This window comes from Scardinius erythrophthalmus, assembly GCF_964197995.2.
Source record: "Scardinius erythrophthalmus genome assembly, chromosome: 5".
NCBI lineage: Eukaryota > Metazoa > Chordata > Actinopteri > Cypriniformes > Leuciscidae > Scardinius > Scardinius erythrophthalmus.
The window spans coordinates 19,787,748-20,055,904 of NC_138225.1; the positions used below are offsets into that span (position 1 = coordinate 19,787,748).

The window sequence follows — 268,157 nt, forward strand, 5'->3', positions numbered from 1 at the left end:
TAAAAACATCCATTATAGTTTAAATGAACACTATTTACATTCTAATGTAACTTAGTGTGTGTAACAGGTGCGTCTTTAACGTCCTTTTTCCACTTCAGCATCAGCATTTCCATAACTGCCATTGAGAAAAACGCAAGTTAAATTCTGCGATCGAGCAAAACTCAAACCCTATCTAGCGGGAGAAAGAAAGTTTCATTCATTGTTTGCCGTATTTTGATCATTCAGTTTCAACTTCAGAAGGACCGGCGGCACATTATGCTGAGCTTCATTCAAGTCATACGCGGCCACAGTGAGACGAGACAAATTACCCTCAAACTTAATTCCCGTTAATAACGGGTTTTCATAGAATCAAGCTTTGTTTTCCCCCCTCAGCAAATCCTAAAGCTGATTGAAGGAGCTATGTCTTCCTGTTGCTATAGTAATAGCGAACACTGCCCCCTATTTTAGACATGTTTTCTGGTTGCTGTTGCCATGGGATTTGCAACGAGCGCGCTCTCGCTCCCCCTTTCGGCCTGTGTTTTTCAGTTTTGTCTCTGTTGAGAAAAAACGACATTCCCTGCAAAGTAACTTCAGTCTTTAACAAACACAACTGCAACAAGTGTCTATGCCTAGCCCTTTTCATTGAAATTACTTTTCCGTCATAATTAATACGCGCCCTTCACAGTCCATAGTCGCCACAAATGACACAAGTTGAGTCGTCAGAAATATTATGAAAGTTAGCTTTGTGGATTATGATGATAGGATATGTAATATAACTGAAACGCGCTAATCATCTTGCCAAAACATGGGGAACCTGAACAGACAGAGAGAGGGAAGTGTAAAACTGTCAGAAGGAATATGCCGTAGCTTTAGCAAAAGGTTACGTCTTCCTCGACTGAGGAGAAATTGATTTTATTTACACCTAATAGCCCTGCATGAACCGAGATGACACCTGCTTTATCGAGGAGCAGTCAGAGAGTGACGGGATCAAAGAGGGGCTTCTGAAGGTACTGTGATACTGTAATTCCTCTTGTGAGTCGGCTCAGCCTCGCAGTTGTAGAAGTGAGGCCTGATGCAATCTTCGTGACCGCAGTCGTAACGTTGAAGAGACTGAGATAATAATGGTTGTTGAAGTGTGGGATCTCTCCTAGGAAAGCGCTGACTCTCCCAACTCGCCGTGTCTTAATTGGTCCGTGGGGGCACCCTGTTTGCGCAAAGCGTGAGAGAAAGTCAGCAGTACACACACACACACACACTCACACACACACACACGCGGGAAACTCAGCCACAGACAGCCCCAGTGCTGTTGGGCCATCATACTTTGAGTTTTTGTTTGTATTGAGATTTTTCCCCCCATCTTAAATAGCTGATGTTGCAAATAGAGATGTAGGTCCAGGCCTTGGCGTTAATTAATCACAGCTTTTTTGAGGATTAAGAACCCTGGTTGGAGTGAATCTGTTCCCCTCCATAAATCCAACTGTCCATATGTGAAACAATTAGCTCATTCAAACGTGAGATGCAGTTTTAGGGTGCTGTCTAAATCGATAAACACTATTAAAAGCTAATCTTTGATTTTATGTTTGTTTATTTCTTTCATTCACTTCCACCCCCCCCCCCCCATGTTTGTCAGAGAATAAGGAGTGGGTGAGAGAGCAAACGCATCATGCCAAGTTCATGTATAGCACACATTAGTAACAGTTACATCACAATTTCATCACCATCTCCTTCTGTATTCATTGTTGTCTCTTTTCTTCATTCCCCTGCACAAGCGATCAAATCGTTTCAAGTTTCGATTAGCTGTAACTTTAAAATAAATAAATAAAAAATTATTAGACCCAATAGGAGTCATGTAATCTCAGCAAAATTGCTATTGTTTCATTTCCCACTACAGCACCGTATCGTGGGAATCGGTATATCCTTTCAACAGGTTTCAAGAGGTTTGACGACCCCCTCCCCCACACATAACCTATTTAGAATAGCTTGCCTAACAAACGTGCAAGATAAAGATGTGTCTAATAACCCATGTTGCGTGGCATGAACTAACCGCAGTCATTTCACTGACTGTTCCTTCGGGAGCGCGAGGCAGCGTTAAAGTTGTTTGATTTTGAGAAAGTGCATTTGTCGCGCGCCTCCCTCCCGCGGGACGCCGCTGTGTTCGGGGTGCGTCTCGAATCTCAAACTAAACACGAGCCACTCAAGGACAAACTCAAGGAGTTATTTTGTTGGAATTTCCCCCGCCCTTGTGTATTATTACATTTTTGAATGGTTATTATTTACGTTTAGGCTATGTGAGTTTACATGTGTAAACATTGAAAGCTCTAGTGTGTCTGAATGAGTGCGCGCGAGCGCAGCTCCTGTGTGAAGATGCTCGCTAGTTCTCATGGTTGGATTAGGTCGGTTGATCACGGCTTCAAAGTGGAGGGCTCTAGATTCCCAAGTGGCTCCTCTCAAATGTCTCCGAGTTGATCTTCTGCACCGGCTCAACAGTTGATCATGTCAGCTCAGTCCCTAGTGATTTTAAGGCACAAACCTTCCCCTCTTGCTTTGATGGGAGACGACTTCTGCTGCTCTTTGAACTCAAAAGAGCGTATAGGCTAGGTTTAATTAGTCTTTGTCGGTTGTTTACACGTTACATTTTTGAACCAAAAGCGACGTCCTTATTTAAATTTGTTGTCTCCCGTTCTTTGCGTTTTTTTATGTTCGTTGAGTTCGTTCCTTTTGCTTTTATGTTGCTTAATTTTAAAGTGAGATGAATTAGCATCAAGTGATAAATTAATTGGTGAGCCTCTGCTGGTGTAGACAGATGGCATCATTATAACACTGATGACATTTGTAGTTGCATTTAACTGTTATGGTAATGAATGGGTGCGAGGCAGAGAGCAAAACAAGCTCAGGGCCCCGGGGCCTCAGCAGAACACAGAGGGGAACGCAGATCCAGCCCTTGCATCTGGAACATGAAAACGAGTTGACGAGACATGACGAGTTGCGCCCTCTACCGAGCACATTGGGAAAAACAACAGCCCGCTTCGCCAGCGCTCTACTTTTTATTCTCCTCGGACATTTTCCCTGAGAAATGCAATGGGAAGTGTTTTGAGAAAAAAAAAAAAAAAAATCAAAGTAAACACCAATACACACACGTTTGTTTTTCATTTATAAACTTTATTGTTTATACTGTGTGTCTGAGGGACTGTCTTGGGAATTTCCCTGTCCATTAACGTATATGACTGATGTCGGCTTAAGAAGTGTGTTCTGCGGTTACAGCGAATAGTCTGTTTTACTGAAACCTCACTTTATTTGCAGTACATGACCCCCTGATGCTTACATTTGTTTTGCCAGTTATGTTTTTTTTTCTTCTTTTAGGCAAATATAGCACTGGTTATAGCATAATGGTTTGTGTCATGTGAATGATATAAACACATTTAATAGAAAATATTTTGATAAGATATTTTTCTCGTTTAGTTATAAATGCATGGATCAAGTCGATTATACCAGTATGATTATAGTGTTATTTTTTTTATCAGTGAACCTTATATACATAATTTCTCAGGGGAGATTGGGGCTAGTTATCACACAGGGAAGTTGTCACAATGGTTAAACTCAATAACTATAACGTTTTGAGTTAAAAGTCCACTTACAAAATGTTGAAGAGTTTTCTCTTCAAAACTTTTTTTTTTTTTTTTTTACAGCTGTTTTGTTAACAAGTGAAAAAAAAAACACACACACACAATGGGATACATTCAGGTAAACGTCTGTACATAGCAAAGCACAATTTTATATTTTTTACAATATAGGCTATATTTGTTGTTCAAAACAGTGTTTTTTCTTTATTTTTTTGTATGCTACCGTTTGCTTTTTCATGTTCATGTTTTCATTAATTGTTTTGGGTTACACTTTATTTTACAGTGTCATTGTTGCATATGTTACATGCAGTTAATATAGTAATAACTATAAATTATGCATTATTACTTGCAACTAAACCAAACCAAACCCTAATCCTATAGTAAGTACATGTAGTTACTTAATATTACTCAGTACTTAAATGTATAATTACAGTGTAACAATGACACCTTAAAATAAAGTTTAACCTTGTAATGTAACAATTGTTTTGGTGTTTAAATTTCATCCCACTACTCATCCTTAATGAACTGCACTTTTTTTTGTGTGTGGGAATGGCCAAACATTTTGCAATCAAAACTTTAAGGTACGTGTTTATACAAAATAAATTTTTTCAAAATGAACCAACCCTGAGAAATATTCACTGGAGTAAAAGGTGTGACAACTAGCCCTGCTCTATGTGACAACAAGAAAACATAGTTTGTTAGACTTTTATTTGCCTTAGAGTATATAATACTTGTTTATGTCAAAAAAAATGTTTTTTAATTTTTAGAAATACATTGTTAGTGCTATAACACTGAATTATCAAAAGTTCACACTGTTTTTCCTCATTGACTTAGAAGACGTCCAAGAGGATATCAATAATCTGAATAGCACAATACACAATATATCTGATTATAAATCATAGTGGCACATCCATACATTTTTAAAACCCTGAAATAAAAGATGTGCAAATCAGAGTACACATATCAACACGGGTGAAGCTTTGGCAAGACAAAACCTGCTGGTACAAACGTACCAAGACCTTCAAAACAAAAGTGTTTACTGCAATGGTCCCCCACCAAATAATCTCGTATAATAAAGTTACAAATCAGGCAGCAGGCATATAGTTTTTAGTTACATGTCTGAGCACCTGAGCCATTTGTTTAAGAATCTTTGCAGCAAAAAAGTTATATAATTATATATTATACAGATAAAGACAACATATGAAATATCTTTTAAAGCAATTAAAAAGATGAATTCTGCCTCCCCACCTAAAAAGATATTATGAAAGCAATCAAATGCTATTAATTTTAATCTCACTGTAGTCATGTAACTGCGCCTAAATAACTAAAAGTAAAGATAAGTGTTGGTAATACACCGACGTATATACATCTGAAGACTTGGCACCATAAAACTATAGAGATATTAAATAAAAGTACTGAGCATATGATTGATTTGAAATGCCATAAAATACTGTAAGCTCTGTAACTGTCTCTGCATTACAATAATACAGAGATAAACTCTCTCTCTCTCTCTCTATCATATATATATATATATATATATATATATATATATAAGCTTCTCTTTTTAGTGACATACATTTTGAGCATTAGTTGCACAATAATATGTCGTCGTCATCAGGCCAGCCTGAATTCAGTTCTTCCCTAGTCATGATGACAAAGAAGTCAGTCAGTGCTGGCTGAAGTTTTCGACACAATTCTGCATATGTTACACGTCCTGGTAAATCTCACATCACTGCAGGCAGAATTGCATCCACTCTCCCTCAGGTCATAAACTGCGTGTAGCCCTCGGCACCCGTTACTATGACGTCCATCCAAATTCGCATGGCCTCTGGGGACGGTGCCACCATGAAATAAAGTCGATCGTGAGTCTTCACGCAGAAGGTTAGCGAAGGATTTGGACTCTGTAAGGACAGAAAAAAGACACAGTATGCATTAAAGTGTGAGAAGATGGAGAACAGCAGGGCAGGGAAAAAAGGCATGTCGCTGAAGTGAAAAAAAGAAAGCATGACGAAATGTACATGAACATGAAACCGCCTTTGATCTCTTTGCCTTCTGCTGTAAGAAATTCTCTTTATGAAAAGACGCCTGTCTGTTTAAACTTTCACTGTGTGCTCAAAGTTGGTGCTGTAGTGCGAGCAGTATGGAGCTTGATTTGTTGATGGTAAACAGGAGGCGTTGAAAAAGCACGGCATCAGTTCGCTCATTACCTTGGTTGCGCTGCGCAGGTGATCGTAATACACCTCCTCTATGGCTTGGAAGTAGATGACACCCTTCAGTTTGGTCTCGTGTTTATCTGAGTACAAACCAAAAGGGAAAAAATGAAGGAAAGTCATTTTTTTGAATGAAATTATGCTACAGATCAGGTTTATTATTTATTAAGAAGAGACTGCATTTTGATTATGCAAAGTGTCTGTTGTGATTTGTTTTAAATGTCAGAAATAACTTAGATATTGGAATAAAAAAGTGCTTTTCCACAGGGATTAAACAAGCACATAAAGTAGAAATGAATTGTAGCGCACAGAGCGATTCACCTAAAAGCATTGTCTGTCTCAATTTAACACAGTCTGCCACCCACTGCAAACAGCTCCTCTGACAGACTTTCCTTTTCGCTACTTAGCGCAAATTAACATCTCTCTTCGGATCGATTCTAATCTCGTAGATGGTTTGAAACCACTGTTTTAAGCTTGTCAGCCTCCAGTGAGCCCCCTCGCATCATTGTTGACGGTTAAGATCGACTACTTTCCCTTTTGAACGGTTTCATTTGATTTATTTATGTTTTTATTTTTTGGCTCGTCTCTGTTCCTTACACAAATCTGCTTAGTAATGGGATAAATTGTTTTTGTGTTTCATGTTTTTGAAGAGTTAAGTGCAGTATTGTTACTCAGAACTGAGCCAGGGGTAAATCTACACCCCCGTCCCTCACAAACGCTGGGCTAGAGAAAGTATTGCAGTTTATTTCATCATCATCATCATCATCACCACCATCATCATCATCACTACTAACATGGGGAGCGAGGGGGTGAAAAGGCTACATACGAGCAAAGCGTATGTGTGCGAGAGAGAGAGAGAACATCTAAAAGAAAGACAAGATGATCGGAAATTGAGCGAACAGAGATAAAACGTTTCACCAGAACTTTCCACTTTGTAAGTGCCGTCAAATTTTTTCTTCTTCATATTTCTTCTTTTTCCACCTTATATATTTTGAGACCAGAAAAAGTATGTGCTCTCTTTTACACTTAAATCCATTTCTATATTAATTTGTCAAGAAATAAATTGAGATTTATAAATCTATACAGTATGCTTTTTGAAAAATGTCTCAAAATTCTATAAACTGTATTGTGATCATAAAAACTGGAAAACAAAAAAACAAACACAAAACAAATTTGCTGACCATTTAATCAGGCGTAAATACAACAATTATCTTACCTACGTAATAAGAGAAGGTCCTTTTAAGCCGATCAAAGACAAACCAGCGTTTTTTCCAGGATTTGATCTTGCCGCCCATCTTCACAAGATGACCCTTGCACATTTTCTCTGTAACAATGACAAACGCACATGTGTCCACGCAGTGGCCTGATGACTCCACATGAGAACGCAGGTCAAACTCCTCTTTTCGGATAGGTAGGTAGCGCGTCATTGGCCGAGCCTGAGGAGGGCAGAGCTCAGATTAGCTGCTGTCTCAAATATTTCCATAAAAATGTACTTGTTCAGGTACACATAACAACAATACATTTCATGGAAATACAGCATTAAAATTTGATATTGTGATCACGGTATTTAAGCAGGGAAAATGTATCAGAATAACGCACACAGTGGTGAAGATCACGGGTTGAATCCATTGTTTTGGTGGTGTCACTTATCTGTGTTTAAAACATCGCTGTCCTACTGCCCTGCCCTTCCTTGCCTCTGCCTTACACCCCCTCCTCTTGCTCCCATCTTATCTTTTTTCTGCTGTCTCCCTCTCACCATCTGTCTGCGTGTCTCCTCTCATCCACCTGCTGTGCGGAGCTGCTCTCTGTGCATTCATGCCTCCCGTCTGGCCCAGTCAAGCTGAGCAAGTGACCTCATAAAGACTTTTAAAGAGCAAATCCAAACATTCACTGACCTCAGAGCGGCACCGGTGAAGCGCACTGCTGTGTTCAGAGTTGTACACAGACATTGAAACTGTCTGTAAAAGTGAGAGCAGGCGCTACTCCACTGTGTATACATCCGTGTGTTTCAAACTCGGATTTATAGCTCACCTGATGTTACATATTTATGTATACACATTATATTATGCCAAACATGATTAGTTAAAGGGTTAGTTCACCCAAAAATTCTGTCATTAATTACTCACCCTCATGCCGTAAGACCTTCGTTCATCTTCAGAACACAAATTACAGAGAAAAAAAAATACAAGCAAGCCAAGATTTCTTTTAAGAAGACTTTTAATGATCTTTTTTTACAATTGCTGGACAGTTACCCCTAGACTCATTTTAAAAAATGTATTGAATAATAATATAAATTAAATAATAAAGCATTGAATTAAATAATATTTAAAAAAAAATCACAATGGCTTTTTACACTCTTTATGTAAGAGGTGTATTCAAGAAATTTCTTAGTTTTAATTATATTTATGAATAACTTAAATGTGCCACATCACTGACCTATATTTACATTCACATATACACACACACACACATATATATATATATATATATATATATATATATGAATGTGCATGGTCTCTTGATCTATAAATCATTATGATTATTATTATTAATTCTTATTCATGACTTATTAATGAAAGCTTTATTATTTAGTATTGTCCCTTTTATCTCACTGGGAAACGTGATGATTTTATGTCCGCCTAATAAAAGAGTGGGAGACTCTATAAATCTATTGCTGATCTGAGACCAATTCATTTAGGTATTCTCCAGATGCACTGACCTGAGAACACTGTTTCTCTCTCATCTTGACCTCTTCCTCCACAAGTCTCTGCCTGTGCGCGGTCTCATCCATCAGCCTCTTCTCTACCTCCTCTCGCCTCCTTCTCTCGGCCTCCAGAAGCTGCTTTCGTGCCTGGACTTCTCTCTCCTGACGAAAACAAGACAGACAGAAAGATTAAGACACAGAGGGGCTTCGAATCCACTGCGAGAAGATTTAATAGGCAATAGGGAAAAATACATACAAATACATAAAATACACGGTGCGGAGTGACTGGGGATGCATGAAAAAATAATTCAGCAAGAGATTGTTTGAGTGAGTATTACTGTCTGAGAGCTTGTTAAGATCCAGCCTTTCATGTCTATCCCTCTTTCTAGGTAAGAAACAATCTTTAATGCAGTAATGCCAAAGGGACCAGGGGCTTCCTTTTTAAATTCATGAAAAAGATCTCTTTTATATGAGAGACAGGCTGAGGGATGGATTATATTTCACAGACAATTAAAGTTTAATGGTACTCACTCGACTCTCCACCAGTCTGGCTTTCTCCTGCTGGGCCTCCTTCAACATCTTCTCCATCTCCTCCAGCCTCAGTCCTGCCAGCCCATTGCTGCTAAGAGAGAAACACACAGTTACTGTTTATGTGGTGTTTCCAGTGGCAGAAGACGACATTGGGCCCAAATGCTCACTCTAGACAGATCATAGTTGCTTTAAATGAAACTATACTGATTTCTAAATAAATATCAAATACTTTAATAACAACAACAATAAAAATAGATTAAAATATATTATAATAAAATGATCGAATACGTCTACTGACAAACTATTATTATTAAATTATTCTTAAAATAATATTTAAAACATTTTACTAATAATTTTACGCCATTATATACAAGTAAAAATGTTTTGTTTTTTTAAGTATTTTAAGCTCACAATGCTTGCATTTATTTGATTAAAAATACAGTAAAAACAGTAATTTTGTGAAATATGGTTATACCTTAAAATAGCTGTTTTCTATTTAAATATTCTCAACTCTGGCCCTCAAGGTCCACTTTCCTGCAGAGTTTAGCTAAAGTTTAATTTATTCCTGTGATGGCAAATTATTATAATCAATGTTGAAAACAGCTGTGCTGCTTAATATTTTTGTGGCATTACAGAATTAATTTGAAATAAAATAAAAATTCTAAGAAATTAAGAGTATTTACTCTCAGTTTTGGTCAATTTAATGCATCCTTCCTGAATAAAAGTTTTAGTTAAAAAACCTCAAACCCTGACCAAAAACTTTTGAATGGTAATGAATATTTTAAAAAGTTGTATAGTTATTGTGAGTAATATGAATTTTTTTATGACTTTTTATTTTCTAAACCTTCATAATGATGTTTTTTTAAACTCTTGTTCATGTCTTATCTTGCCTAGGTCCTAGACAACCAAGTTTTCGACACTGGTTAATAAAAGTACATTATTTTTGCTTGGGTAAAGAGGATGTGATTTTTTTTTTTCTATTTCACTTTTAAATGAGGACCTACATGCATTTTTGGTGGGCCATTTCAAAGGAAGAGGTTGATCGAGGGTGAGGTTGGCTGTAGGAGTTTAAATTAAAACTGCTGAAACATCTAACCGAAATGTAAGAATGCAAGGTCAAAGATTCTTGTCCAGACTATCGATGCTGAAAAGTAGGGCAACATCAAGAGAACGTCTATTCATGACTTCAACATCTGACTAAACACCTGAAGCTTCCCTGGCTCCAAGGAGCACATACTTTAAAATGACATTCTGTGCTTGTTCTGCCTCGGGACAAGACCAAACTTTGAAGATGAGAAGAATAGCATGTCTCTTTGTATGGACGTATGTGTTGTCATGGAAACAACCCAGGAACTATTCTGGGAGGAGGATGAAAAAACATTTATGGGGAAATTGGACAGCGTGACCCGTTGTCAGGGGAATGGAGGCAGAACGAAGGGTTCCCTTGACAACTGCATCTCACCTTTCAGGTGAACAGGCGGAGTTGTTGCCGGTAGATACGCTGGTCTCCACGCTGTCGGAGCTCTCCAAACTCAGAGTGTCATACGTTGACTCTCCTGCTGGGGGTGCTTGGTGGTGCAGAATGGAGTGGTGTACCATGGGGGGTCCTGAAGGTGGTGCCCCCCAGTGGCTAAGCTTAGGATCCGTAGGCCTGATTCTGGAATCATCACATGTATAGAGCCCTGGAGAAACACACCCAGAGCAGATCAATAAAAACACTGGACTATACAGTATGTCTACAACCATCTTTAGGTACATGTAGCTGTGTTAGCAAAACAACATTAAATTATTCAACGCATGCTGTTTACAGTCTGATAACAGTGAGTGATGGACTACCTCTGCCCTGTAGGTCTAACTGTCTCCTGGAGTCTAAGTCCAAATAAGCAGGAGATAGGTCTGGGAGACTCTGAAGATAAAACAGAAAAGATAAATAGAAAGTGACACGTTTGAAAACAATACATGTGCAGTTATAATGGAGCTACAACAGGTTTTCAGTTGAGCCAGTCTTCATCCACGCCACATTGCACATTCTAATATTTTAAGGATTAAATACGCATCATACGCCACCCTTGTCTTTGAAGTAAGTGCACAACACCAAGGTTAATGTAGTCCAAATAATGTGTTAACACGCTGAATGAAGCTAAAGCCTGGCCCACACTAAAAGATTCTTATCAGATTTTCAAAATGTGACAGACCACAAACATGATGATAAAAAAAAACAAAAAAAAAACAGTTTTGTTCCAATAGTGTGTGGATAGCACACCACACACGAACAGATTCAAACAACCAGATTCCCGGCTGTGAACACGGGAAATATCGCAAAATTATTAGCAATGTTTTATGGGATTGTTGCTCTTTCCTTCTTTAAAGCTAATAATTACACTTATAATAATAATAATAATAATAATGCATTTTATTTAAGGCACCTTTCAAACCACTCAAGGTCACCATACAATATTAAAACAGAAAATAACAGTAAATAACAATGGCAATAACAAATAGCAATAAAAAAGTACTAGATTTGAGTGCACAAAGTAATCATGGAAGATAAGCAATTCTGAATAGATGAGTTTAAGTTTGACTTTAAATTGACCTAACGAGTCTGAATTACGGATGTTGACTGGGAGAGAATTCCAAAAACGAGGAGAAGCATGGCTAAAGGCCCTATGGCCTCTGGTGGTTAGGCGAGCAGAAGGTGTATGGAGGAGACACAATGAAGAGGAACGGAGAGATCGAGAAGGGGTGTAGGGCTGTAAGAGATCTGAAAGGTAAGGTGGAGCCTTATGAAGAGATTTGTAAGTGAGGAGGAGAATTTTAAATTCAATCCGGAATTTGATAGAAAGCCAATGTAGCTGTTAGAGTGATGGGGTAATATGTTGAATAGGTGGAGTCCGGGTTATGATATGAGCTGCAGAATTCTGAATCAGCTGGAGTTCATGAAGAGATTTGTGTGGTAAACCAGATAAAAGAGAATTACAGTAATCAATGCGGGAGGTGACAAGCGAATGAACAAGTATAGCCAAACTACGCGGAGTGAGGAATTGACGGAGGTGAGCAATATTGCGGAGATGAAAATAACAAGACCTGGTTATGTAATTAATGTGAGCTTCAAATGAAAGGGTGCTGTCGAAGATGACCCTCAAGTTCCTAACCTGGCGGGAAGGAGAAACGGAAGAACCGTCAATGGATAAAGAAAAACTGCAGGACCTAGAGGGAGTAGAATTAGTGCCAATAAGGAGTACTTCAGTCTTACTGCCATTAAGTTTGAGGAAGTTGGCAGAAAACCAGACATTTATTTCATGAAGGCAGTTGGTAAGAAAGGCAGGGGGGAGAACGGAATCAGGGTTTGTAGATATATAAAGCTGTGTATCATCAGCGTAACAGTGGAATTTAATACCGAATTTGGAAAAGATATTACGAAGTGGGAGAAGGTAGATAAGGAACAATAGGGGACCTAGGACAGAACCTTGGGGGACACCACAGCTAACAGAAGAAGGTTGGGAATTTATTTATTTTTTGGTTTGAAAAGGTATGAAGTGAACCAGGCATAAGGACTACCAGTGATACCAATATCGGATAAACGGTTCAAGAGAATATTGTGTGAAATTGTGTCAAAAGCTGCACTCAAGTCAAGTAAAACAAGAATAGATAAGAACCCGCCATCAGCAGCCATCACTAGGGCAGTTTCCATGCTATGCTTAGAACAAAACCCTGACTGAAAACACTCATAGTTCTCAAAGTTATTATTACTAAGGTGAGCATGAACCTGTGCTGCCACTGCTTTTTCAAGAATGTTTTAAATAAATGGAAGATTTGAGATGGGACGGAAATGATCTAGATTGTTAGGGTCTGCACCAAGTTTCTGAAGAACTGGGGTTATGGCAGCTATTTTAATAGATGATGTAACAATGCCAGAGCTAAGATAAGTGTGAATAATACAAGTTATAAGAGAAGAAAGAGAAGGAAAACAGGCCTTTACCAAATGAGTTGATATAGGAACATGTGGAAGAATTAGACTTGTAAATTAACTGAGTAATTTCTTTTTCTTAGTATTTGAAAGAAAAAAGGAGAGGAGAGGGGAAAATGAATTGAGACACTGTGTGGCGAACTACAGTAAGGGGTAGCCAAGGAGGCCAATTGTTGGTGGATGGTAGTTATTTTGTCATTGAAAAAAGACAATTTATCACATTGAGCAGTGCAGTACAGGTGTGCAGGAAGTGTGTCAGGAGGTTTCAGAATACGATTTACAGTTGAGAACAGTGCTTTAGTATTACCATCTCCAGACTCAATTAAATTACTTGTTTTTTGTCCAATTATCAAATACTTCTTTGCTTCAAATTAAGGTTTGTAATGTGAATCACCTCGTAGCAGGTTGGTCTGGTTCATGGCTAATAACTCTTTTTTAATTTGTTTTCTTTTTTTTATCCTTATGGTAAAAATACTTCCACGGTATATATTTAAGCACTGCAAAAGTTGTCTAAAACAATTGTAGACTACATATTGTGGCCTCTTATGTTATAAGCCATCTTACTTTGGTGGGTGTGTTTCTGCCTGATGTAGTCATGGAAGGCAAGGGTGTAAAGGTGCCATTGGTCTGTCCCAGCTCTCCATCCTGCTTACAGATCTGACGACAAAACATCTTAGTGTTATTTATCCCTTCATCATTCATATCCTCCATCCATAATGACAACTATGGCAGCTTGCCCCCATAGCGAGGAAAAATACAACACCAAAGCAACCAGGCACCCGGCAATGTAGACGCTTTACATAAAAGTACTGCTTTTCATGTTATTTTATTAAACAAAATTATTTGGTTATTTCTGGATAGATTCAAACAAAAGGACAGACAAAGGATGCAAGCAGAATAGAAGATGAATGAAGACAAATGAAGAGAGTTTACCTGCATAGGTTTACGTGAGGAGAGACACTTAGCAGGCAGAGGGGGAGGACAGGTATGACTGGACTCCCCAGCTGCCATGATTTCCTGGTACCAGCGCTCTGAATCTAGCCTGGGGATTGAAGGCCTACTCCATGCAGGCTGGGTCTGAAGTGCAGTCCAGGTAAAGGGAGGATAGGTGGGAAAAAGAGGAAAAATTGATACAGGAAGAAAGGAAAGAAGAGACATGCATTGAAAGTATGAAGTGGTATTTAGATTAGAAAATGTAAAAAAAAATGTCTCAAAACCAAAAGCTCGAAATCCCACTTTATTCAACTCAGATTTCACATGGACAAGCCAGAGCTATGGTAAATACAATCATGAACACATCGACACCAGGAAATAACACACACCTCAACAGGAAGTGACTGGGAGGAGCCACACTGGGATGTGTGGCTGGAGTGGACAGGATCAGCGGCAATAGCTTGGAATGATTGGACGGAAGATGTGGGGGAGGGGTCAACTTTAGGCATCCCGAACAGCTGGTTTAACTGACTGACTGTCACATACTCCTTTATACAATCAGCCCATCACACACAAACACAAACATAAAATGTAACGTGGGCATTTTAGGTGTAGAAAAGCATAAAGCTAGCATAGCAGAGGCAGAGGCAGAGGATACAACAGCAACTAAGACACTAAGACAACTGGGAAGAAATGAAAAATAAAAGTTTTAAGAGAAGACAGCCAGTGCGTTATTCTGACAGCATCATAAAAGAAAAGCCACAAACTAGAAATGAATGGCACTGAAAAAGGGAAACAGGAGGTGGAAAGGCAAGGAAAAGATTCTGTCATGGATGAAAGAGTGAGTGGAGGAGTCATACCTCACGAGGTGTGTCTGATGTTACAGCCAGCGGTAGACAGAGAGCGTTAGGGAAAGCAGTCTGGGCGGGGATACATCCGTTCCCATACATCTTATATACATCAGAGAGTTTGAGGTACTCCTAAGCGCGCACACACACCCATTCATCCGTACACACATCCACATCAGATATCAGTTCCTATTTCAAACAACTCATGAAGAACTGCACCATAAATCTTCATGCACCCACTGGAAAAAGCACGCTTATGCCCAACACATCACAAACATGCCAAGCAACATCTCCAATATACACACATGCAGAATGTGCGGTACAGAATGTCAATGTCCGCCATCCCAGTACTACGATATGTAACCACAGCAATCCTCAATGGTCTGAAAACCATTCATGCTGGATTGAGGCAGACAACACCCACAATGTGCACAGTGAATTCTCACACAAAATGCTAATGATTTGCATTACAGCAACTATAGCTGTTGCCAGTACAATTAATGAATGCTCAACAAACGAACATCACATACCCAACAACTCAAATAAAATCCTGCAAATATTCAAGGTATGAAGATATTGTCTACTGGTCAAAGGTTTGGGGTCAGTGCGATTTTTTTAAAGAAATTATTTAGTAAATTGATTTAGCAAGGACACATTCAGGTTCCAAAGTAACAGTAAATACTCTTACACATTGTAACAAAAGATTTATATTTCAAATAAATGATGTTCTTTTGAACATTCTATTTATCAAAGAATCCTGAAAAAAATTATCACAGTTTCCAAATATTATGCAGCACAGACGTTTTCATAGATAATAATAGGAAATGTTTCTTGAGCACCAAATCAACATTATCATTAGAATTATTTCTGCAGTAATTTCTGCTGAAAGTTTAGCATTACCATCACACAAATACATTTTAAAACATATTAAAAAAGAAAAGAGTTATTTTTAATTTGTAATAATATTTCACAATATTACTGTTATTTTTAATATTTACACCTGCACCTTGGTGAGAATAAGAGACTTTTTTCAAAAATATTTTAAAAATCTTGCCATCCTCAAACTTTTGACCGGTACTGTAGGTTATGTTCATACACGTCAGTAGGGTTGGGAACTGAGAACCGATTCCACTAACGGTTCTCACTCATGCATTCTAACAGAATCATTAGTGGAACTGTTAAGAAACTGAAATCATGAAATTCTATACAATTTCAATCCCTTCTCATCAGCCACACTGTAGTAACATGTTCATTATGAACGGTGAATTGACTGAGCAAGTGCCAATGACAATGTTTTTGTTAGTTTGTAAATCCCCCACAGCTGTCCTGGGGTAATGCTTTTACCTCCTGTTGCCTGTTAGAATATATCTGAGTGGTGGATCTTTGACAACAAGAAGAAGGGAGCAGAGAATTCTGGGAAGGGAGCTCATCAAAAAAGTCAGGTTCATTGATGTAAAGCACTTCCTGTTTTGAATATGAACACCGAAGTCAGAAAACACCACAAAGACAGTTTGTGCACAATGTTGTGCAAACCATGCCAAAGAACATTTTTATGACATTATTTGTCTTATATCAAACTTCTTCAGATTGCCTCTACATATTTTATGGCTGATCAAAGAGGCATCGATATAAAGCGTATTGCTGATGGCGATAACCCAGAAAAAAACAAAACATGCTCATTACTGCTAAGCAGGAGTGGAGTGGATCCCTACAGACACCACCACCATCAGAATGTACACAACGATTCGGTTATTTCAAACCAATGCACTAAATACTGAGATACAGCACAGATTTATTATTATACTTATTCTTTTAGATATAATTATTCTTTAGATCTGGAGGCCTCTGTGTACAGTCTGTTTACTAGACTAGACAGAGATAAAAAAGAGTTTATTTGGCAAGCAAAAACAGGTCAGTTGGCCATTGATTAGTACAGTCATGGCTGGTGTTACCTCCTTTGTGCTGCTAGGCTTGGAGAAAGTCTTTCCACCAGTCAGGCTCTGGTATCTCTTCTCCAGGGCAGACAGTCTCTCCTTTTCCTTAAAGAAAAATATATCAAGGGTCAGATTTACCATTAGGGAATAATCTGGGTTCAATATAATCATTTTTTTTTGTCATTTTGAGGTTTTAGAGATTATGGCGTTATATTGTCATGTTGATGAAGCTGTAAAATTGGATACCACAAACTAAATTGAGTTGAATAATGACACTAAGTAATTTCATCATTGATACATTTTGCAACATTAACACTGTGTTTTCCTGTTTATAACTTTGAAGCTGCTAATTAAATAAATGTGACAAAAAAAGTTAGTAACCCATTTTTTTATTAAAGTTAATTAAAGTTGCTATGAAATGGAAATAGCAACAGATATTTTATTCCGTATTGTGATGTAACGGATTATCGGCAAAGAAAAAACATATGGCGGGGACTTGGTTGTATCACTTGTTGCCACACAATCGATTGTGGAGGGGTAGGTATAAGCAAACTAAATGATTGGAAGTCTGCCATTTTCATTGGAAGATCCAATTATGACATTTTGATCAAACATTACGAGTTCAAAAACATAAATGAATTAAATGAAATTAATGAAAAAAATAGAATTTTTTTTAAAAAAAATTTAAATATACATGGATGAATTGTTCACAATAAGATCAATAACATATATTTACATAATTAAAACAAATGTTTAATTTCATACCAACTTAAATGTCCCATTTACTTCCATTGTAAGTGTCTCACTGTAACCAAGATTTTGGCTTACATTATGCCACAAATGTCGTTGACTGTGCTTGACTTGTATTGTATTTAATCTGGAATATTTCTTTAAGTATCAAGCTGTATTTCTGTGGTGATGAAGACGCTTTGCATGAAGTGTAAATAGAGATTAAGCTTTGTTCTCAACCTTGTGGAGCATCTGCAGGCCCAGTGTTCTATCTTTGGCCATCCTTTCACAATCCTGAGCTGCCTGAAGTCCAAGTTGGTTAGCATGGATCTCCAGAGCTGCCATTTTCTCCTACACAACCAAGAGAAATGTTTCAACGGAAGCCGTGCTCATTTGTCATTCCAGTCTGATACAGGACTCGCCACTCAATACTGACTTTATGAGTCCTTTAATAGAACTGACCTGAGATCAGTGTCATTTACCTTCCTTTTGGCCACACTCCGGTGATACTCTGCCTTCTCTTGCAACAGCTGCCTGCTGACTGTCTCCTTCTCCTCCTCTATGCCACTCTCTCGCTCCAACTGGCGGAACTCCAAATCCTCAAAGCGCTTAGTGGCCGACTCCAGAGCCTCCACCTTCTACACACACACATATGCACAGATGGACAGAGAGACGAACAGGGAGAGGGAAAGACAGAGGCAGACGAACAGATGGGTGAAACAAACAAGCAGACAGACAAATGTTCCTCAATGACATGCCGAAGAAGATCACTCTGTCTGCCAAACAATGTTTGCTGTATGGAACATGTTTTTTTTTTCTCAATGCATCTCCTGAAAAAAACAATTTATACACATCCTCTGCTTGGTGATTATTGGTACAAAGATAAAGAAGAGTGAGGTGATTCGCTCAGTTCATCACCATATCAGTGAATTAGTGAGGAGATTTAGTAAAATAAGCACTAAAGCAAGAGTGAAAAGCAAAAGAAAGACATACAAATAAATGAATTTCATGCATTTTTATTGCCTAAAAGAGCAGAGGTGCATCATAACGATCATGGTTGTTCAGTCAGTGTGTAAACCCTTTATTGCCATGAGCATAATGCGGCTCGAGAGGGAGCGCAGACACACAGCCAACACACACAGCCATAGGATATTTGTGCAGTTTGTACAGATCCAGATTCTAACAAGCTGTCCAGTTAAGGCTGTTGTATCATATCATGTGATTTGCCCATTAATTGCTGGTGATACTGGAGGGTGATACATTCCAATAGTTATTTTCATAGAGTGTCTTGTGTACAAATGGCATTATATAGGAGTAAATCTACATCAATATATGTTGCTGTTCTCTGATCATTTTATTTGTTGCTATTTTATTTTATTTTTTAATCAAAGAGGCAGGCTGATATTGGGTATTCAACTGTGCATGTTAATTTCCCTTTTTGATATTTAGATTTCCATTGCTTTATTTTTCATACTATGCATTATGATGGGGAAATACTGTTTTACTCTTTTATTTTTCATTTATTTTTTAATTTATTTAATGTTGTATTACATTTTATATATTTATGTATTGGTCTATTTATTAAAGCTGTCATGGTTAATGTGTTAAATAATAATTTCATTAATTAAATGTTTATCAGTTACATTTATAAGTTACAAATTAAATTATCTAAATATAAATATACATAATTTGACAGTACAACTGCTTCATGGTGTTTTGTCTTATTTAAGACTGGCAGGGAAAAGAGAACCACCAAAAGAATCTGTGTTCTTATTGCAGGGCTTTCCTTTATGCTCCTGTAAACGACAGAGAAAGGATTTCTTAATAGCCAATGAATTTAAAATTTGATCCACATGGGACAATTAACAACATTAAAGTAATTTTATTTAATTTCATTTAACTACTATCAAAGCTATTATTAAATATGGTGAGCGAAAAACACCAAGGTCACTGGACGGATGGCAAAACAAGATTGGTTATATTTGGTTATAGAAAAAATACTTCCTAATTAGAGGGGAAACTGAGAACTCGCAACTAACTGTGCTAACTAATTTTTAAAAAAAATCATGAGACCAATCGCTATTCATTTTATATTTTAATGTCCTGACAATCTAGCTATACTTCCTTTCATTGCTCCTGCTCCTCTTTAAAGTGAAGCGGATGTATATGTTCGATAATCGCTGTGACTCTCACGGCAGTATCAAATCGCACACTGACCCTGGTCAGTTGTTCCTGTAAGTGCTCCCTCAGTGATTCTGGGCATTTATGAAGCTGGCCCTTCAGCTCACTGTACGAATCCCTCAGTCTGGCCAGGACATCCCGCTCAGCTGAGACTTTTGCTCTCTCCTAAAAAAACATTACACACACGTAACATACACACAAGTAAAATACACACGCAGCAAGCCAGTGATGCCGAAGAGAGGTGAAAACAAAGAGGAAACTGCTTAGATAAAGACACCATGCTGTGTTAAAACAGAGGTTTAGATATGGGGTTGCCATGGCAATCAGAGCCCATATTGCAGCAGACTATCTGAGCAGAATAAATATTCATACAGCAGTCAGTTGTAGAACATATAGTATTTACAGGTAATATTGCATATTGTATCTCTGTTTGACTGCCTTAATGGTATTTTCACCGACACCGATTTTAACATTTATTGATGTGTAAATTTACTTTCAATACATTTTTTATTATACCTACAGAAAACTGACTCTTCTTTATGTTGTGGTCTGGAACAAAGCGGCTTTAATGTTTCATTGCAGATTTCATTACAAATTAATAGATTTTTATCAAAAGACTGATATGAAAGTGCCCATTGAAACATGCAATAAAGTCAGTGTCATTTGAATTAATAAAAAGTTAGATGTCAGACTGTTAGAAACTAGCATGGTAGTAAAGATGCATCCACAAAGTATTTCAGGAGAAACCAACAGGAAACAGGGAAGCATGCTTTATAGCGCGCGTTTGTTGTCGGTACCTTCTCTTTCTCCTTCTGAGTTGCATTTTCCACTTCATTCAGCTTCAGCTGAAGTTGATTGATGATCCCCAACTCTGTCTCCACTTGATCAAGCTCCGCCCTCCGCTCTCCCTGCAGTAATGCCCTCTCCATCTCTGCCTGCAAATAAAACGACACATTCAACAGTCTGTTCACTTCCATATGTTTCTGTTAACATGAAGAGCGCAGCTCTGCTGATCAGGCAAAATCCTGCTTTCACATCGATTTTAATATGCAACACCAAAGATTTTTTTTATGCATGACAGATGGTGATGCACTGATGTAGATGGAAGACGACTAGTGATTGAGCAGGCTTTACAAGTTTTGATGTGAATATCTACATCTCTCGCTCTCATTCATGTGGTTATGATGGAAGTGAAGGAAGGTACATGTACTTTGTAGACACATCACACAGGCAACGGTCTGTAGGTTTAGGACTCAGTCTAACCTCCTGTCTGGACTCCTGTATCTGTTGTTCAAGGTCAGTGACACGAGTCTTCAGCTCGTCCACCCGAGCCAGAACCCTGAGCCGCTCTTCCTCCAAATACGCTCTCTCCTGCTGCCCCAGCACTGAGGAATCTTCATGCTGAAAAAGCATTTGTCAATTACAACAAATTCTGTTTGTGTATGTGTGTGTGTTGGTGAAGCCACTCAGACAATGTTTGCAACAAATAAACTCTACATGGCCCTCTAACAGTGACCTAAATGAATGAAAACCATTAGTATCTAAAGAAAGGGAGAGAAAAAGGCAGAGAGAGACACGTGTTTACAGAAAGAACAGAAGAAATATTCAAATCTAGGCGAATTCAAAAGGCACCAGCAGACCACAAGAGGTAAACATTTACTTATTCTTCCACATGAAGTGCATGGAACTTCCACAACTACAAAATTGGATGTTTAAACAAAATCTCACATAAAACTTCAAATTATAGGCATATGCATAATAAAGTGTGTGCACAAATATGTCCACATACTCATTCAAGCAGGTTTTGTTTTGTATATAATGAGATCCAAAAATGCAAATCTATTTTGCATTTTTCTAATTTCATTCAATGAACACAAATTTCTTAGTATTTATTAAATATTATATATTTTTAACATGTTATATATTTTTAGCATATATTTTGCTTTAATGACAGCTGCACGTGAACTCCACAAGTTCATGTCAAACCTGATGATCATGTTCTCCAGCACGATTTGAGGTCATCCAAAGAGCATCTTGTGCTTTAGTTGATGCAAGAACATCTGACCATCTTTACAAAAATCACATGATCAAATGTCACAAATGTACTTGTTTGACTAGTGACCAGGAAATAGCGCAGAATCTTTCATTTTTTCTTATTAATTACGTCACAATGTTTTAAAATGTTCAAAACCCAAAAATGTCCTGTTTATTTAAATTCAGTTCAGGTATCAGTGTGTTAGTCTAATAGTGGGAGTATCACTCATAGTGTGTGTGTGTGTGTGTTGTACCTCCTGGTGCTGGCTCTCAGTGCTGCTACACTCCTCTTTCAGGTTCTCCTCCTCACTCTCTCTATGTCTCTGAGAGCTCTGGGCCGGCACACTCGCTGGGACAGGGCCGGGTCGTCGAACAGAGACCTCCTCCATACCCGGGAACTGACACGCCCTCCCTGCGTCCAAGCCAACCGGAGGATCACTCTTATTATACTCGGCACACAAATTCAGGATGGTCTCAAGCCTCTGCCTCTCCTAAAAACGCAAAGAAGGTTTTAGCTGTGCATACAGCTTTAAATGGCACAAAAACTCACACACAGGTCTAAAATGGTGTAAACACATGTAGTTAACAACACTCTTCTAAGAGCTTCAAGTCTGTATGTTCTAAACTAACCGCAACCTGACACCAACAATTCAAAGACCACTTACGACACTGTGTGACTCCCATAACATCCTACAGCATCGCTAGCACATCAAACAAATCAGTATAAATGTAAAAATCCTGAACATCCGCAACAGTGCTTGAGGTCTAATAAAAATACTCTTTGTGAAAGTTTCCCTTCAACCCAGTTACTGACCCCCAAACCTCTGAGCACACTCAAGCGACCTCTCACCTGCCTGTGATAGTCAGCTGCTGCCATCACTCTACATACACAGTGTGTGTGTGTGTGTGTGTGTGTGAGTGTGTGCGTGCGTGGTGGATGTGTGTACACCATCTACATACAGGCTGCCAGAGTCCCGGTCTTCTCTCGCAGCTCTAGCTTGGACTAACTAGCGCTCTAGGCATTGGGGCTCATTATATTTTACATAGACAATACCCAGCTCAGCTTGGCTAGATGACACCAGTGACATTACTAAAATAGCATGGCAGAGAGCACAAGTAATCTACAGCCATCCATTTCAGCTACTAAAATTTTATTTTGATGAACTAAGGAATTATTTACACCAATAAAAGTCAAGACAGGCCTGAGACTCTGACCTCTGAAAATGCACACAGTACAAGATGAATACAGCATGTGTTTTATTTGTAACAGATTGAATTTCATGCTCTAGGTGTTCACTGTTCAGTGCTGTAAAAGTCTTTATCACTGAGCCATTATCTCACAAGACCAGCCAATAGAACGTCTCGAAACATATGCTCTTCCCTTTTAACGAGGTCTCCCCTGTCAGGAGAGTGCAGACAGAGTGCTGGAACAAGTAAACGCTAACTGATGGGTAACGTAGCAACAGCATTCTTCTCCAACAAAAGGGTGTCAGCACAGCTGGTCTGAATGCTGAAGATGCCACGACACAGACCAACACAAAGCACAAAGCACTAAACCTTTGTGTGTAAAAGCCACTTTAAGACACGACTGTCCTCTATTTGGGCACAACAGCCAAGATGGTAAATTCAATTCATTATTAGGGGTTTAAACAAGGTAGTTAAGTGTAAATTGTATTCTACAGAATTTGCTCTGGGAAAATTGTGTGTAAATGTCTGAAAACCAAAATGGAGATTTTAAAAAAATACTTTCTTTATTACTCTCTCTCTCTCTCTCTCCACACGCAAAATTTTCCAAGCATCGATATAAAATGTAAGAGGTGGTTTAAAGGAAGAAAAGGTTTACTTAAACGTTCTTAGACACATCTATGAAAAAATAAGTGTAATTAAAAACTGTTCATCTATATTTAGGGTATAAATCTATTAATTGCAGTGGAAAACAGTGTGTTTAATATTTAAACAGATTTTTAAGATGTTTTTAATCTGGTAAACAAAGAAAAAAAGTTCTTTCTTTAAAAAATTGGTGCCATATCGCCCTCATGTGGTTCAGAGTATGAAATGCTTCAGTTCTCTGTAGCTTCCACAGACACAGAAATGAACAAAAGGCAAATGACCTTTACAACTTCAGTGAGCCAGCAGAGACACACATCTTTATGGATTTTGAAGACAGAGTGCATGTGTTTGTGTGTGGTGTAAAACAAGTTATCTTCTGGTGCATTGTGACCAAAAAATAATAAATGCAACAAGTCATATAATTTTGCAGTTATTATAGTAAAATAAAACAGATTTTTAAAAGGGAGGTGACAATACTTCCTAACGCTTACATCAAAGCCTATGAAATAGTAATAAATTATTTGGCCAAATATTTGTTCCATGTATTATGCTGGTAGCCCACAGTTTCTGCTATTGTCCATGCATTTACACTTGTAGTTGTTCCTATTCAGCCTGATGTCATCTTTAAAAGTTTGTGACAAAATGAACAGAAAAATAAATAATAATAATTTTTTTTTTTATTATACTTTTATCCTGACAAATATGTATAACCATTTCCACAAAAATATTAAGCAGCACAATTGTTTTCACATTTGATAATAACAAGAAATCAGCATATTAGTATGATTTCTGAAAGATCATGTGACACTGAAGACTGGAGTAATGGCATTATGGTTGCTGAAAATCTAGCTTTGCTACCACAGGAATTAATTACATTACAAAACATTAAAATAGAAAACTGTTATTTTAAATTTTTACTGCATTGTTGATCAAGTAAATGCAGCCCTGGTGAGCATAAGAGACTTCCTTCAAACCCAGAACTTTTTAGCCTTTTGCTCAAACAATTTTTTTACAGAGTTGGGTCAACAACTGATGTCAAATGTAAAATCTGGTCCCTAAAGATCCACTGTTGTTGGGAATACGGCTGTCTAGAGAATGTGTGTGTGAGATAAAAGGTGGGCGGAGCACAGCAATACTATCATTGAACAGAGAAGAAACACGTTTTCAAGCCAACTGGGCCATGACCTAGAACGGAGTAAACATAGACACGTGAAGGGATTTGAGAGTAAATATGACATTACCCCACGAGCCATTATCTCTTGTCAGGATTAGAAGAAAAGATCAGATTCCAAATGCTTTTTCTAGATCTCTTCCCTCTCGTTTGTAATACACTTGCTTGCTTTTGTCTTTTTATCTTATCTCCCAAATGCTTTTCCGGTCAAGCACCAGATGAAATGTTCCCCCGTTCTCAGTGTAGATCACTCTTGCCCATAAGCCCAGAATGTGTGGTCACATGCGGCTTACAATAGCATGCTGCGAGGTCACACCTCTGAAATGCCATTTTTGAAGCTAGAAATCAATGTCTGTGTATTTGATGATATTAGGAAGGAGATTAACGCTAAATACAGCTCAGCTGTGCTTTAATGTGGCACAAGTCCTTTCAAAGGTGATACTAACCTGAGAGCAGCATTAAAAAGGGCATTGAGCTAATTTTAGACAAAAACTAGCACTACCTTTCTAGTTCCATGACAACAGTGCCAGACAGACCAGAGACCATAGGACAAAGTTTAACCCAAACAGAGTGAAACGTGTTCATAATAAACCTAATGTTCCTGCCATTGTCTCGAAACGCTGACAAGAGACTGATATTATGGAAAATGACTTACTATCCTGTATTAATTTAGTTCTGTCTCATAGTAAATGGCCTAAAATAGTTTTTCTCAAGGGAATAACAAGAATGTGTGGCAGCCGCATATAATTAGGTTTGTGTGTGCAATGTGGATTGTATTTTTAAGAGAGGTTACAGAACTTCATCAAAAAAATGCCGGTTAGAGGCACAGAAGATGTATATAAATTCAGCGATAGATGGCGATTAAGAAAGAAGATGAATGGCAATTCCATATGGGAATTTGAGATGCACCCAAGCAATGTCTGGGGTTTTTAACAGGTTTAAATGAGAGAGATGATGTCTGTTTGTGGTTAATTTAGGGAGTAGAGAGACTAATGTTTAGACTGCTAAAGGAGGACAGTGTGTGTGTGTGTGTGTGTGTGTGTGTGTGTGTGTGTGTGTGTGTGTGTGTGTGTGTGTGTGTGTGTGTGTGTGTGTGTGCGTGTGTGTGCGTGTGTGTGTGTGTGTGTGTGTGTGTGTATGCATATGAAGAAGAGGGCAGCTCAAAGCACTGAGATTGTGTTGTGTAAATATAGTCTTCAGGAAGCCACACGTTCTGCACAAGCTTTTAAAAGGCCTCAGGAATTTACATCTGTGTGTTATTCCTGACTGTTCTATGTCTTGACCAGAAAACTCTCTCCATATAAACTCCACCCGCTCAACCTCCAGTGCTGAGTCCACTCCAAAAGCCAATGACACAATGACAAAAGCCTCATCACACAAATACACTCATCAGTGCTCTACAGCAATCTATAGCTTCTCTATTTCATTTTACTTCCCAAAGACAAAAAACATCACTTTAATAGTTCCAGAACTTATACTTAGATTGGATTTGAATTGAAAGTGAAGAAACACAACAACATTGAGGCAACTGAAACAAATTTTCCCATTGAAAACACCACATCTGTGTACACACATATGGAACCTGTTAAAAGTTTTTATACTATTTACTCAATTTCAATTTCTCTCATTTGTCTCATGATCTTAAATACCATTTGATCTAAATCATGTTTTAAAGATGTATATAAAAAAGCCAAAATATAAAGTGCCTGTTTTCACCTGGTCATTTCATGCTGCATTTTATTTGTCATCAGCTAAATTCAAGATCAAAGACCGCAATAGGAGAAAGAGTAGTGATCAGCACTGGTAAGATGTAAGCACTGGTAACGTGTTATATAGCCTATAACATGCTCTCACACGTAAATTGTTTTTACCATTTTGGGAGGAGTAAAATTTACACATGTGGTTTCAACAACCAGATGCATTTACATTTGTCCAGTTTCATCTGGAATGCGTCTCAGACCACCCCCTGAAGAGGTTTGAGTGATCGGATTTAAATCTGTCTCGAAAGCGTTTAGGAGAGAATTGACATAGCTATCCGATCAGAGAAAACGCATGAAGTGACCTGGTGTAAAAAGGCCCTGATAGGTTTGACTTAACCCATTATTGGGCACTATATGATTTCCATACACTTCTGTTTAAAAGTTTTACACTTCTGTTTAAATGGTTTCAAAGTCTCTTAAGCTCACCAAGCCTGCATTTATTTGTTTCACATCTGTTTATTTATTTATTATAAAATTTTATAATTTTAAACATGTAATTGTAATGTAAATGTAAAAAACGTGTCACTTGATCCTTTAGAAATCATTCTAATATTATGATTTGGTGCTCACAAAAATGATCAATGTTAAAAACAGTTGTGCTGTTTAAAGGGTTTGTTCACCCAAAAATGAAAATTCTGTCAGTAATTACTCACCCTCATGTTGTTCCAACCGCGTAAGACCTTCGTTCATCTTCGGAACACAAATTAAGATATTTTTGATAAAATCTGAGCCATGTCTCACTCCTCCATAGGCTGCTATGTGACCGAAACTTGCTGGCCCAGAAAAGTTATTAAAGAGATCGTTTATATAGTCCAAGTGACTCCAGTGGCTCAATCTTAAGTATATCAAGCGACGAGAATACTTTTTGTGCGCAAAAACAAACAAAAATAACGACTTTATTCCACTATTCATTTCCTTCTCTCTGGACCTCTAGTTGGTTCGCGTAGTGTTTTTGCGCAGCGCGTCTGTGTTACACGTCACCACGTAGGCTCACTATTGGCCGACGCCGGTCATGTGTGTGATGCGTGATGACGTGCAACACAGACGCGCAGCGCAAAAACACTACGAGGCCCAGAGAGAAGGAAATGAAAAGTGGAATAAAGTCATTATTTTTGTTTGTTTTTGCGCACAAAAAGTATTCTCGTCGCTTGATATACTTAAGATTGAGCTACTGGAGTTACTTGGACTATATTAACGATCTCTTTAATAACTTTTCTGGGCCAGCAAGTTTCGGTCACATAGCAGCCTACGGAGGAGTGAGACATGGCTCAGATTTCATCAAAAATATCTTAATTTGTGTTCCGAAGATGGACGAACGTCTTACGGGGTTGGAACAACATGAGGGTGAGTAACTACTGACAGAATTTTCATTTTTGGGTGAACTAACCCTTTAATATTTTTGTGGAAACCATGATACATTTTGTTGAATTATTTGATGAAAAGAAAGTTTTAATTTGCATTATATGAAATAGAAATCTTAAGTGACATTATAAGCGTCTTTGCGGTCACTTTACTGTCATTTTTGATCAATTTAATCCTTCCTGAATAAAAGTATTCATTTTTTTTTTTTAAACAACTAACTGATGCCAATCTTTAAACAGTAGTGTATCTCCATTTTTGTTATTTCATAGTTTGATGATAAAACTAGTACATAATAATAAACGAGTAGGTGCTGTAAACACACATGCTCAGACATACCAGCCTCTCCATTTCCTGCTCGCGCATCCTTTCCTCTCTCTGCCAGCGATGGTACTCCATTAGGTCTTCCTCTTTGTCGCTGACCTCTGAAATGCTGTTCTTGCGTTCCCGTGTGCGCGTCTGGACCTGCCGAGGCTCCCTTGAGTTCTTTCTTTGGTTGCGGGGACTAGTGAGAGGAGACGCCCCTGTCTGAGAGCCAAAAGCTGGGTTGAGACCACCGTTCTGCTTTCCGCCAGGCTGGTCCTTCAAAAGAGCTGATACAGGAGATGGACTTCTGGCGTGCAATCTCATATTTCCTGCTTCTTCCTCTGCTGTGGTTCGTCGTTGGAGACGAGGACTCTCTGGTACAGTCCGGCCACGAGAGGTCAAAGGAGCACCGGGTAGAGCTCCAGGGAGAACAGGCACCCCGAGGACACCTTTGCGTGATGCAGAGGGACTGAGAGGAGGAAGTTGACGCATACTAGACAATTCTACACCACGGCGGGACGACTGGGGACTGTCTGGAGGAAGGAGTGCGTGAGAATGGGACTGAAGACTAGAAGAATTTTCTTGGACCGATGAGCCAACACTGGATCGAGGGCTAGAAGATGCCGGTGAGGATGAGGAGGTGAGTCTGGCATTGACCTGTCTGCTTAAATCTCCAGATGCAAATGATAGTATCGAAGAGGAGGAACCATGGGCCAGGTGTGGATTCTCACCTCTACGGTTTGTAGCAGGGCTTGAGGGGGTTTCAGTCAAGGCCTTTTGAAGCCTGGGACTTTCTTGATCCTTTAGTCCCCCATTGGAACTGCTGGCCTTGGATGCAAAAGTGCGTGGTTGTGGCACCGGGGGCTGGACAGTGTGGGTGTAGCTGCTGGAACGGGTATTAGAGGAGTCCAAACAAGCCCCTGGACGGCTAACCACAGAGGAGGTGGAGATGGGGGAGAAAGGAAGACTGGTATTTTCATAGCTGGAGCTTACTGACAAAGCACCAGGACTGGTTGGAGGGGAGACAAGATTGTGGCCACCCCCGTTGAGCATGGCAGACTGCGAAATGGGGTGGCAGGCTTTTTTACAGTGCTCAGATGAGGAAATCTGGCCTTCATCCATAGACAGAGAATTCATAATGTCTTGAAGGTCCTTTTCAATAGAGCGCACAAGAGTGCCATGTCCAGGACGAGATCGTTCGTTCACAGGAAGGTGGTTTCCATTGAGTTGCCCATGGGTTTCTGTGGAGAATAAAAAACATCAATTGATTATCTTAAAGGTATAGCGGAGGATTTTCTTTTTCCGGGTGGGTAGTGTAAACTATTGGTCCACCTAAGTGTCAATCATTCTGGTGATATGTAACGTAAGGCCGTCGTACGTGCTCGTCCCTTAGTTTTCGCTTTCTGCGCTTGCGCACTTTCAGGTGTTTATGTGTGGTGGTGAGCTAGAGTTACGGTTTAAGCCATTCATTGAAGCTCGCCGTTTCACCGGGTCCTTTGAAAATGTCTGAGGGTCGCAAGAGAAAAAGTTTGTACGAACTGTATGAGAAGAAGAGAAAGGCCTCAGAAGAGAGAAACAAGATCAGAGTGTTTTTGGGAGATTGTTTCACACGATGGCGTGCGCTGAAAACACAGGTTGGGCTTCCCACTGATGCCTCAGTCGCGAAGTTTCTACTTGACAGGTAAAGTTTGGCATGCTATTTGGTGAAAAAGTGCAAATCTTCTTTTGGAAAGTAATCTTGTATGAGTGATGCCGACAGCAACTTGTAAACAGAGCGTGCACGAGGAGAACCTCGCACACGTTTAATAGGCGTTCCCTCTCGGGAGCAGGTAGTGTGTTGCGCATGTGCATTTTTTCAAAAAGTGGAGAGGGCGGTTCTTATCTAAAATTCGGAAAGATCCTCCGCTATACCTTTAAGTATTAATATATAATTAATATTTATCAAATGTAGAAGACTCATACAAGATATAGACCAGGTTAACAAAATGTAGGATATTTAAAATATATACACACTACAGTTCAAAAGTTTGGGTCAGGAATGTTTTATTAATATCTATCTATCTATCTATCTATCTATCTATCTATCTATCTATCTATCTATCTATCTATCTATCTATCTATCTATCTATCTATCTATCTATCTATCTATCTATCTATCTATCTATCTATCTATCTATCTATCTATCTATCTATCTATCTGTCTGTCTATCTATCTATCTATCTATATAAATAAAACACTGAATACTGAAGTAATGGCTGCAGAAAATTCAGATTTGCCATTACAGGAAAAAAATTACATTGAAAAAAACTATAAACTGTAATAATATTTCTCAATATAAGTGTATACTGTATTTTTTATTAAATAAATGCAGCCTTGGTTAGCATAAGACTTCCACAAACATTTAAATATTACAGACCCCCAAATGGTTATATATAAAACCAAAAAAGATTTAAACGCATTTAATTATTTATTTTCTATGAAGGTTAAAACTTACTTTGAAACTTTTTATCCTGCTTTTAATTTTAATTTTCTTTTAAATTAATTTTGTAAAAAAGAATTTACCCTTCTCCCAGATCCATACTTTCAATTTTAAACTATAAAAATCTGGTTGTGAATTACTGCATTTTTAAAGCTATTATGATCTAAACAAACAAAAAAAAATTAAGTCAGGCATCTATCTCTCACAGCAATCTTGCAATCACGTGAGGATTTGAAATGTCTATATTTAAAAAGTCAGAACCAGGGGCGCAGGATCCTGTTTTTACAGGATTGTAAATGTTTGTTCATTTACATTTATTCATTTTTAACCTTTAGTAATTTATTTGTAATAAACACTTTAAGGGGGCTATTTTTTATTTATGTTAATATGGGGGCTAAGTGTTATTTATGTTAAATAGTTGCATAGTGTGACGTCATATTGTGACCGTTGCAGTGTGTAGAAAGAATTTGTACTCTCCACTCCTGATGTTGTGTAAGGCAGGTTTTTTGTGTCAATTTTTATTTCCTGTCACTGTGCAGGCTCTTTCATTGCATATAACAGTGTAAACAGCTGAATAACCCTTTTATTTAAAGGCTTAATTTATGTCCCGGTCCATTGCATTAAGATAGCAGGCAGTATCAATAATGTTGAAAATGTGATGTGTAGTTAAATGTCCTGGTGTGTATTCTGTTTAAACGAGTGTTCTCACCAACACACTTGTTGTGCTTAGTGGAGTTTTGACGTGTTTTATAGACATCTTCCTGCGCCCCTGGTCAGAACTATATTTCACTCATACCATTTGTCCTCTACACCTATGCAGTACATGGCTGGGCATAATGCATACAAACACACACCTCCCCCTCTCTTACACATATGCTCAACTGGGTGTGTCTCTCAGCCTACAGACTGCGGATGGCATGAATCCCACCCTCGGCCCAAAGGTCACAGCAGACAGAGGAGAATAGAGCCTGAATTACAACATGACTCATTCTGTGCACTCAAGACCAGCTGAACGCACTCAATTCTGTTCACTCTTTGCAGCCAGGGCCACCGGTGCACTAACCACACAATAAACACGTTATTTTAGAGCCGTGGCACAGTGGGTAGAGCATGTGCTCACATCACATAAGGCAAGTGACCCTTTTAAGGACATGTCATTTTTTTTTAAATATACAAGAAGAAATGTTTGTTACTGTAATTTTACCAATCAAACATGTAGTTATTTAGATATTTAGGGTAATACACTTCTACTGTCCAGCAGTCAGAGCAGAAGTTGCACTGCAAGTTTGCTTTTTTGAGAGGCCATCCAATGATGCTTTTTTTTTAATCCAGTGATGAAAGTGGCTAAGAATTGATAAGAAATTAAATATTTTAAAATCAATGTGAAACCTGAAAATAAGATGAATTTCATGAGAATATCAAACTCTGGAATACTGCCTGAATGATGGTTACAAAGATAGATGTGGCAGAAAATCAAAATAATACAAACTGTAAATAAACAATCAATCAACCACTAATTGCCATCGTGTTATAATGAATTTTAATTATTATCAAAATGTACAGTAAATTATTGCCAATTTCCAAAGTATAGATCAGTATCCTTACATCAGACCAAACAACAAATAATTTCAATGTTTGTTTGTTTTTTATAGTACTGAATGAAAGAGCTTTGGGGTCACTGAGATAAACAATGATGCACCAGGTCGTTACCCCAACACTACTAGCCTCACAACAATGTGATATTCATCACTGTCACGTTCCTTTAAATGTCCAATTTGGTGTTCAAGGGTTTTAAACTAACAGGGTCAAAGCCAAGGTCTCTCAACAGGGGCTTTCCAGCAGTTGACAGAGCGCCTGTGGCAATTTAAATTCCCATTCTTTTCAAAGAAGTTGTTTCTCCTCCAAGGATCTCACTTCCTGGTTTCTAGACTATTTGAAATGAGTCATTGCTGAATGAGTGAGAGCAGGGTTTAAAATGGGCAAAGATACAGCTGGAGTTTTCTCCAATAACATGGATATTAAAATAGGCAGGATTAGGCCGAGTTATTTTAGGCAGATTTGTGTCACCTGAGCAGTGTCTGGAACTTGTTATAATTATCTAGGGTACAATGCCTCTCTGTGCCCCTTTTGCTATAACGTTTAGTAATTAAATCAACGGAACGCACACCATTATTTGCAAATGTAGCTCTTTCTTTCTTTTTCTGAGTGCCTTCAGCAACTTTAACTCCCCACAGCACAGTATCCAGAGCAGTTCTTATACTACCAGATTTTAGGTCAGTGTAATTTTGCTCCTGCATATATACCTGAGTGGTTCTTGTAGGTACTGGTAAATCCAGGGCTTCCACCTGGCATCAAGCTCTTCATCCTGAGGGCCTCCTCTGGGTGGTTAAAGCGGAAAAAGGCTGACTGACCAAAACACAGCATACACCCTGAGAAAAAGAATCATGTGTGGTAGATAATCAAAAAAGTGCTTTATGATGAAACTTCTAAATGAATTGGTTTTATTCAAGTTGACAATGATACTTTAAAAACTACTGGTGATATAGATCAGTCTTTAATTCTGTATTTTTTTTTTAAGGAATAAAAGCCCAAAAATGGAAACTGTTGTAATATTTGTGAAATTTTCTGTGACCTTTTTCACCAACCCTGAATGGAGCAGGGGCATCTTAAATGCTTCCAAACTGATACAATTGTAATAATATCTTCATTGATATGACTTCATTCTTTCAAGGTAATCTAGTGCATCTGAATGAAACAAAACAAGGGTGTGGATGGAACAGTAAAGCCAAACAAGAAGCAATCAGTACAAGTCACACACACAGTGTTTGACTGGCCAGAATCATGTCCTTCTTTACATGCTTTATTTAAACTCATATCACGGCTTATCTTGCCATATCACAGTTTGTCTATTCGTAGCAAACACACATATACCTCCTATACATTCATATTACCTTGTCCTCTGCCCTTATGAAATTGCTGTGATTAATGGGACAGAGGGATCAATGCAGACTCAGAGTCATCTGTCAAAATGCCAATGAATTATGACTTCCATTTCATTATGAACATTGGCACAGAAAGCACAGAGCGAATATAAGATCAGTATGACTCATTGCTGACTTACAGTAGAGTGGATGACAGGATATGACATGCAACACTGCGTGCTCCATTTAATGCCATGCCGTTATTCAAAGGAAAACGCAGAGCCTTTTTTTAACACTGGCTCACCTCTGTACCTATATCACTATCTTTGTTTCTGAATTGTCAGCCTTTTCTAAATGAAATAGTTTTCCCTATTATGATGTCAAAGCTGAACCTACAGTGCACATGTAATTTTTTCCACATGGGCACATACACGAAAACAAGATGTAGCCACATATTTATGAAAGAACAGACTGTAATATTTTAGGAATCAAACTAACTTTCTAACAATTCAGCACTAACCTGTGGGTTAATACAGTGGGTTAATACTGGGGGCCAATAATATTTGTGTACAGTTTAGCCTAATCTTTATAAAAAATGTCGTACACAGACACCTTAAATTAGGTCAAAGCACTGACGACAGACTATAACTTCTATTTACACAACTAAAAGACTAAACAATCACACAGACATAATGGCACAAGGGGGCATCAGAGCGGTCATGGTGGGCATAATGAGATCAGAAAAGGGTTTTGTATTAATCAAGGAGATAGGACAAGATAGGACAGAAGTCACTTAAAAAGGCTGACATAGTTTTAATGCGTTTGAGAGCGTTCTCATAAAGTTTACGAAAGCATTATTAATAGTCTGTTTTTAAGCAGTGTGTGGAGAACATTAAATAATATTTCAGTTATCTCTAATAACATTAACTCTCTATTTACATTATTGACTGAAAAATGCAAGTTATACGTCACGATACCAAGCTATTGTAAAGTTTGACTGTTATATTTAACACAGTCAAATAGTTTAGATGTTTGATAAATAAAATCACTTATAGTTCCTATGCCTGTCTTTGACACATTAACGAACACAGCGGGAACAGTAAACGGTGTTCGCTGGTTTATCAGACTATACGGTGTCTTTGGAATAGGCTACTAAACAGCAACTCTATAACAAGCAAATCATTTGTAAAATATTGAAGATAAAGCTATTTCACCTACCAGGTTTGGGACACAAACTCAAACTGATATCCAATCGATTGGAAAACGCTGAGAAACGTTGGACAGTATGTTCGCGTGGAGCTCTCGCACGTCGCGCGGAGTAAAGAGCGATGAGCGCGTGGGTCTGTCCGCAGCTTTTGTGATGTAAATGTCAAGCGCTACGACAGCGCGTCCACTCACTGACTTCTATTACAACACAAAACAGCACAGCTGTCACCTGCCCGACTGTCTTCCCCAGTCCAAAGAAAACGGACAAGCAGTTAATACAACAAAGTGTCCGACATCCGGGGAATTTAATACTTTCCTCCTGTGGCGAAAATCTGGACTTTGTTCAAACTCTAAGTTACTTTGAATGCAACTCGAAATTTTAGCTAATATGAGAAGAAAAAATGACAGACATTAAGTCTATTCAGGACTATAGACCCCTCATTAAGACAAATTTATTGGAAGTCGCACGGGTGGCACGTTGGACAGCTGTCCTCGCGCCGGCTGTCTCAAGTTATTGTCATGCACACACAGATCGCGATCAGGGGGGGCGGACTGCAAATGAGCTTATCTGGATGACTATCCCTTGATTACTAACGGTCGAACTGGTGATAAATAAATTGCAAACGTCAAAAAGAAAAGCTTAGTTTTCCCATTAAGGCTTGAAATAAGCTTACTTAATAGGCTACATTTGTTTAATAGCTATTGTTAACAAGATGAAACATATTTGGAGAGAATTTTGAGAATCAACAAAATATCACATTTCTCTGTTAGAATCACTCTTCCCAAATGTATAGAATTAATACAGAGCAGTGTGATTCAAGAGTGCCTGAAATAGCCCAACATAGTAGGGCAAGGTCAAGTTCTTCAAATGGAAGTTCAAGCAAGCCCTCATCATTATCATCGTGCAATTTCCTGGCCCGTGTATAACACAAATACACACTGATGTGATTCCAAAGTGGACAGCCTGAAATAGCTCCAAAGAGTAGCATAAGGTCAAGTTTTTTAAAGGGATATTCAAACAGACCCTTTATCATTACTAACACAAAGTGGTTACACAATTATATTTGTCTTGAAAATGCAATCTTATCCGTGCTAGAAATGGTAAATATCTGATGCAGTCAGCTATTGCTTTATATAGAAGGTTCACTGAATTAAAGCAAAATCCTCTGTTATTGATGTGCAGGCTGAATCTACTGAATAACCGTCAAAAGAGTTCAAGGCAACCAGATGAAAATTAAAGTGAAAATCCCCAGAAAATTCTTACATAGTGAACCATCAGCTGGACACACTGTTCTTTCTTTCTTTCCCATTTTGTAACTATTCAACATATTGAACTAATGCTGGAGTAATGAGTTTGATAGCAACTTTAAAAGCCCATTGCTTACCTTGTGTGAGTCTGACAGGTTTGGTAACTGCTAAGCCATCCAATGAGCACTGATTTCCACAGGGGTACAGGGTAATGGCTCCCCCCACATTTTCAATGTAGCAATGCTGAGCAGTGACACCGGGACCCTGAATATTAATGTCTGTGTTCCCATGGCCGAGTGTAGTCTTCCCTGCAACATGTGATGGAGATTTGTTAATACTGATTATTGCTACATTATATACCTACTTTAAATAGTTTCAAGAATTAGAAAAACATATTTTTTTTCATGCATATGAAATGCTTGCAACAAAAGGACACAGGATTGTGTTCCCTTCTTTAAAGACAGGACAGCCCCCCCACTCCGAGTTATTTCATTCGCAGTGTCTATGAAGCAGATGTGAGTAAAAAGCCATCACCCAAGCCTATTGTGAGAAGACATGGTAAGAAAAGAGTGACAATAGTGGGTGGATGCTGCACTTTTAAATTGAAGATGAACATCATGATTCATTCTTTAAAAAAAAAGGCTTTTTAAGGCAGTCATACAAATTCCCTTAGACAAATGAGCATGCTCTCACTCAAGCAAGCTCAGTCACACAGTGTGAAGCAACAGGGGGTCAGGTCATATAGCCCCATAATTCTGTCTCTTGCTCTAAAGCCACTGCCATCGTGAATGCAATTTACAAGAAACAGCTGAAACCTCAATACTCCTCAAAAAAACAAAACACCTCAATCAATACTGAATAGATCCATCATATATGTGTGTATGTAAGTTTGTATGTATGTTTGTAGAATAATTTAATTAATTATATAGGCTAGAATAATTAAATCCATCCATCCATCTATATGAGCACAGGAAATTGTGTATTCAATCCCTTTTAAAATGATTCGCTGATGAATACTGCACTACATTGACTTCCTCTGGGATTTATACTTGAATGCTTGCTCTCATTCTTCCTCAATGTCAGGGGATGAGAAGTCCTCTATTTGTCATTCTTCATGAGATGAAGCATAGCCAAGCTTTGAGGTCAGTGTAGTGAGATTTGTCCTCTCTCATGAACTTCCCACCCATCACCACACAAAAACACAAATACTGATCTTAATTTGGAGTCCCCAGTTTTCAGTGTGCATCCCCCCTCTGTCTGTGTGATCATATAATTAGGTCTCAGAATTTGAAAGAAGCATTGCCTCTTCATAAACACAAATTCCACAGCTAACCACATCCTTAGTCAAACGACCATGTTTGCATCTAATTTAGCAGATAGAATCTGCTGGGGGATTCTTCATGAGGGTGTGTATTGTATTCAGTTACTTTTTAAGGTGACTGAACTTACCCTCTGGCAGGGGCAGCAGAGTTATAGCCGTACTCAGACGGCCACTTCCCAAGCTGACAAGATGGGGCCGTTCTGCCTGGACTTTGAGAGTCTTGCCTGTTTCAATCAGGTCCAGCGACGTGCTCTGTGAATATATGAGGACAATACAACAGTAAACTTTTTAATAATGGATCATTTTTTACAGCCTTTGATCACCATTAAAGTGACCTGTACTTTTTGGACGACTGATCAGGGTTCCCCAAACAGGATTAGAGTAATTCACTTAGGACCATTGAGTATTGCAGCGACAGGGTAAGAGGCTAACTGGCTAAATGGGTTTAGCTCCATCAGGTACCACTATGCAGGCTAAGAGGCTAACAGGATTTAGCTGTTAGATGAAAGACAAGGGACCAGACCGATAAAAGGAGGAACATATTTGGCCTCAGCATGTCACAGATGGAGGTTCTCAAGGGCAGCACAGGGATTATTTGCTTGGTAAATCACACTTTGATATTTGAGAGAGTGATGAGGCACTGCACTACATCAAAACAAATGGTAGTTAATTGTTTTTCAAATAGGGAAATAGCATATTTCATTTATTTGGTGTCTTTAGATGATGTCAGAAATCATTCAGGGCAGGCTATGATGCACTAGAAATGATTTTAGAAAGGAACTGAAGAGCAACCAGTGGCTGATAGTTGGAAATGTCACATTCATCTCTTTTCCACATCTGGGATGTAAAACACTAAGGGCCAATAGCACTGAAAATGCATAGAGAGTTATTTTTGTGGCTGACTTTATTGCATATGCATTTGTTAGAGTTTCCCTTTTCCTACCAAAATTAATGGGAGGAGAGTATTTAAATAAATCATGCAACGTGATTTACTAAGGTTTGTGCTAGTCAATTTACTGGTATTAACGCCATTATTTACTGGCCAAAATAAGCATGTCTTAAACCATGCTAATTTGCGCTGCTCTTGGTAGATTGCGTTGGTCTTTAAGGAAATGATCCGGCTGCGTCTGTGTTCTTCAGTTTTGCTCATCGTCAGTAGATCACGTCAGCAGAACTCTCCACTCCCATCGGCGCTTTTTTGGAATTGCGCTCTCACGCTAATTTGCCCTGTTTAGTAAATCTGGCCCTAAATGAACTAGAAATGGACTGGCCATATATGAGTATGCAGTGGGCTTTTCTTAAACATAATTCTATACAAAATGAACATACAGATTTTGAAAAAGTTAGAAGTTTATTTTCTTTTTGAAAAAAGGGAAAATGTTCTGACCTCATCAGGCCTACCTAATTTAAATTACAATGTAAAAACTGATATTTTTAGAAATCAAAATGAGTCAAATCCAATTTCATTCAATGCATATGTATGTAATATATATAGTGGGGAATTATGGATTAAACGGATTGTGATTGTGATACAGGTTGTTGGTTGTTTTTCTTTCCCAACCTAGCCCTGGTATGAATGGACTTCACCCCTCTTTTGAACTATCACGCCATTCAAATACAGCTTTTACACGTATTTAAAGTGTCTTCAGATGTCATCTTTTTAGGGTCTAGCGCTAGAGTCCATAGAAATAACCTTTAAAACTGAACATGAAGTTTTCAATAGCAATGTATGATTAAATGTCAGTGTAGTTTGTTTTAGCTTTCATATCTTATCCTGTCATCTCCTGATAATAGAGCTCCACATAAAGCTGCCACACAGTTTCCATTGTCCTCTGACATTTTTTTTCTACACACAGCTCAATTGTTTGTGTTTCTCTCTCTCTCTCTCTCTCTGTGTGTGTGTAATCAACTTTACTAGTGAAGTTTTAACAGGTGCATTGAACTAACTTAGAAACCTGATGTTTTGAGACCCTGTAATGTATGGAACACAGTGCAGTGTTTGAGCAAGATTAAATGCAGACAGAAAGGCTGGACTCAGCCTCTCGGATCAACAGTGATGAAGATTAACCCTATAATTAGGGAACATTTCACCTCTTAATTTCCAAGTTCTGCAGACTCCACTTTTAAGTGACAAAACCTACTTTTGCAGAATTTGTCTATTGCAACAGATGTACTCATACACACCTATAAAAGGACGAAATCACAGAAGAAACTATATTCTGCTTTTAAAAGATTTTAATGACAATTATGCAGAAAATCAAAATGAAACCAAAGTAAAATGAAAGTAAATGCATTTTACACACTCCTGTTCAAAAGTCTGGGGTTTGTAAGATTTGTTTTAAATGAAATTAATAATTTTATTCAAGGATGAATTAAACTGACCGAAAGTTACAGTGTAATGTTTATAATGTAACAAAAGATTTTTATTTAAAATAAATTCTGTTCTTTTTCTATTTGTTAAAAGAATTCAGTGAAAATATTATGCAACAAAACCTTTTTCTGAACAATTATAGACTCTTGTTCACATCAGATTTTAATTTCTTATTGATTTAAGCAAATTGTATGTGTTTTGGCACATGTGTGCAAAAGAGCAAGTACAATGGTCTACAGTTTGCACAATAACTAAACACATGGCTTGTTGATCAAAACTGATTAGTTGATTCATAGTGCAACTGTCAAACACTGCGTAACTTCTAAACATTCTTTCATTGTGTGAGCCATTAAATTCAAAATGATCCATTCATTTATCAAAATCTGTCAGACATGCATGTTTATTCCACAAATATCTGATATGGAATATTTGTACTGTCTGCTAAATTGGCAAATGGCCTTCAATTGCAATGAAATTGGAATCACATACTTACCAATCAACCAATAAAGTTCAGGAGCATAATATGGATTTGCTCACAGCAAAATCACTAACATTTATGAACATGGAGGAAGGTCACAACCATAAACAGCAGCTATAGCAGTACTTTAAAAAAAAACAAAAATTGTAGTAATGGGGTACAAGTAAACTGAAAATTCTCAGTTGCTTGCCATTAAAGAGCAAAATAGGAAGATATAACAATGTGTGGTGGTGGTAGACATAATAGAGTGTGTAAAAACTGTGAATTTTCAGTTTACATGTAACAAATGTACTGTATAAATAAAAAATGCACTACAGTATTGACTTTTCCAAGTACATTTTTTACCTGTTGAAATGTGTATCTAGAAAGCTCAGTGTGATATACAAGTGCATTCAGCTATAGACAAAACTGACATTCTTGTAAAGAAAGAAAAAACATGAAATTTGTATATAACAAATATTTGCAGCAAACATATTGCATTTACAGTTTAGAGAATATTAAGACTCTTTCGAAAAAATGTGCCAAAGCGATTTAAAAAAACCTGCAAAATATACTAACATTTTTAAATTGCAATAATATTTCACAATATTACAGTTTTTACAGTATTTTTGATAAAATACAGCCTTTGTGAGAATAAGAGACTTCTTTCAAAAACCTCAAATAAAATCTTACAGACCCTAACACTTTTGAACAGTATTGTGAATGTATGTATATACACAGCTCACACACTCACCTGTAAGACCCGATGAGTCAGATGATCTGGAACGTTCTGATTCAGCCTGTCCATGTCTATGGAGTTATCAATCACTTCATGACATTTGTCAAGATCCTGCAGGGAATACAGACATAAATAGCAAGGAATTATTCTTATTTTTTATTTTTTTTCTAAATCAGCAAGTCCAAAAATTCTTTGTTGAATGGCTGAAATTCAGTCTAATAAAACGTGAGTGAACTGAGTCAATATCACATTTGTTGTATTTATAAACTACTATGTAGATCTGGCAAGGTTGCAACACTTAAAGCTTGTGTCTTTGATCTTAACAGTGATTTATCAAACACATCATGCGTTTCCTTATTGTAGACAAAATACAGTGATGCAATGATACCAAATGCATACTGTGATTAACCAACTGTCGTGAACAGACTGAAGTCCTCATCTTAGTTGAAATACACAGCATGAGTCAGTGTGACTCATCTTACACACAAACACACACACCCAGACTCAGAGTGAACAGATGCAGCCAATTATCTGGTTCAGACACAGGCACATTAGCGTGAACAAACTAGAGTAGACCTCAGGTCAGCACACTTCACAGCAGATCAGTCATTTAGGAACATCCCTAACCTGAAATCCCCCTCTCCCTCCTTCCCTCACCTCTTTTACGTCCCTGACTCATGCCACTGTCTCTCAGACAAAACACACTGAGAATCACAGAGAAACAGAGCAACAAGACAAACTGAACATCAGGTTCTGTGTGTGTGCGTATCAGTGTAATTATGGCCAGTGAGAATCATTTTCAGCTATATGTTCTCTGAACTTAGGTTCTCTCAAACATCAAGGTTCTCTCAAAGTTATGAACAAACGTTCTTCTAGTAACGTTCATTCAAAGTGATCTTTTCTTAAATAACATTATCAAAGAAAAATGATAAAATAGAGAAAAAATTCCCTTAATGTTTTCTCTAATGTTCACATAATCATGAAAACAAAAAATCAGATATTTTTAATGTTCTGAGAACATGCAGAAATGACGTTTTCAGTCATAAATTAATGGGAACATTAAACGTTCTTTGGAACATATTTTGTTAGGTGACCACTAAAAGTAGAGAAGTGTCACTTAAAATCATGTCACTTTGCGACACTATTTTATTGATTAAGTATTGGTCTGGCTGTTTACAATCAGAACAAGTGACTCAGATTCAAAAGAGTCATTTATTCAAAATCAGAATAAGCTTGTTCTGATTCTAAACATCCAACAGAAAATTCTGTAAAAACTTTAAGCGATTCGGAATGACTCTTTTGAATGGGTTTCTTTTCAACCATCTGAGTCATCGAAATCACAAGTTATCAGATTTACCTATAAGAAGAAGCTTTTAGCTTAGTTTTCATCTTAGCTGAGCTATAGAGTAGTTTGTAGCTTAGCTAACTACATTCAACATTTACAGTCTGGCACACCAAAACATCAAAAACAGAATTTTCCGTACGTGTTTGTATCTTTGTACATAATGGTCATTGAGGATCAGTGAAGCACAATAACGTCAGTAAAAGTAGCAAAGCAAAATTTCGAAGTAGCGATGTGGTAGCAACATTATTCTTAAAATCATGTAACTTTGCGACACAATTTTATTGATTAATAATTTGATTTGGCTGTTTATAATCAGAACAAGTGCAAAATTGCTTGTTCTGATACTAAACAGCCAACAGAAAAAACTGTGTTGTAGCATTTCACCACACTACATTTTTCTTGACAATATTAAACAATAAAGACAGTATTCCTCTGTCAGTGCTTCTGATTTACAACAAATGAATCTTTTGGATCGTAATCACACGTTCTGATGATTGTAATACGAAAACTAATATTAATATATTCGTTTGTTTCTCCTCAGTTACATTTTTTCTTAACATCAATGTAAAAAAACAACCGTTTCCATGAGTCATCGTGAGAGGTTATCCTAGATGGGTTTGAAAGCCAAAACTGTGTGAGTTTGAGGAAAGGAAAACTCTTTCCTCTGCTGGCATGTCCAGTCAGGGAAACGACTGGAATGAGACGCTTCGCTTCTCCAAACAAGCGAAGACAGGTTAGGTATAGTGCATGCATATAGATTAGGATGATGATGGACATTTACAGTCTTTAACTCAACAGCTGCAACCAAACTTCCTCTTTTCCTCCTTCCCCTAGCTAACCTCTCTCTCCCTTTCATTCCTGATGTCATGTTTGCAAGTGCAGCTGGCAAGTGCTGCAGGCCTGCCGCCTCTCACAACCACGTCCAGTGTGTGACAGAGGGAAAAGAGAACAGAAAGCCTCTGTCACTATACTGAATGTGGTCACTGCTCTCACCATCACACACACACACAACTGGACAATACAGACACACTGACATTAATGCATACACACATATACTGATTCCTTGATTCAAATATACTTGCACACAAATAAACATAACTCATACACACAAATATACACTTGATATCAGTTCAACTGGAGCTTTTCATACCGGTAAGTGGCATGCCTCTGAAACGTGTCATTAAGTCTGCAGTTATGCCACTGTGTCCTGCCCTCTGCAGCAGAAAATAGACTCAACCACATAGCACAAACCACAAAGCTCCTCTTACAGGGGTTATAATCATACAGGCTACACACACACACACACACACACACACACACACACACACACACACACACACACGTGTAGCAGTATGTTAGAGTTGCGGGAGAAGTAAGGAAACCACAGCAGGAACAGTACAGCTAAATGTAGCATGAGCAGTGGGTGAATCTGGGAAACAGAAATCAAAGACTCTAAACTTGAAGGCCTAGCGACTTGTCAATCCTAAAAAGTTAAATCACACTGAGATTTAAAATATCTTTTATAAGAAAGTCACAACCAAGAAAAATAAAAATAAAAACAGTTAACTATCCCACATTAAATAAATAAAAAATATATATTCTATTATTAAAATATAGAATTTTAATTTAAACTGTTTTTATTCAAATATATACTAATAAATTACATTAAAGCGGCATAAAGCTGATAAATACTATAAGCAATTGATATAGTGAAACATTTACTCTACATTTCTTGAGTCATAGCTGCCAAAAACCAATGCAGTAGTAAAATCAACCCATAAGCAACATCGAGCCCACTCACCATATTTTTTAGCCCAAGAAAGACCCGCTCTGTTGCTGCATGGCCTTGTTTACTGACAGTCTCTGTGCTATGTCCTGTTTTTACGCCTTTGAGCCTTTGGTTGACCGTCTACAGTCCAGCTCTTGCTGTTTGTTTGTCTCTGCTGCTCACTCATGTCTCTTACTGAATGTTCTGTGGTTTCTGAGGACAGAATTACATAGTACCGCCACAGCTGGGACACAGAGAGACAGAGAGAGAGAGAGAGAGAGAGAGAGAGAGAGAGAGAGAGAGAGAGAGAGAGAGACGGCTAGAGATAGAAAGCACAGGAAGAGGAATCCACATAAAAAAAGTCTCTGTCAGAATCCAGGTGTGCGGTCCGTCTTTCTAAACACCCATGAATAATCGTCAAGTTTATGTCTAAATTTAGAAAGCTAAATCGCGAGTGACTTTACAACGTCTATCTACAACGATTTATCTACAACGTCATGCAAAGGTCATCTTCTGTGAACTTATCTCACCTGTTTACAACTCGTATGCACAGCTTACTGCTCAAAAACATGCTAAACATACTTTTATACTATTATTGGATAGTTTTCTCACCCTCATGTTATGAGTTGCTTTCTTCTGAGGAACAGTAAAGAGGATATTTTAAGAAATCATTGTTTGTTTTGTCCAAAACTGTTTGGTTACCACCATTCTTCAAAATATCTTCTTTTGTGTTTGCATCTAATTTGCGGGTAAACTATCCCTCCCTATATATTTGGATGTTAATGCCATTGTCAGATCATCATCATCGCAGCAGATGGACTCATTTCGGACAGATTTTCAGATTTTTACATGCACTTGTGGAGGATGGAAAAGTCCTTGATATTCCAGGTGGAGTCCCCCTACTCACTTCCTGTTATTCCCTCCTCCACAGAGGCAAAACAAAAAATGGTGTTTTCCATTTGATGTTTAACAGCTGCAAAACTGCTGATGTGAGTCACTTTAAGAGTATTTGTTACATTATTAGAATCATTTATGGAAAGTCTTTTTTTTTTAGTCAACAAAGTTGTCATGGAACTCCTAAGCAAACATTTAAGCTTTGCCTCTTAGTCAACATACAACTAAGCAATCCATCATCACACAGTGAGCCAGACTGATTGGTAACAATCCGAAACATGGGAAAGCCATGAATCAGAACGCTAGAGAGGAAAACTTCAGTCTGTTGGAGGATGAGAAAGAAAGACTTTTTTTTTCCATGGCCATTGCCAGTAAGTAAGACATATGTCAAAAGAGTCCAAACACATAAAAAAAAAAAATGAACACAAACAAATCTGAGCAGCAACTAGGCAACCACAGCTGGAAGAGGAGCAGACTCTTCCGGTGTGGGCTCCTAAGCGGGGACTCTTCCTGTCGGTTGACCCTATGATCAAGCAACTCTCTGGGAATAAACAGTCTCCAGCTGCCCCCTTCTCACCCACAACTGAGTAAAAATGTCAATATGTCTGATAATTTAAAGCAGTCCTCTGTTTTGAGCCACCAGTGCCTTACTGTTGAGCCAATTTAAGTTATTTATTTGTTTGTTGTCCTCTGGGAGTTAACACTCCAATGACTTTATGTGAGAAAATGGTTATTCCACCAAGTAACTTCTAACATTTACGTGTAACGCATTAAGCTCAGAAGTCTAGAGTGACTTGCATGTGAGGCTGCTATGGTCAACACATGGCAAGCACACAAGTTGGAAAGTTAGCTGCTAGATAACTTTCCATATTTCCATGCTGGACTGCAGTCTCGGAATGACACATGTGATATCAAAGCTAAGCATTTTGGTCTTGCTCATAAATTCTTTGACGGCAGGAACATGCTGCTTTAATCTCTTGCAGCATTTTGCAACAGTCTAGTCACTTATTATAGTATCAGAATAAAGCAACAAGGCGTCAGAAAGATTGACCACAGATCTCACCCCAGAAACAGTCACAGTGCTTGCGTGGCAGAAATGCCTGAGATCAGAACACTGTTTATATCAGTGTGTTTGTGAGAGAGTGAGAAGAAAGACTGGGTTTGTTTCACTGGCACAGTCGTATGAGAAAATGTCTATGTTTTTCAATGCTATCCAAGAGGGAACATTCTTGCATATGGTGCTTTTTTTCCTGTTCTTTTTTAATTAGCAACCATTTAGACTTAAAATATCCACATTCAAGCAAGCATTTCCAGTCGCGGCCTGATTTCCCTATTTCAGACAAATATTTCACTTTTTCACAAGCACACGTTAGAACTGAGTGTGACGTCCACATCCTCCATTACACCTGCACTCATACCACTTATTAAAGTCACCATGAAATGAAATTTCATGAAAATACATGTAATAGATCTTATTGTGAATGTTTGTGAATGATAAGGTTCAGTTTTTATGTCATTTTAATTTAAAACCTTTATATAACATACCTCGATCTTCTAGTGAAAACATCAGACTTCTTTTTGCAATGACATTGATAAGACTGAACTAAATTTCAGGTTCAATCCCATCTAAGGGGGAGAAAATCGGAGATCTACTCAGTTTGCATCCCTATATTATCATTCCATTATGTAGTGTTTGTAATTCCTCAAAGGAAGGGAAATGTGAACTAAAGTATGATCGAATAGACAAATTCATGGGTCACTGCAGGTAAAAGAGACTGGATTTATGGTTAAAACAGATCCCTGTATCCTGTACCCCAAATCCCTGGAACTTTAGCAGTAGCTCACATTTGTGGGTTGTCTATAATGGAAGTGCATTTCCATATAACACTATGGAGAAGGTAAGCAACACCTCAAACAAAACCTGGCTAAGACTTGCCGAGCCAGACTTTTGTTTATTGGCATAAATCGGTCAGTGAAGTGACTGTGGGCGTGCTGTCTAGAGGTGTGAGCTAGAGGTGTGGACACTAGGAGAAAAGCTTGAGGAATCGTGCCATGGTCATTGAATCCTCTTTGGCTCTTTTTCACCAAGTCAGTGCTGGTGTTCAATTCCCCTTTTTTGTTCCTCCTTTATGTTCTTTTCATCCACTCCCTCTTTCCTTTTCTCCTTCCAACATGCTAGATTTTCAAGTGAACTTTTATAAAGCAAACGTTTTTTGTATGTTTGTTTGTTTTACACAATTGTAGGCTACACTTCCAGCAATCGTGCATACATCAAACTCTCAAAACGCAGTGCTCAAGTTAAAAGAAGTTCAACCTTAAAAAAAAAGGGCTCTAGACCTTTCTGGGTTTTTTTTTTTTCATTCCACTGCCTGGCGTCTCATGTTATTAAATGCGAAAATGCATTCAGTGTGAATCATCCCTAAGAAAAGAGAAACTTACTGCTCCAAACGAAGTCACTTTGTTTGTGTTTGGTTCCTGAATGAGTCAGTGTTTTGAATGAATTGGTAGAATGTTTGATTCAAGGACTCCCTCAAAGGCTGTGTCCCAATTCAAAGGCTGCATCCTTCAAAGGACTTCCCGTAGCCATGTAGTAGGTCATCCGGATACTTTTTGCGTACTTTTTAATACAGAATACAGACATACTCTTCTCACATAGCCCACTGTTTTTCACCTACTATATAGTAGGGAAGTATCCAGGTTCATTCACTCCATGTCATAATTACCATAATGACTTGAAAAAAGTCGGTAAAAAGTGTCAAAAAATCCCAACTTGTAAAAAGTAAAGAAAACGTCATTACAACTTGTAAACTGAATATTCTGAGAACTCCGACTTGTACCATGTGAACGCTGTACCACCTGACCGCAGCAGATTCTTTTTGGTGTTGATAGTGTTGCCATAAAAAAGGCATTATTCCGGGTCCGAGAACAGTTCCTATAGCTGAGAGTAGAACTTCATGTGTTGTGATCTCTTAATTACAGTAATTATGCTGCAATCACGTGCTATCAGAAATTTCGAGCTCGTTGCTTTCAAGTGCTTTGTTGTCAGAAAGAATAGAAATCATGGAGGACACCATGTTTATTCTAGCCTATTTCTTAGGGAAATCTTACTAGAAGCCAAAATGTATTGATATTTAATGTAAGATATTTAATTTTGTATAAAATGTAACATCCCATTTGTTGATGACCATTCACTGCGCCATCTAGGTAGTCAGCTTGCTGACGATTCTGAAATGTTGGTGAAATACGTGCTATTTTCGCTGTGTGAAAACTTGTTATTCATGTATGCACAATTGTACAACAATTTTATTATATGCACAATTTTAACAACAAGACGAGGTGAGCTGTTGTCAAAAAACTAATTAAGAATACCAGTCACAGGAGCAATTGTTCTCCCCTCTGCCATCTTTAAAGTTTACGGCTCGTAGGAAATTTCCAATAGCATGTGAAGGCAGTATTCTGAAGGCAGAGTTTCCCAGTAAATCTGACTTAAGAGGGTGTTCATGTCCAATTTCCTAGGAAACTTGTATTTATGATCATTCCGATACCACGTGTGAAGGCAGCATAGTCGCCACCTACTGACATAATGAACGTCCTTGAATGATCCTTGCAATTCAGACAGACTGTCTGGAAAGTGCAAAGTTGCAAACACAAACAAGCAGTTGCTAGAAGGTTGCACAGCCTGTCAAATTCATGGACTGGAACTAAATGTTGTTGCCTATAATTTATGTCACATGTGTAATACCTATAGCTGTGTCAAAAATGTTTAATCTATAACTGTTGGGGTCATGCAGCACACAGGTGGCATACAGAAGAGGTCTTGAATGTGTTTCCACATCTCTGCACCGATTAATTAGACAGTTAAGTCATTTGACTGACAGGCAAGGAATTTTTCAAACCACCTGTTAGTCAGCCTCTTTTAGTGAAAGCAGCATTGATGGAGAAAAAAAAAAAAAATGTGTCAGCAGACCCAGCACAACCTTCCTGCACACTTCTCATACACTGGTGTGCAGTGCTGTCCCCACTGGGACAATAGTCTCATTGTCCATTCTTTAGGTCAGAGCCATTATTCCCATCCTTGTCCAGTGCGGCCCATTTTCATTCTCTCTCATATTCAACACAGTAAGACTAGAGTTCTCCATTACTCACACACACACCTTACCTAAAATGAAGAAATGCATTCATGAGGTAATTCATAACTCATGCTATAACATCAGGGTGCAAAGACTGTTACACTGTTGTTACTTTTTAAAGACAGCTTCTTCATGATGTGTTGCATTTCTGTTATAAACTGAAGTCATTTTTTTTCTTCAGAAATCTGAAAGTCCCATTCAGTTCCTCTTTCAATGATTCATATACTACTTATAATAAAGACTGCAAAACTTTTACAAAGTTTTGAATGGGTTACCATAGAGACAAACAGACATGTGGTACTATTTATAGTTATGTTTTTTATTTTTATAAAATTTATATAATTTTACAAATTAATAATGATTTAAATAAAAAAATAAAAAATTGGGGGGTGCATAGTAGCTTAAAGGTATATTATTATCCACACTATACATTAGCACCAACCTCTTTCTTTGTTTTTACCAGTATACAATGATTACTCTAAATGCATTCAGAAAACTTCATCACAAAAAACCCAGCTGTCAGTCAAAGCCTTACCTTTTAGATCCTAAGCTCTGTCAGTCCCACATGTAATCCTTAGAGCTGGAAACTCGTGCTCACTTTAAGACATCTTAAACTCTGTGGAGAACCAGAGCAGGATGAACAAATCATTGAGAGAGAATGAGAAATATCATCCCTCACTCTTTCTGTCCTGTTCCCCCACCTACGTGCTCTCTCTCTCTCTCTCTTTCTCTCTCCACCCCTATTCCTCTCCTTCTCTTTCCCAACCCTCATAGTCTCTCACACACTCCTTCCCTCCCTTCTTTTTTTCATTCTGCTACCACAAGGCAGTCTTTTATTCTCGCAGCTGAAGAGCTCCTCACTTGTTCAGCCTCTGGAACGAGAAACCCACACTGATCCCAGATCAGGAGACAGGCCGAGAGAGAGAGAGAGAGAGAGAGAGAGAGAGAGAGAGAGAGAGACAGAGAGAGAGAGACAGAAAGAGAGAGAGAGAGAGAGAGAGAGAGAGAGAGAGAGAGAGAGAGAGAGAGAGAGAGAGAGAGAGAGAGAGATAGAGAGACAGAGAGAGACAGAGAGAGAGAGAGAGAGAGAGAGAGAGAGAGAGAGAGAGAGACAGAGAGAGAGAGACAAACAGACAGGCTGGAATACAATAGGGGTGATTTATCACCACATACTGATGTAGAGATTTCAGAAATGGTGTCTCGTAAGATTTGATTTTTTGATTTGTTATATCAGCATATTGTGGAAGCAAGTCAGGTGGCACTTTTTTTGGTCCTCACTCTCCCTGATTCTCCCTCGTCCATTCGATTCTCATAAAGAAATCTAATTCCCACAACATAGTTGAACTCTGGCCAAGTCAGATAAGCAAAATGTGAAATTAAATTCAATTACAATAAGCCAATAAAGCTGCCCTCTAAATACATTAAAATGCCCTCTGTAAAATTTCTTAGGACAACAAACGGAAGAGAAAACTAAAATTCAGATAATTAAAGGCGAGACTGGGGGAGTTTGTGGAGATGACGTTTTTGAAACAGAGAAATGGCTGTTCTGTTACTCAGAATAATGTCTTATTTTAGTGTCCAAATGTTAAACACCCAAAATACACACACATACGCAATAGTGGCTCCCCGTAAACCCAACCCATCTCAACTCATGAGACATTCCACCAACGCATGTCTGGAGAGGACGTTGTGTGGGTTGGAAGAGGGCTTGAAACTTTGGGGAAGCTAAGAAGAATGTGAAGTTGCAAAGAATGCCAACTTAAAAATCTGTTTAGAAATATTCAGCGGGATGGGATATTATCAGATAAGTAATAAAAGTGTAAATAAAAGGTGAATATCGTCTCCAGGTTAACTTGAAAATACCAGGCAAAAGTGTATGAGGGCAGGGTAGGGGGGTTCTTAAATATTTGCCCAATGCCCATTAAAACCTAAATATTTATTTTCTATTAGTTACAAGCCATACTGTCTGAGGTATCATTGTTTGCCTAGAACAGCTATGCGATGGAAGGCCTATGTACTTTTGTGCTTAAACACCCTTTTACCTCGTTTCTCTTCATCTTCCTTCAATCTCCCTCTGATTGATCTAAAATCCACACACCAAATTAAACACTAAAACCTTAGCTACAGTAAATAGGATAGAAATATAATCGCTGCAAAAACATGTTGTGTTTCACATGGGATTTTTTACCTTTTTAAGGATGCACAGCGTCTGAATGGCCGTTTTCATTCATAAGATTGACATCATTACGCAGAGAATAGAAGATGAAGAGGAGGAAATGATGACCTCTGGTGGTTGCGCATGTTTCATTTTCATCTACATATAAATCTACTCAACTCAGCAAGCTCTGATAATAGACAGCAGGGCTTGTTTTGCTCTCAGAAAACATAATTTAGAACGCATTTGGGCTTTTCAGCGAAGTTCAAATAGATTTGCCTTAAAATATATATTTAAAAATGTAGCTACTATTTGTAAAGAACTTTCCTCATATCAAAAGCAACAAAAGGAAACTTACTTGAAAGCGAACCCTATTAAGGGCCACTGTGGTTCTTGGTTTGTAAATAACATGACAACTCTTGGAAATGGTCTTAAAGGAGAACTCCGGTCAATTTTAACATTGAGCTCATTTTTTGTACATTTGGAGTGCTGTCAATACAGAGAACAACGACAAAAATTGGTGTTGCCTACACCGAGTTATTCTATTTTTAAAATTTGCACCCTGTTGACTTCAATAGGGCAAGTAGTAAGCCTGCTTTTTAGCCTCTTAACATCCTTTAAGTGTCATTACAAGTGCACAGAAAATGTGAGTGATTCCTTCCGAGTGAACACGGGTGGATCTGACTGCAGTAGATGTTAGAGATATTAATAAAAACGAAGTTAATTCAGCCAGCGCTCATACCTTTGTTTACATCCTGTTTTCGGTGGAACGCCATAGTAATCGATTGTCGAGTTCACGCGCGTGATCATTGGTAACTAAACCCAGAGCCATAGAGAGAAAGAGTTGCGACACTCTTTGATGTCGCCGCTATGGCTGTCACGTGGTTCATGTAAGCCCCAATAGTTCTAAAACATACGCTGGCTGTCATGTTCTTCTATGGGACAGACAGCAGCGATTGCATTATTGAACGGTAAATATAAAATAAAACACACCTCAAGTACTTTTTCAGCTGTTATTGCATTTTGTTAATGTCAGTTTTGCATTTGGAGACAAGTTTTAGGCTATATTTTTGGAGGGAAAAGCTCAGTGTTCATGTTCGCATGGGTAGTAGCACTGGCTTTAGCGGCTCTAACTTAACTTTTCCATATCATTCATCTGATGATGGACGTCTCATGATATTTATTTTAGCACAACTGGGCTGTATTAGGCTATTGATTCCCGTGATTTTGCTTATAAATTTTGATTCAGCCATTAGCCTACCTTCGTGATCACGCAAAGAGGTCTGCCGTGGCGGTCCGTTCAGAGTTCGCTTAAGCTAGCTCACTTCTTCTGATGAAAGTGGCCACCCCAGGACCACAACGTGAAACATTATCATGTTAAGACTAAGAATATTATTTTAATATTAAGCCATACACATTATCAAAACTATAACAGATTAAAAACGAATTTAAGCATTGCTAATACAAATGAAGGTTTTCAAATAAACAATTTTTATTAAACAATGACAGACAACAAAAATGTGTGCTTGTGTGAACAAGAAAAGCAAAAATCAGGGGCAGGTGATCCATGAAACAGACAGGACTGATGATGGCCATAACAATCCTAGAGGTCCAGCATTGTTCTCACAAGCCGCTTCACTCAAGACAATAAAACATAATGAAAAGTTAGTATATCCCAAAAAATTAAATAAAATAAAAGTTGCTATAAAGGTCGCAGCGATTCATTACCGAACTCTTAACTGACGAAGTCGCGCTAGCTAACTAGCTAAGTTAGCAGGCAGTGCTTGAAAATTGGTTGAAACAACTAACATAAAATATAAATAATTACGCTGTGCATGTACAAATGAAGACCAGTATAAGCATCGCAAAGGGCCTCTGATACAAAATAGACAGTTGACAATTCAAAAGAGGTCGATATTTCAACAACTTAACTCTGGAACAACTCGACGCGCAGCAATGTAAGTGAATGGGGTCCAACGCCAAAATGACAGTGTTTAGAACTATCCCGCTCTTCAAATCCCGGAAGTGGGCGGTTAAAAGCGCCGCCATTATTTACAACGGAGGTCTATGGGAGTGTCGCAACTCTTTCTCTTTATGGCTCTGACTAAACCTATGCGCGTGAACTCGACAATCGATTACTATGGCCTTCCACCGAAAACAGGATGTAAACAAAGGTATGAGCGCTGGCTGAATTAACTTCGTTTTTATTAATATCTCTAACATCTACTGCAGTCAGATCCACCCGTGTTCACTCGGAAGGAATCACTCACATTTTCTGTGCACTTGTAATGACACTTAAAGGATGTTAAGAGGCTAAAAAGCAGGCTTACTACTTGCCCTATTGAAGTCCACAGGGTGCAAATTTTAAAAATAGAATAACTCGGTGTAGGCAACACCGTTTTTTGTCGTTGTTCTCTGTATTGACAGCACTCCAAATGTACAAAAAAATGAGCTCAATGTTAAAATTGACCGGAGTTCTCCTTTAAGGAGTGGGATACAGACTGATCGTGATGAATAGCTCCCTCTGTAGCTCCTTCAGAAATTCAGCTGGAACCACTGTAGGAGATTGAAAGAGAATCCATCAGAACAGCGTCTGTGCGTAAAACAATTTCACTTGCCGTGGCTGCACTTTCCAGCTAACCAGAGGTGGACAAAGTACACAACTTCCTTAAAGTACAGATACTTAATACACTCTGATACAAAGTATCCAGACATAATAATACTCAAGTAAAGTACAGATACTCAAAAAGTGTACTTTGTTACTGTCCACCTCTGCAGCTGACACTTTAAAAATAAAAGATCCACAACTGTACAGTATTTCTTCCAAAACATGAGGGATGGAAAAATAACTCATGTTCATGTTTTCCCAAATTTAGATGGACATACAGACAATAATTTCTCAATCACACACAGGCCTCAATCTACTTTCAGTGCGTCAACAAACACGTATGAAAAAATCCCAGCCTGTAAAAACGTACCTCAACTCTCCATGCTAGTTTTAAGGTGGAAAAAAAAGAACAAACAGAACAACATGAATCATTCAGTGTGGCCAATCAAAAAACTGATTGGTTCATGTGACTGGGTGACAAAAATACTGCTGCTTCATGCAAATACTGGTGGACTGATATGGCTTTGTAATCGTTTTATTATAAAATCAGATGCACTTCAATATATTTCAGCATTCAAGACCATAAATGATTTTATAACATAACGTTGTTTACATTGTGATAAGCATTCAAATAGGACACATTAACTGCAGAAAAAAGGACAGTTCACAAAAGATCCTTTTTAGACTCTTTATTGATTTTTTTTTTAAGTTTACACTGGAATGTTCTTTAACATGAATCCCTAATTCGTTATTTTACAAGATTACAAAAAAAAAAAAAAAATCTCTGAAGTCTTTATACCATTCCCCAAATAAACATTATGATTCCATGAAAACCAAAACAAAACATTTAATACGCCCTTCCAATCATCAAAATATGCGGAGACATTCAAGGCATTATTTGGAACCAAGACAGCAAGGGAGGCCTCTTTTCTTCAGTGGGGGCCATGTTGGGTTGAGACTGAAGTTTGGGATGATGACTTGGCAGGCTGGGAACCACTCTTAATGCTGATTTGAGACCAGAGGTCCCTCCCTGAAAACCCATTCACAATCACTGACAATCAAGAGACACACATGATCCCGATCCTCCACTGAGCGGCTCTATCTACATACAACACATTTCAGATAAGAATGAGCAGGTTGCCTTTTAGCAGTATAAAAGTCCAACCCTGCAGTTCCTGCTTTCAATAGAAAACATGATATAAACCAGACAAACTGAGCTCTAATTTTTGAAGCACCGCAATGCTTTCAGCTTAAATTAAACAACTCACTGTACTATACTGTATGTTGTTAATGGCTTTAAATGTTTTTCCATTTTAATTGTTTGTCAAATTGTCCTCAGATGTCCATGATACTGGAAACAAAGTTTTGAAAATTAACTACTACATGTTCCATTTCCTTACAGGTTGGCATTACTACACTAAAGCAACGCAAAGCAAGAAAACAGCGAGTTACACAAAGATCCAAGCACAGATATAGTTCTTAAACATGAAAGATGTCTAAGGAGATGAAATATATTTTAGACAAAACAAGGAGTATGAATGACATAAAGAAAGACAAAACAATGACTCCAGACATTTCAGGATATGGACAAAAGGCTATTGCAAGCAAGGTACAACAATCTTCTAGTGTTTCAAAAAAGTTAGTTCACAGCACAATGAAAATGAAACTTTAGAAAACCACAAACTGAAAGAAATGACATGAGCAACTTGACCCTTACAGTGAAGGTATATGAACCATCAATTCAAATATATACTGCCATGATGGCATCAAATAAATAAAGCTCCACCAGCCCACCTCCCTTCTGAAAAAGTCTCCATTTTAGCCCCGACCCTTGCTGATACTCACTGGCCTTTATGAAGAAGGTTACTTCGTGAAACAAATTTGGTACAGCCAATATTGCCAGCAAAGTCTAAAATGACTTCATTTTCTTTTTAGGGGATAAAAAAGCAAGCAGAATCCCATTAAAGTACTGCTGAAGATGATAAAGATTGCATTGTCCCTCCATCTGTATGTCTCTCTCTTCTTTTATTTATATGAATGTTTTCAGTCCATTTATCTGCTCTTCTGTCAAGTTGGGTGGAATTTTGTTAGTGATGTTTCCTTTTATAGTATTTCATACTTGTCGACCACAAATGATGTTTCTGTGGAGAACCGAACCGGGCTGTCCCCATCCACTTGAGACACCTTAGTGACCTGACAGGAGAGAACATGAACAAAGAGAAAAGAGGGAAAGATGAGTTTAATTTTTATGCATTTAAAGGGGCCATAAACTGCATTTTTTAATAGCTTTATTTTTCCTGAGGTGCACTTAGTTCTAATGTTAGTATGATTTATACATAATTTTTTTTTTTTGTCAATTTAGAAATAAAAGGCCATTTTCTACCCTAATTTTAGCCCTCTGATTTGAATGCGCTGTTTTAAGGGGCGTGTCTGCTGTGAGACTTCAGTGTAAACGCCCACTGCTTTGATTGGCTAACATCTTTGCATATGAACTAAGCATTACATGTGGAATTCTCTCAAACTTTTACTATGTTTTTACTATTACAGCTGTTGAGATTAACTAATTGTGAAAAGTGTTAATTACAACATTATATTTAGATCTACTCCAGTGACATGAAAGTTTGCAGCGATGAGCATTGTAGCCGATGACAGACATGTCTGTTGAGCGCATGAATGCAGTGATCTCGTCATTGCAACTCGATTTCTGCACTCTCACAAATGCTTTCGTCATAACTAAATGCAAACACGATGTAAATAAGAGATTCGTTGTGCAGTGTAGACAGCGTCATAGATTATAACGGGAGTTTTGGCCAGTCACTGATAAACTCACAGTGATTTTGATTCACAGCTCCAACAATTATAAAGGGAGTGTTCTTTGATCGCTTTCTGTATATAATTTGATCACAATTTAAATAACAATTGAATGCTACTACGAGAAACAATGTGAAGTTTACCATTTAGTCACTGGCTTGATTTAGTGACGCATAAACGGCAATAAACGATTTTGAGACAAAGAACGTCTGACTGTACATGAATCATTACATATCAAAAATCACTGATCACAGATTAGGCATTAGAATGAACATGGTTTCTTGCATGTTGTGGCATTACTGTCGGGTCCATATCTTACAGTCTGTTTGCAAAGCCTGCACCAAAATGTGACTGATTTACCAAAGAATCCACAGTGAAATGTACCAAACAAACAAATATTGCTCCACTGAGACATTCACATAGATTCACATAAATAACCACTTTCCTAGTATTAGGATCCTTTGGAAGATAATGTTATTTTTAGTCCAGTGATCATACAGCTCTCTTCTCTCCTTCTTATCTCACTAATGTGCCTGTGGGTGTTTTGTCACACTACTACATTATAATGAGACAAAATCCGATATTTAGTAATATTTGGAGCTTGGTTTCAATAAAAGCTGTTTTTGGACTAACAAGGAAGTTTTGTTCTGAAGTTCTGAAACTTCCAGGATGTTTTTATAGTACAATGACCTCTAACATGTCAAAAGATCATTTGAAGAAAATTTGAATCCCTAACCCAGGGTTTAACAAACTTTTTTGATAGCTCCCACAGGGCTCAACAATAAAGACTGTCACTGTCCTGATCGGGCCAGTGCTGCATCGTCACGAAAGTTTATCATTAGCATGTGCTTTTAAGTCTTCCAAAATTAAACATTTAATTGCAAGTAGCAGCAAAAGAACTCCGTTTGGTATTGCATACTGTGTGAGAAGTCAACCTTATTTATCACAATACAAGGTTGCATGGGTCAAAAACAATGAAAACAACAAATATTTGACTTAATTTTTTCTTTATTCATTACTTTTTTGTGGTGTGGGACAAATAAAAATTTGATCCACTGGCCCAACTGGACCAGTAGAAAAAAATCCCTAGTGTTGAGCTCTGCCCCCTATGATTTAAAGGTAACATTTCAATATTTTAACAGCACATTCTCAGTTCTCTGATTTCAGTTAATGGTCATGCATGCAGGTAAACAAAAACAAAGTGTTTTAACTTTTTTAGCGAGTGTTTTTGAAAAATATTTTTTGAAAATAATTTATTTTACATTTAAATTGTTATGATTGTATTGATTATTAACTTTTAATTAGTTCATGAACCCCCTGAAGCTCCGTAACAAACCCCGTTTTGGGAAACCATGACCTCTCGTCTTACCTGAATGTCACAGTAGCTTCCCTTGGAGACAAAGGAGACACTGACTGGGAAAAAGTCATTGGGCTGGCCATTTATGCTGAACTCCATGCTTCCGGTCTTATTCTTTACATCGATCACGGGCAGAGACCACTCCAGGACATTTCGTCTGCTGTCATGGCGATATTCTCCATCTAGATCACCAATCACAGGAGCTCCTACTCCAGACCTGTGATGAAATAGTTTCAATAGAAAAATGTAAATAAACCAAATGACCCCAAGATGCTTCATTACACATGGGGAAAGGCAGAAGGTACTTTAATATGGTGTATAATGTGAGTGAATTAGGGTCCTGAACTAAATTCAGTGAACTTCTACTCACGGTACAGGAATAGAGATGACTACATCATTGAGTTCCAGAGTTTCATCCTGTAGCTCATACTCGATGTTTACATCACAGCCGGTACCACTCTCAGAGGGCCAGCAGTTTACTGCAGAGATGAAACAGACAGGAATTGGATGAGCATAGGTCATGTGACACTATGGGTAAGACATAAGCTGTTCGTTTTATTGGTATCACTGAAACCAGATGTTTAAGACTGACTTGTTAGTGGAATGAGAGATTCCTCTGTTGTCTGTAGTCTCCACTTCAGCACACCCACGTCAGTTTTCAGGGGGAAAGATTTGTCAGGGTTTTTCAGACCAATCACGGACTCCGCTGTGAAAAGTTTTTTGTCCACATTGGGATGGGTCTACAAGAGAAGAAAAAAAAGGTTGGAAGAACTGTAACTTATACAGTTTTTTCCATTTTCTTTTCTTAGTAGTTTAAGAATACATAGAAACATTTAATAGTTTTCAGTTTTGGTCATTTTTTATTAGATTTAATAGGCCCTACTCATTTTTTTGCACTACAAACCAATGCCTATACCAATACATTTGATTTTATTACAAGAAGCATCATTCATAATTATTATGATGTGCCAATGCTGCTACATGTAGAAAACGTCACCTGCAACTGGACGCCTCTCTTGTCATTATTGATGATATTTAGCCTAATTCGCCCATTCTTCTCATCAGACACTCTGAGGGTAATCATGCCAATCACTTCCATGTTCTGGAGGCCACCGTCACGACCACACGTCAGGGTGATCTTTTCCTCCACCCGCATATGCACACTGAAAATTAGACAGAAATTGTAAATTGCAAATCGATCCTATCTTAAGCCAAATCTTAGTACTGTTTCACACATCATGTGTTTGCAGCATATTGGTGCATAAGAATTATGTGGCTTAGTACAGAAAATAAAGTGATTTCTGGGTTATGGCACATCCTATTTCCTCTGAGAAAAGCAAAAAAGCAAAAAAATAAAAAATAAAAAATAAAGACAAGGAGTTGGTCACTGAGAATTATTTGATTGTCAAACTCAAAATCTACCTTACATGAATCCAAATTCAGTTAGCCTTAGAAAGTGGTGCTTATGTGCCTTAAATTTTGATGAACAGATGCATTTTCACCATATGTTCAGTTTGCAACACACAGCAAAAATAGGCTCAGTGCTGAAACTCTACTTGACATGCTGCTCAAACGTACAGTGTGAATACTGCAACCATTAAAGGCTTTGTCTTAAAGGCCGCTGAGATGTCGTTTTTATGAACGAAAACTGCGCTTTGAAAACGCTCTCCAAAATGGATAATTTTGAAAATGCCAATTTTGCATCGTAGTGTGGACTGTCAGGGTTTTGAAAACAATGCCGCACATTTAGTCATGTGACACATATTATAACAATAGATATTCGTGTTTATATAGGTATTGTGCCTGTTATGTGCTATTCACTTTCACGCAGTAGCTAAAATATCTTAGTTTGCACACTCTTCATTTCACAGTCCGGCAAAGATGAGAGAAAATTCACTTGCATTTGCTGTCCTGCAGCAAAACATGAGAGCAGTTGCATTTTAATGGTGAGTGAGTGAGTGTGACCTGGATGCATCAGTGAATGGAGAAATATTTTGCTAAATAAAATGGTCCTGCCAGAAGAATTGCGTGATAACTTTATCATGTCTTGTTCCGTCATTGTATCATCAGCTTTTAAGAGGGTTTACGCATGCGCAGTTAGGTGAATTTAGAGTTTTCTGACGTTTCAGTGAGGATGAGAATCTTTTGGAAAACGCTTGAAAACGCTACAGTGGATGGAGAGCATTTTAAAACAAAGACGGTGTTTTCAAATGTATCCGGATTAATGTAGACGAAGCCATAGGCACTGAAAAGAATATGCATTTGAACACACCGAGAGAACTACAGCCAACTGTCAACTAGCAGGCGCGTTCTGCACCTGCGTGTAAATGAGACAACTGTCTGTTTCTGCAGTTATATTTGTCATTCAAAAAGGAAAACCAACGCTACAGGCTGCAGATACACAAACAGTAAACAAAGCAGCGCATGCTTACCGTTTTGAATATCAATCCTGCTGATCACTTTCTTTACTCCACTGCGCTCATGTTACCGGTAATTTAAAACTTTTCACCAAGGAACACTTGTCCTGCAGCCTTCTATCTGTACCGTTCTGGCTTTTTTGCTCACTGTTTTGCTATTATTCTCAGCACTGACTCATTCACTAAGCTGAACAACCAATCAGAGTTCTCTCTCTCACTGACACAACGAAAAAACTATGTTGGCCGACGCTGAAAAACGTCCCGACGTTGCCCGACGGCCGATCGTCGGCTTGGTGTGTCCCAGGCTTTACAAACTGCTGATCTAAGATGTGCTACTAAAGGAAGTAGTACATAAAAAAATAAAATAAAATAAAAATCTATTTCCTTGTTTAACTTGCATTTGTAAAGCCTCACAAAAAAGACATTAAATTTACAAACCCACAAATGGACCTTTAATGCATTGATGAACAGTAGTGCTAAATAAACAGTGATTATTTTAATCGAATAAGAATATACACTCCACTAATGTTCTATTGATTATCCTCAATCTGATTCTAGCATTAAAAACACAGACATATCATTACCTCTCTGTGTGGGTTGGAGGAGGCAGAGATTTGGACGCATCTGAGGGTCTTTTGCCTGTGCCAGGCAAGATGATGTTTTCTCCCTCTGACTTGAGTTTGTCCACAAAGTCATCCACCTCCTTCCCCTTGCCAACCAGTTTAAGTGCTTTACTTGGACCACTGGACCTAAAGCAAAAGTGCATTAAAATTGCAGCCTGCTGGTTTTTTATACAGGTTAAGGATCGCTGTACTCTATAAAGATTATAGCTGTACCTGACGGGTGCAGGGGTGGGTTTGGGTTTCTCAAGCTCGATCAGCGTGTCTGTGATGATGGATGTGTTGCTGCTGCTCATGCCCGAGCTGCCAAAACCACCAAAGCCCGGACCCTTCTTTCCACGCTCTGCATCACGCCGTACCTGCTGAAGTTCTTTAGCCTTCCGTCTCATCTCTGCCTTAGCCTCGCGCTCCTGAGTCTGGTGAACAATTGAGTGGTTTAGAGTAAAGAAAAGATAATCGACAGTAAAGTGCATCATAATTACTAAGAGCCCTTGCCAGTAGGTTTATAAACAGCAAACATATAGCTGGGATTAGGGATGTTAAATTATGAACTCCACACAGCACCTTGTTTCATGCATTAGGAACATATTGATCCTCCTCCTTTGCATCAGTGCTTGTACCTAAGCTATGCAAATCTAGCAGATGGGAGAATTTTCTAGAATGTCATTAAATGCAGTAGACTTTTGTGGAATTGCCAAATTCATTAATTGGAAGAGGATTTGAGAATACTTTAAGAGACGGATGGCAAAAAAGTTTGCTTTGCTATTTCTCAAGATATGTCTTTCCTACCTCTCTGACGGCACGGAAAACCTTTTCCTCATGAGAGTCCATTTCTGTGAACGTCCGGATCTGGGCCAAGTTGACATTTTCTCTATAACCGAGTGCAACAATCTCATCGAATGCAAAGATGAGGTCAAAGCAGTGCTCCGAAATCTCACTTTCCTCCAGGACACGACAATATTCAGGAATCTACCAAAATAAAAGTAAAATGAACAAATCAAGTCAGTTTCATTTGAAAATTCTGATAGTAACAAAACTTGTATTGTGAAAAAGTTGAAAAACGTGAATTTTATTTAATTGAACAACCTAAGATGAACATGTCTAAGTTTCTATTTTACAAATTAATTAAAAAAAGGTAAGATCTACGGAAAAATACTTTACTAATTTCTTCCATTACTAAAACAGATTTTTTTGTTTATTTTACAGAAATTTTTTTTGCTACTTTGTTAAATTTGCTTAAATTTGTTAATTGTAACTAAGTTACCTTACTATATCCAGTGAAAAACTGTAAATGTTTTTTTACACTATCATGCCAAATTTATTTTTTTTTCTAAGTAAAAACTATGGACTGCCATATAATTTAGGGTGATATTGCCTGATTTTGGCGTTATAAAAAATGGTTATATGTTTTTTATAGTGAATTTCAGGTAATGAAAAGTGATGTGCATCAAGATGTAATAAACAATTTTTTTGCCCATAAAAAGTATTTTTTTCCACTGTGTATGCGGGTTCTTTCGTACCACACGTGAGAAGAGACGCAGTGTCTCCAGGTCCTCCAGTATATTACTGTTTTTGGTGGTGACCAGCACCATGTAGAGCTTTTCCAGAGGCTGGTAGACGTAGCGCACACTCTCCGTCTCCACAAATGTGTGCTGTTTGCCGGTGTTCATCAGCTTGGGAAAAGCGGCCAGCAGACCCTCCACTCGCGTCCGTGTCATCTCCACAAACTGCCGCGACACCAGGGCCTTACCTGCCTTGGTGCAGATTGCTGCTGCCAACAGCACCTGGAGAAGAGTTATTGAACAAGAAATTTAGGGAGCCATTTATAAAACAAAAAAACAAAAAAAAGAACAAAACAAAAAAAAAAAACGTCTGCCGGAAGCTAGTTATTTTAGTCGATAAAGTTTTAAATATGGATATTTTTCTTACACGAACGCATCGCTTCACTTCAGAAAGCCTTTATTAACCCCTGGAGACACGTGGAGCACTTTAATCATGAATGCATTCGCTTTGATGGACTTTCGAAAGACATACAGCCATTCACTCCCATTATCAAGCTTGGAAGAGCCAGGACATTTTTTAATATAACTCCGATTGTATTCGTCTGAAAGAAGAATGTCATACACCTAGGGTGGCTTCAGGGTGAGTAAATCAATGGCTGCTAATTTTCATTTTTGGGTGAACTACCCCTTTAAGAGTGAAATTAACACGTTTTCCAGTACTTCAAAGCTCTAAATAAATCCAATTTTAATTTTAATTTTAATGTGAGGAAAGATGTAGGATGTCTTTGTGGCAAACAAACACTTTGATTAAAAAAAGACATGAAATTACAACTATAACCAGTATTTAGCTGCAGAAGAGCACTTACTGACTTATTAGCCATTTCCACTCCCTAATATATGGAAAAAAGTAGGAAGTCCCAAAGTCTCATGAACAACAAAAACTAGGTTTTTGAACATTACTGTTGTTAATAAAAGTTAATTTTATCTGCATCTCAAATCAAGCTCAGTGCTTTACTGTCAAATATCCAATTAACAAACGTAATATTGTCAGTAACTGCCCCTATTAATGCAAAACAATAGTAATTTTATAATTAAACTAACATTATGATCAAAAATCCCCCCAGCGCTACTAAATCAGTAGAACTTAGTGGCACCAGTGCTACTGCTCTCAAATGTTAGTCTTGAGCTCTGAAAGAGCACAGTAAGATTCTTTATTTACATTCCTTCCAAGAGCAAAACAGACACAACTTTATTTGGCGTTAATGTTTGCATACTTAATTTATAAATTGTTTAACTTAGGATAAATAATTCTTCATAGCAGCAAAGATAGAGCCCATCTTTCAACATTCACATGATCAGCTGTCAGAACACAATGACTACTGTAACGAAGGCTGTCTGAAGCAAATCAGAGAAACGCCTAATAAAACCAACAATGTGATTAACGTTACCACACATTCTGACCAGTGAATTTCCATGATTTTTCCAGTCAAGTGTGATGACTAGACATGGATTAGATAAAGTTAAAGAGCTTACACAAACAAGTCAAGTTAAGTCACCATTATTTGTATAGTGCTTTTTACAATACAGAATGTTTCAAAGCAGCTTTACAGTGGTAGCAGGAAATAGTGCAACAAATTATTTAATTAATTAATTAATATTTTGGCTGTACAGCAGCTCTAGAAGAAAATAGAAAATGTTGCTGTTGATTATTGCTGCTGAGGAGCAAGTACAGAAACTTGCTACTGTCAATCATAGACACGGCTGAAAGCATGTAAGACATGCTGCTGCTGCACAAAACCACTACAGCAAACACTGACCAACTGTGTGAGCAACAAGTCCATTAGCTACAGATGCAATAGAAACCAATCACCTTGTGCCATGTAGTTAAACCCATTAGTCTGTGCCATCTAGAGTTTTATGACAGAACTTGGTATTTAGTTCCATGACATTTCCAGGTCTGGAAATAACACTTTTGAAATTCAGTAATATTTCAAGGTTTTTCAAGCCAATGGAAACCCTTATCACGAGACAGCAAAACCAGCCAGAGTAACAGAGTATGAATGGGTTTCTTTTATTATCATCAAGGAATCAAAGGGGTGAAGAGTCGTGTGGTCTGTTTTGAGATAAATTACACAAACTTCCCACTGCATTCATTGAGAACATTTCTGACTAGATAGCTGCACACCTCAAAAGACAACAGTGCAATCCTCTATGACCTAAGCTAGTCCACATTACAGAAGACAGACCCAATGATTTAGTATGGGATTAAGATATCAGCCATTTCCATAAAACAACTTTACAAAACTATCAGGCAATAGGCTAAATGACAGTATGACTATCCATCTACCCTTAATTTCTGCATGTTCCCAAACCCCTGAGTGGTTTCTTTTTCTTTCTGATGCTCTTGATTCTTGGGAAAATAAAATATTCCAATTCAGCTAAATTTTACAGAAAAGCCTTGAAACAATACATCCTGTTACAATTGATCTACAGACAGGTCAACATGATCTACAAATTTACCAACTTAAAGTCAAAAACAGTCCGAATTGTTCTCAGTGGTAATGCCAGCACTGAATTCAACACAATCTGACCACGTCAACAGATGCTTCAAATGGGCTAGTTATTTTACACACAAAAAGTCATGTAGAATTAGCCCACATCGGCCTACTGTTACCAATCACAACTTACACAGCTTATTTGTTATCACAGACAAGAAATGATAAGCTGATAGGGAAAGTTACAGGCCTACAGTACAGCGAGTATTTGTGATGTTGCTGATGTAAGTTAGCTCATTTATCTTATATTGACAACACACCTTACTAGCGAGTTTAACAGCTCAAGAAGTGACATTATATGCAGACATTATCACTGAACTGATTTACAATTTCGCTATACGTCAATTTCAAAGTCTCTCTTGAATAAATACGCATTTCGAGCAATAAATCAGCCTGCGGTTCATTTCGTTAGCTAGCAGTAACCTCTCATGTAAAAACCGGAACCCGTCGTCAAAATCAGCCGTTTGTCCATAAACGAATAAAGATGAACTCACCATTTTCACGGTCTGATATGTTTTCTGCGTTTAATCTTCTGAACGCCGTTTGTGTGGTTGTATAAATGCTATGTGGAGATAAATAAAACTGATTGTGTGCAAGGCGGCTCAATATGGCAGAAGTGTAAGCCACGTCTCCAACCGGAAGTAGCTCGTCGTCAGGGGTAAAAGGGCAGCACGGCATATGTGGAGGATCCAACATCAGCAGCACTGCCCAACCCTCACATGACACTGTCAAAGAGGTTCCTTTTAAATATATCCGTTTATTTAATGACTTATATATATTATACACACACACACACACACACACAAACATTTCATTCTTATGGAAAGAATTATGGAAAGTAAACGGGTTTTCTAATTTCCAAAGATTCCAAAGACATAACAAAAGTTTAACTTTTTTACATTAACATAAAGTTGTAATGAAAAGAAGAATGCACACTCAGATTGTGTTTTTATATGAGTTTTGGTGCCCTGTGTATCATTAAGTTGAATCCTCATAAATATATTGCATTTTATTTTGTGTGCTTGATGTGGTTTCTTTTTCTTTATTTCTGCAAAGTTTTTTTTTTTTTTTCAGTCGTTAAATCCTTTTCATCCCTTCTTTATCTGGTATGTCATTTTGCTACTCTCTTATGAATTGTCCTATTTTGCCATGACTTGTTCCTTGATGATGTTTAATGACGTTACACTACATCGTGATTTTCAAATGAGGAATACAGCAAGCGATTCATTTTAAAGAGGCAACAACACAAGAGCTAGCAATACAAAGTTTCAAACATCATCTAGAATGAGTGTTGGGGGCTTTCGAAACAGCTGCTTATATGAAGCTTCGAAACCCTTAGGAATCTGTGGTTCGGAGCGTGTATCAAACTGACAAACTCACGTACGTAATTTCAGTAAACGAGGCTTCGTTATGTCATAAATATTTCGAAATGGTCCATCGCTGGGGGGCGATGATCTTTGTGAACCATAGACTGTAAGAATCACGCGCCCCCAGCGGTGAACCATTGAACAAGTGTCTATGGTTTTTACAGTTTTACCTGATCTCGGATCAATTTTATATACATTACAACATTATTATAATTAATTCGTATAATTAAAAGGAATAATAGTAGGTAATAGTCTCTTATTGGCATGTTTAGCTGAGCCGTCCATGGCCCAAACAAAACACGCCCTGAAAAGTGATAATAGAACACAATATGACAATTGACACTTGATATTTAATGTTATTAGATGATTCACATTGTTATCACCAGCGTGTGGGCGTTTCGAACGCTTCGAAACAGTGATTCACAAGGCTCATTTCTCAGTCAAAACTTTATTTTATTACAAATGTAATTTATCAGTCGACTCTTATATTAAACTTGTTTATAAATATGATTTTCAAAAAAAATATAGATGTATTCTTTTATTTTTTTTATTACACAGCATTTTGAGACATCATTTTCGTTGGGTTGAATGAAGTATGCGCTGTGTGGCGCAGGGTGGCGAGCATGAATACATCTACAGCCCAATGTGTTCTTGCAGACGGAAGTATCGTTGGGTCCCGTGTAGGTCACACACACAGAGTTTGCTGTAGCAGTTGAGCACTTTAGAAGTCAGTCAATCAACCAAAACAGTTGTGCAAATGAGTAAAAAATCTTGACGATACAGTTCGGGGAACAGATCGCTGATGTCTGGAAACGTTAGTATATCTCAAGTAAGTGTAAAAACGACATGGTTTAACGCGCAGTGGCAAATGGTGATGTTTTGTTGGCTCGGTGAGCTGCCATTTTAACCGTTCTGTCTTTCTATTGGTGGAAGGGAAGAGTTCGGAAGAAGTAGGCGGGGTCTAGTAACATGTGGACCCAAGAAGTAAGGATAAATGAGATTTTGAAATATATATATATTGTAGCGCACAGACTCTTGATATTGTGGTGAAATTGCTGTATTAGTTTTGCACCGGCAGTTATAAGGTTAACGTGGGGGAGTTCCCAGGCGGGAAGAAAAAGGATACTTGTCAATGTGAGCACGAGCAGGCTGGTGCGGTTGTGTTATAGATGTTCTGCGTTCTTCTGAGTAAAAAGTTCAGAAACAAAGCCTTTCTTGTCTGTCATTCTTCAGACATTACAATATATACATACATACATATACTGGTGAATGTATTTTATGTTGATTAAAAAATCTACATTTTTTACATTAAATTATCTACGTTTTTGAGAGTCATTCTTCAAACTCTGATGACAAGTGTAACGTTACCGTGATGTAACGATCTCTTACTTTCTACAGTTTAATTACATGTGTGAGTCTCAATAAGCATACAAGTATCTTAGTGTACATCGAATGACCAAAATTCCTCGTGATTTGACAATGTAACATAAAAATGACACGGTTTTATTAGATGCCTGACTTCCTCTCTACAGCTTGCCTCTTCTACCGTATTCTGTAGTGTTTTCTGAACGTGAACGTACGAATTAGAAATAATTTAAAAAAGGACAAACTGGGTTGAACGGCCAACATTTATCTGACTCGCAACTGTGAGCACTGCATCGAGCCTTTGGTTTATCAGCACTGCCCAGAAACACAGGGTGTGGGGAATGCAAGGACACTGTAAAGGATAAAAAACCCTCTCCAGCAGTTGTTGATTCATTCAGTCATTCATGAGGCCTTGGATCCAGCACATCATCTTCTGCAGCCTGTAGTTCTGAACTGTAAAACTGTCCGCAAATAACATGGAAGGGCCATTCAAGTATATTAGAGTGAGAGTTTGATGAAACACATTTAGCTATTTACAGGAGTTGAGGTGAGCATTAGTATGACATTTTGTGATATTCTTGTTCTTGCAGGAAGGAAATGGCAAAGTCAGTCGGGTTATTCGCATGGGAACAAGGAAGAGCCAGGTAATGTAATGTTCAGAGTCATTCAGCTATGCTGTGTAATAATTTATTCATTCATTATTTCATCTTCCTAAGTATTTTCTGCACTTAGTTATACAAGATATAAAATGTATAGAATTGTAGTAGTACATTAAAATCAATGTTTTTAATGACACATATTATAATTTGTTCCTTGAGAAAATGTAGCTTTTTTCCCCACTGTGGTTTGGCTGAGGGTCCCTGGGTCTGTACAGGTTGACAACTCTTGACATGGAGAATTTCATTGGGGTTTTTATCATTGTGCGCTCAAATTAAATGATCAGTGGAGTCAGTTAAGTCAAAAGTAGAGAAAACATGCAGTATAAATTGAATGCAAAGTATATAGATTTAGATTTTCTAGTCTGGAACCGTTAAAAAGTGAGAGTAGATAACACAATGGACATGGGTGTTAACTAGCGTGCTTTAATCAGATAAAAACTAGCCCTCAGTGTCACCAGAGTGATTGCTGGGAGTGACTGTTAGCATTTAATCATAAAAATTGGTACATTTGTTTCTTAGCATCAGCATACTGTGGTTAGTTAAAGTCTTCATAATCTTTAAATAATGACTTTGACTTTAAATGTTTAGGGAGCTGCTCTCAGAGAAAATGTATTGCACTGAGGCTCTATGACATTGATGAAATTTCATTTTTGCATTTTTGTATTGTGTCTGTGTTTCTCAGCTGGCTCGCATTCAGACAGACAGTGTGGCCAGCAGACTGAAAGAGCTTTATCCAGATGTTCATCTAGAGATAGGTAAGAGAGGAAATTCACAGCATAATTTGAATGAATTCCATCAACTTTACTTGTATTGCTGCATTTGTCTTGTGTCTGTCAATTGAATGCATTTTCTTCTGGACATGTTGCCTACACACACACACACACACACACACACACACAACTTTTCATTTTCTTGTCCCCATGCACTCACTGCTTGTCTAAGGACAGAGAGGGATTGTGTTCTGCTGAGAATGTGTAATCTATACCACCGCTCCACTGCTGAATCCTACTGTCTGTGTCAAAAGACATGAATGATGATGTCAGAATTGGAGCCAGTGTGCACAACTCACTTCATCTCTTAACCTTTTTGTGTGCATGCATTTTAGTTGCCATGTCGACAATTGGGGACAAAATCCTGGACACTGCATTATCAAAGGTAGAAATCCATCTGCAATTGTCCATGTCATTATTACAGTATGTTAGGTTTTGTGGTGTCTGTAAAAAGAAATGCCTTTGAACGTTTGTGTGCTGCCCAACTTGTACAAATCCATTATAACCTATTAAATGTGTTTTCTTAGATTGGCGAAAAGAGCCTTTTCACCAAAGAGCTGGAAAATGCCCTTGAGAGAAATGAGTAAGTTCAATCAAAAACTTAGGACTGTGTTAGGATGCTGATGCTAAGTGTGTTCTCATCTCAGCTTTTATGAAGGTTTCCTCTTTCTAAACGCTCATTCGAAAACATAATAGACTGGTGTTCAGTTGAGTATGCTGTAAAATGCTTTAGATTGACTTAACCTGTAATTATTATGCTTTCAGTATTATTGATATGACATTTCAAATACCTCAGTCTCAGTTCTTTTGGACATTTTGCTTCAGCAGAACTGTTTTGCTCATATTTACTGTATTCAGCTGCTTCACCCTCTGTTCTGCTGGTTACCAACACTCTACATCAGAGGATGCGAAAGCAGTTCTTTTAGACTTGTTGATGTGTTTTGTGTAATAAACCTTAATTAAGCATGTGATAAATAACTTTTTTTATGGTGACATAGCACAATGCAATAGAAGTTAGAAAAACATTTTTCCTGTAATGTGTGAGTTTGTGATTTAAAAAAATATATATTTCAATGTATGTGTTTTGTTCACCACTAGAGTGGATATTGTGGTGCACTCTCTTAAGGATTTACCTACTTCATTGCCCTCTGGATTCACTATTGGAGCCATTCTTCAGTAAGTACCACACACTTGACATCTGACAAATATTGTAATGACCAAGGGCACTGTTGTAGAAAACTTGTTCGAGCTGTGTGTGTGATATGTTGCTCATTGTTTTGTGAAGGCGGGAAAATCCCCATGATGCAGTGGTGCTTCATCCAAAGAATGCTGGACTTACTCTGGACAGCTTGCCAGAGAAGAGGTGATGCCAAATAAAAGTGTAGACACCCATCCTAGAGAATTTGATTGATGACCCAAATAATGAAGGAAGATCAGCAGTATTCATAGCGATGGCATTTGATTTTCAAAATCTGCATTCTGTCATAGATGTCATGTTATGACAGCTATATGCACTTATGTAACCAAAGCTGTCAGAAACATTTTGAATACTCTTTTTTTTTCCCCCCCAGTGTTATTGGCACAAGTTCACTTCGCAGAGCAGCTCAGCTGAAGAAACGATTCCCTCAACTGGAGTTTGAAAATATTGTATCCTGCACTTTCTTTTTCTTCTCTATCTCTGGATGTTTATATATTATTAATGGGAACAGCTTTATCATTGATTTTGTTGGACTGCCAAAGCAAGCACATATTTCCTGGGTATTTGTTATACCGGCAAGTTTCTATATACTGTATATAGCATTTTAACGGTACTAGAGTCTGTCTCCTTGACTTTACTGCTATAGAGAGGGAACCTAAACACCCGCCTAAAGAAGCTGGATGAAAAGGACGACTATGCTGCCATCATTCTGGCCGCGGCAGGCCTCAAACGGATGGGCTGGGAAAACCGAATCAGTCAAGTATGTTAGTCACGACATACATCCAAATTGAAATGAATTAACGAAAAAGAACAAATTGTAGAGCAGGGACTTCAATCCATCAGTTGTTGATAGGATGGAGGCAGATATGAATGCGAGCTTGCAGTAAATTGTAAGAAAGGCACGTAATGATTCTCTTCAGCAGAGAGTCTGTCGTTTCACTGGAAGATCGAGTTGTGACATTTTAATAAAAAATAGTCAAAAAATAAAAAAGGGAACATATGCCTGAATAGTTCTCAATAAGATCAAAAACATGCTTTTAGAAAAGAGAAATACATTTTCATTTCATGCTGACTTAAATGTTAAAAGTATTTGCAAAGTTGATATGAATCAGATTGGCTTCAGAGTATTACCTCACATTCAATGCTAACAAAAATAAGTAATTTCATATGAGACGTGATATGGGTTTATAACAAGAGTGTAATATATTACTGGGGAAAACCCATATCTACCAACCACTATTCTGAATATTGAAGGTCTCTGATGACCACAGCAGTGTTTATAGTTTTATTTAAAATGCATTCACTGGAGTTGTTCTATAAATTGCAGATTCTCAGCCCTGAAGATTGCATGTATGCAGTTGGCCAGGTAAGGGTGCAAGCGTTTGTGAACTATGAAACCGCATTAGGTATTCATGCACTAGATTTAAAGCACTAGTAGCATATTTTTCCAGTGTTTATACCCATCATGCTTCGCACTTATTATTGTGTTGTTCATGCGAGAAAAGAAGCAGGTGCAAGCTCAACTGTTATTGCACTTTATACGCATTAAAGGAAACACCTGTGTAACAATTTGTCAACGGTTGCAGCCAAAAACATAATGCTTCATTTGTGATCAGCCATTGTGTACATTCTGTAACTCTTAACCTGCTGAACTGTTTTATATATATGAAATGTCAGTCAGTAAATAACATAAAATGTGACTTATGATCAGGGAGCCCTGGCAGTGGAAGTCAGAGCACAAGATAGAGACATTCTGGAAATGGTGTCTATCCTTCACCATCCAGACACAGTGCTGCGGTGTATCTCAGAGAGAGCTTTCCTCAAGCAGCTGGTGGGTTCCCTTACATACACACATGAACTAAACTGTCATTGGATGTGGTTCATATCTAATTGACCATATCCCTGGGCATACAGCTGTGGGGTTTTAATACTGTTCTTTCCTTTGTCCTGCTTTCAGGAAGGAGGCTGCAGTGTGCCTGTCGCTGTTCATACAGAAGTGAAAGGGTCCATGGTAAAGAGCATGTTTTTACGCTACTTCACTCAATGTAAATGGATGGCAATACAAATCTGAATGAGTGTTGTTGATGTTTGTATAAATCAGCTCTTTTCTTGTTGCAGTTGTATTTGACTGGAGCAGTTTATAGTTTGGATGGAGCTGATTGCTTGAAGGACACTATGCAGACGTGTGTGGAAATAGACAACGAAGTAAGGGTCAAATATACTTATATATACATTACCATTCAAATGTTTGTGGTCAGTAAAACATTTTTTTTTTCAGACTTTTTTTCTATTCATCAAAGAATTCTGGGAATAAAATGTATCAGTTTCCACAAATATATTAAGCAGCACAATTGTTTTCAACACTGATAATAAGAAATGTTTCTTGAGAGCAGATCATCATATTAGAATGATTTCTGAAGGATCATCTGCTGAAAATTCAGCTATGCCATCACAGGAATGAATGAAAAGAATTCTAATCTTTAACGGTTATTTTAAATTGTAGTCAGTTTTTTAATGATATTACTGTTTTTACTGTGTTTTGGACCAAATAAATGTAGCCTTGGTGAGCATGAAACTTTTTTTTTTTTCATAAACATGTACCCCAAACCTTTGATTGATAGTGTTTACATATAATGCTACATGATTATCATTTTACAGCATTTTAACCTTTATTCCAACTGGTTTTCCACCAGGTGAGTGAGAGTGCACAGGAGTGTGTACATGTTGCTGTCACTGCCAACAATATATCATCATCAGCCCTCGATGCTGCTGAGAAACTGGGGATGGATCTGGCAAATGTTCTCCTTAATAAGGGGGCCAAAGACATTCTCACAACTGCCAGGAAACTTAATGATGCTCGATAATATATTTATATATATTTTTTACATTTTGTGCACTGGAGTCATTTGGGACCTAGTTTATGAATATTTGGCATGCTGTTAACTTGCTAAACGGTACATTCAACCGTATGATCTATAGCTGAATCTCCAGTTTAAATACACCCAGGATTGGGTGAATATATTAAGTCTCTTCAGCTACTATTACCTCAGTTTAACAATGTGACGGCACCAATTTTTCTGTCAGCTGCTAGTTCACACACAAGACACTGAAATTTCTAATGTTTTGACTGCCATCCTCTCAGGCACAGAATTCTGGAAGAAAATTCACATTGAGTCTTCCACTGATCAGGCTGTCTTTATCAATGAGCCACATAAACATTAGGTGCTTAAAATGGCTACCTTTTACATCTGGCCATAGTTTTTAATCTAGAACGTAGTATCTAACAATTTTATAAAACTGTATGTCTACCCTCAATCTTCAAATTACATGCATTTTATTACTGTGGAATTCTATCAAATTAGGCAATCACAGTAAGCATTGAGATGGTAAGACATGTTACTTCATAAGACTGGGCTCCATGTAAGATTTCTGTTAGCAAAATGTTTAAAGTTTGCGCAAGTTATTAGATTTTTCATTAGAACATTTATGCAATGTGTTTTAATCATCAAGACGCCATAATGTGCCTTTTAAACATGTAATGGAGTTAACCATAGCAAATCATTTCACCAGCAATGTTAAATGTTTTCTGTATCAACATGAGAACACATTCTGTGAATAAAGATGATCATTAATACCATTGTTGTTCACTTTCCCGTTGATCTCAAGCGTTATCCTGTATTCTTGTACAAAACACAACACAAATAACTTATATAAAAGACAATTTAATACGTAAAAAGGCATCTCAATAATACAGGTCACATCACATTCAGACACATGGAATTGGCTCTTTTCGGACGAGTGGGGTGGCCCTTAAAAGGGCCTTTGGGTGAGTTAGCTCAGGACAGCGTGGCTTTAATACTCCTGTGACTGGGAAGATCCCTTCTTTCCAGATTTGCCAGAGCTGGCAACAGCCTGGCCAGTTTTCTTGGGTAGAAGGACGGCCTGGATGTTGGGGAGAACACCACCCTGGGCGATGGTCACTCCTCCGAGCAGTTTGTTCAGTTCCTCATCGTTACGGACGGCCAGCTGAAGATGGCGAGGGATGATACGAGTTTTCTTGTTGTCTCTTGCAGCGTTTCCCGCCAACTCGAGAATCTCAGCGGTGAGGTACTCGAGGACGGCAGCCAGGTACACGGGAGCACCAGCACCTACTCTCTCAGCATAGTTGCCTTTACGGAGAAGACGATGCACACGGCCGACGGGGAACTGAAGACCAGCACGGGAGCTGCGCGTCTTAGCCTTAGCGCGGGCTTTTCCACCGGTTTTGCCTCTTCCAGACATGTTGATAAAGATACTTCTTTTCTCCGCTTCTAGAAGAAATCAGTGAGACGTTCCGAACAGTTGCTGCAGTATTTAAGGACTGACTGAACTAGGGTCGTATGGTCCCGCCCACCATTGTGATTGGTTACGGGCAGTAAAGGACATACCTGATTGGTGGTTAGAAGCAACCCTAGAGCGGATGTGATTTCCTATTGGCTTGAACTTGCTGTGCATAAACAGCGCAAACTAACGAACCAATCCGAGTCCATCTAAAGGTGCGCGAGCTGATTGATTCCTCTCATTGGTTCGTACGGCTCCGCTCTGCGCCACGGCTGGTCTTTTTTTTTGTCAATCAAATTTGGGCGGTAAATTCAAACCAATAAAACATATTCCCTCTGAATTTTTACAGTTTGGCGCAAAATCATACGGAAATGATTGATTATCGTTTAACCCCCCTCACCCACAACTCTCATGTTATGTGTGTGTGTATATATATATTTTTTTTTTTTTTCAAGTCATTGTAAGAATATTTTTGGGGAAAAAAAAGAAGATGAAAGAATGGATTTTCAAAAATAATTTATTCAGAATAAATTAAACATCAAATTAACCACAATAATATAAAGCTCTGAATACCTCAAATGGCCCACTGCCTTCATTTTAGATTGTTCGGAGATATCATAAAATTCTGGTCATATAACATTTCTCAGGCTTTATGCTCCAGGAATTACACCGCAAACACGCGCTCCGTCACTGATTCATGAGCTGTGAGTTGTTGACATGTTTTTCTGTAGTTATTAGTTTTGGTCTTTACAGAGCTTTGATTATTTCAAATAAATCTGATGATAGAACCAAATGCTGAAAATATGCCACCGGTGGGTACAGGGATGGGGGAGGGATACGGCAAGAGAGCTATTCCTTAAAGGGATAGTTCACCCAAAACAAGATTTGTGTTCATTTACTCACTCTCATTTCAAACCTCAAACATTACTTACTTTCGTGCAGATAAACTAACAGCATCGGTCATCCATACAGTGAAAGTGAACGGTAACCGAGGTTAATGATGATACAATTTTGAGTGTGAAGTGAACCATAGGTGTGGACTATTCCTCTACTACGAATTACTAGGTTACATTACTAGAAAAGAATAATGATGTTCTGTTCAATATTATCATAAAAGCTATATATTGTATTACGACGAATAAGACGTGCGAAGGTTCCTCTGGATACGTTTATTGCAACTAACAATTAAATTATTTCAGAAGAGGAAAGGGGGTTGTAACTTTATGTTAGTGGGGCAGCGTCTGTTTTGTTCAAGAAGCCATCTCTGAAAATAATAATAATAATAATAAAAAAAATAGATAGACTAAGCATATTTTTACCTTTTTATAGTAAGTTATCCCCTGAGGTTTGTTTTCACGTGGACCCTGAAAAAGCACTTCTTCCACTGCAGATTCAGCCTGGTGTAGCTCAAGAGGTTGTAGATTTTCAATAATATGTGGAATAATTTATAAATACACACAAATGCAATTTTGTTCCTGTAGTGTATCCCTTTTGACATATGAAGGGCTCATACTTTACAACCAAAACACACAAATGTAATTTAGTGAGATATGCCTACAGTAACTTGTGAACGTTTCCGTTTTCTAAAACAAATAAAAAAAACATCATTATAAAAGATTATTAAGCCACAATAAAAGTCAAACGTACCACTATTTGAAAACAGGGCATAACGTTACTATCCCTTGATCTAAATGCTATATCAACAGCAAAACGAGAACAAAGCTCACAGCATGTCTTAGCATATAACTCTCTAATGGGCTCAGGAGAAATAAACCAGCGCCGATAACAGTAAACGATACACAAACATGATTTAAAAAACGACAGAAAAAGAGCTCCCCAGCATTGTAAACAATCAGATTAAGATTCAAAGTGCAACTGATGAAATAAAATAAATAAGAAAAACAACACATAGCGACAGTGTTGGAGGCATCAATAGTCATTGATCTATGTCGCCCCCTTGTGCTCAATAACCGCATAACACTCCCGTCCATTTTGAGTTTCTCGAGTTTGTTCGCCCACAATCATCCACAAAGCAGCTTTCCCCCCATTTTACTAAATTAATTAGATCAACAATGCATCCATAAATGGTCAAATCCTTTTATTTTCCACATTTAATGGCGTTTTCCATCCTGAACGCTGTAATCATAGGTGAAGGATGACATTCCAGGCAGGAGAACACCAAAGCAAGGCTAGCTTCCTGGGTACAGTATGGTCTGAAGTATGACGTTACCCCATAAAGGTTGTGGAAAATCAGTATATAACATAAATAACTTTTCACATTTGTTTGACTGGTGCCAGCACCGTCTCTCTCTCTCTCTCTCACGCTTCCTCTCCATTTATCCTTCAGTTATCTGTAGTGCTGGACCCTCCATTGGCTGTGCTCGATTTGCCCTTAGTCTTGGACGAGCGGAACGAGAAGCGTTTGATGAGACGGCGGGAGAAGCTTCCAGACTTCTTGCGGCTGCTGGAGGAGCAGGAGGCTGTGGAGGAGTCATTGCCCAGGTTGGAGACATCCTCGTGGGATTGACTGAAACTGGGGTCTTTTTCTCTGTTTTTCCTTCGGAATAGTAGCTTGGTACCACTGCGGAGGAATCCCACTGAAACAGAGCATGCATGGACATAAATAAAAAGAAAGAAGAAACATATTATCCTTATATTGTGATCATTATTGAGTGGTGCAGGGATGACGTCAAAACTAAGACTAATTTGCCACTGGTTCCCTTGAGAATTTCATATGGCTTTTTTTTTTATAATAGGGCTTTTCAATTTATGAGTGAAATAAGGTCTGTGACAAAAATAAAACTTGATGATACTTGAACGTTTCGCTCTACAACAGATTACACACACCCATATTGAAAACGAGGATTTTGAAGCTGTTCTAACTAGATGTTTCTAAAGATTTCTAGAAGTAACTAGATAAGAATGTTTGGAGTGTGAGTGTATGTAATTTATGTTGTAGAGCAAAACGTTCATAAAAATCTTCAAGTTATGTTCACCACCTTATTTCACTCATAAATTGAAAAATCCCATTATAAAAAGCCATAAGAAAATCTCGAGGGAACAGGTGGCGAATTAGTCTTCTGGGTTTTGACATCATATCTGCACCACTCTAAGAGCACAAGTTGTAATTGCTTCCTAATATGTTTGTGTCTGCTTAAAGGGATAGTTCACCTAAAAATGAAGAATATGTCATCAGTTACTCACCCTCATGTCGTTTCAAACCCATAAGCCTTTCGCCCATCTTTCAAAACAATTTTAATTTAAATTAAAATGATTTCCATCTGTCCATTGCAAGTCTCTCCCCTCAAAACTCTGACACTTCAACATGTTCATAAAGAGATCGTAAAATAAATCTATTTAAATCAAGCGGTTCAATCCAAGTTTTCTGATGGGACACAATCTGGGTTGTTTTTTGTCCGTTTGCTCTCTGTATGTTCACTGATCAATGTTTATATGTGAATAAAAGCCTAAATTAAATCTGAACATCATATAAAGCGACCATGTCTCTTCAGAAGGCTTGGATTAAACCGCTCGATTCATCTTTGTGAATGTTTTGAGCGTCAGTTTTGGGAGAAAATGCTTTCAATAGACGGACAAAAATCTCTCAACTTTAATTAAAAATATCCTCATTCGTGTCGAGGATGAATGAGATGGGTTTGGAATGACATGAGAGGAATTGATGAAGGAATGTTCATTTTGGCGGGAACCTTCCAACATTAACTAACCACACAACGTATTATATTATAGCTGTATATTACTGCCATATTGGCATTACTTTGACATACACATCTCTGGCTGATAACAAAATAGTTTCTAAATTGTAACATTTAAAACAAGCATTTTCTGGACAGCTGCTTTGAAACAATATGTATTGTGAAAAGTGCAACGCATATAAACTCGAAATGAATTTTCATAAAAGAAAAATGTACACCTTTGTGGTCTTTGAGGCTACGAGTCTCCAGCGCTCCGGTCGATCCCGTCTCTGACTCCGCGTCATCCACGGACGGTCGCTCTGACGCGTCAGACGGTGTGGTCTCGCCTCCTTCCTGATGCGCGGATGCTCCGTGGTGGTTCGGGGGTCCGCTGGGAGAATGCGCCCCCTGTAGGGCTGCGTCCATGGCTGCAGCGTAGCCCACTGATAAGGCTGAGTCATCCTCAGTAATGGGGACCTGTGGGAAGGACAGAAAATTAGTTTTAACATAGTGTTTCTCATGTACATGTCCTGCAGGCACAGCTGAGGAAAACAACATCTCAGCAGTGTGTTTGCAAAAGCGGCTCCGCTGTCAGCCTTTCTGTGAACCCTGTTTGTTCAGACAGTGAATTTGAAACTTTAAACTTTTCGACAGCCAGGCGAGGGCCAGTGTGTTCTATGAGTGATATGTGATATGAGACGACTGAGCTTGCGATGACATTTAGATTCACGAATTTATAGATGTTTAATGTGACGTTTCAGTGCTTCAGAATAGACTTAATTAAATCCTAGCCAAAAGGTGTCCTGATGAGTGTTACATCAACATTATGTGAAAGAAAGAGATGACAAACAAGCATTACTCTGGGGGAAGAGACTGTTCTCGTGATTGTTTCCCTAGACACTTGTCTCATTGTTACGAATATGTTTATATGATGAGATTTATTAGAAATGTCTCTTTACACAATGTTCAGACTGACCTTTGACACCCCAGATATGATGAGAGTGCTGCGTTTAGTAGGCGTCTTCTTGGGTACCTTACTGGCCGACTCGGTCAGCTGCCGAATGGCCGTTTCTGCTACGGGATCCAGCCCATTAGGGAGGGTGCCTTCTGCTAGGGAATAGCACACAGACACAAACACAACAGGATCACAAACTTACACCAAATGTTGTTCAAAAGGCACTGCAAAAAGAAGAATAAAACGATTTATGGACAAAATAAAATGATTATTAATCATTTAATGTATAACAAATTCATAATTTTAACAAAAACATATGTAAAAAACATACCAATATATAAATGTTTCTTTATTTTGTGAATCCTAACTTTTAATTTAATACAAAATGAATGAAATACTTGATTATAAAGATGTACGTAAATCTATACATTTTAATAAATGTTTTTGAAAGACGCTGATTATTCTCACCAAGGCTGGATTTATTTGATAAAAAAATACAGTAACAATAATAATATTGTGAAATATTATTCCAATTTAAAATAACTTTTCTATGATTGTAATATATTTTAAAATGTCATTTATTCCTGTGTTGACAAAGCTGAATTTTCAGCATCATTACTCCAGTCTTCAGTGTCACATGATCATTCAGAAAACATTATAATATACTGATTTGCTGCTCAAGAAAAATGTATTATGATTATCAATGTTGAAAACAGTTGTGCTGCTTAATATTTTTATGAAAACCTTTTTTTTCAAAAGTTCAAAGAACAGCAATAATTTAAAATAGAAATTATAACATTATAAATGTTTTTACTGTCACTTTTCATCTATTTAATGTGTCCTTGATGAATAAAAGTACTAATTTCTTTCAAATAAATACATACATAAATAAAATCTTTCTAACCCCAAACTTCTGAATGGTAGTTTGAATGATTCAATTCACAGTTATTTGTATTGCGCTTTTCACAACACATATCATTTCAAAGCAGCTTTACAGAAAATGCATGAGTCCACATTACAATTTAGAGTGATCTGTTATAAGAGGTAACTGTCTAAGTTATGCATTTCAGAAATGTACATATACAAATCACACAGTTAACTAAAAATATATTAGTTTACAATGTAATTGATTTGTAAATGAATCATCTTAAAATGCTAATCTTAATGTGGAGCTCACTGCTGGGGGTTGGACTGGCACTGGTGCTGCTCTGCAAGCTGTTTGTGAGCACACTGGGAGTCTTTTCAGTCACCTCCACCTTTGAGGGAGACCTAGACGGAGAGTCTCCTCCTGCAGTTACAGAGGAAGAAACAGGATAGGGTGAAACTGCCAAGTCACTTCTGTGGTACTGGATGATGCAGACAGAACGGCATATGTGTTCTCGGTATTCCAGCGTAAGCTGGCCTTTACCTAGTTTGTGGTCCAGTTTAAGTCGTGACTGGATGGTGGTCACTGTGGTGACAATGGTGCCATCAGGCATGATGGTGCGGTCCACGTCCACCTTCTTCGAAGGAGTGACCGAGGACCGCAGAGGAGCCGCGTTCTGACATGCACGCAAATCACCGGACTCCAAATACAATAGCTATGGATGCAGAAACATAAGATTATTAGCTTAAACAATAAACATAATTAATACTTTCATTATAAAAAAAAAAAGATATCTGTGACAACTACTATAGTGTTAGGGTTAGTACAGCCACAAATGTCTTCAAACAATGACAAACAATCCCCATTCATTTATTTCTGTGCTTACTTTGCCTATATGTTCACAAACAAACACAATGATTATACAGAGCGTTTAAATATCGTTCATGTGTACCTGCAAGATAATGTGTGTAACAAGTACAGTGTGGACTAAAGTACTAGGTTAAATAAAGAAATGATTCAGTTATCGAGTTAATCAGAGACACAGTGATCGTTCAGCTCACAAGGCAGACCACTGTAATAAGATATGTTTTCTATTAAATAATTCACATTGACATTTAGAACAGGGACTTATCAGTGTGTTCAGAAAAGTGAACACAAGGCTGATGGAAGCCTTAATCAGTAACACTGACACTCAACACTGTATTATCATGCTATCCGTATGTATGGGAATTATGTAGTGACAAATAAATAAATCCATCCATCCATCATGATTGGGGTAAATAGGGTTAATTATATTATTTCAAAATAAATAACTTTTATTCAGCAAGGGCACATTAAATTGATCAAAAGTAACAGTAAAGTCATTTATAATTTTAGAAAAGATTGCTGTTCTTTTGAACTTTATATTCATCAATGAATCCTAAAAACTGCATCATGGTTTCCACAAAAATATTAAACTCTTTTCAACATTAATAAAAATAAGAAATGTTTTAAAGTGAGTTCTGAAGGATCATGTGACACTTAAGACAGGAGTAATGACTGCTGATTTTTTTTTTACTTTTTAAAATCTTAAAATAGAAAAGTTTTTTTTTATTTGTAAAAATATTTCACAATACAACTCTTTTTACTGTATTTTTGATTAAATGTATGCAGTGTTGGTGAGCATTAGCTACTTCCTTCAAAAACATTATAAAATCTTACAGACCCCAAACTTTTTAAATACAAAATCAATTGGAATTCCACTTTATGCTGCCCTCACCTCTAAAGTCACAATAGCAGTTGGAGCCAGACCATGACCTGGAGCGATGGACAGTTTGTGTTGTCCATTAGGAATTCTTTTAGAGAGATCCAGTGGTAAGGAAGCACGACCAGGCAGAAACTCTGTCAACCAGAAAACAACAACTCTCAGAGAGGTATTTCATGCAATGAAAACAAAAACAGTCAGAATGGAGAATATCAGTCTTAAATCATTCACCAGATCATCTGATATGTTGAAGATTTGCTCCTATAATCTTGGATAAACTATTGAATGAAAAGTGACTCACGTTCTCCTTTGCTGTTTTTCTCCACAAGTCTTACTTTGAGTTCTTTGGTTTCTGGTCCTACATCCCTAATAGATAACAACATGCTTAGATTTCTCACAAGTAAATAAAGATGCACACACACACACAAAAGCTTCCATTTTTGTAATACTGAATATTGGCACTGAAGTGACATTTTTCTATCATTAAAATAATGAATTGTCTTTGTAACTGGATTTTATGTTATGAAAAGGCTATATACTATCAGTATTGTGGTAGACTAAATATCCCTTTTGGCCCCACAGCAGTAATCTGTACGCTGGCTTTGAGTATTAAATCGGCCATTCTGGTAATTGGTATCATAGGAAATAGTGATGTGTTGAAAATGGCTGTAATTAAATGTGCTAAATAGCTCTTTGTTTCTTTGGGAGTTGGCTGCATAAATTCACAGAGCAATTGGAGGAGCTGCTCACGGCTTTACACCTTCATTCATGACAGAAGGGCTGCCATTATAAAACAGACTTTGATGAAAACACTCCATTGTGTAAAACAGAAGTGGTGAAGTTGACCTTTAAATGTAAGGTGTTAGAAAATCCCATTGGATTATCAGTCTAGTTCGGCAGCACAGAGTTAAAACAAAAAAACAAAAACTACAACTTTTTAGAACAAAAATAACCTTGTGTAAAAGAACATGGCATTATACGAAACATTTCCTTGTAATCTTTCCTAAGTGTCAAACATGTCAACACCTCACTCAGAAGTTGTCATTCCACTCCATCCGTTTAGTTTCAGTCTTTATGTTGATCTATATCTGCCTTTACAATAACATAAGCGTGCTTACAGTGTAAAGTCGTCAGTCCAGTGCAGGGCTGCTCCAGGACTGGGGGAAGGAGTAAGGAACCCGGTTCTGCATTCAATGGAAGGAGTGTCCAGACTCAGCACACAACAAAGCTCTCCTACATGACTCTGACATCCTGGTAAAGAAATCACACATGAAAAAATATCATACACCATAAACTGCTCAAATCTAGAGTTCAGTTAATCTCCATATATATATATATATATATATATATATATATATATATATATATATATATATATATATATATATATATTTAAATATTTAAATATATTAAATTGATTTCTATACACACATATATACACAAACCACAACATATACTGTATAAACAATACCAAAAGTTTGTGGTCAGAAAGGAAATGTACTTTAATTATGCATATAATTGATCAAAATTGACAGAAAATACATTTAAAGTGTAACAAAATATTTCCATTTTAAATAAAAAAAATGCTGTTCTTTTGAATTTTCTATTCATCAAAGAATCCTGAAAAAAGTATCAGTAAAATGTCTCCTGTTGTGGTCCGGGAAAAATGGTAGATGCAGACTTAATGTTCATTTTAGGGTGAACTAACCCTTTAAAATAGAAAACAGTGATTTTAAATTGTAATAATATTTCACAATACAGAAACTTAAAATCTTGCCAGCCCTAAACTTTAATATCTCTTGTTATGTAAAGAAAAGACCCCTAAGAAACACATCCGATTGGTGTTAAAGGAGAACTCCGGTCAATTTTAACATTGAGCTCATTTTATTGTACATTTGGAGTGCTGTCAATACAGAGAACAACTACAAAAATCGATGTTGCCTACACCGAGTTATTCTATTTTTAAAATTTGCACCCTGTTGACTTCAATGGGGCAAGTACTAAACCTGCTTTTAGGCTCTTAACATCCTTGATGTGTCATTACAAGTGCACAGAAAATGTGAGTGATTCCTTCTGAGTGAGTGGATCTGACTGGAGTAGATGTGAAAGATATGTATAAAAATGATGTTATTTAAGTCAGCGCAAATACCTCTGTTAACATCCTGCTTTCGGGTGAAGTCCAAAGTAGTCGATTGCCGAGTTCACGCGCATAGGTTTAGTATATATGATTACGCGCGTGAACTCGGCAATCGACTACTTTGGACTTCAACCGAAAAACAGGATGTAAACAGGTATTTGCGCTGGCTTAAATAACATCATTTTTATACATATCTTTCACATCTACTGCAGTCAGATCCACTCGTGTTCACTCAGAAGGAATCACTCACATTTTCTGTGCACTTGTAATGACACATCAAGGATGTTAAGAGGCTAAAAGCAGGTTTAGTACTTGCCCCATTGAAGTCAACAGGGTGCAAATTTTAAAAATAGAATAACTCGGTGTAGGCAACACCGATTTTTGTCGTTGTTCTCTGTATTTACAGCACTCTTAATGTACAAAAAAATGAGCTCAATGTTAAAATTGACCGGAGTTCTCCTTTAAGTGAACAGAAAACCAGCCTAATTCAACAAGGCATCCTTAAAGTGATAGTTTACCCAAAAATAAAAACATTTGTCATCATTTACTCACCCTCATGTTGTTCCAAACCTGTATGATTTTCTTTCCTCTGCTGAACACAAAAGAAGATATTTTAAAGAATGTTGGTAACCAGATAGTTCACGGCACAATGGAAGTCAATGGGTGCCGTCAACTGTCAGGTTAGCGACATTATTCAAAAATCTTATTTTGTGTTCAACAGAAGGAAGAAACTCATACAGGTTTGGAACAACTTGAGGGTTAGTTGTTAGAGTTAGTGATGACAAAATTTTTGGGTGAACTGTCCCTTTAAGACCAATTAGTCAACTAGTCATTCAGGCAAGTAGTTGATTTTGAAAATAGCATGGCAAAGCCATAGTTCTAACAAAAAGTAAAAATTTATTTAAGAATTTTCATTTTTTTTTTTTTTTTTTTTTTAATAATGATCTTTGTGCCATTTAGTCAATCTGACAATCACATTTTGATACCTTTTTTGACATCAGTTGCTCTGAGTTGGTGCACCAAAATCCTCTTGACAGGCGTGCTCTGAGACGGAGAGTTCAGACCACCAATCTGCTTCTCCCTGGGAAACTATAACAATAGGGAATGGGAATGTTTTATAACATGAAAGTCACGTTTTATTGAGTTTTCCTTCCTCATTGTTGTTGACCTTAATTGCATGTCTTGTATGTTTTGAACTGATAAGGATGCCATGCATCCCTACATGTAATACATCAAACACACCCAACCAAAACATACAAAATCCACATGGATCTGTCACAGTGTTCAGAGCAGTTCCAAATTCTCACACACACCCTACTGTATAATATTGCAATCAATACTGGTATTTTTACCGCAGGGCTTGATACACAGGCCCTCAGGTTGAGGATCATGGCAGGGTGTGTTGTGTATAGTGTGTCCTCCACCAGTGCAGCAATCATATCACTGTCCACCTCCTCATCAGAGCCCTAAAGACAAGAACAAAGATTTCAGTTTATTTGCATAGTTGTAAAAGTAGTTTCTTTTTGTACCATTTACAAATTGTAATACATCAAAAGCTGAAAGGAACATGACCTATGTGACCAAAATGACTCCTTTACCTCTTTCTGGACTCTTTGGCGTGATTTTACAGTTAAAGAGAGATGAGGTTGCTTGGAAAAAGTCCAGGACACAAGGAGACCCTCTTCCTCCACTTCCTCAAGACAGACCTGTAACTACAGAAGCCCATACAGAACATTTTAACTCCTATTTCACACTCAATTTGCAAAAGTAATATATTCATCGATAGCTGCTCAAATTTGAACCACCCAGAGATGAAACATTAAACTGTGGCACTGCGCATCAAGTGGCGTCATTTGTTTGAGATGAGTATCGCATGCAATATTCATAGCCACCAAACCTCACAATCTACATTAAGCTATTGAGATGGGAAAAAACCTGGCAAACTGAGAAGCTCATTCATGAGAGCAGTGGCAGGAGACGTCAGACTAATGAAAGTTGAGTGTGCAGCAATGCAGACTGATGCAAACTCACAGATGCAAATCCATTTCATTTGTATTTTACCTGGGCTTGCATGGGCTGCATCGTGATCTGGTAGGTATCCATGGAAACAGCAGCAGGTGACTGCTGAGTGACAGTCACGGGGAACGTTATGGTGTCGACCGAACAATTGCACTGCAGGACCTGGAAGAGGTTGAGGCAGAGATGGACAAATAATGACTGAGGGGGACAAAACATGGCATCTTAAAAAATAAAAAATAAAAATAAAATTCATAACACCAACTCAAAAGCTTTGACAGACAAAATATATATTGAATACAACTTGATAGGGTGGACACATATGCCCTGATTTAAGAGTTTGAGAGTTTAAAAACATATTGATAAAAAAAATTATAGCATGCACACAATGAGCTGATCTACTAACATACACAACTGAGGATTGCGTCTGTCAAATGTCAGTATTTCTCTTAATTATATGTAATTTGTCTCCATACACATGCAATATAAAGGGTGTTTTAATGCAAATACATTAAATATGTCTGAGGGTCATTTTGGATACGACAACTGTGCACATGCAGTAATGTGATATAAAAATTGTTATTACTGCAATTATTTGAAATATATATATATATATATATATATATATATATATATGAAGAACACAAATAATAACTGAACTTAATAAATACAATTTAGTTCTAAATTCACACCATAGATTCACAATTCATATTACATTCAAATTCATATTATTATAGACAAATCATATAATGAATACATTCAAATTAATTGTTAAATAAAATTGTTAAAATGTTTAGGGTCGGTGAGATTTTTTTCTCTTGTGCTCAGCGTGGCTACATGTATTTGATCAAAAATACAGTAAAAACTGAAATATTGTGAAAAATTATTCAAATTTAAAATAACTTTTTTCTAATTTATTATATTTTAAAATATAATTTATCCCTGAGATGGCAAAGCTGAAATTTCAGCAGCCATTACTCCAGTCTTCAGTGTCACATGATCCTTCAGAAATCAGTCTAATATGCTGATTTGTTGCTCAAGAAACATTTCTTATTATTATCATTGTTGAAAACAGTAGTGCTGCTTAATCTTTTACCCAACAGTACACCCATTTCAATACATTCCAATACATCCATTATTGCGGTTACGCTCACGTGACACGACATATTTAAGCATTACGGTTTAAAAACAAGTGATTTTAAACCATTGAAGCGCAACAAGCAGATAAAAAGAACTAATTTTGCTATATGCGTGCCCTGTCTGAGAGATGGTTTCTGAGTGCTGTCTGAGAAGTGTGCAGTGCACATGAAGCCGTGCGTGAGTGCTGAACTGAGATCGTTTTGCCGCTTCATTGGGCTTGAACGGTTAAATACACATGCTTACGTATAAAAATGCCCATCTTTGCGAGTATCCTTGTAAAACTCAGTCATTTATGTCTTAAGTGAACATAAAAGACTTAAGAGTCTCATCCGAAGGACACCCGTCCTTCAGATGAGACGTTAAACCGAGGTCCTGACTCTCTGTGGTCATTAAAAATCCCAGGATGTCTTTCGAAAGAGTAGGGGTGTAACCCCGGCATCCTGGCCAAATTTGCCCAGTGGCCTCTGTCCATCATGGCCTCCTAATCCTCCCCATATACTGATTGGCTTCATCACTGTCTCCTCTCCACCAGTAAGCTGGTGTGTGGTGGGCGTTCTGGCGCAATATGGCTGCCGTCGCATCATCCAGGTGGATGCTGCACATTGGTGGTGGTTGAGGAGATTCCCCCCTTCTATGTAAAGCACTTTGAGTGTCGAGAAAAGCGCTATATAAATGTAATGAATTATTATTATTATTATTATTAAACACTTGAGAAAGAAAACACAAGTGAATCAGTATACTGGATCTGTGAATTTGGTCTTAAAGTTACAGCGGCCTAATATTCCTGCTGCTGTCTGTGTTATTAATGTTAATCAAACAACAAAAGAGAGAAAATCTCTTCTGCTCTTCTTGACTGAATCACTTATGTATCTTTAATGAGAATAAATTTATATTTAATTTATATAGTTAAGACTATGTAGTGTATCTTGGGCTTGACGTTTTTCAGGTAGGTCTATTTCATCTGTATCTTTGTTCTATTGTAGTTTTTTTTTTTTGTCCTATTGCTTGTAATCGGTTTATTTATTCTTATTTTATTACTGACTGTTTACTTGTCTGCAGTAAGCTGTTTTTTTTTACTTAGGTTAGTATTACTTTTTTGTGATATTGAAATTGGTGACAAGAATTATGAAGTTTCAATGGTATAAAAAATTGTGATCATAAAACCTTATTTAAAGCAAATATAATGATATTGTGATATATATTGTTTTTGTGAGATAAAATGACTCATATCATAAAATAAGATTCACCCCTATACCCATTGTTTTGTTAGATTGCACAAGCATATTAATAACCTTTGTTTGGTGTTTTAGTAACTAAGGGCTTACCATGCTGCGAACTGATTGTTCGGTGCAAGTCACACAGTCAATGGACGCAGAAGTTGGGAGCTGAAGACTGTCATCAAAGGTGATTTGAATGGAGCTCTGAATAGAAATGGAGATTGTCAGTTAGTTCATCTGCACATAAATCAGTGAAGAAAAGGAGTTTCTGGGTGCAATCACTCTTCAGATATATCTCCCAGGCTAAATGTCTGTTTGCATGTTTATATTAAGCAGCTAGATGATAGTGCACCATAAATCTTCACAGCTGCAAAACAGAAATCCCAGTCATTTAGGGATAAAGTAGCATGATAAACAGGCAAAGGAAGCACTGCAATAGCATCTGCTTTACTTTCCCTGCAATGCATCTTTTGCAATTACATAAAGTGCAACTGAAGTGAAAAGACACAACAATTTTAATTAAAAGCTGCATAAATCAACGAGCAGTAAAAGTGGGTGGAAATTAAAACAATTTTAATTCCAGCTGAGCTGAGGTTATTCTATCATTTAACAAAGAGTGTGCTCATGTTTGGGACATTATGTACTTAGTTACAGAGATTAATACAGACAACATAGAGTCCACTCTGTCTCTTTAAAAACATTGGTCAGCGAATAGCATACTCAGGATATGACATCATTCGGTCCAGGCGAACGTGGCAGACTGCCATGACGACAAGCTGCCAATGTACCTATTTGAGCCAGACTTCCACAGTTTGCAAATGGAGATCATGCAACAAACATCGCATGCCAGGACTCCAGGTAGAAACATACTAATCTAATATATAACCCAAATTTAAAGATCATGATGAGAGTAGTGACCTTTCATCACACTAAAAGGAAACCTCTGTCAATGACAGGATATTTCAGCAAGGCAGAAACATTGGCCAAGCAGGACTGGCAAGAGAGGAGTGTGGTAATGGAAATGACTGAGCATAACCACAACACTGTGTGGAGAACACTGACTTCTGCTGTGGCTATTGCTGTCACTGATTGACATAACATGAAAAACTGGACCAGAAAAGCTGTAGCCTTCTGCTTATATGATTTCATGTGTTGTAAGACAAGATGAGGGGTGTGTAAATAATTATGTTTTTCATCATCACAATTGACATGACTGATCCTCAGAATAGAAGACGCCATAGTGATTCTGACGAGCCTAATGCAGGAGAGAAACGTCATCCAGAAGCTGAAGTTAACAGATACTAGGCTCACGTTATCATAAAAGTAGTGCCATTTAATATCATAATCCCCCTTATGATACCATGACTTGACCACAGTATTGCCATGGTACTTTTTTATAAGGGATAGTCAATATATCTTTATTTAATTGGGAGAATTAACGATAGGAAAATAATTATATCATTTTGTGGTAGAAATTAAGGTGATGGACATTTTTTGGAAGGCTTATTATTACTAGTGCGGTCAAATGAAAAAGAATCCAAAAAGAAATAATCACACATTTATCTGTAATTAATCATGATTATTCACCTAATAATGTAATATTTTAATATTGTAATAATTTCTCTTTGAATCTACAAATAACAACATAAAGACAGTATTTTAAATATGCGGTTAATGGCATCTTTTTACTCTAAGTACTGTAAATAAAAGCTAGTATTACTGATAATGCTGCTACTGATGTCTAAATTAAATGGATATTTTACCCTCAGTTTTAGCCATTAATTATAGCCATTCAACATTACAGGATAATTGAAAGCCATAATCTTTAACATTTGATAGGATTTAAAAATATATAACAACTCTTTATTTGAGTGAACTTAAAACGTTTACATATCAATTATAAACTATAAATCACAAATAATTGCAAAATTAAGGCATTAAATTTGACAGCCCTACCCATTACACAAAGAATATTTACAATATTATTTGTAAAAATACACAAATAATATTTACTTTTTGCATAATTTGACAATTTTACTGTTAGATTAAAAAAAAAGTAATATTTACCTTGATTTTTCCATACGTCTCGTATTTCAGTAACCAAATGTGATGATGTATCCTGTAAGATGGCATCGTCCCTTGACAAAAAGCCAATTGAATTTTTTCACTGGCCTTTGAATTATTGCAGAAAATAAGTTCTGCAACCAACACACGTTTTGTTCATCATAATCTTCACAAATGAACACAACTTTAATGAATAATGAAGCCTAAATAATTGCCAGAAGTAAAAAAGCTAAAGCTAGGCTATAACTTTAATGAACTACATCACAGTTGCATGACTTCAACTGCAACACCACCACCACCAAGCTTCTGACAACTCCATCAAGCTGTATTTAAAATCTACAAGTTGGAAAGTTTGAGTTCGTTTGCAAGGGCATGAGTGTAACAATGAGGCTATAAAAGCGGACTAGTGAGTAGATGAGTTTTCGAGAGGATGTCTGTAGTTCAATTTAGCCACTTAGCAACCACTACCTTTTTCAAGACACATAAAAGGTAAAAAAAAAAAGTATACATTACAGATATATATCATAGAACGAAAACGTGAAAATATCTTGAGCTTGTGTTAGATCACACATTTCAGGAATTTAACCAAAAACCCATTCAAGAAACCAATTGACTATAGGATTATTCAAAAATGTCCTTTTCCAGGTTTTAGTACTTTTCCTGATTCCTGATACCTGATACTTTTCCTAATGCCGGACATAGTAAGTTGTGTTATAATAAAGAATGAAATGCTTTGTGATTAGGTTGCAATTTTTTTTTAATGAACTGATATTTATATGATGATTTCCATAATTTAAAAACAACTGTATGTTTATGGAATTTCAAATGTCCCTCTTTTTTATTTCAAAAGAATAAAGAATGAAGGCATGGTTAAACATTAATGTGCCCTTCATTTATCAAAAAGAGAAAAAAAGTGAAATATGCTAGTTTGAATGAAAATCAACCCAAATTGAAAGTAGTTTCAGAAACGGGCATAAAAAGTGTAAAAAAAAAAATAATAATAATTTTTTTGGACGTTCATGAATGAAGGAGAGATGGAATTTGACCAACAACATACCAAACAGGTTTGTAACAGTTGTGGAACTACTGCTAATAGTCCTTAGACTATTAAACTGAAAGTATATATGCTCACAGGAACAAATCCCTTGTGTTAAAGTGAACAGTTCCTTTCAGTGCAAAATGAACAAGCTGTAAATACTCGCAGAGAGTAAAGACAATGCAAATCTTTTGAGAGTAAGAGTTTAAGTGCCTCTCAGTTTTTAAATTAGAGAAGCTCAGCAAAACTGACTTAGGTTTCATTTTCTCTCTCTTTCTCTCTCTCTGTACCTCAGCCAATGGGACAAGTGGACATGCTTTACTGGGTAGCATTTACTGGCTCAGCCTCTGAGCTCTTGGAGAAGAGGACGAAAAGACACAAATCCCCTACTGCACTGGCATATGTTCTTTATTTCACGCCCCTCTTTCCATCCAACAAAGATGATACACAGACATGAAAATGTGTGCATGTTAGCGTGTTCATACAAGCAGCACTGGGTCAGTGTGCAAGATTCACAGAAAGGTTTAACTATTGCTACCAACTGCAAAATCTAAATAAGTTCATTGCCAAAGCTAATTGCCACCACTTTGATTCTTTTTTCTGTTCTAGAGACACTGGACCACTTCATTTGCATTATGTTGGTTGACATAATTAGATGCTTTGTATCTCTCCAGTACAACACATAGATAAAAAAAAATGGCTAAACTGTTCAAAACAAAAATGTTTTTATATATTTTTTATAACATTTTGATTCTAATTTTGAATCATTCTTGATGTTGGTGTGACATTCAAAATAATGATTACATTAACTTGATTGAACGGATGAATAATACCTAATCATACTTGATTAGAATGATTGGAAATGGATATGTGATATGCTTTTCTTTAGAATTTTCTTTATATGATAGTAGAAGAAGAAAGTAAGTAAAAAAAAAAAAAAAAAAAAAAAAAAGTTAAAATACAAAAAAATCATTTTGTAATCCATTATACTTTTTGGTCAAGTCAAGTGTATGTGCAATATAACTTATCTATAACAAAAAAAATTGAGTTCAATTTTGTGTCATTTACAATGATTTTACCTAATATTGAATGCTTAAATGCCGTTTAAGAAAATAAGATTAACCTAGATAAATATGTAAGTATTGTTAGACGCATATGCATATGCAAGTGTTTGTGCAGAGTGTGGAAGCTAAAGTATAGCACTTATTGCATGACATGGAGGCTCCGCCCTGATCACTTGCTTTTTTTCCTGATAACAGCTGAAACAACTTAAAATACTCCATTTCGGTCATACAGATAGCGTCAACTTCATCTTTGCAATCTTCTTCATCTCATTAAAATGCCTCCTTGCTAATTTTTTTCCAAAACATTCATAGCAAATGGTACAGACGTGTCATTGAGATGTAAATGACTCGGTCTCTCCCGACAGAACCATCCTGTGCCTGGAGTGTCCCAACAGTCCTCAATCAGCATAGTGATGAAATCCCTTGCACTAGATAGGCATTAGCATACTGTGACGAGAAAGGCCATTGTGCCACGTTTAATTCACATGCATACCTTTAAAAGGATTTTTGAAGTACTAGGGCAGTAAAGAGTTCCATATTTGCTCAGCCCTACAGCACCATTGACTTTAGACCAGGTTTTTGTTGGTCAATGGCGCAAGTCTATTTCAGCTGCCTCAAGATAGCAACGCGCCATCAATGCGCCTGAAGAACAGACCTGGTTTTCAGACCAGCACGCCCATGAACGCACAAATGGATGCAAATGCATTTGCTATTTAAACAACGTGGCGCAGTATGTGAAAATGATAACTGCGTCGGGCTGAAACTAGCAAAAAACACTCACGTCGCGCCTGGCTCTGCATTGCGCCAGAAGTATGATAGGACCCTAGGTCTATGACTGGATTTTAGGTATTTTACTGGATTGATATAGGACATTTTTTTTGTCTAATTGGTTGATTAATGATTTTCCTTGTTTGTGGAATCCTCTGCTGTCTTCATGAATTTTGTGTCTTATGCTGCATGTAAATCGTTAATGGATGCATTCACCAAGATCATTTTGTATGAGGATAATTGCTGTTTAACAGAATCAAGTGAGTGATTTTTAATACAGTTCAATTTTGATGAGGTTGATAATTTATTAATTCGTTTAAAAAGTGGGAGGAGGGATTGGAGCATTCAACACACTGAGGAAGGCCTGTGAGCCGAAACATCTGTGTATTATTCCCCTGTGAATAATTTGAAATAACAGGAAATAAAGTGACTAAAAGGATTTTGAGAGCGGATCACAGCTATATTCTTGAAGTTATTAAATAGATTTACGCACCAAAACAGGATACAAGGTATGAGACGAGAGAGAGCGCGGTGTAAACGACTCTGTGGTCCTAGTTGACTCGAAAAATCTTTATTCGTGGCAGCCCTAGTTAGTACCACAAAAGCAATCTGATTTAAATGTGTGCTGATGTAAAAGCTGATGGTTTTACACCACAACACGTCACTGTACTTCTCTTCTCAGCAACAAATCACCACAATACGTGTAATTTGCATACAGAGACAAATCCTTGTCATTTACATCACACATTTGCATGATCATCATCTGTGCTCTTCCACAACATCATGCTGTGATCCACATGTGTGACACTGGCTATTACCCACTTCAAACAGACACATGCACGGAGACCAGCCAGGGCTAGAAGAAAAACATTAGCATTAAGCTGGACACCTTTCTTTTGCACATCAAGTCTCCAAAACAGCTGCATGACCACTGAAAATGAGTTTCTAGGGAAAGACTGCACATCCAACTATAGCACAAATGAAAAAGCTGTGCATCAGCAGATTGTTCAGGTTCCATCAGTGAAATCAGCATACGTAATGAAAAAAAATACAGGACCTGTCCACCCCCACAGGGCACAGTTAAGCATTTGAACAAAATCACCACACGTTCCACTTTAGCCACACCAGCTTGCATTTTCAACACAAGCCAAAGTTATAAAGATCATGCAGAATGCATGTTTGAGATAACTGACATAAGACAAAGTAGGAAATGGTATGCATGCAATAACTCTGGTCTGACAGGTCGGACTCAACACTGAGTGTTGGGCAATGTTTGATTGTGTCCAGAAAATTATAAAAAGATGCACGTTTTTTAGTCTTGCCATGCCCATGATATCATAATTTTCATATCATATACAATTTTCTGTTGTATAAAGCACTACATAAATAAAGGTGACTTGACTTGGCATTGGTACGGAATCCGTGATTATAGCTAATTATATGGGGTATGAAGGTTGCTTGGACTCTAGAGGCCCTATTTTAACGATCCAAGCACATGGTCTAAAGCGCACGGATCAAGAGCACTTACAGCGTGTCCGAATCCCCTTTTGCTAGTTTAACGACGGGAAAATATGGTCGGCACGCCCGACGCATGGTCAAAAAAGGGTTGTCCCTATTCTCTTAATGAGTAATGGGTGTGTTTTGGGCATAACGTCAGAGTCTCATCTCCCATTCCCTTTAAAAGCCCATTGTGCTCGCGCCATGGTGGATTCGCTATTTACATGGCGGAATTTGCAAGCGGAAAAAGGAAAACGCTTTTCCAGAGAGGAAACGGATCTGCTCGTTTGTGTGGTTAAAGTGCACAAGCAGACCATCTACGGGACAAGCCGGATTCCACCATATCTTTATGTACACAATAATAATCTTTTACATTGTAATCCTTTTATTTTTAATATTTGGCTAGTTTGTGTGATGCTGCGCGTCCCTGTGTGTGTGTAATAAGCAGTGTACGTGCGTTGTGGACCCACCTATAGGCGCACATTACTAACACGTAGGCCTGTCGCGATAGTCGATAATTCAATTAATCGCACGATAAAAAAAATGAGCACGATAATTTTTCCGGCCGCGATAATTCCATTTGCATGCTTGTTTGTTTTCCTCGTCTCTCTCTCTCTCTCTCTCTACCAAAGAGACTGGATGACCACTCTCGCTCGGTTCTTTAGCGTATAGGAGGAATGAACCCTCTTTTTTGTCAGTTGCATGGTCTTTGTGTGGGGAGGCGGCAGCGCGGCGCTTGTCAGTCACATGGTCTTTGTATGGGAAAGCGCCGGCGGGACTGTTTGCGGCTACTGCCGGGAGAGAGAGAAGACGCTAGTTGTGAGTTGCGACAGCGAGCCCGATCACATGAAAATGCGTATCTATACCACGAATGTTATTTCTCGTGCCATTTACGCCAAAAATAGTTTTTGCATGCATATGATACGCTCTTTATGGCGTGTAATACGCACGCACTCCTCACCCCTAATCCTAACCAAGTATTTTCAGTGCGTAGCATACACGCAATAAAGTGCGTCTCCGTCTTCCCGACAGTACACAATCACTTGACAAAGTAACAGGAGGACAAAGTAACAGGAGTAACAGTGCAAAATTGTGTGATATGGCTTGTTGAGGCTTTTTTTTATTTGTTTACAAAGGTCCTAACTGTCAGTTTTGCCTGTTATGGAATGTATCACTATTTAAGCCTAATGTCTAAAGCCTAATGTTTAATATTTTTTGAAGTGCAATTTTGTTTACATCCATTTTATTTATTAACAGACATTTATTTTGTTAACAGACACTAAAGCGGGTCGCACACCGGACGCGCAGCGCCACGTCTTTTAAATTCGAACACATTATTCTCTATGAGAGTACACACACCGGCGGCGCCTTTCGGCGTCTGTCCGTGGCGCCCAACAACGGCTCAGGACCGTGTTCAAAATCCTGCCGCGCCACAGAGCGCCATTTACATAGTTTTATATAAAATTTACATTTATGTGTCTCAAATCGTAGTTAATGTATATATGGACTTAATCCTGTGCTGCAATATACATTTAGTTTTATATTTATTTACAGAAATCAGAAAATTGGTGATGTTATCGGATTTTCAGGTGACAGTTGTCCTAGACGTGGCGCTGAGCTGCGCGTCCGGTGTGCGACCCGCTTAAGAGTCCATTGCTTTCATTGTTTTTGGTTGTTTTGTTAATTTTTTTGGATATTTAAAATGTTTTCCGTTTTCAATGTTTAATATTCTTTAGAAATAAAAGTTTATAGATCGTTGAAAAGGTGTACCTGCATTATTATACCATTACAATTATATTAAATGAAAATGGTCTCAGAACGACAATATTATCGTTTATCGCGATAATTTCTTGGACAATTTATCGTCCAGCAAAATTTGTTATCGTGACAGGCCTACTAACACGCTCTTTAAATAACAATTTTTTTTTTGGCGCAGTCTATTTCTGTTGCCTCAAAATAGCAATGCGCCAACAATGCGCCTGAACACACCTCTTTTTTAGAATAGCATGCCCATGGGCGAACAAATGGACGCAAATGCATTTGCCATTTAAACAACGTGGCGCAGGACTAATAACTGCGTTGGGCTGAAACTAAGGGCCGTTGCATAGTCAACGCATCGGTACGCAGACGCGTCCGCAAGGCTACGCATCGCTACGCTTCTGCCGTCATTATGCATCGATGCGTAGCCAAATGTGTCGTCCTAGTTTTTGATACGCGACGTGCCGATGCACGCAATACTATGCGTCGTCGGTGGGGGCGACATTGCAAGTATTGTACATTAACTCAAGAGTATTATGTTTACAGAAGAAGGTTTGAATACAATGGCGGGCGAAGAGGAAAAATTATGCGAGCTTATACGTATACATCCGCATTTATAAGACAGTTCATCGCAATTACACTCCTAAAATAGTGTTGGAAAATGCCTGGAGAGAGGTTGCAACCGCGATGGGAAAGACCGTAGATAAGGTGAAAACGGACTGGAAAAGTGCCCGTAACAAATTTACTAGGGCGCACAAAAAGTGGAAGGTGGCGTGCAGAAGTAGTGCAGGGCAGCTAAGTTTCGGTTACCCAAAAGTATAGACTCAACTTAGCTGGTTGAGTGAATTCATAAAGCATAGGACTTCAGAGTCAAATTTTTAGGTATGTAAACAACGTTGTGTGTGTAGCCTATCTAGAAGTCAATGCTGTGTGCCCTTCTCGAGAGGCTGAAATAGCTTACGGCAGGAGAGAGAGAGAGAGATATGAGTGTGTGTGTGTGTGTGTGTGTGTGTGTGTGTGTGTGTACATTCAAATCCATTCAATTTGTACATTTAAATTTAAGTTATGTTTATGTTATAATATTTTATTATTTTTGATGTCTTTATAACTGTCATTACTGTTGTCATTTTGATCTGAATATCACGTGACCCGACTCATATCATATCATATCATATCATATCATATCATATCATATCATATCATATCATATCATATCATATCATATCATATCATATCATATCATATCATGCGACTCTACTACCCCCTGTTGCTTGAGCAGTGTATTGCATTTCACGCATCGCTTGCGTCCACTTTAGACTATGAAAGGGAGCGCGTCGCTCACGTTGCTCGCGTTGACTATGCAACGGCCCTAACACAAAACACTTGCGTCGCGTCTGGCGCCTCATTGCGTCGGGTTAATGATAGGGCCCATGGTGTTGCTTGCTATGGGACAATGGGCTTCAGTTCAGATAAATAAATTTTCACTTAAACTTGGAAGCAGGTCTCATTGTTAGGTATTCATTTTTGTTGACCGTGCACACGCAACATCCTATACAGGAAACAGAAACGATTATTTCATCTCCTGAGTCTTCTGGTCAGAGTCTTTCATTCATCCCGTGATAGCCCCATTGGCTAAGACTATGCAGTCTGTACCGGAAACCGAAAAGATTAGTTCCTCTTGAGTCTTCATTCTTTTGTCACGTGACGTGACAGCAGTATTGGATACAGAAATTAGTTAATAATTCCAAACCTTCCTTAAAAACAAGTGCATAATTAATTATTTTTTACAGTTACGTTATGTGTTTCTGGTTTCAAATGTCTTAAATTATAAATTTGTTAATTTCTGTCATGATGGTTCTGTTTCATAACTCCTGACAAATGAACGACTCAGACTCGAAGACTTGAGAGGTGAACTAATCATTTCTGTTTCCGGTACAGACTGCATATCTTCCGAAATGAAATTATTATAAAAACCATTTGTTTATTTTGTTTAACGAGACTCAAAGATCCGAGTCAGTAAAATGATCCGAACTTCCCATCACTACTAAATATTTCTGTAACAATATATTGGATCCGTGCATAAACTCTTAAAGTTACGGCAGCCTAATATACCTGCTGCTGTCTGTCATGTTAATCAGAGAACAAAATACAAAGAGAAAATCACATTTTACATTTGATCACTTTGTTTCATTTCTGTAGTATTTCTTATTCAAATAATGTTAGAACCAACAGAAAAACTTAATGATGTGTTTATTTCATTTGTTTCTTTATTCTATTGTTTTTTTTTGTGCTATCTTTTACAATTTGTTTATTTGTTCTGATTTTATTGCTGACTGTTTACTTTTTTGTAAAATCTGTTTTTTTTTTTTTTTTTGTTTTTTAAATAAAGTCTCAGTCTGCAGTGTGTAAGCTTTGCAACAAAATTAACAAAATTGTTTGTGACCCTGGATCAAAGTATCACAAGTAGCACGGGTATATTTGTGGCAATAGCCAAAAATACGTCGTATGGGTCAAAATTATCGATTTTTCTTTTATGCCAAAAATCATTAGGATATCAAGTAAAGATCATGTTCCATGAAGATATTTTGTACATTTCCTACCGTAAAGATATAAAACATTTATTTTTGTGAGTGAATGCAGCACAATCGTGAACATAAATGGACAACTTTAAAGGTGATTTTCTCAATGTTTCGATTTTTTTGCACCCTCAGATTCCAGATTTTTAAATAGTTGTATCTCGGCCAAATATTGTCCTATCCTAACAAACCACACATCAATGGAAAGAGTATTTATTCTGCTTCCATATGATGTATAAATCTCAATTGCAGAAAATTGACCCATGTGACTGGTTTTGTGGTCCAGGGTCACATATATGGTTTTCCCTGTGGTATCGAAAATGGTATAATGTTGATATTTTTCAAGGTATCGTATCGAAGTTAGAAATTAAAGCCAATAAAGCCAAAACTAGCCAATGAGCCCCAGATAATTTGATCATGAGATCCCTGCTATGGAGGACATGGTTTTGTGTATGTTATCCTCCTACTCTCTCATTCTACTTGTAAATTAAGATGTTCTTTAAACATAGTGTGTTAATCTCAGACGGGGTTTTGATAGTCCGTTGGTGTGTTTGTCTCATACAAAGAAGGCAAGTGTAAGACAGAGTGTGTTCCAAGACACATTGGTATAATGTCACTTTGGGTTTGAGCCACCCTGCCTTGAATCCCCCTCTGGCCTCTTCAAACACACCACAACAACCATTTGAACCAACCAAAAATATCCTTCTTCAGGCACCGTGACAGAACATGATGACAAAACTAGGGATCCAAAGATTCCTTGGGGCAAATATAAATCACTAGGTGCCAACAACTGAAGGCAGTGCAATGCCATCTCTAAATAAAGGACAATAGAGTGACATTGTCTTTGCTGTGAGCCTTGTAATAGTTCAGTGTTGATCTGTAGCATGTTATTGATATATGTATGGTCTGCTGCTTTGCAGGCTATTCATAAGCTAATGTAAAGCAAAGTAAAGGCGAATTCACACTGCAACAACAGAGGCCGACCCACACGGACAATCACCACCAAATTACACTACGTCTCTTCACAGGTATTCCACGACCTCACAAACACAGATTAAACATGTTCAATCACTGAAAACAAGTGCTGCAAATATTAATCATATCCAGAGCTTACTTTCAAGCATATCTACCAAGAAAGAAAAAGAAAAGGGAAGGAGAAAGGGCAATAGCGAGACAGAAATAGTAAATACAAACTAGTTTGACCTTGAACTGTGTGTTTGTGTGCAGTCAGTGTCCTATTCTGTGCACTGCAGGCATGATAATGTGCCATCATACTATTCCATCATATGCACAGATGCCACATACAAACACACACACACTCTTCAACACAGACAGTCATAACACTGACACACATGCCTGGAGGACTGAGCAATTTCAGCAGCAGCCAAACTCTCAGAACACTGATGGTACCAAACGGGCCAGCTGGGAGAGCAAGAGACCACATGATTAATCAGACGCTTTTTCAGAATTTAAATTACATTTTAAAAATAGTTGCTCTTAAAGACAATGAGCCAGATGATCTGAACTGTTATTTGCTGCAGCTCAAATGTGCTTCTTTAGTGGCCATGTAATGACCATTTGAAGACTGTGTCAGTTGTGCTGTTTTTGTTGAAACGTTACTGTCACTTTTAATACATTTACTGTCTCCTTGCTGAATAAAAGAATCAATTTCTTTTGAAAGCAAAATCTTACTGACCCCAAAATGCTGTCTGGAAGTGTATGGATTGGATTGGTGCACAGTTGTAAATAAAGATACATTCAACTTTGACCTCTGGCCTTTAGGAAGATGCTCTGGATGTGTTCTATATTATATTGAGACAATATTTTCTTAAACAATTTTTAATTTATTACATTCTCAGTGTCTAATCATGCAACAATTTTGTTCACTTTTTCCCCCAAACAAATGACCCTGAAATTCAAAATTAGTGTTCATTTCTTTTTAATGAAATGTTTTATTTTAGAACATATACTTGAATAGAACAAAAATCCAATCAATCAATCAAATTAGAATTGTAAATGTTTAATTTAAAACAACCAGAGAGAACAACATTTAAAAGTAATATTAAATTCAATAAGATAAGCATGTACATTCACACATGACTGGAGAAATTAGAGCAAAGGGTCAGTTGACTTTCCCCAGGCAAGATTTTCGGTAAATCCTGTCAGTAACAAATTAAATGGATAACTTATCCAAATCAGTTTACATCAAAAATAGCTGTGTGGCTTTTTTTAAAAACTTTATTGGCAAGTTTATTATTTATTATTTGTTTATTAGCAAGTAGTACATAAGTGTGTGTGTGTGAAGTATGTGTGAACAATCTCAGAGGACGTCCTTCTATTGTTATTGCCACATATAACCAGCTGTGCAGATCCCCCCCCACCCCCAGCCAAATCCCTGGATTACTAGAGGGAGTTTGTGTTAGTGTGTGTGTGTGTGTGTGTGTGTGTGTGTGTGTGTGTGTGTGTGTGTGTGTGTGTGTGTGTGTGCGTGCGTGCGTGCGTGCGTGCGTGTGCGTGTGCGTGTGTATGTGTGTGTCTGAGCATGTTGAGTAGGAAAGAAAGAGGAAAGAACAAGCATAGGATAAAGCCTCACACATCACAGAAATGTAGCCCAAAGCTGACCAATATGACCATAACTGTAGCACACAGACCATAGAGCAACACTTCATCCCCACTGCAGCGTAGTCAGCTAAATTTAAGGTTGACATCAAGGTTTCTCTTGGGTGCTAGTAAAGTAATATCTATCCATATATATATATTTTTAGGCCTCTGCCATGAGTGCCATCTAATTTGATTTATTTAAAAACATATATGCCTAAAGCAATTTCAACCTGGATTTACACATTGTGGAGTGTCAAAACTGATATATATATATATATATATATATATATATATATATATATATATATATATATATATATATATATATCAGTTATATACTATATTTATATATACAATATAAATCACATCCTTTATTGAACATCTTCCCCATAATCCTTCCCTTATAGACAGTCCAACAGCAATCCCACTCTCTCTGTAACAGTAAGCATACCAGTAATCAGATTAAAATCCCACCGCATGTGAAATTATGCAGAGGAGATTAACCAGTGGTCAATGGCTGGATTATCCTCCTAGTGAGAAGTGATCTGGAGACCTTCGTAATTAACGATTATAATTAAAGTTGCAAAGTTTCATCTGAATGAATTAAACAAACTCTTTCTCGTTGGTGCAGTGGCCTCTGTGCATTTCCCTCTCAATGCCTCAGGCAACCGCACACACATACACAGAGCCCTGAATCTGTCTTTTCTCCTTCTTTAAATGAGTGCTCATATGCTGTTATAAAGATCTTAATGATTTGCATTACAAGCTATCAGAATTTCATCATACTTTTTGGCCGTATAAATATCTGCAACAGCAGCAATGCAGTCTTCTCAGTTTAGGCCTCTGAATAAAATTGAGGTGTTTTTTCTACTCAAGTATAAGCTCTATTCTTCAATATAATACTATATGAGCCATAAAAGACTGATGTATCAAATATGATAATCAACAAAAAACACAAATTAAAACTAGATTTTTAAAAATATTTTGTCTAACGATTCAATAAACTGTTCTGTTAAAAAATCTGATCCTTTTCTTTTCCTTATAATTTTCTTAGCTTTAAATGATATAAGGAAAAGAAAAGGATCGTTGTTCACTAAAAGCCTGACATGAATATATATATTCATGTCACGCTTTACAAGGTTACAGATACACATTCACTGCACAGTTTTGTTATTGTAGCCTAAATAATTAATAATTACAAAATTATTAGATAAAAAAGCACAAATGTTCAACAGATAGTATGCGAATTGGGACACAGCAAGTGTCTCCAATTCCATATTTTTATGATTCATCCTAAATTAGTGTGTTCCAAATTATAGTATGTTGAAATGAGTATTTCAAAGATACCCGGATGCTCTTAGCCTGGGTTTGCCCATACTGCCTTGCGCAAAGCGCGATTTTATTCACACTGCTAGGCAGCCTAGACACCATGGACCAGATTTTCCCCTCAAAAAGGGAACCAATCACAGAACGGGAAGGGAGCAGCAAGACGATGACGACGTCTATGCGACACACCGAAGCAGTTTGTTTATATCTATGGATCCAACATGGCATCAGACGCGAAGTTACCTTTCGATGCAGCCTTAGATAGTGTTCTAAGTAGTTTAGAACGCAAGTTTATTTCGTCTTCTTCCTCATCGAATTTCTGTCGCTCTACATACGTCATCTGGTATAATTGAAACAATTGGCTATGAGCTACGTACAGGCGCATTTGATAGACATTCGTAGCGTCCAATACGGCTCTGGGCATTCGTAAACCACGCCTCAAATACGAGAAAATGAACATGTGGTTCCCAGGCCACATCTCAATGAGAAGAGGTCTGACGTTAGCCAGGCTAGGATGCTCTAGTAGTTCTTGTTAGAATTCAAAGTGCAGATCCATGCATCTCTTACGGGTAATACTGCCTACAACCCATTGCGTGTTGGATGGGGATTCGATCAGAATAAAAAATAAATAAATAAAAATTTAAAAATAAAGTTTTATAAAAAATACAAACATGGTGGATGTGCGAGACTGATGGGGAAGGGGATTGAAAGATTAATAATCAGTATCTAACCTTAAGAAAAAATATTCAATGTTATCCACATTCTGCAACAACATTGTTAACTTTTATAAAAGATACGTTTGGACTTTTTTAACTTTAATGCATTATTATTAGGGCTGTCAAAGTGAACGTGTTAATGCATGCGATTAACTCAAAATCCTTAACGTGTTAAAATAATTTAACGCATATAAATTAATGAAGCACGCAAAATTTAGTCATTAAAAGTAATTTAAGTCACGCAGTTAGATGATCTCATGGGAGTCGGGAGTTTATCACACTGTATCTACAATGGCGCAAACACCTGTAACTGGTAGGTGGAAATTTCTATTCTAACCCCTTAACGCAATTTTGCTTCTCTGTTTGTGATCAGATCATTTTAAGCTGCTAAACTCTGGAAAAGTTTTCAGTCCAATTATCAAGTAAGCGAATGCATTCAAACAGTCAGTTCAAAACAGTGCTAATGTAAAGAAAGCCAAGCTTATTACATCAGAGATAGCAGAGAGACACTCACAGCCAGTTTTCAGTGAATTATTCATTCCAGTGTCTGTTTAGCTTTAAAACACGAGCTCTGAATATTCTGTCATTGATTCTGAAGAGCGTGAACCCTCACGCTATTCAAAACATCATTCAATGTAAATTTTAATAATTGTAATTAATAAATCGCAATAACAATTTCAAGGGAATAATCAACAATTATGATTTTTGTCATAATCGTGCAGCTCTAATGTGCGCTCTCGACGCACTGATCGCACATTGTATTTATGCACTGACACATTTCAGTACATTCATGTAGTTTCCACACAATCAGGATAATGTTTTTATCTGGCATGTGTATGTTGCTGTGTTTAGTAATTCTGAATGGATCCGTGAAGGCTGCTGAAGGCATATGCAGTCAGGTCTAAGCATCTCCATCGTAACTTGACATGTCTAAAACTTAAACAAGCTCTAAACAAACTCTTTGCTGTTGCACTGTACACATACCGTACACTGAATTCTGAAAAGTTTTGTTCTGAAATGTTATTCTTTCCGTGTGTGCTTTGTGCATACATTTATGAATTATATAATTTGGTTATTAGGAGTGCTTTTGGAGTCTCCAAGTGTCCTTTTTTGGAAAATTTTAAATGAAAAAAACCTTTCAGAAAAACAGAATTATTCATCAATCTGATGGTTCACTTTGCTGGATATAGCAAAGGATGACAAAATAAACACGTTAAGCAAGATAAATGAGCCTATGCTTCATTTCAAGATAAGTATGTGATTAATCAAGATTATTCGAGATTTAAAAAAATGTAATCCACTGACAGCTCTAATAATACCATTCTCTCCGATATTGCAGGACTTTAAATTAAATTGAATGTGAAGAATTTGAACTGTGACTAGATGATTGACAGGATGCACATAACTAAGCAACAGAGCGGTTCATTAAAGAAGTAGTAGCCTATGTCCCAAAGCTTGCCTACTATTCTGATACACACTCTAAAGTATGTATTTCTCTTTACAAAAACAGTACATTCTTTTAGGGCATAGTATAAGTAGGTGAATTGGGATGCAGCTGACTCTCTCTTCTCTTTCGCTGTCTAACCTAGAGGTGGTCGCCATGGCTAGGGCTGGAACCATGGTGTTTGTTTTCATGTTGCCGTGTCAACAGATGTCTTCAGCGTTTCAGAGGGGCCAGGCAAAAGTTGCTTGATCACTTTTGCGCTCGATCTGATCTCACACATACACAAAAAAACCTCACAAGAACTGGAACAACCTCTCTGGCAGGTTTTTAAAGTCAAAAGAACTTGATACGAGTGGTTTGAGGTGTCAAAGATTCGGTATGCTGAAAGAGCAAATATCTGGTCTGCTTGGAGACAAGATTCTAGATCAAAGCTTCCAAAATGGGAACTTCTCCCCAAAGCCCAATCTAACACAGGGATATTTAACTAGCACATGGAGGTCACCTCTAAGGGAGAGTCACGTGACTAACATTTAATGGTACTATAAATTCCCACAGAAGATCCGGTTATTACACATGAAATTGACAGGCCTAGTAGATCACTGACACCTACATTCCTTTTTTTTTGAAAAGAAGGTCCAATCATCCACAAGGTCTTTAAATTCTCCCTGACTACTTTTCATTCGAGCCAGTTAATTGTCTTTCCTCTGTTAGCAAATTTTCTCTCCTCCTACATTATCATCATAGATGGTAAAACTATCAGAAGAACAGAGAAACATAAATTGGTTTCCTTTCCTTTAAAAGGTAAAAATCATTAAAATGGAAAAGAACAAACAAAGCATGACTGTCTTTTCGTTACAGCTCAGATTTGAAACTCTTTATGCTCCATTGCTTTGTATAATTGAGACCAAAATCATAGGAGTTGAACTGAACTCAACAGTGTGCTACTGTGTGAGAGGTTTTGGCAGATGAACAGATCTTGAAAACAGATGCAACAGAGAGTTTGGAAAGATGGCTGGAAAATATTCTGTAGTAAAAGGCACAAGGCTAAAGGCTTATTTTCAGAAACATTTTGCTAGCAAAAGCCCCCTTGTCCACTGTCTCTGGTATAGTGATGCATGAAGCAGCGTTTACTAGAGTATGTGAGCGGAGTGGAGCGGCATCAATTTCCCCTCCGCGCTCCAAGCATTCAATGATCACCTCGCTCCAGCTCCGCTCCGGGTTCACCATTTACCGCTATCCCCGCTCCCCGCTCCACTCCTCGCTCACTGATATCAAAAACACCGCTCCGTCTTCGCTCCCTGAGGAAATTGCGGCAAAATTATTTACAAGTAGGCTTTGAAATCTCGCAAAAGTTCTGTTCATAGGCTAATATATAGGCCTATTAAATGAAGAAATAAATAAACAATACTATATAATACTGTGAGCAAACTTTTCTTACGACATTCTAAGCTTATTACATGGTTATTATCAGCATTAAAGTTTAAATATTGTTGCTTTTTGCAGTGCAAATTTTGTTTGGAAAAACAAAAATAACTACATTTTCATCAGTTATTTTATCTACGGGTCGCTACATTTCTTACAGATTTCTGCCCAATCGAAATCAAATACAGACAGCACTATAAGATTACATTAGTTTGAATGCATTAGTGAGAGAGCGAATGTGTGTGTGAATAAGTGCTACCTGTTTAAAATGTGCGTTCATCCGATCATATTCAGTAGCCTATCTAGAAGGTAAACAAATTCCTTGAGAACTATAACCTCCCGCTCATGTCCATTGCCGTCATCATAACCACATTTTTTTCTGATTTGACTGATCCATTTGTATCATTTCAGTGATAAATGTGTTTAACGTGTGAATTCTTGCTAAAAATAATGGGCCGTTGGCATGAATTGTACTCGTGATGGAGTGGTAGTGGAGCACTCTCAGAGCTAGTTAGTTTTAAAAAATCTGGTCTTAAAAAAATGGTACATGTGACCGCACCATTAGTATCAAGACTCTAGTTTGACGAACTTTGGGAAGAGCTGGATGACAAAAGCATTACACTCCTAGTTTTAATTAGCTCGAATCACACAATAACACATATTGTACCAATATAACCTGTATGTTTAAATGCTGTCCTGAAACTATCATTCCACCAATATAACCTGTATGTTTACGAGCAGTCATGAAACTATCATCCCATGAATGTTTATAATGGAAGCCGCACCTTCCATAACATCATCACAAAACCTTAAATAAAGGGATTTCACATGCACATACTCCAAAATCAAGAACAGAATGCTATTTATAACCTGTGCCAAACAAACAAGGCCACGTCAACATGACACAGACCCCATGGCCAGCTTCGGCTCCATATAGGCGTGATGAATCCATCTTCAAGCAAAATGAACTGGATGAATATTTGAATGCTACTGATCCCAATCTGAATCTGAATTCTGACTTCTGATGCAGCCTGAATCACATTCATTCATTGGCCAGATGAGAACTGCCCCCCCCAATACCCCGCATACAGAGTCTGCAGAATTGTTGCACTTCGCAGCACTAAGTTACTTTAAGGATCAGCTGACCACATTACAATCAGAGATGCGGCTATGGCACACGGCCAAAATGGGCACTTACATTAAACAGCGAACCAATAAATGGTTATTTATTAGCCTCGGTCTCCTCTTCTTTTCCAGCGCAACCCACTGACTGTGAAGAAATTTAAGATAAAGGACAGCAATTGCATAACTGCGTTCTGTAGCCTTCCCTTCCCCCACTTTGACAACCTGAGAAAATAACTAGGTTGCTGAACTGGCACAACTATCGGCTGGAGACCTCAGTAAGGAAATGAGATGGAAGGATTTTCTCTCTTTTTTTCCCACTTTCTATATAGCTCAGGTGCTGGAGCAAAGTTCACTGTATTGAAGTTTAAATCCCTTGAAGGATTTGCTGTAAAAAGCAACCGGATGTGACTGACGGGTGAAAATGCCATTTCTACATTCTTTTGATATCTCATCAGACTAAATGCAGATACCTATCGCTTAAAATGATGGTAAGACTTCTGATGAACTGATCTTCAAAGACTTCATCTAGTAAAAGCATTTTTTTCAAAATTCAGCCTGACCTCACTGAGGAAAGTGTCTAGAGAGGGAACGAATGGACGTCGGCTGTTTCACCTACTGGGCAGACTGAGCTTTGATATAGACACAGATCAAATACAGTTAAATATAGGAGTGGAGACCTTTACACAACTCACCAGCCCTCAAACGCACCCGTAACCAGACAAGGAGCTACAGAGGAAACCAGTTGTCAAAGAGAACTTTTGGATTGTGGAACTGCGGAGTACCTGATTGGCCAAGAGATACTGAGTCGTTCATCATAAATAACAGTAACTGCTGTAGTGAATAACTTAAGTAATGTGACAATCAAGTGTCTGTCAGCAATTTCACACAGCTTTTTGAATAAAGTTAAAAGACATTTTTCTGTTTTCTGGTCAGGAGTCAGGACTATCCGAGTGGATGACTAATATTTCATCCACTCGGATAGAGAGAAGCTCTTTGATTTTTGTGTTTCACAAAAGTGTAAATGGTAGCAATATGGATAAAACATACAGCCAATGCATGTGAGATGTGGTACATTTGCTTGAAAAAGTAATTTGTCAATTTAATGGGTTTCATGTGTGAAAGTGGCTTGACTATAAAACTACATCTCATGCACATAGGCAACAAGAGTATCACATGTTCTGCTAAATCTCTGCGTTTAGGATAGCCATTAGATATACTCTCATTTACACTGATTAACTGAAAAAAAAAAAAGCGCAAATTTGGTTCCATGAGATAAAGCCCCAGAGGAGATGGTAGACTGAGGCCTGTCATGTGTAATACTCACTGCAGAGCAGATTTCTGGGAGGAGAGCGAGTGTGTGGTTGTTGCACAAGAACCTGCATCCCCTGACACTCTAACACCCACACATTCACTAACAAGTAGTCAGGCCATGATATTATGCCCACACACAATCGCACAGCCTAAAAATACTCTTACACATGTATAAAAATGCATGGAGCAATGAAAACACATACGTATATATACAAAATCTCCTACATATGTTGTTACACCGTTTTGTCTCAAGATAAAAGATTACTCACCCCTTGCCTGCAGGCCTGTTCGTTGAGTGCCCGCACCCAGGCTCTCTGCCAGTGCTCCCTGAACGACTTGAACACAAAGAGCGAAGACAAAAGCCCCTTGACACCTGCCTCCGTGTCAGTCCCTGCCCCATCTCGCCCCAGCCTCAGCCTCAAGAGGGAACCCCACACACCGCCTGTCAGTGTCTGGTGGGTGAGGCTCAAGGGCAACCGCCACGGGGTCTCCCTCTTGCCCTGGACCCTGGACCACCTAGGGCGAAGCAACCCCAGTGAGAACTGAACTAGCCAGGCTAGTACAACCAGCAGTGAGGCGCAGAAGAGCGCCACCTGAACCAGCCAGCTCACGTCCTGGAAAGTCATCATCTCCCTAATCACTGATCACTTCAGTCTCATTTTTAAGAAGGGTTGAAAATCTTGACTCACGAAGGTTGGAAATCTGGGGAAAGGGTAGAGAGAGACAGAGAGTAAGTAGACTGGAAAAAGACCAGATGCAGGGATATACAGCCATGCAGCAACGACAAGACATGTTACCAACATCACATAGGAAACACTGACATCTTAAAGCGACAGTTCACTCAAAAATGAAAACTCTGTCATTTACTCACTGTCACGTTCTTCTAAGCACGTAAGGGGCCATTCACACAGAATGTGTTTTTGCGTTTAAAAACACAAGAAGCATGGTAGTGGACTGAAAAAAACGCAAGGTCTATAGAAGTTTTTTTTTAAAAATTCACTTTGTTTTACTTGAGTGCTGTGTTTTTAGAACTGTGTAGACGCACATGACCAAAGATGCACGTCTAGTGCACGTTCCATTGAAAAACAATGGAAAAACAATGCAAAATCCAAAAACGTGTTCTATGTGAAAGACTCCAGTGACCATTCACTTTCATTGCATCTTTCTTTTATAGCAAAAAAGTGCCTGAGACAGTCATTCTCCTTTTGTGTTCCACATAAAAAAAGAAAAAAAGTCATAATTATGTGTTTGGAACACCATGATGGTGATTAACTGATAAACTATTTTATGGGTGAACTGTGCCTTTAACAAAAGGTAAAATTCATTCTTATTCACGGATTTTTTTTTTTTTACATGTATATCATATTCTTGGCCAATGTTTTCCTACCAAACTATATATATGTAGCAGTGATGCTGCTTATACCTGTTTTACCTGTTTTATTGCCAAACAAGTTACTATCACAATTTGTGTTCTACCAAACGGTTGCCAAGGGTTACAAGTCATGCTCTTATCAGAGATTTACAAGTGCATGTCTCCTTATCACCACCTGTGCTTAAAAGTTTAAACAATTAAGCAAACTGACTAAGCATTTCGGTGAAAGTGTGACATCCAATGCCTGTCCTGAAACCGGAGAAGTGCCTAACTTCTTCCAGAAAACTAGCTCAGATCGGTTGCACAGTCTAGTCTTGTGTGAAGCCTGTCTCATACAAACTAGCTCCGATTCTGTCACATTACTGGCAGTCCAGCAGCGATGATAGCAGCTGTGTTCTGGGTCAGTGCTGCATTGCAACGTCGAGTTTAGCTCATCATGACCCAATCCAGAGATTCATTTACATTCCCTTCTTCTTGACAGCTTCTAAGATTGCACTTATACAGCGTATAATGGTGTTCATATCAAATGTTGTATGTTTACGTCCCCTCACTGGTCACCATTTGAATAGCTGTTTCAAACCCTACCTAGACAGCATTTTTGTGCATCTGATTCAGTTCAGTCAGTTCAGCTGACTCTAAACGCGCCTACGATTAACAAAAATGCTGCACGCGCATTCGACGCCGAATGTTCCCATTATTTGGAAGAAAAATCAATAGAAAGGAATGATTACCGAACAGATGAGAAACGCCGTCTTTGGACGCTGACCAGCTACAGAACACCAGCTCAATGGCTACATCATTTCTTCGTAATTCCAGCGCCAGTCTTCAGGTCCGAGCATCTTCCACAAACCTGTGTTGATTGGCACATTGATCGTTACGTGAATCTTTAGCATGCTACATACAACCGCACATTTATTATATCCAGTGCTGTCAGCGCAAGAGAAATGTGTCCCCCTCCCACCGTCGGTGTCGGACGGTCTGTAATGGTAATGCGCAAGAACAGAACAGTCGAGCTGTCAAATAGTGTAGCAGCACAAACGTATTTAAAGAGACACGCACACTTTTAGGGCTGTCGAAACTGCGCACGCGCCACACATTCCCTGCCTGTGCTCCTGAAATGCATGACGTCCAGCTCTACCTCTCTGGACGACGTAATTAGCTGTAATTAGCTTAACCTTATAGACCTATTTGACAAAAAATGTATTACGTGTAGGGATATGGTAAGGTTAGGGTTAGTGTGGCTGAACTCCACCAATTACGCACAGAGAGGGGAGCTGGAAGTTTATGAGGATAATTATGTCATAAAGATAGCGTTATGTTCCTTTTGTCATCACTTTGAAGAAACAGTTATCCACTTATTTTCTTAGACTAATTGTGTTTATTGCGTAGAGTTTAAAGACTGCGTAGTGTTTTAGACAGATTGTTTTAATTTTGTCAAACTACATGTATCCCCAAACCTCTGTAGAACCCAAAAAAAAAAAAAATTTTGGTGACTCTTTTCATTTTACTTTTATAATTATTTTATTACTATTCCTTGCAAAAAATTACATTCATAAATTATTTGTATTTTTTTTTCAATAAAGATGTTATTTATTTGAATTCTTTGATATTTATTTGAAATATTCAATTGATTATTTTATGATATAATACTGTCTGCTATAATAAAAATAATATAGCCTAATACACTCTAGTTAATTTCAGAATTTCATAGACATGGTTGTTATATTGCTATTATAATAGAGTGAGCATAACCTGCGATATCCAATTCTTTGTTTTAAAGAAACTGTCAAAACATACAATGAGTATTTTATCAAATTATAGAATTAACTTACAGCATTCCATTTTAGCAAATAATAAAATGAATAGATATAATAGTGTAAATATATGTTTTAGAAAGACCAAATAATAAAAATACGGCTTATTATTATTATTAGTAGTAGTAACTGTTAGTAGTAGTAGTAGTAGCAGCAGCAGCAGCATCAGCAGTAGTAACGTTAGTAGTATTTAGTATTTATGTACATTATTAGTAATATGTTCCTAAACGAAAAATGGGACCTTTACTGTCTTTCTCTTTATGTTTCCGGTTGTGTTACAACTGCAAAGGTCCGACTGAAACCAAGATGATACAAATATATATTTATATATTTCTCTGATAAACCATCTACCTGGTCACTAACGTGTATTTAGCAGCCTTGCGCTTTAAAGCTTTTGCTGTCGCACCAACAACTTATAAGTGTATAATAAGCGAGTTGTATTATTATAACCAATCGGCGGACGGATTATGTTGACGGAAGTAGACGTGGAGTTTGTGTTGAGATCAGAGCTAAACATACACTGTAAACTGACATATATATCAGATTTTGATGTAAAAGCTGTTTACATTATTCCGACGAGTAACTAGTAACTCTTAACCTGAACCGGTAGTTATTTGGGCAGGGTTCTTATTCTAGATTGCCTGTAATTTACCTTATGGAAATCCAGCTGTCAACGTCAAGTCAATGAAGTGCTTTTGTATAAAAAACAGTTCGGTCGTTTCGAAAAGAAACCAATGTCATTTATGCGCGCGCTTTCATGCAGTGGTGTCTGCAGCAATGTGGTCTATAGTTGTATTTGAAATGTAGTTAAATTATTTGTCAACCTCGAAACATGCTCAATTAATGACAGCTTCACTGTGAATATGTATATTGTATTGTATACAACATAAATGTATTGATAGTTGCTGACAGGAAGCGAACTCTGTTTTCAAAGAGATTTGTCGACATATAACTGCTTGTATAATACAGTAAATACAGTGCATTGCAATTTTATAGAGTGTTAGTCAATGGAGAAGATGTCTCCAATTCCTGTTCTTCCTCTTATCATCAACTCTTGTATGTCTGCACTGGGGTGCATTGCAACAATCAAGCTTATTCCTGCTTTTAAGGATCATTTCATATCTGCGAGACTCTATGGCATGGACCTGAATAAAACCATAAAGAAAGAGGTGTAAGTGATTGATTTTCTTTACAGACATTATTGTGCAGCAAACGTATGCGTTGCAATTTGATGTCTGAAACCTGAATTGAATTTTCTCTCCTCATTAACCAGACCCGAATCACAAGGTGTAATCAGTGGCACAGTCTTCCTCATCATTCTCTTCCTCTTCATCCCTGTCCCCTTCCTCCAGTGCTTTATGGGAGAGAAGTGTCAACGCTTCCCTCACAACGAGGTGAGCTAATGATTCCCTAATCATAAATAATAAACATTTCATGTTTATTATTATACATGTCAGTAAAAAAAAAAAATATATATATATGTTGAAAGAAGTGTTTCTTTCTTAGAAAAGATTTCTATTTAAAATGAATGCTGTTCTTTTAAACTTTCTATTCACAAAGAATCCTGAAAGATTGTACCATGTATTCCACAAAAAACAAGCAACACAACTGTGTTAACATCTATAATAATAATGAGAAGAAATGATTCTTGAGCAGCGAATCAGCATATTAGAATGATTTCTAAAGGAGTAATGATGCTGAAAATTCAGCTTTGCCATCACAGGAATAAATTAAAATTAAAAAACAGTAAAAAAAAAAAAAAAACAGTTGTAAATTTGAATAAATTTTCCACTATATAACTGTTTTTACTGTATTTTTCAAAAAAATGCAGCCTAGGTGAACATAACAAACTTCTTTCAAAAAAACATTTTAAAAAGTCTTAATGACCCAAAACTTTTTTTTACCAGTAGTGTGTTTTTTGACAAAAATGATACGGCAAACTAATTTGCACCTTAGCCTCAAATGACCTTGATCCAAGAGAAACTTCACAGTCATACAGTGGGAAAATCATGCATTTGTGGACATGTACAACCTAGCTAAATAATGTAGCCAAATATAAAGTAATAAATTGGCATTCATTCTGTTGCAAGGTATCTATTGAAGTACTATGGTGTTACTATGTGATACCATCACTGTGATATTTGTGCACTACAGTATTCCAGCATTTCCTGTACTGACATGTTTTTACATGTTTTTTTTTTTTTGTCTCCTCTTGATCAATGATATGTCCATGTTAGTTTGTGCAACTGATTGGTGCGTTATTAGCCATCTGCTGCATGATATTTCTGGGTTTTGCTGATGATGTTCTGAACCTACGATGGAGACACAAGCTACTGCTGCCCACTATGGCCTCCCTGCCTCTACTCATGGTCTACTTTACTAACTTTGGCAACACTGTCATCGTCGTGCCCAAACCTTTCCGTGTCCTGCTGGGGATGCATCTGGACTTGGGTGAGTTTGACTGTCAGATAAGTATGCTTAAATGTCTGGTGCTCTATCTGTCTTGACACAGAGAGGTTGATTTTATTGCCCTTTTGTTTGATATGTTGTTGCTATTCTAAGTAGCTTTTTATATGTGTTTCAGGCATTCTGTATTATGTGTATATGGGAATGTTGGCTGTGTTCTGCACAAATGCCATCAACATCTTGGCCGGTATCAATGGCATTGAGTCTGGACAAGCTCTCTTCATATCTGGCTCCATCATTCTCTTTAATTTACTGGAGCTCAATGGTGAGAGGAGGGCCTATTTTCAACATATTTGATCAGTTTTTCCACATAGATTCAAAACCATTTGTAACAGAGTTCAAGATGTAGGGAAGGAAGAGGACAGGGTCGGCTTACGGAGTCAGTGGGTGTTTTATTGAAACTCAAAGAAAAACAAACAAACAATCGCGCCCAAGGCATAAAACTCAGTCCAGTACAATCAGTGCTGCTCCAATTCGTTCTGGCACCCTCTCTGAGCTTTCTCCTTGGCACAGTCTCTTTGTACACACTCTCTTGGTGTTTCTTTGGACCCAGAAGTACAACCACACAGTCTCCGCGTCTCTCTTCTTTTATGGCAAGCCGTTTTAACTTTTATTCATTTCCAGGATATCAATTGTTGATATCAAGAATTACATTTTTGATATCAACAATTTACTTCCTTGATATCAACAATTGAATTCTTGATATCAACAATTTAATTGTTGATATCTGTAATTATATTTTCAGTAGTGAAATGTCACCATAGACTGCCATTCAAAATCAATTGTTGATATCAAGAATTGATTTCTTACTAGTAGAAATATAATTTTTGATATCAATAATTACATTGTTTCTAGTAAAAATGCAAATTACTGATATCAAGAATTCAATTGTCACTAGTTGAAATGTCTATTCTTGATAAACAATTGAATTGCTACTAGTAAAAATTTTAATTTTTGATATCTGAAAATGTATTTATGATATCAATATAATTTCAGATATCTAAAATGGCTTTCTAACTAGTAACAATCACATTCATGATATCAGAAATTAACAGTGAAAATGGAATTATTGATATCAAAAATGAAGATTGTTAATAGTAGCAATTCAATTGTTGATATCAAGAATAGACATTTCAACTAGTGACAATTGAATTCTTGATATCAAAAATAAATGTTTTTACTAGTAAGAATTGTATTTCTGATATGTGAAACTGGAAACTGGAATGATATCAACAATTGAGTTTGAATGGCAGCCAATGGTGAAATTTCACTAGTGAAAATACAATTACAGATATCAAGAATGATAGTTTTTACTAGTTGAAATTCAATTGTAGATATCAAGAATTATCACTTTTAACTAGTGAAAATTTAATTGTGGATATCAAGAATAGACATTGTTACTAGTAGAAATCTAATTCCTGATATCAATAACTATCATTTTAACTAGTGAAAATTGAATTGTTGATATCAAGGATTCATATCCTGGAAATGAATAAAAGTTAAAACGGCTTGCCATATTCTTTTGGTCTCGTTTCCCAGTGGCTTTTATCCGGTATCTCCACGCCAATTACTGAAACAAGACACAGATGTTTGTCATTCACACTTAACCCACTTACGCCGCACCTGTCTCCCGATCCTCTCTGCTGTCACAGATTTCGCTAAACCACGCCCCCCTTGCCACACCATTTTTTTTGCCATTTTAAAATATGCATAATGTGTATATATATATATATATATATACACACACACACCACTGGTCAAATTTTTTTTATGTTCCCCCAGCCTGCATTTCTATGATCAAAAACTGTAATATTGTAAAATATTATTACAATTTAAAATAACTGTTGTTATATGAATATATTTTCAAATGTTATTTATTCCTGTGGTGCACCAACTCAGAATATTAGAATGATTTCTGATGGATCATGTGACACTGAGGACTGGAATAATGATGCTGAAAATTCTGCATTGCCATCACAGAGATAAATTTCATTTTACAGTTATTATAAATTGTAATAATATAAAAGTTTTTTAAAAAGATTAAACATTTTGAACTATTCCAAACTTTTGACTATTATATGGAGAACTTATTTAAGTTATTGTTCAAACTCATTGCTTGAGTTTGTTTAAATAAGTCTGCACTGCAGCTACAGTATATTCTCTCTCTCTTTGAATTATTAAATTGATCTTTGATTAACGTTTCTCTTTCAGGAGACTACAGGGAAGACCATGTTTTCTCTTTGTATTTCATGATTCCCTTTTTCTTCACCACATTAGCCCTCTTCTACCACAACTGGTTGGTAAAAACTATTGCTTTTTGATTATCTTTACCTGTGAAATGTGCTTTAGTTTAAGACAGGCCTTTAAAATACTGAAAATACTGTACTCTATAAGTTATTTAGTTTGACTATCAACACTGATAATAATCTTAACCTCAACCACTTTTGTTTTTGAACAAATAATAAACCTCTACTTTGAATACCTCTCAGGTACCCTTCCTCTGTGTTTGTGGGAGACACTTTCTGTTACTTTGCTGGAATGACGTTTGCAGTGGTCGGGATACTCGGACACTTTAGTAAGACCATGCTGCTTTTCTTCATCCCCCAAGTCATCAACTTCATTTACTCCCTGCCTCAGCTGTTTCACATTATTCCCTGCCCCAGACATCGCCTTCCTAGGTGGGTTTTTACACTAACATTTTAAAATCATACTATAGCGAATATTCTTTTTTTATCCGCAGTGGAATTTAATTTGTGGAATTTAAGTTCTTTGTAATCACAGTCTTCATGCATTACAGTTATAATATATATATATATATACAGGCATTATTTACACAAAGCATTTACACCATAGATAAAGCAACAGGAAATGGTTTTGAGAGCTTGACCTCTAAAATTGATTAATACAGGTTACAGCCTGACACAGGAAAACTTGGCATGAGCTATTCCAAGTTCAAACAGAAGGACCTAGGCAAATTAGGACAACTTATTCTGAAGGTAAAAACACACATGCCACTATCAGTATGTATCATTATAAATGGGTTTATGACTGTTTGTTTGAAAGAAATGTTGTTGCTGGCCAACAAAAGATCTAGGAGCACAACCTATTTGGTATTCCCTGTTTAAAATGATCTTTGAATGTGATTTCCTCTTTTATCCTGCAGGTGGCAGAAATGTTATGGCTTCTAGATGTGCGTAGAGGGCTGGAAGGAGATGATGAGTTTATTGAGTGTAACAACATGACCCTTATCAACCTGGTTCTAAAAGTACTGGGACCTACCCATGAGAGAAACCTTACTGCAATCATGCTGTTAATACAGGTGAATCCCTAGTTCAGATGAAATGTGCAATACTATGGTCATTTCAATTCAAAGTGGGTTGAAACAGTAAACAAGGTTGTGATATATTACAACCTCACTAAAATATGAGAAAGCATCATCAGTGGTTCAATGTTATTCAGTTATTCAAAGGCCCCCTAGCCATAAAGGCATAAAATGCAGTTCAAAGTGCTTTACATAAAAATGATATAGTCAAATATCAACAGCAACATCACATCCAATAAAAACTAGCATCAAACATAAGGGATAAAAGAAATTAAATGCAACACATACAGTATAAAATGTTTTAGTATTTTATACTGTATGTGTTGTATTTCATTTATTTTATCCCTTATGTTTGATGCTAGTTTTTATTTCATTTTCATTTATATGTAGGACAAACATAAAAGTAATCACCTACAACACAAAATACAATATATTAAAAGCATAATTCAATGTAACTAATTAAATTCCAAAGTAAAAAGATACGTTTTTGACTTTCTTTTTAAAATACTGAGTGTACTAGCTTCCCTAATATCTGATGGTAGTGTATTCCACAGTTTTTGGTGCATAATTCGCAATGGCCGCATCACCGATTTTCTTTCATCTGTAGCTAGGAAGCTCCAATAAACCTGCATTAGATGTTCTTAATGTTCTTCAAAGGCTGTTTTGGTAATTTAAATAATATTATAGTTCTTACTATATTTCTTTCTTAGGTCTTGGGGAGTGCTGTAGCGTTTGGAATCCGGTATCACCTTGTGCGTCTGTTCTACGACGTCTAGAAAACTTGCGATCCTGAGAGACTTTACTACCTGCTGCTTTTATTTGGAGAACAAACTGTATCAACAGATCTTTTTTTTTTTTTATTGTTAATATACTGCCTGTCACCTATAAATGATGGAATCTAATTACAATACAGTGTATTTCAGCACTTCTGTCTATATATCTGCATGTGAAGGGACAGTCTACATATATGCCCTTAATTTTCATTGGGACAGGAAGGCTCATGCGTAAGGATTTACAATAAATTGGGGGGTGACTTGAAAAGCAGAGGATTCTATTTTGAAAGATTATGTGAAACACTTACATTCAGGAATATTTTAGGCAGTTGGTGAAATATTTGAGAGCATTTCTGAAAGATTACTTGATAAATGTACTTCTATTTTTCTGTATCAGATCTAATATTATGCCTTTGACTCATTTGAATAAACCAATGTGACAATGGACCACACTAGCTTCTGGGAAGAAAAATATTATTTTTGTGTACTGTTTTTGTACAGTATTCAGACATATCCAAACACAGTATCAAACATAACCCAAACATTAACCCTAATCCATATTTGTAGTCATTTAACATGGGTTTTGTCTGTTTTCTAAATGTTAAGGGCTTCCAAATTTGATGATCCCTTCCTAAAATACAAAGGTAGCTTTTTATTTCCATGTATAAAAGCCTTTTTATACTGTGCAAGTATAGTAAGTGTGGTATTGTAATGACATCTTATTGTTTCCAAAATTAAATAATTGCTTTTTATTTGTCATTGAATTAAAATGGTAGCAAATTGTTCAAATAGTATTTGGAAAAAAATATTAACTATTATTATTATGTATTAAAATATAAGAAAACGATTTTTCAGTTCCATACAGATTTATTTGTATAGAACAATGATATCGTTGAAATTCCATTGCAGGTTCATTGAAAATAGCAAAATATAGCAAGTAAAACTCCTTTTTAGGGTTGTTAGACAGGCATTGCTACCACTGAATACAAAGTGCGATGCGGAACACTTGAAAGGGTTTAGATGTCGGAGGGAATGATCATTGTGATGTACTGTTAAGCTGCAATTTGATTGGCTGCGATTTGAACGCTACGCCGCAAAGTTGAAATCTGATTGGTTCGGTTATTTCGTGGGAAACATATAGAGGAAATGTTTGAAGTATTTGCTAAAGGTGAGTTATTTCTCTATCCATTTAACAACTCCCGATGCACTCCCTCACAAAATTTCCTTGGATGAAAACACATTTAATTATTCTCAACCCAAGCTAATGAAAAGCTAACTTACTAGTCAACAAAATGGAGGCAGAATGTTAACTTCCCTTTTGTTTTGCTAACCAGCTATGTTTCATGCTAGGTTAACAACTTTGTCCATGGTTTTATAAAACTACTAGCAGTGCTTTTGGCAGTTTAGAAATTTAATTTGTGGCGCAGGTCAAGTATGGCAAAACGCTTCTTTTTTTTCTTTTTTTTTTTATTCAAACTGACAGCTATGCACAGATAGCTCGAGCAGAACTAACTTAAAAATATCGATCTCACATGTGACTTTACTGTGTGTTTCAGAGGACTGGAGGACCACACATTGTGCTTTACATTCAGTGCTTCATGATGCACCCGTCGGGTAAACGAGCCCCGCGCAGAGAGGAGCTGCAGCTGGAGTTGGCTTGTGAGTGGGGCTCATGTCAGGAGACGTTTGACAGGATGCAGGACTTCTGCCAGCACGTGGAGAAACATTATAAAGCTACCGTGGACAGTGAGACAGACTTACCAGGTGCGTCCAACACCTGTGGCCAGTTGCATAAACACTATGTTAAGTTTATGCTTCTATAAGACCGTCTGACCAACTTGTAGTTAATCAAGAGGTATTCAGTATTAGGCTATTTTTTGAATCCAAATTATATGTAACTGACATAAAAAAACAGTTCTGATCAGTCTTAAAGAAAAACAAATTAGATGACTGACTTTTAATACTAGTCTAAGTCGTTTATGTAACTGGTCACTGGAAGTGTCAGCATTGATCTGTAATTATTTTTTTGTTCTTTTTGAGCCTTGACATCATCCGTCACCGTTCATTGTCATTATATGGGGAAAAAAAACTAAACCAGACATTCTTCAATATATCTTTTGTGTTTCACAGAATAAAGAGTCATACAGGTTTCAACTTCAGAGTTTTTATCGTTAACTAAAACTGTTTAAAACTTTTTTTGTTGTTGTTGATTTTAAAATAAAGCTAAAATAAAATGTCAATGTTAAATGGATTTTTTTTTATGTTGGCAACTAACTGAAATGTGTAAGATTGAAAGTGCAAAAAATATTAAAGTAAAAACTAAAACTGAAAATACTATTTAGAAATATTTAAAAGAAATATTAAAAATATAACAAAACCGACTTAAAATCTAACTTAAAGGAACACTCCACCCTTTTTTAAATAGGGCTTATTCACCTTCTTTCCTACATTTAGATAGGTGGGCAAATGCATGATTTGGTGATTTCCTAGGCAGATATTGACTTGGGACTATATTGGGGGAAGCACAGGCGAAGCACTGCTACTTGGGCGCAGATATATCTCGCCCAAGTAGCAGTGCTTCGCCTGTACTTCCCCCTAATATAGTCCTTAATATATAAGTTAATATCGGCCTAGGAAATTGCCTAGTGTTAATCTGCATCGCTATTTGTACTCGTTGTGAATACGCTGGCCACAAGAAGTAATTAGGTTTTTTTTTTTGTTTTTTTTATATCACTTTACTCAGGACATGCTAGCTGGCAACAAAGGATTCCATTCATTATGCTAAGCTAAGCGAGCGCCGACCCTGTCAAGCTAAAACAATGCATGCACTGAGACAAAAATGCATTTGCCCACCTATCTAAATGTAGGAAAGAAGGTGAATAAGCCCTATTTCAAAAAACGGTGGAGTGTTCCTTTAAAATAAATAAATTAAAATAATTAATTAAAAGGAAAACTGAAAATATAAAAATAAAAGCTCATTCAAAATATTAATATAAACTACAATATAAAGAACAGCTCTTGTTGCAATTGTGAGATATAACACAATTAATGAGACATTTTTGTGTAAAAATGAGGAGTAAGGTTTCAGTACACCATATATATATATATATATATATATATATATATATATATATATATATATATATATATATATATATACCAGGACTAGTGTACAAAATCAAATCTGGTTTAAGGTGTTCAAAGGAGACTATTTAGTGCTGAGAGAGGCCCAGGAATAGATGACATTTCTTATATCTTCATCCATTTCACCAACAGTCACTGACACACACTTATGCAATGTTCATCTATCTGTATCAATGTTACATGATCAGCAGGTGATTGAGTATTAAGCTATAACAAGCATGTCAGTTTTCCTCAGGTTTCTGGCAGTCAGAGGCCCTGTGGCTTCTGGCTTCATTGTCCTGGTCCACAATTAGACCTTAGCTTGCCTGCATGCTTTACAGATGAGGAGCATAACTGTCTATGGCGAGACTGTGGTTTCTGCTCAGTGGAAGGAGATGCAGAGCTTCTCAGACACGTGTTTTTCCATTGCTACCACACCAAGTTGAAGCAGTGGGGACTTGCTATACTCAATAGCCACAGTGATATGGGTGCCTGCTCGGTCGGCCTGCACAACCGCAACATTGTGCCTGAGGTCCAAGAGAACTTCCTCTGTCTTTGGGAGCATTGTGAGGTACGAAGGCAATCCAACATATTCTTTTTCATGTTCATGTGGCTAGTCAAATCAGGTCAAGTACTCAGCTGATAAGTATGTTTGTATTCAGATGTCTATGGATAATCCAGAATGGTTCTACAGACATGTGGAGATGCATGCACACTGTCTCGAGGCTAATGAAGAGAATGTTTTGTTCTGTGGCTGGAAAGGTAAGAAATGATTGTATTCTTTTTAATATTATGCATTAAAAGCCAGGATAGTTCACCCAAAAATGAAAAATTCAGTCATCATTTACTTACCCTGAATTTATTATTTTGTTGTAAATAAAGATATTTTGAAGAATGTCTGTAACCAAACAGTTGATGCACCCCTTTGAATTGCATAGTATTTTTCCCATGCTATAATGGGAAGACTAATTAAAAAGTAAGTAAACAACTCAGCCATTTAGATATTACTGCTGTGTCACGACAATATATATAAAATAAATTGAGAACTTTACCACCTCATTTTAAAACACCACTGCAAACCACTGATGCTCATGTATTATAATATGACTTTTCCAGGTATAAATATTACACTTTCAAAATTAGGCTATTTGATCAAAATAACTTCTTTCTGTTTCACTCGGAAGATATTTACATCTTTCATATTTCTACTATCTATGAGAGTGAACCCCATGGCAGAAAAACATCTTAGTTGAATGTTACTGAGTGTAGAAATGTTCCTGAGCGGTTTCCCTTCTCACAACGACTTTCACAGTTCAGCGCAGACATTAACTTTTCCTTTTGCCTTCTAGATTGTGAGGCCTCTTTCAAGGGCAGGTTTAAGTTGCGAGAGCACATGCGTAGTCACACACAGGAAAAGCTGGTGGCATGTCCGACCTGTGGAGGAATGTTCGCCAACAACACAAAGTTCTTCGACCACATTCGACGACAGACCTCCATAGAAGGTGAGCGGGATTGTATTTCAGGTGGTACACATGTAGCAGCAGCAATAACAGGGAATCTTTAATCCTTGATCAATTTGGACTCATTTCAATAGAAAAAATTATTGCAAAAAACAATGCACCCAGTTGTTTATGTGTGCATTTGTTTGTAGGTCAGAGATTTCAATGTTCCCACTGCTCTAAACGTTTCGCCACTGAGCGGCTGCTGAGAGACCACATGAGGAACCATGGTATGGGTCTTTTTGTGTGTTATCTTTCTTAAAGGTTGTGCTTTGTTCTGCTGTATCGGACCTTACAGGCCTTTATTGCCTAGAATGGTGTGACCTGGTTGTTCTAATGATATTCCAACCTGTTCTCTGTTCAAAGTCAACCATTATAAATGCCCACTATGTGATATGACCTGTCCATCACCATCCTCGCTGAGAAACCACATCAAGTTTCGTCATTCCAATGAGAAGCCTTACAGCTGTGATTACTGCGAGTACAGGTGAGGTTGCTTCATCACCAATGACGGTGACTCCTCCTAATCTTTTAACCTGCAATGTAAGACATGACCTGTCAGTTTGTTTGTGTTCATGTGGTTTTCAGCTGTAAAAACCTAATAGACTTGCGGAAGCATTTAGACACGCACAGCAGTGAGCCAGCGTATCGATGTGACTTCACTGACTGCGATTACTCCACCCGCTCCCTTTACTCAATCAAGAACCACTACAAGCGCATTCATGAGGTGAGCCATTTGGAAAGTAACAGCAACATTCGCCAATAAGAAAAAGACAACAATATAAAACAACAACAAAATCTTCTTTTGTGTTCCACAGTAAGTGTCATACAGGTTCTGAACAACATGTGACAATAGAGCAAATGTTAAGCCTTTGCTAATTTTCAGTTAAAATAAATAAGGCTAGGCAATAGGTAACTGAAATACATAAGATTAGTATATTGTTATATGTAATGCTGTAAATGTTGTTTTACCATGAGATTTAGTTTTTTCAAATGTAAACGGGAAAATGTCATTTGTTTTATAGCTGGTAATTGAAGTAAGAATTGTTGTAACACTTCAGTTGTACAGTAACTGATATTCAGCTCATAGCTCCAGATTAGCTAAAATTGTTAATGTGCTGTTTTGCATTTAGGGAGATTACACTCCTCGCTATAAGTGTCACGTGTGTGAGCAGTGCTTCACCCGGGGGAACAACCTCACTGCCCACTTACGCAAGAAACATCAGTTCAAATGGCCTTCAGGGCACCCGAGATTCAGGTTTGAAGACTTCCTTCTTCCTTGTGGCCCATTTCACCCATTAAGAAGTTTTCATTACTTATTTCCTCAACAACCTTAGTATGAATTTGTGTAGTATGAATGTAATCCAGACGTACTACATTTGCCATGTTGTCACTGTCGTGTGTCAGTTTTGTCACTTCATTGGCATTCAAAAAACCTCTCCTGTGCACACTTTAGAATCATCAGGTCATCTGGTTTCTTTTTGCCTACCGGTACATTCTTATGAATACTATGAATTCAGACATACTGCTCTTGTCACTGTTTTGTTTTTCACATCAGGGATGGATGTGATTTCGGATGCAGCCCATGATAATTTTTTTTTTTTTTTTAGTTCATTTATTTGTAATCTTTTGTAACAATATAAAAGCTTTTGCTGTCACTTTTGATCAATTAAATGCATCCATGCTGAATAAGTTGAATAAAAATTTATTTAAAAAACAACATAGCGATCCAAAAATTTGAAGTAGTGTAACTAACAGTAGATCCCATGGGTGCTATTTAATTAATATTAATTTCATGTTCATTTTATTTTGGGTTTCCTGTGGACAAATAAACCTTACCCGTCGAACCTGACTACGATCTTTTGCACTTTGCCAATCCCTCGTTTCAGGTATAAAGAGCACGAAGATGGATTCATGCGTCTACAGCTGATCCGCTATGAGAGCGTGGAGTTAACAGAACAGCTGATGCGGGAGCGGCAGGGCGAGGGGGACAGCAGTGAGTCCAGCCAGCAGAACGTCCAGTCCGGAGAAGAACTGGAGGAGACCTTGGGGGGAAATACAGAGGCGGGAATAAGAAAGGAGGGAGCAGAGGTCTGTAGGACTCAGGAAAATGCAGAAAGTGTGTTCTTGGTGTTGATGGCCGGCACCTCCTCAGAAACAGACTCTACGAGGGAGGGGTCAGTGATGTGTCAGTTACAGGACACTGCCCAACAGCTGGGCATGGAGGTGGTTTAACAGCACTTTGGATTACTGGAGCTCCCTAAGACTGCTGTGTCAGGCAATAAAAAGGGACATTACGACATTCCTTTTGACTCTGTGACAATACTCACTTGTACTATGAGACTAACAGGGGACCAAAGCTGGATAAGAGTGTTTTACCTTGAACACTGCACTGAACAGCTAAATCACAAGTTAGCTCTGGGGATTGCTTAAAGAGATGATTCACAGGGTCATTTATTGACCCTCATGTCATTCTGACACTATATTATTTTGTCTGGCATGAAACAAAATAAGATGTTGTTAAGTAGAGTGTTTGAACTACCTTTTTCCATTCTATGAATATTAATAGTAATTTATACTGCCAAGCTCCAAAAAGGGCAAAAAAGCATCATGAAATTATATTATATTACTTGTTTGTTATATTAAAAGTATTTATAAGTGCTGTTTTCCCTTTTTGGATTTTGGAAGCATAAGTTACCTTCCTTGTAAGTAATAGGAAAACACAGGCACACAAACACACCTCTTATTGTGTTTCACAGAAGAAGGAAAATACAGGGTTGGAGCAACATTTGGGGGATTAAATGACACATTTTTTGGCTGAACTATCCCTTTACATTTGACTGTTTGGGTGTGTGAGGGAGTGAGAGAAGAGGGTAAAGGGGAATGGAAATGTTTAATCCTACTGAACAATTTAATCAGCTTTCTTTGACTCTTCAGGTTCAGTGTTAATGTGAAAGGAGAAGGACTGATCACCTTGGAGAAATCTTTACAGTGTGTAGTTTTAACTAATAGTTGAATTGGAAGTGCTTCTGAACTTCAAACTGACCAATACCCGTTTAATTTATTTTTTAACTTTATATGGAGATCAGAAAATCTGCAGAAAGACCCATTCTGATGGAAGCTACCTATTCCTGACACTTTTCTATCAAAGTAAAAAGTAGTTTTAAAATAAATTAAAAATAGTTTTGACCTTTCATTAAGAGGCACCTTTTCCATTGGACTTTTATTTGCCGTTGAGTCCTCCTAATAATCTAATTGAGAAGGAAAACTATACTAAATGACTTAATTTTATTTGAAATAAACAATGGCTGTTATTTCAGTAAATTTTTGTCCTATTTGTTTTGTTTTTCTCCAATTTAAACATTTACATTTGCTTACAAGCAGAAATTATTTCTTGCTCTTCAAAGGTTTCAGATCATGTTCTTTTTTAAAGAAATGAATACTTTAGACAATGTTACAAAAGATTTCTATAGCAAATAAATGCTGTTACATTGAGTTTTCTTCCATCAACAAATTCAGAAAAAAAAAATGTATCAAGCTTTCCAAAAATATATTAAGCAGCACAACTATTTTCAACATTGATAATAATAGGAAATGTTTCTTGAGCACTAAATCATAAAATTATTTCTGAAGGATCATGTGACACCGAAGACTGAAGTAATGATGCTAAAAATTCAGCTTTTCCATCACAGAAATAAATTACATTTTAAAATATATGTATAGAAAACCGTTGTTTTAAATTGTAATACAATATCTGTTTTTACTGTTTTTTTGATCAAGCAAATGCGGCATTGCATAAGATACTTGTAAGAAAAATCTTACAAACCCCAAAATGTCATTTGTAGTGTGTATATTGTGTACTCGGGTATGTTCAGTTCATATTCAGGTAGGTAAAGTGTTTTCTGGGGATAATCCACTTTGTTCTTAGTTGATCCTGTGTGTGACTAAGAACGATACTTGTAAGTCCTGTTTGTTTGAATCTCTCAGGACAAGAGTCAGCAGGATGGTTGTGCTCGGTTAGGCAGAAGTTTATGCATTACTGCAGCAGTCAGAGGTCAGTGTTTGAGCGCTTTTCACAGATCTATGTCGTTACAGTAATTACACGCACTGCAGATCTCAAGGACATTGGACAAGATTAATCTCTAACATTATTAAATGTGAAAAACACGAAATTTACAATCAGCACAACTGAAAGTTAAGCTAAACTGCAAATCAGCCAAGCCATGGCTCTCTCCCGTTCTCTATAATCTCTTTCTCTCTGCTCTGGTGATAATCGCTGGTGTGTTAGCAGAGTTTAAAAGATTAGTTTGCGTTAGGGGCTTAGTGTGAGCTAAGATGCAACACTTCCCCTTTCTTTCCATCTGTCTTGTACAGAGTCTCTGTAGGAAAATAGGTTCTTGGAGACAGCCTGTAAAAAATACATTTCATGTAAATGGTTTTTCTGTGTTCAAATAATTAGAACTTCCATATTGAGACAACAGAATTGCTGAGTAGAGTATGAGTGGATGACATTCATATGAGGACAACTGAACAGATATAGACTTTTCTGCATTAGAGAAGTATTACCACCAACGAAACGCCATGAAACTAGGAGCTCTTCTGCTGCTGCTTCTGGCGTCTGTGCATGGGGTGTTCACGCAAGTGCCTATAACTGCATTTACTGAACGAACAGCTGTGGAGGAAGATCTAGGAAGTGGTAAGAGGAGCATTTGATTTATTCATATCTAAACTTAAAGCTTACAAATTAGACAATGTCATAAATATTTGAGCGCCATGTCCCTCAGGTCTGTTAGAGGTGGAACAGGAGGATGAACTGGGAGACACTTACTGGTCCGGGACAGCCCCGCTTTGTTTTGGAGGATGTAAGGGCAGACACAGGGAGCTAAAGAGAGACAGCTGTGGAGATTCAGACTGCTGCTGGGTGGGATACAAATCCCTCTGTAGAGGTACAACAGATCATCATTTTAATGAAATGCACTGCTTTTTTTTTTTTTGGCATTTCCATAAACACAGAATAATTTGCGATTATTCTGTTGATTTATTCTGTGTACACTGGAACTTTTCATGTGCTTCATGAGTTTTGTCCAATAAACTTTTGCCCTAGTGAATTGTGGAAAACCTGATGTGGACTTTAACGGGATGGTGTATGGGAGTGATTGGTGGGTGGGTTCTGTGGTGCGGTACGACTGCAGGCCAGGGTTCGTGTTGGTTGGAGATCCTGCTCGAGCCTGCCAGTCCAATGGGAAATGGACTCCCAAACCGTCCTGCCTCAGTAAGTCCTTGTCAGGCTGAACATTGCAAACAAATTACGGATTTGCCTGGTAAATCCTCAGATTATGAATACAAGACCTATTCTGTTTTAAGTCTCATATATTTACAGTATATGAGAGATTGAACTCTAACTAAGTTGTTATATTATTGTGCTGTTATTATGAGAGGTGTTGATAAAAAAAAAATCTGAATGACCACACATACAGTAAGAAAAATAATCTGTAGAAAAACTGAACATTTCTGCTAGGACATTTACTGGATCACAAAACCAGTCACATGTCGAACGGGTATATTTGTGGCAATAGCCACCGATACACTGTATGGGTCAAAATTATCGATTTTTCTGTTATGCCAAAAATCATTAGGATATTAACTAAAGATCATGTTCCATGAAGATATTTGGTACATTTCCTTCCATAAATATATAAAACATTTATTTTTGTAAGTGAATGCAGCACAATCGTGAACATAAATTGACAACTTTAAAGGCGATTTTCTCAATGTTTCGATTTTTTTGCACCCTCAGATTCCAGATTTTCAAATAGTTGTATCTCAGCCAAATATTGTCCTATCCTACAAACCATACACCAATGGAAAGCAATTTTAAAAAAATTACCCATGTGACTGGATTTGTGGTCCACTGTCTCATTTATTATCTGTTAACTTTACAGATATTTCCTTTAACTTAACACAACACAATGCAATGCGTAATTCAAAATGCAGGTAAAAACAATAGGAAAATTCTTTCATATTAACACAGTATTGGGCCATATTTTTATGAACTTTTCTTAGACTGCATAGTCATCATCTATAACATGAAATATCTCCTGATGCGTAAAATTTTACGTATACACTATACATGTATTAAGTTTATTCATGTTGTGCTATTTTTTTAAATAATTAAAACATTGTCAAAGTCTGGGTTGTGGAGAAAAAAACAATGGTTCTGGTCAGTTACATTTTACATTAAAATGAATTTCATTGGCTGTGAGTTTCAATTCTCTGTCTCCTCTGGATGTGACATTAGGAGTGTGTCATCGTGGCCGGGTTGAGATCAACGAGAAGGACATTGACGGGACGTGTTCGTCCACCTGTCCTGATGCCAAGAGCTATGCGGTTCCTCTGAACCACGAATGCAGTCGCATTGAGAACTGCAGGACTAAAGAATCAGGCTGGAAGCGCTGGTTTACACGCTGCAACTTCTGCGACTGTGACTGCTTCACTCCCTGTGGTAAGTTTCAGAGAGTCATTTAAACTTCTGCTAGTTAAAACAGTGGCAAATACAGCACACGAATATCAATGTTTGTGTTTGTTCTTTCAGCTTCTACAGGATAGAAGACTGAATCTGTTTATCCTTTTCTATTCAAGACATTATGTTCATATTTGTTCTGGAAACAACAGAATGAATCTTTATTTGAATGTAAAAAGACAAGCTTGACATTCATAAAAACCCCTGAATATAAGAATATATACTCATCTGATTATCTATGAAATTGGAGACTGGTAATGTATACTATTTGATTGTACCTTAATTAGTCACAATTGTTGAAAGATCAGAGAAACAGTTCCAGCAATGCTCAGTGATTTTATTAGACTATTATACAGTAGATGCAATCAAATTATTAGATTATTCATTCACTTTATGATTGATACAAGATGTGGGATTGATATAGTACTGACATATAGAATCAGAGGGGTCTCATTTGAAACCACATAATACAACTGATCTACTTTTAGTCCCAGCGGGTGAAATTCATAATGAAAATCTCATTGCTCTTGGGTTGGTAGCAGCCAATTCCTGCAAAAGATTGGGAAAAAAATAATAATGTTTTATTTATTTTGTGTTGTAAAAATAAAGTCAAAGTACTCAATTGATTAAAAAAGTTTTTTTTTTCTTTCTCCATTATATTTGCACTCATCCTCAGACTGTGACATAAGTGCGTGCTTTATAATTAAACTCATACACTTACCCACGTCCAGCCTGTGTACAGATTTTCCTTTCTTGGACAGAAGCTCCCAGTACGTGTGGTTTGTAATAGACCCAGCCAGTCCGTTCACACTTTCCAAATATATGCCATAGCTTTTGCTTATGCTGTATGTGAAACTAATAGAAATAAAGGTAGCAGAGTTAACTCAAAAAATAAAATTTGCACTAAGAAGTTCCTAATTGTTTTAAGCCTTGTACAATAAACTTAGAAGACAAGCCTTGAGTCAGGTATACAATTAAATCATCTCAGTCATATAAAGTTGTATATTTTAGTGTTTCATGGATTCTTTGTTTTTGTCTTTCACAGTGGTAAAATATACACTATTTCATTATAACCTCATTCAGTCATGATTTTACTATACTATACTGTAAAGTGAATTAAACCACAATAATTTGATAAACGTTTGGGCCATACTTAAGGCTTTGGGAGTCCTGTAGTTTATTCAAGACCCCAAACATCGGCATTCCCTTTGGCACAGTGGTGGAGTAGGAGGAGATCGTGTTGGTGAATTTATTAGTGACATCCACCTTAACTAACACCGGGCCCTGTTCTCCTGTTTAGAAGAGAGCAACAAACAGAGAAAGGGTGCTATTTAGAAAACTGCAAGTGTTATTTAAATAACTGCATTTAAGTGACCAAAGCAAGACATGTTCTGAGAATACCGGCACAAACTGTGGCTTTAATAACAAATGCTTTGGTAATTTGTAATGAATCATGGATTTACATATTTTATTAATGTTATTTGATTTGAATTCAATAATACGTATCCTTGTTTTAAGCAGAATTCATGGCTTTATATAAGAAAACTCACCTGAGTGGTCATGCTCTCCCAGGCCTGGGAAAGGCAGCAAAGCTGCAAAGCACAGAAGACTAATCGCTGTCAGAGCCATTCTACCAGTCTGCTCAGTGTGTCTGAATGTCTCTCTCAACCGTGCAACCTATTTATGCATTTTTGTATGCTAATTTTACAAATTGTTTTGGTGGTTTTAGTGGTTTGGTGGGAAATGCATACCTTAACAAGAACTGGTTAATCAAGAAACACAAGGAAACATGACAAACAAATCTTGACTGTCCCTGAGCCTTGTGCAATACACTGACAAGTGTTGAGTCAGGTCTGACTGTAAAAGCATCTGGAATAATTATAGTTAAATTGATTCTGTTCGTAAGCTTATTCAGTCATCACATAAAATGAAATTTGAAGTACATACTATTCTATCATTCACTCTATAAAGTAATTCAGGGGTCCTGTTATCACAAATTAAATAAATGGATGGTTACATGTAAAAAAAAAAAAGAAAAAAAATTATTAAACCTTTTAAGTTGCAAACATTATTTTGTTGAGTTCTGTTTCAAACTTATTATTGAGACAAACTTAATATTGTGTGTAATTTAAACTCAAATTTCTGCATTAATTATTATTATATATTTCTTTTAAATTGTAGTAACTTAATGACATTTTCTTGATAACTTTGGAAATTGGGCAGTGGATTTCTAGTTCCCAGCATGGTTTGCATAGGACTGGAAAAGGAGAATACATTTTGAAATTAAGTGGATTTTTTTTTTTGTGTGTGAAAAACAGACCTGTTAGTGTTAAGTGTAACCCCCCCTTTTCAGCATAGACATGAAAATGCACTATGCAAACTTAAATGATTGTAATTAATGAATGCTTTGGAACACATACCTAAGGTTGATCTGTTTTTGAAGACACTCAACAGATAATTGAATGAGAAAAAATTAGAGTAAAAATAGTTATTATATATATATATACTGTATATTCTACTGACTAAGTAACTTTGCAAGTACATGTCAACTTATTCTAACCCTACTACAAATAGACTATAACGAGAGTGAGTTGTCATGTGCAACACTACATATAGTCAACAGAATGTGTTAAAGGGACCATCAAAATAAAGTGAAACCCACAGTTTTAATATTCCCTGAAATCTCCAGGGTTTCCATGGTCTACCCTGAGTCAGTGAACTAATAAACATATATAACAATAACATTTACACTCAACTACAACTACACTCAGATTCATCAAAGTCTCATATGCAAATAAAAAGGCAAAGCCCAGTTTTTAGAAAATCTGCAAAGCACAAAGGTATAATTGTTGTCAAATCTACCAGTCTGACTAGTGTGTCTGGTATCATACCTTAGAAAAGGGAATGTTCTGTAAAGACTACCGCCATGGATTCATTTATATTCCTGAGATGTTTCACTGATCGTCTCACTGTTTAATGCAAAAACTGTTTAATCTGTCTGTCAGTCTGTCTGTCCATCTGTCAGTCAACATTCAATCTTAACAGAACTTCTCAAACTGAATATAAAGGCATTTTGTGCATCTCTGGAATAGTGAGACCTACATGTAAATCACTGACTGTTTTTCCCTGATCTGTGTTTAGTCCAGAGATGAACCTTTAATATGTTTGCCCTCTGAGCTTAAGCAAGGTGAAGAGGTAGTGTTGAATTCTGTACTGGTAATGTACACTATTTATTTGAATCAAATTAGTTAGGAATGTTTGTTAAAAGATCAGGGAGGCTTTTCAGTTCTGTCTGCTCTATATGTTTATTAGAATGTTATACTGTATGCAATGAAATTATGAGATTATCCACTCACTCAAACTTTTATGACATGTTTGAATCATTATGTGGTATTAATTCAGCAGTCACTTATAGTTCATAAACAAATCAATATTCTGGCCAATTGGTGAACCTCAGGATCAAATTCTCATCTTCCTGGGGTTGGTAGCAGCCAATTCCTGCAAAAAATGTAGGCATTCCGGAGTATAAATAATAATCTATATTTAAAAATGAATTATTGTGTTGTAGTTAAATGAAACTTTCCTGCTCAGTAAAGTAATACTACAGTATATAATTATCTTTTCCCTTACCCACTTCTAGTCGGGTGGTAACTCCTGCTTTCTCAGACAGAAGCTCCCAGTATGTCTGGTCCTCATCAGATCCAGCCAATCCGTTCACACTCTCCAGATATATGCCAAAGGTTTTGTGAATAGTGTATGAGAATCTATTGTTAAAACAGAAATAAAGGTAGCAGAATTAGCACAAAAATGCAATTTCTAAAAATTTTGTTAGTCCTGGGCCTTGTTCAATTGACTGACAAGACAAGCGTTGATTCAGCATCTGCAGGCTTATCGGAAATGGATAGAAAATTTAAAAAAATATGTTTTCCTTAGTGGTCACAGTGGTAAAATATGCCCCATTTTCCTAACCTTGATTTTGATTAAGTATGTGGGTCATCACAACCAATAGTAAAGTTAATTAGGTATGATATTACATTACTGCATGTGAAGTACACTAAACCTCAAATACATTCAGTAACATTTTTAGGAATACTTGAAGCCGGTGTTGCTGTCCTGCAGGTGATTTAAGGCCCCAAACATCAGCCCTTCCTCTATCACACTGGCGGCGTAGGAAACATTCTCATTAGCGAAAACATTCTGGACAGTCACCTTAACGGGGATCTGTTTCAGCTTGCCTGTTTGGGAGAGAGAAAGAAAGAGCATTATACTTGAATATATCAAATACATGCAGTGGTAATTTAGAGTTATTATAGTGTAGGTTTAATAATGGGTGCAATGCATTAATAATTACTGTCATTTAATTAGGCTACATTTACACTTACTTTTTTCTGTAATTTAAATATTGTACAACAATTCTATGTAAAACAATAGTGGAGTTAACATCCGAATTTAATGTCTAATGTTAAAATGTATGTTTTTAATGTAACATTTATAGAAGATGCCTCACCTGAGTCTGCAGGCAGTCCCAGCCCTGGGAAAGGCAGCAAAGCTGCAAAGCACAGAAGAGTAATCGCTGTCAGAGCCATTCTACCAGTCTGCTCAGTGTGTCTGAATGTCTCTCTCAACCGCATGACCTATTTATATTCTGCGTTTTCTTTGCATGCCAATTTCTGGATAATAAATGATCGGGTTTATGGGAAAGTCTTATCTCTTACCTTAGAAAGGAGTGGTCTGCAAATGTTTTTGATATGGATTAATTGCTATTTCTGTTCTTTGATGCTTGGTTCTGAGAACTGTTGAGTAACAATGATAACATTGAAAGTATAAAAGTAATTATTTGGCATGGACCTGTCACCATATTCTTTCTTGTATATTGTGAAACACGACATGTCAAATATACTGTAGAGAGTGAGGATTATGTGGTTACATTATCATTTACCATTGACCTCTCCTACCTCTTAAATATTTGTTTACATTTCATTCATGAACAATGAACGTTAATTATTAACCACAACACAAATAACCCTACCATTGTTGCTTTATCACCATGTGCAGGTGTCATCTAGTACCTTGTGAAGTGGAAGCTCTCTTTATCTAATTATTTTATTTAATAATTTCTTTACCTTTACCAAACTCCTTCCAGTGTACATCTCCTCTCTACATATTATGCAAAGGCTGGTTGTGATAGAGGAGAGCACAAATGTTGAGACCCTATCTATCTATCTATCTATCTATCTATCTATCTATCTATCTATCTATCTATCTATCTATCTATCTATCTATCTATCTATCTATCTATCTATCTATCTATCTATCTATCTATCTATCTATCTATCTATCTGTCTGTCTGTCTGTCTGTCTGTCTGTCTGTCTGTCTGTCTGTCTGTCTGTCTGTCTGTCTGTCTGTCTGTCTGTCTGTCTGTCTGTCTGTCTGTCTGTCTGTCTGTCTGTCTGTCTGTCTGTCTGTCTGTCTGTCTGTCTGTCTGTCTGTCTGTCTGTCTGTCTGTCTGTCTGTCTGTCTGTCTGTCTGTCTGTCTGTCTGTCTGTCTGTCTGTCTGTCTGTCTGTCTGTCTGTCTGTCTGTCTGTCTGTCTGTCTACACACACACTCAAAATAAATTAACCTTTTTTTCAAGATTTACACATTTCAATTAATAGTAAAATTCCATTAAATTCAATTGAATAATCCTTACATATTATTCATATTGTGATTTAATAATTTTAAATGAGTAAAAAAAAAATGCATTATTATTATTTTTTTATGAATACGAGTCACAAACTAAATGGTCTATTCCCTTGTTCCATTAAGAATTATACTGACTAAATTATAAATGATTTATTACAGATTTTTATTTTTAATTCACTTTGTTACTATTTTCACAAGTAAGGTGTACATTCGCAAAACTCTTACTAATATCACAACAGATCATCAAAAGTGTATTTTTTTAAACTGTTGAGTAACTATGATAACATTGAAAGTAAACAGAAGTAATTATTTGGCATGGACCTGTGCTGTGACCTCTTGTATTGTGAAATATGACTTGTCAAATTTACTGTAGAGAGTGAGGATTACGTGGTTACATTATCATTTACCACTGACCTCTCTTACCTCTTAAATATTTGTTTACATATCATTAATGAACAATGAACATTAATTATTAACCACAGCAAAATAAACCGACCATTGTTGCTTTATCACCAGTGATGTGCAGGTGTTATCTACCTTGTGAGATGTAATCTAATTTTGAAAAAAGGCTTAAAAATTGTACTGAGTGTATCTATAATTTACCATATACAGTGAGAAGTATATTAGATTTAAACAGGACAATAAACTCTAAAATACTGTTCATTTATATTGTTTATTGTTGTTTACTGTAAAATATTGTAAGAAATGTTTTAGAAGAAAAAACAGTCCCCATTTATATTAAGTGGCGTTAAGTACTATGTACTTACATAAAAAAAAATAAGTACAATGTGCTTATTGTGTTCATGTTGTATTGTAAAACCCTTTTGCTGCTATTGAGGTGTGATACGGGTAAGGTGAGCTGGATTGGGTAGGTTTAAGGTGTAAGGGAAGGGTCAACTGTGTAATTACAAATGTAATTACATAAATTAATTACAGCTGTAATTACATGCAGGATTTTTTTTAATGTAAGTACAATGTAAAAACATGTAGTTACACAATAAGTACATTGTATCAAATTATTAATTTCAATGTAAGTACATGTAGTACTTAAAGCCACTTAATATAAAGTGGGACCGTAAAAACTATGAATCATGCTATAATGTGTGTGCTATCCGTCTGTCTCTTAATTACATGAGCATAATGTTCCTTTTCAGCAAAAGCAAAATTGAAAAGATTCTTCAAAGCAACCGGTAAGCATTAGGCTATATGTCCCTTTCCATCCCCAATAGCCTGACGTAGAGAAACAGTGAATATGATATTGAGCGTATCAAAACAGCAACAGCTATGTGTACTTCTTGCCATGGATGATGTAGGGCGTCGTTTGAACGCGAGTTACCCCGACGGTTTCACCGAGAATAACCCGAGCACTGCAGCATCAGCACCAGTAGCAGCCGATGCGCAGGTGCCGCCTTTAAAGAGACCGCGCGCTCGATTCTCCCGTCCTGCTGGACAGGCAGTAATTTCCCTTTGTTTAAGTTTTTCGTCTACATCATCTCCAACCCCACCCGTTCCTTTGCCTCCCCCCACCCAAAGCAATCTCATAAGCAAGTGGTTCTAAAAATAGGTTTGACATACGTTTTCCTCCTGCCCCACTATAAAAGAAAACAGCCCTGTTGCTGGTGATCAGGAAAAGCGAACAGTCTAATGTTGGCTATTTGATTTGCACGCGAAAAATCGTATGATGTATAGCCTATATTTCTATATGGACATATGGAGATGCAGTTGCACCTGCTTGAATCTTCTCTTGGATCATGGGAAAACCAGGGCAGCCCTGCCCTCACTTTCCCGCAGAGAGGGTTTGTAATGTAAACTACCACACAACAGCCCAATAAGCATGAGCGTCTGCCACCATGTTGTATTGAGAACAATTGTGCTCAAAATAAAAGTATTTATAAAAGTATTTATATTTTAAATATTTTATATTTTATCCAATTATTTCCACTTTGCAAAATATCATAAATTTAACCAATGTAAGACTTAATTATAAAATTGATTTTTAAAAATGGGTAAAAGTTACATTACTACATACGGTATATAAGTTCATTGCATTGTAACATAAAAAATAGTAAAAGTAAGAGTAAAAAAAAAAAAAAAAAAAACTGTGTAAGGCGTATTAGCTATAGGCCTAGTCTAAAATATAGTTAGGCTATATCAGTAACAATATGAATCTTTTTGTTCATGGGCATTCCCAAAATTCCCTGCGCGAACCACTACACCTAAGTTTTATTTTTGAAATAGGCTAGGCTATGCTTTCTATTCTTATTTTTGTTGTCAGTCATGTAGGCTAGGCTACTGGAAGCGTTTTTTTTTTATTAGGCCGATATTAGTTACATATTTTAATATTGTTCTAATATTATATCCTCATACAGGTAAAAAAATGGGCTAATGTCACCAAAATGCACGTAACATTGTATTTTTATGGCAAAGTGCAACCACAGAGCTGCCAGATTTTTACCATAAATTTCCCACAACAATTTAAAATGCGGGATTTTTTCGAAATACCTGCAAACACAAGCAAAGCATCATAATGCAAGTAACCAAATATAGCCCATCACTGCTACTTTAATCGTCCTCCAGCGTGTAGGCTAACACAGGTTTATTTCGGATGAGAGCAGTTCCGCCCATGCCACAGACCGCCGGGCGTGCCAGGGCTCCTCTGTCCACTGCGCGCTATATCATACTGCGGTGCAGCATCCGGAGGACCGGGTAGAACGAGCACTACTTCTCTCTGCACAGCTCCATACGCATTCTGGATGACTGTTATGCGCAGTGATCGAGTCATGTTTGCCCTTCCGTCAGCTGTCCGAAATGAAACTCCTGGTTTAACAAGGATGCTGCATATATTTAATTATTCATAACTGTTATGTTTATTTTGGATGGAAATTGTCTCGGTATATTTTCAAGGAACGACATGAATGTGACGTAAAGCGGCTTTCTGAAGGAGAAGAGCATCCTCGCCGTCACCGGTGAGCGGGATCGGGCGTGTAACGGAGCATCTTTTCTCTCAGCTGGACTAGTGCGGGGCCGCTCCTGTTGCTGAAGCCTGTGTGTACTATTCTCTTGAGCTAAGAGGAATGCATTGGACATTTTTATAAGGAAACACACTGCCGGAGAGACGTTTGATTCACTCAACGCGTCAAAAAAGTAGGTATCATGTCATTTTGAGTCTGTGAACACTTGGAGAGGATCTCTTAGCCTGTGTTTTGCATGCGTGTGATGTCATTGACAGGGTATGCGATGCATGTTATTCTAAACACTGACTCTATCCACCAGATGCATGTGCAATTAATGTGATTGGCATTTCTTTATTAATGAATATTGTTCCCTCATAATTGCTTATTGAGTGTTCTGTCTTATATCTGTGTTGGGAAGTGGAGCATCAGTGAGTGAAGGGAGACAGTGACCTATCTCTGACAGACTGGGTTTTCACTACTGGTTCTCAATCAAGTCCTGTTTTCCTTATTTAATACAACTCATTGATATCATCAGCTCATTAGTAAAAGCCCCAAGACCTAAATTCGGTTTGTCAGATAAGAGAGATGTACAAAATTCTAATCCATTCTGAGGTGCTCAAAAACATGGCCTCCTGACCAGAAAAAGAGAGTCAAGTTGTGGCCAATAGAGTCCTATAAGTGACATAATCATTAGGCCTATGCCTTACTATACCACTTGGTCAGCCGGGTCTGTTGTCTGGTTTTGAATTCATTTGTTAATGCTTAACACCAGTTTGGCCAGGCTGTGGGACCATCTTGAACCAGTAAAGACCAGAATTCCAAATTAGGCTGCAAATATTATATTGGAAATATTTTAAATAAAGTGTTCAGGACCACTCTTTTGAAGATGAATCACTTCGATATGAAGAGGATCAAGTGCAGGTCTGTCTGTGAGGAAGATGGATTTGGTGAATTTACAGATTTTGAATCCCTCTGAGGTTTTTCGTTCGCCTGTTGGTGCATGTATTTCATCCAGCCTCAGCAGTGATGGAATGATTTTATTTAATGAAAACCTGTGTCAAGTGGCAAGAGGGTCCAATACATGTAAAGCTCCAGAACAGTCTCGGATCAGTATTGAAATGTAGTTTTATTCGATTCTCCAGCCTCTTGTCTTGTGCCTTTAGACATAATGGAAAATAAACTGGGCGCTTTTTAATGGAAGATACCATATTGACAAGCACTTTAACAGTATAATTTGCTAGATGGCAACATTGAAAACATTGGTTCTTCAGAGAGGCAGGGTTTTATCAAGCGCAGCACCCGGAACTGGTTTAGATGCTTCTGCAGCCTAAGTGCTTTCTATATTGACGTGAAATACAATAACTCATTGGATTCCACATTCTCATTGCTGTCAGTACTGTTTGTACCTCAGTAGCTCAGTTTTACAATGTCAGTGTCATTGAATCTGGTGGTGATTTTTAATTGAATGCTGCTATATTCAAAAGTCTGATATTCTTGCAGAAAGACACTTGTTTACTGCATTCTGAGTAATGCAATTCTTGTATGCTGTGGACTAATACATTGTTGGGACCAATTGTCCCAGTCCCTACGAGGGAAATAAACATACTAAATTATTCTTATTTGAAAAAGTAGAGATAGAATATCGGTTTCTACAGTATAAGAATCATTGTCAATGGAGAGACGAACGAAGATAGCAAATCCTAACATGTGTGTGTGTAGAATTTTCATGTTCTATGTCATTCAGAAAGTTCATATGAATCAGCACTATACTGTTGTCAGGCTGTAATCAGATCCTTACTCATCATAACAGTTCTTTCTGGAATTACAACCTCAGCCTTCCACATCCAGCAGGAAAACGTGAGAATCCTACTAAATCTGTAAGAGCTTTCATTTTTATAGAGGATAATTCTTTAAACGTTCTGTTAGTTTATCTAAATATTCATAAAAATAGAACGGATTATGCTCAGGAAAGTTCTTCATTACTATTGAAAGGTACAGAAATACTAATTTGAAATAGAGAGAGATGCTCGACCCAGTGGTCAGTTGTAATTCTTGTCAGCTTGTTCGTTGAGAGCTGCCCACGCAAAACTGAAAAAAAAAAGGTTTCCATCAAAGCTTCAGATGCTGGCATCAAATTCCACAGGCTTCAAGGGTGATTACTCTGCTAACCGAAACTGTCTCCAAGTGCATAACCCTCGTGTCTGAGCAGATGCTTCCTCTGTCACAGATTTATGCTCAAAATATCTTTCTAGATGGCCTCAGGATAATATAGTTAGCACCCAAATGCCATTCAGCTGGCCTAACCGAAAACACTTCATTAAAGCATAATGTTGGAATGAGTGAATGTTTATTCAGAATGATGACCACCATGATAGTTCATGTTTCTTTTTAAAAGTCAGAATGATTTTGTTACCTTTCTGTTCCTCTTTCTTTCTCTTCAGCCCAACCTCACATACAGTAGTATCAATAGACTCAAATAGGAGTGTGAATGTACACACAACTCATCAAAGACATTTTCTCTTCTGCATAAGTGTGTGTATGTGTGAGGTGATTGCATTGAGGTAGATTTGATTGCAGAATCAGTGGTATGATTTTATGATTCTGTGTCAGTACAAATGTTCCATATTTCTGCATTATAAAAATGTTTTCATCATTGCATTCTCCCACATTTCCCAGGCTCTTGGTATGGCTGCGAAGTCCTCAGAGCCAGGGTCAGTTTCCATTCCCATGGAGGAGACTAAGCGTGCGGGAGGAGCCCCTCAAGATGCTGCCATGCTGACCCACCTGAAGAAGGTGGAGAACCACATCACTGAGGCACAGAGGTTTTCTCATCTGCCTCGGCGTTCAGCAGTGGACTTGGAGTTTACAGAGCTTTCCTACACCATCCGTGAGGGCCCCTGTTGGAGGAGGCGAGGTATTGCATGAATCTTCAAGATGAAGCTTATGTGGTGGGGATTACTGTAAGATGAAGCTTAAACTTGGATGAAAATAACTCAAAATGAGTGATTATAGTTTGTTTTTCTGGTAGTATTAGTGGGTTATACATTTTACCTTTTGAGATTTTTTTTATTGTGTCCGAAATCAAGACGCTGACAGTTATTTTCCTTTTATTGCCCATGAGTACAAAAGTGGTCATGTGATTTACTGCGTTAATCTCTCCCAACCAATGACAACCTTTCCAGATATGATAAGCTACACACATATATAATAATATATTAGCCAAGAAACAGGAACTGTAATTATGCAACAAACCAATCATAAAACTGTGCTGACGTGAACAACTTATTTGTCTGGTTTTCTTGTGCTAAACATTTATTGTGTCTGAACTCAAGATACTGCCAATAAATTACATTTATTACATGGTTTCTGGAATACTCAAATCTGATTGGTCGATCGCTGTTGTCAGATCTCCGTCATCCATGCCAACATCATCTCATCCTAGTACTGAAACCTACTTTCACACCGCAGATTCAAACTCTTTCGAACTTGTGCCATCTTGTGTCTCAGTAATCAACTGTAGTAAACATGAAAAGGATTTTACTGTAAAATTGTTGCACTGTTTTTTTTTTTTTAAGTGGAAACTTTTATTTAATGTACGGGCAAGATCATACAATTATTTAAACTCAAATAAATTTTTCATGTCGTCTTATTTAGCTTACTTGTTGAGTTGGTGCATTGGTGTCATGATGACGCAGTTGGGGTTTGTTTTGTGATATGGACAGAATAGCTTTACATAATCCCTTATCACTCCAAACTCACGACACACAAACACACATATACATGGACGTAATACTATTAGCCCCTCACACACACTCCACCCTGTGTCCTGGGCTGTGGAGTGCTGTTCTCAGCAGACTTTAGATATAGTAAATAATTCACTTCCCTAGACGGCACACTGCTCAGCTGTCTGCTGCCTAGCCTAGCTAAACCTGCCTGGGATGAGCTCAGCCCACACGTGAACGCTCACACACACTTTATTGATAAGGACAATCTTCTTCTACACCGCCCTTTTTTTTTTTTAATCTGGTTGCAATGATTGATTGTACTTGGTGTTTTTTTTTTTTTTTGCTCTGCAGCATAGGCTGGTTTTTGATGGACATATCAGACTGGATAGGTTTATCTGACATTCTGTGTAGCTTGTGAGATAAGATAAGAGATGGCAGTCTTAAGAAGGTATATGGAGAGCTTAGATAAAAGGAGAAATGTTTTGTGCTTTTAAATGCTCTTAAACAAATAAAAATTGTTAGTTTGAGCTTTGGGTGTATGTTATTCACTGGGCTGGAAAAGGGTTCATGGAATTATGATCTTTATATCATGGTATATTCTCACTGTACTATCTCTCATTTCATCTTTATGAAACTTCCTCGAAACATGTTGAGTACATTAAGTAGTATATAAAAAGTAGATTCTGTTTAATATATGTAGACCATTTTTTGTATAAACATTTAATGAAAATACGTACATTTTATGTATTTTTATTATACAATACTTAAAAAAAAAAAAATATATATATATATATATATATATATATATATATAAAATTTTATGATTTCAATATTATTCATGCTTTACAAAAAAAAAAAAAATGACATCATTGCAAAATTACACAAAAGGAATAAGTAAATTTAATTAAATAGCTCATTAAATGTATATAATTTATGTGTGCACTAACTCCACCCACCATTGTCTGATTGAGCCAGACAAAATGACAAATGATATCACACTGATGACAGAATGAGCAGCATGGAGTGTGAGGCGGGTTGCATAAGCTGTGGCTGAACTCATTCTTCTCCCTTTTCCCATCGCATATCAGCTCGTAGAGGCCTTTATTTTAAATAAAATTTAAGACAATATTCGAAAAGTAGTAATAAAGTGCCAAACAGGTATTTAATAGTGGGAATATAGTGTTTAAGGGGCAGGATTTGGAATAGGTGTAGGGGAGGTAATGTCAAGTGTAAGTAATGTCCCAAAAAAGCAGCACCCATTTATTGATTTATAATAAATATAGTCATATACATTAAATATGTTGTTATTACATACTGTTTTATAATATACTACATTGCACTGAGGTGCAAATAGTATCTGCCAGTAATAGCTTGTGCAAAGAAAATACTTTTTCACTTAGTGTAAATAGCATCTATCGCTATTTGAACTTATTGCAAAGAAAATTCTTTTTGTTGCTATTTACACTCTGTGTACACTTGCTCTGTGTACCTGCTTTTGGAGCTTCACTACAAATCTCATAACTCTCATTGCCTTCTGTCTTTCTCCCTCTTTCTATGCTCGATGTATTTTAGCTAGTAATCCTCATGGAGTGGTTGCAGTGCTGCGTTAATGCTGGTGAATGATGGCTTTTGCACACACAGCAGCTCCTATAGCTTCATGTCCTCCAGACCAGCATGCTGAGCTCCACCCACACATACCCGACACAAACCAAGCACATGTACACGACAGATGTATCATAAGGTCTCCTGCACACATGTGCCCTTACTAAATGGAAGATGGTGAATCATAGAGTGGTGATCTCCATAACATTGATAGCCGGTCACTCCTGAGACTCTATTTTTCTTGTATGTTTGAAGGATGTGCCACATTATGTTTTTTCTGAATTAGTATACATTATGCTATTCTTTCATTATTACCTCATACCTCATTATACAATCCCTCTGTTGTTCCATCTGTTGAGAAACAAGCTCTTTCATGTGCAATTTCTGTATCAGCAGTTTTAGATGTATCATTTCATGCTGAAAAATATGTAGGTCTTAGCAAATTTGATAACCTTGAGATATAATTGTTCAACTTCAACAACTGTATTTACAGTCTATATGGCTTTATAAAACAAATCTGTTTTTGTGAAATATTATTACAATTTAAAATAACTTTTCTATTTTAATATATTTTAAAATTATGGAGCATGTTGATGAAAAAAATATAAGATGGGAGGAAAAATTAAATGTTTTCTCCCATTCAATATTTTTTCCACCACCATGCTACATATAAAATATAATTTTATTCTTGTTATGGCAAAGAAAAAAAGTTTAGTTCAGTCTTTAGTGTCACATCATCCTTCAGAAATCATAATAATATGCTTATTTGCTACTTAAGAAATATTTATTATTGTTATCAGTGTTGAAAACAGTTGTGTAGCTTAATCATTTCAAGGAAACTGTGATAATTTTTTATTCAGGATTCTTTGATGAATAGAAAGATCAAAACAGCATTTATTTAAAAATAGATTTTTTTTATAACATTGTAAAAGTCCTTACTGTCACCTTTGAGCAAATTAATCCAAACAGGACAGTATAAAACAGCAACAGCCGGCATGGACATATATACGCATTAAAACTCAGAAATGTTTATGCATTATGCATTTTCAAACTGGTAAATTTAAAAAATACTGCAAAGGCAAATGTATTTGCTTGTTCATCCAGGTTTACCTTGTTGTTTTTCTCACCTTTTCATTGCTGTGCAGTCCATGTGGAATTTTGTGAAGGTCATACAGAATTGTTCCTCTATAAGTACTGCCCTGAGCCTTGAATGATAATGTATGTGAGTAAAGGCAGAGCGAATAGATTAATAGTGATGTGCAGGCTGATGGTTTTATTTCTGATTGATGAATAGAAGCTATGTGGCTTTCCTGCCATTTAACCCTCCTCCTAGATGTCATGCTGCCTCTTCCCTCTCCTAGCCTCTCATCTTTATTGATCGGTCTCTGTTGTTTTTGCTTTTCTGTATTACCTCTGGCCCCTCTCTCTCCACTTTGTCTTTTCCTCTGGACTCCTGATCACCTGTCATGTTTTATCTTCTCTTATCTTCCTGCAATTTCTTATCCCTTGCTCTGTTCCTCCTCTCTCGCTGCTTTTAGAACATGTCGAGTCATAAACATTCTGAATTTTGGATGGCTGCTTTGATCTGAACCTGTGGGAACTAGCATGGCTGCCATATATGTTATACAATACCAGTGCAAATTAGTTAGTTATGAGTAATGCAGAATAGTCACAAATCTGCTCTGTGAATATACTACATCTCCAGCACTGTAAAAAACACATGTGAAATCTACAGTAATTTACAGTGTTTGTGCACAGGAAATTACTGTATACAAGTTCACAGTAGAATACTGTGTATTCACTCAAAAATTGCAGTAATGAAGGGAGTACTGTAATCAAACAGTGGATGGTAGCCATTGACTTCCATAGTATTTTTTTCCCATTCTATGGAAGTCAATGGCTACCGTCAACTTTTTGATTATCAACATCCTTTAGAATATATATTACTGATTGTATAATCAATTACATAATTGATTCTTGTGTGTTTTAGAGTACATTTGAAGCTCTATAAAATATGAGTGTGTGTAGTATGAATGTAATCCAGAAATACTACATTCGCCATGTTGCCCTTATCACGTGACCTACCAGCGTCAGTTATGTCGCTTCACTGCTATTCACAAATCCTCTTCAGAATCTCGCCGGAAGAAGTAGGTCATCCGGGTGCTTTTTGCCTACTCTTTTATGAGTACTGTGAATTCGGACATACTTCTTTTGTCACTGTTTTTCGCCTATAGGGAAGTATGCGATTTCAGCTGCAGCCAAAATCAACAAATAATGACAGGGCAAATGAACCAAACCAAAACAGAATACATTTTCCTGTCATTTGATCAATTCAGTTTTTTAACAATTCCGTGTTATTTAACCGTGTTATTTAACAGTTTTTTGTTAAATCTGTTGTAGAACATGGACAGTACAAGTCAAAAGTTTGAACCAACCCTCACATTCACTTGAATGAGATAGTGTGTTCAACTTTTGACTGATACATTATATCTTGGGAACATAGTGGTGTTTATGTTTATGATTATTTATGTTTATGAATTACTGTCTAATGATCATAACACCATGATTTAAAGTGTTAAGGAAAGACTTAACATCTCCAGTGACTAGCTTCAGTATTGCTGTAAAGCTTCAATACTGCATTGCATGAGGCAAATTGATGAATACTTGTGCAAATTGTTGATCAAAATTAATACTGGCCAAGAAAACTGATTCATCAATCAGTATTTATGCCCTCCTGCCCACTCAAACCAACTCAAGTCTGTACATAGCTTGCCCTGCTGTTTATCAGTCATGCTAATGCTACCAGCAGCTCTGGCGAGTGAAACAAGCTGAGGCTACAGTTAGCCGATATTTATACTTGGCCTGTTAGCTTATATGAAATATACCTCTGAGTCTTGAATGAATAAATGAACGAATGAGGCATTTATATAGCGCTTTCATATGTGCTACTTGTACACCCAAAGTGCTTTACAATCATATCAAGCATCCAAGATGATCCAAGATGATCTTGCCTATAACGTCACAAATAGAGAGGGGCAGAGAATTTGGCTGAACTGAATTTTCAAATTCATCTGAGAGATTACACTTTGGATTATGGTACTATGATGTTAGACAGTTATTAGTTTGAATAAACATAAGTAGTCACAAATGTAACCACTAGTATGTGCCCATTACATATGTTTAACTATGTCCTACAGCAGCAAAATGAGAAACAGTAATGGTTCTTCCATGCTTAAACACTATTACCGTTAAAAAGCAGTACTTGCAAATTAGTGTGTTTTACTTTACAGTAACACGGTTGCTACTGTAAATGAAAACAGTAAAAATACGGTTATTTCTTCTACAGTAAGTTACTTGACAATTGTTGCCAATTAATTACTGTGAAGATTTTACAGTAAGTTACTTGTCAATAGCTGCCAGTTAATAACTGCTTTTATTTTACAGTAAGTTACTTGTCACTTGCTGCCAGTTAATTACTATGAATTTCACAGTCATATTTCTTACAGTGAGGGGTCTGTCTCTGTGCTTAAATAGCAGCTAATTAACCCAAATACATTCTTGTAATGCACCAGATATTTCATTCAATTTGAAATATCCTTTTTCCACCTTCAAACTGTTTGCTAGCTTGTTCTAATGCAGAATATTAGATTCTGTGCTCTTGCTTGAGGGTGTTAATCTTAAAAGGCACCTGTTATGCTTTTTAAAAACATTTTTTTTTTTTTTTTACCTTTCCTTCAGTGTGTGATATAGCTGTTTGTGCATGCAAACGATCTGCAAAGGTACAAAGCACAAAGTCCACAGTAAAGGGAGTTAATTTCTCCAACAGAAAATACTTGTCTAAAAATGCCTCGTTTGTAGTCCTGCCATTATTTCTGTGAATACACATTCTGTGACTACTGATTTGCATAATGGCTGCTTTGGTCCGCCCTCAAAGAACAGTTGGGTGAGTGAATTTGCTATGTCGAGGAAATACTGTTTTTTTCATTGGAGAGCTGGAATGGACTTTACTGACACCATTATAGCTATAATACAGTTTTTAGCTGCTCACAAAGCCTCCGGAGCTGAAATTTGATTATGTTAAAGGGTGTTACATTTCTGACACACGCTATAAGCATTTGACCAACAGTCTGGTCCAGATGACCTATTAGAGCACAGACTGGACTTTTTGAAAAAGTCGGGCTTTAAAAAGACAGGAACTAAAACAGAGCGCTTCAGGCAGAAGGTGAAAAAAGGGTGCTGCAGCAATGTAAGAGAAACATTAAAAAGTTGTTTTTGAATTTGAAATCATGTAAATGTATTCTAGCAGACCTCAATCATATTAGAGAACTGTAAGTATTCGGTCATTGCATAGTTCATTCAGTATTTCAATTTTTAGCTCTCATAGCCCTTCCACAAAATTGTGTTTGCCTAATATGAGCAAATTATTCATAATCATATTATAATTTGTTTCCTCATTTTAGGTAAATCATGGCCATGTTGTACTAATTCGTTCCATTATTTTCATTAAATTGATTTAACTACTATTTAACTTCTAAAACAAGTGAACGAAATAGAACAACATAGCAAAGATGTTGAAACATGGCCACGATATAATTTTTTTCCTGTATGTCATGTGTGGGGCTCCAAAGCAACCTGCTCCATGTAAATATAATATAAAACTTTTTAAGGCAAAAAGATATAGATTGTGAATATAGTTACTGACTTTCAGGAACCCTCCTAACACTCTGTAGGTCTGTACGTTTCTAACACAAGACCATATCGCTAGCAGATTGATGGATGCTTTCTTCCTTATCGGCACACAACCGCAAACTGCATCTATTGATTAAATGTGTTTAAACTTTCCAAGAGCGGTCTCAGGCTGATCCCTGTTCAGCCCATTCTATAGCACAGACCCATGTAAGTGATCTCACAGACACAGTGCTGTTTGTTTTTAACTCGTGCTGGAGATGGAGAAAAATGCATGAGCAGATTAATGCTCAGGTTACACATCGTCAGCATGTTGCAAAATCTAAAGATAAATTATTAGTTACAACAGGATGCAGGGCATATCATTTGTTAGCATTTAATACTCATGCGCGCCACAGATCATTAGTATGCAGAGAAGCATACCGGAAATTATAGGTCGATGTAAGGGTGTTGCCCATGTCGCTCTCTTTTTCTTTCTCTTTCTCCTTTCTGTCACTTATCATACATCAATTTTTCCATGATGCATAAGCGGAGAAGGAGAGAGACATGCAGGGAATGAAAGAGAGCAATCAGAGCACTTCACTAATGACTCAAGGATCTGACTGAAATATAGAGAGACACACAGATAAAGGGGGAAGACAAAACGTATAACATAAAACCAGGGATATTCAGTGAGGCGTCTGTGGTCCTGAGGGGGTCTAGATATACTGTAACGGTTTCATTTCAAACTCTTTCTTTTGCATTAAAGGGGTCATGACATGGATTTTTATTTTAATTTTAATGTTTCTCGAGGTTCACTTATAATGTAATAAAGTTTTTTGCACACACAAAAAATGACATATATATATATATTTGTAATATTTTAAACAAAAAAATTTGCAAAGCGGAATTTTCATTACATTACATTTATTATTATCAGTGTTTGAAACAGTTGTGCTATTTTTGTAGATTTCTGATATATTTTGTCGAAACAGTGATACAATTTTTTTCAGGATTCTTTGATGAATAGATAGTTCAAAATATTTTTTTTTGTAGCAACGAAAAGTCTTTACTGTTGATCAATGTAATGCATCCTTGGTGAATAAATTTCTTTCTTTCTTTCTTTCTCTCCTTTTTTTATCTTCCTGACCCTAAACCTTTAAATGTAAAATGCATGTTTCTTAAAGTTGCTAGGCTTACAAGTCAACACTTGCATGCTATGTCATTTTTGCTATTTCAAAAAGATTTAAGACCACTGACATAAACAAGAAGCTAACAATGAGTGGCAGTAGCAACACAAGTTTCTGTCTCCCTCTTGAGGCAGAGATAAGAGCTACTGGTATGACTTCATTGCTTTTTCAGCACAATTGGATGATGGTTCAAATCTTGACTGTTATTCTGTCATTTGTAGTTGAAATCATTTTTTTTGGACATTACTTGAGGGTAAATTTTTTTCTAGACTGCACAAAGTACTTTGAGTACATGATTTGATTTTGATTTTGGTTATGATTTTGTATACAGTATATTAATTGAATTCAATGTTTAATCAAGCCTATTTTTGTTTGATGCCAGCTAACTCTTTCATGCATTTAATTTGGCAAACTGTAACATAAAGCAGAATAAACACAATGTACCCAAAATGCTGTGTGCAGGATTTAAGGCCCTTCTGAAGTGTCTGTCCGGAAAGTTCTGCAGTCGGGAGCTTATCGGAATCATGGGACCCTCCGGGGCCGGCAAGTCTACTCTCATGAACATTCTTGCCGGCTACAGGTGGGCATGCATTTATGTACACAGAAGTACCTGTTTATCACTTCCCAGCCTTTCTTTTTCTAGTCTCATTAAGATTTCTGTCCCATATCTTCCTGCAGAGAGACCGGCATGAAAGGTCAAATCCTGGTAAACGGGCGACCCCGTGACCTCCGCACCTTTCGAAAAATGTCATGTTACATCATGCAAGAAGACATGCTACTGCCAAACCTAACAACACGAGAGGCAATGATGGTGAGATCCTTTGTGTGTGTCTGCGTCTGTGAGCATGAGAAGCGCTCTAGAATACTTCATTCTGATTGGTCAATCACTGCATTCTGTGGGCAAATATATGCATTATTTTCATGAAGCTGTATATATAACAATTGTCCCTGGCAACCAATCTCTTTTCCTCAAATAATAAAATTATTTCAACTCAAATCATTATTTTATGCACAATTATTTGTACATAAACACCTTCAATTATATACTTATAGTTTTTTATATAATTGATTATAGATTAGACTTGTTTTAATGTAATCTTTCTTTGTTTTGTTTAGGTTTCTGCTAACCTTAAACTTAATGAAAATATGGACGTGAAAAAAGAACTGGTAAGCTTTTGCAGCACCACTATAGATAGTACGGTATGTTAGAAAAATGATCAAAACTTTGAAGCTGAATGGTGACATTGTGTTTATGTGTTTTTGTTAGCTAAATAATGATATAATGTGTGACAGGTGAATGAGATCCTCACAGCATTAGGACTGCAGGAGTGTGCCCAAACTCGCACCATCTCCCTGTCGGGTGGCCAGTGTAAGCGATTGGCTATTGCTCTGGAGCTGGTCAACAACCCTCCTGTCATGTTTTTTGATGAACCCACCAGGTACCCAGAGCTGTAGTATTACACACAGCCTTATTCTTAACCATAATCCTTTTAAAATACAATGTATGCATTAATATTGCTCCTTTACGAAACCCTTCTGTTTAATATTTCCAAACTTACATGTGTTTGTCTCTGTATGTTAGTGGTCTAGACAGCGCGTCCTGTTTCCAGGTGGTGTCCTTGATGAAATCTCTAGCTTTGGGAGGAAGAACCATTATCTGTACGATCCACCAGCCCAGTGCAAAACTGTTTGAAATGTTTGACAAGGTCATTGCTGTATTCTAAAATTATATCGTATTGTGAAAAATGTGTTTCTGGGTTGAATGACTGGAAGTGTGTGAGGATGTTAATGTGTTCATGTTCTTCTTTAATACTCTGTCTGTTCTTCTGTGTAGCTTTATATCCTGAGTCAAGGTCAGTGTATATATAAGGGGACGGTACCGTACCTTATCCCCTACCTGAAAAACCTTGGACTCCACTGCCCCACGTACCACAATCCTGCAGACTTTAGTAGGTGTACTGTGTGTGTGTGTGTGTGTGTGTGTGTGTGTGTGTGTGTGTGTGTGTGAGTGTGTGAGAGAGTGTGAGAGAGTGAGAGAGAGTTTTTCTTAAGGGGATAGTTTTCACCCAAAAATGAAAATGTTGTCATCACTTACTCAACCTCAAGATGTTCCAAACCTGTATGAGTTTCTTTCTTCTGTTGAACTCAAAAGAAGATATTTTAAAGGATGTTGGTAATCAAACAGCTGACGGTAGCCATTGACTTCCATAGTATGAAAAAATACAAAAATAATAATAATACTATGGAAGTCAATGGCTACCATCAGCTGTTTGATTATCAACATCCTTTAAAAGATCTTCTTTTGAGTTCAAAAGAAGAAAGAAACTCATACAGATTTGGAACAGCATTGATGACAACATTTTCACCCATTTTGGGTGAACTATCCCTTTAAAAATGTCACACCTAAAAGAAATAAGAATAATATTTAAGCCAATATCAATAGGTCAGGGAATCCTGTTTTTTTTTATTTATTTTTTTATCAATTGAACATTAATAATAAGAAATGTTTCTTGTGCAGCAAATCATCATATTAGAATGATTTCTGAATGATCACGTGACACTGAAGACTGGAGTAATGGCTGTTGAAAACAGCTTTGTCATATAGGAATAAATTACATTTTAAAATAGAAAACAGTTCTTTCAAATTTAAATAATATTTTACAATACTACTGTTTTTACTGTAAATTTGATCAAATAAATGCAGCAATGGTGAGCATAAGAGCTTTTGAGTGTATCTCCTAATTTACTTTTATTTGTTATTGATAGTTTTATTTATTTATTTTTTGTAATATTAGTTATATATTATATCCAGTGTGATTGAGTTGCTGAAGGCATCATGCCAGTGTATTCAAAGAGTTGATATTTGTTTTCGGCTCCTCTTGTCTGTCCTGTCAGTCAATCACTCAGCATGTGTATGAATTCTGCTGTCTTTCTGCTGGCAGTAATCGAGGTCGCCTCAGGAGAGTACGGTGATCTGAACCCTGTGCTCTTCGAGGCTGTTCAGGGAGGCCTGTGTTCAGATGAGAGCAAGAAGAACTCCATTGACAAGAATGACCCCACCACATCCTGCCCCTCCCAGTGTTATAATGTGAGCGATGAACACACACTCTCACACACAAAATCTGTCAGTCTCTTTATCAGACTCTGACCCGCTCACCTCGTGTGTTATTGTGTAATCGACCAGGATTCAGGCTACATTGAGAAACACACTTTTGCCACCAGTACCTTCACACAGTTCTGCATCCTCTTCAAGAGAACCTTCATCACAATATGCAGGGACACGGTAAGAAGAATTATCCTCTCTTGTTATTGTCTGTGCCTAATATATCAAATGTTAAAGAAATCCAACAACAAAAGCAACGTCTGTGTGTGTGTGTTCAGGTATTAACCCACCTGAGGGTGATGTCACACCTGTGTATCGGCGTGCTGATTGGTCTGCTGTACCTGAACATTGGGAATGATGCCAGCAAAGTGTTCAACAACACTGGCTTCTTGTTCTTCTCCATGCTGTTTCTCATGTTTGCTGCACTCATGCCCACCGTCCTTACATGTAAGGCAATCTGTGTGTTTGGTTGTGTGTGCATAATTCTTTATGAGCATGGAAAACAGATTTGATCTGTCTGATTACTAAATCCTTTTTGGTTTGTAATGAATTAGAAGCGTTCTTCTTGGCTTGATTGAGAGTTATGGTTCTTACAGAATAAGTGGATCGAATTAGACGCTGATGCAATGATGTGTTTTCCTTGCAGTTCCAATGGAGATGTCAGTGTTCATGAGGGAGCATCTTAATTACTGGTACAGTCTAAAGGCCTATTACCTGGCTAAGACCATGGCTGACATTCCATTCCAGGTACGTCTGTTTCTACATCTTTCTCATGTGATAATGTTAAATCAAAGCATGTAGCCACTATTATAACTAATTGGAAGGGCTTGAGAAGTTGGCATGTGAGGGGACAGACATTTTTAAATGTTGGGGGGATGTCAATCAATGCCCTACTGGGTCTGTCACACTTTTCAAATCGTTCATATGTCTCAGCCAGGTAAAATGTATGAGTGCTTCTTCTCACTCTTCCAGGTCATTTGTCCGATAATGTACTGCAGTATAGTGTACTGGATGACAAAGCAGCCTCCAGAGGCAGCAAGGTATCTGCTCTTTATGGCACTGTCCACCTCCACTGCCTTAGTGGCTCAGTCTCTGGGGCTTCTCATTGGAGCGGCATCCACCTCACTACAGGTATGAGGACTTCAAACTAGTGGTGGTAACATGCATATATTCTGTAAGGATGCATTAAACTCACTAGAAGTGACAGTGAAGACTTTAAAATTGTGTAAGAAAAAATTATGTCGATTTTGAAGAAGTTTATTTCAGCGTAGCAGTGACAAGTATATAAAGCACCTTGGGTTCGTCTGAGTCACAATGAATGTTAATAAATTTACCACCTTGAATGTTAAATGAAGTTACTATTGTTGTAAGAGCTGTGGTCTGTATGTTAATGAATTTGAGACACCCCGCTGTCTAAGACAAATATGTCACGGTTTCCACAAAAATATTTGTCATCACAACTGTTTTCAAATTTGATAATAATAAGAAATGTTTATTGAGCATCCATTCAGCATATTAGACAGATTTCTGAAGGATCATGTGACAATGAAGACCGGAGTAATGGCTGCTGGAAATTCAGCTTTGACATCAGGAAATAGAAGACAGTTATTTTAAATTGTAATAATATTTCACAACATCTCCGTTTTTCTTTTTTTTTATTTCAATCAAATGAATGCAGCCTTTGTGAGAATAAGGCTTTTTTTTTCAAAAACATTAAAAGATGTATTAACACCAGACTTTTGAACTGTAGTGTACGTCAGTGTTTCTAAAATGTAATGCATATATTTTTGCTATGATAATTTTAATACATTTAATACATGAATACATTTACATTTGACGTCAGAGTCATTGCCTGGCAGTTATGATATCATGCAGATATCATGCACAGATCAACAAAAATATGTGTAGTTTCTTCTGTGGTATCCTATGTCATTTTTACAAAATATACAACATGTACTTTAACAGAGGAGTTTTCAAACATAAATTAAGTAATTTGTCTGATTAAAGATTATTCTCATAATTCCAAACAGTCTTTAGGACCACTCAATAATCTAATAATTCAGTAAATCTGTTAAACAATATTGCTGGCACGCTATGGCTGAGCGTGGTGTACGCAGGACTCGAAGACGAAGATTAAAATGAAAAAATTAAAACTTTATTAGCAGAAGAGTACTATACCAAAATTAACGTAAACATTAACGAGGACTGACCAGGGAGCAGACCAAGTAACATTTTATTAATATTTTAACTTGACTAGTTAACTTTGACAGCCCTAAAAATGCATTCAGTGAAATTCCCTTAAAATCCTCTTTCGCATCTTCAGGTTGCCACATTTGTAGGTCCAGTCTCTGCCATCCCAGTTCTTCTGTTCTCGGGCTTCTTTGTCAACTTTGACACCATCCCCAAATACCTTCAATGGAGCTCCTATGTGTCGTACGTCAGGTCAGTCAAGAACCATAACAATAACAATCATAAACAGACATTCATCCCCTAATCACAAAAATATCACACCCACACACTGATCTCTTCCTCTGCAGGTATGGTTTTGAGGGTGTGATCCTCTCCATCTATGGCATGAACCGCTCAGAGCTGGAGTGTCCCGGCGTGGTGTGTAAGTTCCAGAAACCAGAAGAGGTGCTGCAGCTGCTGGATGTGGAGGATGCTAAGCTCTACGTGGACTTCATTGTGCTGGGGCTCTTTTTCTTAATTCTGAGACTTGCCACGTACCTTGTTCTGCGGTATAAAGTCAAGTCAGAGCGTTAGGGCCGGAGCTCTTCTTCAGACTTACATTTTATTTAACATACACATAAACTTATAAATGCACATAAAAATCTTTTTGCAATGGACGCAGAAACCAATGCGCATCGATTCCGGGGCCATTTTTTGGCAGTGCAACATTTATCCTCAGTTTTTGTTACTTGAAAAATAATTTGAATTCTCTACATATAGAATAGTAAATTCATATGGAGTTTTTTTACTTTAATTTTATTTTTTTGAATGTATTCCATGTAGTCTAACTGTGTAAATTTACCTGTTACTGAACATTGAAGCATGAGTCTGTTGACAGGATTGGATGTATTTACATTGACAATCTCATGACAGCTCCCAATAGCATGTGGATTGGCCAACAGCCAACATGTGAATAAGTCTCTTTATACCAGATTGAAGGATCATCATATTATCTCACTGTTAATGCATTTAAATTCAGACCAAGCTGAAGATCATCATCAATATGTGTTTCGGAAGAGAGTGCGTTGCATGCTTCGGGCACTTTAGGACATGCAGGCAGCAGAACCAAGAACTCTGAGTGAGGTGTACGGGATATCCTAGACTATAAGGATCGTCCAACCAGCGTATCTTCAGTTCCGTTTTTGTCTTCCCACGATACACTGAGATTGAAGAGATAATATCTTCTGCAGCCTGCTGAACATAAAGACTTTCATGATCTCCCAAGGCAATTACGGGCAAAGCCACGCCAACCTAAATCCAACCTTCTGAGGAATGTTGAAGCAAGTGCCCTTGATGTGAACTGCCAATCATTTTTTTCTGAAGGGGATCTGAAATCTTGTTTGAGAAACATTTCGGCATTTTGTCAGCATCCATCTGTCTCGTTACCTTGAATTCTCTGACAACTGCCTCTTTGGTATCCTGAGAGAGAAACGAACTATAGTTTGTGGGCTTTTGCTCTCTCGTTTTCATCAGGAGGGATCAAATCTTGAACTTGTACAATAAAAAACTCCCTACAGTGACCAAAAAGATTGAAAAAAAGCTCCGCTCCGCTGAATTGACTGCGTTCAGCCAGGAACGACACATATCAAATGTCAGAAAAAACATTTGCAATCCTAATGTCTGATATTGAACATCTTATATGAACATCCATTACTGTTTAAATCTGGCCTGTTTCTTTATGCTTCTTTTGCTTAATCTGCACTGCTGAGGATATCAGGACATTTGCAGATAGTTGCAAGTGACACGATCATATTAGATGCTGGATGAACACTTTATGCCATCTTCAGTGTGCTCTTCTGGATGGATTAATCTATGATTCTTTTTTGCACTTGTATGTACACTTCCTCTTCCCTGCTTCTCCCCCCTAACAGCCAGGCTAATCAATACCGCAATGCAAACATCTCCACAACTGACTCGATGGAATATTTTTGAGTCCTGCTATGTGTTATGTCTCCTTATATAATGAAGACTACTAATAATCTGAGTATATACACAAAGAAAAGTATATGTGTTATGCTTTAAGCAAGACTGTAAATACATGTATGCACTTTTTTGATGTTGTTTTATTGGAACTTTTTTGGACGTTCGTTAATTTTATTTTTATATCCTTAAATATGACATGCAATTCTGGAAAAGGGAGTGTTGTGACTGGAAACTGCATGATGAATTTGAAATCAAAACACAAGGTGCTGTGACTGAGGAATTTATGTTGCACATGTGTTGTAATACAGAAAATACTCCCAAAATAATTGAATAATCTGCTGCGGGTTAATTTTAGGACCTCTTGTTTTTGTTTTGGAATGTTGCCATTGGCAAGTTGACTCTACTTGAGCCATGCGAGTTGTAAAAATGTTATATACAGGTTTTGAGACAGGAAGGTGGCCCTCAGAATAGTCAGTAGCATTTAGCTCTAACACATAGTACTGTAGGGTACGATTGCTCTTTTTCTAGAACAATCTGTCCGCCGTAACATTGCACACAGCTTTAAAGATGATCTTTTGGTCATTCTGTGAAGAATTGCTGCTCCAAAATCAGTTTTGCTTCTTTGCCATATGGTATACCCAGGGAAAACTAGGTCAGCACTTGGTCGTGGATGCTTTCGGAGCAAGGGATCAATGAAACTATTAGCTGCTCGACAGTCAACAATCCAGTATTCAATATTGCTTGACTCCAACCAATCAGCAGTCGCTTAGACAAAGTGTTATCTGTTCTATTTCCTTTAGAGTCATTGGAGAGGTTTAGAACAAGGAAATGTTCACCATCAAGAATCTTTCTTCTAATGGTACACAGACATAGAGTAGAGAGTTGGATAATACCTGTTTCTAATAGCAATAGTATTGTTCTGTGCCTAGTGAGTAATATTTCCTAATCCTTGAATATTCAATTTTCAGTGCTCGTCTGTCAACCCTCTATTGTGTACAAATCATCATTTTGCGTGTCTGTGTCATTAGAATGTGTCAATATGTTTTTCTGTATTTGGATGTTGAGAGACACCCGGATGAGATCATTTCACAAATTTCATATTTTATATGATTAGTAAAAATCACATTCTTTGTTATGCAGCATGCATGCCTTCACAATTAAAAAGCCTTTTACAGTTCCCTCTCAGATTAGAAAAAAAAAAAGATAAGCAGGTAAAGTGCAAATTGATTTTCGAAATATTGAAAAGGACTTCTGTTGATTCAGTTTTATGTATGAAACATTCTGCAAAGTTTTGGCTTGCACAGCATATGTGCAGAGAAGAAGGGTTACTAGCTTCCCTGCTACATAATTATGTTTGCCTCATCAGAAATGCAAGTTATGTGTGCTAAACCATGTTCAAATGATTATAATAAATGCATTTATATATTACCTACACTTAATGATTTCTGTCTTTATATTTCAAATTGTCGAAAGGGGTTGGATTCTTGAATATCCATTGCTGCTTCAATGTATATCTAATGAGTGATTATAATCAAGGTATTAATCAATATTTTTGACTTATGAGATTTTACTTTGTTATAGAAGTTACCAGTGTGATTTCTGAAATGTTCTTTTCATGTATTCTCTAATGTCTATATTTGATATCTGAATGCAGTAACAGTGCTCGCTCATTTAGCCCGACTTCAATGAAATATGGACTCGTTTTGTGCTTGAGAAAGGTCTTCAACATGTGTTAAAACATACAGGGGTCATTGAAGTCTATAGTTTAAGGGACCATTTCTCAGTTAAAGAAATACTTTCCATTTAGAGTAAAGTGTCCTCTCTTTATTGAGAGAAAGAACGTATTATCTTGATGTTTTGAGAGGACTCCCCAGAGCCTGGCCAAATAGCCATGAAGAAGCTGTTTGTCGGTGTGTGTGTTAGTCTTCTTGGCTACAGGTTAAGGAACCACTGGCATTATTGGAGATTGACTGAGTTCTTGTTCTGGACATGCTGGCGACCAGCATCCCAAATCTGCGAACTGGAAGGTCACAACGTGCCTAACTTCAGGGTCCGAGTGTCAGCCGCATAATAGAGATATGCTTCGGTCTATCTGTATATGTGTGGAAAATTACTATGTTTAGTTTATCTATTTCTTAGCCAATGGCAATCATTCAACCTGAAGCAAGGATGTAGCTTAGACCTTGGTGAAGGTATAATTGCTGTGATCTTTGTAACTGTAAGCGGGGAGGGACTACGAAGTCCTGTGTGAGTCTTGAAGCTGACTTCTGCTGATGAAACTAATAACTATCTTCAGTAAAACTTTTCTTCAATTTATTATAATTCTGACACCGGTTCTTCATTCATCATATCTGGTTCTGGGTCTTTGACTGTAAATCCCCTTACAGTATATCATTTTTTTAATAAAATTTTTCTTAAATTTAATTTTCTAATCCTGAATTTTGTCTTTTAAATAGGATGACTTGCTTAAAGTCACCATGAAATCAAAATGGATTATTCTTATTTTTTTTAATGGAATATTGCAGTATTTATTATAAATGATTTATCCATGCACATCTTTTTTTTATTATTCATGTGCTCTCCTAATCTTGATTAAAACTTCCCCTCCCTCTTGCAGTGACTCTTCTCTTTTCTGATGATGTGTTTACTGCTGTGAGGATGGGACAACCTGTCAATCGCTTGAGATCACGCATTAGCAAACCACAACCATCCAACAATCATTTCCCAATAGATAAAATTAAGTCCCGCCCTACATTTTTTCTTGTTCGAGAAGAATATTCCAAACGGATATACTTCACAATAGGGAAGAAAAGACTCTTGCAACTTATTTTTCATGCCTACTTTAAATATTGTATTTCATTAAGTGTGTATTACTTTTTTTTTCTATTGTATTATCAATCAAAACAGGTACAGATGAAACTTTGTGTAAAAAATATGTATTATAAATGGTTGGTATTGCTATTATTGATGTTGAAGAATAGCAAGGAACTCACCAAATGCACCTTCAAAACAGTATGAACAGTTCCTCTAATTATCTTACACTCTCTCAGATTTTTTTTTTTATCTTAGTGGGTTAGCACTGTGTCCTTAAAGGTCCCGTTCTTCGTGATCCCATGTTTCAAACTTTAGTTAGTGTGTAATGTTGTTGTTAGAGTATAAATAATATCTGTAAAATTATAAAGCTCAAAGTTCAATGCCAAGCGAGATATTTTATTTAACAGAAGTTGACTACAGTGAACGGCTCGTTTGGACTACATCCCTCTACTTCCTTCTTTAATGACGTCATTAAAACCGTTTTTTGACTAACTTCCGCCCACAGGAATGCTCCCTCAACTCTATGCACACTCTTAACATTGAAGGGTTTTTTACAAGATAAAACCACTACTTTAATGAAAAAGTGGCAAATGTTTCGGTCACATGACCCTTCTCAATACCTATAGTTGTGGAAAATATGCAACTGTCCTGTTACAAGTATGCATTTTGTGTGTAGAAAACTTCTGTATTGTAATCAACCACATGTAATTGGTTCATTAAGAAAGCGGATTATAAAGAAAAACCTACCACACTTAATGTTTTAAGCATTTATTTAAAAAGCATGCTGGTAGAATAGAGAGGAAGAAACATGTATTAGAAAGAGCTTTGCTGGAGAAAGTAGAAAAATGCAAGCATTACCGTTGGATGTGTTCCGGACAAGGCGCAGGATGTAACAAAGAAGAAAAGTCAGAAGAAGGAGAACAAAGAGGCGAAAGGCTTTATAGACATGTCTGAAAGGAATTCCCAGAACTCATGACACCTCAAGACTTCGGATTAGATAAATTGTCTGTAAGAGACTTATAAATTATGAGGGGAATTTTTAGTACTGATGACCTTAAGGATTAGGATCTGATTGATTGTCTGTAAAAGACTAATAAATATGGGGATTTCCAAAGATGACTACCTCAGGAATTCAGATGGTCTACAAAAGGCTAAAAGATGAAGGCAGATGCTGATTCTTTGTTTTGTCTTTTTTAAAATATATTTGTAGCCTACTTTAAACTAGTTAACCTGTAAATAATTGAAACTAAGAAGCTCGCTGCCAAAAGTCTTTGATTTCTAAAAAAAGTGAGCTGAACAGACCACGATGAAGTCTTCTGACCATGGATTGTAAGTATGAAAATCCAGATGCTTATTTTAGGACAGATTTGATTTACTTTACCTAACCTGAGAATAATCAAAATATATGGTAAAATGTGTCTAGAAAAATGCACCGTAAAACACTAGTCAATGCCTAATTGATATTACCATCAGGACATCTGAATTGTAGGTTGTTCTCAGAATGTCCTTGAGCCCATCTCAGATTGGTTTCATTATTCCTCTAATTATCTTACACTCTCTCAGAATTTTTTTTTATCTTAGTGGGTTAGCACTGTGTCCTTAAGAGAGGAGACTCCTTCCATCTCTCTTCCCCTCATATGCCCTCTTGCATCTTTTATATTACCTCGGCTCTTAAATTACAAAAATGTATTCACAATTTGCTGTTCTTGCCTTACATGCATTTGTTTTTAAACTATTATCCTTACAGCCTCTTAAAAGCGTAAGCAATTGCATTTGTCAATGTATAGTCTTTGCAACAGGCCATGCAGTGAAGTTGTATGAGGGTGTATGTTGAGTGCTGATACAGGTGTGAGATTTACAGGGAATGACTGTTTACACCCAGGGTCTGGAACAAAAGGCCCCTCTTTATGAGCACACATAAATCATTAAAAGAGGAGCAGGATGATGAACACATACGAGAGAAGTGTATCCACTTCAGCTATTCCGCGCTGTTCAGGTGGGTACCTCTGGCTCTCTTCACAGTTTTTTTTTTTCTGTTTTGAAAGATTGTACTGTGTTTGTGAGATTGTAACTCTGATTATTGAATTCATGTGAATAACGGACGTTAAATCATTAACTGTAAAAAATGTGTAAGCATGGGAAACAAGGCTTCATGTTAGTATGAGTGGAATTTACAGAATTTGTTTAATTTGCATGGTCTTTGCTTAACTGCAGACATAGTTTTTATTTTATTTTATTTTATTTTATTTTATTTTATTTTATTTTATTTTATTTTATTTTATTTTATTTTATTTTATTTTATTTTATTTTATTTTATTTTATTTTATTTTATTTTATTTTATTTTATTTTATTTTATTTTATTTTATTTATGGGAAAAGTAAACTGTTTTATTGATTAGCTCAAAAGTAAATCGTGGTCACTCCATGGTCACTTTGGTGTTTGTGTGACCTCAAGGTCACTGCGGTCTGTTTATTTAACATCGTTGAGGACAAAATGCCACAAAAAAAGGTTATTAGATCTGACATTTTACATATGAGACAAAATACAGCCAATCTCCATTGTATTATTTTATTTTTATTTATAACATTTCCATTTTTTAACCTGTGACTTTTGAGTCAGCTTAAGCCATAAGTAATGTGCAGAATGCGGTGACATGATTTACCTTGCCATTCTTGAAATGTGCTGTACTTAATATAAAGCTGTGATTGTCAACAATATAAAATTCTTGGTTGACTGGCAATATATAGCCAGTCAACCATACAATAGTCAACTATTGCCAACAAGGTAAACATCCATTCCAAAGCATATTTAACTAGGTGTTTAATCAAAGCCTATCAACCGAAGGCAAACACTATTTTGATTATTTTTAGCTATAACAAACATCACATGTTCTCACTATGGAATGACCAAGTATAAAGGGAAGTCAGAGCAGATGAGCTGTAACCACATTTTCTGAGTCAAGATCTGTTCATGAAATCCAGAGATTAAATCGTAATTTTTAAAGCAAAATGACTTCTTCTGATTCAACACTTGGAATCTGTGTTTTTTGTCCAGGAATTTGAGGTGTGTTTGACTTTTCATCATTTCAAGTTCTTCAATCTCCCTCATTACTTTAGATGCAGTACTGCGGGATGTCATGGAGCTGACAGAGTAAGTAATGTTTTTTTATGGCTCGTGTCCCTTCAGACACACATGCTGTACAGCTTTTGACTTTGTGCCTTCTGGTTTGATAAGCGCGCACATGGACGGACATGCCTCACTTTATGGCTTTATAAGATCTCTAAGTGTACTAAAATACGGTCAGTGAAGTACCAGGGTATATTGACTTGTTTATGGTTGTGCACTGGATCTCATTGGCTGGTTGTGTATAGAACTTATCAGAGGGCAGAAACTCATTCCTTAATCTGTTCTTATGTTCATTAAGGAAGTTTACCTTCAATCCAAAGGAAGGAATAGACAATCCAGCCATGGAGACTGCAGATGATACAGGTTAATGAGTTCTTGTATTAGATATTATTAGTGCCTTTTTGTGTGTGGATAGACTGGATACTTTGAGATTTAGAAGAATTAAAATTATTTTATTGTGTTATTTCTTTATATATTTATTTTTGTTCATTGTTTTTTACTGACACCACGACAGGTTTCAGATGTCTGTTCTATACCATGGTTTCCAAAACTAGATGGAATGCTAATAATTAATTAAATCATACAAAGAAAAGAAAAAAGAAATTGTAAAATTAAAATAAAACATCTACTAAAAATACTAAGTATTTAATTTGTTTACCAGTATGTCATGTGACCATTAACCAACATCAGATAACTACAAACATTCAACTGTGTTGTTACATTATTGAAATATGGTCTTAAAATCTCATTGCGGTCTTCAAATAAATATTTTAGATCAAAGAGGTTTGGCTACAATAAAAGTTTGGGAATCCCTGCTCTATACCATAATTATATTTAATAAACAAATACAGCACAGAATAATACAAATACAAAACGCTGCTAAAATGTGTTACCATAAGTATACCGTAAAGTGTTCAGATTGTTCATTTAACTCCAGTCTTTGCTGACAGAGCATGTGACAAATCCCACACCACGTGTGTGCGTGCTGAGGAGGGAAGAAGGCGAAACCTTTGGCTTCCGTCTGCGTGTGGAAAGAGGGCGGCAGGGTCATATAATCAGGCAGCTGGATTCATTGGGTGTGGCAGAGCGGAGTGGGCTCAAGGATGGGGACCACCTGCTTGAAGTCAATGAGAAGTTTGTTGACGACGTGGAACACATGGAGGTGAGAAGTCATAATCTTTGTTTTGCAATTATTGTATGTTTTTTACTGTACAAGCTATGAACATATGGTTTTTGTGTCAAGCTTTGTAACAGATTACTTTATATGTTTGTCCCATTTTCTTAGGTGGCCCGTAGGATTCAGGAGAGTGGATCACAGCTCTGCTTCCTGGTGTTAGATGAAAAGGCCTACGACCAGGCTGTTTCTGAGGGCTGTGACCTTAGAGAGTTGGCTAAAGCAAGCCGCGGAGAAGGATGGAGGCCTCCTCGTCTCTGCCACATCAAGAAAGATGCGCCTGGCCTGGGCCTCAACATACTGCCTGTGGAAGGTAAGAACCACAGTATCTCACATTAAAAAATAAAAATAAATTCTGTAATGCTGTTTGTAATGGCGTTTTCTGGTTTATCTGTGGTGTAGGCGAAAAAGGCAAATTTCCAGTAAGCCCAGTGAAAGGAGGTGCCGCAGAGAGGGCAGGAGTGAGGAAAGGTGACCGGCTGATCTGGATGGATGGTGCCATGGCCTGTGAACTCACACACTCTGCCATCAGTAGAATGGTAAGCAAGGACTTTCTTTAGATACACTGTAAAAAATATACTGTTAAATGTATGGTTAAAAAAAACAGCAGCTGTGGTTACCAGATTGTGTGGTTAAAATCACAACATTTATTTCCATGAAGGGGTGCATTCATAAGATCTTGTATTGACAATGCAAGAGTCAAGCACTCTGTAAAGTCTACTCCAGCACATCCCAAAGACGTTCAATGAATTTAAGGTCAGGGCTCAGAGGTGATAATTCATGAGTGAAAATTATTATTCATGCTCCCTCCCAACCATTCTTTCAAAATTTGAGGCTGAGGCCTGGAATATGGCCATGATACATCTTCCTAGATGGTTGTTTAAGAAATTAAAAGTTACATACTAACATATAACATGCTAGAAACAATAATCACTGCAATAATAATCCAATCATAGAGTCTTACGCATTTGTCTATTTAAATCCAAACAGCGACCTTTTTTTGACCGGGCAATCAATATATTACAGGATGGCATATTGGTGCCTATGTTTTAAAACTTATAACCATATTTCATCAAGTGATGTAATGTTAAAAATACCATTATGAAAAATTATATATCTGTAATGTTTTAGTTTCAGTTTCACTCTGTTTGCTCTGTTCCCGTTCTCCTTAGTTTCCTAGTTATTTTCCTTGTTGGTTAATTCGTTTCCATAGTTCCTAATTCCACGCACCTGTTCTGTTTCTCTTTTTCTTTCTTTTTACGTTCTCTGTGTATATAAGCCCTGAGTTTCCCTAGTTCATTTGTCTGTTATCGTCTATTGTTTTTTGGTTGTGTTATATCTGATAATCTTTTGTGTGTTTGGTTTTTGGATTTAATATTAAAAACTTTCCTGTTTATACTCCTGCGTCGTGCGCATTCAATACATCCACGCGTGACAGAATAACGGACTAAAACAATGGACTTACCGGCAGTTCAGCTGCTATGCCTGGAAGTGGAACAGAAGCAGCAGTGCCTCGAGGACCACACCCATAGATTTCTCCATCTGTCGAGCCAAACCCACCTCCCCGATCACTCCTTATGCACTTTTTTTCACTAGTTTGAAGTGAAAGTGAAAGCTTCGCAAAGCTTTGCATCCAGGGTTTTCGTGGAGTGGAGTGGGTACTGGTGAACTAGGGTTCCCTGTACACCATCTTCCCTGCTGAAGAGGCTGTGGGCTTGAGTCTGCCACAATGTACAAGCCAAAGCCTAAAAGGAGGACATAGCCAATCATTGCCCCGGAGCCCAAGCTTTGCAAAACGTCTGACCAGGTGCGTGAGCCGGCTACATCGTCCGTCCCTGTGGGGTTGCTTGTGGAGTTCGAGGGCATGGAGGAAAGCTCCACCCACAGCCAACGTGGATGTGTTGTGCCTGTCCTCTAGGAATTATTTTGAAATGGAAGTGGAAGTTTACCTGGTTCCGCCCAGCCTCCCTCTCCTGCCTCCTCTTCCAAAATCAACTAGTTCCTCAGCTCCGCCTCCGCTGGTTCAATTCAGCCCCTCGATTCCTCCTCTGAAACCACTCCACTGTGTGGATTCGCCTCGATTCTTCAGTTCTCCAGCGTTGCCCAGGCAATTGGATCACCCAGCTCTGCCTCCAGCTGCTGATCCCGTCACTCCACCTCGGTCCATCGCCTGTCAGCTCTTCCTTGGCTTCACCTTCCCTCCTGGCTCCTCCTGGCTCCACCTCAGACACGTCTCGCTGTGGCTCTGCCTCGGCCTCCAGGACCATCGGTGTCGCCCGGTTCAATCTGCTCTCATCAGCACCCAGGGCTCCACATTCATAAGCATTGTCTCCGTCGGTCATCCCCCGGTATCAACACCCAAAAACTCCACCATGGCTCCTCCCTCCATCGACTCCGTCATGGGTTTTCATCCTGGCTGTGCTCTGTGTCCCTGTCTGGCACCTCCTGCTCCTGGCTTCTCCCTGGTTTCTCCCACTGTCATCGCCACCCTGGTCTCTCCCTCCGCTAGTGCCTCTCGGTTCCTGTCTTCCGCCTGCTCCGCGTCCTCCTTCAGAACCCCCACCCTCCCTCCTCAGTTAAACCGTTACGGTGTGAGGAGCGCACTGTAACATGTTATGTTTTAGTTTCATTTTCACTCTGTTTGCTCTGTTTCCATTCTCCTTAGTTCCCTTAATTGGTTTCTTTAATGCCTAATTCCACGCACCATGTTCTGTTTCTCTTTTGATTACATTCTCTGTGTATATAAGCCCTGAGTTCCCAGTTTGTCCGTTATCGTGTGTTATCTCTATTCCAGATAATCTCCTGCGTGTTTTTTTTTTAAATGATTGAAAGACTTTTCTGTTTATACTCCTGTGACGTGCACATTCATTACACTCATGTGTGACATATCAAAATTTGCTTTTTACCTTAAAATGTACTAATGCCACAATAAGAAAACAGACAGTAAAGCAGAGAGCCACATGATGAATTAGAATTCATCGAAAGTGGCCTTTCCATAAAACATAACCAATTCTTGTATACTGTACACAGTGTACAGGGTCAAACAAACAAAGACACTAAAATAATCCAACAAACATTAACTAAATAACAGAAAATGTAACACAAACCCCACAATAAATATTACTGACTGCAAAAATAAGAAGAAACAAAATATTGTTATCATGTGACTATTTTTCGCAGTAAATTATATGGCACTTCACAGTTCCTACTTACATTATTTTACAGTAAAATTATATATAATGCAATGTTAAACCATTTTTTTTAAAAATCCTTTTTTTCTTGCAAACATTTTTACAGTGTACAAAGCTCTTCTGAGCTTCTTTGCTGTGTCAAACTCATGGGCAGCATTTAGACCTTTTGTCACTCACATGTTGGTTATGGTGATGATATTTCCAGGTGAAGAAGTGCAGTGATCACATGACAGTGCTGGTGATTGACAGTGACAGTGAGAAGAGTTATGCCTGTAGGAAAATGCCCATTCTCCCAGCCATGGCTGACGCAGAGAACATGCCGTATCGGCCCCACAGACTGCATTTGGTGTTGGGGCCGGAAGGGTATGGCATCCTGCTCAGGCTGGAGAAGACTGGAGCAGGACGCACTGGTGAGAGGCAAACGCACACTTTGACATGTACTTATTTATCTGCAATCTATTTGTACAGCTACACAAACGGATTGCTGTCTACATATTTATGTTTGGTTTATACAGTCCACATGGTGAGAGAGGTGGATAGTGGCAGCCCTGCTGAACTGGGAGGTGTTAAAGAAGGTGAGATGCTTCTTGAAGTGAATGGAGAATCCACAGACTCACTGAGTCATGATAAAGTTGTCAGCAAAATCAGACAGAGTGGGCAGCAGGTCACCCTCACAACTATGACACCTCAGGGCCATGACTTCTACACTAAGGTGAATATACAAAGTACTAATATGGGTGTGATTCTTTATATGGGCACTTTTGACTTCTTGAAAAAAAAATCAAGTTTCTTCAAATAACATTTATCAAATGTTTAAAAAAGCCACAGGAATAAAGTTCTGATTATGGCCTTGATCAACCAAAGTGATAGTGTGTGGTTCTGTGGATATTTGATATTGTGTGTGGTGGTAATTTGGACCATTTGTGGTGCTTTTTGGAGAAACAAGCCTGGATTTTTAAAAAACGTACTTATTTAGCAATCAACTAACTTTGAACTACAATTTGAAAATAAAAGAAATTCAGAAAGTTTAACCCATTTGGTAATGACATAAAATAAATGAAAATTAAATATATATATATATATATATATATATATATATATATATATATATATATATATATATATATATATATATATATATATATATAACTCAATTAGCTTAATGCTAATTAAAATGTAATGCTTTGTGTGATGATGATGACAGCATAACAATTCTGTTAAAATTAACACAAATAAATATTGAATGAAAGGAAATATTATTTTAAGATATATGAAATGTTGATTTTTTTAAAAGTTCATTTGATTTAAATTAGGGCTGTCAAATTTAGCGCGTTAATAACGCGTTAACGCAAAATCATATTAACGGCACTAATTTTTTTAACGCTCGATTAACGCAGCGCGTATTTAGTTTGACCCGTGACCCAACCCCTATATGGAGAAATGGAGATACACAGTGTTGACAACTTAGCGACATTGCAGACCCCTTTAGCGATTTTTTTCCCTTCAACAAAGCGCCCAAACCTTATTTAGTTTCTGAGAATATACCGGTACCGCCGGTACTGCCCTCTCAGCACGCGCGCGCGCCTCTCTCTCTCTCGCTCTCTCTCTCTATCTCTCTCTCTCTCTCTGCGTCTCACGCGGAGGAGCAGCGCTTTAATTCAGTTAAACACAGATATTATGTTGCTTCTCTAATTTTGCAAATATAGCCGAAATCAGAGCACGGATATTAGCTTATGTGTATTTGATTTCACCAGACGACGGCTCGATTATCAGAATTTTTGTGCAGATTAACGTCTTGGAAGGGAGAGCTGGTTATGTTTATTTGGTCGCGTTTCAGTCACCATTTCAAATTCATTCCGTTGTTTGACAACAGAAACAGTAAAATATACGTTTTATTGAGAATGTATTGATAATTTAGCTTCATCAAAATGGGCACAGAGAGAGACAAACTACAATGTAATAATAAATGCTAAATGTACATTTAGCATTTTCAGAAGAGCTGCCCTGTCATGCAAAAATCTAAACATGTTTGTGTTAGTAAATTGCTCAGTGCAAAGAAGAGAAGTAATGGGAACCTGGTATTTCTTTGTTCTTTCTACATGTGTCTAATAGACATGAACAAGTTCTTTGAAAAACATCTATGACCTTTGAAACATGTCTCGTCTTCATGCTATATTGACTATGGTTTTAATAATAAACATACATTTGCATAAAGCATCTATATTTATCAATGCCCACGTTGATTAGAGTATTACAAACTTGAAAAGTATAAATTTAAGGTATATTTAGAACAAATAAAAAATGTGCGATTAAATGCGATTAATCGCGAGTTAACTCATGACAATCACGCGATTAATTGCGATTAAAAATTTTAATCGATTGACAGCCCTAATTTAAATATTTGAGACTTAAAAATGAAGAAAAGTGAAGAAACACAATAAAAACATTTAAAGGTAACAAATCTACAACTGAACCAAACTGATATTTATTATCTTTCTTTATGTTCACCTAAAACAGAATCACCCATAGGCAGAATGATAAATCAATAATGAATTTGTCAAAAATAATAATAATTAAAAAAATCATTATTATTATTGTAAATCACATTTTTTAAAGATAGATCGTCTTTTTTCTTGCCTGTCTGTCTACTTGTCTGTTAAACTTTATGTATCACTCTTTCTCAGCTGGGCCTCTCTCCCTTACTGTTCTGTGTGGATTTTACATCTGGTAGCCCGGAGAAAAAGGAAATCCCAATGATGCTGAATCCTGCAGTTGAGCCTGAGGTGGATGTGCAGATTGATCCTAATGTTAGATGCTGTATAGTGCAGAGGGGCTCGGCTGGTTTTGGCTTCCATTTGGGTTGCGTCCAACAGAAACCTGGAACTTTCATCAGCCAGGTACAATGAAGCCCATTCACTGACAAATCAGCCTTAGTTTAGACGATACTGACTTCAGATGTTAGAAATGAACCTTTGTTCTGGATCTGTGGGAACTCTTCACAAAAGTATACTCTTGGAAAATCAGCCCTAGTATCACACAACCACAGTATCATGGGAGTCTTCAATTGTTATAAATGATAGAATTACATAAACATTACAGTTTAGAAAAGATCAGTGATGCAATTCAGTTACATGCTCTGACATATACTACAAGTGAAATATATAATTTCAAGTAAATATGACGGTGCATTACTTAAAATTACCAACATTTTTTAGATTGAAGCCGGAGGCCCAGGAGAGGGTTCAGGTCTGCTTCAGGGTGATATGGTGGTGGAGGTGAATGGACAGAATGTGGAGAAAGAGTCTGTGGAGGATGTGATCTTACACGTGAAGAGAGGAGGAGACACTCTTTCTTTACTAGTAGTAGATCAGAAAGGTTATGACTGGCTGAAAAAGAATGGGAAGCCAATCACTGTGAACAAGCTAGCAACAATCTCTGAGGTATGCAATAATGTATTGTTGTGCTTTCTCGTGTTTGGTTTATCAGTGTCGGTGGAGGCGTGAAGAGAAGCACACAGCACACAACAAACAAAATGACTCATGCTAAACATAAACAAGCAGTAAACTAATCCCTGCCTAATGACGTAGCCACATCTGATTAGCCTGGTTAAAACCAGACCATTCTCAGTAGTAACTGAGTTATGGTCTGGCAAAGCTTCATTAATAACTCATTTCCAAAGATGCGTCACCAATGGACGTCACTCAAATGCCTCTGGGCGCAATTGGATAGACCTAAAACCAATCAGAGTGATCGTCATTGTGTAAAGCCATATGCTGCGTCCCATAAAAGTACACTACGTTACACTACGCCATAAAAGTATGTACTCTTTTTGTGAAGAAAAGGTATTTACTTTTGAATGTGTAGCAAAAAAGTAGGCAAGCTTTGGGACATACTACTTCGTCATCTTTATCGGACGGATCTGTCGCGTGCATCCTGTCACGTAAACTGCCCTGTCAATCATCTTGTCACAGTTAAAATCCTCTATTAAATCTAATTTAATTATACCGTTTCGGAGAGAAATGTAGTAGTACGTTCATCTGCCAGTGAGTCTTTCATGGAGACTGTCCTCATGTGTTTGCAATTTGAATATAATAATGCATTTAAAAGTTGATGCGCTTCACCAACGGACGTCGCTCAAATGCCTCTGGGCGCAATTGGATAGACCTAAAACCAATCAGAGTGATCGTCATTGTGTAAAGCCCGCCCCAACGTTTCTGATTGGTGCCGCGATTTCGATGGATAAGAAATTGGCTTGAATGGGCTCTTTGCCAGACTACTTGCAGAGCAAATCTAAATTTGCCGGAAGTTGTCTGGGTTTTCCCAGGCTAACATCTGATTAGCTATTACAAAACGCATTATGAATACATGAAATAACTGTAACTCAATACATATATTGATTAATTGCATGATTGTAACACACACACACACACACACACACACACACACACACACACACACACACACACACACACACACACACACACACACACACACACACACACACAAAAATATCAACTTCGTTAACTTTATTTATCTTTGTTCATGTACCATTTGTTACAGGTGGAGGAAAGTGTTTCGAGTGCTGCTGAACCCCCAACACTGAAGACTGATGACTTGTCTGATGATGACCGGACTTAGTTCATATTGGGATGGCCATAAAACAGTCCTGATAATGTCAATGAGATTAGTACTTTGAGAATGATCTTTAAATAGAGTTTCACTGGTTAGCTAATTTCTTTGAACTATATTTGCACTTCAACAACTCAGTTTTTCTGTATGAAATGCCTAAAACGTGCATGATCCCAATTCTGCATAATCATTCAGAGTGCTGTAAAGGTTAAGATTGGTCTGGAAAACCCAGTATGCACAGCAGGAAGACATTAACATTGTTAATTTCTGTGTTTCTAAGAAGTATTATCTATTATATCAGTATTTTAACATGCGCTCGTTTTGCCAGGTTGTGACTTATGAATCTGCCATTTTTGCATTGTGTCATTTTCATCCTGAATAAATTATCATTTAAATGGGGTCAAATGTATTTTTATTTTTTCCACAAATCAAAATGTTAAATAAATTAAGATTAACAAATGAAAAACAATACATGTAAATAAATGTCTCTATGAATGATTTAGGATTTGTTTTGTTTTTTTGTACTGACCTTGGCTACTGATAAATACAACATTAATAAATAATAAATAAATAATTAATATCACACTATTTCCTTTTACAACATTGATACATGGATGGAAGATATCAAGATAATATACCCGTTTATGTAGTGCATTTCCAGTCGCACTTAGTCGGCCATTTTATGCCGCTCTTATTTATGTAAAAATATTTTAATCCGTGCACGCCTGCACGGTATTAAATTTTTTTGTCAGGTTTAACCAATTTTTATTTTTATAAACAGTATTTTTTTGTTCAACATGTAAGCTATATAGGTATATTTACTTATAGGCATGCTCTAAATTTCCGTCAGGCGTATAATCTTGCATCCTCGATTGAAGGGTCCTTCGCTGGAGGTGACATTCATTGAAGGGCCCCGGTTGTGGAGAGAAGCGGCGAATAAATCTTCAGTTCACAGAAATCATGGCCCAGGCGGTACAGAAACTCGTGGCTAAAGTGCCAACGTTGGTCGGCGGTAAGAAAAATGACCTTTTACTTAAGCTGTAGAAGATTTATTTCTTTGTAATGTTTGTTTCGAGTTGAGTGCTTCTGGTTTCCGCAGCTGTTAGAACAGGCCGCGTTAATGAGCAAATCATGAATTAGATCAATTAAACATAACGTTACTATATACACAACACGTGTGATAATACGCTGATGTTTTGTGCAAGCAGATGACCGATAATTGTGTTGGCAAATGTTAGTGTTCTGTCTTGTCTAAAGCTGTTAATACATTCTTGAAAGCCTAGCTCGTACCTCTACAACAGCGTGTTATGCTGAAGTTGACAGTGGCAGAACAGTCGCCCAATGTCAACGTGTGTCGATACATTCAACTCAAATATTTTTATTGTTCACTTGGCCTTTGCTTTGTGACATTTCTCTTTATGAATCGGAATCTGATTTTTATATTGTGTATGTTTGCGTTGATATTGACATTTTGCAGCTGCTGTGACCTACTCCAAGCCCCGGCTAGCCACATTCTGGTATTACGCCCGTGTGGAGCTGGTTCCTCCCAGCCCTGCCGAGATCCCCAAGGCCATCAGCGGCTTCCAGGATCTCCTCAAGGGCTTCCAGTCAGGACGGCTCGGTCAGACCACAGTCAGGGTTAGTATGGGTGCTTTGAATTCTGGGTTGCACTTCAAGTTCAACATTTCCGTTTTAAATTCAAATTTAAAATATATAATCACATGACAACTGTCCCTCAGCCTGAGCAGATGCGTTTTGAGAAATACATTTAAGTAATTAATTTGTAATTTGGAGTTTTAATTACTTAAATGTATTTTTACTTGTATTTTTCAAAATGCATCTGCTCAGGCTGAGGGACTGTTGTCATGTGATTTATACTTTATGTATTTATCTATTTATTAAAAATTGCAAAAAAAAAAAAAAAAAATCACAGACACCATTAGGAAAGGCTTTGGGATTACATTGCAGCATACATATATTTCACGAAAAGTTGCTCTAAATCTCCTCCTTTGAACATTTTAAGTAAAATATTGAAGCCAATACACTTGTGTGTATAGCCTATCTATCTATCTATCTATCTATCTATCTATCTATCTATCTATCTATCTATCTATACATACATACACACATATTTATGTGTTTGACCTGAGCTGGCAAAATGAGTCGCACATTTTCAAAAATAAGTTAGTTATTTTCACATTGTCTATTAAATAACCTTCAAAATTATGTATGATTTGGAATCAGACAAAAAATGACTTGACTCAGAGGTGGAAAGTAATGAATTACATTTACTCGCGTTACTGTAATTGAGTAGTTTTTTTGTGTATTTCTACTTTTTTAAGTAGTTTTTAAAATCTGTAATTTTACTTTTACTTAAGTATGTTTTGTTTAAAGTATTGTAATTCGCTACATTTTAAAACGTATCCGTTACTGAGTAAAAAAAAAAAATCATTATTAAAAAAAATGAACTAGCCTACAGCACGCGCGCTCGTGCTCAGCATTGATTGATTGAAGGGCGGGAGAACAGACACGCAAAAACCACAAAAAATATGGAGACGGACAACACAGATTCTTTACACACACACGTGAGGCGAACCCCAGGTAAGTATGGGGATACTTTGGATATAGAAAAACGAACGCGTGGTTGTCCTCGAGGCTCGAGCATAGCCTATTCATTTTGCAAAAATTGTGGACGCAAATTGGCTGCAAAAGAAGGAAACACATAGAACGTGTTTATAATTTAAGGTCGAAGGATTTCTGTGATGCAGAGGGAATCCCGGAGTTTCATTATTATCATGAAAATGGAATTTAGCCTACAGTAACGCAGACGTCACGTAAAACACATGAAAGTAAAGCTGTACAATAAATCAAATTGCGACATGGTCTGTAGTCTATATATTAAAGCACAAGAGACTGCTATATAAATGTATAATCTGCGTGTCTGTGTGAATCAGTGCGAATGAGACGAGCCGTTTCGTCTACTACATACTCAAGTACGCGACGCGCTAATAGTGTTTTCAGCAGCTCACAAACAATATGAGAACATGAAAACATGAACATCTCCAGAGCTGCTCTGAGAGAATGACCTTTGAGAAAAACCTTGTCAAATAGCCTACACTCTGAAACAGGACTTCATTACAACCCATCAAAATAAAAGTTTGGTCTAACTGCGAAGAAATGATGACATAACTGTTGTGGGCCTACAATAGAATGTACTTCTCATAATAATATTAACAACAACAATAATAATACAGATTATTTAAACATTATTTAAGGATTTTTGTCCATGGTTTAATTGAGTAAATCTGTTTTGCAGCACTTTGCCAAAAAATAAAAGGATAAAAAAATGTGTTAAACTTTTATTTGATAAACCACCGTTTTGGATAATATATTTGTTTTAAATCATAAAAACAAAAAGGATTTTTCTGAATTAAATACATTTCATAGAAGTCTTGTTCTTGAACATTTTAATAAATTATTAATGATAAAGAAGTTGTTAAATGAGTAGTTCACATTAAAATGAAAATTACCCCATGATTTATCAGCCCTGAAACCATCCTAGGTGCAGGCTATTTAACTTTCTTCTTTGTTCTTTCAGACGAATACAATCGGAGTTATATTAATAAACACTCTGATGATTCTGAGCTTTATAATGGCAGTGGATTGCAACCATCAGTTTAAAGCTCAAAAAAGTACACCATACGCAGTCTACTTACACCTTAAACGCAACTCATGACGTCAGAAGTAGTGCGTCCTGGCGTAGCATAAATATCAGCAGTACGTCGCATTACTCGCATAAGTTGCGCTTTAGATTTAAGTCGAATACATATGTTCGTTTGGCCGGAAACTAGTTATTTTACTTCATAAAGATTTAAATATGAATATCTTTCTTACACAAACTCAACGTTTTGTTTCAGAAGGCCTTTATTAACCCCCCGTTGCCATGTGGAGCACTTTTATGATGGATGGATGGATGCACTTTTATGAGCTTCAAACTGATGGTTGCAATCCACAGCCATTATCAAGCTAGGAAGCGTCAGGGTGTTTATTAATATCAGAGGCTTCCTTCACCTCTGTACAGATAAAACATTATCAAAATGATTCCAGTTCGCATGGATACGCGGAAGCGACAAATTTTTTTTTGTATTATGCAGGTCAGACAAGTAATTTGGTGAGGTCAATTTGTAAAGAAAGACTACTCGCATGCACACATTCAAATGCACATACCTATAGATTAAACACGTAATACGCATGTGAACGCCGTCAGCGTTTTCACAGATTCACATTTTTGAAGTTTAGACAGAGATGATAGCGTTTTTCAAAAATTTTCAAAGCTTGCACCTTGTAACCTATTTCAAGGTTCACATTCTCGAGCTCCAAACACTGTTGTCGTGCAAATGAACGGCCAGAACACATTAAAGTTTTCTGTTTTCTGTTAAAGCGGTGTCGTGTTAGCGGCCCCTAAGTTAATAACTAATGTGCTTTTCGCAACGAATCAATCAAAAATGAATGAATCAAAAACTAACTTTAGCTGGACAATAACTTTATTCTAGAGCGGCTGTAAAGCCAAAACACTCTCTGTTACTGTAATCTCCTATTATCTCTGTAAAGCTGCTTTGAAACAATCTATATTGTTAAAGCGCTGTATAAATGAAGGAGACTTGACTTAATATAATTCTGATTGTATTCGTCTGAAAGAAGAATGTCATATACATGACTTGAGGGTGTGTAAATCATGGGCTGGTTTCATTTTAAAGTTAACTACTCCTTTAATCAAATTCATAATCATTTATTGAAATTAGTTGATTAGACATGTTTTATTGAAATTTTAATAAACAAAACAAATGTTTCCAAAAATACTGTTTTCATCCCATTTACTGTAACTGTCATTTTAACTGATGATAATAATAACCCTAATTTAATAATACAGTTTTTATATTTAATAATTGTTTAATACCATTATATTAGTCGGTTATCATACTGTGAAAATCTCATACCTTTACAACCCTACTCGGGGGACTCCCCAACCCACCCCCGCTGTTAAAAAAGTAACTCAGTTACTTTTACTCTGAGTACATTTTAAATGAGCTACTTTTTACTTTTACTTGAGTAGATTTTTCGACCGGTACTTTTACTTGTACTTAAGTAAAAAAAAATTGTAGTAATAGTACTTTTACTTGAGTAAAATATTTTATTACTCTTTCCACCTCTGACTTGACTACACCTGTTTGATGTCGACAGAGTCAGCAAAGTCAATTTTGCGAGGAATCGACTTAGTTTTCTGAAGGTTCCAAAACAAAATCAGCTTGCAACCATCCCTTAAAATCCGTGGTAACACCAAATCAAACTCCCCCCCCCCCCCCCCCATGATATCACATTTGTTTGATTGACATTAATGAAACAGACAGCCTATATATATTAAGACCTACTGTACTGCACAGATCTAAAATATTGTCACACAGATGTTTTTTCCCAACAGTTTACAAAACGTTCACATAAGACATAACAGATGTTTGTGTAAATACTCGCCAACACGGATATTTTGAAATACTGTAATTCTGTGTATGTGTATATATCGGGATTGTGCGCTGTCTGAGGCGTCTTTTTGCGCGCACATCGGATCTGTTAGTCAGTGCGAGTAAGAGTTTGTATTAGAGGTCGACCGATATGTTTTTTTTCAGGCCGATGCCGATCTTTTGAAATCCAGGTCGGCCGATTAATGCTGCCGATTTATTTTGGCTGATTATGTGCTTGTTTTTAACCTCTATTTGAAAGATAAAATGTAACACAAATAATTAGGCTACTTAAGATTTCTCAACAAAAACATTTATTGAACACTTGACTAATCTGCACTTGTACAAAAGACAAAAAGACCTTGAGATATGTTTAGTATACCTGAATGAATTGAAAATTAATTTGCTACATTTCAGATTAATATATTTGTTTTCCTTAAATTTTTAATAAACAGTAACTTAAACACTTTGCAGTTTGAATGATGTCTTGTATAAACAAAATGGTGTATGTTTTATGTTTACACTGTTCGATCGCATCTGCGCCTCACACACACACACACACACACACAAAGTAAACACTTTGCGACTTTAAACACACGCGACTTTTCTATCGCGCCCGCGCCCCTCTCTCCCTCTCACACACACACACCATATTCCAGCAATATTCGGTCGGGTAAATAACGGTCGTTAAGGCACCAGTGCCTTATTAGCACCGGGTCTGTCTGTAGCTACCCAACCCTAGCAACGACACTAGCAAAGCAAAGCCAGTCCTTTAGTGCGTTGGTCACTTTTTTTATTACTTATTTCTCTGCATTGAGTGACAACCCTCTCAAATATAAGACACACAAAACAGAACAAATAAAAGTCTCAGATTCTCTATCTGTAATGGCAAATTTTTTTTTTTTTTTTTTTTATACAAAAACTTATTGTGACATGATAGCAACCCTTCTGCTGTGCTAATGCAACCTCAACTACGCTATCAATATCCAAAGTAGCCGAATGTCATGTCGCGTATTCATATTTTTTCTCGAAGTTGGCAGTAACATATCAAAAGGTTTTAATTAAATATAAAGGAGTTTTCTCCAAGGAACTTAGCTCGAGCTTAGGCACTGGATGAGGTCTGCTCACTCTGCTGGAGAATGACTCTAGGCGCAGCGTGTGTCGAACACGTGTTCCACAACAACAACAACACTAGACTGCCCACAGATGCGCCCGCCTAATAATCGGCTTGATATACTGGATATTGGCCGATGCCGATTATGTTAAAAAATGCAAAACATCAGCCGATTAATCGTCCGACCGATTAATCGGTCGACCTCTAGTTTGTATTAAAGTTAGGGCTACTCCTCTGTACAAATAAAGATACTTTTAGATGTTTAATTGCTGTTTGGAGCATTGGGATCGCTTAGACGAGGGCTTACTGAATTATTTTTTACGAAAACATCAAAATCGAAATTTTTCACTTGATTTGCCTGTTGCTTTAAATTTATCCCGTGCTCATTCCGGCTCCTTTTGCCAGAATATATAAACAATAATGATGTGTGGCAGTGATGTAAATGGCACGAGCCCTCTATATTTCAATTCCTATCTGCGCTTTCAACTATATAGGACTTTAATATTTACTAATAAATGGAAGCTTGATTTAGTTTTTGTATGAGACTGTGCTTGTTCCTTTATCAAACTGAAGATACATTTCATTGTCACAGAGTAATATTTAGCTGTTCATTTTTATTGTTTGCTAAACCAGATTATGAATAGTTCTATTTAATAGATTATTATGTAATGTTTCTCATCACTTTATTTCCCACCACAGGATGCTCTGAGGAATGGGCTTGTTGCCACAGAAGTTCTGATGTGGTTCTACATCGGGGAGATCATTGGAAAGAGAGGCATTATTGGCTATGATGTATAAATGTGGACTGTCCTGTTTGCTTGTTTTCATTGCTAAGTTGTGTCTGTTCCCTTCTCTATCAGAATTCTTGGAATCCAGGAACTAAATAAATAAATATTATTAAAGAATTGTTTCATGCTTATTTAATTCCAATGGACTTTTAATTACAATTTAGTCAGTGGACCCAAGATAATGGCATAGTGAATTACAATATTGTTGAACTCTAGGATGTTTCCATCACAGTTTAGTACTTGAGTACTTGTCAAAACAACTTGTAGACTAATCCAAGCTCAGCCCTTACAGAATACTCTTCACTACAGAACCACTGTCCTTGTTTCCTCTTGATTTAAATGAGTGAAAATTTAATTGTGGGATGGATCTAGTGTTAACCACTGTGAGAGAATCCATCTCCTAGCCTATGTTAGGTGAGACGGGGCTAATGATTTTTCACAAGAAAAAACATACATGCATGTGTATATATTGTGTGGGATATAGATTTATCTTGGCATATACAAAAAAAAAAAAAAAATCATGTAATAATTGACATCTCTTCACGCTCCTGTTTTTCTGATAGCATCCGCATAACATTTCCCAAGTATTTGTGGAACTCCTGTCGGACATCTTCGGGCTCTTCCTCAAGGTTTGAGTGAATGAGAGGCATCTTGTTTAACTGTGGGGCTACACAGAGGATAAATGGAAACACTTTTTTTTGTTTTTGTAAATGTCATATGCACAACATTTTAAACATCAGCCATTTTTGAAGGGGTGTTCAGAAATGAAATGAGAATTTAAAATGAAAAAGCAAATAACAGCACCATATTAAGATCTGCAGTAACATTAATTATAGCCAGGTCTTCATCAGCCTCAAGATAGCTTATTTATGACAAACTAATACTGTAAAGTGAATAAGTTACCTAATGGTGGATGGGTAGTGTCAGCTCCACTCCCTGGTTTATGATGTGCTATGAGCAGACACTGGGCCTCTAGCAGTCCCTGTGAGGAGATGATTGTAGAGTGCCAGGTCTCAATTTCCTTTAGATGACTAGGCACATCTGGGTTAAATACAATAACTACCCCATTGGAGTCTTTCATTAAAGCTGGCCAACATGATTCAAACCTGTGCACACACAATACTGAATGAATTCACTCAAGAAAGAAAATAAATGTTTGACAACTTCAATCTGGTTCAGGAAAGTGGTCTACATTTGGTCAACTTAACTTACTTGAAATCTCCCGAACAATCCCATAGTTCCACTTCACATGCTGAATTTTTGTTGCCATTAGATAAGCTGTGTGATTCAAACTCAAGTATCCTAAAGACGGGAATTATTTGATGACGTAACAAAAACACAACGTTAGGCCAGACAGTTTAAACATTTAGATTTATTGCAACAATATATTTCAAATCAACCCACCTTACGCCTTGTGTTGGGCTGTAATGGTCAGCTCCAATTTGTTCCGTTGTGTCGGAGAGAAAATTGGCCAATGCTGTTTTTCCACACTGTCAACATGAAATATGAAAAATAGTGATCTACACTAAATAATGAAATATTATGCACCGCATTTTACACACAACCAAATGGTTTACCTCGGTTGGTCCAATGAATAATACTTTCACCTTGACCATCTTGACGTCTTTGATCGAGAGAATAAAAAGAAAGATTTTTGACTAGAGACCTATTTTTCTAACCTAGCTAGCGCGCTAGCTAACAAAGATAACAATTTGACATGAGTACAAAATAAATAAATAAATAAATAAACGAAATTCAAAACGTTAAATCAACGCGTCAAATAAGTGCGATATTGTATTTATCCCAGTAACGTTACATAGGCAGCTGTTTGAAGAGCATGGAGACTTAGCTAGCTCATCATCATAGCTAACATAAACAACTCGTTTCCAAGGCGATTATGCAGAAGGTACGTGTCGCAGATTCGTTAACCTTCATATTCATTGAAAATACATCCTTAATAAAAATAAATAGACGAATTACATACTTAATTGTTCAATTAAAAAGAAAAAGAAAAAAGCCTGGCCAGAAGAAATAAGAATTGATTTTGCCAATTAGTTTTCAGGAAGCATAAATAACTTAAGACAACCCCTGGCAATCAACCTTTTATCGACATTAATACAATATTATACAGGACTTTTGGACATAAATCACCGTTTATTGTATGAAATTACAACATATAAAACGCCCGCATTTAGGAAAAATACTCATTAATATTGGTTTAACGGAATTTACCAAAATTATTCTGAATTTTTCAGATTTCTATGTGAACCAGCTTTCGTTTTTGAAAACCAACATGTGTAACATGTGATCATATTACAGACTTGTATTCCATGTCCTAAACGTGATCCTAAAGAGTGGTTTCCATCATGGTTTCTATCGCCTAAAGTGGCTTGTTAAGTTGTATTTCCTGTTATAGCCACACGAGGACAGCACACATCTGTTATCATCTGCCATGCTGCTTACAAATGAAGCAAACTGTCCAGCAGAGCAGGTTTCTGTCTTCAAAAAAGGTTTCTACAAAAACAACACGTACGCCCAAGTGAAATGAGTTTTAAAAACTAAACCGGGTAAGTTAACACAAAGCTGTTAACATAAACTATGCGTGGTAGGCTATAGCTTTCAGAGGATGTTAGAACCTTAACAGAAGTTTCAAAAAATAGTGAACGTCCCCCAATATATAGGCTATGGCCTATATAAAATAAAATAAAATAAAATAGTTACTTTGAAAAGCGTGTCAGAAATTGTTTATATACAAACACTTTCACCCACAGAATGTTCATTTTAGCAGCACAAAAACGTCTTGTTAAGATAAATGTCATTTTATTATTACTGCCAATACATGTTATTTGTAATTATATTTTTCTTACCAGTAAAGTCAGATCATCCAGCTGTAGGAACGCCCACTATGACCAGCAAAAAAGCGCCCTTTGACCTCCAGCAATTGTTAAACATGTTAAACATCTATGTGACCATGTTATACTTTTATTAGAGCTGTGAATATGGCAGGGTTAGAAAAAAGTTGTATCCTTCTGATCATTTTAGGCAGGTTTTTGGAGCAGACCATTTAAGTTGATTTTATGTTTTATGTTCCAGGCTACAAAAAACATTTGAATGACTGTGTTATGGGAACACTGTGTGTGTGCAGGCACTACACCCGGTACAACTTTCTTCAATGCACATCCTCTGTGAGTCATTTAAAACAACATTTTCCACAGTCATTATGATTCAAAATCCCCACATTGTAATAATTGTCTAAATCTCGATCACATAATGTGAAAATCAGATGAGCTTTGGCAATGTAGTGTGTCTTCATACTGTAAATATGTGTATTGTGTTAAACTAAGATGATCTTTTGTCCTTAGTAGACAATTTATTGTTAAATAGTTATAATTTTTTTGTTCAAATTTGGTGAATTTGTGGTTTCAGCAGTAAAAACACAAGACTGATATTGTGACCATTGTGACCACTGAGAACAAATGACCACAATTGTTTCATTAACATCATTATTTAACGAGAGACCAGTATGTATAACAACTTTAAAACTTTATTGAAATATAAAGATGTAATTGCTGAATAATGTTGCTTTACAATGACAATGAGAATAGCTTTTGCATTTGGATACACACATTCAAAATAATATTAACTTAAGAAGGTATTAGCATCTAGAAGAGTTTTTCTTCATTTAAGCCTTCATTTAGGAGAACATTATATATTCTGCAGATAGGATCATTACTGAAAAGTTACCTTATTCCTTCAGAACCTGTTAAAATAGTTTAAATGGCTGACAAATGGCATTCGACATAAAAGACAGAGTAAAAAAATCATAGAACAAAGAGCATAGAGTGTCTGTCCTTCACTTTAGATTCTTCATGAAAATGACTCATGTAGTGTTCATTTTAATTGACAGATCTTGACTGACGTTCCAACCCCAAACCCAGGATAGATGGGCTCAGTAAATGTGGTCTCGAAACGATAGAGACGTGTCATAGTCTCACCAATACTGTAGAAGGCCAACACTCCAACAGAGTGGTCCAGAAAGACCCCTATTCTCGAAGAGTGAGGGCCACTAACAGCCTTGTCTACCCTGTTATGCCAGGCCGAGTACCCTGTGTCAGAGCAGAGGAGGCTCCAAGACTTATCGTTGTAGCCCAGCAAGCACAGGGAGCCTTTACCCTTACGGCTAATGCCCCGATAGGCCACTCCAATCGAGAATTCTCCACTCCACTCGATTTCCCAGTAGAAACGGCCACCTGACAGAGCCTCACGACACAGCACCTGGGCAAAGCTATCGAAGCGATCTTGGTTTTCTGAGTATGGCTGCAGGTCTCGGGTTCTAATCACCTTTCTGTTTCCTTCAGATAAGAACAGCTCCTTATGCGCCGTATGGGGGTCTAGTCTCAGCTGACAGTAGTCTGGAGATGAGTAGACAGATAAAGGTTGCTTTAATGTGTTGCTTTTAACAGATCTTTATATCTTCCTCTGTACATATTTAAATTCTGATTTTATTAGTAATAATGTCAGAAAAAAATCATTGGGACTAGAAACAATATTACAATGCTGGCCAATACAGATTAGCTGATGATTATTTTCATGTTCTGGCTGACAACAAACAAATGGACAATATTAATTCTATACTACTTCATCTATTCATACTTCATCAAATTTTAAATACAATCAATTTAGGCATCACAACTTCATAATGTGCATTATGAAAAATGGATATTCATTTTGAGATTTGCTAAATATGTTATTAAATTATTAGTGTTTTTAAAGATTAACTTTAAGTGATCTAAATATAAAATGATAAAAGTTAGATGATCTAAATATAAAAATAGAGAAAATTTGCATTTATGATTGAATGTCCAGTATATTTTTAATATCTACTGATAACCAATATGGCACTGTTATATTGTGCATCCCTAATTTTGATAAACACAAGGTGTGATCTGACAAACATCTGGATTTGAGAATATGGAAATCATGATTTTTTTTTAGATACTTACATTTCAGAAATTCAGATCTTGTCCTGGGTTCTGTAGGAGGTGCACTGTCCACTGTATGAACTTCTTTAACTGAACACAAAGAGAATTTATTATGTCATATCCCATATGTATACTTCCATTTAAAAGTTTGGGGTCAGTCAGATTAGTTTTTTTATTCTTCTCAAATAAATACTGTTCTTTTGAACTTTCTATTCATCAAAGAATCCTGAAAACAAGTATCATGGTTTCCACAAACAGAACCATTGCTGAACGTTATTATTATTATTTTAAAAGTAAGAAATGTTTCTTGATCATCAAATCCGCATATTAGAATGATTTCTGAATGATCATGTGACTCTGAAGAACTGCACTGAAGTAATGGCTACTGAAAACTTCTTTCAAAAACATTAATACATCTTACCAACCCCAAATTTTTGAACAGTAGTGTATTATGTCATGTTTTTTTTCTTTTTCACATAGCCATTTTTAGATGTTTACAGCTTGTATTTAATCTCCAGCCATGTGTGATTAATGTAAATCAATATATAGGTAAGTATTTAATTTATGTCTTACCTCTGGTACTTTTCTCCTTGGTGCGATTCTCCACAGTGTACACTGGTACGTCGTTCACTGATATTAAAAAGTAGGACAATTTGATTTACAATTAACTTTTTAAAAATGAAATGCTAGATTTATGCAAGCAGATCTGAATAAGGCACTAAATCCTATTGTTTCAAATTCTATGAATAGAATTGAATAGCTCTTTTGTTTATCGTTTGAACTTTGCTCAGTGGATTGGAACACAGAGTTGAGGAACTCAAAACACTGTTTACACTCTCCATGTAATCACATGACTTCCTTGCTGAAGTCATGTGTAGTTACCAAAAGGCCTGACTTATCAGAGTTAAAGACTGATCTATTTAAATGTTGGTTATTCTTAGGCCCAGAAATTATATGTGTTGATATACTGTAAGTGCTAATTGTGGCTCTTTAAAGACAAACTGAGTTTAGCTGTACCCTCCAAGTTCATGTAAAATAGAGGGCAGTGTGTTCAGATGAGCAATCAGGGACAACTGCACACAACAACTATGCCTGTATCTGACATGCGGTGCAGTGTGTGCTCTGACCTGATTTTGAGATTTTGCGCAGTTCATCTCTGCCCAGCTCCTCCAGCTTCTCTTTGATCTCAGCCACGGCCTTCCTGGCTGCACTGAAGGAAAAGTCCGGATTCAGAGACACTCTGGGTATGAAGCCGTCATCAGTTGGGGTGCAGAGATAATTGAAATTCTGTTTAAAAGGAGAGAAATCTCAGTATATACAATGTGTAGTGGTGGAAGCCTTGATTACCGAAAGGTAAATGTGTTTGTCTAATGTCTTTGAAACTTTCATGTAAATAAGAAGTGATGCCAAATATGATGATTCCCCTTTTCTAAAATATAAAAGCAGCTATATATGGTTTATGTATAATATATAAGGGGCCATTTTTACTGCACAAGGAGGAAAAAAACATAATATTATGTAAATATAAATAACTGGGTTTTATCCTGTTATTGTAAGGAAATAATTAAAAAATATATCTAAAAATCAGAATCTTAGAAAATACTTCATTTTTCTTTGATCCCATTGGGATCCCCAGATCTCATTTTGAAAACTCCTGTCTTAAAGTACCTGTAAGAAGTGAATGTGATCATCAGTGCTATAAAGCTGTTTAAGTCCACTCTCTTTCTTCTTCAGTTCTTCAATCTCCTGCTCCAGTCGCTCCATCAGTCCCTCTGCCTGATTGAATGCAGCCCTCTCATTGATGTTGATCAGTTTGGTGACCTCTGACCTCATCCTCTCAATGGAGGTGATCATCTCATCAAACATCTTCTTGCTTTCGACCATTGCTCTTTGTGCAGAGCTCTGCGGTAAAAATGAGTCAAGTTTAAGAGTCCATTGTCCATTCTTCTATTATGGAAACGGTTTAATGTTTTAGTTTTAGTGCATCTGCTTTGCAAGGATAACTTCTAGATAACATTTACAACTCATTAAAATGACTCAAGCTGCTGCTGCAGTCAACAAAAAGCCAAGTATCAGCATGTATCTAGAGAGCTAGCATCTAGATTACCCTATGAGGAACAAAAGAACAATTATGACCACTTACAAGGACTGTTTGCTTTCCCAGATTGAAACAGTTACACACTGACTTAACAGATAAAAGGTCTTGTGCCATATCACCTTTGCCCAGATAAAACAGTTAGGTTGTTCTTATTTGGTCAAATGTGCTATGGTGTGACCTCGATATGAGCAGTGACGATAAAACTAACTGTTACAAGTGAGCCTGAAACATACTTTTAGAGAATCCACTGCTGTCTTCAGCTCCTCCAGTTCTTTGGTCCTCTGCTGGCATTTTTGTTTGATCTCCGCCTGGGACACGCCAAGAAGTTTCTGTCCATGAAACAAGAGAAAACATACCTTAGTCTTTGTTGACATAGATTCAATTACAAAACAAACTCTCTTCAAGTAAATTCTGGGAATGTACAGCAATATAATACTACCGTATGTCCTTTCGCGTCACATATCGTCACGTATGATATTTTTATGTTATGCTTTTTTCTAAAATTCTAAGAACCTGCTTCACATGGATGCCTTTATTTTCGGGAATGTTAATCACTCCAGGAATGTAAAACTAGCTGTGTCTGCTTGCCGGAGAGACATTTCAAGGTGCACACGCTCAATTCTTTAAGGAAAGAGGAGGGGGCTTCAGAGCAACCCCTTGCCAAGCTCACCGAACCATTCTTCAAGATAAGCTTGAAGGAATGTGGAGAATCTGGGGAGGGGGTGAATAAAAGTGTGTGTGTGTGTGTGTGTTTGTGGTGTGTGCCATGGGACATGAGGACTTAAATCTGGGATTCCCTGCGTTTAACAGAACAAACAAACCATTTGCAATTAGTGCCTGCGATAAGTATTAGATTACAGATATAATTACTGTATCTAAAAAGCACCCGTGACAGTTTAGTCAAAACAGTGCAAAAACACATCAACTGCTGTGCTCCCTCCTTGTCTCGAGCTCATTCAGTACTAATGAATTGAAGGAAAAGCTTTTAAATCTTAAACCTTTGAAGGTCTTCCTTCCATTCAGTTATCCGGTGTATTGATGGAACAGTAAACATCTGGCCAGTATCTATAAATAGTTTCGGGTGAAATGTTTTCAATATCCTCACAGTCAAATTATACAGTGACGCAGTTTTCATTGAAACTCAAGTTTGAAGAGGCGGTTGTCCACATTTCTTTCAGCTATTCTCATCTGCTGAGGTTTATGATGTCTTTGGGTCAAGGTACAAAAAGCAGTGCGCTATTTTTTTCTTGCCTCAGCGCATAGGGGGAGGTTGGGATGGTCTGTACTCTCCCTCCTGATTTTCTCAAATTCACATTCCTTGCCTCTCCCTACAAAAGAATACAGACCTGCCCTGTTTCTCATCCCTCATTGCTCATAACAGTTATTTTTCTCGCACAAAAACAGATCATCTCAGAAAGGCGGCCAGGTTTGGGCAGTGTTTAAATCAAGTAACCTCTGAGTTGTCCATTGTAGAGGAACACACCCTTTTTGTGACTCGTATAGTTTAGGAGTTGTATTTGGAAAAGTTTTCTAGATATCATTTTCACTAACTATGCTTCTTTTCTATTTCTATCAGTTTAATCATCGTCTCCTCCCTTTCTTTTCCATATTTCCTCATCAGTTTTTTGTAATGATCTGGATCAGCATGTTTGTGTTAAGACAGAACCGGTTATACGGTGTATCTACATGACTTCTTGGCAGTTTTTTTTTTTAGAAGACCTCTTTTATACAATCTCAAGAACATTTCTTGTTAATTAATATAATCATATACTTAAAAATTCAACTTGTAACCCACAGCCACCCCTCTAGCCTCTCAGTAACCTCAGTTAAGTTTACTCAAGCAGTCTATTTTCCTTACCTGTTTTTCACTCCTTTCTGCTTCTGCTGAGACTATGTCATGACCCTTGTGCTCGCTTACAGTACAGAGAGCGCAAATACACATCTGGTCTGTGCGACAGAACAACTCTAGGCTCTTCTGGTGTTGAGGGCAGATCTTACGGTCCAGGTTCCCCAGCTCATCCACCAGCTTGTGCCTCTTGAATGTGGCGGACTCGTAGTGGGGCTTCAGGTGCTTTTCGCAGTAAGAGGCGAGACAGTTGAGGCAGGACTTGACCGCCTTGAAATTCTTTCCAGTGCAGAAGTCGCAAGGAACATCCCCGGGGCCAGCATAGCTTCCATTACTAGGAGGCGTTAAGTTTAAGCCAGTCTTCTTAATCTTCTCCGCAACTTTGGTGAGAGTGGCGTTTGGCCTCAACACGGGTCTCTGGGTGAACGTGATCCGACACTGGGGACAGATGTAGATACCAGTGTAATCAGCCTCATTCCAGTAGCCACTGATACAGTCCATGCAGAAGCTGTGACCACACGGGATCGCCACGGGGTCCCTCAGGAGCTCCGTACATAGAGGGCAGCTGAAGTAATCTGAAGACAGTTGCTCAGCCATATTTTTTGCACTCTATTAAAAAACAAACGTCTGAAATGTTTCCGAGAGAGAAAGAGGAGCCGAACGCTGTGTGGCTAGTGCTTTACTACAGACAGCCTTGAGTTTCTGAATTCCACAGGTTATTAATTAAAGGAAGCAAAGCCCTCCCCTTTGTACTGAGGGAGTGTGTTGAAGAGAGGAAGGAAGAGAGAGAGAGAGAGAGAGAGAGAGATTAGAGCACAACACAGCTCAGATAAACAGGTTGAGCCAGGAGTCTAGAGAGAGAGAGAGAGAGAGAGAGAGAGAGAGAGAGAGAGAGAGAGAGGGAGGGAGGGACCATGGGTGGAGTGAAAGACATCGAAGAAAAAAGGTACAGTTGAGAATGAATGAATAGTAGTGTAAAGCAGGGCCATCCAGGATGAAACTTAAACATGAAAAGCTCTCTGTTTTACACGCACAAACTGCTTATCCATTAGCTGAGGAGCTGAAGGACATTTGCCTCAGTTACCCTAAAACTACAGTCTGTTAATAATTGGCCATTCGTGGTTGGCTCTGATGTTACATAGTTTGTTTATTGTCTAGGATACTCTCTTACTTTCAATCTTTAAATGATATGCCTATTTGGTTGAATACTGCTACCTAGATAAATAATGGATTTGATAGATTTAATATTTAAAATTGAGCTTTTTTTGGTTTTATTTATATATTTGTTGTCATTCTGTAGCACACCTATCTGGCTTTTTAAAGCAGTATATAATCTGACATATGAAGTTGCCACTGTAAAATAGATTGCGTTGAAACTATCACAACACAAAGGCATGTGCTACTCTGCTCACTGCACTAAACAAACAATAGTAAAACTCAGTCTACAAGGTGAGTTTGATTTAAATGTATGAACTAAGGCCAGTTGAACTGGATTGGGTGTTGCAGACTTGAAAATATGCCATCAGTTTGTTTTCGATGGGTGTGGCAGAAAAAAGAATGAACAATATTTCTGTTTTTTAAGAATATTTCAAACCTCACACTTGACATTTTCAAAATTGTTTGTCCTAGCTACAAATATTTGCACATTGGCACTATCCTTGACACACAACTAGATTCATTTGCACTGGTAATTGCCACTAACGTAATATAGGCACTCTTTGTAAGTCCCAGAGGTGATACAGAGTTTTTCATGAACATAAATTTAAAGGTTGAAGACATACTATTTAAAGTTATCTTATTAACTGTAATTGAAATGAACTTTCAAAATTTTGAAAAATGTGCAATAATATGATGACAGCATGGGTCCCTGTTCTTTATGCTTTAGGTGGAGTTAGTTTCATTGTGGTTGATATCTTTTTAATTATTGACTTTGTGTATTTTTACTTTAGATGAAGCCATTGGTCCAGCCAGAGTCCAGGTGACGCCACACTGACAGAAACCTACACCTATTACATGCTGATTGGTTACACGAGGTCCTGCCATCAGCTCTGCCCCAAACACAAATCTTGCATCACTTCATGAATAGTTTCACCCCTCTCCTTATATGGTCTGCACTCTGATAAGCCAGTTTCTCTTCCCCTTTTCCCTGAGTTAAACAGATTCCATTTAAAGTGGAAGGTATAGGCTGCGATTACTCATTAACTCAGCTAGCCTTAGCCTGCTAGTTTAGGCCTCTAATTGCAAATTTGACATCGGTTTTTGCAGGTTTCTCCAACTGCAGCATGAAGTAATGATTTTAAAATGAAGGAACGGGCCTATTCATGGAGTGTCGGTCCTCATATTGTTCTCATGGTCTTCATAGTTCTTACAGAGGAAATGTTGTAAACCATACAAAAGAAATCAGTTCCTTTAACACAACCTTTATTGTTCTCCACACCCTCATGCTGACCCCACTGAGTTCACGTTGGTTCACGAGGGACCATTTTCATATTGAAGAAGCTGCATACTTGAGTAAGCCTGCCAGAGGTCTCCTGTTTCCTTGTGTATATTAAGGGTCAAAGGACAAGTTTCATTAAACTACCTGATTAAGGGGAGTGTGCCCGATGGAGGGTGACAGAGTAAGTGGAGAGTGAGCTTGCATAGGTGTGTGTTGTTATTGTAAAAACCAAGGGGTTGCCTATGTCAATCTGATTGGTCAGTGCATAAAGTGAGTGGAAACAAGGTATTTACAAGTGTTTCCATGAACAATGGTCACCTTTGTGAGTCTTGGCTGAAAGGCAAAGTGCACTGTATGTGAATGTGTGTGTTTGGCTGCTCATCTGGCGTATTGCCAGGTAAAATTGAACAGGCTGTGCAGAACGGAATTCTCAAAAACCACAAAAGAATACCACCATTCAAAAGAGCGCATGCAGGGAGCTTCACAAGTGAATCCTGTGCATTAAAAGCAATCATTGTTTAGCGTCATGCAAGTTCACCGTTTACAGTGAATTCTTTTCCTTTGCTCGACTGTGAAGAATGTCTGGTTGTGTGATTATATATTAGCACACGATAATAACTGAATTGATGTCTGAAGCCCAAACATTTTTCTTCTTTTGCGTGCTGTAAAAATCTTATCACATATGCTGATGTACAAAAGGTTTGTGAAATGTAGTCTGAACACGCAGCTCTTTCTCAACAAATATGAGAGACAGAAAGATAAACTGTCATGAAAATATGCCAGACATGTTTCTTTACAAACGTGTCACTGTGGCAGTTTCAGTTACAGAGCGATCAGGAAAGACAAGATCAGCCATCTATAAATACTCTACATGATGCAGTACAGAGCACATTGACCGCACTGCATACCTTTTAGGTCAAGGAGTTTGTTGGGTATTGTAATTTTTTTACTATATTAGAAAAGCATTTAAGCTCTTTATTTTTTATATAGAAATATCTGAAACACTATCCTCAATGTGACCCATCATAACTATTAATTAAAGTTTTATTTAAGACTGCAAATTATCTCTGTCATAAAGGTCAAATTCGATCAACTATTTTGAGCTGAAGACCTTTAGAACTATGACTACAGACTAGACGATGATCCGGAATCAGAGACATGTCATTAGATTGGCTGCAGACTCACCGGCACTGTCAGACTGCATGTCCTGCTGAAGTCTGGATATTCTCTTGAACAGTGGAAACTTTCACCTTTGCAGGCCTCTCTTGACTTGCTGTTATCTCACTTATCAGGTCAGAGTGCATTCCTGCCAACATTTTTGCTCTCGTTACTGAACTTACAAGCCGACAACCATCTTAAGTAAGAGGAATCGTGAGTTTAGTTTGAGATGGGCATACATACATATATGTGAGTTTGTGTTCTTGATTTTGGATATTATGCAATTATGTAGGTTTCTATATATATATATATATATAAAAAAACATGAATAATGGAAAAGCATAAATTAATGTTTAAAAAAACAAATGCCATTGGTAAAATAAAAGAAATGAATCAGATCTGGTGAGAAATAGGGGTGGATTTGCAATCCCAGTAGAAATGTTCTAATTAGCTTTTCACCACACTGAATGTGAGTCACGGAAAACTCACTTCCACTTCCTGTTTTGCAACAGAGATTCCTGGAGCTTTGTGGACTGTGCTGTACAGAGGATGTATGCTCTAGAGAGATGAGAGAGGCTAATCTAAAACAAACACTTATTTCCATCTTCTTTGAGCAACAGGAATAAACGCCTTTTCTTAGGAAAATGGATCCGGTGTTGCTGGAAGAAACCACAGCTGCTGTTTCAGTTAGAGCTGTTACTGTACATTTAAAAGTGTACGATATGTTGTGTACTTTTTCTGCAGTAAGCTATTAAATACATTTGAAATGTCAGTTGAGTTTCACTGCCAGAATGAGGATGGTTGTAACACTCTGCTTTAACATCTGTAACTGTGTTGTGTTTCTCAAACTTTGATATAATTTCCCCAAATTCATCCATACTTCTGCAGTTATTTTAAATTGTACAAATTTTCCCTGAACTGTGTAAATTAAGTACAAGAAAGCTGGTCATACAAGCTTCCCCATACTGAATTTAAATACATGCAACTTCACCCAATCACCCTATTGTATTTTAAGCATTTAATTCAAAAAGGTAAAAAAGAAATCTAAAACTGTGAACAAATGATGAAAGAAATACATTAAAAATGGGATTTACAATTATAATGAATTATAAGAACATAACAGACAGTGTGTTTCTGTATTTGAGTCCCTTTTACAGTTAGAAAAAAAGGTTTATATAGTGCCAATACTGCCTATATAGTGTCCCATCTTTGGGGTCTGAAAGTAAATTTGAAATTACGACCCTCCTTGCCTTCTCAGACATGAAGCATTTATGTAAAAGTTTCGAGTAGATGCTTTGTATCAAGATAATCTGTAATTACTAAAATGATACAAGTTCAGTGGTTTAACAAGCATTAAACTGAAAGATTGAAAATCAAATTACTGCATAGAAGTGAAATGTTGATTCTTATATCTCAGAAGTGTTTTTGTCCTTTTATATCCGTTCACAGAGATTCACTTCAGGAGGATGGTGGTCATGTATGATTCACAACGTAACTAATTTCTAAATGGTTACACTGACAGTGACTCTCCTCATGCTACAACTATGCCAGCTTTCACCTACTTAGATTCACAACTCAAATGTTTGGTGGTTAAAGGACTCTTAATAAAAAAAAAAACATACTTTCCTCTTACTCAAAAATCTTTTAAGGAGGAAAAAACCCCAAAGTATACTCATCCTCCCTCCAAATAAATTACCCTCCAGCTTTGATGGCGTGTGCCAAAGGTCACTGGATGCTTGGTCTGTAAGCGCTCATCCATCAGGCATCTCCTCCGCAGTGGAGTACATACCCAACGTTAAGATATCTGCCAGCATGAGGCCCCTAAAACTGCCCATAAACACTCAACCGATGGGATCGTTGCTTGCCACGAAAAGCAGTAGTCACAAGACAAGCTTTATCAAATATAAAAGAAATGCATGTCCAAAAAGTGTAAGTGATGCAAGAGCAAATTTTAAACAATTTTATGCCCTGAGATCATACATTTCATTCATGCCTCTCTTCATTGACATCTGATGATACATGTTTCTTCTTTCTCTCGATCACCCTCTTCACCTGTGGCACAGCCACTCCCCCATTCATTTACTGGTTTCTGCATAACCAGTTTAGCCTCCCTCCCTGTTTACTCTATATAACTTGCTGTGGTGGCACTTTAGACTCACTTTTCCTGTCTCGCACTCAAACGCACATTTCCTCTTCTGAGATCTGTGGGGATTTAACCATGTCGCTTGACCAGGAGCTCTGTTACCTCTGCAAGGAAGATCTCAGGGAGCCAGTTTCCATCCCATGCGGTCACATTTTCTGCTCCGTCTGTATCAATACCTACTGGGACCATGCAGACCACACTGGACAATACCTGTGTCCCCAGTGCAGGGTCGCCTACAACAAGAGGCCTAATCCACGCCGCTTTCAGTCCTCACGCAGTTCGTCGTCATCCCTTAGAAACAGGGATTCAGACTCTTTCCCACCAGCCCCTCCGGCCCCCGACTACAACTACGCTGGACCTCAAGACGTGGGATGTGACATCTGCATTGGCAAGAAGCTCAAAGCTGTCAAGTCTTGTCTGATGTGTCTCGCTTCCTACTGCGAGAAGCACCTGAAGCCCCATTACGAATCATCCACTTTCAAACGACACAAGTTGGTCGATGAGATCGGACACCTGGATCGTCAGATCTGCCCTCAGCACCAGAAAGGTCTAGAGCTTTATTGCCGAACGGACCAGATGTGTATCTGTGTGTTGTGTACAGTGAAAGAGCACAAGGGCCATGACATGGTGTCCGCTGAACAGGAAAGGGCGGAAATGCAGGTAAGGTTTCATCATATGCAGTACAAAAGTACAATTGTGATCCTATTTTTACCTTTGGAAATATTAAGCTGGTGAAGCTGTTATGACAACACATTAATTGGTGATAATCACTGAAGTAGATATCAGAGGTAACGTTATGAAAGACTGTTTAACCTTGCACCTCCTGTATGCAACAATGGACCTATTCATGAAAAAAAAATACATTCACAGTATGTTTGAATATGATAGATTGAGTATAAGATTAGCCAACCCCCGATAAACAAACATATGAACATGGTCTATGCTGTTGTACACTTAAAAAACTTTGGTGTTGGCTAGAAAGAATTTCACTCTGAAATTGCTAGGAAATTTCGCAAATAATAAAGAATAGGCAAATAACACACTGAATAAAAAAAATATATATTTACAATGTTTTATACAGTGTAGGCCTACTAGTGTGAAAGGGTTTCATTATTGACAGTAAAGAAAACACACAATTGTTCTACACACACATTATAACTAAATTTATAACCAAAGTTGGGTTTAAATGCAAAAGAATGGAGTAATATTTTAGTAAACAAACCCATTAGTTTACATTTTAATGATATAAGTGATTTGTAGTTGCTTTAAGATGATGAGAATGTTTCATTTTCAGCACACAGAGAGTTAAATAGAGTATCCAAAAGTGACTATTGTCATGTGGAAGTGGCTGAGGTGTGGTAGGATGCTGTACTTACAACATTCCTTTGTCAGCACCTCATTGCCATGAATTTGTTGTTTTTAATCGTCTGTAGCAACGGTTGGGCGCCACCCAAGCTGAAATCCAGGAGAAGATCCATGACAGAGTGAAGCAAATGGAAGAGTTAAAACAGGCAGTGGATGCACTTAAGGTTTGTCTGGAGATTTAACAGAAACGTGTAATAATAAATGTAAACAATAAATTATACATAAAAATGTAAGGTAACACAACAAGATCAACATTATATCTCTGGTAAGGAAGAATATGTTGCAGAAATATTTATTGGTCTACTCTGCTCTGGTGTGACGAGTTCACAGAAAGAACCAGGAATGTTTTGTAAATAGATGAGTGTATAAAATATAATAGGTTATGAATTTCCAAGAAAGAAAATGAAGCAGAAATAGAAATAGAATACTGATTACAATTGTTCTTTCAGAGTTCAGCACAACGGGCCTTGCAGGAGAGTGAAAAGCTGTTCGGTGACATGCTTCGTTCCATTGAAAGAATGCAACAGGAAATGATCAAACTCATCTCGACCAATAAGAAGGCTGCACTTAACACTGCTGAGGGCCACATGGAGCGTCTGGGGCATGAAATGGCTGACCTGAAGAGGAGAGACGATGAGCTGACACAACTCTCTCGCACTGAGGACCACATCCATTTCATCCAGGTGACTGAGACGCAGTCTGCCGAACACAATAAACATTCACAGAGCTAAAGCAGTGCAATAAACATTATGTGGAGAGATGTGTTACTGTGTTACTTCACACAGGATCTATTGCACACAAGTAAAAATATTTAGTTCTTAGTTTAGTTTTTCTACTATATCACAGATAATGAAATGCAATACTGTGCAAAATATTCTTTGCTTCTCCTAGAGCCATTAGTATGCGAGAAAATAAGTGTGCTTGTATTGTAGAACCATTGACACTATAGCGGTCAACATAGCTTACAATGCTTTTGAGAAACGCAGCCCAGGGCAATTGATTGTAGGAAAAATAAGACTAAGATTTGTTCTGTTTGTCGTTGCAGAGTTACCATATGCTGATTGCCCAGACTGATGCCGAGGAGCTGCCTTCTGTTATTGTGAACCCTTACTTCTCCTTCGGTCCTGTTACCAAGACCGTCTCTGAGATGAAACAACATCTAAGTGAGTTCAGCAATGAAGAGCTGGTCAAGGTGGCAAAAACAGGTATGGTCCAGTCTGAAAGGATTTTTTTGTCTAATGTAATCCAATCATGTAATTAGTACCTACAAACTTTCAGAGACATCCTTGTTTCATTAGCCGTTGTCTCGTACCCATTTTGAAATGCTCTGTCTCATTTTGTCCCATGAGAGAGATTAAACAAATCACGCTCTCTCTCGTTTATTATGGTTCTTCGTAATCTTTAAACTGACTTCCCTCACAACTCTCAATTCTCTCCCAGTGAACAAGATGCCATTCTGCCAACTAGAGGACCGTAAGAAAAAAAAGACTATAAAGTGTAAGTAAATGAAAATGGGAAACCTTAGCTGTCCTGCTGTTTGCTTAATAGCTGGAATTTTGGGAATGGCATTTTTTTTTTTTTTTTGCAACATCTGAATGGCATTTGTCAAAAGCCAGTGTTAGGCTCCAATTGTTGACCGGTTGCTAAGCAATTATCTTAAGACCGACATCACAGTAAAATACATTTTTATTAGCTAATCTCTTATATGCATACACATCATGGATATTTTAATTTCTCATTTAATTGAACATAGACATAATGTTTTTGAAAGTATTGGCATTTATTTGATTACAAATATTTTCTATTTGAATACATTTTAAAATGTAACTTATTCCAGTTATTTTCGGCATCATTACTCCAGTCTTCAGTGTCATGTGATCATTCAGAAATCATTCTAATATGCTGATTTTGAGCTCAAGAAACATTTCTTATTATTATCAATATTATCAACAAAAACATTTGTGCTGCTTAATTTGTTATTGATAAACCGATAAAACATTTTTTTTTCCAGGATTCTTTGATAAGTAGAAAGTAAAAAAAAACAACAGCATTTATTCGAAATATAACTATTTTGTAAAAGTAAAAGTCTTTATGTAAAAGTCTTTACTGTCACTGTTGATCAGTTAAATGCAACCTTGCTGAAAATGATTAATTTCTTTAAAAAAATATTACAGACCTCAAACTTAGTTACACTTTATTTCGATAGTCCACTTTAGATATTCTAAGTAACTTTGCAACATGCCAACTTACTCTCATTTTAGTATTAGTAAACCGTAGTATCCTTTTAGTCAACTGTTAGGTTAGGGTTCGGGTTAGTAGAATCCAAAGTTACTTATAGTCAGTAGAACGTCTGTTGGGGAAACATTAAAATAAAGTGTTAGCAGATATTAAGCACTGACAGTCTACAAACATAATACTCTAATGTTTGGTGGTTGACATGTAGTTGTAAAGTTAGTTAGTAGTGGACTATCGAAATAAAGTGTAACCTCAAACTATTGAACAGTAGCATATTGTTTTATCACCATTAATGTGAAAGTACCTACAGTGCCATTCAGAAAGTACCTAAAGTTACTTCCTTTTTGTCAGTAACATCCCAGACACAGGGCCGGTTCTAGACATTTGGAGGCCCTAGGCAAAATTCATGTTGGAGGCCCCCCACCCCCAATAAAAAACACTTGAAACAAATATGATTCCTAACCTTTTTATTTATACAACATTTAATTTTAAATTTAGTATATTTTTACTTACACAGTACATAAGTTTGGACAAATTACTATTTTTAATGTTTTTGAAAGAAGTCTCTTATGCTCATCAAGCCTGGATTTATTTGATCAAAAATACAGAAAAATAATATAGTGAAATATTATTACAATTTAAAATAATGGTTTTCTATTTTACTATACTTTAAAATATATTTCTGCGATTCAAAGCTGAATTTAGTGTCACGTGATCCTTTAGAAAACTTTATAATATTCTGATTTATTATCAAATGTTAGAAATGGTGCTTAATTTTTATTTTATAACATGTGATACTTTTTTCAGGATTTTTTGATTATTAAAAAGTTGTTTTAAAAAAGTTTTCACTATCACTTTTATATATTTAACACATCCTCGCTGAATATTCCTGTTTTTTTCTGTATTTTGATCAAATAAATGCAGGCTTGTAGAGCATAATAAGAAACTTCTTTCAAAAACATTAAAGATAGTAATGGGTCCAGACTTTTTACTGGTAGCTACTACATCAAAATTTATCTAAGGTAATCTCTTTTTTGTTTAATGAAGATGTTATTGTTCTTGTTGTTATTTTTAGCTGTTTTATTCAGTTTATTCACAGTTCCAGAATCCCACTTCAGTAGATGAACATGAACCTGCTTTTATAATTGTTTTCATAGCTGCGTTATGGGCAGGATTTTTCCCTCCCATTTAATCAATATCTGCAGATATTGTCATATTATTAATATCAGTAATATGATATTATGTATTGCATTGCTACCTTAAATATGCTATACACAAATCAAGTGGAAGAGAAAGATACGATCGCTACTGAGCAGGAAAAAAATTCTAATCTAATATTCGTATAGGCTATGATGTCAGGGTATTATCTAATCATCAGCATCAGAATATAGAAGATAGACCCATAGATATGAGATCCTTTATTTGAAACATTTAAAAATGTTGCAGTGTGTTGGTTTTTTTAACTTTGAATACAAACGTCTTGTCTTTTACTTTTGTAGCTTTTTACTAGTCAGCTCCCAACGCGATGTTATTCGTTGTACGCGCAAATTCAAAGCGTCGCGTCTGGGCACGTTAGACGCTCGCGCTCTTTTAAACTCGTAGACTAGACAAACAAAGCGGTGAATGATTTTTCCAGAAATACGCTGATCTACAGTAGCCCACACGTTTATATTTAAAATACATTGCAATCACTCCAAAATCGATGACCTGCATTTCGAGCTGTGCTTCTTTGCGTGCCTATTTAGGCTTTTGCTTCGCACTCGTAGCACCTGATGGATGCGTTCGTTGACCGCCTCTGATCGCCGCTGACGTCCCCTCGGACTAAACTGGCTGGCGCCTCTACAGTCATGGGCTGGCGTTAATGTGACGTAATGTAACAGTCTATGGTTAAGATAAACATCGTCACTATTTTTAGTTAATTAATACATTTTGAAATAAATTGTAGATAGGACATTTGTACATTTTTTTTGTTTTTTTTTGTCCCTCTGTCTGGGCCCCATCCCGCCAATCGGGCCCTAGGCACGTGCCTAGTTTGCCTTTGCGTTAATCCGGCTCTGCCCAGACAGCAACATAGTGTCAGCCCAGATCCGGCACACATCTGGTACGCATTGAATCCACGTGTTCCAGATGTGGCCCGGATCTGGTACATGATACAAGATAATCTGTTTGCTTGCTATCAGATGAATTAAATGATTAGATGTTTGACATCATTCTGACTCTCTTAATTGTGTCTCTAGCTGATGTAGTTGACATGTACAAGAGCCCCAGCAACACTCCCCGGACAAGGGACGATCTCCTCCAGTGTAAGTTTATTTTCATACAAGGATTTCCTTTTTACATGCATGCCCAAGACCAGAGGAAGTTGTTGTAGCGGTAACATGAACAGGATATAAAGTTCAAGGTCAACAGAATTCTCACCTCTGGTGATGATTAATCAAAATATTATAGAATTTTTTATATGTTTAGTACCTTGCATAAAGTGCTAAGAAAGCAAGCTGGCTTCCGTCCTGTTAAATGTCAAACTCTAGTGGGAGTAGTCTAACATCATTCCTTACATACTGAGTTTTTGTCCAAGCATATTGTAAGAACAGGCTTAGTCTGCTCAGTGAGGGGGTGTATGGGTGATTCATGATAACTGCCATCCTTCAAACCTTTAGACGTTTCGTCTTCTCTTCTCTTAAGAACAATCAGCTGTGGTCTTTTAGAGGACAAAAACACTCTACATACGCTACTGTTCAAATGTTTGGGGTCATTGCGATGTTTAAAAAAAAATATAATAATACTTTCATACAGCAAGGATGCATTAAACTGATCAAATGTGACAATAAAGACATTTATAATGTCACAAAAGATTTATATTGAAAACAAATGCTGTTCTTTTGAACTTTCTGTTTATCAAGAAAAAATCTGAAAAAAGTATCATGGTTTACAGAAAAAATGTAAGCAGGACAATTGTTTTCAAGCTAATAATAATATAATACTAATAGCAATAATTCAGTGTTATTTCTTGAGCAGCAAATCAGCATATAAGAATGATTTCTGAAGGATCATGTGACACTGAAGACTGGAGTAATGGCTGTTGAAAATTCAGCTTTGTCATCAGGAATAAGTTACATTAAAAAATATAATAAAATAGAAAACAGTTGTGGTAAATTTTAATAATATTTCACAATAATTAATATTTGCTGTATTTTTGATCAAATAAATGAAGCCTTCATGAGCAAAAGAGACTTTTTTTCAAAAAAAATCTTACGAACCCCAACCTTTTGAGCGATAGAGTTAGACAGATGACAATTTGTAATTATGCAAAGTTTCATGGTTTTATAGAATATATAGGGTGTCTTAAATGTGTATCGACACTCTCGGCCCTCTAGATCAGAGACGTTCACGCACCTCTGGCAGAAACCACCTCCAAATGTCCAACCAGCTCTGAGAGCCAATGTGCAGACTCAACCACTATACTCAACCATAGGCAGGTGATTTGTCCTCATGCATGTATCACCTTACATCAGGAAAGCTGATCAAGGATCAGTTTTGCTCCAATCTGTTCATATTTGGAGACATAATTTGCAAAACTGTTCCCAGATCAGGAATCCTAGCCTAGGATAGCTTAAGATAAACGTGCAATGATGTCCGTCTTGTCATTTTGCGTTTCTCTTAAAAAAAAAAAAAAAAACTTTGATGCTAACCACTACTAACATGACTGATGTGTTTTTTATTTTACAATTAATTATAGGCCTATATATAAAACTTGTGGTTTCTTGTGTGTCTTAACTTGACCCATGCACATTGGTATTTTTAATGCATACAGAATCACTTATGGCACTTATTTTATCCAGTCTCAAACAAAAATGTAGCTTCTAAAGAATATGTACATGGATCAAGATACATGCAAAGTGGGCAGAGATTCATTGTGAGCGGGGGTGTCTTCATAATTTCAACAACACTTTGTTTGTCTTTACACATTCACATTCACAATGTAAATGTAAAAGATTTGATTAACCAATCCTAATCATATCTCATCTATCTTGTTTATTTTAAAGACGCCTGCCAGCTAACTCTCGACCCCAACACAGCATACAGACAGCTCTACCTCTCCCGAAACAACAGGAAAGCAGCATTAAAGAGAGAGCCTCAGTCTTACAACGACAGCAACCAGAGATTTGACTGCCTGCCCCAGGTCCTGTGTAAAGAGACTCTCTCAGGAGGTGCTTACTACTGGGAGGTGGAGTGGAGCGGGGAGGGCGCTTCCATTGGTGTCACTTTTAAAGGCATCAAGAGGACAGGTTATGGGGACTCAGCTCGTATCGGCTACAACCGCAAGTCCTGGAGTCTCTTCTGCTCCAACTCCAGCTACTCAGCCCGACACAACAAAGACCAGGTTGAGATTAACGCACCCTACTCTTCCCGTATCGGGGTGTTCCTGGACTGTGCAGGTGGCACTCTTTCATTCTACAATGTGTCTGAGTCTATGTCACTTATTCATCAGTTTAAAGCCACTTTCAGTGAGCCGGTATATCCTGGCTTCTGGGTGTGGTATGAGTCTGCTATTACTATTTGTCAGGTGTAAATGGTTGAACTGGATATAAGGGCATTATTTCTTTTTCTTTTCTTTTTTTTTTTAAATTGCTTGTGTGTGTTTTTTTTTTATTAATTTCTGGTGAAGCTGATCACAATACTGAATGTTTTAATCTTTGACATATCAAAGAATATGATTATATAAAGTATGAATTACAAAAATAAAAGTTATATAGAATTATATAGAAAATTTGTAAAACATTTTATAGATCATTTTCTTAGAGTTCAGCCCTCACCCAAACTGTAAAATCTTTAATGTTTTGTCCATCTGTGTGATTGTACTGTTTAATGAGTGTGAAGGTTAATCAGGCTCATAAAAAGCTTTTTACAGTAAATCTTAAGTTTGATTTATGTGGGTTTTGTCTGCATTAATGATAACATAATAAAAGTCTCATTTAAATTGTTGTTGAATTGTTTATTTGACATATTGGAAAAAAGTTGCACAGATGCTGCCAACAGAAACACATTTTAGTGTATTTACATTTACATTTATTCTTTTAGAAGACGCTTTTATCCAAAGTGACTTACAAATGAGAACAATATAAGCAGTGAAACTAACAATAGGACAACAATATGCAAGTGCTACGACCCAGTTGTTCCCAGTTTAATCTAACGCAGTACGTGTCCTTTTTTATTTTTATTTATTTTTTAGATAATAGATATAGAATAGAAGATAAAGTGTTAGTATAATGGATCAAGTGTTGCTTGTCATTAGGACCATGAGATCTGGCTCTGCTCCCTTTTGCATAAACTCATTACTTCAGACTTACGTGCCATCCAGAAACTCAGCAAGTGAACGTCGTCTTGTGGTGCCATCTCAAAGAGGCAAAAAATCTCGGCATAACCTCAGACATAACACAAGAGTGACCTCTTCTGGTTGCAATCACATCTGCCTCAACATTAGGGCTTTTCCCCCTTTCCACTCACATTTACTTGCTGATAGTCTAGAAAGAAAGAAAGAAATGCAGTATTCAACAGGTTTGTTTCAGATTTATACTTGTCCTTTTCTTCCTACTTTATTTCTCAAGGTGTTGACAAAAATTGCACACTTTAAATTTTAGTTTATATTTCTACATATTTCTTACTATAGGCTTACATCTACTCACATCTAAATTTATTTTTCCATGATAGACTATATTAAGGTTTTAAAAGTAGTTCTGTAAAACAAATGAAATCTGAAATAATAGCCACACAGTCATAAATGAATCAACTCTTCTGCTGAAAATAATGGTGTACATGACAAAACATTATTGATTTGTTTATATTATTAGTTCAGCCCAGTCTTACTGATGCTACCAAGGCTAGTCCTGTTCACAAGCTTATTTTATCTTGGTGACAAGCTGAAGCTATCTAGTTCTAGTACATGCACACATCCAGAACTCAAGCACGAAGTCACGTGTTCCGCCCGGACTGGTTTCACTGCGCACCCATTCAACACAACCGCCTGACGGGAGAGAACATGGCAGCTCAGGCAAGTCCAATATATAACGTTTTATTTTAGAATTATTGACAAATTCGCGATTCTCTTAGGATATATATAATATAATATATGTATTTACCAATATTGTGTGCTGTCTTTAAGGCCTTGGAATGTTTTGTGAATAATATTAACGTAACTTATTTCTGTAAGCTTGCCGCTTTTTAGCACATGTGCTTCAATTTATTACAATAATAATTCAGATATAATCCAGAGCTTTGAGATTTCGATGTGCATTCATTAAAATGGCTTTAATCCAGATATTCAGAAATTGAAAATCTTTTTTAATTGCTGTTATTTTACTAGGCTGCGGCCAAAGCTTGTGTTTATGGTTGCTTAGCCTCCATACCACTGTTTTTATTGGGAATGTGAAACTCCAGCATGTAACGTTATGCTGTATTATTGGCGCATTTGCCACAAATTGTCATCGCAGTAACGTTAGTAAAATTACGATGCCGCATTTTACAGTTTACACTTTACTGACCAACTTAGCATGTCTAAAAGTTAAACTAACGTTAGCTGGAAACTGTGTTGCGCTCCTGTGTCACTATGGCAACGCACGCGCTTAACGGTTGTTTACTGCTCAAATTAGTTCCCAACGAAGCATTAAACATTGAAAATATCACAACGAAGCATTAAAACACAATTTAATATTTATTATTTAGTAAATTATGTTTACCTTTTTAATTTATGAAAGGTTGCAGCCACGAAGGTTCCGGAGGTGCGAGACATCACTCGCATTGAGAGGATTGGTGAGAAACTTAATTACATCATTACAATAACATAAAAAACACACACACACACACACACACACACACACACACACACACACACACACACACACACACACACACACACACACACACACACACATATATATATAAATGTGTGTGTATAAATAATGGCTCAGTTTATAGAACTTGCGTTACAGAATGAATGTACAGAAGTAAAGATGCCATAAATGTTGACTTCTGTCACAGGTGCACACTCTCACATTCGTGGCCTTGGGTTGGATGATGCCTTGGAGGCACGACAGGTAATTTTCAATAAATATGATTGATTTACCAGTGGAAACATACTTGTCGTTGGCTTAAATATTGTTCACAGTATGTTTAAAACAAAATGCTGAACCTGTCTCTCACCAGGTGTCTCAGGGGATGGTGGGTCAGCTGGCATCTAGGAGGGCAGCTGGGTTGATCCTTGAAATGATCAAAGATGGTCAAATTGCTGGTCGTGCAGTCCTTATTGCTGGCCAACCTGGAACGGGCAAGACGGCTATTGCTATGGGTGAGTTTTTGCATCATGATTAATCACATAATATATAATATTATGTTGCTTTTTATATTGTAAAGCCATTGTAAAATATTATATGCTAACATGTGACATTACAACAAACTCCGTAAACAGCACAAGACCTATTCACGATTGAGAGCTGTTTATTGTACAGGTATTGCTCAGTCCCTGGGCCCTGACACACCTTTTACTGCTATGGCCGGGAGTGAGATTTTCTCTCTGGAAATGAGCAAGACAGAGGCTCTGAGCCAGGCCTTCCGCAAAGCCATAGGAGTCAGGATAAAGTGAGTGAGGCCGATTGAATGGTGAAACAGGATGAAGTTACCAACCTCCACAAATATTAATATTAGAGCCCGACCGATATGGATTTTTGGGCGCCGATGCCGATACCGATAAAAAAAAGCCAGATACCGATATATCGGCCGATATTATTTATGTGTATATTATAATACAGTAGCAATATTATTTATGTGTATTATAGTACAGTAAGTTTGGACACACTTTACAATTGGTGTGTACAAACTTTTGATGGGTACTAGAGCCCGACTGATAAAGGATTTTGAAGGCTGATACCGGTACAAATATTTGTTGGTTTTAAAATCCGATATTCCGATATATCGGACGATATATATATATTTTTTTTCAGAAACGCGCAACAAAACATTAACAAATTTCCCTAACATTAGTTATTTGTAGTTATTTATGAGTTTTAACTAAAATAATATGATAATGCATTTTAAAAAGAAACTTGTTTCTTGTATTGTCACAACAGAACAGAGGAACATCAAAATATATTAAAGTTCTGATAAATAAAATGTATAAAAATACAAACTTAAGATTTTTTTTAAGACTAAACGTTTAGTCCTTTGAACAAAAACAACAATTTCACATTCAAATTGACAACAAATTCAAATTGTCATAATTTACTCTCTCAAGTTGTTTTTTTCTTCTGTTGAAAATAAGTTATTTAGATGAATGTGGGTAACCAAACAGTTGATGTACCCCAGTGACTTCCATAGTATATTTTTCTCCTTTGGAAGTCAATGGGGACCAGCTACTGTTTGGTTACCCACATTCTTCAAACTATTAATATTAGAAAAATATTAGAAGGAAATTAATACAGTTGGAACAACATTAGAGTGCCTGTAAATAATGAGATCATTTTTATTATTGGGTGAACTATCCCTTTAAGGACAAGCGGCAATGTGTTTACAATTGCTACTGTCTGTTTAAGAGCTGAGCATGACACGTCTAATGTACACGCATTTGACAAGCGGACAACCGACATTGTTTATGTAAATCTGTATTAGCACAATAATACTCGAAAGATAACTTAGTCCAGTATCCAGGCGCTGGTACTAGAAAGGCTTTTAGTGCATGTGAGCTTCACATGTACGCGCTGAGAAACGCACACGTTAGAACAGCGCATCAACATTTAAAATTAAATGTTTAACCGACAAAGCATTAAAGCACATGCACATTATGAACTTTTGTGAACTGCAGTGTTAACATTCTATGTGAATATAGCCTACGTCGCGTTGTTCCGCTTCACTCTCGGCTTATTTAACCGCAGCAAAACTGGACATGAGTCACAAATTTTGTCATCCTTATTTGAGTTAAGAGAACTGATAGGGATGTTCTTTTAATTGTTATTCAAGCAATGTATGTCTCGTGAGTCGTTACCAACTCACCATGAACACACTTCACCGCTGATCTCACTCGCGGTTCTCTCTGCCCGACTCGGGCTGGATCAGCAGGTTGCTGAATGTGTGGCGCGTTATACACGAGTGTTGCCAACAGGGACGGTGTAGAGCTCTCTGGTGGACAAACTATACAACGGCAACACTCATAACATGGTTGAAGGGTGTTTCGTCCGTTTTTATTTTATTTTTGAAATATTAATTTATCGGCCGTTATAAATGCCGATACCGATAGTTTTGAAAATGCCTAATATCGGCCGATAATATCGGCCGGCCGATATATCGGTCGGGCTCTAATTAATATGCTTGTTGTCACTTTGTCATTATGATCTGTCAAATATATAGGGCAATAGGCTTTTTTTTTTTTTTTTTTTTTTTTTTTTTTTATAGTTCTAGCATAAAGTTTGTTTTTTGTAATACTTCAAAAAGTATGGCATACCTGCTTATGTTCTATGTTTGTTGTCTGGCAGAGAGGAGACTGAGATCATTGAAGGAGAGGTGGTAGAGATTCAGATCGACAGACCGGCTACAGGAACTGTGAGTCTGTGCTCTCCTCCCTCCATTAACCAGCTTCACTGAATTAACCTCTCTATTTTGTTACCATTGTTTTTTCAGCACCAGACTCATATCAACTGCTTACAATCATTAAGAGAATAGCCTAAATTTTGAAACTCTAAATAGGGGTGTGCGATATCACGATTTTTGATCGTAGACGATTAAAATGTCTCCACAATCTGCTTTTGAAGAAATATCATAGTATTCATGCTACAGTGCATTCTGTCAGTTCAGTTCTGGCGCCTCCGTCTCAACATACTCTACAATGTGACGTACATTCACATCACATGTTAAAGGGATAGTTCACCCAAAAATGAAAATTAGCCCATGATTTACTCACCCTGAAGCCATCTTAGGTATATGACATTCTTCTTTCAGACGAATGCAATCGTTGTTATATAAAAAATGTCCTTCCAAGCTTTATAATGGGAGTCAATGGATAAATTTTTTTGGAAGTCCATCAAAGCGCATCCATCCATCCATGATTAAAGTGCTCCACGGGTCTCTGGCGGGTTAAAAAAGGCCCTCTGAAATGAGGCAATGCGTTCGTGTAAGAAAAACATCCATATTTAAAACTTTATCGACTAAAATAACTAGCTTTCGGCAGATGGCCATATGCAAGTCGACTTACGCCAAAGAGTAACCCTTGAACTTGACGCACAACATAATGACGAACGAGGTTGCTCGGTTTGTTTGACACGTGAGAGGCGTCAAAGCTTACGCTACTCCTACGTCATACATCGTCAAGTCTTACTCTTTTGGCGCAAGTCGACTTGCGTATGGCTGCCTTTTTTTATGCCATTCTTTATTTCATATTTTGTTACCTAAGGCTTTGTTTTTAAAATAGGTACATCAGTTTGGCTGTAATGCTCAGTTACTTGCAAAATAGTAAAACCAACATGAAAAAGAATTGTGATAAAATCGTGAATCATGATTTTCCTGAAAAAAATCATGATATGATATATTTGCCATATCCCCCACCCCTAACTCTAAATAATAAAGAGGTTAAAGTCAGCATTAAACAGAATATTTTGATCGGTTTTCTTCCCTGTTGTTACATATATATTTGAGTAAAATGACATCATGAACAAGAAAATGTAGGGTGGGACTTTATATTGTCCATCAAGAAGTGATTGGATCGTTGTTGTTGGATAATTGCTATATTTCATGTGAGTGACAGGTTGTTAAAGGGGAGAGAATATTGCTCAGCCATTGTGGAGAAGAGATAATGTTGTGAGAGGCTGGCACAGTAATGTTTTTATTAAAGATTATAAAGAATAATTATTTGGTTATGAAGAATAATATGCACGCTTAATTTATAATAAATACTGCAGTTTTCCATAAAAAAAAGAAAAAAAGAATTGTCATTGTGACTGTAACATTTTGAAATATAAGAATTTTATCACGCAACACACTTTCCTTAATGCACTCTAATTCAATTCACTTATTTGGTGGAAAGCATTATTAAAGATGTTTATCATTCTTCAGTGGGAAATGAACTTTTTGTTATTATGAAAGTGAGAAATGAGTTTTCAGCTACCGTGATAAGTTGAGTGTAGGGCTCATATTAGTGCTCAATGTGACTATGCTTGCATAGAAGCTAGGGCATGTCCCTAAGTGAACTCAGTTAGCTGGAATCATTTCCTCTCCTTTCTGTATTTGTGTTAAGGGCGCAAAAGTGGGTAAACTCACGCTGAAGACGACAGAGATGGAAACCATCTATGACCTGGGGACCAAAATGATCGAGAGCCTCAGTAAAGAGAGAGTACAAGCCGGGTATGTAGATTATAAAACTGAAAAATGTCCTCAAAAATCCTCAATGGATCAGACACAAATGGATCAGACTGGACTGCCATCCAGCTCCTCCTACAAAATGTATTAATCGTGTTTGTAACTCTAACCACCGAAACACCTGGGGTCTCATTTATAAAACTGTGTGTAGGATCCTTACTAAAAGTGTACGTGCGCCCGAAAAATATTCAGACCTGCTCCACATTCCCTTTATAAATCCCAGTCAGCGTCTCCACCCCGTCTCCTCCCCGAAATAACCATATATGGAGCATACAACGCCTAGTTTTACTATGCACACCCTCATCTCCATATCATGTGATGCCATGTTTAATGGTACAAGACTTTAGAAAAATATGAGATACGGATGTGCCGTCACATTACATTGCTAAAAATTATTTAGTAGCCTATCCTTGCCTTGTTTTTGAATACATAAATCAAATAGTATAAAATACATTTCAGAGAAAGTTTTTCTCAATCTTTTCCACTGGCCAAATAGTTAATTGCTTTATATTTTCAATGGAAAAAGATAGGCCTTATTGTTCTTTATTGATCATTATTTGCGTGAAATTTCTGCTATTATCATGTGCTAAGCAATCCTCGCTGTAGTTATAACATTGAAAAACCGCATTCCACAGGAAAAGTATTCAAAAGCATCACATCCACTACAAATATTTCTTATTATTAAAATATAAAAAAGGTTGTAACTTCTCGGTAATGATTTTATGTAATTTAAGTGTTTAGCTCCATTAATGAGACTGGCATATTTAGTCTAAATGTGTAGATGTTTTATCAGATGTAAAACATAGTTTTAGTCATCACTTTTATTTATTTAAACTTTTGTTGTGAACATTACATCACTGTATTTATGATTAGGACTCATAAGGAAGATTTAAAGTGTTTTTTCTTCATCTGCCGTCAGTCCCTTAGCTGACCATTGGTGTCACCAAACTGCTCCGTCTCCAAAACGTTTGTACGCATGGGTCAGAGTTTGAGTGCAGGTGCGCACATTTTCCCGTCAAGTTTGTTTTTATAAACAACTTATGGGTTGGAAGTGGCGTACACCTCTTTCAGGGCCTGTTTTGAGCGTACGCAATGGTTATAAATGATGCCCCTGAGGTTTGGTCTTATCTGGATTCCAGTAGTGAGCCCTGGAGTTATTGCATTATTACTATTATTAATAGTATTAGTAATGTTATTATTGTTAGTAGTTGTAATCATTTTTTATTATTATTAATAGTAAATGTTATGATTAATATTAATTTTAATTATATGATGTTGATAACAGATTACCCATGCATTTAAGTCATATAAAGCCCCCCCCCCCATTTTTTCAGTGCTTAAACTGTTTAAGAACTTGCACATTGTTATATTTCATATTCTACAGAGATGTAATCACCATTGATAAAGCCACAGGAAAGATTAGCAAGCTGGGAAGGTCTTTTACTCGAGCAAGAGATTACGACGCCATGGGGTCACAGGTACACATTCTCTCTTCGTCTGTGAAATGAATCCATCAATCAATGACAACATTTTCCTGAGAGTTTTTTATTTATTTATATATACTGTTGCTGTTTATTTCAGACACAGTTTGTGCAATGCCCAGAGGGAGAACTGCAGAAACGGAAGGAGGTCGTTCACACCGTCTCTCTTCATGAAATTGACGTCATTAACAGCCGCACTCAGGGATTCCTGGCCTTATTTTCAGGTTTGTCACCGCTTTTTAAAACTGGTAAACTAGATAATGACATGCTCAGTGAAACTTATCCTTGATTATTTTTTCAGAATCAAATGGCTCTGTAGATGTTTGTGTGTTTGCTGTATTTGATGTTTGATTGTCTGTTCTGCAGGTGACACAGGAGAGATTAAGTCAGAGGTTCGGGAGCAGATCAATGCTAAAGTGTCCGAGTGGAGAGAAGAAGGCAAAGCTGAGATAATTCCTGGGGTAAGCAGACCAGACAAATAAAGACAGAGGAACCAGCCCATTTAGGGCTTTACTTTAGGGTTTTTTTTCTTGAAAATCGTCCAACCATTGACTGGTTTTTAAGAAAAAACCTAAGACTTTAACCCTGCATGTTTTTTTTGAAAAAAGTTTGATTCCATTTTCTTTAATTTAAAATAAAAACACCTAATTCTTAAATCAATGAAATGCTGTAGAATTGCCTCCAAAATGTAGGTATTAAATTATATTTTATATATAAACTGCATAAAAATCTCTATGCACCATTTGCTCCATATATTCCATCCATTGAAGCAATTCCTCTTAAAGGGGGGGTGAAATGCTCATTTTCACTCAATCTCCTGTTAATCTTGAGTACCTATAGAGTAATATTGCATCCTTCATATCTACAAAAAGTCTTTTGTTTTATTATATTTTAATTGAAAGATTGGCTGTACCGAGTCTTTCCGGAAAAAAACGAGCGGCTGGGGCCGGGCCGTGTGGGCGAAGCTAAAGCTGTGCTAACGCGCCGAGCTAACAACACACAGAGACATTTGTTCAACAGTTTTACTCACCGTTCCAACGCACGACTGCAAACCTTTATCATTGTGACTGCTCGATCCTTAAGCATTAGACGATCTGGGCTTTGTTTATAAAACAATCATCGTCGAAATGCAGGGAACAACAGTCTTACACAACGTTTATGCTCAGGAAAACAAACTCCATCCACGGGTGCCTTAACGCTGGGTTCTTTGGGAATCTGTGCAGGGTTGTCTTGCCCTGGCAACCAAAAACACACTTCTTTGGTGACATTGACTTCCCAAAAGCCGGGCAGGGCGCTTTGATGGCGAACTGCTTTCACTCTCTTGCTCTGTTTTACGAGTGCGCGCGCGCCCGCGATCTTACCGGAGAAGTGCCCTTAGGACCCATATAAGGAAATTCCGCCCTCTCTTACGTCAGACAGAGCCATACTCGAAAAAAACTTTCCGAAACTTGTGACAAACCGGAAGGACAATTTTTGGAACAAAAATACTCCTTCAAACGTACAACTTAACTTTTGAAACTTTGACCATGTTTAGCATGGGAATCCAACTCTTTAACAGTGTAAAAAAACTCAGTATGCATGAAACAGTAATTCACCCCCCCTTTAAAATACAAATAATAATATGAATGTATGATTCTCTGTATTTTAAAAACTAGATCATATTTTTTAAGGGCAAAAATAAGTTTTACATACAGCTTTTCTGAGGCTTCAATGCCTGAAGATTTTAAACTGGCCAGTGGCCACCAGAATGTTGTAACCAAGAAATATTTTCATTTGTGTATTTCAAGTCTACTCTAAATTATTGCCATCTTATATCCATCATGTTTTGAAATGTATTTGTTATTTTGAGGTAGCACCATTCTATAGAGATAATTTATGCCTGCAATGGAAATGCATTGTTTTGTTGTTGAGGTTTTTTTTTTTGTGGTTGCAGGTTCTCTTCATTGATGAGGTCCACATGTTGGACATAGAATGCTTTTCTTTTCTGAATCGAGCCCTAGAGAGTGATCTTTCACCTGTACTCGTCATGGCCACTAATCGAGGCATCACCCGGTATACACACAAACACAGCATCAATAACTACCATTAATACATGATGATATTGTGGATCATATCTCCTCATTCACTGTTGCGTTTCATTTTTACAGTATTCGAGGCACCAATTACCAGAGTCCTCATGGTATTCCCATAGACATGCTTGACCGTCTGCTGATCATTGCTACCACTCCCTACACCGAGAAAGAGACCAGACAGATCCTGAAGATTCGGTGAGAGAACTTTCCAAGGTCATATTGTAGGGCGGCACGATTTGGGGAAAATTGTGTTTTTGCTTGTTAAAATTGTGATAATTTATGATTTTAAATGCAAAAAAAAAAAGCAAGACTAAGTTTGTTGTGCCTGCTTGTAGGGCTGCACAGTTTGGCCCAAAATGTTTTGCTTGAATATCAATGATTACTAAATAAAAATATTAGGGCTGGGTAAAAAATATCGATTTCTCGATTTTAATCGATTCTCATTTTTATGAAACAATATCGATTCTTAAATCCCAAGAATCGATTAGTCATCCTGTTTTCAGTTGATGAATGAATGGATCATTGTTGCGCACATCCCATCCAATAAATCGCAATAATCTTTGTGCTTTGTTATTATTGATATGAAACAAAGTCTCAGATTTCAAATTACGTCTATTTTCTTACGAAATTCAAAAACATAATTACCGTTTTGGCGCTGTGGCGTGAGATCGCTCCGACGCAGCTCAGCTCAAAAGAAACAACAAAGCAACGGAAGCAACTCTTCCGCCTTAATAATACCAGTTACAGCGCGAAATAAACATGAATGAGCATCTGAAAGTGTGTTAAAAGATAGAGTACAACTTATCAAAGTCCGTATCATGTCTCATGGAATCGCTCAATCAGTGTTTCAACCGTGCAAAGACGTTAGTAAACAATGTCATGTAACGTCACATTTACCTCAGAAAAAATATATCCAGTGACCATAAACTCGTTAGTCAGCTAGAAAAGTTAACTCTAGAGAGGACTGAGGAGCATTTTGTTAAATATATGCACCATATTATATATTCATTATAATTTTTAATGTTCTTCGATATTTAATGCATGTTTGAATAAATCTGGAAAGTTTTTTGTGACAGCCATCATTTAAAATTTTATATAATTTCATATAACTTTATTATTATAAAAATAAATAAGTGTATTTTAAGTGTTTGTATACATCAGTTAATTTTTACCTTCAATATTATAGTAGGCTAATGAAGCCTATAGGCTACAACTGACTCCCATGGTTTAGGCCTACAGCATTAAGAGATTTGTTTTCCTTGAGAAAATTTGCAATGTATTGTACCTGATATCCAAAATAATCGATATTGAATCGAATCGAATCGTAATCGTAATCGAATTGAATTGCAAGCTTGTGAATCGAAATCGAATCGAATTGTGAAATTTGTGTCAATACCCAGCCCTAAAAAATATGAAACAAAATAAGAATTATTACTATTGTAATAACACTATTTGGTTACTAAAATAAAACATACAATATTTAAGAATGAATATAATAATATAATAATTAAAATAATAATTTTATTTTACAGAAAACCTTTATTTTATGGGTTAAACATGCTGGTGGCCTTTAAGCTATGCCTCATTAGAAAGGAACTTTTCAGTACACTACAATGGAGAAAAAACATATTTTGGATTATTATGTTTACTTCAAATTTCTTTAGAGAGAAGTATTATTTTTGCCTAAAATAAGGTGGTGCGAACATTACTGAGAGCTATAAACATATGTAATGTACGTTTCATTCATACTGGAAGCTGGACGGCGCCCTCGTGCCAAAATTCCAAATATGCTTCACAGAAGTAATAAAACCTATGACGTTCTAGGAAAGCCATTATATGGACAAAGGTATCCAGCTATCGCTGTAGCGGAATAAAAAGAAGCTAGAAATGCATTGAATTACTAAACAGGAAGACAATAAACACACGACTGTGACAATATATGGTCATCTGTGTCCAAGCATCTCAGGTTTTTTCTTAAGTATAAAGTATATTTAAAACGCAGTGCTTAGCAGCATAGCATTAATTTCATTATAGAATCATATATACCGTCTGCCTCACTCTGTGACAAGAAGCCACTTCAGATCCCAAATAGAAGCTATTTCAAACACTCGACTGACATTATGAAGTGAGTTTGGAGTAAAAACATGTAATGTTTTGCTCAGTTTGCTTTTCAAATGCACATCATTAGCGACTCAAACTCAAAGCGCTTGCAGAGATCGAAATGCTTTGATCATACTGCTACTCCCATTATGAAACACTGTGCATATATTCAGTGTTGGGCATTAGCGTCGCTACAAATAGTGACGCTACTAGTTTAACTACATTTCTCTGTAGCGTGGTGGTAGTGTCGCTGTTTTCTGAATCAAATAGATTTTCAGTAGCGAAGCTCTTCTTTTGATCAAGTAGTGCGGTAGCGTCCACACAAGCTACATTTTCCCAAGCATTTCTAAAGCTCAAGCTCAAATTGGAAATATAACTGGTAAGTATCACTGATGCAGGATCAGTAAGTGACGGTGACTACTACTACTTCGTGTTTCACGGCGGTTGGCAACCATAGGGCCATATGATTTAATTCCTGCGATGCGGAAAACACGGGTGGAATCGCGGAACCCAGGCACAAAAAAATGCGTATAATGTGGAATTTGTCAGATCTTGGATGAAAAGTAGGTCAGTAAACTAAAATAAAATCGCAATATAGACTAATGTCTGTGAATATTAAACCGCATAAAGACTATTTAAATAGGAATCATGCATGTTCTGTGTCTCTGTGAATGAATAGAATGAAGCACTGTTTCATTTACCACACACTCACACACACATTGAAGCATGCATGACGCTCGCAATGTTTTCAGCCTATATGAGGACATTAATGCATGAACTTGATCTACACAGCCGCTCTGAGAGTCACTTCAGCAGCATTTTAGCTTGATTTGAGAAAAACTATTGTCATATCATAAAAACACAGAGACTCAAAGGTCTACACGACAACCCGTCAAAATAAAAGGTTGGTTTAACCTTTGAAGAAAGTTTTGCTTAAAGGGGTGGTATAATGCCCTTTTCACAAGATGTAAAATAAATCTCTGATGTCCCCAGAGGGTGTATGTGAAGTTTTATACCCCACAGATATTTTTATATAGCATGTTAAAATGCCTCCGCAATTTCCTAATCAAACTAAGCCAAATCGCGATTTTATATCGATTAATCATGCAGCCCTATCATATCATATATCTAGGCTTGAGAGTTTTGTCTCACCTCTCACCTTACACACGTGTGTTTTGTGTTTAGCTGCGAGGAGGAGGATGTCGAGCTCAGTGAGGAGGCACACACAGTTTTAACACGTATTGGCCTGGAGACTTCCCTCCGTTACGCCATCCAGCTCATCAGTACTGCAGGCCTGGTGTGCCGCAAACGCCGGGTAATGCTAACACGCACGTATCATGGCTAGTGCTGCAAGAAAATACAATAACAGAAGTAGTGAACAAGCATTTTTGGTCTGACCGTGGTTGGCTATTTCTCACAGGGCACTGAAGTCCAAGTGGAGGACATTAAGAGGGTCTACTCTCTCTTCCTGGATGAGTCCCGGTCTTCACAGTACATGAAAGAGTACCAGGACTCCTTCCTCTTCAATGAAACACGTGAGATTCTTCTCTGCTTTTCTTGCCCCTGATTCCTGGGGGTCTTACAGCAAGGTCCCAAGGGCCCATATGTCATATGTTCACAATGAATCTTTCTTTTCTCCAGCAAGCACATGCTTAATGTTATTTTGAAGCTGCACATTATTTGATTGAAGAAGCAGTGTTCCCAGAGTGATAATATACAGACCAACATCACTAGGGCTTTTCATGCCACTTTGTCTTAGTGTTGCATTCCACAATTAATCCTGCTTTGGCTTTTTTTGGAACTGTTTTAATTTGTGGAGCCACAAAACCCCATAATGAAATGGCCATTTTATATCTAAAATGTAAGCTACTCTGTCACCTTGTTTATAGAAGTGTTGTATAAAAGCAATATCACACTCACAGTCTTGCTGTTGTACTGAATGTCAGCCTAATTTCTTCAGCAAAAAGCACAATTGTGAGTGTTATATTGCTTACAATTTTGAGGTGTAAAATTGACTATTTACAATGTATTAACTTCCACTTTCTATTTCTTTGTTCAGAATCCCCTCAGATGGACACCTCTTAATCAGAGACACTGTGAAAGGGTATACTCCTGTGAAGTCCATTTACTTTTATGACCTCGTCCCATGCGACCGCTGTAGTGTTCATGCAATTGTGTTCATGCTCTCAAGGTTTTTTTTTATTATTTTTTCTCCATCCTCCAAGTTTTTTTCTTCATTTGTTACTTGGTATTGCTAGATTTTATATGTTTTGCATTGAATAAAAAAAAAAATTCTTCTTGTTGGCTTTATAACATGGCAACCAAAAGGATGAAATAAAAACTATCTGACCATGAATATAATGCTACTCGTGTCATTAGGCGGCCTCATAAGCCTGAATCCATTGATCTTGATAACTACAAATAAATAATCTACAGTGTTTGTGAGCTTAGGCAATATTCATGAATAGATCCTAATGTTCATGCAAGAAGCAGTGTTTAAGTATTATGTATATATTATTTTAGTATTCATTAAAGGGGTGGTATAATGCCCTTTTTTACAAGATGTAAAATAAGTCTCTGTTGTCCACAGAGTGTGTATTGAGTGTGTTTTAGCTCAAAATACCCCACAGATATTTTCTACAGCATGTCAAAATGGTCCTTTTTGAGGGTCAGTTAAAACGCGTTGTTTTGTGAGTGTTCCTTTAATGCAAATGAGCAGGTCCGATTACCTCACGCAGACGAGCACTGAAATGTCCGAAACTGTCCTGCCTTTTATGTTTAAACTGGAGTCGAATAATGATGGAGAGGATCAAGAAGAAGTGACATGTAGAATGCAACATGACGTTTCTGAATGGTTAGTTGATGAATTTATGTTGCTGATGTGGAGTTAAAGGGTTACTTCAGGATTTAGCATTAAGCTTTGTATTAGTAGAAAACCGGTAGTATTTTCGAATTACCATGCTTTCCACCCTCATATCCCCCTGAGACAAGAGATTTATGTATTTTTTGTCTGGAAAAAATCCTCCTATGACGCAAAAATCGTCATTTTGCGTCATCGGAGGATTTTCTGGCCAGAGGCTAAAGACTACAGCCAGTAGATGGCGTTGTTCCGCATGTTTTCAACTCGCCCATAGAGGGTGGGATCTCACTCACAGAATGTACACACAGTCAGCCGTCTTTCTTTGGAAGCTAAGCTAGCAGGCTCTTGTTCTGTGGAGAAAGCTGAATAGTAGGAGAAAGCTGAGTAAGTAACCATCCTCCTTTTCCCGGACTTGTCCGGCGGGCGAGATCGTTCAAAATGTCCGGGATTCAGCTTTTGCTTTCTGCGGTCGCCATTCATTGTTTACATGCACACCTTTCAATCTAACTGAATTCATTCCGATTGGTGAATTTGAATGTAGTGTTTACATGAACGCTAAACAAGTGATCAGTTGATGTGCGTTTTACCATTGCTAAGAAAAATTCCCGCTCCTCCGTGAGAGATGCGAGACCCGGCGCGTCTCAGTATGTAATGACGCCACCGGCCTCGCGCCGTTCTCCCGCGGCCGTCAGCCTCGTCCTGCTCGCCACAGTAAACATGATGAATGGCGACTGTAGAACGCAAAAGCCGAATCCCGGACATTTTGGACGATCTCTAAATCCCTGGCAAACTCATCACGTAGGCTAGCTTTGTTGTTTACAACTGCGCACTCTTACCGGTAGGCGTGGCCTCCTAAGGCAGCGAAGCAAGTGCATTCTGGGAGTTGTTGTCTTTCATCCACATAAGCCAAAAATACATTTTCTGGCTTTTCTCAGTCTAGAAAGCTCCAAATTCAAAAATTTCTTCACATTTCTTCTACTTAAATGACCTATTTTAAATACACATTCATCTTCCCAGAGGTGAAGTATCCCTTTAACTATCTTCAAGTCATTGATTAGCATATACTGTCATGATAATCTATAAATCGCTCATGTGGGAACTGTTGTAAGATGCCTACAGAGTGACATGCTATTGCATTTGTGTTACGTACTGTATTGCATGTGAAAAGACAGATGCGACAGCTTGTGCAGACTCACAAATGTGCTCTACAACAACTAATCCTCTTCTCAACATGGACTGGGGGCGGGGTTTATGTCAATTTTAGGGTTAGTGACGTCACTAACCCGGGAGGAATGTCGTGTAGTCCCTACCAACCGTTTGTAGTCCTTAAAAAGCAATTTCTTTAAAAGCAAATATATTCCTTTGCTTTGAACTTTGAGCGTTGTAACTTTGCAGATGCTCGAACAGCAACATTACAGACTAGCAACATTACAGACTAAGTGAAATTATCATGAAGTGAAATCATCATCAAGCACCCCTTTAATATTTTTGAATTAGCTTTTATTTTTATATTTTCAGATTTTAGTTTGTTTCAGTAAGTTTATATGCTTTTGTCATTTTTATTATTAATTTTTAAATCTGTCTATTTAAATGTGTTTTTATTTCACTTGTGGCCAAGGCAACATTTCCCCCTTTTTTATTCTCGTTTTTCATCCAAAATTTATATTTTATTTTAATGAATGAAAACTATTTTTAAATTGGCTAGTTTTAGATTTAGTTAACAGTCAACAACAGTGGTGAGAAGATGAACTTGTGCTGATATGCCTGTTTTCCTCCTTGGGCTGCTGGTCAGTTGTAGTACTACAGTAATTGGCTAGGTGGCAGTATTTAATCAATATTGGGCAGCTCTTTATACTGTACACTTGACAGTGGATATCAGTGGATAGGCTTGATAGGTCAATTTGATAGGGTTTAAGAGTCGTTTAAAACATTAATGTGATGTTTGTCCACATTTTTCCAGTGTGCACACATGCTATAATGGTTTACAAGAATTGTATGTACTGAACAAAACCAGAGCGAGATTTAGAAACCCAGAGGTTTTGATGTGTGGGCTTTGCTAACCAAGCATAAGACAAGTCAATTCATTCACAGTGGGATGAATATATGAATAGAGATGGACAGTGGACCTTTTCTTTAGGGCAATTTTAGAAGAAGGGTCTGCAGTCGTCATGTCTGAGGTTAAGCAACGTTTCCGTACGCTGCATGAGTGAACATAGCCTTCCATTTACAGGGTGTCTGCCTGTTAAAAAAGAACCATGACTAACAAAACAACAGGCTACTTTAAAATGGAGGAAAGAACATGAGAGATAATCCTTGGAGACACATTGAGTAGACGCCACTGGCTGGCCGTCTCAAAAGAGCTTTGGATGAATCTGGGCAGTTAGATGAAATCAAAGGTAGCCTATATAAATTGAAAAGGTCTGAGAGAGTTGTGTGCGCTCTCTCCGTTCCTCTCTAGCGGCCCAGAGATAAGACCGTAATTCAAAACCTCCCATTAACATGTCAGGATTAATGGCAGCGAGAGAAGGAAAAGCGCTGGAAAGCTATACTGAATCCAGGCCCAGTTGCGATCCCTGAAAGTTATGACATCTGTTACCATTAAGGGGACACTTGACTGTTTCTTAAGACTAATGGACTGGAGGATTTTTTTTTTTTTCGTGATTATTTTAGGTCGTAGACTGGCCAGAAAAAAGAATTTTTTTTTTTTTTTGCTTTTTTAGGTTGACTAATCATGACACACTTTTTCTTCTTCTTCTTTGTAGACTTTATACCTAGTGCGGTGAAAAATCCCTTTAAGGGAGCGTTATTGGAATACAAATCACTTTCATGAGAGATAATGGGAAAAAGAAGCCTCTCTTTTTTACTCCTTTTTTATCCCTGTGTATATATACCCATATATTTATACCCATCTTAAGTGTTTGCTGCCAAAAAAGCAAAATGTTTTGTAACATCTGACCATAGAACCCGTCCCGTTTGAAGTTCCAGTAGTGTCAGTTACTTTTCAAACAATCTATGGACAGATGAAACAATCAAAAAAAGAGCTTTTTGGCAGAAAAAACACTTGATATGGGTTTGGTTCATACAGGGATAAAAAGGTACCCCATGTGTAAAATGAAATACTCTGCTGTATCTTAAATGCTGTGGGCCTAATTTTCTGCCAGAGGTCCTGGACATCTTCTTCAGATACATCCACTGATCTATATAATGACATGTCATTCTATATAGATCAGTGGATACATCATGGATTCGATCAAATACCAACAGATAAAAAATCAAAACCTGACGGCCTGTGCTAGAAATCTTATAACGGGCCATGTTTGGATCTTCCACCAGGACAGTGATCGAAAAACAAACATCAAAACAAAAATGGGTCTGGGCCATCTGCAATGGCCATCCCAGTCCCTGACCTGAACCCTATAGAAAATGAGTGTGCTGAACTGAAGAGAAGAAGCACCGACATGGATCTGGGAATCTGAAGGTTCTGGAGAGATTCTGTATGGAGGAATGTTCTCTGATCTCTTGTCAAGAACTCAGAGCTGTTATCCTGGAAAAAAAGAGGTTGCAAAAAGTATTTTATAAAAGGGAGCAAATAATTGTTCCATAATGTTCACATTTATTTCATAATGTGATTTTCACCCCACTTTTAATTCTTTTACTTCAACAAAAGGTTTGATTTTTGCATTTTTAAATAAAATATCAAAATGATAAACAATGCAGATTTATTTTTTACTGCCATCTTTGATCATATTTACCAAGGAGGCAAATCATTCTGACCAGCACTGTGTATCTGTGGGCAGCTCTCCCAACATCCTCTGCTTCACAGAAGTGATTGCTGGGGTCATAATGGAAAAGCAGAAAGTAAAGTGAAAAAGAGAGGTGTCAGTGTAAAATAAAGTGTTAAAAACTGAATATCTTAATCCATCTATCCATCCATGTATGACGCTCACTCAGATTTTAAATCTATGAAATCTCAAAATGAACATCATATTTTAATACTGTATGTTATAACGTTTTGATGCCTAAATTCACCTGTAGCATTTAAAATGACTGATTTGATTTTAGTTTTAGTGTTTTATAATTTATTTAAACAGAGTAATCTAGAACCTTCTCTAACAGTTACACTTCGAAATTTTGGGGTTGGTAACATTTTTTTATGTTTTTGAAAGAAGTCTCTTGTGTTCACCAAGGCTGCATTTATTTATTTTTAAAAAATGCAGTTAAAAACAGTAATATTGTAAAATATTATTACAATTTAAGGTATTGTTTTGTAGGGCTGGGTATTGACACAGATTTCACAATTCGATTCAATTTCGATTCACAAGCTTGCGATTCGATTTCGATTACGATTCGATTCAATATCGATTATTTTGGATATCAGGTTCAATACACTGCAAATTTTCTCAAGGAAAACTGGGAAAAAAAGGGGAACAAATATTGTAAACTATGGGAGTCAGTTGTAGCCTATAGGCTTCATCAGCCTACTACAATATTGAAGGTAAAAATGAACTGATTTTTATACAAACTAGAGGTGGGCATAGATAAATTTTTTTAATCTAGATTAATTTTGAAATTAATCTAGATTAATCTAGATTAAAATGGCTCATTTGAATTCTGCCGAAGACATTCAGAATATGTGTGCTACCCAAATAATGACTATAAAAGTAAGTCTTTGAGAACGGGTTACTCAAGCCAGGTGGCGCATTAGACCAGGGGCTCATCTCCTGTTTCCAAAATGCATCACAAACTGCTTGAGAAAGCTGTTCTACTCATAGACTGTAAAAGGTTACTACTGTACTGTTACCGTCCGTAGGCAACATTAGGTAGGCCTATGTTATTATCAACTACTATAGGCTATCAATTAGGGATGGGCGATATGGCCTAAAATCCATATTGTGATATACATTGCAGCCTCTTGCGATAACGATATTATAATAAAACCATTTCAGAACAGGTTACATAGACCCTGCTAAACAACTGCTAAATGTTTTTTTTTTTTTTTTTTTTTTTAAGGGTGCATGTAGTTTTGAGAACATATATTGTGCAAAACTGTAAGTATACAACATAATTTTGCAGATAAATAAAATTTAAGTACACTAGCTGCAGAGACTTAAGTAGGTCTAATGTTTATTATGGCTTGGAGCTTATGAAACCCCAAATTTAAAATTAGAATATTCTAACTGATGTCTTTTCAGTTGAAAAGAAACACAACAACGATTCTTTAAATCGGGCGCAGACAGAGATATTGTTCTACACCACTCAGATATATTGGGAATAATACCCGCGCGCTGGTATTCAGTGATATGTTTCGTTTTAAATTTGAGGTGGTAGAACGGATTAGTCGTGTGTTAACTAAACTTACCGAACTGTTACACCACACAGTCTACGTCGGACGGCTTAAATCCGAACCAAGTCCAAATAATGGATGTTGCAACAGCACCGATCTTTTACACCAGCTTTAACTTTCAGCCGTGTTTACTTAAGATGACGACGAATATGATGCGTTGCAGCCGGGTGTACCTCGCGGCCGCGGGTAGATTGCGTCATCATAGCTTGTGTAGCTTGAGCCAGAGCCATAAAGAGAAAGAGTTGCGACACTCCCATAGACCTCCGTTGTAAATAATGGCGGCGCTTTTTACCGCCAACTTTCGGGATTTGAAGAGCGGAATAGTTCTAAACACTGTCATTTTGGCGTTGGACCCCATTCACTTACATTGCTGCGCGTCGAGTTGTTCTAGAGTTAAGTTGCTGAAATATCGACCTCTTTTGATTTGTCAACTGTCTATGTTGTATCAGAGGCCCTTTGCGATGCTTATACTGGTCTTCATTTGTACATGCACAGCGTAATTATTTATATTTTATGTTAGTTGTTTCAACCAATTTTCAAGCACTGCCTGCTAACTTAGCTAGCGCGACTTCGTCAGTTAAGAGTTCGGTAATGAATCGCTGCCACCTTTATAGCAACTTTTATTTAATTTAATTTTTTGGGATATACTAACTTTTCATTATGTTTTATTGTCTTGAGTGAAGCGGCTTGTGAGAACAATGCTGGACCTCTAGGATTGTTATGGCCATCACCAGTCCTGTCTGTTTCATGGATCACCTGCCCCTGGTTTTTGCTTTTCTTGTTCACACAAGCACACATTTTTGTTGTCTGTCATTGTTTAATAAAAATAGTTTATTTGAAAACCTTCATTTGTATCAGCAATGCTTAAATTCGTTTTTAATCTGTTATAGTTTTGATAATGTGTATGGCTTAATATTAAAATAATATTCTTAGTCTTAACATGATAATGTTTCACGTTGTGGTCCTGGGGTGGCCACTTTCATCAGAAGAAGTGAGCTAGCTTAAGCGAACTCTGAACGGACCGCCACGGCAGACCTCTTTGCGTTATCACGAAGGTAGGCTAATGGCTGAATCAAAATTTATAAGCAAAATCACATGAATCAATAGCCTAATACAGCCCAGTTGTGCTAAAATAAATATCATGAGACGTCCATCATCAGATGAATGATATGGAAAAGTTAAGTTAGAGCCGCTAAAGCCAGTGCTACTACCCATGCGAACATGAACACTAAGCTTTTCCCTCCAAAAATATAGCCTAAAACTTATCTCCAAATGCAAAACTGACATTAACAAAATGCAATAACAGCTGAAAAAGTACTTGGGGTGTGTTTTATTTTATATTTACCGTTCAATAATGCAATCGCTGCTGTCTGTCCCATAGAAGAACATGACAGCCAGCGTATGTTTTAGAACTATTGGGGCTTACATGAACCACGTGACAGCCATAGCGGCGACATCAAAGAGTGTCGCAACTCTTTCTCTCTTTCTCTCTATGGCTCTGGCTTGAGCCAGCTCCCAACCCAACTTGGAGAATAGATTAACGGCGATATTTTTTTTTATCGCGCGATAAGAGTCTCGCGTTAACGCGCTAACGGCCCACCACTAATACAAACACTTTTATTTTAATAATAATAAAGTTATTTGAAATTATATACAAATTGAAATGGTGGCTGTCATAAAAACGATCCAGATTTATTCAAACATGCATTAAATATTGAAGAACATTAAAAATTATAATGAATATGTAATATGGTGCATATATTTAACAAAATTCTCCTCTTTTTTAAATTTTTCTAGCTGACTAACGAGTTTATGGGATATGTTTTTTCTGAGGTAAATGTGACGTTACATGACATTGTTTACTAACGTCTTTCCACGGTTGAAACACTGATTGAGCGATTCCATGTGACATGATACGGACTTCGATAAGTTGTATTCTACCTTTTAACACACTTTCAGATGCTCATTCATGTTTATTTCGCGCTGTAACTGGTATTATTAAGGCGGAAGAGAAGGTCATGTGCGCTCCGCGCTGCTGCTTCTCTAGAGCTGAGCTGCGCCAGAGCGATCTCAGGCCACAGCGCCAAAATGGTAATTATGTTTTTGAATTTCGAAAGAAAATGGACGTAATTTGAAATCTGAGACTTTGTTTCATATCAATAATAACAAAGCACAAAGATTATTGCGATTTATTGGATGGGATGCGCTCAACAATGTTCCATTAATTCATCAACTGAAAACAGGATGACTAATCGATTATTGGGGTTTAAGAATCGATATCGTTTCGTAAAAATAAGAATCGATTAAAATCGAGAAATCGATATTTTTTACCCAGCCCTATTGTTTTGTTTCAAAACCAATTCTTGGTGACCCCCAACTTTTAAACTATAGTGCAATATTGTCAGTTTATTGCCTATCAGCCATAATATGAAGTTAATAATTAATCACCATATTGTATCAGCCAGAATATTGGTACATCATACCATTTACACTTGCATCATGCATCTTGATTGATCAGATTGGTGACATTCTATTTACATTTGCCATAAAAATATGTCTCTATAAAACGGAGAAAATTCCAATCAATTGTTCAAATATAAGTGTTCGCTACATGATGATGCCGATATTGAGCAGCAAAATTTTCTGTTCAATGTTTTCTTCACTTTAATATTACTTTGACTTGTTCCATGTGTCTCATCCCAACTTCAGCATGCTGACGTACTTCTGTGCAAAGAAGTTTATGTTTGCGTCTAATCAGTAATAATGCATGAAGTGACAAAGTGTAAATACCCAAGACTGCGATGTGTGTTATGCAATGCTGTGTATGTTGCTGTATTTGAGGACAGTGAGGTAGCAATCTGTTCTTTAGCATGGTCCATCTGTGTGTTTTGTGTACCAGCGAGTGCTCTCGCACAGGGACTGAATATTTAGACCCTGACAGATTGCATCAGTCTATACGGGTCATCCTGACATAATCACTAATACGCAGTCTTCATTGACAGCGTGACCCCATGCCTTGCTGCATCCCACACCAAGTGTAAGGGTGTTTAATGCAGTTTTTTTGCCGTGTTTCAGACAAGTGTAAGAGTATAAGAAGTCCCTGAAGAGGATGTGGTGCAGTTTCTGTGATGCATTAAGCGGCTGTCATCTATACTCTCCCTAGAAACAGGCATCTTCACCACGCTCTGAGAACTGCAGCATCCGTCTTCACTGAGGACACACTGTTCTCTCTCTCTCTCTCTCTCTCTCTCTCTCTCTCTCTCTCTCTCTCTCTCTCTCTCTCTCTCTCTCTCTCTCTCTCTCTCTCTCTCTCTCTCTCTCTCTCTCTCTCTCTCTCTCTCTCCCTCTCTCTCTCCCTCCCTCCCTCCATCTCTCTCTCTCTCTCTCTCTGTTTGCTGTTCTTCACCTTCTCTTTCTCATTAGTGCTGCTTGTTAAGACTAGACTGTACAGAACCTCTGACCCCAAGTTTTACATTTTGTCTTGTAAGTCATCCTTCACAGTTTGTGCCACAGACATAAATGTTTCTTAAATCATGCAGATTATTAAGGAAAGGCGTTCTGTTACTTTTCTAAGCGATCTGATTCATGACTCACCGGGTGGTCAGGAGTAAAACCAGCATTAAAACCTGATGGAGGGATCCAGAGACTTGACTTTAGTCAGTAAGCAACTACCTACAGAACACTATAACAACGGCATAGCAATATGCTAAAAATAACCTCATAGAAACTGAATAGCAACGTCCGGCAACCTCCTAGAACCCATTAGATAAACCCCATAGCAATATCATGGCAACCATACAGAACACCTTAGAAACTGCACAGCAATGTCCTAGCAACCATCTACAACACCCTAGCGACTTCATAGCAATATGCTAAAAGTCACTCCAAATACCATAGATACTGCATAGCAACATCCTTGTAACCACCTAAACACCCTAGCAACAGAATATATGTATGCTAAAAACCACTCAGAACACCATAGAAACACAGCAATGTCCTGGCAACCACTCAGACCAGTTTAGAAACTGCATAGCAACGTCTTAGCAACCACTTAGAACATCTGAATAGCAACACCCTGGCAACAGCATAGCAATATCCCAAAAAATGTGCCTAATACCATAGAGACTGCATAGCAACCTCCTGGCAACCATCCAGAACATCCTAGTTTTGTATGGACAAGCGCCACTTTCGGATGAGACGTTAAACTGAGGTCGTGATTCTCTTTGGTCATTAAAAATCCCATGGCACTTCTTGTAAAGAGTAGGGGTGTAACCCCGGGGTTCTGGACAAATTCCGTTAATTGGCCCTTGCCTATCATGGCCTCCTAATAATCCCCTTTCATTGAATTGGCTCGATCACTCTCTCTCCTCTCCACCTATAGCTGGTGTGTGGTGAGCGCACTGGCGTTGTGTACTGTGGCTGCCGTCGCATCATCCAACTGGATTCTGCACACTGGTGGTGGTTGGGGAGAGATTCCCAGATATGATTGTAAAGCGCTTTAGGTGTACAGTAGTACATATGAAAGCGCTATATAAATGCCTCATTCATTCATTCATTCATTCATTAACTTCTGAAAACGTAAAAATCTGTTATTTTTTCTTCTTTATGTTTTTTAGTTTTGTATATTTCATATAATTTGTAGCAAGAAGGGAGAGTTAATTTTCCTTCTCTGTTTCTGTCATGGTCTCTTTCACTCCTCTCTTCTTTCTAATAATCACAATCGGTAACACTTTATTTTAGTGTCCTTATTACACATTACATGTAGTTACTATATAGTATTTACTATGAATTGTGCATAATTACATGCAACTAACCAGCAAACTAATTATAACCATAACCCAATAGAAAAACATGTAGCTTATTATTGTTACTCAATACTTAAATGTATATTTACACTGTAAAAAATGTATCACTACACTGTAACAAATGTAAAATTACACTGTAACAGACATATTATTACACTTAATTAACAATGCATAATTACACTAAAAATGCGTAATTACACTGTACCAAATGTATATTTACACTGTACCAAATGTTTAATTACACTGTAACAAATGTATAATTACAAAGTAAAAATGTATAATTACACTGTAAAAATGTATTACACTGTAACAAATGTAGTATTATACTGTAAAAATGTGTTATTACACTGTAACAAATATATACTGTAATTGCACTACAACAAACATTTAATTACACTTAAAATGTATAATTACAATGTAACAAACATATAATTACACTGTAATAAACGTTTAATTACACTGTAACAAATGTATAATTACACTGTGACAAATGTATTTTGACACTGTAACAAACGTATAATTACACTGTAACAAATGTATTATTACACTGTTTAATTGCACTGAAACAAATGTATTATTACACTGTAACAAATGTATTAATACGTTTGGTGAGGTAATAAAATATTAAAACTCAGTCGAATCAATATTTTGTGTACAGTTATTTAATTATGCCATCCAGTATCGTGGACTCGCTCTCTCTTCAAACAGCTGCTGCCATTTTGTGACTATTGTTTTGTACATTGTTGGATTATGAGATACAAACAGGTACGATTTTAAAACAGTTTAATCTGAAATCAATATATCTTATCCCCATAATTATTTATGTGGTGAAATGCTGTGTAATAAGTGATATGAATGACTGTATACCATATCTCTCAAATGTCCATTTAGTTTGAACTTGCCGCGCTGCAACTGCTCTCTCTGCGTAAGCTTTGCATTTAAAGACCTAATAAAATATTTCAACTCAGATCAATATTTTGTGTCTAATTATTTACTTATGCAAGTAGCCGTGTAATAAGTGGTATAATGTACATCCAGCCGGTGGTTCTCTCAAAATACCCCCCCTTCAGGCTGATCATCCTGTCGGGGTTATTTTGAGAGAACCACCGGCTGGATGTACATTATCCCTTACGTAACAAACGTATAATTACACTGTAACAAATGTATTATTACACTGCAATGAATGTATTGTTACACGCTATCAAATATATAATTACACTTATTTACACTGTAATAAATGCATTATTACACAAAAAAAATACATAAGTACAATAAAAATGTATAATTACAATGTAACAAAAATATAATTACACTGTAACAAATGTATAATTACACTGTAACAAATGCATTATTGCACTGTAACAAATGCATTACACTGTAGCAAACATGTAATTACACTGAAACAAATGTACTATTACACTGCAAATAATTTATTACTACACTGTAACAAATGTATTATTACACTGAGACAAATGTATAATTACACTGTAATAAAACATTATTTCACTTAATTACACTAACAAATGCATAATTACACGGTAACAAATGCATTATTACACTTAATTACACTGTAACAAATGTATAATTACACTGTAACATGGACATCTTAAAATAAAGTGTAACCTCGCAGTCTTTAGGAAAGTAACTGCATCCAATTTCTGTCAATTTCTCCATCTGACTCCACAGTTCTACTCTGGCCACATGCTGGTTGCTATGTTTGGATGTTGTCATCTAAAAGGTACTTCTACATATCTGTGCTATGAAAGCCAATACACACCCAACTGTGTAGCAAAACAGTAACACACATGCACACCAAGCACTGACAGTTACACAAACATCCAGGTGTGTGCCTTTGATAGTCAGTCCCCTGAAGAGTTATCCGCAATGTTTGAGCTTCATTCATGCTCGCGCATACAGCTTGGTGTGTTATATTTAGCAGGGGAAAGCAAACAGAGTGTTTCTGCTCTGGTTCAGATAAAAGTGTGACTTAGCCACTTAGTTTGGGAATCTATTTGTAGCACATCAGCACCACACTGAAAAAGACACCTTCTATGTATATAATGTGCAAGCTAAATCTTGAATAAACTCTAATGTGCTCTAAAACCATATTGACATTTCAGTTTTTTTTTTGTGTGTGTGTGTGCAAAGATAGACCTCATCTAATGTACACAACAATTGTAAATATATTTGGATAAGGCTATTTTCATTGCAAAAATGCAAAAAAAAAACAAAAAAAAAACAGCATCAGTTTTCATGCTGGTCCACATAAGTTTATATTCTGAAAGAAAGCCCATTTCTGCTACATAAGAAAAAACATGCTTTGGCAACTCATAATTATGAAATTAAAAGGTGAAATGATGAGATACTAATTATGATTTAAAAGTCAATTTTAAATTTGTCATTATGATTTTTTTATGTAATAATTTTTAATTTTATGTCATAATATTGTCATAGTAATACGTTATAATATTGTATTTTTCTTATGTGGTGGAAATAGGCTTTTTATGCTGGTCAATGCTGATCTTTTAATTTTCTTTTTAATACTTTGTCTGTTTTTGTTCAGCCAACGAAAATAGCTTAGTTTGACATGGTTCGTACAAAGTAAAAAGACTTTATTTGTTTTGTTAGAACAATTGTTAATGAAGAAATAGCTTTGTTCCCCACGGAAAGTGCAGTTAGTTACGGCAACTGCCCATGCTAACCAGCCAAGCCATGACCCCTTGATAGAATCCATGCCTGAACCTGACCAAAGTTCAAAGGTCAGCCAGCTGACGAATTGATGAATTGAGAAGGGGCGGCCAACAAAGGTTGCCACCTTGCACTTTTAAAGATCTCAATAGTTGGATCAATTAATATGGATTTTTCTCTATGTTAAGAGATTTGTCAATTGATTACTAGAAATGTATTTCTTTTTTTTTACTTTTACGGTTTTTATTTTAAAAAAATATATATATATATATTTTTTTTTACTTTCTATTTATCAAATAATATTGAAAAAAAAAATCACGGTTTCCACAAAAAATAGCAGTACAGCTGTTTTGAACATTGATAATAAGAAATGTTTCTTGAACAGCAAATCAGCATATTGATTTATGAAGGATCATGTGGCACTGACAGCTCATAGTTTAAAATATATTTAAATAGAAAATAGTAACTTTATACCTTGGTGAGCATAATAGACTTCTTTCAACAACATTGAAAAGTTTCAGACAACAAACTTGAAAGATTAGTACAAACTAGATGTACCGCATGGCGGTACAAAATATGACCGCCGCTCAGGCCTGCACTGGCTTTCCACAAAAATATATGACGTGGAGCAATTTGGCTGTATTGCGTGTTTATGTATATGGGTGGTTGACATATTTGGCTAAAAAAAAGTAAAAAAAAAAAAATCTCAAATGTAAGTGATGGAACTCATTGGGTTATATTATACCAACTCTTATATTTCCAAATATATATGTGGTCTTGTAGATTTTGTCCTGAAATTTACATTTATTCAGTAGTTTACTGTCTTAGTGACTAAAAATGTCATATGGTGTGACATGCATGTTATTGTGTATTTAATTAAAAAGGGGTATAATGTGATAATGTAAGTCAATTTATCCTGATTCTTTATCATTACTATATAAAAGTATAGCATTTCTTATGTGCAAATATGTTACATTTAGCATTATTTTACTTTATCATCACTCATAGAAAGACGTTTAATAGTAATCTTTCAATATTCTTAAAATTAATTTGGAAATACCTTGTTATAAAAGTACCAAAATGCTTGTAACCTTTGCTGGCACTATTCCCCATCTGTCACATTGACGATTTTATGATTAATAACCAAAAAACCTTAATTTCTTTAAAAATTCTGCATGTCACACCAAATGACATGGTGTCACGCCATATGATGTCACACCACACAACAATCTGCATGCAAAAATCTGTATTAGCTGCATTTAACAACCAACCATACTTAGTTTGACAAGTGAATCATTGTTTCAGTTACAGCAAAAATCACAAAATTGTTTAAAACAGTGAGTTCTACTCAAAGTAGCAAAGAATCATATGTTTATAACACATGCATGAATCCACTTACTGTATTCATTTGATGCTGCACTTTTTATTTTAATCTGCTGAATATTAACTACATGAATTCTAATAATCCTTTTAGTAAATCGTTGAACATTTTTCTTCTATTTAATGCATAAATTCATTTCAAAATGAGGATGAGTAAAAAAATGACCGAACAGCAAGCTGATGTATCATTTCCTTGTTCTTTCTGTATTCGCCTTATCTCAACCATCTACTGAAATCTACCTCAAACTTAAAAAATAAATAAATAAATAAATAAATAAATAAAGGGAAACATTTGAGTGACAAAATGCTGTAGTTTAACATGGATTCAGCTTGAAAATGGGATAGTAGGGATTCACCAAATTGAGTTGGTGTATAGATATTAAATGTATAAATAATATAGTATCAAAATGTGTTAAAAGGACGAAATATTCAATAAACTTAACTATTAGTAATAAATTATGTATCTAAGAGCATTATTTATGTATTTAAATGCAGTTCATATCATATACAAAATAATCATATGGTGTGACAAGAAAACCCTGTCACACCTTATGATTTTGTGTCACATCATATGAGGTTTCATGTACTTAGCATGACATTAAGCAATGTGCTTTTATGCTAACATGCTAAAACCATGCTAACTAAAATATGACAATATAGTTTTAAAGGTAATATTGACTGAAAAGTAATTTCATTTGGGCATTTTTGTGTAAAATGTGTCACACCAAAAGACAGCGCAAAAGGGAACTGAAGCAGGAGTGCCGGATATACTTGATTTTTTTGAAAACATGAAGAGGGAAAACTGACATTGTAACTTTCAGTGTCCTTCTGAGGCGTTGTTCTTCCTCCTGAAAGAAGGAGGACCCCCACACCCCAAAGGTCTCCAAACAATTGCCCGTTTAAAAAAAAGAATATGGCGTCACACCTAATGATATCCATTTTTGGACCAAAATGTTTTAGTTAAGGGTGGCTTCAAAATTTTATGCCTGAACTTTTAGTCTAGCAGACTCACAAGTAGACATCTGGGATATCAATATATGATTGAATAAACAGAAAATGAATTCATTTTCTTGTTTTTATTCAAAATCAAAATTTGTGAAATGTGCTTGGGACAGTCACACCATATGAGATTATTCTGGTTTGGCTGAAAATTGTGAAAAAATGGAAGATTAAACCCATGAATGCTCTGTATGTTCATATAAAACAGCACTTTCTGAACAATATCATCACAGTTTTTGATATGTTTTTCTATAATTTACTTAACATTGACACATTGGACCAAAAAAAGGCCATGTCATGTCAACCACCCATATACCTAAAAAAAGTAGTAGTATGTGCATGTCTGTGTGTGTGTTTGTGTGTGTGTTTGTGTATGTGTGTGTCTGTGTGTGTGTGTGTGTGTGTGTGTGTGTGTGTGTGTGTGTGTCTGTGCGTGTATGTATGCGTGCGTACATGTGTCTGCGCGTGTGTGTTTGTGTGTGTCTCTGTGCATGTGGATTTGTATGTGTGTGTGTATGGGTGTGTGTCTGTGCGTGTGGATGTCAGTGTGTGTGCATGATTGCGTTTGTTTGTATTCCTGCATGTGTGTGTGTGACAGTTAGGGTTGCCAACTTCAGAAAAGGAAAATGTGGGACAATCGTGGTTATTTATAGGAAAATGAGGGACACTCAAAATATTTGTACTGTATCACACAGTGTACGTCATTTCAGTGTCTGCAGTTAAGTTTGTGTTTAAAAGGTTATCAGACATAAACACATTTGTATTGCTTAACCTATTTATGTATTTAATTCTAAAAATAATTTAATGTCATACATGAAAAAAGTCACATTACAAACAAACCATAGTTCAAAATAACAGCATTTATCTAAAATAGAAAGCTTTTCTAACATTATACACTAGGCTTACAGTTCAAAAGTTTGGGGTTAGTAAGATTATTTTTTGGGAAAAAAAAATAAAGAAAGTAATTGCCTACTTTTATTCAGCAAGGATGCATTACATTAATCAAAAGTGACAGTTAAGATAATGTTACAAAAGCTTTCTATGTACTTTCTAAAAGCTTTAAAACATTAATAATAATCAGACATGTTTTTTGAGCATATTATTCCCTCAGGTAGATTACATGTTTTCTTGCGTGGCTGGATGTTAGACTCATGAACAATAATCACGTTGTTTGCATTCGCCAAAATTGATTAGCCTGAAATCAAAACGTGGACAGTGAAAGGAAATTACCGTTAGCGCGAGACAAGTCCGCGGCTTGAAGCGGAAGCGACCAGACGGCAGAGGATATTCGCAAATCAAACAATGATTTGTCTCAAAACAGTGATTAAAAAAAGCTGTGATTGGATGATGACAGGTGTCGGTGATCATTCTCAAGTGTCGTGGTCAGCACTGCTGCTGTTGCTGTTGTATCAGTCAGTGGTTTATCAGCTTGTCAAAAAACGGGACACGGGAGGTCACGCACGGGACAAATAAATTAGGCCCAAAATACGGGACGTCCCGCCTAATTCGGGACAGTTGGCAACCTTAGTGACAGTATCATCCTAAACCAGCAACCCTTCGCTCAACACCACCATCTACAGGCCGATGAGTGTACAGTCACTAAATGTGCACATAAATGAATTTATTTTATACCCCCCCATGGATGAAATTCTACGAAACTTAGCAGAGGATACCCCCAGAGGATGTCAAGTTAATCATACACATGAAATATGGGGGGTTGGGGGTTGTGGCCCCCGGGGACCAAACGAAATTTTTCCGTAAAAGTCTAGTGGGGCTACATGCCCACCAAATTTCATGTTCCCCGGTGTTTCGGTGTCCCTGGTATCGTTGACGAAAAATTCAGTAGATGACGAAAAAAAAAACAAAAAAACAATCCCTATATGTACAGTGTAATAATTACATAATAATTACAGTGCTGAAAACACTCTATCCCTGCATCAGTAACTAATAAAATGGATTCACTCTAATACTCATTAGATCAAGATCACTGATATGTGCCCAGCTGTATAGCGTGAATTCAGGTATATTGGGCTAGGGTGCTACAGTAGATTTGTTTGGCCTTCCAGTATGACATTTTCATGACACTTTTTGTCTTGTCATTGAGGACTATTTTGTCTGTTTTGACTAATCAGCTCATGTGAACTTTATATTTGAGCCTGAAATGACTGACTTTACCTCACTTCACTCTTCCTCTTTCCATCTCTGGCTTCTGCTGCAATCCTTTAATTTTCCTCAGTCAAGTGCAGACTACAGGAGAGTGCTGAGAGTGCATTCACATGCACACACACACACACACACACACACACGCGCGCGCGCACACACACACACACACACGCACACACCTCAGAATAGACCCCCATTTGTTCCCATTGATGTGTATGTCATCTTGGTGCTGCAGTATTAGAGGGAGATTTTGCTGCAGGGGAGTGACAAGAGAGTGTAAACAGTTTTCCCCTTCATTTGCTTCGCTCTCTCTATTATCATTACAGTTGCATCGCTCCCAGGCTGATGATACTCAATTTTCATGATGGCGCTTTTGAATGAATTGAATAGCTGGGTTGTGTGTAGATGTGATGACACCCAAATGATCCTGATTGTAAAATCACATTCAGTTATGCAACAAGTTGTTTTCTTGGTGAAAAAGTGTTTATCTGATTGTCACACTAATGTGAGTGTAATGGGGTTAAGGACTGGTGAGTTGAAAATCGTCTGGTCGTGGTATGTGGAGTCATTCATGTTGCTTAACCAGCTTTAGAAATCAGCGACTAATGCTTTATACTGTATAAACACAGATACATGATTGTGTGAATAATAGTGAAAAGCAATGGATGATGTTCATATGTGTTCTCTTATTTGCCTCAACTAGTCTTCTTTTACCTTTTTACATCTTGTTGAGATTCTATAGTTTATTTGGTCACACTTTAGATTAGGGTCCAATTCTCACTATCAACTAAATAACAATGACTTTTGCCTCAATAAACTCCTAATTACTGCTTATTGACAGTTAGTAAGGTAGTTGTTAAGTTTAGGTATTGGGTAGGATTAAGGGATGTAGAATATGGTCATGCAGAATAAGGCTTTAATAAATAAAAACAGCCAATATCCTAGTAATATGCATGCTAATAAGCAACTAGTTAATAGTGAGAATTGGTTCAGCCTTAAAGGTTAATAGTATACTAACTTGGCTTGCTGTCCTTGGAGGAGGCTCGAACCCGAGGCTCAGCTTGAGCTCCGAGTTAAACCTCTAACCCCCCACCCACCGTGTCATCGTCTGCCAGTCTTCAGCCCACCAGCCACTTCTCTTCACTATCTGCAACAAGATAAGACTTATCATTCACATGCCTGTATCACCATCACAAACTGCAATCAGAGAATCACCTGCTAACTTCATGTGTATTATTCAATAAACTGTTCAGACATGACTGTGTTTGCAATCTTCTGTTCCATGACAAAGACATTTACCTAAAATGTCTGAAAAGGGGAAATCATTGACTTTATTGACAATGTCAGATCATATTTGAAAATATATTATACACTCTGAGAAAATATGGCACAATATAGGCTACTGTGTTAATATGAAGAAATTTTACGTATCGATTTTTTTTTTACAAGTGAATTTCGCATTGTGTTGTGTTGTGTTTTAGGATTAAAACACAGACATTTGCCAGTACCTTTTCTGTTTTTCTATTGATTTTTCTCTTGCAGTGTATGGATAAGATTAATAATAAAGTTTATAGATAAGATTAGAAAATGAGAGAATATTCCAATCATAAGAGACATTTTTCTTGTAATCCACATCAAACCCTCCCATATCTGTGCAGATTTACTCAAGATATTGCTTTCATTATTTAAAAAAAAAAAATATATATATATAGTTACAATTCTAAAACTTATGTGTACACTCAGACACCCACCTGCATTCTGGCACAGCCTGTGTGGTGAGCAAAGAAAGAAAGGTATTCTGAGGTGATCTGGGGTTAAACTCAGTTTCAGCATGGAGCCATATTCTCCGTCAGAGCCCAACAGGCCTCGGCGCACAGAGGCGGCGTTCTTCTGTCCTCGTGAGGGAGGGAAGCAATTTGTCATAGAGGAAATTTTTGGCATGGCCAGGGACTGAGACATTTCTCTTCTGAATGTTATTATAGCATTAAACGGTGTAGATAGAAAATGAGTTCAAAGAGTGTGGAAAGCTAGGTGACTGAGAAAGAAATTTCCTCTCTGCATTTCAGAGATGAACCTTGAGAAATCCTCTCAACCTGTATAAGATCAGATCAGTTGAGTGGGGCCACGTGTACCTACATGCATGAAGAATGGATTAATGAGCATGACAGGTTCTGATAACACTCACATACTGTTACAGAAGCATGTGCGATTCTTGTTTTACATGAGTACTGATGTTGTGCATGTAATATCAAGCACATTCAGGTGATGATGTTTTGAATTTAGATTGTTCCTGCTGTTTGGAAATGAAAGCAGTGGTAAAGTCCAGAATTGTTGCTGCTGAAATGGCCTATGTGTAGGAATCAATCATCATTCAAATCAATTTGGAGAATTAAATGGACTAAAGGCTGGAAAACAATTACAATGTTCTTTCTTGGTGAGATTGGCAACTGAAGATGAATTTACACCTTTGTGTTAGGGGAGTTTTCCACAATGAGCTTTTATAGAATGTTAATGTGTTTTTCTTGAATTGTCAGATTTTAATAATAAGATGATTGTTTGTGTGTGTGTATATGCACATTAATTTTAGGCCAGATATGTGAAAAGATATGAGAATCTTGGAGCTAATGGCACACATGGGTTACCTCAGCTTTTATTCACAATAACAACAGAAAAACAAAATGTACATGTTTTGCACCATTTGTCTCTCCGGCACTTTTCCAGCTGTGCGCATATGTCGTGTATGCTACATACATGCTCTAGTTGGTCGATTCCACTGCAGGGGCTCATGAAGTGCTGTGAATGATTCACGTGTAGCACGCTGTGTTCATTAAGATGCATGCGCTATGTGATGAATGGGGAAACAACCACGAAAATGAATGAGTGCAGGGAATGTGAACTTGAGCCTAGATTGGTGCGCTGCAGCTGATTAGAGAGATCAGTCTGTGTTGAAGACGCAAAGCTGCCGTGCGGTAGTGAAAATTCACAAATGGCCATAAAGCACACCATGAGGCTTTCCTCAATTTAAAAACCTAAAGTAAGACACACTTGTACAATCCGTCCAAAGCACTGGAGCTAAAGAGGTCATTAGCACTTTAATTAGGTTGCACATCTTTGTCTATCAAACATGCACTCCTCCACAAAAATGTATTGTAGATAACCAACACATTGCATTACACTGCAGTCCATATAGCTATCAAGAGGTCATAAGCAGATGAATGTGTTTCAGGTGGCATGAAAATTAAAAGTAATTTTTAAACTGGCAGTTAATTTAGCATGCCAGTCTGAATTACCAAGCTTATAAGCTTCTTAACTGCATTAGTGCTGAAGATAATGAGTTCATAATGAGAATGTGTTCTGCTATTTACCTGTATTCTTCTTACTGTTTAATTTTATTTATGATTATTTTACTAATGTAGTATATTTTTTTGTAATGTGACTGTCACAGGACGAGGATGAAGAAGATGGATGAAGACAAATATAAACGTGATTTAATCAAACTAAAAGGCAGACAGGCATAACAGTGTGCATAGCATACACAAACAGACCGAAGACATTCAGATACAAGACAGTCTATTGTATAGACTGAAGACTGAAACAGAGGAACTAAATACACAGAGATGATGAAATAAATATAAACAGGTGTGATGATTAGAAGAGTGTGTGCAGGTGTGAGCCAGGAGGGATTATGGGGAATGTATAGCCTAGTGCGCTGTGGTGATTGAGGACTGTGACAGTGACTTTCTGGAATACTTGATTCTGATTGGTCAATCATATTTGCTAATATACTTATCTGGGTTCATGAAACCCCTCATGCTTACACAAAACAAACCAGCAAGAAGACAAAGATGATAAATAATAAAATACATATTGCTGTTCTGTTTGACTTTAGAAACCCCATGCGTAATAGCAGTTCTTCTTTTCACATGAGAAATACGGTTGGATGCCTCCATTTTAAGCATGATTTTTTTTAAATGCCTCTAAATTTGTCCCAAGAGCTTTTTTTATACAGGAGATCTGTCTGCTGTCATCTGCTATTTTCTGCCTTTCTTTCTTTTTATATTGATGAAGGAAGATGGAGACTGTGGCATGTTCCCTTTTTGTGTCTATATTTAATGAAGTGTTCTTTTAGGCTAAGCATGTGTTATTTTATTCCCTAAATGCACAATTGAGTTTTGTGGCGTATGGTGCTATTCTTAGCGTTGACCTTTGTATTGGTCTCTGGCTTTTAAGGAGGAATATCAAATATGCTGACTGCACTAAAACGTGCGCAGGATGACTTTCATAATCAGACAGCATGAATTTCATGAGGCTCTCCACAGATTATGTCTTTTATTCTTTGCATCTGCTGGTGTACTTATAGTGTCAGTCATGTTTTTCTTTTTTCTTTCCAGGTCACTTTGCATAACCTCATACTATTTGTCAGGTATTCACTGTGTATTTAAGACATTAAATGTTATACTAGATGATCATGGGTGTTCGATTCATTCAGCTGTCAGATGGACAAAGTGAGTCAGCATAACGTTGTTCTCGTTTATCTTTTCAGAGATATGACTCTGTGACTTTTTTTAGTCATTTATAATAATCAGTTTTATATAATTAGCTCTGTTGTTTAACCAGCCAATCAGCTTGTGGGACACAATTTAAGAACCACTTATCTAGAGAGACAACGACAGGAAAGATACAGGTAATATTGTTACTTTGTTTTGTTCAGTTGTATTATGTTTGCTTAAAATGTAAGGACCCCTTTTAAAGACTTGCAGAGTAGGAGCAACTTCATCTATAAAACATTTTTTATTTTATGTATTAAGGGATGTCAGGACACCAATTGCAGCCTGGTTCAACATCTATATCACTCAAAGAGGCTTTATATCAGGTATGTTTTCTCTGTTGTATTATTTTCTTTATTTATTAAAATTATACAAGAAAAAAAGCCGGCGTTCTGACAGAGAATCCGGAAGCGCTGCTCTGTGTTTACTACATGATCAGCATAGCAGATTGACATGTAGGAGAAGAGATTGTTTAATAAAGTTGTTATTTTTGTTTGTTTTTTTGCGCACAAAAAATATTCTCTTCGCTTCATAACATTAAGGTTGAACCACTGTAGTTACATGGACTATTTTAACTATGTCTTTACTACCTTTCTGGGCCTTGAAAGTTACAATGACGTTAATGCCTATGGCTGGTTCAGAAAGCGCTCGGATTTCATCAAAAATATCTTAATTTGTGTTCTGAAGATGAAGGTCTTACGGGTTTGGAACGCACAAGGGTGAGTAATTAATGACAGAAATTAAATTTTTTGGTGAACTAACCCTTTAAATGATATCACAACAAACATCCAAACACCCAAACATTAAACTTAATTTAAGCATTCTCATGTTCTTTCAAACCTGTATGGCTTTCTTTCTTTTGTGGAACACGGAAGAATATATTTTTGAACTGTTTCTCCATAAAAAATTGAAGGGGTGGTGGAGGGATGCTGCTAAACTGTCAATGAATTGAGGTGAGACTGCTGAATATATATATACACCTCTTATCGTTGATTGCTGAGTGCTCTCCACTCGTGTTAACTATCTGAACGTGCTCCTCCCGAACTTTGTTAATGAAACATTTTGTGTTACACAGAACCCATAAAGGTTTGGAATGACATGAACATGAGTGAATGATGACTACTTTCATTTTTGGATGAACTTTCATGCAACTAACTAGCCAAATAGCCAAATAAAGTGGCTTGTCAAAATAACCAAGCAAAAATGTACATGAGATTCAGCAAATATTTGCTCAAGCTTACAAATACCCCTAAAATTACCCTTGTTTTATTGTTTGTTTCTTTGGCTCAGAGAGTGTTTTAACAGTTCCATGGAAAAGAAATCACCACATTGATTTTCCTGCTGAGTATAAGGAACCATTATATCCTGTCTACACCCTAGAGTTTCCTGTCAGATCTCCACTGTTCTGTTGACTTTGACAGTGTTTTCTCGTGGTGTCATGCCAGAACTAGGTTTGGTTTGCTTGTCCAGTGCATTTCTGTCTGTTTTTTGTTTCTGTCAGAATTTAATGTCCAGTGAGAAAAGGTCTTCATCACTTCAGTATAGAGTTTGATGGTTTAATCTAATATAATGCCAGTTTGATTTGAGTTTACCCCTAGAAATGTAACATATATTCGGTTCATTTCAAGATCCTATTTTAACCCTTTCATGCATGAATTATGATATCCTCAGTCAGGATTTTTTTTCCTATGTGTTTTTATTGCTCTTAGGGCATGAAAAACAAGAATTGATTTTTATTTTATTTTTTTTACAAATTTTTCAAAGAGATCTTCAGATGTCCACTTGAGTGGACAGCATGCGTTTATACTGTAATAAATATAAGACAATAATCAAACAGATAAAGTATGTGGATTTAACAAACTAATCAATGCAATTATATCAAATCATGTGAAAACTATAAAATATATACAAAAAATATAAATGCAAAATATTGCAAAGGCTTCATACAACTTCATACAAGTTGCACTTCGCGTATCTTTGATATCAGAACATGAGGACGTGATTCCATCAGAATTTTCTACAGCCTGTCAAGGTACAACTGTGGAAACCACTCAGATGCTCCCTCCAGTGCACCAGAATATGGAGATTTACCCTTATTACTTTTTTGATGTTACAAGTAAAGTAATGTGTTACAAGTAACATGCATTACCTAATCAGATTACTTTTTGATCTAACAAGTAATTAACTACAAGTAATGTGCATTACCTAATCAGATTACTTTTTGATATAACGAGTAAAGAAACGCATTACAAGTAACATGCATTACGTAATCAGATTACTTTGTGATGTTATGAGTAAAGAAACTCATTACAATAACGCATATTACATAATCAGATTACTTTTTGATGTTATGAGTAAGGAAACGCATTACAAGTGACATGCATTATGTAATCAGATTACTTTTTGATGTTATAAGTAAAGAAACACATTACAAGTAACATGCATTACGTAATCAGATTATGTTTTGATGTTATGAGTAAAAAAACGCATTACAATAACGTGCATTACGAAATCAGATTACTTTTTGATCTAACAAGTAAAGTAATGCATTACAAGTGTCATACATTATGTAATCACATGACTTTTTTCGATGTCAATGAAAATTACTTTCTAATAATACAAATACATTTATTTACAGTAAAAAAAGTCACTGTAGATTAAGTTTTTAAGTTTTAAATTTAAAAAACAATATTCACATTATAATTATGAATTGTAGCTGAAATATAGCAGACAGTTGATGCATGACGTCCACTACAGTGGACATGTGATTAATCAGAGTTTTCTCTCAATCTAAAATCAAAACTTGGAAAATTTTACTGTGATATGACTCATTAGATATTGCTTGATGCTGCAATATTTTTTTTACCTACAAGAGTCTCCTAGATTAGAAGGAATGGGTGGATATTCCGGAGCAACTTGGCATGTCTGACTGACCCTTGGCCATCTTGGTTTGGAGGGGGAAAAAATCGAAATACAAAGGCTTGCCACTTGGTTGCAATTTATAGGATGATGCACCAGGGTCCAATGAAGAGGCTGATGTGCAACTTTGCCATAAAAACCCGTGCAAATTCAAGAAAATGTATTTTTAATAGCTGTCCACTGTAGTGACCACTATGCGTGAAAGGGTTAATTAGCATTTTAATTTTCTTACATATGTAAATATCGAAATGGTTGTCAGTAAAACAGATCATCTTAATACTGTAATTGAATGGTAAGACTGTAAATTAGTCAAACATTGAGATGTTTCCTATAAACTAGATAAGGACCTTCCTGTCAAAGGTTAGACGGGGTCACTTGTGATTAGAAAAGCTCCTGTGATCAATACTTCTGATTAAACGCAGCCACAGTAAGCTTTGCATTTAACTAAAGGAAAACACCTCATCATTATTGACAGACTCTTTAGAGATATTTGGCCATTATGGGTCTTCTGAGCTTGTCATTAGTTTTTAGGGCAGTGTTTCTCAAACTTTTTTGGTCAGGTCTCCCCCCCTTAACCCCTTAACCCTTTAAAAACATTCTAAAAATATAACAGTAAGGGAGAATAATAATAGATCAGAACATAACTTTCAATTTAAATGAACAAAAAATGTAAATATTTCAGTGATGCTCAGTGGCTGCACGGAGCTCTTTTGACAGCGCCTCCCGACCTCAGCTTCTTGTACATCTTCTCGCTGGAATATGGCAGCGAAGCGGGACGTTCACAATAGCAGCTTGTGATTCCGTCTGCGGAAGAGGTGCAACGGCTGACCCCCACCCCAAGCTGTACCTGTGCACCTCTTTGAGAACCACTGTTTTAGGGTATGAGGTAATTCTGTACTCAGCTGTGGCTACGGTTGCAGATATTTGCGAACTTTCTCGATTTGCTTTCATATGCAGTTTGGGTCACACCATGAGCAAATATAATTTTTTTTCATCTGTAATATGGATGAATGTGACAGCTGTTGCTAGGGCATATTTTCTAATATTTTCAGCAACACTCACTGGTTATGTAGGTGTTTCAAGTCTTGTCAACACACTGGTGACCTTCTCCATCTACATTCTTATCCTCTGGTGTCACAGAAACTGTTGCCGGGCAACAGAGGTGCAGTGTGCCTCTCTAAACAATGCTGGACTTTATCCAGTCCCCCAAATCCAGGCTGACTCTTGTACTGCCCGATGAAAATGAAACCTTTTGCTGAGCCCACCCCCCCTTCTACCTCTGAAAAAGAGGACGAGAGAGGGCTTCCTGCTCCGGAGGAGTGAAAGTCTCCTTTCTGTCCCCTCAGGTATGTGCTAATGGGGCTCTCTGACATTAGAGCCCATTCATGTGCTGTACAGCTGCAAGGATCTTCTGAGAATGGACAGATTTTGATAGTCTGATGATCTTTCATATCTTTGTTGAAGCAATCAGATAATACTTTACAATAAGGCTTTATAATTAATAAGGATTATTTAATACATTAGGTATCAGGAACAATACTTTTCCTCAAAATGTATTAATCTACATTAAAGGTATAGCGGAGGATTTTTTACTTCCGGGTGGATCACCTATACTATTGGTCCTCCTAATTGTCAATCATTCTGGTGACTCAATCAAACTTATTCAAAAAGTGGAGAGGGGGGTCTTATCTAAAATTCGGAAAGATCCTCCGCTATACCTTTAATGTTTCTACATAATGAACACATTATTGTTAAAAAGTTTGGGGTTGTTAATTTAAAAAAAATATTTTTGGGAAAGTCTCTTATGCTCATCAATGCTGCATTTATTTAAACAAAAAAAATATAGTAAAAACAGTAATACTGTAAAATATTACAATTTAAAATATTGAATATTTTAATATAATGTATAATGCAATTTATTTATTAGTAGTTTGATGGCAAAGCTGAATTTTAATTAGCCATTACTGCAGTCTTCAGTGTCACACGATCCTTTAGAAATCATTCTAATATGCTGATTTGCTGCTCAATAAATATTTCTTATTATTATCAATGTTAAACAGTTGTGTTGTATTTTTATGAAAAACCATGATTAATTTTTTTTACAGGATGCTTGATATTTTTTTGAAAACATGATTAATTTCCCCCCACAATTGATTAAAAAGAAAGAAAAGTAAAAAGAAAGAAAGCATTTAATTACTATAAAAATATTTTGTTATATTACAAATGTCTTGACTGTCTCCTTTGATCAATTCAGTGCATTCTTGCTGAATAAAAGTATTCATTTCTTTCCAAAAACATATCTAATGCATACCGTTAACAAAATTAAATCAAGTGCACTAAAATCTAACGTAAAAAGAACGACAACAACATATTGCTCTGTTTTGATTAAATAAGTTTATTTTGATCAGTTACATATAGGGTGTATATCCCTGTGGGAGCATCACAGTAAACGTCCTAGATACTTTTCTTCTTTATAATCACACTTGCTCTAAAAAATAAAATCACCTTTAAGTTTCTGCTTGATATCAGAAATAGGTAAATTTTTACAGAATTCTTGTATGACAAGAAAATGTGCAATCTGAAATACTCAATTCCCACGATTCAGCAATTAAAAAGATCTCATAAAACTGCTCGTTAGCATCGGGTTTTGTTGATAAAATTAACTTGGCCTTACAAATATTAAGCCAGTCGTTCGTCCGATCTAGATCACCGTGAGCGCTGCCTTTCAACAAACAAATAAACTAGTCATATAATCAGCATGTAAAATAACTTTGAAAAGCTATAGCCAGGCAGTGAATGGGGAATAATCCCTCAAAGCTAGCACTTAAAATGCCAGTGTAGAACTATTGGATTAGACAGTAAGAGAAAACCCCCTGATCAGCACATTATTCACACACTCAGTTGCTTGTGCAAAATAAATCAATTATCAGTTCATTGGTCTAACAAACATGTTGGTACACAATACATGTCCTTTTAAGTGTAAATCATGCTGTGTGTTTGTGAGAACCAGTAAAATAATCGGCTCCTGTGAAAACACAGTTCTCTGAGATGAACAACTGAGAGATTCTTCAAATGGTGATGAGGAGGAATTTTCAAAGAAAATGAAACAAAAACGAAACTGTACATAATATCTATGACAATATGTTTCCCTTATACCATCTTATCAGCAAGGGTAGCAAACAAAAACATAATAATAAATACATTGCATGAAAGCCGTTTACAATATATTAAAATCGCTGCATAATAGTTTATCTTTATAGTGTTTATATATATATAAAACTCATATTTGTAAAAAGAAAGAAAATGACATCAGTAAAAGAATAATAACAACAGTAATAATACAAAAGCTTCATTATGATAAATTTGCATGTGTAAACTCATTGGATTGGACAGAATCACATTCAAAGGCTTTTCACCTAGCATGATGAAAGCTAAGAGGATATGACTGGCAAACAGGGACGGTAATTTCACATGACATGTTAAGTCAGACCTTCAAAACACAGATTAGCTTTTTCCCCCCACTTCAATCTATAGGCAAGGTGCTTTTTTCAAGATTGGAAAAAGCACCCGCTTCTCTTTGAGAAAAGATTTACGCCTGAACGGCTTCAGATACAGACGGATTTGGTAACACCAGGTTCCAGAAAAGTGATAGTGGTGTGTGTGTGTGTGTGTGTGTGTGTGTGTGTGTGTGTTTGTGCGCGTGCTGAGTTAATCTTGCTAAATATGAGAATATACAAATTATTGCCACTGTCAAAGCTTTCATTTTTGCTAACCTTCTTTTAAATTGCATATATTACAAACTATATTCTTAAGTAAAACCACACAGGCCAATAACAGCGAAAACTGGTATTTTCTCCAATTGTATTTCTTCATATCCAAGACTACTCGGTGAAAAGCAAAGTGCTTTTCTTAGTGTATGCCACATATTCAAATATCTGATTTCTGCTAAAAGAAACTTCCACAAAATTCACAGAATCGAGAAAAAAAAAAAAAAAAAAAAGAAGCAATCCAGACTTAGCTTAACCCCAGAGTTAGATTTCTCCCTTTTTGAAACCGGATGGATTGCAGTGTAGGTAATTAACTTGGCTGCGATTCACTATCATCCTGGCTCTCTCTTCTTTTCCAGTAAAGGGATATGTAAAACCAAATGAGCAAGGTAAGCCAACATACAAAGACTTTCATTCTTATAGACTGAGCTTGTGAATCTTATCCGCAGTTAAAATGAAGGTTTGCCTGTCTGGATGGGTAACCCGGCACTGCGGACGGAATTCCGCATTGAAAAACACTAGATAAGTGACGATAACCTTGGCTTTGTTCAACATTTCTGCTCCCCTCTTGGGCATACTATGCGATTTATCCTGGCAGACTGTTCAGTAAAGTTCAGTATGAAAGCATTTACATTTTGTTTCTTCATTATAAAAAGATATTTACAATCCAGTGTCCCTTTCAGCTAGAGTTTATGAAGTCCCTCCAGTTTCAGTTGTAAAAACACACAGTCAGAGCAAGAAGAGAAAAGATAATGATCGATGTGTCATGCGTGGCTGCATGATGTCACTGGCACTGCATTAAAATGGTAAGTGCTAAGAAAAAGAACGGAAAATACATTTAATAATAAGCAAAGGAAAGAATCTTTATAAAAGAAAAGTGACCGGGGACCAGACCTGTGCCTCTGCCAGATTTCTTAAGGCAGGACTCACTGCGTAGTTTTTGTTGGGTAGTTGATGGGATGTGAGTGATTCCTTCAGTTCTGTATTTACTGATTTTTGGGTTTTTTTTGGCGTATTGGTGAGCCCCTGTTGGCTGTGAGCATCATTGGTACTGGTCCCCATTAGGAATGTGATGTTATGGCACTTGGTGCAGATCGACAGGCAGCGTGACAGGACGGGAGTGTGTGTCCGTGCTGTGTTCAGTAGTATGGCACTGAGCGCGCTAGCGCACCCTCATCTAAACACCCACATGGCTCTTTATATACATCATTAATAGCTGCACACCAGCTGCTGATTGGCTCACCTCTTGCCAGCTGAGGGTTTACTGGGGCAAGCAAGGTGCGACTCGAATTCAGAATGGCCTTCACAGAATGGAACGACAAAACAGAGATGACGATGATAGCGGTAATCTTAGAGTATGCTGAGTGTGCATATAGCGAGTTAGCTGCAAGTTTTATTCCTTCTGTTTTTCCCTCCAACTGCCCATATTTTCATTCCACTTTTTCTTCATTGCAGCAGCCCCTTCTCATTTGGTAACCTGAGGGAATGAAAAAGAGAAAGAGGTGTCAGTCTCTGGCTGTTCGTAGTTGTTGAATAAAATTTGGAGCAATAACATCCTAGTCTCTGGGTTCCCTACAGGATGTTTCATTTTAATTATTAGAACTCAGTACCCAATGAGCCATCTGTCTGGTGCTGCTGGTGAGGTAAACTACCCCCCCCCCCTCCACACACACCCCACACACACTACAACCAGAGCTTCTTCTCAGCTCTGTAAGCTTCCCACAGCTACCCCACTGACACCCCCAATATGTGTCTGTCACAAACTTGACAATTATTTTATTTAGTCTCAATTTATTGTGGTAGCATGTGGAAATGCAGAGAACAACAGAACTCTAAGATGACATTTGGCTGATGCAACGTAACAGTGTTAAAAATTGTTAAATACTAGGGTATTATGCTTAGATAATCCCATCACTGACGTTTACAGAGCATCCAGGGTCCTGCTCGGGATTTGTCTATCATTATGCCACAAGTAATCTGGCCTAGAAGCTCCTCTACTATTAAACAAATCATTGTTTTCTTTATTATGTGATAACACGCTCTAATACACAGTGAAAATTCAGTAATTGTAGACTAATTGTGGACGATTAATGGATCTGCTCTTTTAAACCAGGGGTTTTCAAGACCAAGACTACTTTAAAATACATTAAAATAAAAACAGCTCATTTAAATAATATCTCACAATATTACAGTTTTTACTATATTATTCTTTTAAAAAAATCAGACTAGGTGAGCATAAAAAAATACCTTTTAAACAGTATTGCACATAACTCTCAGTTCATTTTGAATAGATTATTTATAAAGGAAATCCAACCATGTTTAACTCTGCCTAAAGGGTGAATGGTTGAAATACATATCTGGTAGTGTTATCATTGATTAACAGATGTTCTCTAAAAGGAAAGACAAGCTTTTTATTGAAAAGACTATCATCCTAGTATCTGTCCACTAGATTTAAGCACTCACTATGCAAGATCTCTTAAGTGTTTAGCACATCCTCCATCTGCTATATAATCCAAGGGCAATGGTCCATTTCTTTCTCTTTCATCTCTCATTTGCTCTCTCTACTATATTCTCTTTACATTGGTTGCAGGCCTTTCCTGTCTGAAATCTTCTGCCTTCATCAAGGCTAATGTCACAATAGTGATTTTTCCCGTACTCCCACTCCCGCTGTCACATCACCGTGCCTCCTCGTAATTCCTTTTCTAATAACGCGTATGTGGGTGTCCGTCTGTTATGTAACTCTGCGGTTTCCTCTACTTTGTGCTTTGACCCCTATAGAGAACTTTTCCCATTTATATAAGCGACTGAGGCAATATGTCTTGTCATCACATGAGCATTTATGCTAATGTGTGTGCCTCTGACAGGCTAACCCTCAAGGCCATGGTTTGCGCTTCGTCCAACCAGAGATATCTTATGGATTTCCTGTTAAACTTCAGCCTGTTTAAGCTGTTAACCTAATAAGGAGCAGTAGTTTTGCTAATTAGAATGTGGAGGGTGTAGTAGAAGAGTAGGACAGCTAACTTGGGACAGCCTGTCTGCATTACAAAAATACATTACCACATTTAACAGTCACAATCCGCCCTCTCAATTGAATATTTGGGGGACTAGTTATTTTTAGTGTACTGCTCCCACACACATTGTCCTCCACCTAAAAAACTGGCAACCAGAGAAACCTTTTTCCCGATGTTGTTTTCTTTCTCTTTCTTTTGATGCTTTGCCGTTCTTTTAGGGCATAGAAAGTCATGGTAATTATACAAACAGGCTCATAACAGTGTGTGAGAGGCTGATAAGAGAAAGAGGGGAAGGGGGCAGGAACAGAGGTTTGAAGAGGAGCCAAATTTGAGATTATTAACTGAATAAAATAAACTGGTCACCCATTCTATTCTATTCTATTCTATTCTATTCTATTCTATTCTATTCTATTCTATTCTATTCTATTCTATTCTATTCTATTCTATTCTATTCTATTCTATTCTATTCACTATTATTATGATACTCAATTACTTTAATGTGTAAAACAAAGTTGGTATATCTCCTCTTACAGTACTGAATACCTTCTGATAAATAAGCTTGAACCATTGTATTCTGAATTTAAAATATCAACAGGATAACAGTTGTGTAACCTGGAGGCCTTTGTTGGAGGCTTGCAGGAATTTGAGGTCTTACCTTAACTGTGGACAGCGGTCGGGAAAGCTGGTTTACTCTGCTGTTTGAAAAAAGAAACAGAATAATGAGGGAAAGATTGTGTAGATATTTGTGCATTGCTTTTGATAATAGTACACTCAAATGAGCAGGATCTCACATGAACAAAATATCTTAATTTGTGTTCCGAAGATGAACAATGAGTAATTTCATTTTTGGGTGAAATAATGTACTTTGTAGGGTTGTCAAAGTTAACATGGTAATAATTATGATTTGATATATTGATTTATTGGAAATACTTTTTTTTCAGTCCTATTAAAAGATATCCTAATCCTGCTTACTTGTAATTTCATTCACTCTATTGGAAATCTCAATGGGGACACTTCATGGCAGCGTGATTTTCTTCCCTACAGGCTGCATGTGCTTTAACACACAGTTCAGGGATGCTTATATCTTCAGTACATCCCCATGGACACTTTGCCTACTGATGCCAGGCGGCAAAAGATATGAGACAAATGCGTGTGTGTGTATTTTGCATGACTGCCTATGTGCACGGTGTTTTCCCCTGCGCTATAAATGTCTCCCCCTCAGCTCAAAACAGCTAACAACCTAGAAATAAAGTACTCTTCAAGCTCAATATATATTCCTCCGCTCCAGTGAACGCCTTTCATTTTGTATGTTGCATCTATAAATAGAGGAAGACAAACGAGTATGCTACATTGAAGTAACAAGATATTTGTGAATAAAGAACTACTGAGCCTGAAACAGCACAGTTAAAATGCTATTTTTAGGCTCGATTGAACCTCGTGATGATGCAATGCTTATGAAAAACTGGGAGAATGGTGTTATGCAAGAGTATTGGTTGGAAATGTTTAATGAATAAATGCACAGGCTCATGATATAAGCTTATAGTTTATGCTGCATCCACAAACATAACTGCTTTAATCTGTAGCTGCTGCTTTTAGCATGCACAATATTGCAGTTCATTACATGACATATATAGCTGCAAATGCAATTCAGTGGCTATTTCAAACCATGATGGCTACATAAGGTGTGGTAAAACTCCTGTATAATCTACAATCCACTGAGGGAGTCAACTGCTTTGAATGTCTTTAAGGACACACCTTCACTTAATATATATATATATACTCTAGAATAAATATGATGTAAAAAATCACCTTTACATTTATTTTACATCTGAAGTGACGTTTTTAGTTTTTGAATGTTAAAATACTTTCCTTTGTCCTATTTTAATATGCAGAGTATAAGTCATTCATAGGTTTATTTCCCTGAATAAATTCCCTTTCCGTTGTTTATTTGAGTGTCCGACCAGTAAAATTGGCTCAGCCAATGTTTGGGTTTTGAGAAATCTGTTTGACTGACCAACAGCAGGAGTAGGAAGTGTTCAGGGAAACCTACTTAGAAAATTGTCAGTTATATATTATTCTGTTTGACACTACACTTTTGAACATGGTCACTGTATTTTTAGTTGAGATTTATTCATTGTTAAGATTGATTTATTCAAGACCTATATCTCTGGTTTCAAGTACACTATTTGTATTCCACTACTTATGGTATATACTGTAGCAGGAAAAAGAACATTAAATAATCTTGTTGAGCAGCTCCTTGTGAAAGATGACTATAATGATTAATCTGCCTGTTGTAATAGATGGCGAGACAAGAAGAAAAGTCAACCTCCTTAGCCGTCTCTAAGACCTATCGTGGGAAGATCTTCCGCAGAAATACCACCCTGCCTAAAAATGTCCTCAAGCAGACAGGAAGGAAGTCATTTTTGAGTGGCAACACACACAGGAAATCCACTTGATAAAAGACGGCCGCAAAAAGGAAAGTGAGTCGCAAAGTTTGAGTATCATGTTTGTCTTTACCTTTTAAGGGAATGGGACTCGTCCATAACCAAACCAGCTAATGTTTATAATAAAGGTCTGTTTTAAAATGTCTATGTGTAAATACACATAGGGCATATATACTATAAACATATATAGTATCTCATAATGGCTTATGTATGACATGTTAAAATTAAATTAAATGTCTGGGTAGCTTGAATGGCAGAAGACAACTTTGAGGTTTATTTGATGTTCAGTTCCTCTCATGTCGCCATGACTGTTTTTACTGGACAAAGACTAATTCCTATATCCTATATTCATAAACTTGCTTAACTTGTCTCGGCCCAGTGCTGGTGTACTGAAATAACATTTATTTTGAAATCTCTCTTATAACGGGTTAATGATTTGAGTAAGGGAAGCAATTTATCTACTAAAGGTCATCTGTAGTCCATGCGATGTGTCATTTCCCCCTTGGCAGATCACTTATGCAGAGTGTCTTTGTTTGAGAATACGTCTAGATCTCTGTCCATCTATCGAGCTCGTTCATCCTCACGAATTAACTATCCACCTGAGGCTATTCACCAGGCACACAAAAATGGCCAAGGCTACCAAAATCACCATGGCAACCGCTATTCTCCGGATTGTCATTGTCAGTGGAGGAAATGAGAAATGATAGTCCCATTTAGGAATGTAAAGTGAGGACCCTTGAAACGGAAGCACCTCGATGTCATTAGAACAATGACTTAAAAGATTAGACTGAATTACTGTTAGCTATCAAGGTTATGAGGCTTAGACACTCACTGTTTCTCCGCTTTGTCACGATCGTCGAGGAAGAACAGGGCGGTGGCGAGGAAGAAAATCCCCCCCAGAACGATGACGAAGGGACAGAGCATGAGGGCATATCCCAAGCTCAGGAACTGCCATAAAGCTGACGTAGCGTAGCTCTCCTGCAGGGAGTCTGATATCTGTAGGAACACATAGACACAAACAAAAGAGAACTCATTAGCAAACAAAGGAAAAGTCTGCTGTGAGCCAACATTAATGCAATAATTAACTTCCTAATATTGTCTTCAAGTGCTGTCAATCAGTTACTGGGTGAACACTTAATCCTTGTGTTAACTTGTCTTAAGCTATTGGAATCTGTTCAATAGTAAGTCAATAAATCTATAAAAAGACAATTATAATTAATTAAACTATTGATTCAGTCAAGGAGGCATTTTAAGTTTCAATTTATCATAATCTGATTACATTTTATGCTGTTTGTTCCCTCAAGATTCAGTCAGTCAGTCAGCAACTGGTTCTTAATGTTAAAGACCACATGACAAATTTCCTATGTAATATTAGAGAGGGATTTTGTCATTGCATTTGATTGTACAAAAATAGTACAAATAGTGTAGTGCAGGATGAATGAGTCAGCAATATTTGTGTTCCATTCTAAAGAACACAAAACTCAACTTTAGGACAAAACCCACTATTTTATAACAGACCTGTGAACAACAACAAAAAAATGGATGTTTCTAGTGTTAATGCTTTGTTCTAGCCAATCTAGTGTACTATATTATTACAAAATAAAGCAAAGGATGTACATTTTGACATAAAGATACTGACAACAGCATTAAAATGATGTTTAGCAGGGCTCCTCATCTGACTCACTTTAGCATGGCTAATCTGTTATCATCAGCACTAGCGTGCGAGTCTCATGGGTCGGGTAGGAATGCTGACACTAAAAGGTGTATGAGTGGGTGCTGACAGTGAGGTCCGTGTGTGTGTGTGTGAGACCACACTCCTGTATATGTGTATATCCCAGCTTTTATTATGCCAAACATTAATGTTGTACTATTTCTACTGCTAAAAATAGGGCTGAAGTTGAACATTTGTGGTGCGTAGCTAATGAGTTTTTTTTTTTTTTTTTTCGGAAAAAAAGATGGTAGATTGCGGCTGATAGCCTATTTTCATAGATAATTACACCACCCACTATGCCTAAGGTTATAGATTCACTCACAGGTACTATGAATGTTTTTACATCAGTTAGAGTGAAATGGTGCATTCCCAGGTATTTAGGAAATGTTATTCATTCACAGGTCTAGTGCACATATTGTTCACTTTTTAGAGGAAAGTGTTGTCTGCCTGCCACATGTATAATGTCTGGAAAAACTATAGTGTCACTGCCCAGTGTCAAAGTTCCTGTGGTTTTTCCTCTAAAAACTGTTCTTATTTTTATTATTCAGAGCTGGCAGTTTTTTTTTTTTTTATGACTGAAGTACGTCACAGCCACCATCACACTAGCTTGCCAGACCTCCGGAGTGAAATTATCAAGTAACTGTTGATGCATGACTCGGCCCCACATTGCTGGATTTGACAGGCCAGAATGCCCACGCACTTCCTCTGAAGATGTACCCACTATCTTAGAGGTAACTGAGAAGATCATTGTATTCACAGAGAGCAACTGAGTCATGTGACCTATACATAAAACTTTACAAAACATGTGGCAGCATTATAACCACACTGCCCAGCTGTCTGTCCACAGGTAGGGCATTTTGAGCAGATGGAATGTGGTGGGTTGCTAACACTTTGACTTGACTGAACTTTTAGCATTCTTGTAGCTCAAACAGTACAGCACAGTGCTAGCAACAGCAATATCATGAAGTTAATTCCCCTTGAATTTACATTTATTCATGTAGCATAAACCTTTATCCAGTACAAAAGGGAACTTGATAAAATATACATAGCTATTCAATAGTTTGGGGTCAGTAATAAGAATTTATATTTTTATTAAGCAAGGATGCATTAAATTTATCAAAAGTGGCATGTAATGTTATTAAGTATTTCTATTTTAAACAAATGCTGTTCTTTGAACTTTCTATGTCAAGCCATTAAATCAATAATGTGCAAGACATGTGGTTCAAATACCAAATGATGTAGAGATAAAAAAACATATCATATAAACAATATACAGGCAGATTAGACACACTTCTTACCTCCTGCTGTGTGCTTATGACACACTCTTGCAGAATATTGATGTGTATGTGGGAGATAGATAAAGAGCAAACACATTGCAAATGCACTTTTGTTGTAAGAGGTTGAAAGTGATAATGGAATAAGTGAACAATGGGTCTGAACCCTGAGCCCTACATGACATGGGGCTCTGAACCTGTCAAAAGCACGCACATGAGTTACTGTTTAGCTTGGATCAACTCCAGTGACTCCTGTTCGGAATGCCAGGAATGTCTACAGGAGTCGGAAGTCTAGGAACCACAGCGTGCTTTTTCCGGAGTTAAGAAGAATGATGAATTTATGCTGCACCGTGATCGGTTTGCCTTTGTTTTGTTAACATGAACAAGAGTGGAAATAGGAAAAGGAAGATGGAGCCAGGGTCAGCGTACAAAATCATAGATCAAAATGTCACAAGGCGGCGTAGCTTATTGTTGCACACAAGTGTTTAAGAGACCGAAGGGAACACTTGTAGATGAACGTAGCCTTGAATGAGCTGGTGACTGGCATATATACCAACATAATGTCTCCCTAGGAAAGGTATTACTGGAAAGAAACGCAGATCAGGAAGAATGGAAAACCTTCAGAGGGCTTTTGTGTAATTCTGCCATTGTGAACTCAAAAAAAGCAGTCCCTACACACCAAATAGTCAATACTGAACAGTATATACTTGTAGCAGAAAGCAGTATATACTTGTGAGACATTCTTACCAGGCCAATGAGGTACGGACTCCCAGCATCCCCTAGTAAATGTGACGTGAAGCCCTGGAAGGCAACAGCAGTGGCTCTTCTGGTCGGTATGACAACATACTGGAGAAAGAAAAGAGGTGATAAGAAAACAGCAGTGAGAATCACATGAAAACAAAACAGGAAAACAAAAGTACCATGAGTGCTCACTTAAACTGACAATGTCAGAGCGCTTTACACTGACCCAGGCTGACTGGAGTTTATGTATGCAGTAAGACCTTAGCTGACTCAACTTCATGACAGCTTTTCTTGCTAAATCTTTAAATCAACCTTACATGCACTCGGTTTACAGCTTCTCTCTTCTCTAACTCACTTACTTCCTTCACACAAAAACATCCAAACTGAAAATGTTATTCCGTTTTATTTTCCATGAGTGGCATTTCCATTAAGTGCAATCAAAAGTAGCAATTTTGTCTTGGGTCCCACCCAGGCTATACCAAACCTCGTAGTCATGCATCCCACCATTCAAAATAAGAAACTAGCCTGAGAAGATGACCATTTTGTAACAGTTAAAGGCTTTAAAGTTTCCACTCGACCCAGCAGATAAATACAGGCTTTCAGTACAAACCATTAAAATGTCCGCTGTAATGGCCCAGTTCAAAAAGAGCAGCGTCTCTCCGATGAAAATGCAGATCTGAGGAGAAAAAGAGAGCGAGGGGGGGGGGGGGAAATAGAAGAGGAAAGATCAAATATATTTCATTCTTTCAAATTAAAAGTTACTCTACCATGTATGTATATGTATGTATGTATGTATGTATATATATATATATATATATACTGTAGAGAGAGAGAGAGTGAGAGAGAGAGAGAGACAGCGGGATAGATAGATAGATAGATATGTATATATATAGATACACACACAAACACACACACACAGACACAGACACACAGACACACACACACACACACATACACACACACCAGCGTTTGCATTTGGTCAAAGACTAAATTAACCCGGCTCATCTACTAAAAAACAAAACAAAAAAAACAATAAATGTTGTGGAATATGAAAACATGTCATTATACTGTGGTTATGTTATATGTAATTTTATATGAGGGCAACAGGACCATGTTGCGCTCCAAACCATAAAAAAGAGACAAGCGGTTAGCATTAAACTAGAGTGGAACTCAAAATGTCTGGTGGCTGAAACCGTGTCACATTTAACAAGTTATTACAACAGATTGGTGCAATCCCATGAGAACAGACGAACTGATTTAAGCATTCCCACATAAATTAACTGATATCCCACAGTGTCTAGTCTGGATTTTCAAGGTGCTTATGGCAGACTGAGACACAAGCATTGAATATCTCCACTAATCTTAGTGACTTGACAGAACGTAGATGGTCTCTCCACAACTCTGAGGCCAGAATACGACTGACGGCAGCTGCTGGGGTCAAACCAGACAGGATTGTGAGGAGAACTGTAGGTTGCAAGGGAATTTGATCATTCAAGTGGCTGTTCTGACTTTGACAGGGTCTTGTGTTGGTCTCAGAGATTTGTTGAGCAGGGCTGACAGAGAGATGACCTCAGGGTGTCATTTTTTTTTAGTTTGTGGGTCTAGAACCTTCCATTTAGATGTCAGTGTGAGAGAATATCAGAATAGAAGGTGAGGAAATGAAAGCATGAAAGTGTGCGCGTGTTTGGGCATGTATGAAACTCTGTCCCGAAGTGACTTGAGGCTCAGACAGCGTGTCGGACAAACAGGCTAAAACTGTAAAGCCCTGCAGGACTCTGGTTCAGGACTGAATTGTGATCAGCCAACGTGCTGACGAGACAGCAGCTGTCCCTGCTGGAACAGACCCTGACAGAGCTCCAGCGTGCTGTCACATTCTCAGACTCCACATCTGTCACTATCAAATTTTCTCACTCCAGATATTTCCCTCCTTAAAGTTTTGGATTCCTTGTTTTTCGTATGCTACATTTGGATGTAATTACAGAAGCCTTGTGGCAGGTGATTGAAGGGGTGCTCATGTCTTTAGTTGGGGGCTGGCTGCCACTGTCATGTTATCTTTTTGACAAGATGGCATGAAGGCCTGTGGTCTAAATGATGTGTCATTCATTTCTATAAATACCCTAAATTTGAAATTTACTGTAAAATCTGGACTGATTGTTGCTCTCAGTAAGACTGACAGAAATACCCTTTTCCATTTTCACATTTTCCAATTACAGTGATATTCCATTTGAATTTTAAATAACAAAATGTTTCTGTTTTCTAAGAGTTTAGTGAGATAACTTATATATTTTTAAATGACAATATACACTACTGTTCAAAAGTTTGGGGTCGTAAGTTAAAAAAAGGGTCTCTTATGCTCAACAAGTCTGTATTTATTTGATTAAAAAATACAGTAAAAACAGTAATATTGTGAAATATCACATTTAAAAAAAATAGCAGTTGTGCTGCTTAATTAAAAAAAAAAGTTTATTTTTTTTGAGGATTCTTTGATTAACAGAAAGTACAGGGATTATTTGAACTCTTTTTAAACATTATAAATGCCTTTGCTGTCACTTTTGATAAATTTAATATATCATTGCTGAATCAAATTATTAATTTCTTAAAAAAAAAAAAAATTTACTGAACCCAAACTTTTGAATGATGTTCTTGTCTTGTGCCATTTATAGATCAACATCCAACTCAAGATTGGTATGGGTCCATGAGACCCCAGGTCAGACCGTTTGCTTTTATAGTTCTTAAAGTCATCACAACTTTTAACAAAGGAACAAGAGGTTGCAAAACCAGGTCGGTTGAGGGTACAGTTAGTGAGTCTTTCATAGTTAAGATAAGGAGGCAAACGTTGAGCAAGCTTATAGTTTCTCAAACACTATATATATAGGTTCTTTTGTCCATGGGAAAGGCAAACAGTCCCTAAAAATACTTTCTCATCAGACTTTTCATCATAAACACTTATGAGATTCCCAGTCTGGTTTGGCCCTTCAGGGAGCATCCAGCATTTTGTTCTGACCTGATTGTTTTTTGCTAGAAGAACGAGTATTTTTTGTTAGAAGAACGAGTATGACCTGGTAGAATTTTTGTTTTCTTATGCAGCATGACTTTTTCTCCATTAGTGACTCACAAATGCCACAGCCTATTGTTTCTTAGCCGTAACTGTGAAAACTGCTCCCTCTTCCTGCTTTACATGCCAATTAAATAAGAACGCAGTGCCTGTTGCTCTTATTCTTTTAGTATCGGGTTTGGACCTAACAACCCTGCCAAGCAACTATGGCTGTTAAATCAACTGAATGCAACAGACTTTATATCGTTTAAAGCCTTATATTGAACTCTGAATAGATGTGACCTTATTTGACTTTGGATAGTCAGAAGGGAGCTGTACTAGAGATATTCAGGCCACAGTGTTAAGAAGCAATTCAGGAGACAATCTATGGCAACCAATATAATATGAGCTATTTACATGAAGCGTCATAATATTGCAACAATATATCAAGTGTAATTCATCATATAGGGGTGAATTCAGGTTGATTGAGACACTTTTTCCAAGTCATTTCAATTGCAAAACGTGTCCCAATCACCCTGAATTCAACCTAGTTGACACACACACACACACACACACACACACACACACACACACACACACACACACACACACACACACACACACACACACACACACACACACACACACACACACACACACACACACACACACACACACACACACACACACACACATATGTTTTACTGGATAACAAATCCAAAAGACTAATTTATAACTAATTAAAAAGTACATATTTACAGTGTAGACTTGTGAAGTAGGCTGAAACTGAACAAAGTAGAGTTACTTACATATGCTCCCACAATGCTTTTCTTGGCCACAACAAATATGAGGCAGATGAAGATAGCAGAGCCCAACATGCTGACCGCACACACCAGCGGGTCGGCACGCTCCGTCTTCTGACGGCAGAGCCGTGTGGTCACAGCGCCGATCACCACTCCCAACAGCCCAGTCACGCAGGTGATGGCTCCAAATATCAAACTGGAGATGAGAGAGAAACATAGTAGTTGTCAAAACTGTAACGCTTGCGATTGACCGTTGGGCTTCAAGTGGAGTGTGTGTGTGTGTGTGTGTGTGTGTGTTCTGACCTGTCTTTACTGCTGCAGGGTTGATAGGTGCAGCTCACTGCTGTCTTCTGCACCACCTGAGCTCTGACCAGGTACTGCGGGATCCAGATCCCAAACGCCCCCGTGGCAAATGACACTGCGGCCGATGCCAGAGATGAAAATACATAACTACGGCTAGAGAACAGAAAGAAAAGGAATTAACATGCATAATTCTTGAGTTTTCATTCAGTAAATTTTTTTTTGCATTTCCAGTTTTTCCTGTTATTTTTGCTCTTTATGTCTTTCTGACATAATGTATGTGATTGCTGTGATTTTGCCAAGTAAGACATGTTCCTGGATCAGCATCTATTGGTGATCCTGGAACAATATTGCTTTCCAAAAACATAGTCCTAACCCTATCTCAACCCCTAAACCTAACCCTACCCATAAGTTATTCCTAAAATCAGTAGAAAAATATAGGTGAATAAGAATAGTGTAGAAGCCCCTAACCCTTGTTGTAAACTTGACATTAACTAAAAAACTATCCCTCAAATCTGATTGGTTGATTGAAATGTTGTTCCAGGATCAACATCGATGTTGATCTATTCTAGCAACATGTTCTACTTGGTGAAATCACGTTAACCGATGTGATATGGGTAGTTGACATCCATTTGATGTCAGTTTGGTCACAACAAAGATGGTTGGTCTAGTGGTGTGAAAAATACATGTACTAATACATACATATATACAGTGCTATGCATAAGTTTAGACACCCATGCTAAAGTTGACTAAAAAGAGGAATAAAAAATCATCTTTTGGAAATTGAACTTAATGCCTTAATTTAAAAAATTAGGAAAAATCCAACCTTTAAGGACACCAATTTTCTTTGTGAATGAATAATGTATCGTAAATAAATAAATATATAAATATAAAGATTGGCATGGAGTACTTTCCATAAGATCATCTCTCAATGCAAATTAAACCAGCTATTAGGCTAACTGAAATAAAACCATGCCAATCTCTAGGTATGGTGAAGGCTATGTGATGATGTGGGGCTATTTTAATTCCAAAGGCCAAGGGAACTTCATCAGGATGCATAGTATCCTGGATCCATGAAGTAACTGGCCTTTAAAAATAAAAATCTGCCTGCCTCTATGGGAATTTAACATAGAGGTGTCCAAACTTATGCACCCTGTATTTTAAGCAAGAATATTTATTTATTTACGATACATTATTCATTCACAAAGAAAATTGGTGTCCTTAAAGGTTGGATTTTTCCTAATTTTTTAAATTAAGGCATTAAGTTCAGTTTCCAAAAGATGATTTTTTATTCCTCTTTTTAGTCAACTTTAGTATGGGTGTCTAAACGTATGCATAGCACTGTATATATAAGCACAGACTACTTGAACTACTTGGCCCTTGAAATTCTATGCCAGCTACTCCAATAAACTGTCACCAAGTTCAAGTGAAGGCAGGACTGGAAAAATAGACATTGAGGGTCCAATATTCATTCAATGGTTGATTAAGTGATTGCATCTGGATCTGGTACGTCCCAATCCTAAACAATAAGTTCATGGATAGAAAAAAAGTGGCATACTTTTTGGCAAGAGCTTTCATGTCACAGAGCCAGGAAGTGCGTGTCTTTATCCGTCCAGTGAGTTGGTCAGCACTCCCTCTCTTCGGCTCAGGGATAAAGATGAGGATGAGGAACCCAGCAGTCAAACCTAACATTGGAGAAACCTTGAGACAGAAAAAAAAAGATGATATTGCAGAGTTTAACACTGCCTTGTTGCCTTGTTTTCCAGAACAATATCTAAACATGCTTAAAATAATAGATATGTAATTGAGAAGCAAATTACTTAAAATTTTATGACATTTTCAGCTAATAATATACCTCAAATTATGTTGTTTTTTTTTCTACTCCATTTGTCTTTTTTTCTTTTTTTTAAGAATAAATCTAACAAAATCAAGTCTTATTATCTTATAAAGGTTTTCTTACACAATTTGTAGATGTTTTTACTCGGGAAAATCAAAAATGCTGCTTAGTTTTTTTTCAGTGCAGTGCTCTTAACTAGACTAAACATTTTTTGCTTGTATTACTGTGAGTCTGTGCTGTCTGTTAAACAAAATCTTGTGGGCTGAACAATAAAAAACTGTCTCACATCCTGTTTGGTCTAGCAAGTTATTCGTTGAGTCGATAATGGTGGTGTTATGTATTTTGTGATAGTTTTATTTATATTCACATTAGGGTGTGTATTGCCGGCAGGGTACTAGACTGCAGTGTGAAGTGGACTCTATTAGGTGATGTTTCTTTACTCCATCCTCTCGTTTTCTTTCTCAGTTTTCTCCCTTGTGTGGGAGCAGCTGCGGTCCACCAGGCCATGAGCTATTATCTCTTTTATCATCCTTCCTGATGGCTACAGCACAGCAGTGTGTATGTGTGTGTGTGTGTGTGTGTGTGTGTGTGTGCGTGCATGTGTTTGTTGGTTCGGTCGCCCACATGGAAGCAGCATAAGCGCCTCCGTCGCTTGTGAAAGCCAAAGCAATTCTGTCTGTCAGACGCAATCCTCCTGGAGATCATTTATAGCACATTAAAGCAAAGCTCTGCTCAAAATTGTGTGTCTTATGGGTATGTATATGAGTTCTTGTAAAGATTTAGTCATATGCACTGCAAAAAAGTTCCTGATCTGTATTTTTGTCTTATTTTCAGGTAAAAAGATAGAAATTAAATTAAAACAAGATTCATTTGTATAAGCAAAATTAAGATAATATAATATTGAATCTATCTTAAGAATTATATACTACTGTTCAAAAGTTTGTAGTCTATAAGATTTTTTCAGAGCTTCAAATTAATGCTGTACTTTTCACCTTTCTGTTCATTAAAGAATCCTGAAAATAAATGATCATGGTTTCCACAAATATTTTAAGCAGCACAGCTGTTTTCAACATAATATGCAATATAACTTAATTCAAGAGACATTCTACAAATACAAGTTTGAGAATATATTGGAGAATAATTATTAGAATTATATATTATTATCTATAAGCATTTATACACATTTGTGAATGTTTTATTTTTGTAGTGTTCAGCATTATAAATAGCATGAGAGTGAAACAGATCACTGCATCCCATTGACATGTTGCTGTTTCCTGCACTATACTGTGATTCTGTGGACTGAATGTGTGTCTGTGTGCACTGCGGTGCTTTTGATACAGAGCTGCAGTGTCTCGCTAAAGCCTGGATTTGGTCTTGTTATCCCTCTGTAACTAGAAAACCCAGCAGCCGTAAAAAAGGTCTTTGCAGTGGACCTATTTTCTAACAGTCACACTGTGGAGATCCCATCCTGCCTCTCTAGTTTCATATCAAAGCCTGCGTTGATCAGTCATCTTGAACTTTGACTCTGTCTCGCACTTTGTCAGATGCTGCCCTTTCCTACTAATCTCAAGCTAGTGCTGTAGCTTCTTTCGTGTTTGTTAAGGTTAGAGTTGGGACGAGTGTAATCAAAGAAAGAGAGATCAAGGTGCTATTTTTCCTGGCATTTCCCCTATTCGACCCGCAGTTGATTGATATGGCTCTCAATAATTATGATATAATCCTCCACTCCAAAAAAACACACTCCCTCTTTGAGAACGAAAGGCGATTGAGTTCTTTAGGGGCCTGCAAAACAAGCGGAAAGTGGCACGGAGTGTTTTTTCCCCACTCAGAGCAGGATATGGCCGATATGGAGTCCCTTTTCATCCGTCTGTTGTTTTTATACTCATTTAAAGTGCTAGTGATGATTAATAGTCCCCCAAACCATGAGCTTTGTCTCGTCAAGGAATGTGTTACTGCATCCAAGAGCTCAAACAACGGAGCTCTGCTACTGTTTGCAAAAGCGTTCCGATAAACTAGCTACCAAATAAAGCCATTTATGTTCCTGAGGGTCATATAACTGTCATGTTCAGAGGTGTTTTTGTAAGAATGAGAGGGTTTAATGCTCCTCTTAAAGTCTCCTTTCAGGCCTAAGAGCTCGACAACAGAACCTTGCAGGAGTTTTAAGAGGCAGCCATACAACAAGCTTAATTCAAGTTCACGATAAAACCCTCGTTAGATTCTTTATGACCCCGAGAAAGGAACAAGTAATGAAGCCCACCTGCTAACTCGAGCATCCACCTGTTAAAGTTTGAACTGAATGAGAGAAGCAGTTGGTTATAAAACTGCGCTGAGCTAATGAAGGAAGAAAGACAGGAATCTAAAGCACTTCAGAGGCCTCTCACTTTCTCAGAAAAGTTGTTTTTGCTCTCTCCCTCTTTCGCTGCCCAAAAGTTGCAGACCACTACCCTTCCTCTCACTCAATCATTTCATAAATTAGTCATTTGAGCTGCATTAAAAGGTGCTCGATTTTGGGCTTTTGGTTAGCACTGCAATACATCAAGGCTACTGAGGAATATCCTACAACAAAAGGGCCTGTGTGAGTGAGCCCCCTCTTCTGCTGGGCCTATGCAGTACAAAGACCGCAGCGAGACCTGTGAAGACTGCATTACTCACGGATAGCGTGCATGAGCGGACCCGAGAGAGCTGGAGGTAATGCTATATTAATGCACTTGAGCTAGCTGGGTTGTCAGTGCCCATTGCACTGGCTTCAAGGGGGCAAGAATGTTGTGTTGCTTTTTCAAGAGACGGGCTGAAGGTATTTCAGGATTCACCTGTCTGCGATGGGTTTTAGGGGATATTTTTGACCAGGCCGAGAGGAAATGGTGTATATTTGTGGAGGTTGGGCGTGCTTCCTCTAAAATATTGATTCAACACAAGGAAACGTTTAAACTGCTCTTACCCTCAGTGCCCAGTACCAATCCCCTCCAGCGTCTTTAGCAATAGATCCCAGGATGTATCCAAGACCGCTGCGGAGAGAGAGCAAAACATGTCATTATACACAAGCAAACACATCTTATTCTAGGCATAAACTTCCGCTCTCCAGCTGGTTTGCTGGTGTAAGCTGATTTAAGATGGACTGAGCCAGGGTTACTTTAGTTTTGAATTTTAATATAGTTTGTATTGTAATAATTGTTAGTTATTTTTTGTTTAGTTTTTCAAAATAAGTTTTAGTTTTTAAGTTTTAGTATATTAGGGCATCTAAAATGAATGTGCTAATCTTTTTCCCAGTTTAATAACACTGGTCTAAGGTACTCTAGCTGGTCTTCCATTCTGCCCAAGCTAGTCTTAAACAGGACTAGCTGATCTAGCAGCAAGCCCAAACTGGTTTTCAATTAGTGTAGGTGGTCAATGTCCAAAACCCCTCAAAAACCAGACCAGCCTGACCAGCTTAGGGTGGTTTAAGAAGTTGTTATTTAAGCTATTTTGCCATGTGCCTGTCTCAATCACTTGGTCCCTCTCTCTTTCATTGCAGTCTTTCTCTTCTCTCCTCGGCTGTTTTTTTCCACCCAAAGCTGTGTCATGCACCCTAAAACTTTCATGCGCTGGGTAGGCTGCCTGAACTCAGCATGCATACTAATGCCGCTGATAATGGCTTTACACTGAACATCACCTCTGGCTATGTAAGAGAGTCAACCACTTAGCATTACTCAGAGGCTTATGATGACAGATCATCTCCGAGGGAAAGAGAAAGAGAGATGACTTCGGAGAAACACCAGCTTCCCACACTGTGTCGCTTTGGGTTTTGGATGGATTTGGGGACTGTGGTGAAATACTAACATCCAAGGTTCAGATGACCTAATTCTGAGAATCCCTGTCTGATGCTGTAGGATATGGCATGTGTCTCATGAACTTTCCTTTAAGTTCTTCAAAAGGCAAGACTGCCTGACATGAGTGATATAAGGAAAGGAGGAAGACGAGCACTCAAGGTGGGATCATTTCAACCCTGTCGGTATCTGAGGAATCTGTGAGTCATATCTCTTCAGACGCAGACCAAACTCTCTTAGCTCTACATCCTGTTTACAGTCTGATAAAGTTCATAATTGTCCTGTTATGATCTCGGTGTGGCTGAAGCACATGTGAACTATTCTCTCTGTATACTATCTGTATGCTGATTATCTGGTTTGAGACTGTGCTGCCTGTCATCGGCCATTGTATGAATTTTCTCCTCTTGGTCACAGTCTGTTTAAATAAGTTGATTGGGTTTTTTCTTTCCATCAGTTCTCAATTTCAGGTCGAAAGTATTCCTCCATATTTTCAGCATCAGATTCATTATTATTCTCATTCTCAGTCACTCTCTCTGTCTGTCTCCTTCCCAAGTTTGTACACCTGTTACCAACCCTCACTGGTTTGTAACAGGCACTGAAAAGAAAAGTTTTTGCTATTTTAAGGTACTATTACACCAATTTAAACACCAAATTTTAAGGTATTTATGGTATACTTACAATGTTGACAGTAGTGCACTAGTAAATGCACGTGGAAGCCACATAAACAAGAAGTAAACTGAATTTATATTTCGTCTAAGTTTAGCATGAATAAAACATTATAATTGATTTCACAACATTCTTTGATATCAGAACATTCACTTTTTTTTTTTTTTTTTTTTACTTTTTTCTAATTCAATACAAATTATTTTCATAATATTACTATATTTTGATCATAATATTACTATATTTCACAACATTCTTGTGATTCTTGATCAAGAGCATGTTTTATTCATGCTAAACTTAGACGAAATATAAATTCAGTTTACTTCTTGTTTCTGTGGTTTCCACGTGCATTTACTAGTGCACTACTGTCAACATTGTAAGTATACCATAAATACCTTAAAAATTGGGTGTTTAAATTGGTGTAATAGTACCTTAAAATAGCAAAAACTTTTCTTTTCAGTCCCTGTTACAAACCAGTGAGGGTTGGTAACAGGTGTAAAAACTTGGGAAGGAGACAGACAGAGAGAGTGACTGAGAATGAGAATAATAATGAATCTGATGCTGAAAATATGGAGGAATACTTTCGACCTGAAATTGAGAACTGATGGAAAGAAAAAACCCAATCAACTTATTTAAACAGACTGTGACCAAGAGGAGAAAATTCATACAATAGCCGATGACAGGCAGCACAGTCTCAAACCAGATAATCAGCATACAGATAGTATACAGAGAGAATAGTTCACATGTGCTTCAGCCAAACCGAGATCATAACAGGACAATTATGAACTTTATCAGACTGTAAACAGGATGTAGAGCTAAGAGAGGCTAAATGCAGCCTTGGTGACCATCAGCGACTTCTTTAAAAAAAAAAACATTACTTAAAAAGATCTTGCCGACCCCAAACTTTTGAAAGGTATTGTACATTTACTTAAGCAATACTATACACCTATAGAGTGGTTTGAAAATGTAATCTCCTGTATTTGGGTATTGTTCTTTTTTTCATTTTTTTTTTGTACATCAGGCCCTGGCATAACTGCACCATTTTAATCCTTCAGTTTAAATTTGGAGCGTCCTTCCCACAATCTAAAACCTCACGCAGACTTCCTGTGTTCCCAGACACTAGCGCCAGGCTGTCGCACAGCAGGTAAACTACATTGTTTACCTTTAACTGCCCCTGGCATATCCGACTGATGGACCAACCTGACCTGACCCATCAAACAATAGGACCTTATCATCGAGAACATATGGCTCTCAACATGAGCCCACAGTGACCTCTGGACCTCATTCAATGTCAAGAACCCCTTAATTAAGCCTACGCATACCTGTGTATTCATGGAATATGGCCATTTGGTACCTTATTGATGTTCTTGATTGGATGAGAGTTTTTGGATATTAATTTCAAGCATTTGTGACGTGGTGCTACCATTTTTATGTGTCTGTACGTATTTTTAACACAAGTTGTCGTTATTACTCTGTTTCTCTCTGTTTATTAGCAACTAATATTTTCCATGCCCATAAGACTAACATTTCCAAACCTTTCTCTCATGGCTGAAGTCACTTCCTGGAAACAGTAACAACCTGACTGTAGATAAACAGGGCGCTAGACAGGAAGTGAGGCGGCACACTGCAGCGTTCCAGTCTTTCACCTCTTATTGTTCGTACTGTCGATCGCTTTGTTAGGGCCGAACCCAGTTAGCCCGCAAATAGCAAAACTCTCCTGGCTCTGCTATTTTTCCATCCCGTCCTTTCCTCTAACTGCACTCAATCTCTCATCGATACTATTACTAGCCCTCAGAACAGGTCTGATGGCGACAGCTGCTGTGTTCAGATATTTATTTTCCTCGGTTCAATTGGGGTGTATACCACTCGGTGTTATACAACTGCATGGTCAAAACTCAGATTAGTTTGGCCACTAACATTTTATGTTGTTGTTTTTCTCCCCATCAGATTAACAATTAAATTCCAAGATGCTGTATGTGAACACAATGCAGCTAAAAATGCTATGCACATACATGCATGCATTTATCATCTTTCCTCTGTTGTTTTCCCCCTTTTCTCTCCAGTCTTTTTCCACCTCAGTGAACAAAAGAAAATGTCACAGCCTGGGTTAAGTGACCGAAATGGTTGAGCTTAAAGTCTTTCACAGCAGCAAACAGACTTAGAACATCATTGTCTATGTGGCCCATCTGAGGCGGTGACCACACAAAACGCTGAGCTCAATTCTCCACAACTGACCTTTACTGAGTTGAGATGGTATCTGAGATTACCTGGCTGTCAGAAGCTGT

General features: G+C 37.2%; 17 protein-coding genes across 36 annotated transcripts in view; 8 read left to right on the forward strand and 9 right to left on the reverse strand.

The window, feature by feature from the left end:
- Positions 1-3,124: 3,124 nt before the first annotated feature.
- On the reverse strand, positions 3,125-49,638 carry phldb1a (pleckstrin homology-like domain, family B, member 1a). Of its 8 annotated transcripts, none has more exons than XM_081365013.1 (25): positions 49,512-49,638; positions 40,855-40,950; positions 37,401-37,524; positions 36,089-36,259; positions 32,880-33,005; positions 28,130-29,337; positions 21,925-22,161; positions 20,900-21,037; positions 20,434-20,571; positions 19,673-19,801; positions 17,938-18,093; positions 17,696-17,806; positions 16,745-16,831; positions 16,137-16,256; positions 14,805-14,924; positions 14,334-14,492; positions 13,945-14,088; positions 13,576-13,668; positions 10,881-10,950; positions 10,507-10,726; positions 9,045-9,135; positions 8,529-8,675; positions 7,026-7,245; positions 5,807-5,892; positions 3,125-5,500 (listed from the first exon to the last, which is right to left on the reverse strand). In XM_081365013.1, exons 2-25 carry the CDS (start codon positions 40,906-40,908, stop codon positions 5,360-5,362), a joined length of 4,290 nt encoding a protein of 1,429 aa, XP_081221139.1. In that variant the 5' UTR covers positions 40,909-40,950; positions 49,512-49,638; the 3' UTR covers positions 3,125-5,359. The 8 variants fall into 8 exon arrangements, with proteins under 8 accessions (XP_081221139.1, XP_081221138.1, XP_081221137.1 ...); XM_081365012.1 differs by lacking the exon at positions 49,512-49,638 and adding an exon at positions 43,986-44,350 and having other exon boundaries at positions 9,045-9,132; XM_081365011.1 differs by lacking the exon at positions 49,512-49,638 and adding an exon at positions 43,986-44,350.
- A 4,775-nt stretch (positions 49,639-54,413) lies between these two features.
- Positions 54,414-65,718, reverse strand: arcn1a (archain 1a). Its single transcript, XM_081367287.1, has 10 exons — positions 65,496-65,718; positions 62,465-62,728; positions 61,734-61,913; positions 61,161-61,360; positions 60,909-61,073; positions 58,905-59,070; positions 58,500-58,647; positions 58,278-58,386; positions 57,920-58,124; positions 54,414-55,932 (listed from the first exon to the last, which is right to left on the reverse strand). The coding sequence occupies exons 1-10, from the start codon at positions 65,496-65,498 to the stop codon at positions 55,843-55,845; spliced, it is 1,530 nt and encodes a 509-aa protein (XP_081223413.1). The 5' UTR covers positions 65,499-65,718; the 3' UTR covers positions 54,414-55,842.
- Positions 65,719-66,987: 1,269 nt separating this feature from the next.
- hmbsa (hydroxymethylbilane synthase a) lies at positions 66,988-73,996 on the forward strand. 3 transcript variants are annotated; one of them, XM_081366587.1, is made up of 15 exons: positions 66,988-67,197; positions 67,302-67,352; positions 68,324-68,377; positions 69,075-69,147; positions 69,498-69,547; positions 69,690-69,745; positions 70,261-70,338; positions 70,448-70,525; positions 70,734-70,809; positions 71,007-71,120; positions 71,688-71,726; positions 72,072-72,191; positions 72,318-72,371; positions 72,479-72,565; positions 73,054-73,996. In XM_081366587.1, exons 2-15 carry the CDS (start codon positions 67,338-67,340, stop codon positions 73,222-73,224), a joined length of 1,065 nt encoding a protein of 354 aa, XP_081222713.1. In that variant the 5' UTR covers positions 66,988-67,197; positions 67,302-67,337; the 3' UTR covers positions 73,225-73,996. The 3 variants fall into 3 exon arrangements, with proteins under 3 accessions (XP_081222713.1, XP_081222711.1, XP_081222712.1); XM_081366585.1 differs by lacking the exon at positions 67,302-67,352; XM_081366586.1 differs by lacking the exons at positions 66,988-67,197; positions 67,302-67,352 and adding an exon at positions 68,126-68,236.
- h2ax (H2A.X variant histone) lies at positions 73,844-74,709 on the reverse strand. Its single transcript, XM_081366588.1, has one exon. It carries the CDS (start codon positions 74,639-74,641, stop codon positions 74,213-74,215), a length of 429 nt encoding a protein of 142 aa, XP_081222714.1. The 5' UTR covers positions 74,642-74,709; the 3' UTR covers positions 73,844-74,212.
- A 2,053-nt stretch (positions 74,710-76,762) lies between these two features.
- Positions 76,763-111,579, reverse strand: c2cd2l (c2cd2 like). Of its 3 annotated transcripts, none has more exons than XM_081365281.1 (15): positions 111,258-111,579; positions 109,424-109,856; positions 88,555-88,650; positions 86,135-86,254; positions 85,672-85,785; positions 85,426-85,539; positions 85,060-85,162; positions 83,055-83,187; positions 82,238-82,302; positions 81,952-82,073; positions 80,736-80,907; positions 80,505-80,615; positions 79,349-79,482; positions 78,612-78,849; positions 76,763-77,277 (listed from the first exon to the last, which is right to left on the reverse strand). In XM_081365281.1, exons 2-15 carry the CDS (start codon positions 109,781-109,783, stop codon positions 77,024-77,026), a joined length of 2,136 nt encoding a protein of 711 aa, XP_081221407.1. In that variant the 5' UTR covers positions 109,784-109,856; positions 111,258-111,579; the 3' UTR covers positions 76,763-77,023. The 3 variants fall into 3 exon arrangements, with proteins under 3 accessions (XP_081221407.1, XP_081221409.1, XP_081221408.1); XM_081365282.1 differs by having other exon boundaries at positions 76,764-77,277; positions 79,349-79,479; positions 111,258-111,556; XM_081365283.1 differs by lacking the exons at positions 109,424-109,856; positions 111,258-111,579 and adding an exon at positions 90,514-90,639.
- A 1,033-nt stretch (positions 111,580-112,612) lies between these two features.
- On the forward strand, positions 112,613-119,687 carry dpagt1 (dolichyl-phosphate (UDP-N-acetylglucosamine) N-acetylglucosaminephosphotransferase 1 (GlcNAc-1-P transferase)). Of its 3 annotated transcripts, none has more exons than XM_081365285.1 (10): positions 112,792-112,862; positions 113,337-113,511; positions 113,614-113,734; positions 114,578-114,791; positions 114,925-115,071; positions 117,018-117,102; positions 117,296-117,484; positions 117,715-117,802; positions 117,970-118,125; positions 118,839-119,687. In XM_081365285.1, exons 2-10 carry the CDS (start codon positions 113,348-113,350, stop codon positions 118,902-118,904), a joined length of 1,230 nt encoding a protein of 409 aa, XP_081221411.1. In that variant the 5' UTR covers positions 112,792-112,862; positions 113,337-113,347; the 3' UTR covers positions 118,905-119,687. The 3 variants fall into 3 exon arrangements, with proteins under 3 accessions (XP_081221410.1, XP_081221411.1, XP_081221412.1); XM_081365286.1 differs by having other exon boundaries at positions 112,813-112,946; XM_081365284.1 differs by having other exon boundaries at positions 112,613-113,511.
- Positions 119,688-119,917: 230 nt separating this feature from the next.
- hinfp (histone H4 transcription factor) lies at positions 119,918-127,231 on the forward strand. Of its 2 annotated transcripts, none has more exons than XM_081365287.1 (10): positions 119,918-120,069; positions 120,458-120,665; positions 122,366-122,595; positions 122,687-122,786; positions 123,374-123,526; positions 123,676-123,753; positions 123,890-124,010; positions 124,112-124,250; positions 124,657-124,781; positions 125,413-127,231. In XM_081365287.1, exons 2-10 carry the CDS (start codon positions 120,500-120,502, stop codon positions 125,756-125,758), a joined length of 1,458 nt encoding a protein of 485 aa, XP_081221413.1. In that variant the 5' UTR covers positions 119,918-120,069; positions 120,458-120,499; the 3' UTR covers positions 125,759-127,231. The 2 variants fall into 2 exon arrangements, with proteins under 2 accessions (XP_081221413.1, XP_081221414.1); XM_081365288.1 differs by lacking the exon at positions 119,918-120,069 and adding an exon at positions 120,184-120,333.
- Positions 127,232-130,375: 3,144 nt separating this feature from the next.
- tcnbb (transcobalamin beta b) lies at positions 130,376-131,693 on the reverse strand. The gene is made up of 4 exons (XM_081365289.1): positions 131,594-131,693; positions 131,197-131,335; positions 130,765-130,898; positions 130,376-130,592 (listed from the first exon to the last, which is right to left on the reverse strand). The coding sequence occupies exons 1-4, from the start codon at positions 131,670-131,672 to the stop codon at positions 130,528-130,530; spliced, it is 417 nt and encodes a 138-aa protein (XP_081221415.1). The 5' UTR covers positions 131,673-131,693; the 3' UTR covers positions 130,376-130,527.
- Positions 131,694-133,470: 1,777 nt separating this feature from the next.
- On the reverse strand, positions 133,471-134,629 carry tcnba (transcobalamin beta a; the record flags this gene model as incomplete). Its single annotated transcript, XM_081364749.1, has 4 exons — positions 133,471-133,541; positions 133,674-133,807; positions 134,137-134,278; positions 134,551-134,629. The coding sequence occupies 4 exons, from the start codon at positions 134,627-134,629 to the stop codon at positions 133,471-133,473; spliced, it is 426 nt and encodes a 141-aa protein (XP_081220875.1).
- Positions 134,630-141,366: 6,737 nt separating this feature from the next.
- On the forward strand, positions 141,367-155,729 carry abcg4a (ATP-binding cassette, sub-family G (WHITE), member 4a; the record flags this gene model as incomplete). Its single annotated transcript, XM_081364853.1, has 14 exons — positions 141,367-141,595; positions 150,326-150,443; positions 150,542-150,674; positions 150,980-151,030; positions 151,157-151,302; positions 151,446-151,569; positions 151,698-151,812; positions 152,806-152,951; positions 153,048-153,146; positions 153,245-153,413; positions 153,613-153,713; positions 153,939-154,097; positions 155,290-155,408; positions 155,504-155,729. 14 exons carry the CDS (start codon positions 141,367-141,369, stop codon positions 155,727-155,729), a joined length of 1,935 nt encoding a protein of 644 aa, XP_081220979.1.
- A 7,340-nt stretch (positions 155,730-163,069) lies between these two features.
- nherf4b (NHERF family PDZ scaffold protein 4b) lies at positions 163,070-172,550 on the forward strand (the record flags this gene model as incomplete). Its single annotated transcript, XM_081364750.1, has 10 exons — positions 163,070-163,083; positions 163,358-163,422; positions 164,010-164,221; positions 164,363-164,546; positions 164,636-164,772; positions 167,630-167,834; positions 167,940-168,136; positions 170,109-170,321; positions 170,640-170,864; positions 171,985-172,550. The coding sequence occupies 10 exons, from the start codon at positions 163,070-163,072 to the stop codon at positions 172,060-172,062; spliced, it is 1,530 nt and encodes a 509-aa protein (XP_081220876.1). The 3' UTR covers positions 172,063-172,550.
- Positions 172,551-172,927: 377 nt separating this feature from the next.
- On the forward strand, positions 172,928-179,590 carry atp5l (ATP synthase, H+ transporting, mitochondrial F0 complex, subunit g). Its single transcript, XM_081366483.1, has 3 exons — positions 172,928-173,065; positions 173,531-173,691; positions 179,380-179,590. Exons 1-3 carry the CDS (start codon positions 173,014-173,016, stop codon positions 179,476-179,478), a joined length of 312 nt encoding a protein of 103 aa, XP_081222609.1. The 5' UTR covers positions 172,928-173,013; the 3' UTR covers positions 179,479-179,590.
- Positions 178,480-181,949, reverse strand: ift22 (intraflagellar transport 22 homolog (Chlamydomonas)). 2 transcript variants are annotated; one of them, XM_081366482.1, is made up of 6 exons: positions 181,701-181,850; positions 181,046-181,092; positions 180,873-180,958; positions 180,681-180,770; positions 180,372-180,574; positions 179,582-180,135 (listed from the first exon to the last, which is right to left on the reverse strand). In XM_081366482.1, exons 2-6 carry the CDS (start codon positions 181,082-181,084, stop codon positions 179,987-179,989), a joined length of 567 nt encoding a protein of 188 aa, XP_081222608.1. In that variant the 5' UTR covers positions 181,085-181,092; positions 181,701-181,850; the 3' UTR covers positions 179,582-179,986. The 2 variants fall into 2 exon arrangements, with proteins under 2 accessions (XP_081222607.1, XP_081222608.1); XM_081366481.1 differs by having other exon boundaries at positions 178,480-180,135; positions 181,046-181,949.
- Positions 181,950-182,273: 324 nt separating this feature from the next.
- Positions 182,274-189,105, reverse strand: ftr82 (finTRIM family, member 82). The gene is made up of 7 exons (XM_081366480.1): positions 188,407-189,105; positions 186,782-186,877; positions 186,119-186,352; positions 185,578-185,737; positions 185,024-185,080; positions 184,472-184,540; positions 182,274-183,880 (listed from the first exon to the last, which is right to left on the reverse strand). The coding sequence occupies exons 1-7, from the start codon at positions 188,989-188,991 to the stop codon at positions 183,360-183,362; spliced, it is 1,722 nt and encodes a 573-aa protein (XP_081222606.1). The 5' UTR covers positions 188,992-189,105; the 3' UTR covers positions 182,274-183,359.
- A 5,078-nt stretch (positions 189,106-194,183) lies between these two features.
- ftr83 (finTRIM family, member 83) lies at positions 194,184-202,707 on the forward strand. Of its 3 annotated transcripts, none has more exons than XM_081365794.1 (8): positions 194,184-194,792; positions 195,566-195,661; positions 195,947-196,180; positions 196,543-196,702; positions 196,938-196,994; positions 199,970-200,035; positions 201,107-201,204; positions 201,776-202,707. In XM_081365794.1, exons 1-7 carry the CDS (start codon positions 194,208-194,210, stop codon positions 201,163-201,165), a joined length of 1,257 nt encoding a protein of 418 aa, XP_081221920.1. In that variant the 5' UTR covers positions 194,184-194,207; the 3' UTR covers positions 201,166-201,204; positions 201,776-202,707. The 3 variants fall into 3 exon arrangements, with proteins under 3 accessions (XP_081221920.1, XP_081221919.1, XP_081221921.1); XM_081365795.1 differs by having other exon boundaries at positions 194,191-194,792; positions 201,107-201,208; XM_081365793.1 differs by lacking the exon at positions 201,107-201,204.
- A 955-nt stretch (positions 202,708-203,662) lies between these two features.
- ruvbl2 (RuvB-like AAA ATPase 2) lies at positions 203,663-217,133 on the forward strand. Its single transcript, XM_081365110.1, has 15 exons — positions 203,663-203,781; positions 204,485-204,539; positions 204,768-204,823; positions 204,933-205,074; positions 205,235-205,364; positions 207,251-207,317; positions 209,005-209,111; positions 210,511-210,604; positions 210,708-210,831; positions 210,974-211,068; positions 212,541-212,659; positions 212,755-212,874; positions 215,965-216,094; positions 216,200-216,314; positions 216,839-217,133. Exons 1-15 carry the CDS (start codon positions 203,674-203,676, stop codon positions 216,862-216,864), a joined length of 1,488 nt encoding a protein of 495 aa, XP_081221236.1. The 5' UTR covers positions 203,663-203,673; the 3' UTR covers positions 216,865-217,133.
- Positions 217,134-244,867: 27,734 nt separating this feature from the next.
- spns2 (SPNS lysolipid transporter 2, sphingosine-1-phosphate) overlaps positions 244,868-268,157 on the reverse strand; it is a 75,409-nt gene continuing 52,119 nt past the window's right edge. For 2 of the 3 annotated variants that reach the window (XM_081364622.1, XM_081364624.1), the window contains exons 5-13: positions 264,345-264,411; positions 261,128-261,270; positions 259,573-259,725; positions 259,276-259,465; positions 256,043-256,108; positions 255,439-255,537; positions 252,539-252,702; positions 249,918-249,957; positions 244,868-247,728 (exon numbers count right to left, since the gene is read on the reverse strand). In XM_081364622.1, the coding sequence (XP_081220748.1) occupies positions 247,717-247,728; positions 249,918-249,957; positions 252,539-252,702; positions 255,439-255,537; positions 256,043-256,108; positions 259,276-259,465; positions 259,573-259,725; positions 261,128-261,270; positions 264,345-264,411 (934 nt within the window). In that variant the 3' untranslated portion in view covers positions 244,868-247,716. The remainder of the gene's footprint in view (positions 247,729-249,917; positions 249,958-252,538; positions 252,703-255,438; positions 255,538-256,042; positions 256,109-259,275; positions 259,466-259,572; positions 259,726-261,127; positions 261,271-264,344; positions 264,412-268,157) is intronic. The other variant, XM_081364623.1, reaches the window with a different exon arrangement.

Excerpts from the sequence above, each read along its gene's own strand:
- arcn1a (XM_081367287.1), bottom strand. Across the intron at positions 61,914-62,464 it reads TGCGTCTCTTCTCACGTGTG|ATTCCTGAATATTGTCGTGT; the intron begins GTACGAAAGAAC and ends TTATTTTGGTAG. Across the intron at positions 58,125-58,277 it reads GTCATCTCTATTCCTGTACC|GTCTGGAGTAGGAGCTCCTG; the intron begins GTGAGTAGAAGT and ends ATTTCATCACAG.
- ftr83 (XM_081365793.1), top strand. The coding sequence starts at position 194,208 with ATGTCGCTTGACCAGGAGCTCTGTTACCTCTGCAAGGAAGATCTCAGG. Across the intron at positions 195,662-195,946 it reads AGGCAGTGGATGCACTTAAG|AGTTCAGCACAACGGGCCTT; the intron begins GTTTGTCTGGAG and ends TTGTTCTTTCAG. Across the intron at positions 196,995-199,969 it reads GAAAAAAAAGACTATAAAGT|CTGATGTAGTTGACATGTAC; the intron begins GTAAGTAAATGA and ends TTGTGTCTCTAG.
- atp5l (XM_081366483.1), top strand. The coding sequence starts at position 173,014 with ATGGCCCAGGCGGTACAGAAACTCGTGGCTAAAGTGCCAACGTTGGTC. Across the intron at positions 173,066-173,530 it reads AGTGCCAACGTTGGTCGGCG|CTGCTGTGACCTACTCCAAG; the intron begins GTAAGAAAAATG and ends GACATTTTGCAG. Across the intron at positions 173,692-179,379 it reads TCGGTCAGACCACAGTCAGG|GATGCTCTGAGGAATGGGCT; the intron begins GTTAGTATGGGT and ends TTCCCACCACAG.
- ftr82 (XM_081366480.1), bottom strand. The coding sequence starts at position 188,991 with ATGGCTGAGCAACTGTCTTCAGATTACTTCAGCTGCCCTCTATGTACG. Across the intron at positions 185,081-185,577 it reads GCGCAAAATCTCAAAATCAG|TGAACGACGTACCAGTGTAC; the intron begins GTCAGAGCACAC and ends TTTTAATATCAG. Across the intron at positions 183,881-184,471 it reads AAGATCTGAATTTCTGAAAT|ACTACTGTCAGCTGAGACTA; the intron begins GTAAGTATCTAA and ends ACTCATCTCCAG.
- tcnbb (XM_081365289.1), bottom strand. The coding sequence starts at position 131,672 with ATGGCTCTGACAGCGATTAGTCTTCTGTGCTTTGCAGCTTTGCTGCCT. Across the intron at positions 130,899-131,196 it reads CAGGACTCCCAAAGCCTTAA|TTTCACATACAGCATAAGCA; the intron begins GTATGGCCCAAA and ends TATTTCTATTAG. Across the intron at positions 130,593-130,764 it reads TGTACACAGGCTGGACGTGG|GAATTGGCTGCTACCAACCC; the intron begins GTAAGTGTATGA and ends AATCTTTTGCAG.
- ift22 (XM_081366481.1), bottom strand. The coding sequence starts at position 181,084 with ATGGTCAAGGTGAAAGTATTATTCATTGGACCAACCGAG. Across the intron at positions 180,959-181,045 it reads TATTCATTGGACCAACCGAG|TGTGGAAAAACAGCATTGGC; the intron begins GTAAACCATTTG and ends TCATGTTGACAG. Across the intron at positions 180,771-180,872 it reads AGCCCAACACAAGGCGTAAG|GATACTTGAGTTTGAATCAC; the intron begins GTGGGTTGATTT and ends TCCCGTCTTTAG.
- h2ax (XM_081366588.1), bottom strand. The coding sequence starts at position 74,641 with ATGTCTGGAAGAGGCAAAACCGGTGGAAAAGCCCGCGCTAAGGCTAAG.
- hinfp (XM_081365287.1), top strand. The coding sequence starts at position 120,500 with ATGATGCACCCGTCGGGTAAACGAGCCCCGCGCAGAGAGGAGCTGCAG. Across the intron at positions 122,787-123,373 it reads TTTGTTCTGTGGCTGGAAAG|ATTGTGAGGCCTCTTTCAAG; the intron begins GTAAGAAATGAT and ends TTTGCCTTCTAG. Across the intron at positions 123,754-123,889 it reads AGACCACATGAGGAACCATG|TCAACCATTATAAATGCCCA; the intron begins GTATGGGTCTTT and ends CTCTGTTCAAAG.
- ruvbl2 (XM_081365110.1), top strand. The coding sequence starts at position 203,674 with ATGCACACATCCAGAACTCAAGCACGAAGTCACGTGTTCCGCCCGGAC. Across the intron at positions 216,095-216,199 it reads TGGTGTGCCGCAAACGCCGG|GGCACTGAAGTCCAAGTGGA; the intron begins GTAATGCTAACA and ends TATTTCTCACAG. Across the intron at positions 216,315-216,838 it reads CTTCCTCTTCAATGAAACAC|AATCCCCTCAGATGGACACC; the intron begins GTGAGATTCTTC and ends TTCTTTGTTCAG.
- hmbsa (XM_081366585.1), top strand. The coding sequence starts at position 67,171 with ATGTCTGGAAACGTTAGTATATCTCAA. Across the intron at positions 69,148-69,497 it reads AGATGTTCATCTAGAGATAG|TTGCCATGTCGACAATTGGG; the intron begins GTAAGAGAGGAA and ends CATGCATTTTAG. Across the intron at positions 71,727-72,071 it reads GCATGTATGCAGTTGGCCAG|GGAGCCCTGGCAGTGGAAGT; the intron begins GTAAGGGTGCAA and ends ACTTATGATCAG.
- dpagt1 (XM_081365284.1), top strand. The coding sequence starts at position 113,348 with ATGGAGAAGATGTCTCCAATTCCTGTTCTTCCTCTTATCATCAACTCT. Across the intron at positions 113,512-113,613 it reads AAAACCATAAAGAAAGAGGT|ACCCGAATCACAAGGTGTAA; the intron begins GTAAGTGATTGA and ends CTCATTAACCAG. Across the intron at positions 117,803-117,969 it reads TAGGACAACTTATTCTGAAG|GTGGCAGAAATGTTATGGCT; the intron begins GTAAAAACACAC and ends TTTATCCTGCAG.
- phldb1a (XM_081365011.1), bottom strand. Across the intron at positions 22,162-28,129 it reads AGCAGGAAATGGAGAGGCTG|GAGAGGCAGAGGCTTGAGAC; the intron begins GTATGTCTGAGC and ends TTGCGTTTTTAG. Across the intron at positions 19,802-20,433 it reads CTCAGAAGGAGAAAGAGAAG|GAGAGAGCAAAAGTCTCAGC; the intron begins GTACCGACAACA and ends ATGTTTTTTTAG.
- c2cd2l (XM_081365281.1), bottom strand. The coding sequence starts at position 109,783 with ATGATGACTTTCCAGGACGTGAGCTGGCTGGTTCAGGTGGCGCTCTTC. Across the intron at positions 85,163-85,425 it reads CCTGTGTATCAAGCCCTGCG|TTTCCCAGGGAGAAGCAGAT; the intron begins GTAAAAATACCA and ends CTATTGTTATAG. Across the intron at positions 80,616-80,735 it reads TAAACTGGACCACAAACTAG|GAGGAGACTCTCCGTCTAGG; the intron begins GTAAAGGCCAGC and ends CTGTAACTGCAG.